Source organism: Anolis carolinensis, chromosome 2 (genome assembly GCF_035594765.1).
Source record: "Anolis carolinensis isolate JA03-04 chromosome 2, rAnoCar3.1.pri, whole genome shotgun sequence".
NCBI classification, from domain to species: domain Eukaryota; kingdom Metazoa; phylum Chordata; class Lepidosauria; order Squamata; family Dactyloidae; genus Anolis; species Anolis carolinensis.
Window position 1 is genome coordinate 4,383,006 of NC_085842.1, and position 259,055 is coordinate 4,642,060.

The 259,055-nt window shown below is 41.7% G+C and overlaps 12 protein-coding genes and 1 pseudogene across 18 annotated transcripts; 7 read left to right on the plus strand and 6 right to left on the minus strand.

Annotated features, from left to right (window-relative positions):
* Nucleotides 1-1,224: 1,224 nt before the first annotated feature.
* Nucleotides 1,225-12,209, minus strand: LOC100561085 (zinc finger protein 420). Its single transcript, XM_062972895.1, has 2 exons — nucleotides 12,072-12,209; nucleotides 1,225-3,328 (listed from the first exon to the last, which is right to left on the minus strand). The coding sequence occupies exon 2, from the start codon at nucleotides 3,108-3,110 to the stop codon at nucleotides 1,443-1,445; it is 1,668 nt and encodes a 555-aa protein (XP_062828965.1). The 5' UTR covers nucleotides 3,111-3,328; nucleotides 12,072-12,209; the 3' UTR covers nucleotides 1,225-1,442.
* Nucleotides 12,204-28,470, plus strand: LOC103282295 (zinc finger protein 239). Its single transcript, XM_062972907.1, has 4 exons — nucleotides 12,204-12,336; nucleotides 16,192-16,298; nucleotides 20,503-20,623; nucleotides 27,296-28,470. Exons 2-4 carry the CDS (start codon nucleotides 16,239-16,241, stop codon nucleotides 28,222-28,224), a joined length of 1,110 nt encoding a protein of 369 aa, XP_062828977.1. The 5' UTR covers nucleotides 12,204-12,336; nucleotides 16,192-16,238; the 3' UTR covers nucleotides 28,225-28,470.
* Nucleotides 28,471-36,697: 8,227 nt separating this feature from the next.
* Nucleotides 36,698-58,697, minus strand: LOC100565466 (zinc finger protein 501). Its single transcript, XM_008122905.3, has 4 exons — nucleotides 58,609-58,697; nucleotides 52,057-52,135; nucleotides 46,347-46,467; nucleotides 36,698-42,758 (listed from the first exon to the last, which is right to left on the minus strand). Exons 2-4 carry the CDS (start codon nucleotides 52,081-52,083, stop codon nucleotides 41,383-41,385), a joined length of 1,524 nt encoding a protein of 507 aa, XP_008121112.1. The 5' UTR covers nucleotides 52,084-52,135; nucleotides 58,609-58,697; the 3' UTR covers nucleotides 36,698-41,382.
* A 55-nt stretch (nucleotides 58,698-58,752) lies between these two features.
* On the plus strand, nucleotides 58,753-83,145 carry LOC103281404 (zinc finger protein 420). Of its 2 annotated transcripts, none has more exons than XM_008122911.3 (2): nucleotides 58,753-58,831; nucleotides 77,261-83,145. In XM_008122911.3, exon 2 carries the CDS (start codon nucleotides 77,479-77,481, stop codon nucleotides 79,159-79,161), a length of 1,683 nt encoding a protein of 560 aa, XP_008121118.2. In that variant the 5' UTR covers nucleotides 58,753-58,831; nucleotides 77,261-77,478; the 3' UTR covers nucleotides 79,162-83,145. The 2 variants fall into 2 exon arrangements, with proteins under 2 accessions (XP_008121118.2, XP_016853796.1); XM_016998307.2 differs by having other exon boundaries at nucleotides 58,760-58,826.
* A 5,450-nt stretch (nucleotides 83,146-88,595) lies between these two features.
* Nucleotides 88,596-92,198, minus strand: LOC103281403 (zinc finger protein 239-like; annotated as a pseudogene).
* Nucleotides 92,199-97,519: 5,321 nt separating this feature from the next.
* Nucleotides 97,520-110,760, plus strand: LOC103281405 (zinc finger protein 850). Its single transcript, XM_016998306.2, has 2 exons — nucleotides 97,520-97,902; nucleotides 103,114-110,760. The coding sequence occupies exon 2, from the start codon at nucleotides 103,346-103,348 to the stop codon at nucleotides 105,377-105,379; it is 2,034 nt and encodes a 677-aa protein (XP_016853795.2). The 5' UTR covers nucleotides 97,520-97,902; nucleotides 103,114-103,345; the 3' UTR covers nucleotides 105,380-110,760.
* Nucleotides 110,761-112,100: 1,340 nt separating this feature from the next.
* LOC100565077 (zinc finger protein 883) lies at nucleotides 112,101-117,057 on the minus strand. The gene is made up of 2 exons (XM_003228993.4): nucleotides 116,688-117,057; nucleotides 112,101-113,862 (listed from the first exon to the last, which is right to left on the minus strand). Exons 1-2 carry the CDS (start codon nucleotides 116,917-116,919, stop codon nucleotides 112,268-112,270), a joined length of 1,827 nt encoding a protein of 608 aa, XP_003229041.2. The 5' UTR covers nucleotides 116,920-117,057; the 3' UTR covers nucleotides 112,101-112,267.
* Nucleotides 117,058-121,153: 4,096 nt separating this feature from the next.
* On the plus strand, nucleotides 121,154-152,347 carry LOC100566263 (uncharacterized). Of its 3 annotated transcripts, none has more exons than XM_062972904.1 (5): nucleotides 121,154-121,969; nucleotides 146,919-147,594; nucleotides 147,901-147,942; nucleotides 148,953-149,105; nucleotides 151,376-152,347. In XM_062972904.1, exons 2-5 carry the CDS (start codon nucleotides 147,105-147,107, stop codon nucleotides 152,032-152,034), a joined length of 1,344 nt encoding a protein of 447 aa, XP_062828974.1. In that variant the 5' UTR covers nucleotides 121,154-121,969; nucleotides 146,919-147,104; the 3' UTR covers nucleotides 152,035-152,347. The 3 variants fall into 3 exon arrangements, with proteins under 3 accessions (XP_062828974.1, XP_062828973.1, XP_062828975.1); XM_062972903.1 differs by lacking the exon at nucleotides 121,154-121,969 and adding an exon at nucleotides 142,657-142,838; XM_062972905.1 differs by lacking the exon at nucleotides 121,154-121,969 and adding an exon at nucleotides 142,866-143,027.
* Nucleotides 123,730-140,773, minus strand: LOC100566064 (uncharacterized). Of its 3 annotated transcripts, none has more exons than XM_016998309.2 (4): nucleotides 140,750-140,773; nucleotides 129,181-129,301; nucleotides 128,022-128,075; nucleotides 123,730-125,590 (listed from the first exon to the last, which is right to left on the minus strand). In XM_016998309.2, exons 2-4 carry the CDS (start codon nucleotides 129,212-129,214, stop codon nucleotides 124,743-124,745), a joined length of 936 nt encoding a protein of 311 aa, XP_016853798.1. In that variant the 5' UTR covers nucleotides 129,215-129,301; nucleotides 140,750-140,773; the 3' UTR covers nucleotides 123,730-124,742. The 3 variants fall into 3 exon arrangements, with proteins under 3 accessions (XP_016853798.1, XP_003229046.1, XP_008121115.1); XM_003228998.4 differs by lacking the exon at nucleotides 140,750-140,773 and adding an exon at nucleotides 134,644-134,779; XM_008122908.3 differs by lacking the exon at nucleotides 140,750-140,773 and adding an exon at nucleotides 134,639-134,773.
* A 2,343-nt stretch (nucleotides 152,348-154,690) lies between the features above and the next one.
* On the plus strand, nucleotides 154,691-198,880 carry LOC100566453 (uncharacterized). The gene is made up of 20 exons (XM_003229000.4): nucleotides 154,691-154,768; nucleotides 157,227-157,340; nucleotides 158,178-158,298; nucleotides 158,382-159,077; nucleotides 160,279-160,416; nucleotides 162,999-163,673; nucleotides 165,022-165,177; nucleotides 165,632-166,309; nucleotides 167,559-167,714; nucleotides 169,708-170,397; nucleotides 173,165-173,299; nucleotides 176,285-176,917; nucleotides 178,173-178,328; nucleotides 181,574-182,263; nucleotides 184,261-184,416; nucleotides 185,315-185,470; nucleotides 188,315-189,010; nucleotides 190,172-190,327; nucleotides 192,485-193,174; nucleotides 196,610-198,880. Exons 2-20 carry the CDS (start codon nucleotides 157,254-157,256, stop codon nucleotides 196,711-196,713), a joined length of 6,969 nt encoding a protein of 2,322 aa, XP_003229048.3. The 5' UTR covers nucleotides 154,691-154,768; nucleotides 157,227-157,253; the 3' UTR covers nucleotides 196,714-198,880.
* A 5,377-nt stretch (nucleotides 198,881-204,257) lies between these two features.
* On the minus strand, nucleotides 204,258-215,021 carry LOC134296883 (epididymal secretory protein 4-like). The gene is made up of 6 exons (XM_062972908.1): nucleotides 214,855-215,021; nucleotides 214,496-214,623; nucleotides 211,713-211,783; nucleotides 208,185-208,277; nucleotides 206,651-206,752; nucleotides 204,258-204,383 (listed from the first exon to the last, which is right to left on the minus strand). Exons 1-6 carry the CDS (start codon nucleotides 214,957-214,959, stop codon nucleotides 204,367-204,369), a joined length of 516 nt encoding a protein of 171 aa, XP_062828978.1. The 5' UTR covers nucleotides 214,960-215,021; the 3' UTR covers nucleotides 204,258-204,366.
* A 7,884-nt stretch (nucleotides 215,022-222,905) lies between these two features.
* LOC134296884 (lipocalin-like) lies at nucleotides 222,906-237,499 on the plus strand. The gene is made up of 6 exons (XM_062972909.1): nucleotides 222,906-223,207; nucleotides 226,335-226,459; nucleotides 229,265-229,335; nucleotides 230,987-231,079; nucleotides 234,291-234,392; nucleotides 236,959-237,499. Exons 1-6 carry the CDS (start codon nucleotides 223,103-223,105, stop codon nucleotides 236,970-236,972), a joined length of 510 nt encoding a protein of 169 aa, XP_062828979.1. The 5' UTR covers nucleotides 222,906-223,102; the 3' UTR covers nucleotides 236,973-237,499.
* A 622-nt stretch (nucleotides 237,500-238,121) lies between these two features.
* LOC100560211 (zinc finger protein 883) lies at nucleotides 238,122-252,416 on the plus strand. Of its 2 annotated transcripts, none has more exons than XM_062972894.1 (3): nucleotides 238,122-239,599; nucleotides 243,800-243,927; nucleotides 248,114-252,416. In XM_062972894.1, exons 2-3 carry the CDS (start codon nucleotides 243,861-243,863, stop codon nucleotides 249,943-249,945), a joined length of 1,899 nt encoding a protein of 632 aa, XP_062828964.1. In that variant the 5' UTR covers nucleotides 238,122-239,599; nucleotides 243,800-243,860; the 3' UTR covers nucleotides 249,946-252,416. The 2 variants fall into 2 exon arrangements, with proteins under 2 accessions (XP_062828964.1, XP_008121695.2); XM_008123488.3 differs by having other exon boundaries at nucleotides 238,123-239,599; nucleotides 248,117-252,416.
* Nucleotides 252,417-259,055: the final 6,639 nt, after the last annotated feature.

The window sequence follows — 259,055 nt, forward strand, 5'->3', positions numbered from 1 at the left end:
CATTTGCATGTTTTTGAACTGTTAGGTGGGCAGAAGCTGGGGCTAGTACCAGGAGCTCACTGTGTTCCCCAGATTAGAACCGCTGACCTTTCGGTCAGCAAGTTCAACAGCTCAGTGGTTTAATCCGCTGCATCACTGGGGGCTCCCAGTCCCTACAACTCCTATAAATCATGGTGAACTCTCCACAAAGCTTTCTCTCTAGTATGTTCAATTGCTGTGTGCTGTAAAAAAAAGAATAGGAAAAAGTTAAGGGAGAGGCAGTGGGCGGGGTCATGCAAATGGAGAGAGAAAGGAACACTGGGATGTGCTCGCTGTAACCTGCAATGTCCTTGGATGGAGTGCTTTGGTGGCTCCCCAGCATTCTGGGTTAAAGCTGTTTGTGGAGGCTGGAGGCCGTCTGTGTAAGTGGACACTTGTGCCATATACACACATGTTGGAGTTTTGGATTGTGTAGTTTGAAATTTAACTTATGGTTTAAAGCAATGTGCAATGTAATGCAGCATTCCAGTAGTGTAAGAGTTAAATGCATAGAGAGAGAGTTATGGCTAGAGGAAACAGTGTGGTTTCCGTTCACGTAACAGGACATTTGTCACTGCTTTCGAATGTGGGCATTGACAGTTCAGAGATAAGTGCTTCGCTCGTTGTCATCAATCTAGCCGGACGCTTAGATGTACCAGCTGTGCTGTGTAAATACAGTAGAGTCTCACTTATCCAACATAAACGGGCCGGCAGAACATTGGATAAGCGAATATGTTTGATAACAAGGAGAGATTAAGGAGAAGCCTATTAAACATCAACTTAGGTTATAATTTTACAAATTAAGCACCAAAACATCATGTTATACAACAAATTTGGCAGAAAAAATAGTTCAGTATGCAGTAATGCTACGTAGTAATTTCTGTATTTACGAATTTAGCACCAAAATATCGCGATGTATTGAAAACATTGACTACAAAAATGCATTGGATAATCCAGTGTTAATTTGGATAGTTAATTTTAATTTTAATGTTAATTTTAACGTTGGATAAGCGAATGTTGGTTAGTGAGACTCTACTGTAGTTGTAAATAAATTGAATTGAGACAAAAAGGTGGATGTGTCTCAATTTAACTCTTCCACTAACAACACATACAGATTTTCATAGACATATAATGTATTTTATGTTTGGCATCTTTATGTACTGTTTTGTAAGCCACCCCGAGTCCCTATGGAAGACAGTGGCGGGGTAGAAATAAAGTTTAGTTTATTTATATTTATTTATAATCTTGGAAGATATACAACTCTAGAGCAGATAGGTCTCCTACCCAAGGAATGGGCTCAGCAGAGAAGGATAAGGGGGATTCCAGGTGAGCCTAGAAATCCATATCCATCATATTTGAATGGACATGTTGCGATAGATAGTGATGAAACAGTTTAAAAGACTTATTGGGGGAAACATACAGCTTCATGGTGAGGCAATTTGGAAATGCTTCTCCCCTGTGTGTATTCTTTTATGTCTAGCACACGTTGAAGCATTCCTGAAGCTCTCCCCACATTCCATACATTTGTAAGGCTTCTCCCCTGTGTGGATTCTTAGGTGATTAGTTAATGATCTACCATTACTGAAACTCATGCCACATTCTATGCATTTATATGGCATCTCCCCTCCATGGATTCTTTGATGCTTAGTTAGTGATCTCCCACCACTGAAACTCATTCCACATTCCATGCATTTATGTGGCAACTCCTCTGTGTGGACCTTTAGATGGGAACGCAGGTGTGCGCTCCGACTGAAGCTTCTTCCACATTCGATGCATTGATGTGGCTTCTCCCCTGTGTGGGTTCTTTGATGTTTCCTGCATGTTCCACTGTCACTGAAGCTCATTCCACAGTCTGTGCATTTATATGGCATCTCCCCTGTGTGAACTCTTTGATGTTTAGTCAATGATCTTTCGCCATTGAAACCCATTCCACATTCCACGCATTTATATGGCATCTCCCCTGTGTGGACCCTTTGGTGGTAACGCAGATGTGTGCTCCGACTGAAACTTTTTCCACACTCGATGCATTTAAATGGTTTCTCCCCGGTATGGATTCTTTGATGTCTTCTGCATGTCCCACCTTCACTGAAGCTCATTCCACATTCTGTGCATTCATACGGCATCTCCTTTGTGTGGGTCCTTTGATGGTAACGCAGATGGCTACTTTGGCTGAAGCTCTTCCCACATTCTGTGCATTTATAAGGCTTCTCTCCTGTGTGGGTCCTTCGATGGGAATGCAGATGTCCGATCTGAGAGAAGGTCTTTTCACATTCTGTGCATTTATATGGCTTCTCTCCTGTGTGGGTCCTTTGATGGGAATAAAGCGATCCAGCCTGAGAGAAGGTCTTTCCACATTCTGTGCATTTATAGGGTTTCTCCCCTGTGTGGGTCCTTTGATGGCAAAGCAGCTGTCCAGCCTGAGAGAAGGTCTTTCCACATTCCATACATTCATATGGTTTTTCTCCTGTGTGAATTCTCTGGTGTTTAGTAAATGTACTATCATCACTGAAACTCATTCCACATTGCATACATTTATATGGGATCTCCCCGGTGTCAATTTGTTGATGTTCATTTAACGTTCCACCATCACTGAAGCTCATTCCTAATTCCAGGCACTGATATGGGTTCTCCCTTGTGTGAATTCTTCGATGTTTAGCAAATTCTGAACTCCATCTGAAGTTCTTTCCACATTCTGTGCATTCAAATGGCTTCTCCCCTGTGTGGATCCTTTGATGGCAATGCAGCTGTCCACTACGAATGAAGCTCTTTCCACATTCTATGCATTCGTACGGCTTTTCCCCTGTGTGGATCCTTTGATGGGAACGCAGAGCTCCACTTTGAGAGAAGTTCTTTCCACATTCCATGCATTCGTATGGCTTCTCCCCTGTGTGGGTCCTTTGATGGGAACGCAGCTCTCCTCTTCGAATGAAGCTCTTTCCACATTCTGTGCATCTGTGTGGCTTATCTCCTGTGTGGGTCCTTTGATGTATAGTCAGAGAACTTTTCCAACTGAAGCTTTTTCCACATTCCACACATTTATATAACTTCTCCCTTGTGTGTGCTCCGGGATAAGGATATAAATGGTATGTCATTCCTTTTGTCTTAAGATTTAAATATTTTGTCAAAGGTTTACAAATATGAACTTCTTGAATAAAATTTCTTTGATTATTCTGTAGCTTCTCTGGTATAGTTTCCAAATGATTCTTTTTAGAGCACAGTCTTGTTTTTCTTCTTCAAATTCATACGTGTATGGTTTTCAATATTATGTTTTCCTCTACTTATTTCCTTCTTGTTATTGCTGTGTTACTGTCTGTAAAAAAGCAGGAAAAACTTATTAGGAGTTGAGCAAAAGATCTCATCTGACCTCAAGACCAATAGTCCAGTGCTGCAGCAGGGCCAGGAGAAGAGAGGACGAAAACTGGCCTACCTGAAAAGAGCTCATTGCATTTCAAAACATCTTTTAACTCAATTAAAAACAATCTCACCCAGAGAAAAAGTGTTCTTCCCATACATCAAGGGAACCACGGACCGCATAGGAAAGCTGAGAAAGAGACACCATCTACAAACTATCTACAGACCCACTAAGAAAATCCAACAAATACTACGTTTAGCGAAGGACAAGAGGGATCCTCTCACCTCTGCAGGAGTCTACCGTATCCCATGCAGCTGTGAACAAGAAGTCTACAAAGGGACCACCAAATGCAGCATTTCCCAGACCTGAATCAAGGAACATGAAAGGCACTGCAGAGTAACTCAACCAGAGAAGTCTGCCATAGCAGAGCACTTGAGGAACCAACCTGGACACAGGACATTATTTGAGAACACAGAAATGCTAGACCACTCCAACAACCACCATGCCAGACTACACAGAGAAGCTATAGAAATCCATAAGCATTTGGACAATTTCAACAGAAAGAAGGAAACCATGAAAATGAACACAATCTGGCTTCCAGTATTAAAAAAACTCTAAAATCAGGAGAGTAAATAAAGAACAACACTCTGAAAACAGGGGAATTCCACACATGAAACAATCAGGACCAGGTAACACCTCCCAACAAAGGATTCCCCCAGGCAAGAATCAGCCAGGTCTTGAAGCTGCAAGGCCATTAAATGCTAATCAAGGTGATTAATTACAACATTCACACTGGCCTCCAAAAGACAAGAGTTCTTTCTCCTACCCTGTACATTCCATCTATATATATAAAAGAGTGATGGCATCAGGGCAGCGGACAAAACAACAAAACTACAGGCCCCCCAACCTCGAAATTTGACAACACAACCCATCATCCACGGCTCTAGGTTGATACAACAAAAAGAAAAGAAAAATAAAGTCCTAATTACAGGGAGAGGAATAATAGTTTTTATCCAATTGCAGCCAGTTAGAAGACAACACCACAGCAACGCGTGGCTAGGCACAGCTAGTAGATATATAAAACCTCACTTGCTTAGTTTTTCCAATATACCTCACAACTTCTGAGGATGCCTGCCATAGATGTAGGTGAAACATTAGGAGAGAATGCTTCTGGAACATGGCCAGACAGCCCGAAAAAATCACAGCAATCCAATCCCTAGTGAGATACAGTGGGAATAGTGGCCAAAGAATCTGATTTGAGTTTTTCATATTGCAATGTGTTAACCAAGTAATTCAAACTTTGTAAAGGAGAAGATCTTGAAATATGGCCAATGCAGGATGGAGTAAATATTGATGGCACCTATTAGGACACGGGGGCGGGGCCAGAGGAGGGGCGGGGCCTCTTCCCAAGTGCCGGAGACAGGGCTGAGGACCTGAGGCACCTGTTAGGACACAGGGGGCGGAGTTAGAGGAGTGGGCGTGGCTTCTTCCCAAGAGCTCGAGACAGGGCTGAGAATCTATACCTCTCCTGAGGCGCTTGTTGGGACACAGAGGGCGGAGCTAGGGGTGAGGGCGGGGCCTCCTTCCAAGAGCCTGAGACAGGCCTGAGCCTCTTCCCAAGAGCGTGAGACAGGGCTGAGCCTCTGTACACTTCCCTTGAGGTGCTTGTTAGAACACGGGGGCGCGGTATAGAGGTTCAGCCCCGTCAGGCACTTGGGAAGAGGCCCCGCCCCCTCCTCTAGCCCCGCCCCCTGTGTCCTGACAAGCACCGCAGGACAGGGATAGAAGCTCAGCCCTGTCTCAGAGCTCGTAACTCCGCCTATCCCAGTCCACTTGAGGCCCCGCCCACCTCCCCTCGCAAGCCTGCATCTTGGACTAGGGGAGAGGCTCAGCCCCGCCCTCTTGAGCAGGAGCCACGCCCACCCCTCTAAGCCACGCCCCCTTCCCAGGGGGCACTGAGTCATATTTTTTTCTGGAAAGGGGGCGGCAGGCCAAACAAGTTTGGGAACCATTGCTCTAAAGCAGGGGTCCCCAAACTAAGGCCCGGGGGCCGGATGCGGCCCTCCGAGGTCATTTACCTGGCCCCCGCCCTCAGTTTTATAATATAATATATTGTATATACATATAATATTGATAATAATATTATAACGTAATACAATATAACACTAATAATAATACCATATAATAATATTAATTATATATTCTATATTGCATATAATATTACTAATAATATTACAGTATAGTGGTATAGTTCAATATAGTAACATATAATGCTAATATTGTGCTATGCTAATAATATAATATATTGTATGTACATATAATTTGTAAGCCACTCTGAGTCCCCTTTGGGGTGAGAAGGGTGTGATACAAATGTAGTAAATAAATGTAGTAAATAATAAATAAATAAATAAATTTTAGACTTAGGCTCACCCAAAATCTGAAATGACTTGAAGGCACACAACAACAACAACAACAACAACAACAACCCTAATTAATTTGACTATCTCATTGGCCAGAAGCAGGACCACACTTCCCATTGAAATCCTGATAAATGTATGTTGGTTAAAATTGTTTTTATTTTTAAATATTGTATTGTTCTTTCGTTGTTGTTGTTGTTGTTGTTGTTTTAAGACATAAGACATGTACAGTGTGCATCGGAATTTGTTTGTATTTTTTTCAAATGATAATCCGGCCCCTCAACAGTCTGAAGGATTGTGGACCGGCCCTCGGCTCAAAAAGTTTGAGGACCCCTGCTCTAAAGCATACATGCATCCACCTCCAATGAGGTCTGACTCAAAACACATCTGCTTTCATTGAAGACCAAATGTCATGAAATATCTAATGTTATGAAATATATTATATATGATTTAAGTGAGAAAGGTGTATGAATGTGGCCTAATTGGGCTGAAGATACCATCCTAAGGAATAAGGCCTGGAAAACTATAATTCATGGACTTGCTGATGAGACCTGTGACAGATGATTAACTTGTTGACATTGCTGGCTTGATTAACTCTTGGTGGAAAAACAACTTGTTTACATTGCGAAAGACAATGGTTCTTATAAGTAAGGAAGTCAACATGGTGGCTCCTTACGTTTGTCAACATTAAGGAAGCAAACAAGGCTCCTCGATAAGGAAAGCTAATTACGCAATATATACATCTGTCCAGGAACTGATGGAATCAACGGGTTTTAGCTGTCTGTCAACAATGTACAACTTTCAGAATCAAATCAGCAGAAAATACTACATAAAGGACCCTTTTCTCTCAGGAAAAGTGTGTCAGACCAGCTGAACACCAATTTCTGAACACCACTATGAACAGCCGTCTCCTCTCAAGAAGCTGATCAACCTCAACAAGAAGGATGGTAAGGATGCTTGATGAATGAATGAATGACGAATGAATGTTAGATTATATGTGTAAATGTTGATGCAATATCCCCTTTTGTCTATGTAACCAATTTAATTATTATAAAACCCAATATAGGAGTCTGTGTCAACCTGTCTCACTTCTCCATTGAAATCCAAACAGCAACCTGCTTTCATTGAAGAACAAATACATACATGCATCCACCTCCACTGAGGTCTGATGCAAGACTGAATACAAAATGAAGTCCTGAGTCTGAACATGCTCAGTACAATCACATATCTATAGCTCCTCCCACATCAAAGAGGTACAAACTGGCAAATCAACATACACATAGAATACAGGTTAGCAAATATATACATTAACAAAGAAATAGCGAGAGGCTTGGGAGGTTGCTATTTCCAACATGAGGAAAGACCATTTTAAAAAATGATGTTGGCACAGAGATGGTCCATGGTTTGGTGGGAGAGGAATGAGGAGATAACACAAAAAAGGAGGAATGGAAAGAAAAAGAAAAGGAATTTAGGAGAAGCAAAGGAAAGAAAAAATGGAGGGGGTGGGAGGAACTTGTGGTCATGTGATGAGTTTTAGCCAATCAAATGTAAAACATACATCTGCTTTTATTGAAATCCAAATACATCCTTCTCCATTGAAGTCCAAACAGTAATCTGCTTTCATTGAAGAACAAATACATACATACATCCACCTCCACTGAGGTCTGATGCAAAGCATACATCTGCTTTTATTGAAGTCCAAACACATTCTTCTCCATTGAAGTCCAAAGAATAAACTGCTTTCATTGAAGACCAAACACATGCTTCTCCACTGAAGTCCAAACAGTAACCTGCTTTCATCATTGAAGACCAAATACATATATGCATCCACCTCCACTGAGGTCTGATGCAAAACATACATCTGCTTTCATTGAAGTCTAAACACAAACTTCTTCAAACTTCTGGAACATGGCTATACTGCCTGGAAAATACGCAACAACCCAAAGATATACGCTTTTAGCTATCCTTTCTGGATATCTGAAAGATAATCCTCTCTTCTTTTACAAAGATGGCCTTCTTTCCAATTCAATTTTTTCATGTGTCCACCTTGAAAACATTACTCATTCAATCCTTTTATTTCTGCTTTCTTTTATCCACATAGAGACCCAAGGCAATGAATAATAACATGACACAACCCAATAAAATAGAAAAACAAGGCCAAGATAAACATTAAAATGCAATTAAATATTTATATCATGGACACATGGGTTCATAGACCTGTCAGCAGTATATTTACTGTCAGCAGTAAATAATTTCCTTCTCCCGATAAAAACTTAGAGTGTCAGGGGGAACGATGGTGGGATGAGACCCTGGTTGCCGTGCAGAGTGGGTTCCAAAAATCATCATCCCGGTCTCACCTCCTTCTCCAGGCTGTCTTCCCATGCTGGGAATCAGCACTGGTCAACAAAACTCCAGCAGTCGAAGGGTCAGTTGAAATCCAACTGTTGTTTAACTTTATTTACATAACTATATACAGTTGCAGTTATTTACAATAAGTCCCAGACACATGGCTGTGTCTCCTCGGCTACAGAGCATAGCATTCATAGTCCATCTCCAGTGAATGCTCACGCCGAACACACTAACCAAACGACACTCCCCTGCATTCCACAGATCATGAAGAAAGTCCCGGTCAAACAAACTTGACCCCCATTGGTCCTGTGATACATCAATCAAAGCAGGTTCTTATTAACTCCATAGCTGCTGAAATGCCTTGCCGAAACTAACACAGAAGGCATTTCTAATAGCCTAGATTGATTTTAACATTTCAAACAATTCACAATACCCTGACACAGAGAGCTTTGAAATGGTTGAACAGGAGCTCTCTGAAGCTTTAGGTGCTCTTACTGCCTATGACAGTGAAAACCAGCTGATCCCTAATCCAGGAAGACGGGTGCTTTTCACCTTAAGAACAGACAAGCATCTCAAAAATTTTGGGAGAATGTCCATAAAATATGTCAACAAATACTTAAAACAAAATTCCCCAGAAAGGCAGAGTATTATTTATTGGGCATAACTGATCGGGATATCCATTTAGATACCAATGATGATATCTTATTTACATACTTAACTATAGCTGCCAGAATTAGTTTTGCTAAAAGTTGGAAGCAAACAGAAATAGCGGATATGGAAGAATGGTTACAGAAAGTGAGAGAGACAAAGGACATGGATAAACTAACTTTTTTTCTAAAGAAAAATACAGGTAACCCGATAAAATACACAGACTGGTCTAAAGTGATGTAAAGTAAAGTGATATTTTATATTTTATCATTGTTTGTATTTTGATTTTGCTGTAAGCTGCCCCGAGTCCCCTTCAGGGGAGATGGAGGCGGGATACAAATAAACTTATTATTATTATTATTATTATTATTATTATTATTATTATTAAAGTACAAGAATTTGAAAGGAAAAGAAGTTGAAGGATATTGAAGTTGAACAGAAGGATGATTTCTTTTTGTGTCTCTTTTCTTATTAACTTATGAAAAAATAAAGAATCATTGACTCAGCCAAGATAAAGGACAACATTCTTTTTGGGGTTTGTCCTTACTATTTCCAAAAAAGAGGTTGATTTATTTATTTTTCTTTTTAATCCTCTTTTCTCACTATAGAATTGAAAACGCAAAGGTGAAGATGGAAGTCAATTTTTATATATATTTATGTTTGTTTGTTTTTTAAAAAAATTCTTTTTCCCCTTTCTTTTCCTTTTTTTACCCTCTTCTTTATGTTTCTTTCCCATTCCTACACTTCTTCTTTTTCTTTTTTCTCAAAGTAGATTTTTTTTAACTTTCTTTTTTTCCCTTCACTTTCTATAAACAAACATTGTTCTCACTCTTTCGTTGTATTTAATTCTCATATATACAGTAGAGTCTCACTTATCCAACGTTCTGGATTATCCAACGCATTTTTGTAGTCAATGTTTTCAATACATCATGATATTTTCGTGCTAAATTCGTAAATACAGTGATTACTACTTAGCATTACTACATATTGAAATACTTTTCTGTCAAATTTGTTGTATAACATGATGTTTTGGTGCTTAATTTGTAAAATCATAACCTAATTTGATGTTTAATAGGCTTTTCCTTAATCCCTCCTTATTATCCAACATATTCACTTATCCAATGTTCTGCTGGCCCGTTTATGTTGGATAAGTGAGACTCTACTGTACCAATAATAATAATAATAAGAAGAAGAAGAAGAAGAAGAAGAACATACAAGCACCTCGAGCTCTGAGGATGACTTGGGAAGGAATCCCCCTGGAGCATTGCAGCACACACAAATACCTGGGAATTACCCTGGACCGTGTTCTGACTTATAAGAAGCACGGCTTGACTATCAAGCAAAAAGTGGGTGCTAGAAATAATATCAGACAAAAGCTGACTGGCACAACATTGGGATCACAACCAGCCACAGTGAAGACATCTGCCCTTGCGTTTGGATACTCTGTTGCTGAATATGCATGCCCAGTGTAGAACACATCTCACCACGTTAAAACAGTGGATGTGGCTCTTCATGAGACATGCCGCATTATCACAAGAAATCTACGCCCAACACTGCTATAGAAATTATACTGTTTAGACAGTATTGCACCACCTGACATCCGTTGGGAAGTAGCAGCAAGATCTCATGGGCCATTTATGATTTTATGAATCCTGCATTCCTCCTGAAGGTCTTCTTTGACAGTAACGAGGCCACCCAGAGCTACTGGCCAGGATAACAAGCAGGAGGGTTAGAATTCAAAATGATCGTAGATTAGAGAGATGATTAGCCAGAACTAACAAAATGAAGTTCAACAGGGACAAATGCCAGATACTCCCCTTAGGCAGAAAAAGGGAAATGCAAAGAGACAGAAAGTGGGACGATGCCTGGCTCGACAGCAGTATGTGTGAAAAGGATCTTGGAGTCCTCATGGGGAGGAAGGGGAACATGAGCCAGGAATGTCATGCGGCAGCTTAAAAAGCCAATGGGATTTTGGCCTGCATCAATAGGAGTCTAGTGCCTAGATCCAGGGAAGTCATGCTATCCATTTATTCTGCCTTGGTCAGACCACTTTACCTGGAATCACACTGAGTCCAATTCTGGGCACTGCAATTAAAAGGAGACGTTGACTCTAAGCTGGGATGTGTCCAGAGGAGGGAGACTCAAAGGATCAAGCGTCTGGAGAACAAGCCCTACGAGGAGCGGCTTAAAGAGTTGGGCATGTTTAGCCTGCAGAAGAGAAGGCAGAGAGGAGACATGATGAGGGCCAGGGATCAAGAAATGTCCAGAGGAGGGATTCTTGTTTTCCAGGACCTTGATCCTTTGAGTTGCCATCCTCTGGACACATCTTGATCCCTAGCCCTCATCATGTCTCCTCTCCACCTTCTCTTCCTCAGGCTAAACATGCCCAGCTCTTTCAACCGCTCCTCGTAGGGCTTGTTCTCCAGACCCTTGATCCTTTGAGTCTCCCTCTTCCTCTGGACACAGCCCAGCTTAGAGTCAACGTCTCCCTTAAATTGCGGTGCCCAGAATTGGACACGGGGCGGTTCCAGGTAAAGTGGACTCAAGGGTCTGGAGAACAAGCCCTACGAGGAACGGCTGAAAGAGTTGGGCATGTTTAACCTGAAGAAGAAGAGGCTGAGAAGAAACATGATGAGGGCCATGCGTCAAGGTGTATGGGGAAGTTATGAGGAGGAGGGAGCAAGCTTGTATTCTGCTGCCCTGGAGACTAGGATGCAATGGAACAACAGCTTCAATCGACAGGAGAGGAGATTCCACCTGAACATCAGGAAGAACTTCCTCACTGTGAGAGAGAGCTGTTCAGCAGTGGAACTCTGCCCCATGTGGAGTGTGATGGAGGCTCCTTGTTTGGAGGCTTTTAAGCAGAGGCTGGGTGGCCATCTGTCGGGGGTGCTTTGAATGGGATTTCAATGCTTCTTGGCAGAATGGGGTTGGACTGGGTGGCCCACGAGGTCTCTTCCAACTCTAGGATTCTAGGGTCAATGGTCCCATTGCACATCTTCCTTCCTTCCTTCCTTCCTTCCTTCCTTCCTTCCTTCCTTCCTTCCTTCCTTCCTTCCTTCCTTCCTTCCTTCCTTCCTTCCTTCCTTCCTTCCTTCCTTCCTTCCTTCCTTCCTTCCTTCCTTCTTTCTCTTCCTTCCTTCCTTCCTTCCTTCCTTCCTTCCTTCCTTCCTTCCTTCCTTCCTTCCTTCCTTCCTTCCTTCCTTCCTTCCTCTCTCTCTCTCTCTCTCGTTTCCCCTCCTTCCCTCCAAAGGGCAAGGAACCCCCCTCCCCAAATCCCCCCTCACCTTCTCCCTGGGCTCCCTCCTCCTGCTCTTCTTTCTCCCAAAGGCTTCAGCCGGGAAAGAGCCCGGCTCCTCCCTCTGGAAATGAGCTCAGAAGGGGAGGCGTCTCCCTGGCCTTCCTCCTCCTCCTCCTCCTCCTCCTCCTCCTCCTCCTCCTGCTTCCTCAACTCATCAGCATTTCCTTTCTCTCCAGCCAGCCTGGTCTTTTGCTGCTTCTTCTGGGAGGACTCATTGGACAGACGGGGACTTTCCCTGTCAAAGGGAAAAGGTAAAAGAGGAGGGAGGAAACGCAGGCAACGGGCCAGGAGGAGATTATTGCATCCGAGGTTTCTTCTTCAAGGAGCCCCCTCGTTTACTTATTACTAGCTTGGTGCCCGGATTTATTAGAAGAAGGCATTGTTTGTTTTGGGATGTCAGGTCATATCACTGAAGTTTGGTCCAGATCAGTCCTTGGCTGTCTGGATAAGGGTGAACTACAACTCCCAGATTCCCAGGGCAGTCACCCCCAAACCCTGACAGTATTCGTAGTTGGTCAAGTTGGGTCTGTGTGCCAAGTTTGGTCCAGATCTGACATCAACTGGGTTCAGTGCTATCTGGGTGCAGGTGAACTACAACTCCCATAATCAAAGTCCATTCCCCTAAACACCTGCAGTATGTTCAGTTGGTCAAGGGACTTCTCTGTGCCAAGTTTGCTCCCAGTCCATTGTCGGTGGGGGTCACAGTTTCTCTGGATGTAGGTGAACTACAACTCCCAAAACCAAGGTCCATTCACACTAACCCCTGCATTATGTTCAGTTGGTCAGGGACTTCTCTGTGCCAACTTTCATCCCGGTCCATTGTCGGTGGGGGTCACAGTATCTCTGGATGTAGGTGAACTACAACTCCCATAATCAAGGTCCATTCACACTAACCCCTGCAGTACATTCAGTTGGTCATGGGGCTTCTCAGTGCCAAGTTTGGTCCTAGTCCATTGTCAATGGGGGTCACAGTATCTCTGGATGCAGGTGAACTACAACTCCCAGTATCAAGGTCCATTCCCATTAACCCCTACAGTTTGTTCAATTGGTAATGGGGCTTCTCTGTGCCAAGTTTGGTCCCAGTCCATTGTTGGTGGGAGTCACAATATCTCTGGATGCAGGTGAACTACAACTCCCAAAATCAAGGTCCATTCCTCAAAACCCATGCAGTATATTCAGTTTGTCAAGGGACTTCTCTGTGCCAAGTTTGGTCCTGGTCCATTGTCAGTGAGAATCATAGAATCATAGAATAGTAGAGTTGGAAGAGACCACATGGGCCATCCAGTCCAACCCCCTGCTAAGAAGCAGGAAATCGCATTCAAAGCACCCCGGACAGATGGCCATCCAGCCTCTGCTTAAAAGCCTCCAAGGAAGGAGCCTCCACCACGGCCCCGGGGAGAGAGTTCCACTGCCGAACAGCCCTCACAGTGAGGAAGTTCTTCCTGATGTTCAGGTGGAATCTCCTTTCCTGTAGTTTGAAGCCATTGTTCCATTGTGTCCTAGTCTGCAGGGCAGCAGAAAACAAGCTTACTCCCTTCTCCTTATGACTTCCCTTCACGTATTTGTACATGGCTATCATGTCTCCTCTCAGCCTTCTCTTCTGCAGGCTAAACATGCCCAGCTCTTTAAGCCGCTCCTCATAGGGCTTGTTCTCCAGACCCTTGATCATTTTAGTCGCCCTCTCCGGACACATTCCAGCTTAGAGTCAACATCTCCCTTCAACTGTGGTGCCCAGAATTGGACACAGTATTCCAGGTGTGGTCTGACCAAGGCAGAATAGAGGGGAGCATGACTTCCCTGGATCTAGACGCTATTCCCCTATTGATGTAGGCCAGAATCCCGTTGGCTTTTTTAGCAGCTGCATCACATTGTTGGCTCATGTTTAACTTGTTGTCCACGAGGACTCCAAGATCTTTTTCACATGTACTGCTGTCAAGCCAGGCGTCCCCCATTCTGTATCTTGGATTTCCATTTTTTCTGCCGAAGTGAAGTATCTTGCATTTGTCCCTGTTGAACTTCATTTTGTTAGTTTTGGCCCATCTCTCTAGTCTGTCAAGATCGTTTTGAATTCTGCTCCTGTCTTCTGGAGTGTTAGCTATCCCTCCCAGTTTTGTGTCGTCTGCAAACTTGATGATCGTGCCTTCTAACCCTTCGTCTAAGTCGTTAATAAAGATGTTGAACAGAACCGGGCCCAGGACGGAGCCCTGCGGCACTCCACTTGTCACTTCTTTCCATGATGAAGACGACGCATTGGTGAGCACCCTTTGGGTTCGTTCGCTTAGCGAATTGCAGATCCACCTAACCGTAGTTTTGTCTAGCCCACATTTTACTAGTTTATTTGCCAGAAGGTCGTGGGGGACTTTGTCGAAGGCCTTACTGAAATCCAGGTACACTACATCCACAGCATTCCCTGTATCGACCCAACTCGTAACTCTATCGAAAAAAGAGATCAGATTAGTCTGGCATGACTTGTTTTTGGTAAATCCGTGTTGACTATTAGCAATGACCGCATTTGTTTCTAAGTGTTCGCAGACCACTTCCTTAATGATCTTTTCCAGGATCTTGCCTGGTATTGATGTGAGGCTGACCGGACGGTAATTGTTTGGGTTGTTCTTTTTTCCCTTCTTGAAGATAGGGACCACATTCGCCCTCCTCCAATCTGCTGGGACTTCTCCCGTTCTCCAAGAACTCTCGAAGATAATTGCTAGTGGTTCTGAAATAACTTCCGCTAATTCCTTCAATACTCTTGGATGTAGCTGATCTGGCCCTGGGTGACAGTATCACTGAAGGTACTGCAAGTCCCATCCTTCGTGTCAAGTTTGGTCCAGATCCATCCTTGGTTAGGTTCACAGTGCTCTCTGGATGTAGGTCAAGTGTGTGAATTCTCCCCAAACCTCTTGTTCAGTTGTTGATCAATTCCTCTGTGAACTGTGTGCCATAGGAAAGGGTAGGAAAGGGTTAAGGGAGAGGCAGTGGGTGGGGTCATGCAAATTAAGGAACCCTGGGATGTCCATTCTGGAGGAGAAACAGAACTTCCAGGATGAAATTGTCCCTGCATGAAAGCCTTATTATTATTATTTTATGACACAGCAAACAAGATAGACATGCTGGATTTCATATCACAAAATCACAAGTCGAACACTTCCCAAGTGTCTAGGACTGTGTGATGTATTATTGGATGATGTGCACAGATCCCAGTAGGGTGGCCTTTTGCAGTTGACAGATCGTAATTTTGACAATGTCAATAGACATTGCCAGCTGAGATCTTTTGGCACGGCACCCAGTGTGCCGATCACCACCGGGACCACCTGTACTGGTTTCTGCCAGAATCTTTAAAGTTCAATCTTGAGGTCCTGAGAGCGACTGAGTTTTTCCTGTTGTTTTTCGTCAATGCGACTGTCACCTGGGATGGCAACATCAATGATCCAAACCTTTTTCTTTTCCACAACTGTGATGTCTGGTGTGTTGTGTTCCAGAACTTTGTCAGTCTGGATTCGGAAGTCCCACAGTATCTTTGCGTGCTCATTTTCCAATACTTTTGCAGGTTTGTGATCCCACCAGTTCTTTGCTGCTGGGAGGTGGTACTTGAGGCATAAGTTCCAATGAATCATTTGGGCCACATAGTTGTGCCTCTGTTTGTAGTCTGTCTGTGCGATTTTCTTACAGCAGCTGAGGATATGATCAATGGTTTTGTCAGCTTCCTTACACAGTCTGCATTTTGGGTCATCAGCTGATTTTTCAATCTTGGCCTGAATTGCCTTTGTTCTGGACTTTGCTCCTGGGCTGCAAGGATCAGGCCTTCTGTCTCCTTCTTCAGGGTCCCATTCGTGAGCCAGAGCCAGGTCTTCTCCTCATCAGCTTTTCCTTCAATTTTGTCAAGGAACTTTCCATGCAATGTTTTGTTGTGCCAGCTGTCAGCTCTAGTTTGTAGTGCGGTTTTCTTGTACTGGTTTTTTGTCTGATGTGCTTTAAGGAGTTTCTGATTTTTGATTTTGATATTATTATTATTATTATTATTATTATTATTATTATTGGAACAGAGGTGGGCTATGAAATAAAGACATGTATTTTTATAACTTACCTCCCTCCAATTGTGCTTTCTGCAGGTGTGCATAACTCCAAGGTTGGCCTGCCTGGTCTCCAACCACAGGGAATGACTCCACTGAATTTTCCCTTCATTGAAGAAACAGCAGGAAAGTTCGTCTTGGAACAGGTTAACATTCACCTTCTTCTTTTTTTACATGAGGGGTCTGCAGCAGAAGGTCACCAACAGTTGAAACTAAGGGTGGAAAGATCTCCCTTTCTAGTGTTGAATTCCACTTCTCAATAAATCCAGGGTACAAGAGGTGGCTCGAGTTACACTTAAAAAATCTACTCGTTTTGACTTACATACAAATTCAGCTTCAGAACAAACCTCCAGAACCTATCTTGTATGCAGAGCCGGCCCTAGGTAGTTTTCAAGTGTAGGCGAACAGAATTTTGGCGGCCCCCCCTCCAAACCAATCACTGAAAAATAAAAGCGTTGGATAAGTGAAAATGTTGGATAATAAGGAAAGATAAAGGAAAAGCCTATTAAACATCAAATTACATTATGATTTTACAAATTAAGCACCAAAACATCATGTTTTACAACAAATCAATAGAAAAAGCAGTTCAATACATGGTTTATGTTATGTAGGAATTACTATATTTGCAAATTTAGCACTAAACATTGAACAGGGATATAGGGCAGTGTGGACTTAGATAACCCAGATAGCCCTCAGTATTGAAAAAAACCCCTCTAAAATCAGGACAATAAATAAAGAACAACACTCTGAAAACAGAAGAAACCCAGACAGTAAACAATCAGGGACAGCTAACTCCTCCCAAAAAAAGATTCTCCCAGGCAAGAAGAAGCCAGGCCTTGAAGCCACAGGGCCATTAAATTCTAATCAAGGTGATTAATTACAACATTCACACCTGCTTCAAAGAAAAGTTCTTTCTCCCACCCTGGACCTTCTACAGATATATAAACCCCACATACCTAGCTTCCAAGTTCCCACAGACCTCACAATCTCTGAAGGCCCCAAAAGTGGGCTCGCGTGGTGCGAAGGTGGGTCCGCGCTGGCCGAAAGGCCCAGCACGGGCAGAGGGAGGCCCAGCACGGCCGCCGGGAGGCCCAGCGTGGCCGCTGGAAGGCCCGAAAGAGAAGGAGGTGGAGAGTGGTGCCCTCCTCCCAGGACAATGGCGCCCCCGGGATGATGGCGCCACAGGCAAGTGCCTAGTTTGCCTTATGGTTGGACCGCCTCTGCTTGTATGTAACACGGGAACTCCCTGTATTTAGTTTCAGGTTCTTATATTATTACTGTGCAAAAGGAATTGACCATAGATAATAGGATAATAAGGAGGGATCATGGAAAAGCCTATTAAACGTCAAATGACATTATGATTTTACAAATTAAGCTCCAAAAACATCATGTTTTACAACAAATCGACAGAAAAAGCAGTCCAAAACACAGTAACGTTATGTAGTAATTACTATATTTATGAATTTAGCACCGAAACATCGCAATATATTGAAAACATTGACTACAAAAACATTGGCTACTAACAAATTGACTACAAATAAAGATAGAATTGGATAAAATAAACTTACAGCAGCAACATTGTTGCAAATTAAATCCATAAAAAGTTCAATCTTTGCTGCCTAGAGAAACAGCTGTGGACCAGGGCGAGAGGCAAATTGCGTTGGATAATCCAGAACATTGGATAAACAAATGTTGGATAAGTGAGACTCTAACTGTACCTCATTTCCTTTTTAAATAATCAAACTTAGGAGAGTACGACAGCCATTTCATTCCTGACTAAATTTCCAGTCAGCCTCTTTCTCCCTCTCCAGAGTAAAAGTGGCAGTTAAAGTCCATTGGCCTCAGTGCCAGGCAGGAAGCGACAGCCAATCGAAATCCTGGCCTGGCTAACCCTAACTGGCTGAGCCAGCCAATCAGCTGTTGCCACAACTTCTTTCCAGTTCACTCGCTTTAACATGGAGTCTCTTTTATAATCCCTCACATGGAGGAGGTCCTAAGGTTGAAAGTAGTATTGAACTACCACCTATTTACCATCACCCTGTTTGAAGTTGCACTGTCTGAGTTGCACTTCTCTAGATTATACTCCGGCCAGATCTCCGCCGGCACTTTAGGAGTCTCTGATGTCCAGTAACATTCCAAGATGTCCTGACAACCATAGGCCCAACAATTGTTGTTATAGTGAAAAATGTAAAAAATGTTTGTTAATGTGGGATTTGTGTATTGATAGTGTTTAAATGCAATTTGTGCCATGCTTGTATTGCAACTGATTGCACCATCCAGAATGTACCATAGTGTGGAAAGAGTTTATTGCCAAGAAGCTATGATGACCTTGATGTGTGGCTGGAACTAGGGAGTATCCAGACACAAGTGTTTGTGCATAACGATTGCATCTGTTCAGTTCTGTTCAGTTGAGTTCTGTCTGCCTAGAGTTCGAGTCAAGTTCTGTTGGAGAACAGAGCAGTCCTGTGTTCGTCTGTCGTCTGCAAGTCTGTTTGTGTTGATTATTGCTGCATACAGTAAAACTTTGTAAATAGTTTTACCAACGTCTCTGAGTGTCTCTTCGTTCTGCGTTCTACTGCTTCCATCCAACTACTGCTGCGCTGCAAATACTCTGACAATGTTGGTGTCAATAAAAGGCCATGGTGTAAAGTGCTGATATAGTATTGGCCTTGGAGATTATACTGAAGGGACCATAAGCCAGAAAATAGTAAACTTTTGCCTATATGGCTTTGCCTGTGCATATGCCCCTCCCTTCCTGTGAGCTGGTGCCTTTCTCCAGGAAGTTCCAAAGGGAGAAGAAAGCTCAGAGTAAACAAGTGAGGTCATTGGTATCACTTGTGCCAAGTGGGTGTGGAAGGTGAGGAAGACCCTCAGCCATTGGTCAATTTTAGATAAGCCAAAGGTACTGTATATACTCGAGTATAAGCCTAGTTTTTCAGCCCTTTTTTAGGGCTGAAAAAGCTCCCCTCGGCTTATACTCAAGTGAGGGTCCTGGCTGGCTTATGTTTGGGTCGGCTTATACTCAAGTATATGGGTAATCAGACCTAGTCTTATCTTATTAAAGTCTTATTATTATTATTATTATTATTATTATTATTATTATTATCATTATAAATTACAATTTTATGTAAACATTCAAAAACATTTAACCTACTGATGACTCAAATAATGTACTGTATATACTCGAGTATAAGCCTAGTTTTTCAGCCCTTTTTTTAAGACTGAAAAAGCCCCTCTCGGCTTATAGTCGGGTGAGGGTCCTGGTTGGCTTATATTTGGGTCAGCTTATACTCGAGAATATATGGTACATTTATTATTTTTCTCTATTATTATTATTGGTATTACAGTAGAGTCTCACTTATCTAAGCCTCGCTTATCCAAGCCTCTGGATTATCCAAACCATTTTTGTAGTCAATGTTTTCAATATATCATATTTTGGTGCTAAATTTGTAAATACAGTAATTACAACATAATATTACTGCCCATTGAACTACTTTTTCTGTCAAATTTGTTGTATAACATGATGTTTTGGTGCTTAATTTATAAAATCATAACCTAATTTGATGTTTAATCAAATTAATCCCTCCTTATTATTCAAGATATTCGCTTATCCAAGCTTCTGCCGGCCCGTTTAGCTTGGATAAGTGAGACTCTACTGTACTACATTTATTATTTTTATATCTATTCTTGCTGCTACAATTACATTTATTTTACGCTATTTTTAATATTATTAATACATTTATTATTTCACTCTGATCTTATTATTATTATTATTGCATTTATTATTTTACTCTATTATTACATGTATTATTTTCCTGTATTTATTATTATTACATGTATTATTTTACTCTATTAATATTATTATTATTAAAAGGATAGTAAAAGGATACGTAAGCACATTTACACTGAAGAAGATGAGAAGAATGATTTAATCAGTTGGACAATCCTATCTTAAATTAGAGCTTTATGTAAATATTCAAAAACATTGAACCTATTGATGCCTCAATTAATGTAATTTTATTGGCATCTATTTTTATTTCTGAAATTTACCACCCTCGGCTTATACTGGAGTCAATGTTTTCCCAGTTTTTTTGTGGTAAAATTAGGTGCCTCGGCTTGTATTCGGGTCAGCTTATACTCGAGTATATACGGTATATTTTCTTTGTTTGCTGTGACATGCTTTTGCGATGGCCATTTGTATAGTATGGACCCATTGAAATGGGTGTCTACGGCTGTTCTGAATTATCATAGCTGTGATAACAATAAACTTCAGGATGTTCAGGATTTATTACATGGTTTCTTCTACTATTGTTATGTCATTCTCTACATTAAGCTTATTTTCTATTGCAGGTGACCTTTGGGGATGTGGCTCTCTATTTCACAGAAGAGGAATGGAAACTCTTGGATCAAAACCAAAAGTCTTTGTATTACGCGGTCATGATGAAAAACTACGAGAATGTGTCCTTCTTGAGTAAGGAATTTAGATTCATTACACTTCCTACGGAGACCAAAAATCTTTCAACAATATTTATTTATTTTATTTACAGTACAGTAGAGTCTCACTTATCCAACATAAACGGGCCGGCAGAACGTTGGATAAGTGAATATCTTGGATAATAAGGAGGGATTGAGGAAAAGCCTATTAAACATCAAATTAGGTTATGATTTTTACAAATGAAGCACCAAAACATCATGTTATGCAACAAATTTGACAGAAAAAGCAGTTCAATACGCAGGAATGCTATGTAGTAATTACTGTATTTACGAATTTAGCACCAAAATATCGTGATGTATTGTAAACATTGATTACAAAAATGCGTTGGATAATCCAGAACGTTGGATAAGTGAGTGTTCGATAAGTGAGACTCACCCCGAAGGGGACTCAGGGCAGATCACAATGTACATATACATGCCAAACCTTCAATGCCGTTAGACATATAGACAGACACAGAGGCAATTTAACATTTTCCAGCTTCCGGCTTCATGAGGGTATGCCCGATTCCGTCCACAGGGGGAGCTGCCGCTTCATCATCCACTTGTGACCCCGAGTCCTTGATGGAGTATTTCCTCATTCTTCTGCATGCTGCTGGATGGTTTTATGGTGTTGTAAAATAGTTAAATTAGCCTCCCCGCATAAAGCGGTACCTAAATTTTCTACTCAACAAATGCAACTGTCTTTCAAGCTGAATAAGTCAACAGCGAGCTAGGCTATTAATGGTCAGGAGCTCACTCCGATCTGGCTGGCTTCAAATTCATGACCTCTCGATCAGTAATGAATTATTGCAGCTGCACCACAGCCCGGTCCTAGTACTACTCTGTCATAGTATTATGGTATCACTTACAGTATCCTGTAACTTTGTGGTATGAATCATGTTTTAATCACTGTAAAGCATAGTTTCTTTCCATTCCAATTTGAGTGTGAGTGGGTACATCAGAACTTTTATAGAACTTTTACACAAAGAATGACATTTTTATTATTACTATTTATTTATTTGCGACATTTATATCCCACCCTTCCCATCCCGAAGGGGACCCAGGGTGGTTTACAAGTTATATGTACATACAATCTATCTATATATATAAATGAGTGATGGCATCACAGCGACCCACAAAACAACAAAACTAAACACCCCACAACCTCGAAAATTGACAACACAACCCATCATCCACGCCTCTAGGTTGATACAACAAAAAGAAAAGAAAAATAAAGTCCTAATTAGAGGGAGAGGAATAATTTTTTTTCAATCCAATTGCTGCCAGTTAGAAGGCTAAGCTCCGCCCACTTGGTCTCCTAGCAACCCACTCAGCCCAGGGCTCAGGCAGAGTTAGGCCTCACTTAGGCCTCTTCCACACTGCCTATAAAATACACATTATCAGATTTTAACTGGATTAGATGGCAGTGTAGACTCAAGGCCCTTCCCCACAGCTATATAACCCATTTATAATCTTATATTATCTGCTTTAACTGGATTATCTGGACTCCACACCTTTACCCTTTACCTTAACTACCACCAATTCCTCAATACTTCATTTCCCATACCACCATACTTCGCCACAGCAATGCATGGCTAGGCACAGCTTGTATATATATAAAAATGTAATGTGCGTAATTAGAACTGAGTTAACAACAAAACCACTGGGCCAAATCATACCAAATTTGGCCACAATACTCATCATTTCCCAAGGAGTGACCATCAATAAAATAAAAACCAGAAAGAAAACAGAAACAAGGCCAGAAAAATCCCTAAAAATAAAAAACACTCTGTGCATGCGCAAGAGATCTCCCCTTCGTACCTAAGGGACTCCATTGTTATCCAACTAGAATACCATTGAATACCTTTGGAGCTTCAAAGTTTGGTTGCTTCATACCTAGGGGACTCCATTGTTGGCCAACTTGAATACTATTGAGTAGTCTTGCACCTTCAAAGCCTGGCTGCTTCATACCTAGGGGAATTCTTTCTAAGCTACCTTGAATGCCACAAAGAAAAGCCCACTTAGGACTACACCACAGCAACGCGTGGACGAGCACAGCTAGTATATTACATTATTAGCATAGCACAATATAAGCATTATATATTACTACAATAGAGTCTCACTTATCCAACACTCGCTTATCCAACGTTCTGGATTATCCAATGCATTTTTGTAGTCAATGTTTTCAATATATTGTGATATTTTGGTGCTAAATTTGTAAATACAGTAATTACTACATAGTATTACTGTGTATTGAACTACTTTTTTGTCAAATATGTTGTATAACATGATGTTTTGGTGCTTAATTTGTAAAATCATAACCTAATTTAATGTTTAATAGGTTTTTCCTTAATCTCTCCTTATTCAACATATTCGCTTATCCAACGTTCTGCGGGCCCGTTTACGTTGGATAAGCGAGACTCTACTGTACATTGTACTATACGACTATATTGCAATATTATTAGTAATATTACATGTAATATAAATATACACTTATAATAGTGTATTACTATTATATTGTATTACATTGCAATTTTATTATCAATATTATATGTACACACACTATATTATATTATTAGTATAGCATAATATTAGTATTAGACATGCAGATTCTATGTAACTACATTGGATTCCACAACGACATATTACATTGAGTAAACAAACAAACAACGGAGGGTTTGCATTTTTACTCAGCATTCACACACATGTACATGCATTCATCTTCGTGCACACATCCAAATATTACCATATCCTTTTCTCCCTCCTTGGAGAAGCACCTGCTTATTTATTTATTTTATGTATTTTCATTATTTATATTCCGCCCTTCTCACCCCAAAGGGGACTCGGGGAGGATCACAATGTAAATATACATGGCAAACATTCAATGACATTAGACATACAGACAGAGACACAGAGCCTATTTAGCATTTTCCAGCTTCCGGCTTCATGAGGCTATGCTCGATTCCAGCCACAGGCAGAGCTGCTTCTTCGTCATCCACTGTGACACCGAGTCATTGATGGAGTACTTCCTCATTCTTCCGCACGCACGCTGCTGAACATTTTTATGGTGACGTAAATTAGTTAAATTAGCCTCCCCACATAAGTGGTACCTAAATTTTCCTACTTAACAGATGCAACTGTTTTAGGCCAGGCCCTGCTTTCTCTGCAGCCTGCCAACGCACCGATATTTCCAGAACTCCAAAACGCCTAAATGCATCCTCTTTTCCTAAGAACAATGCCAAGGATCAGGCCCCTGTTTTCCATATTGCAGAACTGACACCCTTGAACAGCGTCTCTGTCTGTTACAATTTCTGAATTGTCATAAGGTCACTTATATAGCAATACTAGCTTTGCCCGGCCACGCGTTGCTGTGGCTTATGGGAATCCTTTGTTGGCCAGGTGGAATAGCAGTGAATAGCCTTGCAGCCCCAAAGCCTGGCCGTTTTCTGGAGTAGCTCGAGTAGCACCCTCAATCAAAGAAGCCTGGCTACTTCCTTTGTAGGGAAATCATTGTTCGGCCAGCTTGAACTGCACTGAATAGTCTTGCGGCTTAAAAGCCTGTTTTGGATTATCCAACGCAGTCGGCCTTTTAGTAGTCAATGTTTTTGTAGCCAGTGTTTTCAATATATTGTGATGTTTTGGTGCTAAATTCGTAAACACAGTAATTACTACATAGCATTACCACGCATTGAACTACCTTTTCTGTCAAATTTGTTGTATAACATGATGTTTTGATGCTTAATTTGTAAAATCATAACCTAATTTGGCATTTAATAGACTTTTGCTTAATCCCTTCTTATTATCCAACATATTATAGTGCATTGTATAATTTTTATATGTGTGTTTATTGTAAGCCGCCCTGAGTCCCCTCTCGGGTGAGAAGGGCGGGATATAAATGTTGTGATAAATTGTAATAAATAAATATTCACTTATCCAATGTTCTGCCAGGGTGTTTATGTTGGATAAGTGAGACTCTACTGTATATTTATAATCTTATATTATCTGCTCAGAACTGGATTATATGAGGCTCCTGGATTATATGGCAGTGTGGACTCAAGATAATCCAGTTCAAAGCAGATAATATAAGATTATAAATGGGTTATATAGCTGTGTGGAAGGGCCTTGAGTCTACACTGCCATATAATCCAGTTCAAATCAGATAATCTGTATTTTATAGGCAGTGTGGAAGAGGCCTGATTGAAACGGCCCTGGGAGCCATTAAATGGCTGAGTGGGTTGCTAAGAGAGAAAGTGGGCGGAGCTTAGCCTTCAAACTGGCAGCAATGGGAAAAAACAATTATTCATCTCTCTCTAATTAGGACTTTATTTTTCTTGGGGGTTTTTTATGTCTAAACACAGCAGGGATGACCATTTTGTGGTCATTTTGACAACTTTTGTGGCCAAGTTTTGTGGGTTTTGGGTGTTTAGTTTCGGTGTTTACTTTAAGGCAGAAATAGTCAGAACATTTATCTATATATATATAATAAAAGTGAAATCGGAGTATGTATCAGCGTTTTGATTGGCCTGGCGGAATATGTGCTCGCGTTTTGATTGGCCGCCACTATCCCAGGCCACTGAGACCAACAGGAATGATGGATCTGCACCAAACTTGGCCCACTTCATCCCCACGATGCACTTGATGACCTGCTGCCATTTGGGGGAGGATGGACCACAGATGATGGGATTTGCAGTACTTTCAAACACTTTAACTCCCACAGACTACTGCAATGCCCACCAAGGATAGAAATGGACCAAAATTGGCACACAGAACTCCTGTGGCCCCCTTTACGTCCTGATGTATATTGGGGCAGGATGGACCAAGGATGATGGAATTTGCAGTACCTTCCCTCACTTCTTGAGACCACAGCAACTGCCACAAATCACAGAACTGAACCAAACCAGGCACACATATCCCAAATGACACACTTCACATGCTGCAGCAGTTTGACGGAGGGCGGACCAAGGATTATGGGATTTGCAGTACCTTCATCCAATTCACCTCCCACAAACCACTGTGATGCCCATGAATGACAAAACTGTATCAAACTTGACACGCAGGTGCAGGGGAGCCCACTTTACATCCTGGTGCAGTTTGGGGGAAGAGGGACCGTGGATGAGGGGACTTACAATATTATCTTCAGTCACTTCCTGGGAGTACTCTCACCCCCACCAATGACTGATCAAGACCAAACTTGGCACATAGAGCCACCATGGCCCACTCTACATCTTGGTGAGATTTGAAAGAGCTTGGACCTTGGATGATGGGACTTGCAGTATATTCATTCACTTCCTGAGACCACTGTCACCCCCATCAATGTCTCATCAAGACCAAACTTCAAACAGAGAACACCCAGGACTCACTCTACACCCAGGTGCAGTTTGGAGGATGATGGACCATGCACGATGGGACTTCCAATACCTTCACTCACTTCCTGAGAGCACCGCGACCCACACAAATGACTGATCAAGACCAAACATGGTACATGGAGCCCTCATGACCTATTCTACATACTGGCTCTGTTTGGAGGGGGATGGACACTGGACGATGGGACTTGCATATGGGAGTTGGAGCTCACCCGCACCCACTGAACCCACCTGACATTGGATATAGGCTACACTTGGAACACAGGCAAACAAGGCCTTTCTCAAATGACCCGGGCATCGCCGGGTCTCCAAGCTAGTATTATAAAAAATTAGCAAAATCAATCTATCTATCTATCTATCTATCTATCTATCTATCTATCTATCTATCTATAGCTAATTTTGTCCCAAAGGTTTAAATGAATGATAGACGTTTTCCATCCTGGAATATCCTGGCCAAATGTTGTTGACTCCTCTTGATTAGTGTTGGCCTTGTATTGACTTCCTTCCTAACATTCTTAACTTCAAAGAGCAATTTTTTTAGATCTTTTTAGCTACTGCGATGAATATACAGTAGAGTCTCACTTATCCAAGACTCGCTTATCCAACGTTCTGGATTATCCAACGCATTTTTGTAGTCAATGTTTTCAATATATTGTGATATTTTGGTGCTAAATTTGTAAATACAGGAATTACTACATAGTATTACTGCGTATTGAACTACTTTTTCTGTCAAATTTGTTGTATAACGTGATGTTTTGGTGCTTAATTTGTAGAATCATAACCTAATTTGATGTTTAATAGGCTTTTCCTTAACCCCTCCTTATTATCCAAGATATTCGCTTATCCAACATTCTGCCAGCCTGTTTAGCTTGGATAAGTGAGACTCTACTGTATGGATATATATATATATATATATATATATATATATATATATATATATATATAGAGAGAGAGAGAGAGAGAGAGAGAGAGAGAGAGAGAGAGAGAGAGAGATTTTGCTGATTTTGTCCCAAAGTTTTAAATGAATGATAGATGTCTTCCATTCTGGAATATCCTGGCCAAATGTTGTTGACTCCTCTTGATTAGTGTTGGCCTTGTGTTGACTTTCTTCCTAACATTCTTAACTTAAAAGAGCAATTTTTAAAGATCTTTTTAGCTACTGTGATGAATATATATGAAAGGGGGAAAGGGACACACAGAGTCACTCCTCTTTCTAAGATATTTCCTTCTTGAGTTTTCTTAACTCCATCCTTGCTCCAAAGATCCTGCTGGGATTTAATTTTGTCTGCTCTTCTCCTCCTTTATAGGAGATAGCTGGTGGAAGACAAAGGTAAACATGAAGTACAGGAAGTCTCTGAGTCTCGAACTGGGTCTTGCCACTCACCTCCACACCCACGAATGCCTGCAATGTGGGAAACACTTTGCTCACAAGTCAGACGTGCTGAGGCATCAGAGAGTCCACACAGGAGAGAAACCCTACACATGTCATCAGTGTGGGAAATGTTTTGCTTACAGTTCAGACCTCGTGAAGCATCACAGAGTCCACACAGGAGAGAAGCCACACAAATGTCATCAGTGTGGGAAGTGTTTTGCTTGGAAGCCACACCTCGAGTGCCACCTCAGAATCCACGTAGGAGAGAAACCGTTCAAATGCCAGCAGTGTGGGAAAGGTTTTGCTCAGAAGCCACAACTTGAGAGCCACCTGAGTGTCCACACAGGAGAGAAACCACACAAATGCCAGCAGTGTGGGAAAGAGTTTGTGCGCCATTCAAGCCTTGTGACTCACCAGAGAGTCCACATGGGAGAGCAACCATACCAATGCCATCAGTGTGGGAAAGGTTTTCCTTACAAGTCGGATCATGAGCGTCACTTGAGAGTCCACACAGGAGAACAACCCTATCAGTGCCAGCAGTGTGGGAGATGTTTTGCTCACAAGCCACATCTGGAGCGTCACCTGAAAATCCACACGGGAGAGAAACCACACCAATGCCAGCAGTGTGGGAAAGATTTTGTTCGCCATTCAAGCCTTATGATTCATCTCCGAATCCACACAGGAGAGAAACCATACCAGTGCCAGCAGTGTGGGAGATGTTTTGCTTACAAGTCAGACCTTGTGACTCATCAGAGAGTCCACACAGGAGAGAAACCATACACGTGCCATCAATGTGGGGAATGTTTTGCTCGGAAACAAAACCTTGAGATCCACCAAAGAGTCCATACGGGAGAGAAATCCTAAAAGTGGGTGGCTGTGAGTTTTTCAGGGTGTGTATGGCTATGTTCCGGCAGCATTTTTGTCATGAATACGTTTTAAACTCAGGTTTTTATCTATGTTATATTGTAAATGTGATTTTGATATGTTTTATTGATTTGTTTTTACATTGTTGTGTAACTACTGGGGCTTGGCCCCATGTAAGCCGCCCGAGTCCCTTCGGGGAGATGGAGGCGAGGTATAAAAATAAAGTTATTATTTTATACAATACTAGCTGTGCCTGGCCACGCGTTGCTGTGGCAAAGTGGTGGTGGTATTGGTTAAAAATTGTTGTGTAATTTTTATTTGATGTTATTTGCATTTTTTTATTAATTTTATTGTAAGTTATATTTTTATTTATTATATTTTATTATTTTCTTGTATTACTTTTAGTTATTTTCTGTTATTATAGTATTTTATTGTATTAATTTTTGGTGTTTTTTATTATTTTTTATTGGGTTGCTAGGAGACCAAGTTGGAGGAGCTTAGCCTTCTAACTGGCAGCAATTGGATAAAAGCAATTATTCCTCTCTCTCTAATTAGGACTTTATTTTTCTTTTCTTTTTGTTGTATCAACCTAGAGGCGTGGATGATGGGTTGTGTTGTCAAATTTCGAGGTTGGGGGGCCTGTAGTTTTGTTGTTTTGTGGGTCGCCGTGATGCCATCACTCTTTTATATATATAGACTAGCTGTGCCCGGCCACGCGTTGCTGTGGCGAAGTATGGTGGTATGGGAAATAAAGTATTGAGGAATTGGTGGTAGTTAAGGTCAAGGGTAAAGGTTTTCTCCTGACATTAAGTCCAGTTGTGTCCGACTGCACACTGAAGTGGATTATATGGCAGTGTGGAGTCAAGATAATCCAGTGCCAAGCAGATAATATAAGATTATAAATGGGTTATATAGCTGTGTGGAAGGGCCTTGAGTCTACACTGCCATATAATCCAGTTCAAATCTGATAATCTGTGGAAGAAGCCTAAATGAGGCCTAAATCTGCCTGTCCCCTCGGCTGAGTTGGTTGCTAAGAGACCAAGTGGGCAGAGATTAGTCCTCTAACTGGCAGCAATTGGATAAAAACAATTATTCCTTTCCCTCTAATTAGGACTTTATTTTTCTTTTCTTTTTGTTGTATCAACCTAGAGGCATGGATGATGGGTTGTGTTGTCAAATTTTGAGGTTGGGGGGCCTGTAGTTTTGTTGGTTTGTGGGTCACCGTGATGACATCACTCTTTTATATATATAGATTATTTATTTATTATTTATTTATTTACAGCATTTATATTCCGCCCTTCTTTCTCACCCCGAAGGGGACTCAGGGTGGATCACATTACACATATAGGCAAACATTCAATGCCTTTTAACATAGAACAAAGACAAACAAACATAGGCTCCGAGCGGGCCTCGAACACATGACCTCCTGGTCAGAGTGATTCATTGCAGTTAATTGCAGCTGGCTTGCTCTCCTGCCTGCGCCACAGCCCGGGCCCAATACTACTAATTATACAATATACAGTAGAGTCTCACTTATCCAACACTCGCTTATCCAACGTTCTGGATTATCCAACGCATTTTTGTAATGTTACAAATACATCGTGATATTTTGGTGCTTAATTCGTAAATACAGTAATTACTACATAGCATTACTGCGTATTGAACTACTTTTTCTGTCAGATTTGTTGTATAATATGATGTTTTGGTGCTTAATTTGTAAAATCATAACCTAATTTGATGTTTAATAAACTTTTCCTTAATCCCTCCTTATTATCCAACATATTCGCTTATCCAACATTCTGCCGGCCCGTTTATGTTGGATAAGTGAGACTCTACTGTAATAATATTAATTATATATTATATATTAAATGTAATATTACTAATAATATTACCATATAATGATATAGTACAATATAGTAATTAAATGCTTATATTATGCTATGCTAGTTATATATTGTATGTTCATTTGATTTGTAAGCCACTCTGATTCCCCTTCGGGAATGAGAAGAGCAGGATATAAATGTAGTAAATAAATAAATAATAATAATAATAATAATAATAATAATAATAATAATTAGTATTATTATTATTATTAAACAAAGGTTCTTTTTATTGCCATTTTCAGTTTGGGTGGGTATATCAGAACTTTTACACATTTATTTATTTATTTATTTATTTACAGTATTTATATTCCGCCCTTCCTTCTCACCCTGAAGGGGACTCAGGGTGGATTACAATGAACACATATATGGCAAACATTCAATGCCAACAGACAAACAACATACAGTATAGACACACACAGAGGCATTTAACATTTCCAGCTTCACGATTCTGGCCACAGGGGGAGCTGTTGTTTCACCGATCACTAGTGGTTGTACTTCCTCATTCTTTTCAGGCATGTTGCTGGCAGTTTGATGGTGTTGTAAATTAGTTAAATTAGCCTTCCGCATAAAGCCAGACGGCTTCCTTGCAAATATGCCAACTCTTCTATATTTTCTGAACTCCAAAACGCCAAAATCCATCCTTTTTTCCTAAGAACAGCGGACAAAACAACAAAACTACAGGCTACCCAACCTCGAAATTTGACAACACAACCCATCATCCACGGCTCTAGGTTGATACAACAAAAAGAAAAGAAAAATAAAGTCCTAATTAGAGGGAAAGGAATAATTGTTTTTATCCAATTGCTGCCAGTTAGACGGCTAAGCTCCGCCCACTTGGTCTCCTAGCAACCTACTTAGTCCAGGGGTCAGGCACAGTTAGGCCTCAGGCCTCTTCTACACTGCCTATAAGATACAGATTATCTGATTTTAACTGGATTAGATGGCAGTGTAGACTCAAGGCCCTTCCACACAGCTATATTACCCATTTAGAATCTTATATTATCTGCTTTGAACTGGATTATCTTGAGTCCACACTGCCAGTTATTCACTTCAGTGTGCATTTTATACAGCTGTGTAGAAGGGGCAGTTCTAGGCAGATAATATAAGATTACAAATATACAGTAGAGTCTCACTAATCCAACATAAACAGTGTCCTCTATCCTCACCACTTTCACAGTACACAAACAACCAAATGCAGGCTGTGGCGCAGCTGGCTAGTAACCAGTTGCAATAAATCACTACTGACCGAGAGGTCATGAGTTCGAAGCCTGGGTCGGGTTAAGCCCCCGACCATTAAATAGCCCGTCTTGCTGTTGACTTATGCAGCCCCGAAAGACAGTTACATCTGTCAAGTAGGGAAATTTAGGTTCGCTTTATGCGGGAGGCTAATTTAACTAATTTACAACATCATAAAACTGCCAGCAAAACATGAGGAAAGAAATGAGGAAGTACAGCCATTATTGGACAGTGAAGCAACAGCTCCCCTTGTGGCTGGAATCGTGAAGCTGGAAAAAAAATGTTAAATGCCTCTGTGTCTGTCTATATACGTTGTTTGTCTGTTGGCATTGAATGTTTGCCATGTATGTGTTCATTGTAATCCGCCCTGAGTCCCCTTCGGGGTGAGAAGGGCGGAATATAAATGCTGTAAATACATAAATAAATAAATAATAAATAAATGCATACTAAACATAAAGACAACCATACAACAGACATTCAATACCACCACTACCTCAACAATTTCTCACCAACACCACCAGACAACGCCACAGCAACGCGTGGCCGGGCACAGCTAGTAACTACATAAAACAACAAAAACACATCAAGAGAATTAAAACTAGGACAATAATAATAACTAGACATTCAGAGGGTAAAATGGTGTAGAATTCTAAAAAGGGCTCTTATCTCCGTGATCGCATCTCTCCCTAAGGAGATTAGGTTGGTCCCTACTCTACATTCCTTCCATAAGGAGCTCAAAACCTGGTGGTTTCAGCAGGTGTTCAAATGAATCCATTCTGGTTAGCCCAGGGCTGCATACGTTCACCCTCCCTATTACACTTGTACGCAGAACACATCATGCGACGTGCGGGGCTTGAGGAATCCAAGGCCGGAGTTAAAATTGCTGGAAGAAATATTAACAACCTTAGGTATGCAGATGATACCACTCTGATGGCTGAAAGCGAGGAGGAGCCGAGGAGCCTTATCACCAAGGTGAAAGAAGAAATTGCAAAAGCTGGGCTGCAGTTAAACATCAAGAAAACCAAGATCATGGCAACTACACCAATTGATAACTGGCAAATAGAAGGAGAAAACATGGAGGCAGTGACAGACTTTATATTTCTAGGCGCAAAGATCACCACAGATGCAGACTGCAGCCAGGAAATCAGAAGACGTTTCCTTCTTGGGAGGAGAGCAATGGCCAACCTTGACAAAATAGTGAAGAGCAGAGACATCACACTGGCAACGAAGGTCCCCATAGTGAAAGCAATGGTATTCCCCATAGTCACCTATGGATGTGAGAGCTGGACCATAAGAAAGGCTGAGCGAAGGAAGAGAGATGCTTTTGAACTCTGGTGCTGGAGGAAAATCCTGAGAGTGCCTTGGACCTTGGCAAGAAGATCCAACCAGTCCATCCTCCAGGAAATAATGCCCAATGGCTGCTCACTGGAGAGAAGGATATTAGAGGCAAAGCTGAAGTATTTTGGCCACATCATGAGGAGACAGGAAAGCTTGGAAAAGATCACGATGCTGGGGAAAATGGAAGGAAAAAGGAAGAGAGGACGACCAAGGGCGAGATGGATGGACGGTATCCTTGAAGTGACTGGCTCGACCTTGAAGGAACTGGGGGCGGTGACGGCCGACTGGGAGCTCTGGCGTGGAATGGTCCAGGAGGTCACCAAGAGTCGGAGACGACTAAACGAGTGAGCAGCAGCAGCAATACTGCAGAGTCTCATCTTTCTGGATTATGGACCATGTTTAACCTATGGGATTATGGACCCTCACCCCCGATTTGAACCTTTTGTGATTATCATTGATTGCTATTTTTAGTGTAACATTTTATTTTGTGTAATGATCTGTTTTTATATTGCTATGTATTATATGTATTATGTATTGTATTATGTATTATGTATTATGTATTGTATTACTGTTGTAAACCACCCTGGGAGATAGGGCGGTATATAAATAAAGTTTTATTATTACGAGGGCTATCCGGAGAGTATATTACGCTTTGGAATTAAAAATGAACAAAGTATAGGAGAAAACATTTACCATATGCAGTTGAAAGCCACACCCAAATACCACTTCTCAACATAGTCACCATTCAAATCTAGGCACTTAGCATAGTGATGAATGAGCTTTGCAACTCCTTCCCCACTAAATTCTGCTGCCTCAACCAGCCGGTGACCCCTTCCCGCAGCTGCGCAGCGTCGCCAAAACACTGCGTTGCCAGCCACGCCCCCATTGTTGGAAACAAGTGGTTGAGGAAGCAAGTGGCAGAGTTTTGTGGGGGAGGAGTTTCCAAGCTCATTTATCAGAAACCAGTTGGGATAGTCCCATGTTGGTCATGGACAGTATGGACTCCTAAACTGTCAAAGTAAATCGCAGCGTAGCAGCAGTTGTATGTTGTTAATGGAGCGCAGAACGAAGAGACGTCAGAAACGATGTTAAAAAGTATATACAAAGCTTTACTTTGCAAGACAAAACAGAATTGCAGACGAACACAGTCTTGGCTTTCACTCTAGGCAGACACAAACTAGAACAGAGCAAGATCTCAACTGATGCAATCAGTAATGTACAAACACACTTGAGTCTGGATACTCCCCAGGTTTCAGCCATACATCAAGGTCAACACAGCTTCTCAGTCATTAACTCTTTACAGACTATGGCATACTCTGGATGATGCAACCTGTATGCAATACATGCCAGACACAAATTTCATTTAAACACTACCAATACACAAATCCCACATTAACATAAACTGCACCTAACAAACTAGTCTCCAGTGATATGTTCAGGTCACCCAGAAGCAGAAGTCTGGTTGACTCCTCCAAAACCAGTTCCATGAGCTCAATCAAGTAGTCTGTTAAGCAGCGTGGTGGATGCTACACTAAGAGTGAAGGGAGCATAAGCCAGAAAATAGTAAACTTTTGCCTCTGTGGCTTTGCCTTTGCATATGCCCCTCTCTTCCTGTGAGCTGGTGCCTTTCTCCAGAAAGTCCCAAGACCAAAAGTTAGCTTGAAATCAACAAGTGAGGTCACAGGTATCACTTATGCCAACTTTGTGTGGAAGGTGAGGAAGACCCTCAGCCATTGGTCAATTTTAGATAAGCCAAGGTATATATTCTTTGTTTGCTGTGACATGCGGGGTGGCGGCCATTTCCATGATACAGCCCTTTGGGATATGTATGCCTGTTTGCTTTATCATAGCTGTGATAACAATAAAAGACTCGTTTTATTGCTCTCTTGGAATTCTCTCCTTTACTTCCTCTCCGAATGTGCGGGACGAACAAGGTCAGTTTCTTACAAGAGAATCCCCAGTCTAGCACTGGTTTTCAGGCTCAAGTACACACACTCAACGTGATTCAGGTAATCTGGTCAAATTAAATTTATTTTTATACACAACTACCCCACTCACCCACCTCCTTCACCTGCTCACTAACACAGAATCTGGTTGAGAAGGCCCATGTTGGCCCACTATCATCCCCCAGCCAAGTATCAGTGAAACATGATGCCGGGTCAGCCCCATCATCTAAACTAAAATATACAGTGAAGTGTAATAAAATGTCACTGAGATTTGTGTAATAAGTAACAGTAACTTTACTTCAGTTCAAAAGATCAAACAGAGCAACAATGTATACAGCGGTCTCTCTGAATTTAAGTAACAGCAACTTTACTTCCGTTCAAAAGATCAAACAGAGCAACAATGTATACAGCAGTCTCTCTGAATTTCTTAAGTAACAGTAACTTTACTTCTGTTCAAAAGATCAAACAGAGCAACAATGTATACAGCAGTCTCTCTGAATTTCTTAAGTAACAGTAACTTTACTTCCGTTCAAAAGATCAAACAGAGCAACAATGTATACAGCAGTCTCTCTGAATTTCTTAAGTAACAGTAACTTTACTTCTGTTCGAAAGATCAAACAGAGCAACAATGTATACAGCAGTCTCTCTGAATTTCTTAAGTAACAATAACTACTTCAGTTCAAAAGATCAAACAGAGCAACAATGTATACAGCAGTCTCTCTGAATTTCTTAAGTAACAGTAACTTTAGTTCAGTTCAAAAGATCAAACAGAGCAACAATGTATACAGCAGTCTCTCTGAATTTCTTAAGTAACAGTAACTTTACTTCCGTTCAAAAGATCAAACAGAGCAACAATGTATACAGCAGTCTCTCTGAATTTCTTAAGTAACAGTAACTTTACTTCAGTTCAAAAGATCAGAGAACAATGTATACAGCAGTCTCTCTGAATTTCTTAAGTAATAGTAACTTTACTTCAGTTCAGAAGATCAAACAGAGCAACAATGTATACAGCAGTCTCTCTGAATTTCTTAAGTAACAGTAACTTCCGTTCAAAAGATCAAACAGAGCAACAATGTATACAGCAGTCTCTCTGAATTTCTTAAGTAACAGTAACTTTATTTCCGTTCAAAAGATCAAACGGAGCAACAATGTACACAGCAGTCTCTCTGAATTTCTTAAGTAACAGTAACTTTACTTTCATTCAAAAGATCAACCAGAGCAACAATGTATACAGCAGTCTCTCTGAATTTTTTTAAATCAGTTTTTAAATACGCTTCATTTGCCTGAGAAATAATCAGGCTTTAGAGAGTTGGCAACCATCTCATGCCTGGCTGTTCCCAACCAGCACTCTCTTCAGTCTCTCAGGTGAAAATCGTTAATGCGGGATTTGTGTATACGTAGTGTTTAAATGAAATTTGTGTCTAGCATGTATTGCATCATCCAGGAAATGCTATAGTGTGTAAAGAGTTAATTTGGTAAGAAGCTGTATTGACCTTGGATATGTGGCTGGAGCCAGAGAGGAGTGTCCAGACTACAAGTGTGTCTGTATATTGCTGATTGCTTCAGATGAGATCTTTTTCTGCCTGCTGAGAAGATCTGTGCTGTTTGTCTAGAGAGAAAGTCTTATGTCCATTGTCTGCAAGTCTGTTTGTCTTGTCAAGTAAACTTTGTAAATACTTTTAACATCGTCTCTGACGTTCCTTCGTTCTGCGTTCAACTGACGTCATTCATCTGCTGCTACGCTGTGCGCATTACTCTGACAAAAATGGCAGCTAAAACCGTTTCTGTCAGCAGGAAGCTAGAGACAGTAGCCAATCGGAATTCTGGCTCCTGGCACGCTCAGCCAATCAGCTGCTGACACATTCCTTTCCAGTCAACCCATTACATCATGGTGCCTTTTTGAAATCCCCACAAGCAGCTGCTGCAGAGTACCATGTCTTTTTCTTAAGTCAGCTGCATTTATAATCAGGATTCCTGATGAATTTCTTGCATGAAAAGCACTCTGCACAATGTCAGGAGTTCCCTTTAGCTCGAGAGGGCGATGTGAAGGAAGGAACGGCACAAGTTGAATCTCAGTTGCAGAAGCTGTTTATTGTGGGCCAAGCAATGGAGACAAAAATGCATACAGCAATGCATGGAAGGGATTTGTTGCAACACCAAGTTGGGTTGCAAGGGTTTTTATCACTTTTACAGAAAATTAAAAGCATATTCTCATTGATGTACAAAGATCAATTATTTCATTGGTCTAATGACTTAATCAGATTATGTTGGGAAGGGTTCAGAAGTGTTCAGAAGAAGAGAGTTCAGTCTAACTCCATTCCATCATAAACAGTTTTTCACTACCTTCTAATCACATTGTTTAACAGTACACTCAGTTGTCTTGCGTATTTTTAATGAAGAGGTTTCCACGCTGCAGATTTTGGATGGGCAACAAAGAAAACGGAAGGCTCCAAATAATATCATTTATTGAATGATGCTCGAGTGCAAGCTATATTCAAAACATATGCTTAAAAACAATTATTTTATTTAACATGTCATAAGCAAATTGAGGGTACTATTATAATGTATTTTATAAAACACAAACAAAGTTTAAAAACTTGGCATTATACTAGATTTCCTTTGACCAGAAGCTGGACACTCGGAGTGCCGCTTTAAAAGAAAAACAGCATGAAAAAGGATTATAACATTTTTACAAGACAGACTCAAGATACTGGGTTGCGGTGAGTTTTCCGGGCCGTATGGCCATGTTTCAGAAACATTATTTCCTGGCGTTTCGCCCACATCTATGACAGGCATCCTCAGAGGTTGTGAGGTATATTGGAGAAACTAAGAGAGGAAGGTTTATATATCTGTGGAATGATGTCCAGGGTGGGAGAAAGAACTCTTTGCTTCAAAACCTAGCTACTAGGCATGTCCGATCGATGAAAAAAAAGTTTCAATTCTCGTTTCTAAATAGGAGGCGCTGGCGCATTGATATAGAAAGCATTTCCGAATTTTTCACCCCAAAATTTCAGATATTTCTGAAAATTCGTAATGATTCTAAATGTTTCTAAAATGGCGGACGCGCATGCGCAAGCGCCAAAAAAAAAAAGGAACGGGGGGGGGGGACGTTTACAGGGACCTCCCGCCCTCATTTCTTGAGCTATTCTCATCAAATTTGGTACAGTGGGAGAACACATTCAACACTCTTAGCTCAACAAATTGCAGGACGTTTCCTGTCTCCTACGATTTTTTGGTGAATTTTCATAACTTTTTATAATACACTGGACCAGTGACCACGCCAAGCAATGCCCTGGCAAAGAGTGCAAAGATACTTTGAAAACTATACATTCCCTTGCTATATTTGTAAGCAAGAACTCTGGAAATCAATGGTGTCTCTGCCTATGTGATCCCACAAGCCTGAAAGGCAATGCCTTCTTAATGAAATAAAACTACTGATTCTGCAAAGGTATGCTATGATCCAGCAAGAATTATTCTTAACGAAATTGAAAGCTAGATAATTTTTTTTAATAATATGGAAAAAAATAACCCTGGAATTCACAGCTCTAAATAGCTGAGCACTACCCAAAATTAACACACTCACAAGAGAAGGAACCAGCAACAAAACCCTAACCCTTTCTCCAAACCCCTCTGTGGGAACAGCCAGACCGGGCCACTTCACCCTCTCTCTCCCTCAAGACACGAGGCTTGTTTGCTCTCCATTTGCACCTTTTCCACGCAAAACCCAGCCCAGAATGGCTCGCCCGGGCTACACAACGGGCTTTTATGACAATCTTCCACATGGACACAGAGGACCCTAGCCCCCACCTTTGCATCCATCGTGGAAGCTTCTGATTGGCTGGGGCACGGCAGCCATGTTAGGCTGAGCTAAACTCCCATTCAAGGTAGGTTGCAGAAACAAAAATTTTTTTATAATGTTTTAAAAAAATTAAAACATTGCCGGTTGCGCATGAGACGTCTCGGAATGCGTCTCAAAAAGCGAGAACAATCCGATATAAATTCGATATAAGATTCAAAATGATTTTTTGGACATACCTACTAGCTACTTCCTGCCTGGGGGAATCCTTTGTTGAGAGGTGTTAGCTGGCTCTCATTGTTTTCTGTCTGGAATTCCCCTGTTTTCAGAGTGTTGTTCTTTATTTGCTGGGCTGATTTTAGAGTTTTTTTTAAATACTGGGAGCCAGATTTTGTTCATTTTCATGGTTTCTTCCTTTCTGTTGAACTGGTCCACCTGCTTCTTGAAGATTTCAATGGCTTCTCTGTGTACTCTGACATGATGTGGTTCAGCATTTCTGTGTTCCCAAATAATATTCTATATCCAGGTTGGTTCATCAGGTGCTCTGCTCTGGCTGACTTCTCTGGCTAAATCAGTCTGCAGTGCCTTTCATGTTCCTTGATTCGTGTCTGTGTTTGGTGTTCCCTTTGTAGACTTGTCCTCAGCTGCATGGTATATGGTAGACTCCTGCAGAGGTGAGAGGATCCCTCTTGTCCTTTGCTGAGCTTCTGAACTTGCTGACCACAAGGTCGGTCAGTGGTTCGAATTCAGGGAGTGCTGTTAGCCTCAGCTTCTGCCAACCTAGCAGTTTGAAACCATGCAAATGTGAGTAGATCAATAGGTACCGCTCTGGCGAGAAGGTAACAGCGCTCCATGCAGTCATGCTGGCCACATGACCTTGGAGGTGTCTACAGACAACTCCGGCTCTTCGGCTTAGAAATGGAGATGAGCACCAACACGCAGAGTCGGACATGATTAGACTTAATGTCAGGGGGAAACCTTTACCTTTTTACCTTTATATAAACCCCACTTGCCTAGTTTCCAACAGATCTCGCAACCTCTGAGGATGCCTGCCATAGATGGGAGATGTTGACAAGCTGGAATGTGTTCAGAGGAGGGCGACTAAAATGATCAAGGATCTGAAGAACAAGCCCTATGAGGAGCGGCTGAAAAATCTGGGCATGTTTAGCCTGCAGAAGAGAAGGCTGAGAGGAGACATGAATGCCATGTATAAATATGTGAGGGTAAGTCATAAGGAGGAGGGAGCACAATTGTTTTCTGCTGCCCTGGAGACTAGGACGCGGAACAACATAAATATGCGAGGGAAAATCATAGAGAGGAGGGAACAAGCTTGTTTTCTGCTGCCCTGGAGACTAGGACACGGAACAACGTAAATATGTGAGGGAAAATCATAGGGAGGAGGGAGCAAGCTTATTTTCTGCTGCCCTGGAGACTAGGACACGGAACAACATAAATATGTGAGGGAAAGTCATAGGGAGGAGGGAGCAAGCATGTTTTCTGCTGTCCTGGAGACTAGGACGCGGAACAACGTAAATATGTGAGGGAAAATCATAGGGAGGAGGGAGGGAGCTTGTTTTCTGCTGCCCTGGAGACTAGGACACGGAACAACGTAAATATGTGAGGAAAAATCATAGGGAGGAAGGAGCAAGCTTGTTTTCTGCTGCCCTGGAGACAAGGACACGGAACAACGGTTTCAAACTACAGGAAAGGAGATACCACCTGAACATTAGGAAGAACTTCCTCACTGTGAGAGAGCTGTTCAGCAGTGGAACTCTGTCCCGGACTGTGGTGGACGCTCCTTCTTTAGAGGCTTTTAAGGAGAGGCTGGATGGCCATCTGCTTTGGATGTCATTTTCCTGCTTCTTGGTAGGAGGTTGGACTGGATGGCCCGTGAGGTCTCTTCCAACTCTGTCATTCTATGGTTCTATGACTGGATGGCCCGTGAGGTCTCTTCCAACTCTACTATTCTATGATTCTATGACTGGATGGCCCATGAGGTCTCTTCCAACTCTACTATTCTATGATTTTATGACTGGATGGCCCGTGAGGTCTCTTCCAACTCTACTATTCTATGATTCCATGACTGGATGGCCCATGAGGTCTCTTCCAACTCTACTATTCTATGATTCTATGACTGGATGGCCCATGAGGTCTCTTCCAACTCTACTATTCTATGATTCCATGACTGGATGGCCCATGAGGTCTCTTCCAACTCTACTATTCTATGATTCTATGACTGGATGGCCCATGAGGTCTCTTCCAACTCTACTATTCTATGATTCTATGACTGGATGGCCCGTGAGGTCTCTTCCAACTCTACTATTCTATGATTCTATGACTGGATGGCCCATGAGGTCTCTTCCAACTCTACTATTCTATGATTCTATGACTGGATGGCCCGTGAGGTCTCTTCCAACTCTACTATTCTATGATTCTATGACTGGATGGCCCATGAGGTCTCTTCCAACTCTACTATTCTATGATTCTATGACTGGATGGCCCGTGAGGTCTCTTCCAACTCTACTATTCTATGATTCTATGACTGGATGGCCCATGAGGTCTCTTCCAACTCTACTATTCTATGATTCTATGACTGGATGGCCCGTGAGGTCTGTTCCAACTCTACTATTCTATGATTCTATGACTGGGTGGCCCATGAGGTCTCTTCCAACTCTACTATTCTATGATTCTATGACTGGATGGCCCGTGAGGTCTCTTCCAACTCTATCATTCTATGGTTCTATGTGGGTGAAATGTCAGGAGAGAATGTTTCTGGAACATGTCCATACAGCCTGGAAAACTCACATCAACCCAGTGATTCCGGCCATGAGAGCCTTCAACAACACATTCTGACTTGATATATATATATATATTCCAAACAAAACCTATTTCTCATTTCTATTTTCTCTTCAGCGTGGACATTCTGACGGCTCTAAAGGGTTGGACTCTGAGCCAAATACTACCAGCGTTTGTGCCGTTTCTCTCCCACGTGGGTTTTTTGATGAGTCACAAAGACTGATTTGCGGGCAAAACATTCCCCACAAAGCTGACATATGTACGGTTTCTCTCCTCTGTGGATTCTCTGGTGTGACTTGCGAGCAAGACGTTTCTCACGAAGCTGGCGTCTGTCCGGTTTGTCTCCCGAATGGACTCTCTGATGTTTCAGAAGGGCTGAACCCTGAGAAAACTTATTCTCACACTGTGGACACTTGTGTGCTTCATTTCCCGTGTGAACTTTCAGGTGACGCTTGAGGTGTGTTTTCTGGCCAAAAGATTTCCCACACTGCTGGCATTTGTGTGGTTTCTCTCCTGTGTGGATTCTCTGGTGAGTCACAAGGTTTGACTGGCTTGCAAAACATTTCCCACACTGCTGACAGCCATAGGGCCTCTCTCCTGTGTGGACTCTCAGGTGAGTCACGAGGACTGAGTTGCGGACAAAACATTTCTGACACTGCTGGCATTTGTAGGGTTTTTCGCCTGTATGGGTTTTCCTATGAGCCACAAGGTGGGAATGGTTAGTAAAATATTTGTCACATTGCTGACATCTGTATGGCTTCTCCCCTGTGTGCAACCTGAGATGCATCACAAGATGTGGCTTGTAAGCAAAGCATTTTTGGCACTGCTGGCACCCGTACGGCTTCTCTCCTGTATGGATTCTGTTATGAGTTACAAGGCTCGAGTGGCAAGCCATTTTCTTCCCACACACCTGGCATTTGTATGGCTTCTCTCCAGTGTGGACTCTCAGGTGGCTCTTGAAGTTGGTCTGCTGAGAAAAACATTTCCCGCAGAGCTGGCATTTGTATGGCTTCTCTCCTGTGTGGACTCTGAAATGGCTCTCGAGGTGCGACTTCCGAGCAAAGCATTTCCCGCACTCTTGGCATTTGAAGGGTTTCTCTCCGGTGTGGACTCGTTGATGCTTCACGAAGTCTGACTTGTGACCAAAATATTTCCCACACTGGCATTCGTAGCGTGTCTTTTTTGACTGGGTTCTCGTGTAGCTCACATGATGTGAATTAGAAGCAAAATCTTTTCCACGCTCTTGCCGTCTGCATGCTTTCTCTGCTGTGGGCACTTCCTGGCCGTTCCCAAGCGGCAGATCTTCTGCACTATGTGTTCTGGACACTTCCCATTTAACACGATTCTTCCTAATATGGGCTTTCTTGTGAAGAGCAAATACCATCCTATGGAGAAAACATTTTCCACACACACCGCACTTGTACCGATGCTTGGCAGGACGATATCTCCTTCCCAAGTAGGTTCGGAGGTGTTTGTGCTTAAGCCTCCGTTTGTGCTTAAGGTACTTCATGCTTGGTTTGGTTTCACGCCAGTTATCTCCTACAAACAAGGACAAAGACAGACAAGATTTAATTCCAGCATCCAGAGAGGAAAGATTTTTGGAAGCAACAATGGAGCTTAGCAAGATGTTAGGGATTCCCCTTCTTCAGAAGAGGAAGGGGAGCAGAAAAGTGTTCATGAACCTGAGGGTGAGTTGGAATCTGAGGAGGAGATTTTGCAAGTACCCACTTTTCAGGAGAGGTGAAAGGAAACAGAGTAGAGACGTTGTTCAGCTAGAATAGCTGCCAGAAATGCAGCTGCGTAATTAGGAACTGCCCTAGCAGCTGTGAGGAGAATCAGGGCTATAAAGCAGAAGCAGGTGCAGCCAGCTCTTGCTTGTAACAAACTGACTCTAATGCCTTCACTCCCCTTGTGCCTGCTTCGAGTCTGCATCTGGATTTATTGCTGTTTCTTTGTCTGAAGTATTAGTGTTTGACTTCCTTGCTTCCTTTTGCATTATTCTACTGAGCGAGCTGTACTTTATGTTTTGCTGAAGTAAAGCAGTTTTCATTTACTTACCGCAGTGTTTTAAGGCTGTTCTTTGAAAGACAAAACAGGACACAAGCTCAAGAATGAAAAGAACAAGGGAGAGGAGCCATGCTGCAAGAGTAGCTGGACGTGCCACCTTATCCTCCAACTTAATGTATTTAAAAACCATTCCTTAAAAACATTTCAGGGATTTAAAAGCAAAGAGATTATCTGCTAGGGGCTGGGCAAACAAAAGAGCTCATTAAAAATAATTAGAAGATAAATCTTAAAGCTACAAGCAGCAAGCTGAGAGCCATAAAAAACAAAGAGGAGTCGCTCAGGAGGCTGCCTGAGTTCAACATTCACTGATAACCATGGGGACATCTGCAGCAGATAAGGCACTGCAAAATCCTAAAGTGGACAACCTTGAACAGAAGTTAGATTTATTAATGGACATTATGCGTGGAATGGAATCTTCCATCCGCAAATTATCTACTGTAGTCAGGGAATCGCCTGCCCAGATGTCTCTAATTAAATTAACATCTGAAAAAAATGAAAAAAAGAATTGCTGAATTGGAACGGAAGGTTAGATCCCTTAAAGCCAAAACAGTTGACCTGGAGAACAGATCTAGATGTCGAAACTTAAGACTATATGGGTGGCCTGAACATGCCAAAAATGGTGGATTAAGCAAAATCTTATCAACTTGGTTTAGCAACCTTGGAATTCCTCTGACAGAACGGGACATTGCAAGAGCGTATATAGTTTCCCCCCAAAGTGGCTCTAAGAGAGAACAATCAAAATCAAAACAGATAATTATGGCTTTTACAACTGAGAAAACCAAAGACTTTATTTTCCAGAATCTAAGGAAAATAAGGATTCTACAGTATAAAGGCAACAAAAAATGTGTTTACGCAGACCTCACCAGACGGCCAATAATAGCAAGAGAGTCCCTCTGTCACATAACAAGAAGATTGGCTGCAGCTGGACTGAGATTTACATGGGGCTTTCCTGCCAAAGCTATTGTGTTCAAGGACGGTGGAAAATTTACAGCAACAACCCAAGAATGAAAAGAACAATGATAGGTAAAGGGGTGTCTGTGTCCTCTTCCCCTTCCTCCATATATTTTAGTCATAGTAGCTAAAAGGAACTCCTTGATATGTCTGAAAACAAGGGCCTAAGCCGGGGTCCCCAAACTAAGGCCCATGGGGCGGATGTGGCTCTCCAAGGCCATTTACCTGGCCCCTGTCCTAAACTTTAGACTTAGGGTTGACCTCCGTCTACATGGCCTTTGGAAGTCTCTTTGCTTACCTATGGTCTTATGAGATCATCTAGATGGTCTTTGAAGGTCTCTTTGCTTAGCAACGGCCTTATGAGACCATCTAGATGGCTTTTGGAGGTCACTTTCCTTACCTATGTTCCTATGAGACCATCTAGATGGTCTTTGAGGGTCCCTTTCCTTGCCTATGGTTTTATGAGATTGTCTAGATGGCCTTTGGGGGCCCCTCTCATTAACTATGGTCTTATGAAACCATCTAGATTGTCTTTGAGGGTCCCTTTCTTTATCTATGGCCCTCTGATGGCCTTATGAGATCATCTAGATGGCCTTTGAGGGTCCCTTTTCTTACCTATGGTCTTATGAGACCATCTAGATGGTCTTTGGAGGTCTCTTTGCTTACCTATGGTCTTATGAGATTATTTAGATCAGGGGTCCCCAAACGAAGGCCCTCCAGGGTCATTTACCTGGCCTCTGTCCTAAACTTTAGACTTAGTTTTGACCTAAGTCTGAAACGACTTGAAGACGCACAACAAGAACAATCCTAATTTTGGACTATTTCATCATAGTCTGGCCCCCCAACAGTCTGAGGGACCATGAATAAATTAAAGTTTGAGGACCAGTTAAAAAGTTTGAGGACCCCTGGCCTAAGCTATGTGTGTGTATGGATGTATGGAAGTGTAAGACAGCAGGGTGAGACAGAATAAGATGCCAAAGGTAAAACGCTGAAGCAGTGCACATAGGTACTCAGGCTGCTTTTGGCCTCATTTGGGGAGAAAGACAGGATAATACATATATAAATAAAAGGGCTGGATTGAGGAAGTTGCCCGAGAGCTTCATGGCAGGGCTGGGATTGAGACCCTGATTTTGATGAGTGCAAATTTTGATAGGAGCCTCTATGTAGGGTTGGGCAACTTTTGGAGATGAGGGATCTCTGTTGCCTGTTGTGAGGCCGCTCTGAATCCCCTTTGGGGTGAGAAGGGTGGGGTAGAAGGGTGGGAAATAAATAAGTAAATACCCTATATACTTGAGTATAAGCCTAGTTTTTCAGCCCTTTTTCAGGGCTGAAAAAGCTCTCCTTGGCTTATATTAGAGTGAGGGTCCGGGCTGGCTTATGTTCAGTTCAGCTTATACTCAAGTAGATAGGTAATCAGAGTTGGACAGTCTCATCTTATTAAAGTCTTACTATTACCTTAAATTACAGTTTTATATAAATATTCAAAAACATTCAACCTACCGATGCCTCAAATAATGTAATTTTATTAATTTATTATTTATTTTATTTTTGAAATTTACCAATAGCTGCTGCATTTCCCGCCCTCGTCTTATACTCAATAAGTTTTCCTAATTTTTGTAGTAAAAATTAGGCGCCTCGGCTTATATTCGGGTCGGCTTATGCTTGAGTATGTACAGTAAATAAATCTCACAGGGAATCCCCCAGTGTATCACCTGAAAAAAAAATTAAAATGTTTTGCCTCTCAACATTTCTTAGGAGAAGGAGAAGTCTTGTTACTGTTGGGCCCTTGGTGAGCCATATTTTCTCCCCAAAGGGAAGTTAGAGGTTGGTTCAGGGTCTAAAAGAATCCAAAACTTGGAAAAAAATATCTGGTAGTGTTAGAAGACATTATTTTTTGGGAGGTGAGAGAATTAAGTACCATGATTCCCACATACAAAATCCTAAGACTGACATTTTTAAGAATACTCAACTCGAGAGTTTGAGTGCCTCATTAAACTAGAAATTCCCAGATTTTAAATGACAATTAAAATGGAATCATAGTACTATGCCAGTGTAGTAGGAAATGATCTTCAATCTCAATAGGAAATACAATGAATTCAAATTCCTTACTCAAGAAGGATACATTCTCGTAGTTTTTCATCATGACCGCGTAATACAAAGACTTTTGGTTTTGATCCAAGAGTTTCCATTCCTCTTCTGTGAAATAGAGTGCCACATCCCCAAAGGTCACCTGCAATAGAAAATAGGTCTCATGCAGAAAATGACATATCAACAGTAGACGAAAACACAAGATCCCGAATATTATTTATTTATTTATTTATTTATTTACAGTATTTATATTCCACCCTTCTCACCCCGAAGGGGACTCAGGGCGGATTACAATGAACACATATATGGCAAACATTCAATGCCAACAGACAAACAACATTCAGTTTTAGACAGACACAGAGGCATTTTAACATCTTTCCAGCTTCACGATTCTGGCCACAAATTACTGTATTTCATCCAATCTAAGTGCAATTCCTCTTTTTGAAACGTCAATATTTTTCAAAAATAATTTTCTTTGAACACTATTTAGAATTTTCTCTGCATGCACAACAAATGTTTTTCTTTTAACATCTTGTCTGCATATTTTTACTACCTCTAGACTAGAATAGAATAGGTTTATTTGTCATTGTGCTATTGTACAATGAAATTACTGTATATACTCGAATATAAGCCTAGTTTTTCAGCCCTTTTTTTAAGACTGAGAAAGCCCCCCTCGGCTTATACTCGGGTGAGGGTCCTGGTTGGCTTATATTTGGGTCAGCTTATACTCGAGAATATGTGGTACATTTAGTATTTTTCTCTATTATTATTGGTATTATTACATTTATTATTTTTCTATATTATTGTTGCTACTATTACATTTATTTTACTTTATTTTTAATTATTATTAATACATTTATTATTTCACTCTGATCTTATTATTATTATTGCATTTATTATTTTACTCTATTTATTATTACATGTATTATTTTCCTGTATTTATTATTATTATTACATGTACAGTAGAGTCTCACTTATCCAACACTCACTTATCCAAGCCCCTGGATAATCCAAGCCATTTTTGTAGTCAATGTTTTCAATACATCATGATATTTTGGTGCTAAATTCGTAAATACAGTAATTACTACATAGCATTACTGTGTATTGAACTACATTTTCTGTCAAATGTGTTGTATAACATGATGTTTTGGTGCTTAATTTGTAAAATCATAACCTAATTTAATGTTTAATAGGCTTTTCCTTAATCTCTCCTTATTATCCAACATATTTGCTTATCCAATGTTCTGCCGGCCTGTTTATGTTGGATAAGTGAGACTCTACTGTATTGTTTTACTCTATTATTATTAAAAGGATACATAAGCACATTTACATTGAAGAAGATGAGAATAATGATTTGATCAGAGTTGGACTGTCTTATCTTAAATTTGAGCTTTATTTAAAGATTCAAAAAGATTTAACCTACTGATGCCTCAATTAATGTAATTTTATTGGCATCTATTTTTATTTCTGAAATTTACAACCCTCGGCTTATACTGGAGTCAATGTTTTCTCAGTTTTTTTGTGGTAAAATTAGTTGCCTTGGCTTATATTCGGGTCGGTTTATACTCGAGTATATACGGTAAATGCCTTCTCCCACACACACCATAAAACAATACACCCATCCTCCACACGCCAACCACCACCACACAACCCACAATGCCACATCAGTGCCAAAACACAGAGTTTAACATAGCCACAGCTCTAGGATAAAAGCTATCCTTTAGTCTGTTTGTCCTTGTCTTTGTCACCCTGTACTGTCTGCCAGAGGGCAATAATAATAATAATAAAAAGAATATGGTGGGTAAGATGGATCCCTAAGAATGTCCTGAGCTTTCTTAAGGCAGCGGGAATTATAAAGTTCTTCCAAAGAGAGGCCTGTTGGGGAGATGGGGAAGAAGAAAGCCGAGCTTAGCTCAACTAGACTGGTAAACAGCCATCTGGCTAAGGACAAAATGGTGAGGGCTGGCAGAGACATTGGGTTGGGCCCTTCCTCTTCATGCACAGAGGTAAGTCAATAAAAAAACACACACACAAATCTAAAGTGCCACTGATTGCAAGGCAGACCCCATTTTCAGAGCTCCTAAAACAGGACAAAAGTGCACCTGCTTAGAGTCAGTGAAATATGGTATTTGATTGCTTCAGAATACGGACGGTGGGACATGTTTGAATATTCCCCCATATTTTTCTCTTAACTGTCTGCATCTTGAAGAAAAGTGCAGGTCTGAAAAGCCACTTCCACCCTGCCCCTATATCCCAGGATCTGATCCCAAATTATCTGGCAATGGAGACCCATATAATCCAGTTTAAAGATGATAATCTGGGATCAGATCCTGGGATATAGGACAGTGTAGAAGGGCCCTAGATTCCTGGTGAACTAGATTACTCACACAAAGAGAGACATTATACTATATATACTACATTATATAAGTCACCTCATATAAAAATTAAGAGGACAGTTTTTGGGGGGGGGGGCAAAACTATGGATTTTATATGAGCCATGAATATGTTGAGGGTCATTAAGAAGAAAGTGCTAGTGGCAGTTGTCCTTGGTTAGCACTGCCACTATTTTATGTATCCTTGAATGACTGTCTTCACCTGCTTCCTAAAATAGCAAAAATGTATATTATGTTGAATCTCTCAGGGAAACTAGCTAAATAAAAGCTGTGCAACTCAACGTTAGCTGGTGTTGCTGTAAGTTGGCTATTGCTGGGAACCAGTTCGTTTTTATGACCTCTATTCAGGTGTTTGATTCATGTTTTATTTTATTATGTCAATGTGAAAAAAAATATTTTGTGTCTGTATTTCTTTTGATGTGTTTTATCTTGTTTGTTGTTTTTATCTGGGCTTGGCCCATATAAGCCACCCCAAATCCCTTAGGGGAGATGGAGGCGGGGTAAAAAAATAAAGTTGTTGTTATTATTATTATTAATATTATTTCTCATCCAAGCATTCAAAGAGGTTAGAAATGGTGTTGCAGGGGGAAGAGTAGAGCCAGTCAATACTTCTTTCAGGTTCTCCCAGAATGGACTCAACTGTTGCTGCTTGCCACGCTATTGGGAGAAGGGGATGGTTCCTTTTTGGATAAGATTTCAATTACAGTATTTAAACTGGCCACTTCTAGACTTATACATAGTTATTCACCTAAGTTTAGGTTAGCCTTATCCAATCAGCTGTTAGGAATTGTGAGACTTGAAGTCCAAAACACTTGGAGGGCCGAAGTTTGCCCATGCCTGCTCTAAAGACTAAGGGCCCTTCTACACTGCTATATAATCGAGATTATATGAAAAGCCAGACTTGGCCGCAGTGGTTCACGCTCTTGTTACATCTCAAATAGATTACTGCAATGTGCTCTATGTGGGGCAGATTTGGAAGACTGTCCAGAAGCTCGTCCAATGGGAGGCAGCCAGATTCCTCACTGGAGCGATGTACAGGGAGTGCACAACTGCCCTGTTGTATCAGCTCCATTGGCTGCCAGTTTGCTACTGGGCTCAATTCAAACTGCTGGCTTTGGCCTACAAAGCCCTAAATGGATCAGGTCCAATTTACCTGTCCAAACGTATCTTATCACTATTAATTACTGTAACATGCTCTACGTGGGGCTGCCCCAGAAGAGTGTTCGGAAACTTCAACTGGTCCAAAGGTCAGTTGGTAGACTGTTTACAGGAGCGGGATATAGAGAAAGAACTACTCTGCTCCTGGAGTAGCTACACTGGCTTCCAGTTTGTTTCCGGGTGCAATTCAAGACGCAAACTTCAGCCTACAAAGCCCTATACAGTTTGGGCCCAATCTACTTGAGGGATTGTATCTCCTCCTACCAACCCACTTCAGATCTTCAGGAGAGGCCCTTCTGAAGACCACCATCACAGGCACATTTGGTGGGAACGAGAGAGAGGGCCTTCCTAGAGAGGTACGTTCAGCATCCTTCATTACTGGCCTTTCGGTCCCAAATTTAAACTTTTCTGTGGGGCCAAGCCTTCCCAGACGAATGATAACAACCTTTGATAAAACTTCATCATTGAATGCTTTGTTGGCCCGGGCAACTGCAATCTGACCTGGAAAGGGATGTCTTAGGAGTGTGTAATTTTTTAGTTTTACAAATAACCTCAGTAGCTGGAGGTTATGGATACTTTTAAATGGTACCCGTTGTTTTAACTGTTCTATATGATACGTTAAATTGGGTTATTTCTGTATTAGTACATGATGCTTAGTTGATAATATATTGTGTGCCGATGTATTTGTATTGGCACTCATGGGAGAAAAGCTGGATAGAAATGAATAATAATAATAATAATAATAATAATAATAATATCATCTCCCTCTATGAGATAGTTAGAGCCTTAAGATCAGCCGGGGAGGCCCTGCTCTCAGTCCCTTTGCAAGTGCCACTGGTGGGGATGAAACAGGGCCTTCTCAGTGGTGGCCCCTCGTCTATGGAACTCATTTCCCAGTGAGATAAGATTGACTTCTACCCTCCTGGTCTTCAGAAAAAAGCTAAAGCCGTGGTTTTGCACACAGCTTCGGGAGTAGCTATTCTGACTTGAATGTAGCATCTTAATTAACCGTGATGGGACTTGATACTATGTTTTAATCTGTTATATGCATGTATATGTCTTAATTGTTTTAAAATTTGATATGTTTATTTATTGTTGGTTGTATGATGCGGCATTGCATTTTGCCCTTTTTTTGTAAGCCACTCTGACTCCCCTCCTGGGTTGAGAAGAGTGAGGTATAAATAAAGTAAATAAACAAATAAATAAATCATTGAAGTAGATAATCCACAGGATTTACTTTGAAATGGATTATGCGAGTCTACACTGTCATATAATCCAGTTCAAAGCAGATAATCTGGCTTTTATATGGCGGTGAAGAAGGGGCCTCAGTTATGCTCATGTTGGGAGGGCTCTGGCAGATAGTCGGCAAACACATCCCAGTAAGATGGCAAATACATTTGACTGCATATTCTGGACAGGCAGGTCTAGAGGCAAATCATATGTGTCTAAGGCCCTTCCCACACTGCCCCTATATCCCAGAATCTGATCCCAGATTATCTTCTTATCCCAGATTATCTGGCAATGGAGACTCATATAATCCACTTTAAATCAGATAATCTGGGATTAGATCCTGGGATACAGGGCAGTGTAGAAGGGGACTAAATCTTCATGTCTTTCTCCATTATCACTCCTTTCCCTGACTTCCTAACCCAGTGGTTCTCAACCTGTGGGTCCCCAGGTGTTTTGGCCTACAACTCCCAGAAATCCCAGCCATTTTACCAGCTGTTAGGATTTCTGGGTGTTGAAGGCCAAAACATCTGGGCACCCACAGGTTGAGAACCCCTGTCCTAGCCTATTCTTTCTCTGCAACCCCACCCTCTCAACCCACATCTCTTCCAACTACACAGCGGATGGTTATAATACTCTCCCCAGGGTCAGCATTTCACAAAGTCAGACAGTCTTCCTTTAATGCAGTGGTTCCCAACCTGTGGTCCATGGACCACCAGTGGTCCCCAAGAACTAAAATATGGTCCACAGCCTCACTGTTACATCACTGTTGCAACGAAAGCAACTGGTCTTGCAAATCCCTCTCATAATGCCAAGGCAACGGGGATGTTGGGAGGAGAGAGGCTGATTCCACACAAAAGGTGTGACAACAAGCCTCCTGACTGCTGCTTCTCCTCCTCCTCCTCCCTCCCACTGGGTCCCTCACAAAAAGGAGAAGGTGGATGGATGTTAACCTGTTCGAAGGTTGTTGCTTCTTCCATGGAGGACAAATTCAGTGGAGACCAGGCAGGCCAGCCCTGGACCTATGCACACCTGCAGAAAACACAATTAGAGATGAGTTCTTTAAAAATCTATTAATTTTTAAAATATCCCACCTCCTTCCCAATACATAATGCAATATATTTATGCTGGGCTTTAGCACAGCAGGTTAAATACCAGCTGCAATTAATCTTGCCAATCCAAAGGTTGGCAGTTTGAAGCCCTGTTGGGGGTGAGTGCCCGATCTTCAGCCCAGCTCACTGCCCACCTAGCACATCGAAAACAGCTGTGAGTAGATAAATAGGCACCGCTTATACGGGGAGTATTTCAATGGCATAAGGAAATACCAGAAAAATGCTGGCAATCAAAAAAAGGAGGAAGTCTGTAAACATGGGTCTTTGACATGGAGCAACAGCACTCCCTTGTGGCCAGAATCGAGCGCCATTTCCAGGACACCGGAGATGGGAAATGCCTACATACCTCTACCTGCATTGTTCTCTGTCCTGTCTCTGTTTAATGGCATTGAACGTTTGCCGTGTAGGTGTTCTGTGATCGGCCCTGAGTCCCCTTTGGGGTGAGAAGGGCGGAATATAAATACTGTAAATAAATGAATACAGTGTTCTGCTAACCACCGAAAGCCATGTATATGCCCAATATAATGGACACATTGTGAGATGACAGGATGTATTAGAAAAAAACGACGGTCAGTAAAAAGGAAGGCAGTCAGGAAACAGGATTTAAGATGAACTGACTCAAGGAAGCCCAAAGTTTGGGGTTGCAAGAAGACCTGGTTAATAGGATCTCAGAGGACTGTCCTGGGTGAAGTCAAAACAACAGCAAATTGCTGGCTGGGTTGCTGTGAGTTTTCTGGGCTGTCTGGCCATGTTCCAGAAGCATTCTCTCCTGGCATTTCACCCACATCTATGGCAGGCATCCTTAGAGGTTGTTGAGTTCTGTTTGTAGGTAGTTGTTGTAGATAGTTTGTAGGTTGTGTTTCCTTCCCTATGGGGTCAGTGTTTCCCTTGATGTCTGGTAAGAACACCTTTCCTCTGGGTGGATCTTTGTCTTGACTCTCCTGGCTTGTTCTTGGCCTTGCAGCTCTTCTGATGTCCATGGTGGAGTCTCCATTGGTCTGTAGAACCCAGTTGAGGTGGTTCAGTTCCCCTTGGAGGAGGTGGGGGTGGCAGATATTTTTTGCGCAGTCTGTCAGGGCTTTGATTGTGCTTCCTTTTTTACTTAGGTGATGATTGGAGTTTTTGTGTAGGTATCTATCTGGGTGTGTGTGCGTGGGGGGGGGGGGGTCCTGTAAATTGCCAGCTGTTAGGACTTGTTGGAGATGAAAGTCCAAAACACCTGGAGGGAGGTCCCAAGCTGGCCAAGGCCTGCTTAGTAGTCCTCTCCTCTACCTGCCCACCTCCCTTTATGGCAGTTGTTCTTAACCTGTGGATCCGCAACCTGTGCCTTTTGGCCTTCAACTCCCAGAAATCCTAACAGCTGGTTTATTTATTTATCATGTCAGAAGCGAACCATATTAATATGGAATAAATATAAAAGCCACCTCATTAAAGAGAATTCCAAAATAATGCCAGTGATAATGGAGAAGAAAATTCCTAAAAACTTAAAAAATGTGATGGATAAGGAATTGAAAAGGAAGAAATTAGACAAAATTGGAAGTTGGAGGGAACAAATAAAGGAGAAAAACAACATAAAGGGAATCCTAGGTGATTTAAATATATCATGGCTTCATTGGGTCCAACTAAATCAATGGTTCCAAAATTGGCAAAGAAAGGGCTGGGAGGAAAGAGAACCAACAAAATTTGAAAATATAGTATTAAAAGAACAGACTAAAGAGGGAAATGAACATCCAAAAGGGATAACCAGTATGATATATAAAATATTAATAGAGATTAAAGGGGTGAGGAAAGGGATATTAAGAAGGGAAATATGGGAGGAAGAACTGGGAATAAAAGTAGGAGAAAGAAATTGGGAAAATTATGGAAATCAGGGCATCTCAAAAATGTATCAATTAGAATAAAAGAGAACTATTACAAGATAGTATGGAAGTGGTATTTGACCCCAATAAAGATACCTAATATGGATAAGAGCTGTTCAGAAAAATGTTGTAGGGGTTGTCAAGAAAGGGGGACATATACTGTATTCATTTGTGGTGGGAATGTAAGTGTACAGAGTTTTTGGGGAAAGGTCATATTAGAAATAGAAAGCATTATGAAGAAAAAAATCAATACAAACCCAGCAACTATACTATTATCTATTTATAATACAGAGGAATGGAAAGAAAATGAAAAGAATTTGATAACAATGTTGCTAACGGCTGTAAGGTTATTAATAGCAAGAAATTGGAAAGGGACGGTGGAAATTAAAATAGAAGATTGGTACAAGGAAATTTGGAAATTAGCAATAGATGATAAATTAACATGCAATTTAAATGTTAAAAAAGGCCTATGGAAGAAAAATGATTTTGAAAGTACTGTATATACTCGAGTATAAGCCTAATTTTTCAGCCCTTTTTTTAAGAGTGAAAAAGCCCCCATTGGCTTATACTCGGGTGAGGGTCCTGGTTGGCTTATATTTGGGTCAGCTTATACTCGAGAATATATGGTACATTTATTCTTCTTCTCTGTTATTGTTGCTACTATTACATTTCTTTTACTCTGTATTTATTATTATTATTAATACATTTATTATTTCACTCTGATCTTATTATTGTTGCATTATTATTTTACTCTATTTATTACTTGCATTATTTTCCTGTATTTATTATTATTATTATTATTATTACATGTATTATTTTATCCTATTATTATTAAAAGGATACATAAGCACATTTACATTGAAGAAGATGAGAATAATGATTTGATCAGAGTTGGACAGTCTTATCTTAAATCTGAGCTTTATGTAAATATTCAGAAACATTTAACCTACTGATGCCTCAATTAATGTAATTTTATTGATATCTATTTTTATTTCTGAAATTTACCACCCTCGGCTTATACTGGAGTCAATGTTTTCCCAGGTTTTTTTTGTGGGAAAATTAGGTGCCTTGGCTTATATTCGGGTCGGCTTATACTCAAGTATATACGGTATATGGAAGAAATGTATTGAAGAAACATTAAGGAGAGAAGATGGAAATCAACCCCCACCAGAAGAAATGAGGTTCTGGTTGGACTATAAAGAAATGATGGAGAGCACAACGGATAGAACCCTGGGGGAAGGAAAAGATTTAATTATATGAATTGTAAAGATTTTTCTTTTCTTTGTAACAAAATGAATAGGAATGTAATAAAAAATATTTAAAAAATTAAAAAAAATAAACAGAGGAAAAAAAAAGAAGCGAACCGAGGATACAAGTTGTAATGTATTTGAAAACACAAACAAAATTTTAAAAACTTGACATTATGCTAAATATCCTTTGACCTGTAGCTGGCCATTTGGAGTGCCTCTGGTGTCACTGTGAGAAGGTCCTCCACTGTGCATGTGGCAGGGCTCAGGCTGCATTGCAATAGGTGATCTGGGATTTCCTCTTCTCCACACTCGCACTTTGTGGCCCCATTTCTTAAGGTTGGCTCTGCATCTCGTGGTGCCAAAACGCAGTCTTGTTCAGCGCCTTCCAAGTCGCCCAGTCTTCCGTGTGCCCAGGGGGGAGTCTCTCATTCAGTATCAGCCATGGGTTGAGATTCTGGGTTTTAACCTGCCCACACCACTGGAGAAATTATACTGTTTAGCTGGCACTGCACCACCTGACATCTGTCGGGAAGTAGTAGCCAATAATGAAAAGACCAAGGCATTGACGTCTCTGGCCCATCCTCTGTTTGGATATCAGCCAGCACGTCAATGCCTTAATACCAAAAGTGGCAGGCTAAAACCCGAAGCCTCAAGCCTTCCAAGTCGCCCAGCCTTCTGTGTGCCCAGAAGGGAGTCTCTCATCTGGCATCAGCCACTGATTGAGGTTCCAGGTTTTAGCCTGCCACTTTTGGATTCTTGCTTGCTGAGGTGTTCTTGCGAGTATCTCTGTAGATCTTAGAAAACTACTTCTTGATTTAAGGCGTTGGCATGCTGGCTGATATCCGAACAGGAGATGGGTCGGAGATGTCACTGCCTTGGTCCTTTAATTGCTAGTTGCTACTTCCCGGCGGATGTCAAGTGGTGCAGTACCGGCTAAACAGTATAATTTATCCAGTGGTGTTGGGCGTAGACATTCTGTGATAATGTGGCATGTCTCATTGAGAGCCACATCCACTGTTTTAACGTGGTGAGATGTATTCCACTCTGGGCATGCGTCTTCAGCAACAGAATAGCAAAGTGGAAGGGCAGATATCTTCACCGTGTCTAGTTGTGATCCCCAGGTTGTGCCAATCAGCTTTTGTATATTATTTCTAGCACCCATTTTTGCTTGATATTCAAGCAGTGCTTCTTATAAGTCAGAGCAGTCCAGAGTAACTCTCAAGTATTGGATGTGCCCCAGATAGTATTAATAATTCTATCCTGTATTTTATTATGGCCTTACCATCTATGCATTTTAAGTCATCATTTTAATTCTTGCATTGCTGCGTCAGTTGACTGATATTATTAATTGTTATAATATTCTTGTTTTATATCGTATTTAGTTTTTATCTTTTTATACTGTGGATAGTGTTTATGTTGTTGTTTTTTGTTTAATTATGTTGTTCAGGCCTCTGCTCTATGTGAGCCACCCCGAGTCCCTGCGTGGAGATGGTGGCGGGCTATAAATAAAGTTTTATTTATTTATTATTATTACAGTAGACTCTCACTTATCCAACACTCGCTTATCCAACATTCTGGATTATCCAACGCATTTTTGTAGTCAATGTTTTCAATACATCGTGATATTTTTGTGCTAAATTCGTAAATACAGTAATTACTACATATCATTACTGTGTATTGAACTACTTTTTCTGTTAAATTTGTTGTATAACATGAGGTTTTGGTGTTTAATTTGCAAAATCATAGCCTAACTTGATGTTTAATAGGCTTCTCCTTAATCCCTCCTTATTATCCAACTTATTCGCTTATCCAACATTCTGCCGGCCCGTTTAGCTTGGATAAGTGAGACTCTACTGTGTATATATATATATATATATATATAATTTATAATAATTTATAAATATATAATATATTGTATATACATATAATATTGATACTATTATAATGAAATACAATGTCAGACTACATATACATATATATATACTACTGTGTGTGTGTATATATATATATATATATATATAATTTATTATAATTTATAAATATATAATATATTGTATATACATATAATATTGATAATATTATAATGAAATACAATATCAGACTACTAATATATATATATATATATACTACTGTGTGTGTGTGTGTGTGTATATATATATATATGGTGGAGGCTCCTTCTTTGGAGGCTTTTAAGCAGAGGCTGGATGGCCATCTGTCGGGGGTGCTTTGAATGCGATTTCCTGCTTCTTAGCAGGGGGTTGGACTGGATGGCCCATGTGGTCTCTTCCAACTCTACTATTCTATGATTCTATGATTCTATATATATATATAATTTATAATTTATAAATATATAATATATTGTATATACATATAATATTGATAATATTATAATGGAATACAATATCAGACTCCCCGAGTCCCCATGGGGAGATGGTGGCGGGGTATAAATAAAGTTTTATTATTATTATTACTAATAATACAATATAATGATATTAATTATATACTATATATTAAATGTAATATTACTAATAATATTACCATATAAAGATATAATAATTTAAAGCTTATATTGTGCTCTGCTAATAATATATTGTATGTTCATTTGATTTGTAAGCCGATCTGAGAAGAGCGGGATATAAATGTAGTAAATAAATAAATAAATAAATTATTATTATATGCTTCAAGGCTCCAGTGGGATTCCTTCACAGGTAATCCTCTAGGAAGGCATCCCACAGGTAAGTTAGGTTTCCTTAAAGAGCTGGCAAATTGACTGGGAATTCTGGGAATTGTAGGCCCAAACCCCTGGGGGCCCAGAAGTCGTGGCTTTATGGACAGCTGTCAATCTCCTTCCCATCCCGCCCATTATTATTATTAATAATAATTACCTGTGAAGGAATCCCACAGGTAAATTAGGTTTCCTTAAACAGCTGCTAAACTGACTGGGATTTCTGGGAGTTGTAGGCCCAAACCCCTGGGGTGGGACCCAGAAGTCGTGGCTTTATGGACAGCTGTCAATCTCCTTCCCATCCCGCCCATTATTATTATTATTATTAATAATAATAATAATTACCTGTGAAGGAATCCCACAGGTAAATTAAGTTTCTTTAAACAGCTGCTAAACTGACTGGGATTTCTGGGAGTTGTAGGCCCAAACCCCTGGGGTGGGACCCAGAAGTCGTGGCTTTATGGACAGCTGTCAATCTCATTCCCATCCCGCCCGGAGGCCCCACCCATCCCAGCCTCCCTCCCTTCCTCCCAGTCCCCTTCGCTCCTTTTTTTTTTACCTGAGATCGATCTTTTCCTTTTCCAGAAGAAAGAAACAGGCCTCTTCGGTCCCCTGAGTCCTCCCAGGAGCAGCGAGAATGAGTCTTCCTAGAAGGAAAGGAAATGCCAACAGGGGGAAGGAGGAGGAGGAGGAGGATAAGCGGACGTCACTTCCGGAAACAGGAAGCGGGCTCATTCTCGGCCGGAGAGGAGCAGGAAGAGGAAGCAGAGGAAGAAGGTGAGGTAATAAACGATAAACGATAAATAAACAGATTCGGACAGACATGGGCCAGCTTGGGCCTTCCTTCCAGGTGTTTTGGACTTCAACTCCCAGCATTCCTCACGGCCTCAGGCCCCTTCCTTAAGCGGCTGAGGGGGAAAAGGAAGGGGCCTGAGGCCGTGAGGAATGCTGGGAGTTGAAGTCCAAAACACCTGGAGAGAAGGCCCAAGCCTCGATTAGAGTGGTGATTGGCCCAACAGGGATAAATCAAGATGCTCCACTTGGAGAACAACCCCTATGAGGAGCGGTTTAAAGATCTGGGCATGTTTAGCCTGCAGAAGAGAAGGCTGAGAGGAGACAGGATGAGGGCCATGTGTCAAGATGTGAGGTGAAATCCTAGAGAGGAAGGAGCAAGCTTCTTTTCTTCTGCCCTGGAGACTAAGACACAATGGAGCTCAATTAGCAAATATCAGCAAATATGATCAGGGATAAAAATTCAGCTCAATTAGCAAATATGATCAGGGATAAAAATTCAAAATGTTGGCATTGTGGAATAGGCAAGGGATGGTACGCCCACATGTGGTGGGAATGTCCAAGGGTAAAAACATTTTGGGGAAAAACAATAATAATAATAACTTTATTTTTATACCCCGCCCCATCTCCCCGAAGGGACTCGGGGCAGCTCACATGGGGCCATGCCCGATACAACAATCAAAAAACCAATCACAAAGCCATAACACAATTAACCCAATAAAAACATCAACATCAATAAAAACAATCATTAAAATGAGCAAGAATCAAGCAATATTAAAATCAGGGGACTAAATTCATAGATCCCGGGCAAAGTGCAGAAAATACCAAAATGGAGACAGGTAATTTCACAGTTAAAATGGACAATAAAGTGCAGTGTAATAATGGTAAAACATCAGGAATGGGGCGATTATAGAATGAACAGACAGGTCAATCCAACAACAATTAGATGTCAAAGGCCTTTTGGAAGAGCCAAGTATTTAAGCTTTTCTGGAAGGAGAGGAGGGTGGGGGCCTGCCCGATCTCCCTGGGGAGCGAATTCCAAAGCCGGGGGGCCACGACGGAGAAGGCCCTCTCTCTCGTCTCCACCAACCGGGACTGTGAGGGTGGTGGGAGCGAGAGAAGGGCCTCCCCCGACGAGCGAAGAGCGTGCGGGTTCATAGGGGGAGATGCGGTCTCTAAGGTAAAACAACGAGGAATATAGAGGAATTATTTAGAATATCACTCCAAGTAAACATGGAATTAATGTTGATGGGGATATTAGGGAACAATAAGATTAACGTAAAATATCAAGATCTATTCAAAGCTATGATTCTTGCAGGGAAGGCAGTAATAGCTTGGGGCTGGAGAGACGAAAAAAAGTGGAATATGGTGAACTCGAATAACTATTTGTTTGACCAGGTCCAATCAGAAATAATTGCAAATATAACCTCTGAGGATAAGAAGGAAGATAAAATGAGGAAAATTAAAGAGAAATGAATAATAATAATAATAATAACTTTATTTTTATACCCCGCCCCATCTCCCCGAAGGGACTCGGGGCGGCTTACATGGGGCCTTGCCCGATAAAACAATCAAATATCAAAACACAGCAATAAAACAGTTATCCAATAAAAAAACATCAATTACAGTAAAAACAATCGTTAAAATCAACATAAAACATACAATATTAACACTGGAGACTAATTCATAGAACCCAGGCAAAGTGCAACATGTGCCGGAATGGGCCGAAATGGGGAAGGTAATTTCACAGTTGAAATGGACAATATATTCAGATTGGATAAAAAGAGGCGAAGCCAATGTAACTATTGTACAGAAATGGGAAAAGGTGTGCTCATGGTTGGAGTTAAATTTCTAATGGAATTGTGGTATAAGGTGGGGGTGGGAGAGGGGAGGGGGAGGGAAGGGAAAAAAATGAATAGAATGATGATGTATTAGATATGTGAGTAGAGACAATATAGAAGGGAAGAGGATGGAGAAATGTGATAAGAGATAAATGTGATAAGAGGTGTAGGTATGAATGTTTGTATTAAATGTGCAATATACTCACAACATGAAATATAAGATAATATCAATAAAAATATATTTTTTTTTAAAAGGACACAATGGAGCAATGGCTTCAAACTACAGGAAAGAAAGGAAATTCCACCTGAACATAAGGAAGAACTTCCTCACTGTGTGAGAGAGAACTGTTCAGCAGCGGAATTCTCTGCTGCAGGGTGGAGGGAGTGTGGCAGAGGCTCTTCCTTTGGAGGCTTTTAAGCAGAGGCTGGATGGCCATCTGTCAGGGGTGCTTTGAATGCAATTTATTTATTTATCTTCCTGGAAAGAAAGGAAATGCTGGGCCGGGCTGTGGCGCAGGCTGCAATAAATCACTCTGACCAAGAGGTCATGAGTTCAAGGCCAGCCTGCGTCAGGGTGAGCACTCGACAATTAAAAATAAAAAATAGCCCCTGCTTGTTGCTGACGTAGCAACCCGAAAGATAGTTGCATGTATCAAGTAGGAAATTAAGGTACTACTTATAAAGTGGGGAGGCTAATTTAACTAATTTACGACTCCATAAAAATCGTCCAGCTGATGAAGCAGCTGCTCCCCCTGTGGCCGGAAGGCTAAACTGCCTCTGCGTCTGCCTCTGTTCTTTGCGTATATGGCATTGAATGTTTGCCTTATACGTATACAATGTGATCCGCCCTGAGTCCCCTTTGGGGTGAGAAGGGCAGAATATAAATACTGCAAATAAATAAATAAGTAAATAAGTTTACAACATTTTTTACCCTGCCTTTCCCACCCGAAGGGACTCAAGGCGGCTTACAGAAATTGGCAAAATTTAATGCCCAGACAACATTCAGTAAAACCAAACAATACAGTTAAATCAATTAATAATAATAATAATAATTAATAATAATAAAACGTTATTTATACCCTGCCACCATCTCCCCATGGGGACTTGGGGCGGCACACATCTCTGGCAGGCATCCTCAGAGTTTGTGAGGTATGGAGAAACTAAGCAAGGAAGGTTTATATATCTGTGGAAGTTCCAGGGTGAGAGAAGAACTCTTGTCAGTTGAAGGCCAGTGTGAATGTTGTAATTAATCACCTAAATTAGCATTAAATAGCTTCATCTCCTGGCTTCTTCCTGCCTGGGGGAATCCTTTGTTCAGAGTCGTTAGCTGCCCCTGATTGATTCATGTCTGGAACTCCTCTGTTTTCAGAGTGCTGCTTCTTATTTACTCTTCTGATTTTTTAGTTTTTTAGAACTGGTAGCCAGATTTTGTTCATTTTCATGGCTTCCTCCTTTCTGTTGAAATTGTCCACATGCTTGTGGATTTCTCTCTACAGGGAGAAATTGTTCCAAGACACATGGATATGGGAAAAACTAAGGACCAGGAAAGCACATTATTATTGTTGTTATTATTACACTATGTAATAACTATGTTGAAGGCTTTCATGGCCGGAATCACAGGGTTGTTGTGTGTTTTCCAGGCTGTATGGCCATGTTCCAGAAGTATTTTCTCCTGATGTATATTCCTCACAATCTCTGAGGATGCCTGCCATAGATGTGGCCGAAACATCAGGAAATAATATTTCTGGAACATGGCCATACAGCCCGGAAAACACACAACAACCCAACAACAACTTTATTCTTATACCATCTTCCCGAAGGGACTTTCTTTTAGATTAGATGTTTAGATTCACCCCCAATCTGTTCGCCCTCCATAAAGACTTAAAAACTTGGATGTTTCAGTGTGCCTTTGAATGATCAGGTTTGCCCAGCCCTAATTTATTGTTCTGGTCTTTTTCAGCACTTTACTCCCAGCCACAGCCCTATGGTTTGCATTTTGCAGAAGTCCTTGCCCTGTCCTCTTGAATCTGAAAATGCCCACTTTACTGGCTATTGGTTGTTGATGTTGGTTGATGTATTTTTATGATGTTTTTACTTTTCTGGGTTTTTTTGTTTTAATAATATTGTTGATCTGTTATATGCTTTTAATCGTGTTTTACCTTGTAATCTTTGTTTATGCTGGGCTTGGTCCCCATGTAAGCCGCTCTAAGTCCCTTCGGGGAGATGGTGGCGGGATATAAGAATATTATTATTATTATTATTGGGAAAACATTGTTGATTTTCATCATCATCATCATCATCATCATTTAATTACTTATTAATCGCCCTCCATCCAAGATGCTCTAGGCGATTTACAAGATAAAATTGTAAAGGATAAAAATACATACATACAAATATTGATAAAATTAACATAGATTAAAAGTTCTAGTAAAGAGCCAGGTCTTGAGTGCTAGGGTAAAAGGTCCTAACTCACGCATGGCGGCAAGGCATTTTCTATGCGCATGGCAGTCTTTTCTCAGTGAAATAGCTGCCTCCATAATGATCTGCTCAAGAATCCTTCTTGGTATTGATGCCTGGTTGTCTGAGCAAAAATTGAGTCCCCCCCCCCCCTTTTTTTTTTTTTTGGGAAGGTGGGGACGATATTTGCCATGTTGCGACAGCTCCACTGCCTGCCGGTCTGCTTCCAGACTGAATACAAAGTCCTATTTATTACCTTTAAAGCCCTAAATGGTTCGGGCCCAGACTATTTGGCAAACTGCATCTCCACTACGGTTAGTAGAGCAGACCCTGCTCTCAGTCCCATCCCCGTTATTATTATTATTATTATTATTATTATTATTATTATTATTAGTGTTCCCTAGCATATAGAGAGGAGGAAGGTTAGAATGTCAGGTGTAAATACCTCAGACTGAAAAGGTCATCTTAGCTTGGCTGGCTGCATAAAAATCTTTAATACGTATTTTTAGGCTTGGCTAGACTTAGATTACTGTTTAATGTTAGATATGTTGTGGTTGGTTATTTTATTATTTAATTTTATTTATCGGTTACTTTGTTACAGTTATGAATTTACTTTTGGGATTGGGTGGGGTTGCTTATTTTGTGTTTGTTTAATGCATTATGACATCTGTCGGGGGTGCTTTAAAATGAGATTTTCCTGCTTCTTGGCAGAATGGGGATGGCCCATGGGGTCTCTTCCAATTCTAGGATTCTATGAATGTTTGCCATTTTTTGTTGGAAGCCGCCCTGAGTCCCTTTGGGAAGATAGGGCGGGATAAAGCATTTAATGAGTAAGTACTATACTGACATGGTCTGAACCAAGGTATATGTGCAAGGTCTTTTTTGGAAGAATTGATCTAATTATTTATATGCTTTTAAGCTTGAAATAATGTATTTTATGGATTATTGTTAATGGTTTTATACATGTTGTTTTTTATTGATTCTGTGTGGCATTGAATTTTGCCGGTTGTTGTAAGCCTCCCTGAGTCCCCTCGGATGAGAAGGGTGGAGTAGAAATGTTGTAAATAAATAATAATAATAATAATAATTATTATTATTATTATTCTCCAGTCTGATGGGACTCCTCCTGTTTTCCAGGAATTTTCAAAGATTATTGCCAGTGGTTCTGAAATTGCCAGTTCTTTTAATGCCCTTGGATGTAATTCATCTGGCCCTGGAAGACTTGAAATTATTTAGATCAGCCAGATATTCCTGTACTGCCCCTTTATCTATTTTGTGCTGCATTTCCCCCACTTTATGGTTGTTAACGGCCCCTTTTAATAAAAAGGCAGGAGAACAACTGGGAAGGAGACCTAGCTCAATGTCAAAGGAGAGTGTATTACAGATGACATTAAAGTGTTTTTTTTATTGTGTCAGAAATGAATTGAGAATATACTGCAAGTCACTTCTGGTGTGAGAGAATTGGCTATCTACAGAGATGTTGCACGGGGGATGCTTGGATGTGTTACCGTCCTGTGGGAGGCTTCCCTGCATTGGAAGCTGGAGCTAACAGTGGGGAGCTCACCTCATCTCGCTGATTTGAACCACCGATCTTCAAGTCAGCAGTTCAGCCGGAATAAGGGTTTAACTCATTGAGCCACTGTGGCTCCGGGATCAAGAGAAACAATGCCTTCTGGCCTCTTAATGGGGGTCACAGAAGCTGTTGCTCACAGAAATTCAGGGGACACGGGTGGTGATGCGTCCAAGACCACAATTTATATCACTAAACGAGATCAGTGGGAATTGTTAAAGGACATTGGTGGGATATTAAGGACATTCATGTGCAAAGGGAAGTGTATACATCAGCCCCAGAAGGTTTTTTAATAATCTATCCCGTATTTATTATGGTCTTACCATTTATGTGTTTTAAATGCAATTTTTATCCTTGTATTGTTGTTTTAATTGATATATTGCATTACTGTTTTATCTTTTTATATTGTGATTTGTATTATGTTGCTTTTATTTTGTCCTTATGTTGTTTGGGCCTCTGCCCCATGTAAACCGCCCCGAGAGTTCCCGCGGGGAGATGGTGGCAGGGTATAAATAAAGTTTTATTATTATTATTATTATTATTATTATTATTATAAATTGAGCTCAGAGATGAAGAGAGGAAAACTCGTTACTTCACTTCACTTGTTCATATTGTTGGTTTTGCTGGTACATCTTTACTAATTAAAGATCCTTTGGGGTTGTTGTGTGTTTTCCAGGCTGTCTGACCATGTTCCAGAAGCATTCTCTCCTGACTTTTCACCTGCATCTATGGCAGGCATCCTTAGAGGTTGTGAGATATATACACCACCTCGGAGGCTGCCTGCCATAGATGTGGGCGAAACGTCAGGAGATAATACTTCTGGAACATGGCCATACAGCCCGGAAAACATACAACAACCCTGTGATCCCGGCCATGAAAGCCTTCAACAACACATAGAGATCCTTTGTTTTCAAAATTATTTGCTTGAGTATTTTTCTTTGGCTCCTTTTTTCTTCCTCTCTCCCTCTTCCTGCCTCTCATACTTTAATCTGCATCCCTTGTAGGCATCTTAGTTCCTCCCTCACTGGACTGAAGGGGGAAAGGGGGCAGAAGCAGAGCCCCTTGAGCCCTTTCATTCCCAAGAAGGAAAAGCCTAGTGAATTTATGGCCATAAAAGGAGCTTTAGGTTCCCAGTCATTTACCTTGGCTTTGGCTCTCTGGGTTCTCTGCAGTTTCCGTTGGCCCCTTGCTCCCCCTTTACATTTATGTAACACTAACCCCATTCTTCCTTCTCCCTTTTTCTTGTCCTGCCTGCCTTAGGCCCACCCAGTTCCCCCCACAATTTCCCCAAGACTAGGAGACTGTCTCCTTCTTTCTCCCTTCTGGTTTAATGGGCGACAGTACACACACACACACACACTGTGCTTTCCTCCCTTGCAATTTTTTTTTTCGTGTCAGGAGCAACCGGAGTTGCTTCTGGAGAGAGAGAATTGGCCATCTGCAAGGACATTGCCCAGGGGACGCCCAGATGTTTTGATGTTTTATCATCCTTGTGGGAGGCTTCTCTCATATCCCCGCATGGAGCTGATAGAGGGAGCTCATCTGCGCTCTCCCCAGGTGGGATTTGAACCTGGCAGCCTTCAGGTCAGCAACCCAACCTTCAAGTCACAAGGCTTTTATCCCCTAGGCCACCAGAGGCTGGGTGGACTCTCCTGCTTTGTTATCCTGGTCAGTAGCCCTGGGTGGCATGCCCACGGACACCCTCCCCAGTCCTCCAGGCCACAGAAGACATGCAGGAGGAATGCAGGATTTGCCTAGTGGCAGATTGAGTAAAGAGCAATGTATCCTGAGATTGGCCATCTTTTTAAATTTTTTTAATTGTAAATAGTGCTAGGTAAAATTATACAAACGTTCAGAACATTTTCCATTGGTAACACATGTTTACATTCTTCCTCCTTTTTCTCCCTTCCTCCCCTCCCCCCCCTTCCCTTCCCAGGAACAGTTTACAAATGTTCTATATTTATTACAATTGTTCAATCATGAGGATAATCTTGTTTAATTCCTTATATTTGTCTTTCCCTTTTATTCTGTAAATTAAGTCTTTCCATTTTGCCTCCCATGTCTTTTCTGATTTGGCCTTTTCTATAGTGACTTTTCCTTTTGTTAATGTAGTCTTGGAGGAGGTAGTAAATATTTATGCCATGTTTTAGTGTCCCATTTCTTTTGGTCCTTCCAGCCTAAGGCGACTGAGGCTTTAATTGCATCTAACATATAATTTATTTCCTGCCAACCTAGCAGTCTGAAAACATGCCAATGTGAGTAGATCAATAGGTACCGCTCCGGCGGGAAGGTAACGGCGCTCCATGCAGTCATGCCAGTGGCCACATGACCTTGGAGGTGTCTACGGACAAAGCCGGCTCTTGGGCTTAGAAATGGAGATGAGCACCAGCCCCCAGAGTTGGTCACAACTGGACTTAACGTCAGGGGAAAACCTTTACCTTTTTTTATATAATTTATTAATCGTTCCCATTTTTTAGTTCCCCCTTCACCTTCAATTTTCTGGAGGAAAAATTGTCTCTTGTTCCAATCTATTTTTATTCCTAATATTCCTAATAGCTCCTCCATTTCTTTCTTAATTGTTTTGTGGAACTGAGGCGGGGGGGGGGTTAAGGAACCCCAGGAAATACCATATATGGGCAGAGATGGCGACAGCTAGCGACCCGGGTGCATAAACTCACAGAAACATGTGACTTCTGGGAAATCATGTGTTTCTGAAGAAATGAAAGCTAAGGATAAACAAACAGAGCATGCGTACGCAGGCGCTCTGAAAGATTTGTGAGCACGGCACAAAAAGGGTGCAGCCGGCCTGCTGGTCAGCACAGATTGGGCAGCGTCACAACTCTAAGCCAATGAATTTGCTTGTGGGCGGGCATAACCCGAACCCTGTAGTGTGTATAAATGTTCACTCAGCATGCCACTGGCCGGTTCCCCTGGAGAAGCACTTACTTTGTGCTAGGGGGACCCCTAGTGGCCATTAGCGAAATAAAACTGCTTTCTGGGAAATTCCTTCAGTTGTCCGTCTTCAAAATTCCTCCACTGCGCCAACAAGAACCGTAGCACGAAGGTTCCGCTACATTTTCTGGTGACCCCGACGTGATTTTTTCCTATAAGACGGGCCAGGAGATTTGGAGACGGATCCCGTTGGCGGGACGGCCTCAACTCAGCGGTGGGGGCCTGAGGCAACTACCGTGAGACGAGAAGGGGCCCCTGAATACTACACGACCGGCTGCGGTGCTTGCCTCTGATTGCCAACGCCGACTGACGGTGAGAGCTGCAACATCAGCGAGGTTCCACAGAAACCGGCTAGGAGGAAAAGGATCCAGGGGAAAAAGCCCAGGGGCGAAGGTTGGTCCGACGTCTACAGAAATCTGGCAAGTATAGGGGTTTGCATGAGATATTAAGGGAACGCCAGCGCTGGGAGGGACAAAAAAAAAAAAAAAAGTTCCCAGGGAGGTAGAAAGGGGTTCTGTCTTGTGTTTCCTGACGCATGCCGTGAGTGGCCGGGTGCCCAGGCCAGGACAGTCCCCTCTATTAGGCAGGATGGGAGGGAAAAATTCAAAGAGCTCCACTCCCTTACAATGCATCTTAGATAATTTTGGCTCTTTTGCTAGCAGAGCCGTAGCAGGGAATCCAAGGGACCTAAGAGATTATAGGCTGAGAAATTTGTGTCAGGGAGAATGGCCAGATTTTGGTTTAGGTTGGCAAGTAGAAGGAACGTGGGATCTGAAACTGATCCGAACAGTGGAAGAATATTGTGCTGTGAATCATCCGAACCAGTGGGTCTATATTGCTACGTGGGAACGGGTAGTTAGAGAAGATCCAGGTTGGGTTCGACTGTGCAGGAATGGCAAATGTATGGTGGTGAAGAAGGAGGGGAAAAAGAAGGAAGTTTTCCAATCCAATGAGGAGGACTACCCAGATTTACAGTTGAGTGTACAGGCTAGACAACAGGAATTATTGCCGCCACCCTTGCCACCGCCCCCCCCACCCCAGGGAACAGCCCCCACACTAGGAACGAGACCCCCACCCTACTCTTCGGAGTCAACCGAAGCGGCCAAGAAACACTATCCTAGCCTAGAAAAATATCAGGAGGAAACAAAGGAAAAGAAGAAGTCACAACGGATGCCCAGTGATGCTTCTCCGGCACAAACTCGGAGACATGGAGCTCCGGTGTGGTCTGGTGATTCACCGACCGGACCGGCCCTCCAGATGCCCTTGAGAACGGTGCCTGTGATAAACAACAGGAATGAGATAGTTCAAGCATACCAGGTAGTGCCTTTCAGTAGTAGTGACATTTTGAATTGGAAAAATAATACTCCACCTTATAGTGAAGAACCCCAAGCTATGGCTAGGCTATTGGAAGGGATTATGGCAACCCATAATCCCACCTGGCAAGATTGCAGACAATTGTTGAATATGTTGTTCACATCAGAGGAGAGAAGAGCAGTGTTGAATAATGGGGTAGCCATAGCCCAGGTTGGTGCCCCACAAGATGGTGATGCAGCCGAGTGGGGAGCACAGAGGTTTCCTGTGGAAATAGATCCCCAATGGGACACCGCAGAAGAAGGACATTTGCAGAGACTGAGAGGATTCCAGCGTATATTGGTAGAAGCGGTAAAGAGGGGCCCGCCGCGACCCGTCAACATTGTAAAAATTCAGGGAGTGGTACAGGAAAAATCTGAGTCACCAACAGCCTTTTTGGAAAGGCTGGAGGCAGCATATAGAAAGTATAGCCCGTATAATTTGGAGGATGAAAACGGTAGGAGGGCGATTCAACAGTCTTTTATCAGTCAAGCGGCTCCTGACATCCGGAGAAAGATTCAAAAGCAACCAGGATTTCTAGGAAAGACTATGAATGAATTGTTGGCACTCGCAGATCAAGTTTATATGGCGAGGGACCAGGTAGAAGAAGAGAAGAAGGACAGGAAGAAGAAGCAGGAATACCAAGCATTAGTTACCATGATGGAACAAAGTGCAAGTGGACAGAGAGGAAGAGGAGGATATGCCAGAGGGGGACAAGGAGGAAGAAGGGGGCCCCCTCGGAGGTTAGGTCGAGACCAATGTGCTAAATGTAAGAAGTTTGGACACTGGAAAGGTGAATGCCCAGAAGGAAGAGAAGGAAGAGAAGGAAGTCAGGAAGGACCGAGAGAAAGAGGAAGGCCTGAGAGAGGAAGAAACCCAGGAAGGGGAAGAGGGCGTGGGAACTACGTACCTTTTCCTGCAAGAGAGGTGATAGCTGCAGCAGCTGTGATGGAAGAAGAATGGGAAGATATGGATGGAGGAGAGGAATGAGGAAGCCAGGCTCTTGTTTTGTTGGACCCCGGGGAGCCGATGGTCACACTTGAAATCGGGGACCAACAATTGGACTTTTTAGTGGACACAGGTGCCGAAAAATCAGTAGTAAATACAAAAATTAGTCCACCAACTCGGGAAACTACGAAAGTAATAGGGGTGTCTGGGAAGACCCAGAAGTGCCCCTTCCTTAAGGAACGCACCTGCAATCTGGCCGGACATCAGGTCAAGCATAAGATGTTATATCTCCCAGACTGCCCAGTCCCTTTATTGGGAAGGGACATTTTATCAAAATTACAAGCACAACTCCAGTTCATGAAGAATGGACAAGTGGAGCTATCATTTCCCATGGAAGAGGAATGGAGACTGTTTCAAGTTAGGATTTTTACTGAAGAAATACAATGGCCATGGCATGAGACTCCTTTAGTGTGGGCAGAAGATAATCCTCCAGGATTAGCTAAATATGTTCCACCGGTGGTGGTGGAAGTGAAAAGAGGAATGGGGCCCATATGCAAGCCACAGTATCCCGTCAGTCGAGAGGCAGTGCAGGGGATCAGAAAGCATCTAGAGCGACTCCTGCAGCATGGGATATTGGTACCATGCAGTTCCCCATGGAACACGCCCCTGCTCCCAGTCAAGAAACCAGGAGGACAAGGAGAATATCGCCCAGTCCAAGATTTGCGGGCTGTAAATCAAGTCACCGTTCCCCTAACCCCGGTAGTGCCAAATCCATACATCATGATGAGTCTAGTACCAGCATTTGCCAAATGGTTTACTGTATTGGATTTAAAGGATGCATTCTTTTGCATTCGATTGGCCCCTGTATCCCAACCGATCTTTGCTTTCCAGTGGGAATCTCAGCAGTCAGGGCAAAGGACCCAGTATGTTTGGACACGCCTTCCTCAGGGGTTCCGGGACAGCCCGACCATTTTTGGTCAAGCCCTGGCCAAAGACTTACAGGATTTTGTAATACCTAAGGAAGAGGGAATTTGGCTTCAATATGCAGATGACCTGCTTATCGCTTGCCGGACACTAGGGGGCTGTAAAGAGCATACTTTGAGATTTCTCAAGACATTGGAAGAAAAGGGTTACAAAGTGTCAAAGAAAAAGGCCCAGTTGTGCTGTCCCACGGTGAAATATTTGGGGTTCCATCTGACCGAAGGAAAGAAGATGTTAGGAGCTGAAAGAAAGGAAGTTGTTTGTGCCATCCCCACTCCCAGTACCCGGCGACAGGTGCGGGAATTTTTGGGATCAGCAGGATATTGTAGACAGTGGATCCCCAACTACGCCGTGTTGGCTAAGCCACTGTACCAGGCTACGAGAGGTGGAAGAGAAGATCCATTTGAGTGGACAGAAGAATGTCAACAGGCATTTAAGGCATTAAAAGAAGCATTGATGTCATCTCCAGCATTAGGACTGCCCGATTTGGAAAAACCATTCACTCTGTTCGCTGCAGAGCGGGAAGGAACAGCGGTTGGAGTATTGACCCAACCACTAGGTTCATGGCAAAGGCCGATTGCCTACTTGTCAAAGCAATTGGACACAGTGGCTCGTGGATTGCCACCTTGCCTGAGGGCTGTGGCAGCATCAGTAGATTTAATCAAAGAAGCGAATAAATTGACCCTAGGACAGCCACTGACAGTTAAGGTGCCCCATAGCGTTAAGGCACTGTTAGACATTAAGGGACCGCGCTGGCTCACAAGTGAGAGGTTAATGAAATATGAGGGATTGTTGTGTGACAACCCACTGGTGACCCTGGAGACTTGCTCCACTCTGAATCCGGCCACCTTGCTCCCGACTCCAGGAGACACCACGATCCATCAGTGTGCCCAGGTGATGGATGAGGTATTCTCCAGTCGACCGGATTTGAAGGATGTGCCACTAACTAAGGTGGACGACACTCTGTTCACAGATGGAAGCTCCTTTATGGAAAATAATCAAAGACACTCAGGTTATGCGGTTGTTCGGTGGGGGGGAGAGACGCTGGAAGCAGAGTCACTGCCCCCGGGGACGTCTGCCCAGAAGGCCGAATTGATTGCCCTGACCCGAGCGTTGGAATTGTCAAGCGGAAAGCGGGTTAACGTCTACACAGACTCAAAATATGCCTTCACCACCCTCCACGCACATGGAGCACTGTACAAGGAGCGCGGGCTCCTCACGTCTGGAGGAAAGTGCGTGAAACATGCTGGAGAGATTGTGGATCTCCTGGAGGCGGTTTGGAAGCCAAGGCAGGTGGCTGTGATGCATTGTAAAGGGCACCAACGTGGAGACGATCCCGTAGTGCAAGGAAATAGGCAGGCTGATCTGGCAGCCAAAGAGGCAGCTAGGCTGCCCTATATTGAACATCAGGTAATGGCCCTACAGGTAGAATTAACTGAACATAACATTACATATACACCAGAGGAAGAAGAATGGGCCTTAAAGGAGAAGGGTCAGTGGTCAGGAGAACTCATAGTGATGCCAGACGCCCGTGTCTACGTCCCTAAGGACTTGGCATGGCACTTAGTCCAACACATGCACCAAAACACACATTTAGGAAAAATGGCATTGGCAAATCTGCTAGGACGACAGTTGTATATCGATGGATTACATAGCCTAACGGCAGCAGCAGCCCGAAGATGCTGGACATGTATCAAAAATAACCCCAGAGAAGGACCCCTCAAGCCACCAGGAGTCCAACATGTGGGTGGGGTACCCTTTGAAGCTTTAGTCACTGACTTTACAGAAATGCCCCCATACAAAGGATACAAATATTTACTGGTGTTCGTGGACACATACACAGGATGGGTGGAAGCTTACCCTACAAGAACTGAGAAGGCTGTAGAGGTGTCAAGAGCTCTAATGAAAGATGTTATTCCCAGATTTGGCATACCCTTAGAAATTGGATCAGATAATGGCCCCGCATATATTCAACAGGCTGTGCAAGGATTATGTAGAATTTTGGGCATAAAATGGAAGTTACATTGTGCATATAGACCCCAATCTTCTGGAAAAGTGGAAAGAATGAATAGGACATTAAAGGCTCAGCTTGGGAAACTTTGCCAAGAGACAGGATTGCCGTGGACGGTGGTTTTGCCCATGGCATTATTAGGAATCAGATGTACACCACACAAACGGACAGGACTCTCCCCTTTTGAAAGACTCTATGGACGACCCCCTTTGAACTTGAAGGGAGCCTTAGAGACAGGAGCTGAGCAGCACCTCATAGGAGAGAAACAGACATTGGCCCAGGTTCAGGCTTTGGGCAGACAAATGCAGCAGTTAGAAAAATACATTTCTGAATTGAACCCACCATTCCCTACCACACCTCTACATTGTTTTTCACCAGGTGACGAGGTTCTGGTCAAGGATTGGAAGATTGAGCCATTGGGACCCAAGTGGCGAGGACCCTATGTTGTGCTCCTGTCTACCCCCACTGCAGTGAAGGTGAAGGAGATTAAGCCGTGGATACATTACACCCGTGTAAAACTAGCACCTGAGGAGTGGCGGACGGAGCGAGTTCCTGGTGAGGACCTGAGACTCAGGATCATCCGGCAACTCCCTAAGGGGTCAACAAGGCCATGAAGCTGATCCCTTCGGGTGCAACGGAGCGTCGGTGGTCAAGTATGTCGCAGCATGGCCCAACAAAGGCGCTCTCCGGGAGATGGTGGCTAGACATTTTGAGAGGAAAAAGTGGGAGACAAGCTATGAGGAGGGGAGGAAAGCGCACTGTGTTTGGTATATTATTTGTGCTGAGTTTTATTCTCTCTTTTGGAAAAAGAGCACATGGGAATTGGATAAAAGAACATGCCAATTATATGTTTGAGCAGCACGGGAAAGAGGTAGCATTAATATATGAACACCCCCTCACCGTAGGAGATTTTTCATTTCTTCCCGATTTAATTGATGAACCACAGATTGTGTTGGAGGGATTGTCCAAGGCTCAGGAGGGTCCACCTACCGTGTTTTCTAGCATACCGCAAAGGATAAATAAAACTCGGTTTCGACGGTTTAGATACCATACCTCCACCAGGGGTTTGTGCTTCTGTTGTGGAGGATCGGGAATATGGAATTCTGAGTGGAAACACTGGGGAACTAGGCAGGCGTTCTTTTCCCGATTAGGCAATTATTCCCATTGTCGAGACCGGTTCTATCTACATGGACGATTTAATACATCTTATGTCTCACGATTAAATCTAACCGCAACCGAGTGGGCTAGCATGTATCCAGATTATCCCACATTTAGTGTGAATGATTCTATTGAGGGCCTAAAATCTTATATGAACATACTGCAACAATTAACCCAACTGAGCCTAGGTAAAAGCCTCTGTCCGTTATGGCAAATTAGGGATCCAAATCTATGGTTTTTCTTTGATAAATGGGCCACAAATTATCACCCCGGCAACTACCAGTGTGTCGGTGTGGGTTATTTGACATTCCCAGTTCAGGTCTTACACAAAGGGCATCAGCGCCTGAAACGGGACATTGTGCAAACAGGCCCTCTAGGACCAGAATGCTCGGATGAGGTCATTATCAACAAGGCCCTGTCAGGTTCAGAAGCCTCCCGTGTAGGAGGAGGCCTGATCACAGGCTTGTTGACCCTGGGTGCTTACCCAGGGATTGTAGCTCAAGCAAACCGTAGAAGTGTTCTAGGCCTGACTTGCCGCCTTGAAAAGTCCATAAATGCCACTGGTAAAATTTTCCGGGAAATCCAGTCTGAAGTAGAAGAAATCAGCCAGATGGCCCTACAGCATAAGTTGGCCCTTGACTACCTACTGGCGGCCAGGGGGGGGTTATGCGCCATGGTTAGAGGACGTTGTGTAGTGAAATTTCATAACTTGAATAATACTATTGAAGATGACATCGAGTCATTACAAAAGTTAATTTACAATAATGTCCAGGAGATAGAAGGTTGGTCTCCCTTCTCCTGGGTGACTAGCTGGTTACCCTCAATAGAATGGTTGAAGAACATATTGTTGGTAGGGATTTTAGGATTGTTCATTGTTCTCATAGTTATGTGTTGCACTCCAATAATGATGCAAATGTGTACTAGGTGTGTCACACAATCTTTACCTGAAAAAAAGATAGCCATACTCCAAGCCAAGCGGGATTGGATGGAACCATAATGCTTTGCTTCAGCTTTTGTACATGCGCTTCGCAAAAAGAAAATGGGGGAGTGAGGCGGGGGGGGGTTAAGGAACCCCAGGAAATACCATATATGGGCAGAGATGGCGACAGCTAGCGACCCGGGTGCATAAACTCACAGAAACATGTGACTTCTGGGAAATCATGTGTTTCTGAAGAAATGAAAGCTAAGGATAAACAAACAGAGCATGCGTACGCAGGCGCTCTGAAAGATTTGTGAGCACGGCACAAAAAGGGTGCAGCCGGCCTGCTGGTCAGCACAGATTGGGCAGCGTCACAACTCTAAGCCAATGAATTTGCTTGTGGGCGGGCATAACCCGAACCCTGTAGTGTGTATAAATGTTCACTCAGCATGCCACTGGCCGGTTCCCCTGGAGAAGCACTTACTTTGTGCTAGGGGGACCCCTAGTGGCCATTAGCGAAATAAAACTGCTTTCTGGGAAATTCCTTCAGTTGTCCGTCTTCAAAATTCCTCCACTGCGCCAACAAGAACCGTAGCACGAAGGTTCCGCTACAGAACTTTTGTATTTTTTTGCAATCCCACCACGAGAGTGGCCATCTTTATGAAAAGTTTTCTTTGCCATTCAGATACCTCTCAGATCTTGTGCAACGTGGAGCAAAAGATGAATTCTTTTAGACTGAAGGAAGATAGAATAGGGAGACATAGCGGTATTTTTTATGGCAAGGATGGGCAGTTTCAGTGGGCGGTGGTGGTGGGGGCATGCGCTCTGCTGGTATGCAGAAGTGAATCAAAACCCAGCTTGTGTCAAACAGTTACGTAAATTAAAGCAGCACTTACTGTCTGACTGTTTTCATAGTCCAAATACTAAACATAAAGATAGCACTCAGCCACAGAATATAAAACAAAGACTGATAGCAAATGCCAATGCAGGTTCAGACGAACACATAGTCAAATGTCCAGTCCAGTAGTCAAACACAGAATGAGTAAAGTTCGGGGATCAATGACAGACCAGTTATCAGACTCGAAATGCACCAATTGTGTATCTTTCTACTATGCAGCAGGACAGAATCCAAACATTCACAACACATGGACAACGTATGAATACTACACAGGGAAATAGACCCCCTCTACCCTCACCACTTTCACAGTACACAAACAACCAAATGCATACTAAACATAAAGACAACCATACAACATACATTCAATACCACCACTTCCTCAACAATTTTTAACCAACACCATCAGATGATGCCACAGCAATGCGTGGCCAGGCACAGCTAGTTTATATGTATATTTTTTATCAATGTTCTTTGAGGTAGAATTTTTGCATTTGCCTGTATCTTCATTTTTTTTTCATTGGTTCTCCCTCCACTTATATTTTGTAATATCCTTTTGGAAGCTTGGCTGCCTGGTGTGCTGTGTATATCTCCAGTGAGGCTTGTCGTCAAAACATGGGTTAGATACTAGACTGCAGAAAAGTGGCGCAGGAACAATATTGTTCTGATTTGAGAGAAAGCCACACAAGACAATGGAGTCTTGATGTGTTGTCAAAAGCTTTCATGGCCAGAATCATAGGGTTGTTGTGTGTTTTCCAGGCTGTATGGCCATGTTCCAGAAGAATTCTCTCCTGATGTTTCGCCCACATCTATGGCAGACATCCTCAGAGGTTATCTATACCTCACAACCTCTGAGGATGTCTGCCATAGATGTGGGCGAAACATCAGGAGAGAATACTTCTGGAACATGACCATACATCCCGGAAAACACACAACCATCATGGAGTCTTTTTTACACCAAGACATGTCATATGGGGTAGTGTGTCCATATACTGGTAAGAAGGAAATATAGAAAGAAAATATTTATTACAACATTTGCTCCAATACTGCATTGGCCTTATTTCAAGATCTTCTTTACAAAGTTTGAATTCCATTGTTCACACATTGCAGTATGAAAAGCTCACAATCAGAAACTTGGGCCACTATTCCCATTGTTTCCCACTAGGGATTGTTTTTAATTGAGTTAAAAGATGTTTCACAATGCAATGAGCTGTTCTCAGGTAGGCCAGTTTTTGTCCTCTATTCTCCTGGCCCTGCTACAGCACTGTCTTTAGGTCTGCTGAGATCTTTTGCTCAAGTCCTAATGTGCTTTTCCTGTTTTTTTTTCTTCCAAACAGGTACACAGCAATGACAGGAAAGAAATGAATAGGAGAAAAATTAATACTGAAAACGGTCCACCTGTAAATTTGAGGAAGAAAAGCAAGATTGTGCTCTAAAAAGAATCATTTGGAAGCTAAATCAGAGAAACTATAGAAAAAAACAAAGAAATTTTGTCCTCCAAGGCGTTCATATTCGTAAACTTCTGACATAATATTTGAATCATAAACCAAAAAGAATGAAATACCATTTATATCCCTATCCCAGGGCACACACAAGGGAGAAATTGTATAAATGTGTGGAATGTGGAAAAAGCTTCAGTTGGAGAAGTTCTCTTACTATACATCTAAGGACCCACACAGGGTATAAGCCACATAGATGCATGGAATGTGGACAGAGCTTCATTCGAAGTGGACAACTGCATTCCCATCGGAGGATCCACACAGGGGAGAAGCCATACGAATGCATGGAATGCGGAAAGGACTTTTCTCACAGTGGAGCTCTGCGTTCCCATCAGAGGGTCCACACAGGGGAAAAGCCTTACGAATGCATAGAATGTGGAAAGTTCTTTAGATGGAGTTCAGCATTTACTAAACATCAAAGGATCCACACAGGGGAGAAGCCATATAAATGCCCAGAATGTGGAATGAACTTCAGTGATGGTGGATCATTAACTAAACATCAAAGAATTCACACAGGGGAGATGCCATATAAATGCATGGAATGTGGAATGAGATTCAGTGATAATAGTACATGTAATAAACACCGGAGAATTCACACAGGGGAGAAGCCCTATAAATGCATTGTATGTGGAAAGGCCTGCTGTCAGATTGGACAGCTGCATTCCCATCAAAGGACCCACACAGGGGAGAAGCCATATAACTGCATGGAATGTGGAAAGAACTTCTCTCAGAGTGGACAGCTGCGTTCCCATCAAAGGACCCATACAGGAGAGAAGCCCTATAAATGTGTGGAATGTGGAAAAAGCTTCCGTCAAAGTAGCAATCTGCGTTACCATCAAAGGACCCACACTGAGGAGATGCCATATAAATGCACAGAATGTGAAATGAGCTTCCGTGATGATAAATCATTAGCTAAACATCAAATGATCCACATGCGGGGGAAGCCACGTATATGCATGGAATGTGGAAAGAGCTTCAAATATAGTTCAGCATTTGTTAAACATCAAAGAATTCACACAGGGGAGAAGCCATACAAATGTGTGGAATGTGGGAAGAGCTTTAGTGATAGTAGCTCATTAACTAAACATCAAAGAGTTCACACAGGGGAGAAACCTTACAAATGCATGGAATGTGGGAAGAGCTTCAGCGATAGTGGAACATGTAGGAGGCATCAAAGAACCCACACAGGGGAGAAGCCATTTAAATGCATCGAATGTGGAAAAAGCTTCAGTCGGAGTGCAGATCGGCGTTCCCATCAAAGGGCCCACACAGGGGAGATGCCATATAAATGCATGGAATGTGGAATGTGCTTCAATGTTGTTAGATCATTAACTAAACACCAGAGAACTCACACAGGAGAGATGCCATATAAATGCATAGAATGTGGAATGAGTTTCAGTGATATTAGATCATTAACGAAACACCTAAGAATTCACACAGGGGAGAAGGCTTATAAATGTATGGAATGTGGGAAGAGCTTTGGTAACGCCTCAACGTGTGCTAGGCACATAAGAATACACACAGGGGAAAAGCCATATAAATGTACGGATTGTGGGAAAAGCTTCAATCAGAGTGGACATCTGCGTTACCATGAAAGGACCCACACAGGAGAGATGCCACATAAATGCAGGGAATGTGGAAAGAGCTTCAGGCAAAGTGAAGGTCTGCATGCCCATCAAATAACACATATGGGAGGAGAAGCCATAGAAATGTATGGACTGTGGAAAGAGTTTCAGTGATAGTTGAGCATGCACTACATGTTGAACAATCCATAAAGAGAAATGTTTTGATTGTGGACAGAGCTACACTCAGAATGGAGTTCTGCATTCCTTTCACAGAAATTGCATTGCTTGTGTGTTTTTGCAAGGCAGGGGCCTGGACTTTGCTGGTCCATGTGCTCTCTTCCAACTCTATGATTCTGTGACCCACACAGGAGAAGCCACGGAAATGTATGGAATGTGGAAAGAGCTTCAAGGATGGCCAAGTAGGCACCAGACATCAATGAACTCGCACTGTTATTGGAGAAGTGCTCCCTTTTGGATTTCCAAATTGTCTCAAAATGAAGTTGTATTTTTCCCAGCCAAGTGCTCTATCCTTTTAAACAGAGGGTGGATGGTGATCCATTGGGGTGTTTTGATTGTGCTTTTTCCCATTAGGGTTGGAAGGGATGGTCCATGTGGTCTCCTCCAACTCTATGATTCCATGTTGGTTCTCTTCCCTCCCCTTACCCTATCTAGCTGTAGCAACATGTTCATTAGGATATGATTCATTAGGATATGATTAGGATATGATTGCTATTGATGTTTTACTGGTATAATTGTTTTATAGTCATGCTATTGATATTGATTGTCTTATCGGGCTAGGCCCCATGTAAGCCGCCCCGAGTCCCTTTAGGGAGATGGGGCGGGGTATAAAAATAAAATTATTATTATTATTATCACTCCCTAGCCTTATCTAGAAAGTACAAATGTGTTGACGAAGGTTTTCATGGAAGGAATCACTGGATTGCTGTGAATTTTCCGGGCTGTATGGCCATGTTCTAGAAGCATTCCTTCCTCATGTTTCGCCCACATCTATGGTAGGCATCCTCAGAGGTTGTGAGGTCTGTTGGAAACTAGGCAAGTGGGGTTTATATAGCTGTGGAATCATGTCCAGGTTGGGAGAAAGAACTTGTTTACTTGAGTCAAGGGTGAATTGAGTAGTTCTTTCTCCCACCCTGGACATTATTCCACAGATATGTAAACCCCACTTGCCTAGTTTCCAACAGACCTCACAACCTCTGAGGATGCCTGCCATAGATGTGGGTGAAACATTAGGAGATAATGCTTCTGGAACATGGCCAGACAGCCTGGAAAACTCACAGCAAACCAGTAATACAAATATTTGTGGATAATAAATTGTGTGAGAGGGCATGCTTGGACTTAGGAGGAACTTCTTGACTGTGAGAGCTGTTCAGCAATGGAACTCTCTGCCGTGGAGTGTGGCAGAGGCTCCTTTAGAGGCTTTTAAGCAGAGGCTGGATGGCCATCTGTCGGGGGTGCTTTGAATGCAATTTCCTGCTTCTTGTCAGGGGGTTGGACTGGATGTCCCATGAGGTCTCTTCCAACTCTATTATTCTATGATTCTGATTCCTGGGAAAGGACGAGATGGGGTGTGCCTTGAACAGCTCTGGAATTAGAGGCAAGGAGGTCGCATTTCGAGCAGGAGAGCATAGAGCAGGGGTCCCCAAACTACGGCTCGGGGGCCACATGCGGCCCATTGAAGCCGTTTATTCGGCCCCCACAGCACAAAGGCTGAAGGGGGTTGGGCTAAATGGCCCAACAGGTCTCTTCCAACTCTCTTTATTATTATTATTATTATTATTATTATTATTATTATTATTATTATTATTATTATTATGACACAGCAAACAATATAGATATGCTGGATTTCGTATCACAAAATCACAAGTCGAACACTTCCCAAGTGTCTAGGACTGTGTGATGTATTATTAATATTTTTATTAATAATAATAATATGTAGTATTATCAGGCCTGTAGCGAGGGGGCGGTTTTAGGAGTTCAACTCCCCCCCCCCCCTGAAATTTTTCAGGTTATAAAAAAAACCTGGTTTACTCATGAATTTTAACTGGTTAACCAAATCCCCATGCTAAGTCTATGAGACACAAAACATTAAGAGCCCCTCCAGGCACTATCTCAAGCAGATATTGACAGGTTTGTAGCGGGGAGGGGTGTGTGCTAGGGGTTAACCCCCCCCCCCCCCGAAATTTTTTTCTGGCTACAGCCCTGATTATTATTATTAATGATGATTATTATTGTTAACATTGAGGCTGGGAGGCCATCTGTCAGGGTTGCTTTGCTTGCGCTTTTGGTCCACAAAGGCAGAAAGGGGTTGGGCTAAATATTATTATTATTATTATTATTGCTCGGTGGCCACCTGGCCAACTATAGTTCTGCCCTCCAACGGTCTGATGGATCATAAACTGGCCCCCGGTTTTAAAAGTTTGGGGACCCCTGGCATAGAGGAAACTTCTGTATCTACTTCTATTTTCTCTGTATTTTTCCTCGCAACCACATTGGAAAGAGAATATCTTTGAACATGGGTAAAACACTATACATCATCACACTGCCTGGGAGTGTGATGGAAGCTCCTACTTTGGAAGCATTTAAACAGAGGGTGGATGGTAATCTGTTGAGGATTGTACTTTTCTTGCATGCCAGAAAGGGGTTGGATGGTCCATGTGGTCTCTTCCAACTCTATGATTCCATGTTGCCTCCCCTTCTTCCATATCCTTCCCTGCTGACTTGGGTAGGAGACATATCAGCTGTAGATTTGTGTGATGTATATTTTCCAAGATTATGACTCTAAGACCTTCTATATAACTGTTGTATCTAGATACATTTGAGGGGAGATTTCTTCCTGCTTCAAACTTATGTGAAGCCCCTCAGACCGTAATTGTGAGCCTTTTTCTTGTTTTGTAAGACTGAGGGCGCTTCGAGACAGCACCAAATCATGGGTTTTACGTCAAGGGCAAAAAAAAAAAAAAAAACGGGACCTGAAAAGAGATCCATATACAGACCTGTTGGTCCCGGGATTTCTGGCTCCGATGTCCAGACTTGCTACTTTGTCCTGGGACTTTGAAGGCCGCTACAGGACATCTGCTGGAAATTTCAGATTTTTTTTTAAAAAGTGCAGGTGTTAATATGCAAATTATTGTACAAGTTCTGTTCCCGGGTTATACATATCTGTTCCTCATTGCTTTTATCATTAAAAAAGCCGCTCCGAGCCCTAGGGGAGTGGCGGCATATAAGTTTGAAAAATAAATAAATAAATAAAAATAAATAAATAAAAGATGTAGAAAGTTGACTTAGAGGGCGGAAACTTTGTCTACATGTTTAATGAAGTTTCTGGCATACAAACAAAGTTTACAGAGTTGGACCACTACTTTCCAAGTCAGGGCTATACAATCAAACAGGAACACAGACTTTCAAGCCAGGAACAAAACTTCGTCATTATTATCACTCTTTAGAGGCTGCATGGCCATCTGTGCAGACATTTTTGGTTGTGTACTTATGCCTGGGAACTATGGGGTGATGTTCCTGGGTGTTTGTTACTCATTGCTTTTATCCTAGATACTTGGGGAAAGTTGATTACAGGGCAAAAACTTTGTCCTGGCAAGAGAAGCATTGCCATTCACCAATTTATCAAAGTTTTCACCATGTAATGAACTTTTCCCATGTTTTTAGAATAGAAGCAATGAGGAACCGACATTTATAATCCAGAAACAAACCAACATAAAAATTCCATAATTTCTGAGTGTTGGGACATACAGAAATTAGAAGATCCAAATCTTCTGGCCAGAACCGGGATATCCCCACACTTTTTTATCTTGCGTTTTTTTTGACTTAGTAGCGATTCTTCATATATTTTTAGCTGATGTTGTCTTGCCACAATCCAGTTTGAACTGGGACCACTGGGGTAAGGTTACCTCGGTTCTTCCTGAGGTGCTTTGACTTCTTGCTCTAAGCATCACTGCAGGTTTGTCCATTTCTGCCAATTTGAAAACCATTGTGATCCATTCTTTTGTTGATATTCTGCCTTTTTACAGATTTGAGCATATTTATAGCATTCTCACTTCAATTAGCATGTATTGTAATGGTGTTATGTGTATTGACTTTACTAATTCGTTTTGTAATCCTAATTAAAAATGGTGTTGGACCTCATTGGATGCTTGCTTTGAATATTTTATGCGTTGACTTTCATATTTAATTCCCAAACACTTTCCCCATTTTTCTAATCCAGTAATGCCCCCCGTTGTTTGCCCATTTTATCTTACAATCTTTTGCTAAGTCTGTTTCCAATTGTATTGTAAACCGTATTTTATATATGATAATATCTATTAGGTGTTCCTCATTGGTGCTAATTTTTTTTAACTCTGATTTTTCTTTTTCAAAATTGTTGTTTTTGTTTTCTATTGGAAATAATTTTTTTAGCTGTCTGTATTTAGATAAACTATATCCAGAAAACCTGACCTCATTTTGTGCTTTGGCTTTTCTAACCTTCTCCCTACATAGACAGATGACGCTATCGATTATTGGGCGCTGTTCTGAGTTCAAATTGCTGTTTTATATACTAGTGGTTTATATTTTATATTGTACTATGTGTTTTATTTTATGCGTCGTTTTAGACACCTTGTGCCATATGTAAGCCGCCCCAAGTCCCTTCGGGGAGATGGAGGCGGGGTACAAAAATAAAGTTATTATTATTAAGTTATTACATACGCTAACTATTTGTTTAAATTACTTTTTGGTGATTTTTCTTTTCCCACTTCTTATACATGTCCCAGTTATGAGAATATTCTGTCACCACTGACCGAGAAAATCCCTGAACAAGCTGTGGGTCGAGTATCCACTTACACCCGCCTCCAGGCCTTCGCCCATCTGAGAGTTGTAGTTTCCTGATGGTGGCGACCTTTGTTTTGACCTAGGCCATAGAGAAGACTGCTGGCCAGTTAACACTGACTGAATATGCTCAGAACTAGCAGAACTGGGCAGACAGGTGACACAGAATGGAGGCTGGATGACAAAATGCACATTGGTTTGCCCTATCAACCGCCTGAACCCCATAGCTGCTGTTCTGAGTCTTTTCTCCATTTCTCCTCAGCCAGATGTTAATTAACTATGATAAATGTTATAGGTTGTAGCTATAAATAAATACAAGCTTTACCACAGTTTCTGAACCTAGATATACCCTGCAGTATAATAAAGTGTCACTCAGGCTTGTGTAACAATTAACAGTATCTTTACTTCAGTTCAAAGGATCAAAGAGGGCAACAATATATACAGCAGTCTCTCTGAATTCACACAGAGAACAGAGGGAATAAATAGTCCCTTCAAACAGTCTTTAAATATGTCTCATTTTCCTTATAAATAACTAGCTGTGCCCGGCCACGCGTTGCTGTGGCAAAGTGGTGGTGGTATTGGTTAAAAATTGTTGTGTAATTTTTATTTGACGTCATTTGTATTTTTAAATTGTTTTTATTGTAAGTTATCTTTTTATTTATTATATTTTATTATTTTCTTGTATTATTTTTAGTTATTTTCTGTTATTATAGTATTTTATTGTATTAATTTTTTAGTGTTTTTAATTATTTTTAGTGTTTTTAATTATTTTTATTGGGTTGCTAGGAGACCAAGTTGGAGGAGCTTAGCCTTCTAACTGGCAGCAATTGGATAAAAACAATTATTCCTCTCCCTCTAATTAGGACTTTATTTTTCTTTTCTTTTTGTTGTATCAACCTAGAGGCGTGGATGATGGGTTGTGTTGTCAAATTTCGAGGTTGGGGGACCTGTAGTTTGGTTGTTTTGTTGTTCGCCGTGATACCATCACTCTTTTATATATATAGATCAGGCAGCCATTTCCTTTCTGACCATTTCCAGTCAGCACTCTCTTCACTCTGAGATGAAAGTGGCAGTTAAAACCGTTTATCCAACGGTTTAGTCAATCGGAATTCTGGCTCCTGGCTGGTTCAGCCAATCAGCTGTTGACACATGCCTTTCAAGTCAACCCATGATATCATGGTGCCTTTTTACAAATCCTCACAATAAATGCTAGTTTTATGTAACTCGGAGTAAATCAAAACTCAAAAACTACATGCTCAGCCTCAAGAGGAGAAAGGCAGAGGTAGGAATTGGACCAAATACTGTCAAAGATGTCCCAATTTACTACTAATAAAAATGTGGGATTAAAACTATATCACTTGGGTGCCTATTTAAGGACATCTGAGGTTCTCAGGAGACCCAATTCCCAAATTTGGAAACAACCTAAAATTTACCTGGACTCCCTCCAGGTCTATTTCATTATTTCTGTGGCGAAGGATTGTAGGAGTTGTAGTCCAAGTAAGTAACTTTTTCACATACTGCCTCATGGTATAGTAATACAACAAACTTTACTATAGTTTAGACACTGGGTTAATATATTCTTGGTTGACAGCTACCATCAGAAGTGACCAGAAAGCTTTTCAGCGAAGACAGATAATCAATGCAAACTATAAATGTTTATTTGTAAGTAACGGTATATGGATGAACACATAGAAACATTAGGATGAAGAAAACCCTGGGAAACTTAGTTTCATTGGACTATAACTGCTGAAACCCTCCAGCATGCCATGCCTAATGCAGGATTCTGGGAGTTGTAATCCGAGAATGGAAAGCCTGCCTAAAAGCTTCTAGGGAAAGGGATTCCATCACACTATGCTGAGGCAGCAGCATATTCCGCTGCGGAACAGCTCCGACTGTCGGGAGAAACGTTCTTCCTAATGTTTAGCTGAGATTTTTCCCCCTGCCATTTGATGTCATGGCTCCATTGTACCCCTTCTCCAGAACAGCAGGAAACCAGCTCCCCTCCTCCTCAAATGTGACTTCCTTTCCTCTATATAAACCTGGTTTTAGTACCTCCTTCTCTTGGCCTTATTTTCCCCAAGATGAGAGGAGGGGCTAGGGAAGGAGGGGGCTTTGTGGAGGGCGGTCCACCGTAATCTGGAACTTCCTTGCTTGCTGGCTTCCTTGTTTGCTTCCTTGCTGGCTTCCGTGCTCGCTTCCTTGTTCGCTTCCTTGCTGGCTTCCGTGCTCGCTTCCTTGCTTGCTTCCTTGCTCGTGTCCTTGCTCGCTTCCGTGCTTGCTTCCTTGCTCTCTTCCTTGCTCGTGTCCTTGCTTGCTTCCTTGCTCGCTTCTGTGCTCGCTTCCGTGCTCGATTCCTTGCTGGCTTCCTTGCTCACTTCTGTGCTCGCTTCCTTGCTCGCTTCCGTGCTTGCTTCCTTGCTCGCTTCTGTGCTTGCTTTCTTGCTGGCTTCCGTGCTCGCTTCCTTGTTCGCTTCCTTGCTCGCTTCCGTGCTCGCTACCTTGATCGCTTTCTTGTTCGCTTCCGTGCTCGCTTCCTTGCTGGCTTCCGTGCTTGCTTCCATGCTCGCTTCCTTGCTTGCTTCCTTGCTCACTTCCGTGCTCGCTCCCTTGTTGGCTTCCTTGCTCGCTTCCATGCTTGTGTCCTTGCTCGCTTCCGTGCTTGTGTCCTTGCTCACTTCCTTACTCACTTCCTTGCTCATTTCCGTGCTCGCTTCCTTGCTCGCTTGCAGGAATGGAGGAAGGAAGTGCATGGCAGGAAAGGACCGGGAACAAGATCCTCCTGACTTACTTACTTAGGCGATCCCTCCTAGCTCGAGGATGATGGCCCTCGAAGTGTAGTGTCTTGGCAGTGGATGTGTAGGTGACCGTGGAGCCCTATTCTTGACCCAGATGTTCTTCCACAGTGAGGGCTTCTGTTTCCAGGTGGAAGGCAGTCCTGGTCAGGGTTGGCTTGACATGCCTTCCTCTTGGCATGTTTCTCCCTTTCACCCTCCATTCGTGCCTCTTCGAATTCCACATCACTGCTGGTCACAGCTGACCTTCAGTTAGAGCACTCAAGGGCCAGGGCTTCTCAGTTCTCGCTCGGTGTCTACGCCACAGTATTTAAGGTCGGTTTTAAGCCCATCTTTCAATTTCTTTTCCTGCCCACCAACATTACGTTTCCCATTTTTGAGTTGGGAGTATAGCAACTGCATCAGATCCTCCTGAATCCCATTGGCAGAGAAAGAGAGTGAGTGGTGCCTTTGGGCTTACTAGGCTTACTTGCTGTGGGCAGGGCTTTCCTGGGTCACCTGGAGGGTCCTATTATGGGATGCCGGGAGGCCAAGGCATCCATGAAGGGTTTGCATTTGGGGGGGGGGGGGGAGAGAAGGGAACCAGAGGCAGGAGGAGTGGAGTCAGAGGAGAGCACAAGAAGGCTGTCCATTGGTGGGATTTCAACACTTTTACACACATCGTATTAAGCAACTAATAAGCCCCATGAGGAGTGGCTGAAAAAGCTGGGCATGTTTAGCCTGCAGAAAAGAAGGCTGAGAGAGAGGAGACATGATGAGGGCCATGGATCAAGATGTGAGAGGAAGCTATGTCAGAGTATGTGCAGCGCAGCTATAGTTGGATGGAAGCAGTGGAGCAAAGAACGAAGAGACACTCAGAGACGTTGGTAAAACTATTTACAAAGTTTTACTGTATCAACACAAACAGACTTACAGACGACAGATGAACACAGGACTCAAACTCTAGGTAGACAGAACTCAACTCAACAGTCGCAATCAATCGGCACAAACACTTGTGTCTGGATACTCCCCAGTTCCAGCCACACATCAAGGTCATCATAGCTTCTTGGAAATTAACTCTTTCCACACTATGGTACATTCTGGATGATGCAATCAGTTGCAATACAAGCATGGCACAAATTGCATTTAAACACTATCAATACACAAATCCCACATTAACAAGCCATACGGAGGAGACTAGGATGCGAAACAATGGCTTCAAACTACAGGAAAGGAGATTCCACCTGAACATGAGGAAGAACTTCCTGACTATGAGAGAGAGCTGTTCATCAGTGGAACTCTTTGCCTCGAAGAGTGGCGGAGGCTCCTTCTTTGGAGGCTTTGAAGCAGAGGCTGGATGGCCATCTGTCGGGGGTGCTTTGAACGCGGATTTTCCTGCTTCTTGGCAGAATGGGGTTGGACTGGATGACCTACAAGGACTCTTCCAACTCTAGGATTCTATGGGGACCTGGCGATGCTCAGGTTATTTGAAAAAGGCATTGCTTTATTTTTGGATGTTAGGTAATATCACTTTGGTAATATGTAACGCTATTTCTTAGAAAAAAATGCCAGGGTTTGCTTTTGTTTTTTAATGAATGCTCCCATTAGAAAATGCATAAGGATGTGGGTGAACTACAATTCCCAAAATAGTGGGTCAATCACCCCCAAACCCAGCCAGTATTCAAAGTAGGCCATGGAGGGTCTTATGTGTCAAGACTGGTCCAGATCTGTCATCGGCTGGGTTCAGTGTTCTCTGGATGCGGGTGAACTACAATTTCCAGATTCCAAGGAAATTATAGTTTCTCAAACCCCGTCTGTATTCACAGTTGGTTATGTTGGGTTTGTGTGCCAAGTTTGGTCCAGATCCGTCATCGGTGAAGTTCGGAGTGCTCTCTGGATGGAGGGTGTCGTAACCCAAGGTTTATCTGGTTGTCCTTTAGAAGCAGAATGAATAGGAGAATGCCCGTGGAGGGTCAGGCAAAGAGACACGCTGAGACCAAATTTGGGTTTCAAGCACTATTCATGTAACATTTATTGAGACAAATCACATGACAAATATCAAGGGCTCTTTCATCCACACAGTCACTCCATCATACAACAGGTCCTCTCTCAAAAGGTGATTAGTCTTTGAAGAGGCTCGGATGCTCCATTGCTGCAGTTCAGGAGACGTGGAGCGATGTTGTAAATCCCCAGTTTCTTATTGCCCGTTATCTCTTTGTTTGATGGACATGTTGTCCCCTCCATCTTTCTTTGAGGCGTATTTCTCATAAGCATTCACACAGACACTCTAGTTCATCCCAAGGGTGAACTACAACTCCCGCCCTTGACCAATCAGCGGCCAGATGTGCGGAGGGACGGGGCGGGAGATTCAAGCAGACTTCAAACTTAGAAATGTATAAAATGGCTTTATTTTCACTGTATCGTTACATCTTGCATGTCGATCTATCGCGGCTTGATGTCCTTTTCAGCTGAATCGCTTTAATAAACAGGGTTGTTGTATGTCTTTCGGGCTGTGTGGCCATGTTCCAGAAGCATTCTCTCCTGACGTTTCGCCCACATCTATGGCAGGCATCCTCAGAGGTTGTGAGGTATGGAGAAAACTAAGCAAAGAGGTTAATATATATCTGTGGAAAGTCTAGGGTGAGAGAGGTCAGTGTGAATGTGTGTAGTTAATCACTTAAATTAGTTTCACCATTGCCTCACCACTAGCTACTTTCAGTGGGACACTGGATTCTATGAACAGAAGGATGGAGTGGCCATGGGGAGCCCTCTCAGCCCAGTAGTAGCAAATTTCTATATGGAATACTTTGAAAAACAGGCCCTTGAAACAGCACCAAAAAAGCCAACTGTTTGGTTCAGATACGTAGATGACACCTTCACAATTTGGAGCCATGGAGAGGAAGAACTCAGCAAGTTCCTGGACCATCTTAACAGCATCCACCCAAACATCCAATTCACCATGGAAAAAGAAAAGGAAGGAAAACTGCCATTTCTAGATGTTCTGGTCATCCGCAAACCCAATCAACAATTGGGCCACACAGTTTACAGAAAACCTACACACACAGATAGATACCTTCATAAAAACTCCAACCATCACCCAAGTCAAAAAAGGAGCACAATCAAAGCCCTGACAGACCGTGCACAAAGAATCTGCGAACCTCACCTCCTCCAAGGTGAACTCAACCACCTAAACTGGGCTCTACAGGCCAATGGATATTCCACCACAGACATCAGAAGAGCTGCAAGGCCAAGAACAAGCCATGAGAGTCAAGACAAAGATCCACCCAGAGGAAAGGTGTTCTTACCATACATCAAGGGAACTACTGACCGCATAGGGAAGCTGATGAAGAAGCACAACCTACAAACTATCTACAGACCCACGAAGAAAATCCAACAAATGCTACGGTCAGCGAAGGACAAGAGGGATCCTCTCTCTTCTGCAGGAGTCTACCGGATACCATGCAGCTGTGGACAAGTCTACATAGGGACCACCAAACGCAGCGCCCAAACAAGAGTCAAAGAACATGAAAGGCACTGCAGACTAATTCAACCAGAGAAATCAGCCATAGCAGAGCATTTGATGAACCAGCCTGGACACAGAATACTATTTGAGAACACAAGAATGCTGGACCATTCTAACAACTATCATGTCAGACTACACAGAGAAGCCATTGAAATCCACAAGCATGTGGACAACTTCAACAGAAAGGAAGAAACCATGAAAATGAACAAAATCTGGCTACCAGTATTACAAAACTCAAAAATCAGAACAGTAAATAAAAAGCAATACTCTGAAAACAGAGGGTTTCCAGACATGAATCAACCAAGGGCAGTTAACGACTCTAAACAAAGGATGCCCCAGAGGCAGGAAGAAGACAGCAGATAAGCTTTTCAATGCTAATTTAAGTGATTAACTACACACATTCACACTGACCTCTCTCACCCTAGACTTTCCACAGATATATATTAACCTCTTTGCTTAGTTTTCTCCATACCTCACAACCTCTGAGGATGCCTGCCATAGATGTGGGCGAAACGTCAGGAGAGAATGCTTCTGGAACATGGCCACACAGCCCGAAAGACATACAACAACCCTGTGATCCCGGCCATGAAAGCCTTCGACAACGCTTTAATAAACACTTTGACGGTTTTTCCTTCAACTTGGCAGAGCCTTTTTCCTTTCGGTCTCAGGTAAATTATATTCCGGGTTATTTTCTACTGTTCGATCAGCTCGCCAAGGTTCGTTCCCTCATCTGGGAGACGGATCAGATCTCCCTCACGGGGCTGATCCACACCGAATCGCGGGCGACAACAAGAGGCCCTGCACATTACTGGAGATAACCCTGCAAATACAACCAATCTCTTGGCTGCCCCACCAAAGCAGACCCTAAGCTAGTGCTCTTCCTTGCACCACTGCCCATCTCCTTTCTCAGGTATCTAAACCATCAATTGTGGTTATAGAGAAATACTGCGTGTGTGGGTCTTTAGATGGACATGCAGACTATCATTCCGACTGAAACTCCTTCCACATTCTAGGCATTTATATGGTTTCTCCCCCGTGTGGGTCCTTTGATGGGCATGCAGTTTTCCACTTCCTGTGAAACTCTTTCCACATTCCATACATTTATATGGCTTCTCCCCTGTGTGGGTCCTTTGATGGGCACGCAGTTGACTACTTCCTGTGAAGCTCTTTCCACACTCTATACATTTATATGGCTTCTCCCCTGTGTGGGTTCTTTGATGGACATGCAGATTTCCAATTCCTGTGAAGCTCTTTCCACATTCCATGCATTTGTGTGGCTTGTCCCCTGTGTGGATCTTTAGATGGACATGCAGACTATCACTCCAACTGAAACTCTTTCCACATTCTATGCATTTATGTGGCTTCTCCCCTGTGTGAGTTCTTTGATGGAGACGTAGATTTCCACTTCCTGTGAAGCTGTTTCCACATTCCATGCATTTATATGGCTTTTCCCCTGTGTGGGTCCTTAGATGGACACGCAGTTTACTACTTCCTGTGAAGCTCTTTTCACATTCCATGCATTTATATGGCTTCTCCCCTGTGTGGGTTCTTTGATGGACATGCAGACTAGCACTCAGACTGAAACTCTTTCCACATTCTATGCATTTATGTGGCTTCTCACCTGTGTGAGTTCTTTGATGGAGACGTAGAGTTCCACTTCATGTGAAACTCTTTCCACATTCTATGCATTTATGTGGCTTCTCCCCTGTGTGAGTTCGTTGATGGAGACGTAGAGTTTCACTTCGTGTGAAGCTGTTTCCACATTCCATGCATTTATATAGCTTTTCCCCTGTGTGGATCCTTAGATGGGCACGCAGATTTTTACTTCTTGTGAAGCTCTTTCCACATTCCATGCATTTGTGTGGCTTCTCCCCTGTGTGGATCCTTAGGTGGACATGCAGACTATCATTCCGACTGAAACTCCTTCCACATTCTATGCATTTATATGGCTTCTCCCCTGTGTGGGTCCTTTGATGGTGCCATAGATGTTTACTCTGGCTGAAGTCCTTTTCACATCCTATACCCTGATTTAGATTCTCCCATGTCTGTTCTCTAGGATAGGGATGTAGAGAAGGTTCCATTCTTATACATTTATAGATTCAAATATAATGTTAGAGATTCACACATCTGACCTTCTTGAATATGACAAGAATTCTTCCACTCAGTCTTTGATTTTTCTGTAGCCTCTGTAGTCCCTTTTCGAAATCAAGTTTCCCCCTTTGACTTCACAGACGTAGGATTTCTATTTTTTTTCTCCTACTTATTTCCTTCTTGCCGTTGTTGTATACCATTCAATTATTCTGGACTGAAGACAACTCTAGAGTAAAGCAATTGCAAGATTTTCTTCACAAAATTTGTCCAGAGGGTACCTGCTGGATGAAAAGGAGGAAAATCTCCTCAGGACTTGAGCACAGAAAGATTTAATTGGACATCAGGAGTGATAGCTGAAGGCTAGAACAAGAGTGGAAGAAGACTAGTCCAATTGAGAAGAGCTCCTTGCCTGGTGAGAAGTCACCTCCCCAATTAAAAAGAATCCCTGCTCAGGTACAAAGGGAACAGTGGTGCAAGGTTGTTTTTGATATTTTTGTGATGCAGTGTGCTAAAAGTCTAATCCAATCATGTAAAGACAGATGTTTTGAAATATGACCAGCCCAGTATGGAACAAAGCTTACAGAAGCCATTTCCTTACTATATTCTTTACTAACTTAACATCAAACCTGAGATTCTGAGTGGACAACTATATGAAAATAACACTGCATGTGAACAGTCTTGAGAGAAAACTAATTCCTTGCTTTATGTGAATGTCTCCTGAGTCAGAATTCTTTTTTCTTGTCCTCTTTACTCTTGCAGGGAGGTCCCTATTCCATGTTTCTGAAACAAACCACACTGACAACATGGAGGCAGAAAAGTTGTTTAACCCCAAGTCTGTTAATGGAAAAACGCCTATCATTCAGTATTTAATCTTTGAAAAATATGCAGACCTGCCATGCATAATGGAGACCTGGCTGGATGAGGCTGGAGGTTAATCTCTCCCAGCTTTGCCCACCAGGATACTCTGTGCAGCACCAGCCGAGATGTGGGGGGCGGGGAGGCGGGGTCGCAGTGGTCTATAAGAATTCCATCCCCCTGACCAGGTGCCCCATCCCATAGTCAACCACCTTTGAATATGTCCACCTGAGGATAGGTGACTGGGACAAAACAGGGATTCTACTAGCGTACTGACCACCCCACTGCACCACAGTCTCCCTGCCTGAGCTAGCCAGGGTGGTCTCGGGCCTGGCTTTGGAGTCCCAATGGGGGACTTTGTCCATGCTGAGACCTTCCTGTCAGGAGAGGCTCAGGACTTCATGGCCACCATGGCAACAATGGGACTATCCCAACTAGTATCTGGTCACACCCATAGCGCTGGGAACACATTAGACTTGGTTGTTGTATGTTTTCCGGGCTGTATGGCCATGTTCTAGAAGTATTCTCTCCTGACGTTTCGCCCACATCTATGGCAGGCATCCTCAGAGGTTGTGAGGTATGGAGAAACTAAGCAAGGAATGTTTATATATATCTGTGGGAAGTCCAGGGTGAGGGAAGAACTCTTGTCATGGCCAGCATAAATGTTCCAGTTAATCACCCTAATTTGCATTGAATGGCTTCATCTACTGGCTACTTTCTGCCTGGGGGCATTCTTTGTTAACTGCCCCTAGTTCCCATGTCTCAGAGTGTTGCTTCTTATTTATTGTTCTGATTTTTGAGTTTTTTAATACTGGTAGCCAGATTTTGGAACATGGCCAGACAGCCCGGAAAACACACAACAATCCATTTCATGCTTTGCTTTTTCCCAGTTACCACACACACCAACTGATTTCTGCATGCTCCCAACAAAGTTGAAGCTGTGTAGAGAAAATGTCTTCCCTGGATGCTTTTTGGAAGTTGTCTTCAAGGGGTCCCTAAAAGGTCCAAAAGGTTGGTACAGTAGTCTCGCTTATCCAACGTTCTGGATTATCCAACACAGTCTGCCTCCCGCCCATATCCACAACTGTTTACCTAGGCAGTAAGGCCTGAACTTTTTATGGATTTAACTTCTGACAATGTGTTACTGTAAGTTCATTTTATGCAATTCTATATTTATCTGCAGTCAATCTTTTAGCAGTAAATGTTTTTGTAGTAAATGTTTTTGCGATGTTTTGGTGCTGAATTTGTAAATACAGCAATTACCGTGTATTGAACTGCTTTTTCTGTCAATGTGTTGTAAAACATGATGCTTTGGTGCTTAATTTGTAAAATCATAACATAATTTGACGTTTATTAGGCTTTTCCTTAATCCCTCCATATTATCCAACATTTTCACTTATCTGTTTATGTTGGAGAAGTGAGACTCTACTGTATGTGCTTCTGCAAGGCTTCCTTGACCTGTAGCGCATCTACACTGTAGAATGAATGCAGACTGACCCCACTTGAAGTTCAACTTTGTCCATCCGGATGTGGGCTGAAATAAGGGGCTCCCTGCTTTGTTAGTTCTTAAAAGAAGGGGAACTCAGAAGTGGGGGGTTTGGAGGCTCAGTGCTTACCTTGCAGAGCTGCAATTCACGATGGAAACCAGACTGGACCAGGTTTGGAAGGGAAGACCACTGGGAACTGTGTGTGTCAATGGAGCCTGTGGAAGCAAAGACCAAAAAGAGGGTCAGGAAAAGGGGGAGGAGGCAGCCTGGGGGCAGAGAAGGGGGCTGGGCTGCATTTGGAGGGAGGGCTGGCCTTTCCCTGCCTGCAAGGACCCTAAAGCAGGAACAGCCCCAGGGCAAAGAGGAGCACAATAGGAAATGCAGAAAACACAGCACACATCCCAGAAGTTTGCAAAGATCATGAGATGGGAAGATCAAGAAGGGCTTGGAGAGGGGAGAAGGCATTGCAACCATGGATATTTTTGTGCGAGGTCTTTCCTTCTTTGGATCACATGGATGGGGATCATCTCCCTCCTATAAGACCAGGTTGTCCTCTTTCTCTTTCCTCCTTCCTCCAGCCAAGAGGTCACTATGCGCCCTCTTTACTCCCCCCCCCCCCCCCGCCAGCTGTTTTGGCCTCCAAAGCCCAGAAGCCCAACTTGTGCAATGAATCCTAGAATCATAGACTTGGAAGAGACCTCATGGGCGATCCAGTCCAACCCCATTCTGCCAAGCAGCAGGAAAATCACACTCATAACACCCCAACAGATGGCCATCTAGCCCCTGCTTCAAAGCTTCCAAAGAAGCTGCTGCCTTGTGAGGCGAAAACAAAGCTGCTTCAGCCTCCTTTTCTCTCCCTTCAGCTTCTCCTTCCTTCCTTCCTTAGGCTTCTCCTTAGGAAGGAAGTAGAAAGAGGGATTTATAATATTATTTTAGTTCTTATTAAAAAATTGCAAAACCGCGAGTCCGCGAAAAGTGAACCGCGAAGTAGTGAGGGAATGCTGTATATAATGCTAATATTGTGCTATGCTAAAAGGTAAAGGTTTCCCCTGACGTTAAGTCCAGTCGTGTCCGACTCTGGGGGTTGGTGCTCATCTCCATTTCTAAGCCCAAGAGCCGGCATTGTCTATAGACACCTCCAAGGTCACGTGGCCATAGACATGACTGTATGGAGTGCTGTTACCATCCCACCGGAGTGGTACCTATTGATCTACTCATATTGGCATGTTTCCGAACTGCTAGGTTGGCAGAAGCTGGAGCTAACATTGGGTGCTCAACCCACTCCCCGGATTCGAACCTGTGACCTTTCAGTCTGCAAGTTCAGCAGCTCAGCGCTTTAACACACTGCTCCACCGGGGGTCCTATGCTATGCTAACAATATAATATACTAGCTGTGCCCGGCCACGCGTTGCTGTGGCGAAGTATGGTGGTATGGGAAATAGTCCAGATAATCCAGTTAAAGCAGATAATATAAGATTATAAATGGGTTATATAGCTGTGTGGAAGGGCCTTGAGTCTACACTGCCATCTAATCCAGTTAAAATCTGATAATCTGTATTTTATAGGCAGTGTGGAAGAGGCCTAAGTGAGGCCTAAGTCTGCCTGTCCCCTGTCTGAGTAGGTTGCTAGGAGACCAAGTGGGCGGAACTTAGCCTTGTAACTGGCAGCAATTGGATAAAAACAATTATCCCTCTCTCTCTAATTAGGACTTTATTTTTCTTTTCTTTTTGTTGTATCAACCTAGAGCCGTGGATGATGGGTTGTGTTGTCAAATTTGGAGGTTGGGGGGCCCTGTAGTTTTGTTGTTTTGTCCGCTGCCCTGATGCCATCACTCTTTTATATATATAGATTGTATGTACATATAATTTGTAAGCCACTCTGAGTCCCCTTTGGGGTGAGAAGGGCAGGATATCAATGTAGTAAATAAATAATAAATAGTAAATAAATATATAAATTCTACTGCCTTACTTCCAATCTTGCATATGCTCACTGTGCCTTGGCTATTGGTCGGTTGAGTATGTTTTTATTGTGTTTTATATGCCTAGTTTTTATATGATTATATGTTTTACATGCATTTTGCTGTTGTATTTTGGGCTTAGTCCTCATGTGAGTCCCACCGGGGAGATGGGGCGGGATATAAGAATAAAGAATAAAGATCTGCACATTTTATAATAGCCCCATTCTTGAGGTGTTGCCAATGCTATATTGCACTTTGTCCATTTTAACTGTGAAATTACCTTCCCCATTTCGGCCCATTTTGGCACATGTTGCACGTTGCCTGGGTTCTATGAATTAGTCTCCAGTGTTAATATTGTATGTTTTATGTTGATTTTAACGATTGTTTTTACTGTAATTGATGTTTTTATTGGATAACTGTTTTATTGCTGTGTTTTGATATTTGATTGTTTTATCGGGCAAGGCCCCATGTAAGCCGCCCCGAGTCCCTTCGGGGAGATGGGGCGGGGTATAAAAATAAATTATTATTATTATTATTATTATTATATTATTATTATATTATAGAACGTAGCATTTATTGGATTTCCTTCAGGGGTCTGTAGATGGTTTATAAGTTGTGTTTCTTCCTCAGCTTTCTTCTGCGGTCAGTGGTTCCCTTGATTTATGGCAATAACACTATTCCTCTGATGAACCACCTCCCACCAAGGCATTCCCCCAGGCAGGAAGCAGCCAGGCTTTGAAGCTGCAAGGCTATCCAGTGCTAACCAAGTTGGCCAATTGCAACATTCCCACTTGCCTTAGAGTTCTTTCTTTCTTCCACCCTGGACATTATTCTACAAGGTTATAAAACCCACTTGCCTAGTTTCCAACAGATCTCTCAACCTCTGAGGATGCCTGCCATAGATGCAGGCGAAACGTCAGGAGAGAATGCTTCTGGAACTCACAGCAACTTAGTGATTCCGGCCATGAAAGCCTTTGACAGCTCAAGGAACACTCCTCTCAAATTCTGCTACACCCTGACTGGATTTGTGATCCATTCCACCCCAATAGTCATTAATTAATTCCTCCATTCATTCATTAACACCTCCCTCTTGGTTGCCTTGGCCTCACACACCCACGTGACCATGAAGGTCCCGCCCCCGAAAGCAAAGGCCCCTCCCACGCACTTTTTTCCTGCCAATGGGATTGGGCGGAAACCTTCAGTGCGCATGCGTCTCCCTCCTCCTCCCCCCCCCCCCTTCTGAAAGCTTCCTGCCTTTCTAGAAAAGGAGCTGAACTCGCTGCTTCTTGGAGGAGGGCAGCCGGAAAACCCTTTTTCCTCCCTGTCTCTCTCTGATTCCTTCCTCCTTGGCTTCCGCAAAGCTCTGACTTCCTTCAGAAAGAAAAAAGATCCCAGGTAAAGGCAGGCTCCGCCCCGTTCTCCTTAACGGTCACTGCGAGGGAAGGGGCGGGGCGCCAGCGCGTGGGACGCTGAGCAAGAGAGGTGATTGGTGGGAAGCCTGGGGTGATTTGCATAACGGCTGCTGGTTGGCTGGGAGGGAGGGGACGGGGAGAAACCTTGAGAAAGAAGATGCCAGGTAAGGCAGGCTCCGCCCCCTTCTCCTTAACGGTCACTGCGAGGGAAGGGGCGGGGCTCAGCGCGTGGGGCGCTGAGCGAGAGAGGTGATTGGTGGGACGCCTGGGGCGATTTGCATAACGGCTGCTGGTTGGCTGGGAGGGAGGGGGCGGGGAGAAGCCTTGAGAAAGAAGATGCCAGGTAAAGGCAGGCTCCGCCCCTTCTCCTTAATGGTCACTGCGAGGAAGGGGGCGGGGCTGAGCGCGTGGGCGCTGAGCGAGAGGTGATTGGTGGGACGCCTGGAGCGATTTGCATATCGGCTGCTGGTTGGCTGGGAGGGAGGAGGCGGGGAGAAGTCTTGAGAAAGAAGATGCCAGGTAAGGCAGGCTCCGCCCTCTTCTCCTTAACGGTCACTGCGAGGGAAGGGGCGGGGCTCAGCGCGTGGGACGCTGAGCGAGAGAGGTGATTGGTGAGACGCCTGGAGCGATTTGCATAACGGCTGCCGTTTGGCTGGAAAGAGGCGGGGAGAAAGCTTGAGAAAAAAGATGCCAGGTAAAGGCAGGCTCCTCCCCTTTTCCTTAACGGTCATTGCGAGGGAAGGGGCGGGGCTGAGCGCGTGGGACGCTGAGCGAGAGAAGTGATTGGTGGGACGCCTGGACCGATTTGCATAACGGCTGCTGGTTGCCTGTTGCCTTGGAGATGGAAGGCGGTTGTACGGCATCCTCACTCCCCTTGGCCTCTTCTAGGGCGAAGACAGCATTGGGAAGTATTGAAGATTGGAATGATAGTATACATGTGGAAAAGCACACAGACAAATTGTTATCTTAGCTTTATGTACTTAAAGCAGTGGGAGGGGCTGCAGGCCAGGTGACGGGTTCAGTGACCGTTTAGAACAGGGGTCCCCAAACTAAGGCCCGGGGCCGGATGCGGCCCTCCAAGGCCATTGACCTGGCCCCCGCCCTCAGTTAGGCTCACCCAAAGTCTGAAATGACTTGAAGGCACAACAACAACAATCCTACTTGATTATCTCATTGGCCAGAAGCAGGCCCACGTTTCCCACTGAAATCCTGATAAGTTTACAGTATGTGGGTTAAAATTATTTTTATTTTTAAATATTGTATTGTTTTTTCATTTACCAATATTGTAAATGAAATATTGTAAATGAATGATATGGTAATAATATAATATATTGTAATAAAAATATTGTGTATACATATAATATTGATAATAAATATTATAATGTAATACAATATAATATTTATTTATTTATTACAGTATTTCTGCCCCCGCCCTTCTCACCCAATAGGGGACTCAGGGCGGCTAATAATAATAATAATAATAATAATAATAATAATAATAGTAATACAATATAATAATATTGTATAATATAATATTAATTATATATTATATATTAAATGTAATATTACTAACAATATTACGGTATAGTGGTATAGTGCAATATAGTAATATATAATGCTAATATTGTGCTATGCTAATAATATAATATATTGTATGTACCTACAACTTGTACGCCGCTCTGAGTCCCCTTCGGGGTGAGAGAGGGTGGGGTAGAAATGTAATAAATAAATAAATAAATAATTGTTGCTGTGGGGGTTTTTTGGGGGGGGGGTTGCACTACAAATAAGACATGTGCAGTGAGCATAGGAATTTGCTCGTTTTTTTTTTCAAATGATAATTCAGCCCCTCAACAATCTGAGGGACCATGAACCGGCCCTCCACTTAAAAAGTTTGAGGACCCCTGGTTTAGAATGTTCACTTTTGAAAGGATGACAGTTTGATTAACATCTACATCAGTGGTTCCCAAACTTATTTGGCCTACCGCCCCCTTTCCAGAAAAAATACTACCCAGCGCTGCCTGGAAAGATGGGCGTGGCTTAGAGGGGTGGATGTGGCTCCTTCTCAAGGGGCGGGGCTGAGCCTCTCCCCTAGTCCAAGATGAAGGGCTGCGAGGGAAGGTGGGCGGGGCCACAAATGGCCGGCCAGAATTGAGATGGGCGGAGTTATGAGCTCTGAGGCAGGGTTGAGCTTCTATCGATGTCCTGCAGCTCCTGCCAGGACACAGGGGGCGGGGCTAGAGGAGGGGGAGGGGCCTCTTCCCAAATGCCTGACGGGGTTGAACCTCTATACCTGTTGCACCTCAGAATATTTCACCTTGCTAAAGACACCCAGTCACACACGGGAGAAAGTCTTTTGTAGTTTTATTGAGCAAAAGCAGATATAAATCAAAGCAGGCAGTAAAAAGTCAATAGAAATCCAATAGTTCATAAGCCATAATAATCCACAAGTCCATTAGCCAAAACAGCAAACGATAGATCCCAAAGAACAAAGACCCAAAGGTTTCAAAGATCCAAGAACAGAAATCTTCTCCTAAGCATAAAGCAGAAACATCCACACAGATGAAGCGAGAATTTGCTTCGACAAAAATCTATTCCCAAACACACACTTTTAAAAGCACCCCAGAAATGCATTCCTCTTTCCTGTGGAGGCCTCTCTCTTCCCCGCCAATCTCACACTCCTATGAGGGTGAACTCCCTTCCATAACAACCGGTCCGCCCTAGATAATTCAAGGTCCTCGTTATCTTGCACCTGAACCGGAGCTGAAGACACCGGGGCTTGAGACATCTCTTGCTCATTAATTCCCATGGGAATGTCATTCTGGCTGTTATCTATGGCCTGTGGGGTCAACAGTTCATTTTGCTCAAGCTGCATTTCTCGAGCCTCTGAATCAGCCTGTATTATTCCCATGCCATCCTCCTGAAATTCATCTTGCATCCCATCATCTATCTGAAACCCAGAATCCCCTTCTTCATTCTCACTCTGGCTATGCTGTGGCTGAGTCACAACATCATCTAGCTCTTGTATCTGAAACCCAGAATCCATTTCTTCATCCTCACTCTGGCTATGCTGTGGCTGAGTCACAACAATACCCCGCCCCCGTGTTCTAACAAGCACCTCAGGGGAGGTATACAGAGGCTTAGCCCTGTCTCACGCTCTTGGGAAGAGGCCCTGCCCCCACCCCTGGCCCCGCCCTTTAGTCCTAAAAGGCCTCTCAGGAGAGGTATAGAGGCTCAGCCTTGTCTCAGGCTCTTGGAAGGAGGCCCCACCCCCTTCCCTAGCTCCGCTCTCTGTCCCAACAAGTACTTCAGGGGAGGTATAGATTCTCAGCCCTGTCTCGGGCTCTTGGGAAGAAGCCACGCCCACTCCTCTAGCTCCGCCTCCTGTGTCCTAACAGGTGCCTCAGGTGCTCAGCCCTGTCTCCGGCACTTGGGAAGAGGTCCCGCCCCTCCTCTGGCCCCACCCCATGTCCTAATAGGTGCCATCACCACCCCCCTGGATCGCTCCAGCGCCCACCGGGGGGTGGTAACCCCCACTTTGGGAATCACTGATCTACATGAAGCCATTGGGAGACATCATCTGGAGTTTTGGAGTTCAGTGTCATATGTACATTCAGCTCTATTGCTCCTTCCCACCTGCTGCTAAGGAAACTGTGCAGGTCCTGAACCAGTGCTTGGCTGCTGTGATGGTCTGGATGAGAGCAAACAAATTCAAATTGAATCCAGACAAGACAGAGGTCCTCCTGGTCAGACGAAAGGCCGAACGGGGCATAGGGTTACAGCCTGTGCTGGATGGATTACACTCTCCTTGAAGACCCCTTTGGATTTGGTCCTCAAGGGCTCCCAGCCACTGCATGCCTTCGTCGAATCATAAGGATGCTGGGAGGAGAAGAAGGTCAAAACACATGGTGGCTGAGAGCGCTCCAGAGGGCTCTCAGCTGCTGCGTGCCTCCCTCCCTCCCTTTTCTTTTTGGCATAAGACTGTGGTGAATTACCGTGTCCTTCTGCAAAGAGGTCCTCTGGGTGATGTTGGCCAGTTGAGATCTGGTTAGCTGAAGTAGATGGCCTCCAGAGGACCAAAGTGTGTGGGGCGGATTGTGCGGGAGGTGATCCAGTAGGTCACCTGGACCCAAACCATGTAGGGCCTTAAATGCCAAAACCAATACTTTGTACTTTGCCCAGAAACTAATTGGCAAGCAGAGTGGTGACTTTAGGATAGGTGTAATGTGCTCACTCCTGGATGTTTCTGTAACTAGTCTGGCTACTGTGTTTGAACTAAATGAAGTTTCTGAACTTGGTGTATAGGTAGCCCAATGTAAAACAGATTACAGAAGTTAAACTTTGAGGTTAGCAGCATATGCATTACCACCTTTAGATCCTCCAAATCTAGGAAGGGGCACATCTGGCCTATCAGCTGGTGATCAGCACTTCTGATCGTCACATCTACCTGGACCAACATTGGAAGAGACTGCAAATACAGTTTTTCAGGGGGAGTGTAACCCCATTCAGAACTGGTTGACACACCTCCATCCATAGATTAGGAGCCCTGATGGAAACTAGATTCAGTTTCAAAACATTTATCCTCATTCAACCCAATACCTCCTCCAGGCATTCATTCAGAAGAAACACGCTATCCTTCACTAAAGCTGTTTTTGAAGGCATGGTGAAATATATCCGACTGTCTTCAGTATACTGATAGCACCCTTCCCCATGTCTTCAGATTATCTCTCTCAGCGATTTTATGTAAATGTTAAAAAAGCATTGTGGATAGATAGAAATCCATGACATAAGTAATAATGAAATCTTCTCTCTCAGCATTTAGCATATGCTGGTTATTCACTGCACCCATTATATAGAGTGAATGAATGGCTGCCTTCTGTTCCTTTAGACACATTTGTGTTTACCCAATGAAATCAGTGTGATCCTTCCTTCTCTCTTTCCTTGTTTTCTGTTCCTTGAATCCTTTTGAGCTTTGGTCCCAATTGTGTTAACACAGTGGAACTGAATAAAGTACGTGTCTTGCCTATGAATCTGCAATTGCCTTTTCTGGGCTTCTGTATAAGCACTTGAGACTCTTCACAGCTGCATTTTTTGGTATTTCTGGTTTTAACATTACCCACCAAGGGAAAAGGGGATAATCTTGGAGGAAAATGTTTTTTGGGCTTCATGCCTGATTTTTTTCATTTTTTTTTCTTAGCCAGGAGAATGAAGATTGTACGGAGTAGTTCTGGTATGATAAGAAACAAGCCATCATTTAGTGGATTTTGAGAAGTTTAGAAGAAAAGGTGGGGTGAAGAAACCAATCATTTAGAAAGAAGAAATTCTCTCATGGTGTGATATTGTTGAACTTGTAACCTCACCTATCAGAAAGGGGGGAAAAGAAGAGTCACGTGCCCATATTGCAATTGATTGTATACATCACTGTCAACATGGGGAAGAAGCCTTATAAATGCAATGAATGTGGAAAGACATTTAGTAAGCATAATCATCTCGAGTTACATGAAAGAACTCACACTGGAATGAAGCCATATGAATGCCTGGAGTGTGGAAAGAGGTTCACTCAGAGAGCACATTTAAATACACATCAAAGGATTCACACTGGGGAGAAACCTTATACATGTCTGGAGTGTGGGAAGAGCTTCACTGATAGTGGAAATCTGCATAAACATCAAAGAACTCACACTGGGGAGAAGCCCTATGAATGCCTGGAGTGTGGAAAGAGTTTCCATGAGAGTCGAAGTCTACATTCCCATCAAAGAACTCACACTGGAGAGAAACCGTATAAATGCCTGGCATGTGGAAAGTGCTTTAGCCAGCAAGGCAGCCTGCAGTTTCATGAAAGAACTCACACTGGGATGAAACCCTATGAATGTCTGGATTGTGGAAAGAGCTTTACTCGGTATGATCAGCTACATTTACATCAAAGAACTCATACTGGGGAGAAACCCTATGAATGCCTGCAGTGTGGAAAGAGCTTCCCTCAGAGAGCACATCTACATTCACATCAAAGAACTCACACTGGGGAAAAACCTTATAAATGCCTGGCATGTGGAAAGAGCTTTAGTCAGCAAGGACATCTGCAGTTACATGAAAGAACTCATACTGGGGAAAAACCCTATAAATGTCTAGAGTGTGGAAAGTCCTTTGCTCGTAGTGAAAGCCTACATTCACATCAAAGAACTCATACTGGGGAGAAACCCTATAAATGCATGGAGTGTGGAAAGTCCTTTGCTCGTAGTGGAAATTTACAATTACATCAAAGAATTCATACTGGGGAAAAACCCTATGAGTGCCTGGAGTGTGGCAAGAGCTTCACCCATAGTGGAAATCTACATGCACATCAAAGAACTCACACTGGGGAGAAACGTTATATGTGTCTGGAGTGTGGGAAGAGCTTCACTGAGAATGGAAGTCTACATAAACATCAAAAAATTCACACTGGGGAGAAACCCTATGAATGTCTGGAGTGTGGAAAGAGTTTCACTCGGAATGATCACCTACATTCTCATCGAAGCATTCACACTGGAGAGAAACCATATAAATGCCTATCATGTGAAAAGAGCTTTAGTCAGCAAGGTCATCTCCAGTTACATGAAAGAACTCATACTGGGATGAAACCCTATGAATGTCTAGAGTGTGGAAAGAGCTTCACTCGGAATGATCAGCTACATTCACACCAAAGAACTCACACCAAGGAGAAACCTTATACATGTCTGGAGTGTGGCAAGAGCTTCACTCATAGCGGAAGTCTACATTTGCATCAAAGAACTCACACTGGGGAAAAACCCTATACATGCATGGAGTGTGGAAAAAGCTTCACTCATAGTGGAACTCTACATTCCCATCAAAGAACACACACTGGGAAGAAGCCGTATAAATGCTTGGCATGTGGAAAGAGCTTTAGTCAGCAAGGGCATCTGCAGTTTCATGAAAGAACTCATACTGGGGAGAAACCCTATAAATGCCAGGAGTGTGGAAAATCCTTTGCTCGTAATGGAAGTTTACATTCACATCAAAGAACTCACATTGGGGAGAAACCCTATAAATGTTCGGATTGTGGAAAGTCCTTTGCTCGAAGTGGAAATCTACATTCACATCAAAAAACTCACACTGGGGAAAAACCCTATAAATGCATAGAGTGTGGAAAGAGCTTCAGTGACAGTGGAGGACTACATTCACATCAAAGAACTCATACTGGGCAGAAACCCTATACATGCCTCGAGTGTGGAAAGAGCTTCAGTCGGCATAGCAGTTTACAAATACATCAAAGAACTCACACTCAGGAAAAACCCCATCAATGCCTGGAGTGTGGAATGAGCTTTATTCAGAGTGGAAATCTACGCTCACATCAAAGAATTCACACTGGAGAGAAACCCTTTAAATGCATGGAGTGTGGAATGAGCTTTGTTCAAAGTGGAAATCTATGTTTACATCAAAGAATTCACACTGGGGAGAAACTATAAATGCCCATAGTGTGGAAAGAGCATCACAGAACACATCTACATTCACATCAAAACTTCACACTGGGGGAAAGCCCTATAAATGCATGGAATGTGAAGCTACTTAATTTTACATTTACTGTACACTGAAGGAGAAATTCTGGATAGAAACTCTATAAATGCACAATATTTGGTGCGCTATTCCACCTAGCCAACAAAGCATTTCCATAAGCCACAGCAATGCATGGCTGGGCACAGCTAGTAATTTTATAAGATGATATATAGACTATACTGGACACTATAAAGATTCTTGACACTATAAAGATCCCCTTCTACACAGACCTTAGAACCAGGATCTGATTCCAGATTATCTGCATATCCCAGATTATATGGCAGTGAGAAAATCCAATTCAAAGCAGATAACGTGAGGTTGCCTTTGAAGACTGCTTGGAAGCTCCAGATGGGCTAACGGGTGGCAGCCAGGCTGCTCACTGGAAGGGCTGCCAGTCTTCTACCGATTACAATTCAGAGTGCTGGCTTTAGCCTATAAAGCCCTAAATGGTTCCAGCCCAGATTACCTGTCCGACGTATCTCCCCCATGAGTCATTTTGGAGGTTAAGATCATCTGGGGAGGCCCTACTCTTGGTTTCTACAGCTTTGCAAATGCGGCTGGCGGGGACGAGAGACAGGGCCTTCTCAGTGGTGGCCCCTCGGCTGTGGAACTTCCTCCCCGGTGATGTTAGATCAGCCCCTTCCCTTCTAGCCTTCAAAAGGAAAGTACAAACTTGGCTCTGGGGTCAGGCTTTCAGTGATTAGTACAGTGAAATAATAGACTTGGAACTATGGATAATTGATGACGGAACAGCCTTGGACTATGATTTTCGGATGATGTGATTTTAATATCGAATGTAATGTCTTAAATGTTTAATATGTATTAATTTTAAATTCAATTGATTTTAAGTCTCTGTATGTAAATAAATAACCTGGGATCAGATCCTGGGATATAAGGAAAGTGTAGAAAGGGCCTTAGACGTGTGAAGACAGTTTTAGTAAATGTTGGAAATCTGAGTCAAATGTTGTGACTTTTCACCAAATGTGGTGGCCTTGCAAAATGGCCCAGAAATACTAGACTCAAATAATATGATGCTGGAAGAAATTGCTTTTGTTTATTATTATTATTATTATTATTATTATTATTATTATTATTATTATTATTATTTACAGTATTTATATTCTGCCCTCCTCACCCCGAAGGGGACTCAGGGCGGATCACAGAACACATATACAGCAAACTTTCAGTGCTGATTATAACAATGACAAAACAGACAACAGATTGAGGTATATATAGGCTTTAACATCTTTTGGCATCTTTGGAGGCTGTGCTTGGTCCTGGCCATATTAGGGTGCTATTGCTCCATCTCCCTGCCGAAGAGCTTTCTTTGTTCGTAAACTTCCTCCTTTTTTAATCAAATGCCGAGTCTTAATACCTCCCTGCTTTAATGCAGTTCCTATTTATCCACTCATATTTTTTTTTGAATTGCTACCCTGCTTCCCCGAAAATAAGACAGTGTCTTATATTAATTTTTGCTCCCAAAGATGTTCTAGGTCTTATTTTCAGGGAATGTCTTATTTTTTAATGAAGAAGAATTCACATTTATTGTTGAACAAAAAAAATTAACATCACAAGTTAACATAACCAGACAAACTGAAACCTATCAAGAATTTCTTGTTACTGCCACTATTTCCATGTACAACAATCTATGGTACATTTACCGATCCCGATAGTTATGAACACAAAACAAGATTTATTCACTGACAGTCATGTCATCATCTTCTAGAACAGGGGTCCTCAAACTTTTTAAGTGGAGGGCCAGTTCACAGTCCCTCAGACAGTTGGGTGGCTGGACTATGATAAAATAGTCCAAAATTAGGATTGCTGTTGTGTGCCGTCAAGTCTTTTCACACTTACGTCAACCCTAAGTCTAAAGTTTAGGACAGAGGCCAGGTGAATGACCTTGTAAGGCCTTAGATTGGGCCCCTCTGATCTAGACAATCTCATAAGACCGTAGGTAAGCAAAGAGACCTCCAAAGACCATCTAGATGATCTCATAAGGCCATCAGAAAACCATAGATAAGGAAAGGGACCCCCAAAGGCCATCTAGACAATCTAATAAGATCATAGGTAAGGAAAGGGTACCCAAAAGCCATCTAGACAATTTCATAAAACCATAGGTGAGGAAAGGGACCCGCAAAGGCCATCTAGATGGTCTCATAGGCCCATAGGTAACAAAAGTGAGTTCCAAAAGCCATCTAGATGGTCTCATAAGGCCGTAACTAAGCAATGAGACCTTCAAAGACCCATCTAGACCAGGGGTCCCCAAACTAAGGCCTGGGGGCCAGATGCGGCCCATCGAAGTCATTTATCCGGCCCCTATGGCACAAGGGCAGAAGGGGGTTGGGCTAAATGACCCAAGGGGTCTCTTCTTCTCTTACAACCATTATTATTATTATTATTATTATTATTATTATTATTATTATTATTATTATTAACATTGAGGCTGGTTGGCCATCTGTCAGGGATGCTTTGCTTGTGCTTTTGGTGCACAGAGGCAGAAGGGGATTGGACTCAATGGCCCAAAGGGTCTCTCCAACCCTCTTTATTATTATTATTATTATTATTATTATTATTATTATTATTATTATTATTATTGCTCAGTGGCTAACTATACTTTGGCCCTCCAATAGTCCAAATGATCGTGAACTGGCCCCCTGTTTAAAAAGTTTGGGGATCCCTGATCTAGATGATCTCATAAGGCCATAAGTAAACAAAGAGACCTCCAAAGACCAGGTAGACTTAGGTCAACCCTAAGTCTAAAGTTTAGGACAGGGGCCGGGTAAATGAACTTGGAGGGCCGCATCTGGCCCCCGGGCCTTAGTTTGGGGACCCCTGTTCTAGAACATCATCATGACTATCCAAACCCTGAATTTCCTGTTGAATTTCTTGTGACTCGATTTCTTTCAGAATCATTGGCCCAAATCTCTCATGTCTAGCAATAGCACTGTCCTTAAATGAATACTTCTTGTCAAGGTAGCCTGCTCATAGTGCATTTGTAATGCAACTGTCAGTGATTTTTGTCCCATAAATTCTTCACCCAAGTCACAACCTCTTGCAGCTTAGGCTTCACAAAGTTTCCGTGCTGATTTCTCTCCATTCTATTTGCAATGTAGTCATTAATTTCCATGCACAAATTGTCCTTGAATGGCTTGTTTATTGCAATATCAAGAGCCTGGAGATAGGCTGTCATTCCTGTGGGGACCATGATTTGATCTATTTTTCTTTTGTGAAGAAATTTCTTCATGTCTTTAGCATGGTGTGTGCTGGCTGCATCCCAGACTATCAGACCTCTTTGGCTCCGTCGCATAACAAGCGGCAGCATTAAATTGACCCACTTCCTTATAACTGCTTATGTGGCCCAGGCTCTTTCAGTTTCAAGAATAAAAATGCCTGAAACACGTTCAATCTTATCCTTCTTGCCCTTAGAAATTATTAAAGGTTGTACTTTAGTTCCATCCAGACGAATTGCCAAAATACAGGTAACACGTGCACTTTCGTATGTAGTGGAAGGAATATACACTGAGGAGGCACCCCAATGTTCAATTGTTGTTTGAGATGCTTGGCCCATAAACACTGCAGTTTCATCCATAGCAATTATGTTGGAAAGATTGTATTTAGACAAATCAGCACCATCAATAAAGGACTTGAATGCAAATGCACGTTTAATAATTTCAGCATCTTCCAGCCTAAACAGTGTTGTGGATCTTCTTAAAGACAGTTCACTTCGCTGAAGGAAACCGTCTAGCCAGTGTTGTGATGCTTTAAATTCTTTGGGGGGCTATTTCAAAATGTGGTGCCATTGCAAGTGCAAATTCTTGAATCTGAGCCCTATTCACAACCAAAGCCTTTGCTCTCCTGTCAGGGCCGGCCCAACACGGAGGCCACTGAAGCGCCCACCTCGGGCGCACGGTCCCCGGGGGCGCCGTGGAGGCCAGCCAGTACAGGGCGCGCGGGGCGGGAGGCGGGGCCCCGTCTGGGCGGTGCCCCGCATCCCGCGCCATGCGCCCTGGCTCCGCCTCCCACGCTGCGCCGCCTCTCGCCCCATGGTCCCCGGGGGCGCCATGGAGGCCAGCCAGTACAGGGCGCGCGGGGCGGGAGGCGGGGCCCCGTCTGGGCGGAGCCCCGCCTCTCGCCCCATGCACCCTGGCCCCGCCTCTCACGCTGCGTGAGAGGCGGGGTCAGGGCGAGCAGCGTGGGAGGCGGGGCCAGGGCATGGGAGGCGGGGCCAGGTCTGGGCCATTTCCCTCCTTGCTTAATATTTAAAATTTTCTCAGGCCAGCCCTGTCTCCTGTCAACAACCCATTCATAGATCAGGTCTTCCAGCTCGGAAAATAATGGTTGCCGACCAGATCCACACTTGCACTTTTTAGCATTTCCGTTGTCCACTTGTTGACTGAGGTTAGTGCAATCTGCTCGCCATTTTCGGATCAATCTGATATCCAACATATTCTCTTTGCAGAAAGCAGTAAGATTTTTGTCCCGAGAGTCTTCCACGATTCCTATCTTGTACTCCACATAATAGCTCTTTCTTTTTGCGTTCATGTCTAGGGGGAAAATGTACCAGCACTGTTTATTCCTTGTACTTTAGATCCTTCAACAGAAAACCTGACACCCCTAAAGAATCAATAATAGTAATAATAGTAATAGTAATAATAATAATAATAATCTTTATATCCCACTTTTTCCCCTCACGGGACCCAAAGAGATGAACAAGCTGATAATGCTGATTGAAGATAAATTTTTGGTCATGGTCAAGAAATATTGGGACTTGTGTATTAGTTTTTTTCACAGTGACATCAAGGTCAATTGTCATATGTAGGATTTGTGAATTACAGAAATGTTACCAAATGTGGAAGTGTGGTTATATATAGTAGAATAATAAGGGATAAAAACTTACAGGTAGCAAGTATGAGCTTCGTAGAATTGTCTATTTATTAATTTGTTAGTTTGTGTCTATGTCAGTGTGTGTTTTGCTGGTGTGTTTGTTTCTGATTTCGTTTTGCATTTTTTTTGTAGTAGCCAGTTACATTTGGTTCTAGCATTATACACTGTAAAATTTCTGATTCTGTTTGTATTATTGCTTATTCTTGCTAAGTTTCTCTTTGTCTGAATAATTGTTTGGTAGTTTAATTTTTAATTGACTCTCTTTGGGGTATGTCTTTGGTTTTCATGGATGCTCACCTTAATCCATCATTTAAATATAGCTGGCCCTCCTTATTTGCAGGTTTAGTTGATATGGATTTGACATATTATCTTATGTATATACCTATATAATAAAAGTGAAAATATGTTTGTGTGTTTCTGACCGATTTCCGAGACCGTTCCCACTTCCAGAGAGCACTGGAATGAATGACGGATCTGGACAAAACCTGGCAGGCAGACCCACCCACCCCCTCCCATGATCAACAAAATATACTGGTGGAGTTTAGGTGGGGATAGAGCTGAGATGATGGAAGTGGCAGTTCACCCACATTCAGAGCACTATGATTCCCACCGATTACGGATTTGGACCAAACTTGGCACACAGACCCCTCCCTCCAATGACCAACAGAAAATACTGGGGGGAATTAACCTTAGATTTTGGGAATTATAGTTCACCCACATCCAGAGAGCACTGTGAACCCAACCAATGAATCTGTTTTAATTGTTTTTAACTAGGATTTTAAGAATCCTGTTTTAATGTTTGTATATCTGTATATTTCAAATTGCATATTGATGCTTTTATGCTAAGCTTTGAGAGATAAAACGGGATATAAATAAATATAAATATAATAATCATCATCATCATTTGAATCAAAATGTATCAAGGCAAAACCCAGTGGTTCTCACCTTTTGTAACCCTGCTGAGACATTTTCCGGACAGGACGAGTTAGGCTAATCCCCCTGGCTGTTCCCAGCTGAGTAATCATCATAATCCATTGTTGTATATATGTAAAGAGATAGACAATTTTCATGACAGACCAGATAAGCCAGCCAATATTGTTTAGCTAAATAGATCGCTTGGGCTGAGAGATTGCCGACTACGGAAACAGAGGCTCAGAAAATGCACATTTGTTTAACCTTTTTAATACAAGCCCTACCCCTGATTGATGGGATCATCACCTTTTGTCTCCTGGAACTCACACTGGACTGATTGACTGTTGAGTCAATCAAAGATTTATTATCATGTTCTTGACTACTGTTTCCACAAAGGATGCCCCCTCCCAGGGGATGTCCCAACAGCTGACTGGTTTCCGGGATGGTGAATCCCAGACTGCCATTCCCTAGCAAAAGGGAATCCCTGCTTGGAGACGGCAACGTCAGCAGTGCACTTAGCCAATCAGAGCATAGATCCAGACCGGCTCCTCTCTTGGCCAATCAGACAGGGAAGCGGGATTTTTGAACAGCTGTTGTGTGGTTTGGATTGCTGTTTCCAACACTTTCTTTCCCTGCAGTACTTGGCCATTAGTCAAAATTTTGCCCAACTCTTGTATGTCGACTGACCTCTATAGAATTATACAAATATAAAATCTACTTTCAAGCTTAAAATGGGTTGAATTTGGAGAATACTTCATTAATAAAAAGATGGATCCTTGAGAACTGATAGCACATTACAAAAATTTTGGACAGACAGCAAAGAAAACAGAATGCTCCAAACAATTCAAAGTTTTATTGAATGAAAATATAGTGCAAAATACTCTAAAAACAGCATAGATGTGTTTTTGTTTGGAAAACCAGTATAATTCCACTTTCTCTTGAATGTGGAGATTCTGTTGCCTCCAAAGGATTGAATCCTGAGCAACACACTACTGACACTTTTAGGATTTCTCTCCCGTGTGAACTCTCTGGTGGCTCCTAAGGTTTGGCTTCTGGGCGAAACATTTCCCACACTGCTGGCATTTGTATGGTTTCTCCCCTGTGTGGATTCTGAGGTGACTCTCAAGGTGTGGTTTGCGAGCAAAACATTTCCCACACTGCTGGCATTCATACGGTCTCTCCCCAGTGTGGACTATCTGATGTCTCAAAATGACAGACTTGCGGGCAAAGCATTTCCCACACTGCTGGCATTTGTATGGTTTCTCTCCTGTGTGAACTCTCTGATGAATTACAAGGAGTGACTTGTGAGCAAAACATTTCTCACACTGTTCACATTTGTACGGTTTCTCTCCTGTGTGGACTTTCTGATGAGAAAGAAGTGTTGAATGGCAAGCAAAATCTTTCCCACACTGCTGGCATTTGTATGGCTTCTCCCCTGTGTGGAGTCTCTGATGCCTCACAAGGTGTGTCTTGTGAATGAAACATTTCTCACACTGTTCACATTTGTAGGGTTTCTCTCCTGTGTGGACACTCTGATGTCTCAAAACGACTGACTTGTAAGCAAAACATTTCCCACACTGCTGGCATTCGTATGGTTTCTCTCCTGTGTGGATTCTCAGGTGACCCTCAAGGTGTGTTTTGCGAGCAAAACATTTCCCACAGTGCTGGCATTTGTATGGCTTTTTTTGTATCTGAACTCTCAGGTGACAATGTAGGTATGGTTTGCGAGCAAAACATTTCCCACACTGCGGACATTTGTATGGTTTCTCTCCTGTGTGAACTCTCTGATGGGTTACAAGGTACGACTTGTCAGCAAAACATTTCCCACACTGCTGGCATTTGTATGGTTTCCTTCCTGTGTGGACTCTCAGGTGGCTCTTGAGGTTTGGCTTCTGAGAGAAACATTTCCCACACTGCTGGCATCTGTATGGTTTCTCTCCTGTGTGAACTCTCAAGTGACCCTTGAGGTGTGGTTTGTGAGCAAAACATTTCCCACACTGCTGGCATTTGTATGGCTTCTCTCCCGTGTGGACTATCTGATGTCTCAAAACGACTGACTTGTGAATAAAACATTTCCCACACTGCTGGCATTTGTATGGTTTCTCTCCTGTGTGGACTCTCTGATGAGCTACAAGGTATGACTTGTCAGCAAAAAATTTCCCACACTGCTGGCATTCGTAGGGTTTCTCTCCCGTGTGGACTCTCTGATGGGTCACAAGGTTTGAATGGCAAGCAAAATCTTTTCCACACTGATGGCATTTGTAGGGTTTCTCTCCTGTGTGGACTCTCTGATGCCTCACAAGGTGTGGCTTGCAAGCGAACCCTTTCCCACACTGATGGCATTTGTAAGTTTTCTCTCCTGTGTGGACTCTCAGGTGATGCTCAAGGTGTGGCTTGCGAGAAAAACCTTTCCCGCACTGATGGCATTTGTAAGGTTTCTCTCCTGTGTGGAGTCTCTGATGCCTCGTAAGATGTGTCTTCCAAGCAAAACATTTCCCACATAAATGGCACATGTGAGCCTGGAGGCATTTGCCCACTTCGTCTCTAAGATACTTGCTGTGCTTCATTCTTGGTTTTGGGGCCCACCAGTTATCTCCTATAAAGGACAATGACAGCAAGAGTTAATCCTAGCATTCAGATATGAAGGGCCCTTGAGATCTACAATGGAACTAAGCAAGCTCAAGAAGGAAAAGAAACATCCTAGAAAGAGGAGTGACTGTGTCCCTTCACCCTTCTATATACTGTATGTTATCTCATAACAGTCAGCACAGCATAATAGTTGCACCCCTACTTGAGACTGGTTCGTTTTTCTTTCTTTCTTTTTTTCTCCAAAGGTTGTTTGTGTGTGTGTGTGTGTGTGTGTGTGTGTGTGTGTCAGGAGCAACTGGAGTTGCTTCTGGAGTGAGAGAATTGGCCGTCTGCAAGGAAGTTGTCCAGGGGACGCCCAGATGTTTTGATGTTTTTACCATCCTTGTGGGAGGCTTCTCTCATGTCCCCGCATGGAGCTGGAGCTGATAGAGGGAGCTCATCCACACTCTCCCCAGGTGGGATTCGAACCTGGCAGCTTTCAGGTCAGCAACCCAACCTTCAAGTCTCTTAGTCCACTACGCTATCTGGGGGCTCTTTCTCCAAAGTCAAGGCAGTTTAAAAACTATATTTTTCTCTTTTTTGTATGAATGTTTATTGTGTTATGTGAAAATAGCATACAATCTACGAAATTCAATAATCAAATTACAAATTTATTTCCTCAATCCCTCCACCACCTATGACTTCTGACACAGCTCAGTATGGAATTAGTATCAAACAAAAATCTTATCATTACACTAATAGATTCCCCATATAGCTATTTCAAAATCTATTTTTGTCTACTTTATTTAAATGCCCAGAGGCAACTCCCCATTTTCTAATGAACATTATTTCCTCCCCGTATGACATTAGAGAGCTTGGCCATTTGAATATACTCAACTAATTTTCTTCTCCAATCCTTAATAAGTTATTCTTTTTTTCCTTTTCCAAGTTTTTGCTATTGTAATTCTTGCTGCACAAAACTATATTGGCAAATTTCTACATCTTCTCATGAAACAAACCCATTAGGCTAATTTTTGTTTTTTTTAAAAAAAATTATAACCCTCATTTATAATTGCAATTTAATAATGAGATCGGCCTATAATTCTTCACTTGTTCCATATCTCTATCCCATTTTGGGATGAGGACTATATTAGCCTAACTGCCTTCCAAAAGTCCGGAATCTCACCTTTCTATCACATTAATATGATGTGCAGATTTGATAACTTTGGATTTAATATGTGTGTGTATGAATGAATTTTATGAAAGATGTATGGATTGGGTCTAATTTGGCTGAAGACACAATTCTAAGATTAAGGCCTGCAATGACTAACTGCCTGCTTGCTGAACTGAAATTAAAAGTTGCTGATAAGAATTATGACAGTGATAAGAAAAATGTTTACATCTGCTGACATTGCTGACCTGATGGACTTTTGGGGGGAAACAAATTGTTTACACTAATCAAAGACAATGGCTCTTTTAAGATAAGGAAATGTTTACAATGTTAAGAAGGAAATCAACATAAGCCTCGTGTTTGCTAAAACCAGTCAAGAAGAGTTAAGGAAACTGAAATGGAATTAACATGTTCCGGGATGGAAGACGTCTGTTAGTAATTTACTACTTTGGAACAACATCAGCGAAATATTGCTTTAAAACAGAACTTATGATAATCTAAAAAGTGTGGCAGACTAGAGGAGTCTGGCCCACCCACCATGTTCTGCTCCTTTGGGAAGGAGAGAGCTGGTGTACTTTGCAGAGTGTCAGATCTGCAAGGGAAAGCAGGATTCTGGACACTTTGCCTCCTTTCCTGAAATGAAGAGGAAGGAATGTATTTTGGAGTCATGTTCTTTTTGGCATTTTGAAGTTTTGGCGTTTTAGGAGTTTTGGAACTGTCTATTGGCAGATTTGCAAGGAAGCAGTGTGGCTTAAGAGATGTTCTTCACGGAGGAAGAATGGAGAAATTGTGATGTATGAATGAGGATGAATGCATGTACATGTGTGTGAATGCTGAATAAATATGTAACCCCCTTTGTTTGTTTGTTAGCCAATGTAACTGTAGGTTGTTGTGAATCCAATGTAGTTACATAGAATCTGTATGTCTGATGTTGGTTTTTGTGTAAAAGTGTAAACCTTCTGTTATGCCCCCTCACACAGGAAATTGCAGTAAAAACTCTTTGTTTAAAAAGTATTCATGACATTTCTGCAGCACCTTGTTCATTAGTGATAGCAGAATTGGAGCCAATTCTTCTTTATATTCCTTAGAATATGGCTGAGAACCCATCTGGACCAGAAACTTTATTTATTTTAGCTTTATCGACAACCCCACCCTAATATCTCTAGCATAATTGCTCTAATTCTAAATTCATTTCCTCTGAAAGCTCATTTCATCCAGATATTGATCTATCTTCTTAGAATCATTCTGGGGTTTTGGTATAAATTCTTGTAATAATCTTCACATATCTTATGAATATTCCTAATAGTTGTAATTATTTCTCCCTTATTTCTTATTTTAACAATTAATTGTTATTTCATTCTCTTCTTCAATTGCCGCCATGCCAACAATGTGAAAAACACATTGAAAGATGGGTTGCTCCCCCAACATACCTATGAGGAATTGCCACTGTTGGGACTTATCTTAGCCGTTTTAAGTCTGTGAGAGGCTTTTGCCTCCAAAGCAACTAATATCATGGTTCCTTGCTATGGAATCCTTGAATTGGCAGTTTGGGGAGGGCTGTTAAGAATCCTCAACAGTAGAAATCCCAGGATTCCATAGGATGTTGCCATGTCAATGACAATAGAATCAAAACAGTCTGCACAGAGTCTCCATAGGAAGGGTAATGGATTTAAGTTGCTTACTCAGGAAGGCCACATTCTTGTAGGTCTCCATCATGATCTCCTTATACAAGGCTATTTGCTCCTCGTCCAGCAATCTCCATTCTTCCTCTGAGAAATACACAACCACATCTTCAAAGGACACCTGCAACAGAAAATACACCCCATGCAGAGAATGACTTATCAAAACTAGATAAAACCAAACAGTATTGGATTGCTTCATAAGGCAGGTACAGTGGAACATGCTAAAGAGCATTCTCCCATCTCTTTTCCTTTCTATTTTGAAGAGTAGTGCATGAGGAAAAAATATGGCTACAGTCTGGATTCCTAATGAAATAGGGCTCTGCAAAGCACAGCCATTGGCTACTCCCTGCCTAGGAGGCACACGGCCTGTGGAGCAACCATGGTCCGTAATAAATAATAGTTATTATTATTATTATTATTATTATTAATACCCTGCTTCATCTCCCCAAAAGGAAATTAAAGTGGCTTGACATAAATTATTGGTATCCAGTTTAAAATATTCAAACATTAAAACAGAATTACACACAAACAGCATTAGAACCATTAGAAAATTCAGTTAAAATCCATCAAAACATATTCAACGTTAAAAACCATAGCATCCCCTGACTAGATCTTAAACACCATCATCTTTAAATGGCTGTTTGAATAAAAATGTTTTCACCTACCACCAAAAGGACAGCGGGGAGGGGGCCGTTCTGACTTCCCTGGGAAAAAGGGAGTTCCAGAGTTGGGGGGCAGCCACTGAGAAGGCCTGCTCTCTCGTTCCCACCAACTGAGCTTGAGATGGAGGTGGGACCAAGAGAAGGGCCTCTCCTGAAGGGGATCTCGGGGACTGGGCAGGTTCGTACAAGGGGATGCGGTCAGCCAAATAGCCTGGATCTGAACCGTCTAGAGCAGGGGTCCTCAAACTTCTTAAATGGATGGTCAGTTCACAGTCCCTCAGACTGTTGGGGGGCCAGACTATGAAATAGTCCAAAAGTAGGATTGGTGTTGTGTGCTTTCATGTCGTTTCAGACTTAGGTCAACCCTACGTCTAAAGTTTAGGACGGGGGGCCAGGTAAATGACCTTGGGGGGCCGCATCCGGCCCACGGGCCTTAGTTTTGGGACTCCTGGTCTAGGGCTTTAAAGGTCGTAACTAGGACTTTCAATTGTGCCTGGAAACAGACTGGCAGCCAGTGGAGATGCTGAAACAGGGAGGTTTCTCACTCTCTGCAGCCAGCCCCAGTGAGCAACCTGGCTGCTGCTCTTTGGACCAGCTGAGGTTTTCGAACACTCTTCAAAGGCAGCCCCACACAGAGCACATTACAGTAATTCAGATGGGATGTAACTAAGGCATGGACTACTGTGGCCAGATTTGGCTTCTCAAGGAATGGGTACAGTTGGTACATAAGTTTTAATTGTGCAAAGGCTCTCCTGGCCACTGCAGATACCTGGACCTCTAGGTTCAATGCTGAATCCAGGAGGACCCGCAAACTGCGGACCTGTGTCGTCAGGGGAGTGTGACTCCTTCCAGCACAGGTTGGATACCTATTTCCTTATCTACCTTACAACTGACCAAGAGTACCTCTGTCTTGGCTGGATTAAGTTTCAATTTATTTGCCCTCATCCAGTCCATTACTGGTGACAGGCGCTGCGTCCTGGCACCACGAGATGCAGAGCCAACCTTAGAAATGGGGCCACAAAGTGGAGTCCACCACATGTGAGTGCGGAGGAGAGCAAACCACAGACCACTTACTTGTTTCGGCTGGCTTTTGGTGAGACAGTCATTAGCTAATCAGCCCAAGATGGTATTAATAACCTATCCTGTATTTATTATGCCCTTAACTTCTTTGCACTTTAATTCAACATTTTATTTTTGAATTGCTGCTTTAGTTGACTGATTTTTTAACTATTATAATATTCTTGTTTTCTATTGCATTACTGTTTTTATCTTATCATACTGTGAATTGTGTTTATGTTGTTGTTTATTTGTTCAATTATGTTGTTTCGGCCTTTGCCCCATGTAAGCCGCCCTGAGTCCCTGTGGGGAGATGGTGGCAGGTATAAATAAAGTTTTATTATTATTGACACAATGACGTTGTATGACACAGAAAACAAGATAGATATGCTGGATTTCGTATCACAAAATCACAAGTCGAACACTTCCCAAGCGTTTAGGACTGTGTGATGTATTTTCGGATGATGTGCACAGATCCCAGTCGGGTTGCCTTTTGCAGTTGGCAAAAGATCGTGATTTTGTCAATGTCTATTGTTTCCAAATGCCGGCTGAGATCTTTTGGCACGGCACCCAATGTGCCGATCACCACCAGGACCACCTGCACTGGTTTCTGCCAGAGTCTTTGAGGTTCAATCTTGAGGTCCTGATAGCGGCTGAGTTTTTCCTATTGTTTTTTGTCAATGCGACTGTCACCTGGGATGGCGACATCAATGATCCAAACCTTTTTCTTTTCCACAACTGTGATGTCTGGTGTGTTGTGTTCCAGAACTTTGTCAGTCTGGATTCGGAAGTCCCACAGTATCTTTGCGTGCTCATTTTCCAATACTTTTGCAGGTTTGTAATCCCACCAGTTCTTTGCTGCTGGGAGGTGGTACTTGAGGCATAAGTTCCAATGAATCATTTGCGCCACATAGTTGTGCCTCTGTTTGTAGTCTGTCTGTGCGATTTTCTTACAGCAACTGAGGATATGATCAATGGTTTCGTCAGCTTCCTTGCACAGTCTGCATTTTGGATCATCAGTTATTATTATTATTATTATTATTATTATTATTATTATTATTACTTCAGTGCGGTCTGAGCCCTGCCAAATGCAAAACGGAGGACCTTCTCACAGCAACACCAGAGGCACTTCACGTGGCCAGCTACTGGTCAAAGGACATTTAGTACACATAATGCTAAATTTTTAATGTTTGTGGTTTTTGTATGCTGCTGCTGCTCAGTTGTTTAGTCGTCTCCAACTCTTCGTGACCTCATGGACCAGTCCACGCCATAGCTCCCTGTCGGCCGTCGCCGCCCCCAGTTCCTTCAAGGTCAAGCCAGTCCCTTCAAGGATACCATCCATCCATCTCGCCCTTGGTCGGCCTCTCTTCCTTTTTCCTTCCATTTTCCCCAGCATCGTGATCTTTTCCAAGCTTTTCTGTCTCCTCATGATGTGGCCAAAATACTTCAGCTTTGCCTCCAGTGAGCAGCCATTGGGCATTATTTCCTGGAGGATGGACTGGGTGGATCTTCTTGCCAAGGTCCAAGGCACTCTCAGGATGTTCCTCCAGCACCAGAGTTCAAAAGCGACTCTCTTCCTTCGCTCAGCCTTCCTTATGGTCCAGCTCTCGCATCCATAGGTCACTATGGGGAATACCATTGCTTTGACTATGCGGACCTTCGTTGCCAGTGTGATGTCTCTGCTCTTCTGGAAATATAAAGTCTGTCACTGCCTCCAAGTTTTCTCTCTCTATTTGCCAGTTATCAATAGCTGTAGTTGCCATGATCTTGGTTTTCTTGCCGTTTAACTGCAACCCAGCTTTTGCACTTCCTTCTTTCACCTTGATGATAAGGCTCCTCAGTTCCTCCTCACTTTCAGCCATCAGAGTGGTATCATCTGCATACCTAAGGTTGTTAATGTTTCTTCCAGCAATTTTAATTCCAGCCTTGGATTCCTCAAGCCCCGCATGTTGCATGATGTGTTCTGTGTACAAGTTGAATTGGGAGGGTGAAAGTATGCAGCCCTGCTGCACTCCTTTCCCAATCTTGAACCAGTCTGTTGTTCCATGATCTGTTCTGACTGTGGCTACTTGGTCTTTATGCAGATTTCTCAGGAGACAGACAAGGTATGCATTATACAAAATTCTCTTGATTAGTTTCTGACACGATAAATATAAATAAATAAACAGGGGTGCTTTATTGTGCTTTTCCTGCATGGAAGAAGGGGATTGGACTAGATGGCCTGTGTGGTCTCTCCCAACTCTGTTATTCTATGGTTCAATGAAATAAAATCAATGTGAAGTCTTCCTGGGGGACTCAAGAGGGAAGGACAACAATGTCAAGCTGAGAAAGTAACCCATGTCAATCAAGCCTGGGCCAGCTTGGGCCCCCCCTCCAGGGGTTTTGGACTCCAACTCCCACAATTCCTAACAGCCTACCGGCTGTTAGGAATTGTGGGAGTTGGAGTCCAAAACCCCTGGAGGGAGGGCCCAAGCTGGCCCAGGCCTGGAAGAAGCCGCGTAGGCCTCCCTTACCTCCATTCCTCTACGAAGCCAGCGACAGGAAAGTCTGAGAGGAAGGACTGACAGGTTTTGACAACACAAACAAGCCTCTTCCGGCCTCCGAGGAGCAGCGAGTCCGTGCCGCCTGAGAGAGGCAGGGAGGAGAGCGACGCACTTCCCTTAGGCCTCGTTTCCAAGGGAACAGGGTTCTCTTACATTTCATTGGCGGAAAGGCGTGATTGAGGCATGGATGGGGCCTGTCATGGGATGCGGAAAGCAGAGAGGGAGGGGCCTTAGAGATGGCAGCCAATCAGAGGCCGGGAAGGGGAAACCGTCAAATTATTTGAATTCAGTCTCGCCTGAAGGAGTGACAGGGAAGTTTTGTTTGAGGGATTGCTTTTGTCTTCATAGCGGTGGAATAACTAACAGAATCCCAAAATAATAGAGTGGGCCATCCAGTCCAACCTGCTGCTATTCAGGTAAAGCTCAATCAAAGCACCCCTGAAAGATGGCCATCTAACCTTTGTTTAAGGAAGGAGCTTCCACCACACTCTGAGGCAGAGAGTTCCACTGCTGAACAGCTCTTCTTAATGCTCAGGTGGGATCTCCTCTCCTGTCATTTGAACCCATGGCTCCATTGAGTCCTAGTTTCCAGGGCAGCAGAGAACAAGTCTGCTTCCTCCTCCTTGTGACATCCCTTCACATCTTTATACATGGTGATCATGTCTCCTCTCAAGCAGGAAAAGAGATTGAAATAATGGGCTTAAAGCCAACCTTAAAAACTGTGGCATAGACACCGAGAGAGAACTGGGAAGTCATGGCCCTTGAGTGCTCTAATTGGAGGTCAGCTGTGACCAGCAGTGCTGTGGAATTCGAAGAGGCACAAATGAAGGACAAAAGGGAGAAACATGCCAAGAGGAAGATGGCGCATCAAGCCAACCCTGACCGGGACCGCCTTCCATCTGGAAACAGATATCCTCACTGTGAAAGAACATGCGGGTCAAGAATAGGTCCCCACATCCACCTATGTACTACGCTTGGAGGGCCATCATCCTCGGATAATGAGGGATCGCCTAAGTAAAAAGTAAGTCTCAACGTTCCCTTTTGCTGGCTAAACATACCCAGGTCTTTAAACCGCTCCTCATAGGGACTCCCTGGCCTGTGGGGTCCCTTAGGGCTCAATTCTGTCCCCCACGCTGTTTAACATTTACATGAAACCACTGGAAGAGACAATCTGGAGTTTTGGATTTCTATTGGAGAAAACAATTTGGGTGGAGGATTTATTTATTTGTTTATTTATTTACTTCATTTATACCCCGCCCTCTCTCACCCCGAAGGGGACTCAGAGCGGCTTACAAGTTATATTTGCATACAATATTATTTTATCATTAGCATAGCACAATACAGTAGAGTCTCACTTATCCAACATAAACGGGCCGGCAGAACATTGGATAAGCGAATATGTTGGATAATAAGGAGGGATTAAGGAGAAGCCTATTAAACATCAAATTAGGTTATGATTTTACAAATTAAGCACCAAAACATCATGTTATACAACAAATTTGACAGAAAAAATAGTTCAATGTGCAGGAATGCTATGTAGTAATTACTGTATTTACGAATTTAGCACCAAAATATCAGGATGTATTGAAAACATTGACTACAAAAATGCGTTGAATAATCCAGAACGTTGGATAAGTGAGACTCTACTGTAATTGCATTATACATTACTATATTGTACTATACCACTAGACCGTACTATTATAAGGAATAGTACATTTAATATATAATTAATATTATTATATTGTATTATTATTAGTATTATATTGCATTACATTATAATATTTGTATCAATATTACATGTATACACAATATATTACGTTATTGCCATAGCACATATTATATAGTACAATAGAGTCTCACTTATCCAAGCTTCACTTATCCAAGGTTCTGTATTATCCAAGACAGTCTGCCTTTTAGTAGTCATTGTTTTTGTAGTAAATGTTGCAATGTTTTGGTGCTAAATTCGTAAATACAGTAATTACCATATAACATTACTGTGTATTGAACTGCTTTTTCTGCCATGTAAAACATGATGTTTTGGTGCTTAATTTGTAAAATCATAATGTGAAGCAGACTTCGAAGGGGCAGGCACTCTGCCTATTCTCAGGAGTCCCCTTCTGTTCCAGGAGGACAGAGTGAAGGAGACTCATGAGTTGAATCTCTCTGAATAAAAACTTTATTTGCTGGCCAAAGCAAGTGACAGCAGGTTGCTTGAGCATAAAAAGAAAGACTGCCGTGCCCCAAAATGGGGGCTGCGGGCTTTTATTGCAGTACAGAAGTCCAAAAGGCACACTTTGGTCTTGTACATTGTTCATCTTAATGGGCTTATGCTTAAAAGGTAAATTAAATTCATTCAAATATACATACATTTGCGAGTGTTTGTTGCATACAGTGCAATGCTTACCTAATATATTTTCATTGACTCTCTATTACTAAGCAGGAAGAGCTCAGGGAACAGGTGCAAAACAGGCAAAACTGGAATAAACTGGACTTTTTTGGTGTCCATGAGAACCGAAAGGGAGGATAGTATGAGAATCACGCCTTTAAAATTTCAACGGAAGCTGTTTCCCAAAGTCAGATTTTTGCCTGCATGTGCTTTATGATGGGACCTACAGTCACATATTGTTGTTTATTCATTCAGTCGTTTCCGACTCTACCTTTTTCTGATCAGACCAACCAAATTTTGCATGCAGTTTTCAGGCCGTTGTCAGCATCTCTGAATCCAAATAAACCTCCAGCAAAACATAGGTTAGAGCTAGAATAATGTAAATCTATCAAATATTGTCTCTTTTTAATTTTTTTTATTATCAGAATATACAACTGACAATTTTTCTAAAAATGCAACAATAAAGAACCTGTATCTGTGATGGGAAAGTACATGGTATTTAAAAAGACATATTCATATATTGCACACCTTAATACAACTTATACATATCATCATTGAGCATATTAACATTTTGCATATTCTAATTGAAAATAACAATGATCATAATAAGAAACTGCTATCCATCTAGTTTTCAATTTTCCCCTTTAAACATATCAGAGTCTTATTTATCCAACCTCCACTTATCCAACGTTCTGTATTATCCAACGCAGTCAGCCTTTTAGTAGTCAATGTTTTAAATTCATTGTGATGTTTTGATGCTAAATTTGTAAATACAGTAATTTCTACATAATATTAACGTGTATTGAACTGCTTTTTCTGTCGATTCATTGTAAAACATGATGTTTTGGTGCTTAATTTGTAAAATCATAATGTAATTCAATGTTTAATAGGCTTTTCCTTAATTCCTCCTTATTATCCAACATTTTCACTTATGCAACGTTCTGCTGGCAAGTTTATATTGGATAAGTGAGACTCTACTGTATATAGTTCTATTACAATTTACTGTCTCTTCCTGCGAATTATTTCACTGGCAGGGAGGGACCCCAGTTTTCGATGTGCACCACTTTTCTGGCCGTTTTATTATGGTGATTACGAGCTCAAAATCCGCATGCGCACATACTTTCATGTTGCTTTGCAAGCAAAGGCTCACATAGGCCAGAAACCTCTTAGCATTAAAGAGATCCCATCTTCTTTTAAAAAATATGAGGGGATTTTGTAGCCCTGAGGCTTCTAATCTCACCTGAACACAATCGTGTGGATCAATTCTCTGGTCCAGGTCATCTAAGACACCTTGGGTAGCAGCGTATAATGTGTTTATAACCTCAGCGTATGATCTCACGGTTTCTAAATTTTTTAAACTGCATGCTGCCCCAATACGCAACGCATTAAATTTTGGATAGGTAGAATGTCATGAGCGCACGTGTTCTGGAAACACACGAGGCGACCCATCATCCTCAATACCTGGGGAGTCTACCTGTTGGGGTTGGTACTCCCCGTCACTAGATGGGGAGTCTACGTGTTGGAGTTGGTGCTCATTCTCACTAGATGGGGAGTCTACGTGTTGGAGTTGGTGCTCATCCTCACTAGATGGGGAGTCTACGTGTTGGAGTTGGTGCTCATCCTCACTAGATGGGGAGTCTATGTGTTGGAGTTGGTCCTCTTCCTCACTAGATGGGGAATCTACGTGTTGGAGTTGGTGCTCTTCCTCATTAGATGGGGAGTCTACGTGTTGGAGTTGGTGTTCCCCCTCGGCAGGTTCAGAATGCCCTTCCCTCTGTGTGTCTGTACTAGTAGAAGAGGTAGTTGGGCCTGCCCTCCTTGAGTACAGAGCCTGTTTACGTTTTTGGTTAATTTTGGATTTGGCAAGAGTTTTTTTCGCCTTGCTTACCAATTTACGTCCCCTCCAGTACAGGCCTCTTGGAGGGGGCTTCTTCTGCTCTCCTTTACCTCTCCTGGACAACCTTCTACTTATCTGACAGTGACCAAGGAGTGTTGCTTTCATTTCATTATAAAGAGCTGGAATATCATGTAAAACGATTTGTTCCACCTTCTTTTTACATTCCTTAAAATGCATATAACAGGCGTTCCCTTCTTCCGCCATTCTGCGAAGCTCAGTAAAGCAATCGTTAACAGCTATATATGCTTGGACTTGATTGAATAGCAACGTGTCTCTACTGCGTTGCTTCTTAGAAACAAGTTTAGCTGAATCCAGAGGTTCTAACCTGAAACGTTTGACAGGTGCTTTCACGCCGACCCCTAAAAAAGAGATAACAAATAAATATGCAAATACACAGATTAGCTATTTCTTATCTGTACAGAGAAACTGTTGGAGGTAACAATCTTCTCAAGCCTCCTCAATTTGATGTTTGTCTGTTTTGTATTTTGTCGTTTCGTATCCTGAAGTATTTGTCTTACTTGGTTTTAGAGTTAACTCGTCTCTGTGTACTAAAGCAGTGAGAGGGGCTGCGAACCATGTGACTGACTCAGTGAGTTTAGAACAAGCATGGGCAAACCCAGGCGCGGGGGCCAGATGCGCCCCTTGGGCTCTTTTCTCAGGCCCTCCTCTCTCTCCCCACCCTATCCATCCTTCCTCTTTCTCCCTTCCTCCTTCCATTATATCTTTTTGTCCTTTCCTTCCTCCTTCTCTCTCTCTCTTTTTCCTTCATTCCCTTGTCTTTCCTCCCTCCCTTCCCTTCCATCCTTCCTTCCTTCTCTTCCTCCCTCTTCTCTATTTCCTTCCTCCTTCCTTCCCTTCTATCCTTCCCTTTCCTCCCTCCTTCCCTTTTGTCTTTTGTCCCTCACTTCTATCCTTCTCTCCTTCCCTCCCTCCCATTAAGCCCTTTTGTCCTTCCTTCTTTCCCTCTTTCCTTCCTCCTTCCCTCTTTCCTTCATTCCCTTCTTTCCTCCCTCCCTTCTCTCCATTCCCTTCCTTTCCCCCCTCCCTTCTCTATTTCCTTCCTTCTGTATCCTTATTTCCCTTTTTCCTTTCCTCCTTCCTTCCCTTCTACCCTACTGTCCTTCCCTCTCTTTCTTCCCTCCTTCCCTCTCTCTTTCTCCTTCCTTCCTTCCTTTTTGTCTTTCCTCCCTCTCCCTCCGTCCCTCCCTCCCCTTCCACCCTTCCTTCCTTCCTTCCTTCTCTTCCTCCCTCCCTTCTCTTTTACTTTCCTGGGTGAGCACCCGACTGTCAAGCCCAGTTCACTGTTTACCTAAGCAGTTCAAAAACAGCTTAGAGCTGTAAGTAGAGAAATTAGGTACCACTAATAAGCAGGGGAGATGTTTTACAACAACCTAAAAAAAGAAAAAGACCAGAAATGCTGGTGACCAAAAGGAAGGAGGAAGTCCTGACGGCTCTTCGCCATAGAGAAGGGAGCAACAGCACCCCCCTGTGGCTGAATCAGAGCACAACCTCAAAGGCACCAGAGCTGGACTTCAACACAACATACCTTCTTTCTGTCTGTTTTTCCAAAATGGCATTGAATGTTTGCCGTGTATGTGTACTGTGATCCACCCTGAATCCCCTTGGGGAGATAGGGTGGAATATAAATAAAGTATTATTATTATTATTATTATTATTATTATTATTATTATTATTATTCCTCCTGGGGATGCTAGCTGGGAGAAGAGAAGGTTGAGAGGAAACACGTCAACAACACATGAGAACCATGTTTCAAGATTCAAAAGGGTGTCCCATTGAGCAGGGGGGAAACTGACTTTCTGCTGCTCTAGAGACTAAGGCACAAGGGAGCAAGGGTTTCAAATGGCAGGTAAAGAGATTCCACTAAAAAGATTAGGAAGAACTTCCTGAGAGTAAGAGCTGTTGGAGAGCAGCATAGGCTGCCTCGGAGTGTGGTGGAGTCTCCTTGTCTGGAGGCATTTCCACAGAGGTTGTCTATTGGGAGTGCTTTGATTGTGCCTTCCTGCATGACAGGGGGTTGGACTGGATGGCCCTTGGGGGTCTCTTCCAGCTCTAGGTTTCTATATCAGGAGTAGGCAATACGGGGTCTCAAGGATACACTTTTTCTCTCCCATCCACCATCTCATCCTGACCAAGGCTAACCCAAACGTTTCCCATTTTTCCTTCCCTTTTCTGCTTCCGAAAGAGAAGAGGAAGGGGAGGAAAGGGCAGGGAGGGGACTTGAGGAGAACCCCTTCCCTCCCAGCCCATTCTGGCCCACCATGCGGCCCCCAGGTAGAAAGTTTACCCATTCCTAGTTTAGAATATTCAGTTTTAAAAGGATGACGCTTAGAAGTCAGTTGAGCCTTGAGTCAGCTTGAGTGTAGAAATCTGTTAGAGTGCTGAAGCTAATGTTCCAGGAACTGATGAGGCTTGTGTTTTCTTTTAAAGTACACTCATAATAAAGATAGCTGCACAAAGCAATATAGCTTGTGAAGAGACTGTTAAGGAATATAAGTATGATATACAAACTCTCTAAAAGTTTGGAAGTTTATCCTGCTGAAAGTAATGTGCCTGTATCACCAAACACATGAAATTATAAGTAAACAAACATTGTTATTTCTAAAAAAAAAAAAGTCTGCTTGTTTCTTTGTCTGCCTAAAGCATCAAATAAACTCAAGGAACTCTCAGACTCTGCTACCCCCAATTGGATTTGTGATCCTAACAGGTCATGATCCATTCCACCCCAAAAGAAACAGGTTGCTGTACACACACACACACACACACACTTACCTAGACTCTTGGAAGGTGTTGAAGTCTGGGGCTTGGGCTTGTTGGCAGTGTCATCTAAAAAATGCAAATACACACACAGATGATTAGCTGTTTCTCATCTCTTCTTTATATTCCTTATAATACTTGGCTGAGAATCCATCTGGACCAGGAGCTTTATTTATTTTAGTTTTATCACAACCTCATCTAATTCCTCTAGCGCTGTAGTTCTCAACCGGTGGGTCCCCAGATGTTTTGGCCTTCAACTCGCAGAAATCCCAACAGCTAGTGAACTGACTGGGAATTTTGGGGGTTGTGGGCCAAAACACCTGGGGACCCACAGGTTGAAAACCACTGCTCTAGTGTGATTGCTCTATCTAATTTAAAATTCATTTCCTCTGAAAGCTCATTTAATCCAGATATTAATCTATCTTCTTAGAATCAGTCTGGGAGTTTTGGTATACATTCTTGTAATAATTTTCAAATATGAATACTCCTTATATCTGTTATTATTTGTCCCTTATATCTTATTTTAACAATTAATTGTTGTGTCGTACTCTTCTTCAATTGCCATGCTAACAATCTAAAAAAAAAAACACTGAAAAATGGGTAGCTCCCCCAACATTCCTAAGAGGAAGTGAGGCTACAGATTTTAATCATGTATTCTTTGGATCACTGTCCAGCCTTATATTTTAATCTTGCTGTATTGTTCTTATTTGGATGTTTTATTTACCATTTTATTGTTAAAATGTTAGTTTATATATGTAATGTTAAATGTTGATGATGTCTGTTTTATTGTGAATGTATTTTTGTTCAATGTGGAATTTGGGCTTGGCCCCATGTTAGCCGCCCCGAGTCCTAGCGGGGAGATGAAGGCGGGGTATAAAAATAAAGTCACTTTTATTACTATTACTATTACTATTATTATTACTTGCCATTGTTGAGACTTCTCTGAGCCATTTTAAGCCTATGAGAGGTCTTTGCCCCCAAAGCAACTAATATTATGGTTCCTTGCTATGGAATCCTTGAATTGGCAGTTTGTGGAGGGCTGTTAAGAATCCTCAACAGTAGAAATCCCAAGATTCCACAGGATGTTGCCATGCCAATGACAATGGAATCAAAGGACTCTGTGTAATTTGAAAGGGCCCCAAGTCTCCATAGAAGGGCAATTTAAGTTCCTTACTCATGAAGGCCACATTCTCATAGGTCTCCGTCATGATCTCCCTATACAAGGCTATTTGCTCCTCGTCCAGCAATGTCTATTCTTCCTCCGAGAAATACACAGCCACGTCTTCAAAGGACACCTGCAACAGAAAATAGACCCCATGCAGAGAATGACTTATCAGAACTTGAGACAAACCAAACAGTATTGGATTGCTTCAAAAGGCAGGTATAGTGGAACATCCTAATGAGCATTCTCCCATCTCTTTTCCTTAACTCATTCTATTTTGCAGTGCATGAGGAAAAAAACACATGGTTACAATCTGGATTCCTAATGAACTAGGCTCCACGAAACACAGTCAAAGACTAGGAAGCATGCAGTTTGTGGAGCCCTGCTGCCGCTGGCATGGCCTGTAAGACCTCCCAGCCACCGTGCCGGGGGAAAAAACTGGCAGCCAGTGGAGCTGCTTCAACGGAGGGGTTGTTCGCTGCCTGCAGACAGCCCCAGTGAGCAACCTGGCTGCAACTATTTGGACCAACTGAAGTTTCCAAGTACTCTTCAGTGGCAGCCCCCATGTAGAGATTGTTACAGTAAACCAAAAGGGATGTAACTAAGGCATGGATCACTGTGGCCAGATCTGGCTTCTCAAGGAAGGGGCACAGCTAGCGCACAAGTTTTGTGCAAAGATCCTCCTGGCCATAGCAGTTACCTGGACCTACAGGTTCAATGGGGAAGGAGGGATCCTTTCTCATCCTGGAAAGAGGAGGTGTCCTTAAAGGCATGCTATTCTCCCAATAGGGGAAAATGCGGGGTTTCATTGCAAAAATGTTCCCAGAAGATTTCCTAATTTGCCCTTTGCTTCCTTTTTTTGTTTGGAGATGTGTGTCCCATCAAGTCTTGGGCTACTCGTGTCTGGCAGTGAGGGTTCACATGAGAGACTATAGGGTTTCGGCAATAAACCAAGCATTGGCCAACCGTATTATTATTATTATTATTATTATTATTATTATTATTATTATCAATATCATTATTATGTTATATTACTATTACTATCCGTATTCTCCATAAATTGACTCATTGTTCATCTACCTATCATGTATTTCTTCTTATTATTATACTACTATTATTATTATTATTATTATTATTATTATTATTATTATTATTATCATCATCATCCCTATAAACAACACTATTCTTATAATATTTATTCTGATAAGTCACATTATTAGTAGTATATGTATACCCATAAATAGCATTTAAATTATATTATATAACATTATTATATTATTATATTATAATGATACAATTATCCATATTTTTCATCCGTCTACTTATCATGTATCTCTATTATTGTTGTTATTATTATTATTATACTATTAGTATAATTAGTGACCGCTCTGGGTCCCCCTGGGGGAGAAGAAAATTATATAAAATAAATAAATAAATAAAATTATTATTCCACAAGATGCAGAGTTAATCTTAGTAAATGGTGCCACGAAGTGAAGTCCACGGCATGCTAGTGTGGAGAAGAGCAAACCACAGACCACTTACTGCAATGCAACCTGAGCTTTGCCACATGCACAATGGAGGACCTTCTTACAGGGACACCAGTGGCCAGCTTTTAAATACATTATAGCTGTATCCTCAATTTGCTTCTGACATGATAAATTATTATTCTAATAAATGACACTATTGTTATTATATTTATATCAATAAATTACATTATTTTTACTATATATTATATAATATTATATTATAATAATGTATCTCTATTATGATTATTGTTATTATTATCACCCCCATATACCACACTATTATATACCACACTGTATGGCTATCAGCTTCCTCCGAGTGGACTTAAATCAAGGAAAAGTTTCATGAGAACCACCTTTCCTCTAAATGTTCCTCCAGTAACAGCAAGAAAGGCAGCTAACTCAGGCAATTTTAACTAGATGGCCCCCCATGAGGGTCTTTCTCCAGGGGCAAACCAAGAATGGGCAACTTGGAAGTCCCTGAACAGACACAGAAGCGGAGTGTGCAGATCAAAAGATAACCTGGCAAAATGGCAGGACCTAGAAGACTCCTCCACTTTGTGTGAGTGTGGAGCAGAACAAACAACTCAGAATCTGTATGCTTGAACACAATACCTTGCCTCATGCACAGAGGAAGAACTGTTTAAAGCTACAGACAATGTGCTCGCTGTGGCCCGTTATCGGTCTAAAATTATTTAGCTGCCTGTGCTCCCTTTATTTTATCAGTTTTATACTTATTTATTTATGCGATGCTTTTGACACAAAATAAATAAATCACAGTATTGTGACTATATTTATTCTGATAAATCACATTAGTAGTAGTATATTTACACCCATAAATCACATCATTATTATAATATTATATTACTATAATTATATTATAATGATACTATTACTATCATTATTTTTCATAATGATAGTACTGGGCTCTACAGGCCAATGGAGACTCCACCTCAGACATCAAAAGAGCTGCCAGACCAAAAAGAAGTCAGAGGAGCAAAGATAAAGATCCACTTGGAGGAAAAGTGTTCTTACCATACATCTGGGGAACCACAAGCTGATGAAGAAACACAGCCTCCAAACTATCTACAGACCCACTGAGAAAATCCAACAAATTCTCCGTTCAGCCAAGGACAAAAGGGATCCTCTCACTTCTGCAGGAGTCTATCACATACCATGCAGCTGTGGACAAGTCTACAGAGGGACCACCAAATGCAGCAGTATTGTCCAGACACGAATCAAGGAACATGAAAGGTACTGCAGACTGACTCAACCAGAGAAGTCAGTCATAGCAGAGCCCTTGATGAACTAACCTGGAGCCAACATATGATTTGAGAGCACAGAAATGCTGAACCACTCTAACAACTCCCATGTCAGATGACACAGGGAAGACACTGAAATCCACAAGTATGTGGACAATTTCAACAGAAAGGAGGAAACAATGAAAATGAACAAAATCTGGCTACCTGTATTAAGAAACTCTAAAATTATGACAATAAATAAAGAGCAACATTCTGAAAACAGGCAAATTCCAGATAGGAAACAATCGGCCAGCTAACACCTCCGAACAATGTCATTTATATTACTTTGGCATTGAATGTTTCCCATTGTATATTTTGTTGTGAGCCGCCCTGAATCCCTTCAGGGAGATAGGGCGGGCTATAATTAAAGAATCATTCATTCATTCAACAAAGGATCCCCCAAGCAGGAACTAGCCAGGCTTTGATGCTGCAAGGCCATTCAATGCTAATCAAGCTGGTCAACTGCAACATTCACACTTGCCTCAAACAGACAAGAGTTCTTTCTCCCACCCTGGACATTATTCCACAGATAGATAAACCCCACTTGCCTAGTTTCCAACAGACCTCACAACCTCTGAGGATGCCTGCCATAGATGTGGGTGAAACACCAGGAGAGAATGCTTTTGGAACATGGCCAGACAGCCGGGAAAACTCACAGCAATCTACATTATTACTACATATAATATAATACTATATTACACATTATATAATAATAATAATGCATCTCTGTAATAGTTATTGTTATCATTCCCATAAACCACACTATTGTTACAATGTTTATTCTGACAGATCACATTACTAGTAGTAGCATTACTACTAACAGTAGCACTACTACTTACAGTTTATTGCTATTGTTTTTATTCGGGCTTGGCCCCATGTAAGCCGCCCTGAGTCCCCTTTGGGGAGATAGAGGCGGGGTATAAAAGTAAAGTTGTTGTTGTTGTTGTAGCATGTTTATACCCGTAAATAAATTACAATTATTTCACATTATTACTATATATATTATATTACACATTATATAATAATAACGTATCTCTATAATAGTTATTGCTATCACTCCCATAAACCACACTATTGTTACTATGTTTATTCTGATAGATCACATTATTACTATATATAATATTATATTACACATTATATAATAATAATGTATATAATAGTTATTGTTATCATTCCCATAAACCACGCTATTGTTACTATGTTTATTCTGATTTAGGTAAAGGTAAGGTAAAGGTTTTCCCCTGACATTAAGTCCAGTCGTGACCGACTCTAGGGGTTGGTGCTCATCTCTATTTCTAAGCCGAAGAGCCAGCGTTGTCCATAGACACCTCCAAGATCATGTGGCCTGCATGACTGCATGGAGCGCCGTTACCTTCCCACTGGAGCGGTACCTATTGATCTACTCACATTGACATGTTTTCGAACTGCTAGGTTGGCAGGAGCTGAGGCTAACAGTGGACGCTCATTCCGCTCCCAGGATTTGAACCTGGGACCTTTCAGTCTGCAAGTTCAGCAGCTCAGTGCTTTAACACACTTCACCACCACCAGGGGCCCTTATTCTGATAGATCACATTATTATTAGTATGTTTATACCCATATATATAATGTCAGAAGTTAGTTGAGAGTATATAATAATAATAATAATAATAATAATAATAATAATAATAATAATAATAATAATAATAAACCTTCCAGTAGTAAAGAACTGGTGGGATCACAAACCTGCAAAAGTATTGGAAAATGAACATGCAAAGATACTGTGGGACTTCCGAATCCAGACTGACAAAGTTCTGGAACACAACACACCAGACATCACAGTTGTGGAAAAGAAAAAGGTTTGGATCATTGATGTTGCCATCCCAGGTGACAGTCGCATTGATGAAAAACAACAGGAAAAACTCAGCCGCTATCAGGACCTCAAGATTGAACTTCAAAGACTCTGGCAGAAACCAGTGCTGGTGGTCCCGGTGGTGATGGGCACACTGGGTGCCGTGCCAAAAGATCTCAGCCGGCATTTGGAAACAATAGACATGGACAAAATCACCATCTGCCAACTGCAAAAGGCCACCCTACTGGGATCTGCACACATCATCCGAAAATACATCCCACAGTCCTAGACACTTGGAAAGTGTTCGACTTGTGATTTTGTGAAATGAAATCCAGCATATCTATCTTGTTTGCTGTGTCATAATAAAATAATACATAGAGATACATGATTAGGTAGATGGATGATGGGTCCATTTATGGAGACTAATGATATATATAGGACCCCGGTGGCACAGAGTGTTAAAGGGTTGAGCTGCTGAACTTGCGGACCAAAAGGTCGCAGGTTCGAATCCGGGGAGCGGAATGAGCGCCCGCTGTCAGCTCCAGCTTCTGCCAACCTAGCAATTTGAAACATACTAATGTGAGTAGATCAATAGGTACCGCTCCGGTGGGAAGGCAAGGGCACTCCATGCAGTCATGCCAGTGGCCACGTGACCTTGGAGGAGTCTACGGACAACGCCGGCTCTTGGGTTTAGAAATGGAGATGAGCACCAACCCCCAGAGTCGGACACGACTGGACTTAACGTCAGGAGAAACCTTTACCTTTATATATATATATATATAGAGAGAGAGAGAGAGAGAGAGCTATCCCAAGCTTACCTTACCTCCATTCCTTTACGAAGCCACTGCCTGGAAAGACAGGAATGACTGAGAGGCTCATATAAACGAGAGGCAAGAAAAGTGTTATGGAGGCCCCGTTTCCAAGGAAACAGGGTTCCCTTGCATCTCATTGGCGGAAAGGTGTGATTGAGGCAGGCCTGGGTCACGTGGAAGAAGCCGGTCATGGTATGTCCAAGACGGAGGGGGCGGGGCCTTAGAGATGGTAGCCAATCAGAAGCCGGGAAGGGTTAAACCGTCAAATTATTTGAATTCAGTATCGCCTGAAGGAGTGACTGGGAAGCAGGCTGCCTTGCTTTGTAAGAGATTGCTTTTGTCTTCATAGCGTTTGAAGTTTTGTGCAGTGCCAATAATTAACATAACATCTGGGTCGTTGTGCATTTTCCGGGCTGCCTGGCCATATTCCAGAAGCACTCTCTCCTGACGTTTCGCCCACATCTATGGCAGGCATCCTCAGAGGTTGTGAGGTAAATTGGAAAACTAGGCAAGGGAGGTGACATAGAATCATAGAATAACAGAATTGGAAGAGACCCCATGGGCCATTCAGTCCAATCCTCTTCCATTCACAATCAAAGCCCCCCTGACAGATGGCCATCCAGCCTCTGTTTCAAAGCTTCCAAGGACAGTGGCAGCTCGAATAGTATATGCTAGATATTGGAAAACCTCAGAGGCACCTCCCTTAGAAGAATGGGAAAAATACATCACAAATTTGCTGATAATGGATAAAATAATTGTACTCTTAAGAGGAGAATCGATAGAGAAATTTGTTTATTTATTTATTTACAGTAGAGTCTCACTTACCCAACATAAACGGGCCAGCAGAACGTTGGATAAGCGAATATATTGGATGATAAGGAGAGATTAAGGAGAAGCCTATTAAACATCAAATTAGGTTATGATTTTACAAATTAAGTACCAAAACATCATGTTATACAACAAATTTGACAGAAAAAGTAGTTCAATAGGCAGTAATGCTACGTAGTAATTACTGTATTTACGAATTTAGCACCAAAATATCACGATATATTGAAAACATTGACTACAAAAATGCGTTGGATAATCCAGAACATTGGATAAGTGAGTGTTGGATAAGTGAGACTCTACTGTAGTTGGAAAGTATTGCACTGTATGCAATAAACACTCGCAAATGTATGTATATTTGAATAAATTAAAATAAATAAATATTAAATGGGGAAAAAAAACCTTCCAAGCAAGGAGCCTCCATCACACTCTGAGGCAGAGAGTTCCACTGCTGAACAGCTCTTCTTACAGTCAGGAAGTTCTTCCTCATGTTCAGGTGGAATCTTCTTTCCTGTAGTTTGAAGCCATTGCTATCAAAGCATCCCTGACAGATGGCCATCCAGCCTCTGTTTCAAAGCTTCCAAGGAAGGAGCTTCCACCAGACTCTGGGGCAAGGAGTTCCGCTGCGGAACAGCTCTCACAGTTAGGAAGTTTTTCCTAATGCTCAGGTGGAATCTCCTTCCCTGTAGTTCGAAGCCATTCTTCCATGTCCTAGTTTTCAGGGCAGCAGAAAACAAGCCTGCTCCCTCATCCTTGTGACACCCCCTCACATATTTATCATGTCTCCTCTCCACCTTCTCTTCTGCAGGCTAAACATGCCCAGCTCTTTAAGCCGCTCCTCATAGGTCTTGTTCTCCAGACCCTTGATCTTTTGAGTCTCCCTCCTATGGACACATTCCAGCTTAGAGTCAACATCTCCCTTCAATTGCCATGCCCAGAATTGGACACAGAGTGATTCCAGGGAGGTCTAACCAAAACAGAATAGAGAGGCACCATGACTTCCCTCGATCTAGATCAGTCCAACACACTTGCAGGGCCAAAGTTTGCCCATGCCTGGTCTAGACACTAGGCTCTTACTGGCTTTTTGAGCTGCTGCATCACACTCTTGGCTCGTGTTCAGCTTGTTCTCCACGAAGACTCCAAGATCTTTTTCACATGGACTGTTGTCTAGCCAGGCGTCTCCCATCCTGTATCTTTGCATTTCATTTTTTTCTGCCTAAGTGTAATATCTTATATTTGCCCTTGTTGTAATTCATTTTGCTAGTTTTGGCCAAGCAGCTCTCTAATCTGTTCAGGTCGTTTTGAATTCTGATCCTGTCCTCCTAATTTGGTGTCATCTGCAAACTCGATAACCATGCTTCCTAGACCTTCATCTTACAATTTCTAAGTTGGAAACGAAACAGTGCAACTTGTGTTGTCAAAGGCTTTCATGGCCGGAATCACTGGGTTGCTGTGAGGTTTGTGGGCTGTATGGCCATGTTCCAGAAGCATTCTCTCCTGATGTTTCACTTGCATCGATGACAAGCATCCTCAGAGGTTGTGAGGTCTGTTGGAAACTAGGCAAGCAAGGTTTATATATCTGTGGAAAGTCTAAGGTGGGAGAAAGAACTCTTGTCTGTTTGAGGCAAGTGTGACTATTGTAATTGGCCAGCTTGATTAGGATTGAATAGCCTTGCAGCTTCAAAGCCTGGCTGCTTCCTGCCTGGGGGAATCCTTTGTTGGGAGGTGATTAGCTGGCCCTGATTGTTTCTTGTAGTCTTCATAGTCATAACTTTAAATTAATCCAGTATAGTCCCATGTGAGTTCAAACTGTAGTAAAAAGTCTTTAGAAGTACACAATGATCAGGAACTATACTGGATTAATTTAAAATTATGACTTCGAAGCCTTGGAGGAATCTATGTTATTTTGAAAAACATTCAAACGTGAACATAATGTTTGTTATATCTTTGTAAAACATTCCTAAATGTGATTGTTTGTTTCCCATGTTCTTTAATGATCAATAATAGTCAGATTATGTATATTATTCTATCTTGAATTACAAGTGAGACTATAGCAACAGGGAAACCTTGTGTTTATACTAGATTTATAGATATCTGTTTTGTTAGCCACCTGATTGTTTCTTGTCTGGAATTCCCCTGTTTTCTGAGTGTTACTCTTTATTTACTGTCCTGATTTTAGAGGTTTTTTTTAATACTGGTAGCCAGATTTTGTTCATTTTCATGGTTACCTCCTCTCTGTTTGAAATTGTCCATATGCTTCTTGTGGATTTTAATGGCTTCTCTGTGAAGGGGACCGATATGAAGGAGACAAGGCTCCCTGTTTAATTTGATTTAATCTGATTCATAAATAGCAATAGTATTAACAATATCTGATTAAATAAAACAGCCTTAGTTTTTAGCGTTAGAAGGAAATCTGCCTTAGTCTTAGTGTTAAGCCATGAGAAAACACACAGGAAAAGGCTCACATAAACAGAACAAGGCAGACATGCACCAAATGGGACAGTTAACAGGCTATTGCCTTCCTTCCAGATGCAGAGGTCTGCGTGACTCACAGAAGCAGGCAAGATATTTTGGATACAGTCGCCTTAGATGTAGGAGTCAGTATGTAGTTTGATTTTGATCAAAGGACATTTGCTGCTTGCTGTTTTGATAAGCATCTGACCAAATGGTGCCATGTGTAGGATGAAAAGAAAGAAGATATGGGGATGGAAGAATTTAGAAGGTGTGAAATATCATTGGAAAGCCGATAAAAGCCAACCAAGCTGTGTCTCCATGTGCTATCTTCCTTTCAGGAAGGTCACCCGCCGCTCTATTTGCAAATAAATTTGTGTTTTTCTGTCTCCTCTGCCTCCTAGTTCCTTTATTGAAAAACCTAGGGGGTTTCACAAGGCTTGCCTTCTTAAAAAGGGATATTGCTCCTGAGCCACTTCATCTGTGTAGTCTGATATGGTCGTTGTCAAAAAAACAGGAGAATTCCATACAGAAAACAGTCAGGGCCAGCTAACACCTCCTAACAAAGGATTCCCCCAGGCAGTAAGGAGCCAGTCCTTGAAACTGCAAGGCCTTTCAATACTAATCAGAAGTGATCCCGATCACTTTGCACTTTATATCTATATTTTGTGCTTTCAGCTGGGCAGTAATATTGATTCCATGGATCTTTCAGCTGATTCTATTTTAATAGAGGTTGTTTAATCCAATGTATATATCAACAACAACATTTATTACAATCCATAGACCGGATTGGATATAAAAGTTGGCTATGTTGCACTGTATAATAGCGGCACTGCAATAAAATGTGTTCTATTGTTTCTATTTCATTTCCTCCACAGGGGCATAGTCTTTGGGAGAGGGGATTCCAGACAGTCTGCCTCTTAGCAGCTCTAGGGTAAAGAATTCGCAATATTTAATTACTGTAAGGTTTTTTAGGTATTCACATGTCTTAAATGTCTCTCTGTATGGTAAGTTTAAGACTCTAGGGGACCATGGTGAGTTTGAACGGGCTCTAAGATCTCTCAGGGCAATATCCCGTAATCAGGTATTCTTGTGCCATTTTGAATCTCAAGTGGAGCAGAAGGGATGTGAATAGTCCAATTGAGGCTGCTTTTCGTTCAGTCTTCCTTGCCCAAAGGGGTTTGGAGGCTTCATAAGGGAGGTGATGTAGTAAACCTGTTCTCAGCTTGAAAACCATTGTTTTTAACCATGGGTTCATTTTCAGAATCCAGGCCCTAGTAGTCAATGGGCATTCACCCATTTCTAGAAGCAGGACCGCATTTTGTACACAAGAAGGCACATTTAGAAGATCTCTTATCAACCTTGCTTGCAGTCTATCTAGGTTAACAGTTGAATTTTCACACCATATGGCCACATCAAAGAGGAGTTTAGAGGCTGTTTGGCATTAAAGATTTTTAGTGGGGAAGAGACATATTGTCCTCCTTTGGTGTAATAAAACCTTATAAAACTGGTCTAATAAAACCTTTATAGATCTGGTTTATGTAATGTTAGTATTGTTTTCATGTTGATGTATTTTATTTTATGTATTATGTATTTTATGTATGGCATCCTTGTGCGCTATTTTATAAGCTGCCCCAAGTCCTTATGGGAGATAGTGGCAGGGTATAAATAAGGTATTATTGTTGTTGTTGTTGTTATATAAGACATAGTATGACACAGCAAAAGAGATATATATGCTGGATTATTATTATTATTATTAAGGCGGCCAACTGAAACATTCACCCTTGCCTCCAACATACAAGAGTTATTTCTCCCACCCTGGACTTTCCACAGATATATAAACCTCACTTGCCTAGTTTCCAACAGACCTCATGACCTCTGAGGATGCCTGCCATTGATGAGGGCAAAACGACAGGAGAGAATGCTTCTAGAACATGGCCAGATAGCCTGGAAAACTCACAGCAACCCAGTGATTCCAGCCATGAAAGCCTTCCAACAATACATTGAAATTCATTTTGTTAGTTTTGGCCAATCTGCTGTCTATTCTGTCAAAATTCGTTTTGCATCCTGATCCTGTCCTCTGGAGCATTAGCTCACCCTCCTAATTTGATGCCATGTGCTAACATGATAAGCCCGCTCTCTAAACCATCATCTAAGGCATTGACAGAGACACTGAACAGCATCAGGCCTAGACAGAACCCTGTGGCGCCCCACTAGTCACTTCCTTCCAGGATGAAGGGGGAAGATCAGGGCAATCAACCCTGGCGATCAATGGGGTGACAGATGTTGCAGCCAGATAGCCCTCACTTGTCTCTCACTTCCTAATCTTCTGAGCAGCACAGTTTGGGAGGAATATAGACAACAGACTGATAAGTTACTGCTAAGTCACTCTTATCTTGGGGGGAGAGTTTTGAACTTGTCCAGCAACAATCTATTAACTGACACTGAAGAAAAAAGAAGAAGGGCAAAAAAACCCCAACTTGACCTGTTTAGCTTTCTAAGGATTCCGGAAGCTAAAGCAACATTTATCCTAAGGATGAAGGGGAACTATTGGGGAGATGCACCCTTTGGGTTTGGTCACTTAACCAATGACAGATCCACCTAACAGTAGTATTATCTAGCCCACATTTGACTAGTTTGCTTGCAAGAAGGTCATGAGGGACTTTGTCAAAAGCCTTTCTGGTTAGGATATGCTACATCCACAGCATGATCCAGTATTGGATAATGGTGAATTTGAATGCAGCAAGTGGACTCAAAAACAGCCGTTGCTGGTCAATCATTTCTTCTTTATTTCTACAATATTCAGGAGAAGAAACATCTCACACAGCCACACATACTCACCACATGCTGCTCACTCAATGTGGAATGGGAATGATCAGTTCCAAAAAGAGTCATTGGACAGAGGAATTATCTGCAGCTCATTCCTGCAGTAAGGGAAAGACCCTAACTTATATGGACATGTTTAGCCTGCAGAAGAGAAGGCTGAGAGGAGACATGTATAAATATGTGAGGGGAAGTCATAGAGAAGAGGGAGCAGGCTTGTTTTCTGCTGCCTTGGAGTCTAGGACACCGAGATCTTTTTCATATGTACTACTTTCGGATGCCTGTCTCGATAGCAGTATGTGTGAAAACCATCTTGGGAGTCCTCGTGGGCAGGAAGGTGAACATGAGCCAACAATGCAATGTGGCGGCAAAAAAAGCCAATGGTCCGGTTTTGGTCTAAAATTGTTTAGGCACTCCCTCTATTTGGTCAGTTTTACGCTTATTTATGCAATGCTTTCGACACAAAACAAATAATCTGGATTATATGGCAATGTAGAAGGGGCCCCAGAGGGAAGACTAATACAGTAGAGTTTCACTTATCCAAGGTTCTGTATTATCCAATGCAGTCTGTTTTTTAGTAGTCAATGTTTTTGTAGTAAATGTTGCAATGTTTTGGTGCTAAATTCGTAAATACAGTAATTACTACATAACATTACTATGTATTGAACTGTTTTTTCTATCAATTTCTTGTAAAACATGTTTTGGTGCTTAATTTGTAAAATCATAATGGAATTTTATGTTTAATAGGCTTTTTCTTAATCCCTTCTTATATCCAAGATTTCGCTTATCCAATGTTCTGCCGGCCTGTTTATGTTGGATAAGTGAGACTCTACTGTAACTGCTTCAGTACCTTTCCATCCATGGGAGGCTGCTTGCAATTACCAAACTGATAAAGCAATAACTGGTTATTAGGTAATAATAATAATAATATCGTTTTCCGGGCTGTATGGACATGTTTAAATGCAATTTTTTTATCCTTGTATTGTTGTTTTAATTGATATATTGTATTACGGTTTTATCTTTTTTATATTGTGATTTGTATTATGTTGCTTATATTTTGACCTTATGTTGTTTGGGCCTCTCTGCCCCATGTAAGCCGCCTCGAGTCCCCACAGGGAGATGGTGGTGGGGTATAAATAGTCTTATTTTATTATTATGTTCCAGAAGCATTATCTCCTGATGTTTCTCCCACATCTATGGCAGGCATCCTCAGAGGTTGTGAGGGCTGTTAGAAATTAGGCAAGTGGGGTTTATATATCTGTGGAATAATGTTCAGGGCGGGAGAAAGAATTCTTGTCTGCTTGAATGTTGCAGTTGATCACCTTGATTAGCATTTAATTGCCTTATAGATTCGAAACCTGGCTGCTTCCTGCCTGGGGGAATCCTTTGTTGGGAGGTGTTAGCTGGCCCTGATTGTTTCCTGCCTGGAATTCTCCTGTTTTCTGAGTGTTGTTCTTTATTTACTGTCCTGATATATTGGGATCATTTTCATGGTTACCTCCTTTCTGTTGACATTGTCCAGGGAGGTGTTATCTGGCCCTGATTGTTTCCTGCCTGGAATTCCTCTTTTTTCTGTGTGTTGCTCTTTATTTACTGTCCTGATTTCAGGGTCTTGTAATACTGGGATCATTTTCATGGTTACCTCCTTTCTGTTGACATTGTCCAAGGAGGTGTTATCTGGCCCTGATTGTTTCCTGCCTGGAATTATCCTGTTTTCTGAGTGTTGCTCTTTATTTACTTTCCTATTTTCAGGGTCTTGTAATATTGGGATCATTTTCACGGTTATCTCCTTTCTGTTGACATTGTCCACATACTTGTCTGACTCCTTTTTCTCCCCTTCCGTTTCCCGCCTCTGCTTTGCTTGAATCCAAACAGCTCCAAGCCGGAAGTGAGCCCGAGGGGAAGCGCGTCACTCTCCTCCTGGACGCTTCCTGCTTCTCTAGGACATCGAGGGAACCTCTGTGGTTCTTAAAGGCGCTTCTCCACTTTTCCGTGTACCACAGAGCTTTTCCTTCTCCCTACGAGGAAGGGCCGGGAAGGAAGGAAGGCCTTCCCCGGGGCCTGAGGCGGCTCACTCTGTGGGGAAGGGGCTCTTTCATCGAAAGAGGTGAGGGAGGCCTCTGTAGGCCACCATTGCAGCCCCCTATAATCCCCTTCCCTAGGCCTGGGCCAACTTGGGGCCCTCCAGGCGTTTTGGACTTCAACTCCCAGAATTTCAATGGCTCCTCTGTGTATTCGAACATGGTTTTCAGATTGGTCCAGCGTTTGTGTTCTCAAAATAATATTCTGTGTCCAGGTTGGTTTATCAAACTCTCTGCTATAGCTGACTTCTCTGGTTGAATTAGTCTGCAGTGCTACATTCAGCAAATGCTAAGGCTAAGCAAGATTTTGGAAAAGCAAAGGGGTGGGAGGAAGGAGGGTGCTTAGGGTTGTTGGGAATCAGAAACAGGAGAACTCAAGATGGTCAGCTATCAATCAAGTGCTAGTTTATTTTATTTCGTATCAAAAGCATTGCATAATAAATAAGTTTAATCCTGATAAAATAAAGGGATCACAAGTAGCTCAATACAGTAGAGTCTCACTTATCCAAGCTAAACGGGCTGGCAGAAGCTTGGATAAGCGAATATGTTGGATAATAAGGAGGGATTAAGGAGAAGCCTATTAAACATCAAATTAGGTTATGATTTTATAAATTAAGCACTAAAACATGATGTTATACAACACATTTGACAGAAAAAGTAGTTCAATATGCAGTAATGTTATGTTGTAATTACTATATTTTTATTTATTTATTTATTTTTCAAACTTATATGCCGCCACTCCCCATGGGCTCTGGGCGGTTTACAAGAACCAGCTAAAATCAACAATTTAAAAACATCTTTAAAACATCTTTAAAAAACATCTTAAAAACATCCTAAAAGCACCTTTTAAAACATCAATAACAGAACTCAAAAGCCTGTCGAAACAGGTGTGTCTTACATGCCCTGCGGAAGGCCGACAAGTCCCGCAAGGCACGGACTTCAGGTGGCAAGGTGTTCCACAGAGATGGCGCCACTGCTGAAAAAGGCTCTGCGTCTAGTTGCTGTTAGACGCAAGGTCTTAAAACTGGGGACTTCCAATAGGTCTTGGTCCTCAGAACGGAGGGATCTCTGGGGTTTGTAGGGAGTGAGGCGGTCCCTCAGGTACATCAGCCCTAGACCATGTAAGGCCTTGAAGGTAAGCACCATCACTTTGAAAGTGATCCGGTGCTCAATTGGTAACTCAATTTACGCATTTAGCACCAAAGTATTACGATATATTGAAAACATTGTCTACAAAAATGGCTTGGATAATCCAGAGGCTTGGATAAGTGAGGCTTGATAAGTGAGACTACTGTAGTTTTAGACCAAAAGTGGGGAACAGCAAATTTATTTTTATTTATTTACAGTATTTATATTCCGCCCTTCTCACCCAGAAGGGGACTCGGGGTGGATCACATTACACATATAAGGCAAACATTCAGTGCCTTGACATAGAACAAAGACAAAGACAAACGCCGGCTCTGAGCTGGCCTCGAACTCATGACCTCTTGGTCAGAGTGATTGGTCTCAGCTGGCTGCAGCTGGCTGCTCACCAGCTTGCGCCACAGCCCGGGCAAACACATTGTCTGTAGTTTTAAAGAATTATTCCTCGGTACATGAGGCAGGGCATTGTGGGCAAGTGTACAGATGCCAAGTTGTTTGTTGTATTCCACAGTCACACAAGGTGGAGGACACTTCCAGGTAGTACCATCTTGCCAGGTTGTCTTTTGATCTGCCCACTCTGCTTCTGAGTCTGTTCAGAGACTTTCAAGTTCAAGTTAATGTATACAGTTTATATTTCTGCTGTAAACCGCCCTGAGTCCCTTTGGGGAGATAGAGCAGTATATAAATAAAGTTTTACTTACTTTTACTTACTTGAAATTCCCTAATGTGCAGCGGAAGGGACTCTTCATTCCTGTCAAGAAGCCAAATACCTGCTTGCTGTGAAGTGGCCTCCGCAGGAACAAAAACAACGCAGACACAAAGTTGTTCTTTCCACAGGAAGTAAACAGTCTAACCAACATGCAAGACTTATTTTCCTTAGGAATAGCTGTTCAGAGTACCTTACTGCTGTTATCGCACATCAAAAGACACACAATGCCTCATGCAATAACCAGGCAATTGCCAGGACCCCTAGCTTTGGTGCAGTCAAAGTGGATAGCTGCGGGTATAACTGCCCAAGAGTCTCACTTGATTGCTTGTGCACAAGTGTGTAGTTCTAAGGCTTGCTTATGAAGAGTGTGGACTCCTTGACTCATTTTTGAATGTGTGCAATGATCGTATTGCTTTAGCACACTTTCAAAAATGATAATAGTGTGCTGTGTATTTTACTGTGCCAAAATTTTTTAGATTTTCTATCTAGAATGATCTGGGTTCCACTTTTCAGTGGATTTCATTTTTTGACAGCACTGTGGTCTCTAACCCATTGGTGGAGCTTCCTATATAGCACGAGACATGTCCAAAAGCTGTATTACTTCTTGGGCAGACTGATCAAAAGTTAAGGATCTACTGGAAGTTCACTAAGGAATTCTTTATGTATTATCAACTATTGAAAAGCACACAGTAGCAGGGCAAGAACGAAAAATAATTGCAAAAAAAATAAAAAGTACCAGAATAACTAAGAATGTCGTAAACTGCACCAAGCATGGCACATATTAATACCTGAAAAGTATGGAGGAGTTTGGGGGGTATTCCCCATGACTATGGGGAGTTGTAGTCCATTTACCTCCCAGTAGCACAGCGATCTCCAATGATGATGGTTCTGAGCCAATCTTGCAACGCATACCTGATATTCCCGATTTAGGGTGATTTAGGAGGGGGGGGGGGGAAGAGACCTTGACATAAGTATGTTGTAGGTTATGAGATGTAGTGTTCAACAACAGTCCAAGAGGTCTCTGTGCCTCACCAGCAGTGGATTAGGGCAATTCTTGGCACACTGTACCCCTATAACCAACGGAACAAAGTTGTGGGGTTAAGAAAGAATTTACTATGCCTTCTAGGGACTTATAAAACCCCTGGGTGATGCGACACCATGACCCCCACCAATAATGTGCTGGGACCAAACAGGGCACTCAGGCCTCCCTTACATATTGCATTTATTGGGAGATTTGAGGGTGACATATATTTCCTTTATGGAGGTAGGTAACCCTCTTCCAGCAGCAATTTGCCCCCTCCAAGATTGGACAGAAGTTTGCACTGTGAACCCCCCTGACCAGCTGATCAGGGTTCGAAAGAGGAAGACAGATATTCACCTTACAATTTGCATACTGTTTTAGCTGTTACTGCATGGTAACGGAAAGCCCACCTACTACTACTTGTCTTTTCCATATTTCTAAACAGTAATACACACTATACAAATGGTGAATAGGAAGTTCTTTTTCAAACACCCTGTATAACACTATTTTTCATTTATGTTTATTTATTTTAATTCATTCAAATAACATACATTGCAAGTGTTAGTTGCATGCAGTGCAATACTTTCATCTATTAGTCTTTCATAATCATTTCTTAGACAATATATTTTCAATAAGGGGTCACAGTCTTCTATTTGAATAGTGCATATAAAAATATTATAAGTTCCAAATTAATATCGATGTCCTCCTTGTCTTCAGTCTATTAGCTTCCTCTATGTACATTTTAAAATTAATTTTATATTAAGATATTGGATCATTGGTTGCCATTCATTAATAAAGTTCTCTAACGGTTCTCCTCAAGAGTACAGTTATTTTATCCATTATTAGCAACTCTGAAATATATTGTTCCAGTTCTGCTAAGGGAGGTACCTCTGAGGTTTTCCAATATCTAGCGTATACTATCCGAGCTGCCACTGTCACGTAAAACAAAATTCTTCTGCATTTCCTTTCCAATTCTTCTTTGGGCATGTTCAAAAGGTACATTTGTGGTGTCATTTTAAAATTCGTATTTAATATCTTTTCTAGATGTACATGAATCTGTTTCCAGTAGTTGTTTACTTTCATGCATTACCACCACAGGTGGTAAAATGTGCCTTTTTCTTTCCCACATTTCCAGCATTTATCAGTGCAATTGTACATCTTCGCTAATTTCATATTTTTTACTTAACACATTTTAAACAAAAAAGACTGTAATATATTTTATTTGTTTTACAGGTAGATTAGGTTCTTCAATACACCATTGAACGGACAAGTACAACCGCTGCCCATGCCGTGTGGCATTTTGGACAGTCCATCGGACCGAGGGGCAGTACTTGAACTGTAATATTACGGAAGGCAAAAAAAGAAGTGCCAGACACACTAGCAGTCATTCTGTTGGGAATTTCATATTACACAGCAGTGATGGAACTGAAAGCCAGAGCATCAAAAGCGAAAGGAAAAGGAAAGGGGACCCACTGGCGGTTCCATGAAATCCAAGATTTGCTTGACATTTGGGGGGAGAAAAAAGTGCAGGATGCACTGAGAGCGGTCCATAAAAACATAGATGTGTTTGAAGGAATAGCAGAACAGATGCAGGAAAGGGGCCACAGACGGACTGCTGAAGAGTGCCGCTACAAAACGAAGACAATGAGGCTCGAGTACAAGAGAGTACAGGAACATAATAAATGCTCGGGAAATGCTCCAAGAACATGTGCCTTTTATGCCGAGCTGGAAAACATTCTCAAAGTAGATGCAAGCATCTACACTCCCAGGATCTCCAGAAGTTGTCCAGTCCGAAGAGAGGAACTTCCTCTGACCCAAGATTTGGATGCAAACACTTCGGAAGAGACATGTTCCCAGGAGTCAGTACTGGATTCACAGGCTACTGGTCCTTCACTGATTACAGCGGAAGGTATTTCTGGCACTAATATCCCACCATTGTTATAGATAATGCTCACAAGGAAAAGTGACAGCTCCTTTTGCAGTATCCCAAGTACCTCCCCTCTAAGGAGCTGTGCTTCTGTAATATTTTCAAAGTGTTTCAACTTACCATGTCTTTACCTATTCATAGAAACCCTATAGCAGGAAAAACGTTATATAACTTTATTAGATCAGAAGTTATTTAACCTTTTCCCCCCCGCTGTAAAAAATGTACGTCTCATGTCTTTATCCATCAGTCGTAATAAGTGATTTCGCTTTTTGTCTCCTTAATGCACAGGAATGGAAGACAATGAGGAAGATTCCTTATTACTTCTCCTCAGTAAGTAATATTAAAGGTGCAGTCTGGGTCTATTTTCCCCAAACCTCTCCAGTATTTTCTATTGGTCATGGGAGTTCTATATGCTATGTTTGGTTGAATTCCATTGTTGGTGCAGTTATAATAATAATAACTGCACCAACAACAATAATAATAAGGCAATAATAATAATAATAATAATTTATTTATATCCTGCCACAATCTCCCAGAGGGACTCGGGGCGGCTCACAAAACACTCAAGGTGTGACACAAAATACAAGTGCAAAACCAAACATCAGCAATAAATAGTCAACACAACATCATAAATTCACAGTACCCCCGGTTAAAAAAAGTAAAATACAGCAATTGCTGTAGATAAAACAGCAGACCTCAGAATTGGAAAGTGCTAAAGAAGAGTATAATCATTATCATCATCATCATCATCATCCTTTATTTATATACCACTCCATCTCCTTGAGAGGACTTAGGGCGGTTTCCAGCATGTACAAAACAGTCAGTTGTCAAAACAACATACAACGGCATGAAGGAACAAACATATCATAAAACAGCAGTAAAAACAGATCAATCTAAAATGAACACAGGTGCAACTGCAACTCCCAAATGTCTGGGTCTATTTTCCCCAAACTTCTCCAGTATTTTCTGTTGGACATGGGGGTTCTGTGTGCCGCCAAGTTTGGTCCAGGTGTCTCAGTGTTCTGTGGAAATCTGAGCTGAAACGGTTGAAAGTACTGCAAATCTCATCATCCATTGTCCATACTCCCCCAAACATATTGTTTTTGTCACTATGCTTTAATTATGTTCAATTTGTAACAATGAAAATACATCCTGCGTATCAGATATGTACATTACGATTCATAACAGTAGCAAAATTACAGTTATGAAGTAGCAACGAAATTAATTTTATGGTTGGGGGTAACCACAACAGGAGGAACTATATTTAGGGGTTACGGTATTAGAACGGTTGAAAACCACTGATGTAACGCTTCACTCATAAATGTTGCATATAATTGCAGAAGAAGCCAATGGAGAGGTTTTGGAACCAGTGAACATCCATGTTCCCCCTGCCCTTGTGGGATCGCCTTCAGTGACACCCGTAACAAGCGACGCTGAAGATGAGGGAGAACCAGAGACCCCAAACCACAGCGAGCAGTCACCAAAACAAGAAAGTAAGTTGGTTCCCCTTTCAATTCGTCTTAACAGTATTGAACTAAGGAACTGGGACAAAACTAGTTTTCCTATGAAATGCTGCCCTTAAAGTTATGACAGCAGTATCAGATAACATAAAGAGCAGGTATTTAAATGGATTTGATATTATTATTATTTACAGTATTTATATTCTGCTCTTCTCACCCCAAAGGGGACTCAGGGCAGATCACAATGTACAGATACAAGGCAAACATTCAATGCCATATGAACAGAGACAGATACAGAGGCAATTTAACCTTCTCCAGCTTCCTGAGGGTGTGCTTGATTCCGGACACAGGAGGAGCAGCTGCTTCATCATCCACTGTGATGCTGAGTTCTTGGATACTTCCTCATTCCAAACGTTGCTGGATGATTTTTATGGTGTCGTAAATTAGTTAAATTAGGCTCCCCACATAGTGGTACCTAAATTTCCTACTTGATAGATGCAACTATCTTTCAGGTTGCTTAGATCAGCAACGAGCAGGGGCTATTTTTTATTTTAATGGTCGGGTGCTCACTCTGACACAGGCTGGCCTCGAACTCATGACCTCTTGGTCATAGTGATTTATTGCAGCTCGCTACTCACCAGCTTACTCATATCTTTATTAAGGAGGCCCCGGTGGCACAGCAGTTTAAACTGTTAAGCTTGTAATAATAATAATAATAATAATAATAACAATAAAAGCAACAACAACAACCATCATCTTTGTTTCTATTCCGCCCTATCACCCCGAAGGGACTCGGGCATATTCCAAAAAACAATGGCATACATTCAATGCCTTCATACAACAGATATTGGCATAAAATCTCAACAAGACCCCACATATGGAAACAGCATTAAAACCTAACATCAAATTAAACCTAATATCAGTGAATTGAACATAACATTGATACATTAAACCAATATAAAATTAAACCAGTAAGTTTCTCAGTTTAATGCCTGTTTTCACAGGCCTTCCATCTTTCTAGTTAGCCTTCCATGTTTCCAAGTTTACTTTTTGCAGATTTGATGAATATGTTTTCTTTAGGGAGCTCTAGGTCCTCCAGCTCTATCCTGTGGTTTACTACTGCTGGAATTTGAATATAGTGTTACTCTGGACGACCTACAGATTCCTAGAGAGATACTTATCTAGGCATTTGTATGACCACTTCCAGCGGAGGACCTAGGAAGGTGTTCTCTCAGGTAACAGTGTGTTTTTTTTTAATTTGCAATTTTCCCACGTACATGAGAATCCAGTCTCCACACCCATGCCCAGAAATTGACTGGTATCTCAGGTTCATTGGTTGTTGGTTCAATGACTGCCTTATACTCTGTTATAACGTCGTCGTTTTTATTCTGTTCTATGATACTGTTTAATGTGTGACAGTGTGTTATTTTAATTATGTTGATTGGGTTTGTCCCCATGTAAACCACCCGAGTCCCTTCAGGGAGATGGAGGCAGGGTACAAAAATAAAATAAAGTAATAATTATAATTATATAGTCAGACACAATCTACAGTAGAGTCTCACTTATCCAACATTCGCTTATCCAACATTCTGGATTATCCAACGCATTTTTGTAGTCAATGTTTTCAATATATCATGATATTTTGGTGCTAAATTCATAAATACAGTAATTACAACATAACATTACTAAGTATTGAACTACTTTTTCTGTCAAATTTGTTGTACAACATGATGTTTTAGTGCTTAATTTGTAAAATCATAACCTAATTTGATGTTTAATAGGCTTCTCCTTAATCTCTCCTTATTATCCAACATATTCGCTTATCCAACGTTCTGCCGGCCCGTTTATGTTGGATAAGTGAGACTCTACTGTATATAGTGACATAAAATATAAATGTTCACAGTAATTTATAAAAAGCCAACTGAAGTTCAACACAGTTGTGTGGGTTGGATTATGGTAGCCTATGGTAGTAAATTGGGCTGACATAGACTAACAGAGCTGACCGAATGGTAGGCGGATTGAATCCAGGGAGCGGGGTGAACTCCTGCTGTTAGCCCCAGCTTCTGCCAACCTAGCAGTTTGAAAACATGCAAATGTGAGAAGATCAATAGGTACTGCTCCAGTGGGAAGGTAATGGCGCTCCATGAAGTTATGCCGGCCACATGACTCAGGAGGTGTCTATGGACAACGCCAGCTCTTCGGCTTAGAAATGGAGATGAGCACCAACACCCAGAGTCGGACATGACTAGACTTAATGTCAGGGGAAAATCTTTACCTTAACCTTTACGTATGTTTATTTATAGGAGAGGATCCCCTGGCAAAGGCAGCACGCTCTCCTGGCAAACGTTTACAGAATCTAAGGACCAGAAAACGAGGTCGACGGGGTGAAAATATCGCTATGGCAATCATGCAGAATGCTAACGAGCAGGCCAAACTGCAGCGCGAAGCCATGCGCGAGGACACCGCCAAGGACAGGCAGATACTTCTTAGCTTTTTTCATTACTTTGAGGAGGAGAGTAGAGCGTCCCAACAGAGGTTCGACGCAATCGAGAAACTGATACGTGACGTTTTGGAACAGTCGCGAGTGGAGAGGCAGTGTTGCACGCATACTACAACTTGCTGTAACAGAGCAGCAGCGCAAGAGCCACAGGATTCCGTGTCTAGATCTCCGTCCGGAAGTAGACATCGAATTCCACCACCCAGCCAGACTGATCTTGACATGGCCAGTACTAGTGCGGTTAGCCAGGTACAACCACTCCTTGATCTTTTCAGGGGAGTGAGCCAAGGAGAGACTCCCTCCATCAGCAACCCTGTCACAGCATACATTTCGGAACCAGCACCTGCATCCAGCCAGCTGGCTGTGGCACAGAGAGAGCTGTCTGATGCCTTGCATGCCGAGGACACAGAGGGGACAAGAAAGAGTGAAAGGGAAAAGAAGAAAAAGAAACCGTACAGCCCCTAGTTATTTGTGTTTACTATACTGGCATGCATTTTGTATTTTCTGATTGGTTACAGCTGCAGGCAGACATATGAAGTTCTAAGCATTATATTGTGTTCCTTTTGTTGCTGATACAGTTTTTAGTTCAGAGGAAAAACTATTCTGGTTGCAATTCCTGGAGTGGTTAAGGATTGATCACTGTGAAAGCAATGTGAGCGACATCCTTTCTACGTTCTACTAGGAAGCAGTCCTATGTTATTTTTTATGTTTGTTTCTGTGTTCCAAAAAGTTTTGTAGCAATATTTTTCAAATTGAATTAAAAATCACTGTTTTATGACTTTTTTCATTCTTATTTCAGTAGGAGTCCCTGCTCTGAATAAACAGTGTACCAGGAAGTATTACTCGCTTATACAGTAGAGTCTCACTTATCCAAGCTAAACTGGCCAGCAGAACCTTGGATAAGCAAATATGTTGGATAATAAGGAGGGGTTAAGGAAAAGCCTATTAAACATCAAATTAGGTTATGATTTTACAAATTAAGCACCAAAACATCATGTTATACAACACATTTGACAGAAAAAGTAGTTCAATACACAGTAGTGTTATGTTGTAATTACTGTATTTATGAATTTAGCACCAAAATAACACGGTACAGTAGAGTCTCACTTATCCAACACTCACTTATCCAACGTTCTGGATTATCCAAGCCATTTTTGTAGTCAATGTTTTCAATATATCGTGATATTTTGGTGCGAAATTCGTAATTACTACATAGCATTACTGCGTATTGAACTACTTTTTCTGTCAAATTTGTTGTATAACATGTTTTGGTGCTTAATTTGTAAAATCATAACCTTATTTGATGTTTAATAGGCTTTTCCTTAATCCCTCCTTATTATTCAACATATTCACTTATCCAACATTCTGCCGGCCGTTTATGTTGGATAAGTGAGACTCTACTGTATATTGAAAACATTGACTACAAAAATGCCTCAGATAATCCAGAACCTTGGATAAGCAAGTCTTGGATAAATGAGACTCTACTGTAAATAAAATTTTATTGTATTATTATTGTGTCTTCTGCTGTTTTGAAATATAGGGAGACTTCTTGTTTCCCTATCTGGTCTGTTAAATAACCTACCTATGTGTCAGTTGTCTTTTTTCACAGTTGAGATCTGCTTCACTTTTAATAGTAACATGGGGAGCCCCTGGTGGCGTAGTGGATTAAAGCCTTGTGACTTGAAGGTTGTGCTGCCAGGTTCGAATCCCACCCGGGGAGAGCACAGATGAGCTCCCTCTATCAGCTCCAGCTCCATGCGGGGACATGAGAGAAGCCTCCCACAAGGATGATAAAAACATCAAAACATCTGGGCATCCCCTGGGCAACGTCCTTGCAGACAGCCAATTATCTCACACCAGAAGCAACTTGCAGTTTCTCAAGTCGCTCCTGACACGAAAAAAAAAAGTAACATAACAATACTGATACTTTTAAATATTCAACCCTATCTCCTTGGAGGGACTCGGGGCGTATTCCAAACATAAAAGGAAAACATTCAAGGGCTGGGCTGTGGCGCAGCTGGTTAGTAGCCAGCTGCAATAAATCACTACTGACCGAGAGGTCATGAGTTTGAAGCCCAGGATGGATTGAGTGCCGGACCATTAAATAGCCTAGCTCATTGTTTACCTAAGTAACCTGAAAGACCGTTGCATCTGTCAAGTAGGAAAATTTAGACACCGCTTATGCGGGGAGGCTAATTTAACTAATTTATGTCACCATAAAAACGTCCAGCAGCATGTGTGCAGAAGAGGAAGTACTCCATCAAGGACTCGGTGTCACAGTGGATGATGAAGCAGCAGGGAATTGAGCATAATACCCTCATGAAGCCAGAAGCTGGAAAATGTTAAATAGCCTCCGTGTCTTTGTCTCTGAGTCCTTGGGGGCAAATAGATCGATCGATCATTGTTCAAAGTGTCTATTGAGCTGGTGGGGCGACCAGGGCCAATGTAGTAGAAAAATACAGATTTTAATAGTTAATGTAGAGTCTCACTTATCCAGCACTCACTTATCCAATGTTCTGGATTATCCAACGCCTTTTTGTAGTCAATATTTTCGATGCATTGTGATATTTTGGTGCTAAATTCGTAAATACAGTAATTACTACATAGCATTAATGTGTAGTGAACTACTTTTTCTGTCAAATTTGTTGTATAACATGATGTTTTGGTGCTTAATTTGTAAAATCATAACCTATTTTGATGTTTAATAGACTTTTTTCTTAATCTCTCCTTATTATCCAACATATTCGCTTATCCAACTTTCTGCCGGCCCGTTTATGTTGGATAAGGGAGACTCTACTGTAATTGTCGGGAAAAAGTACTGTAATTTGTTCTGGCCGAATGCTGAGTCTTAATCACAAACCCAGGCCTCTCCCTTTCCCGCCTCTGCTTTGCTTCAATCCCATCAGCACAACTTCCTTCCTTCTCCCTCCACCTATCAGAAGGCGTGTTTAGACTCCGCGCGCCCGCCCACAATTCTCCTCCGCCAATGAAAAGGCAGGAGAGTGCCGTATCCCCGCCCCTTTTCTGGAAGCGCGTCACTCTCCTCCTGGACGCTTCCTGCTTCTCTAGGACATCGAGGGGGAGGCTCTGTGGTTCTTAAAGGAGCCGCTCCACCTCACTGTTTACCTCAGAGCTTTTTCTTCTCCCAACGAGGAAGGACCGAGAAGGAAGGAGGGAAGAAGGCCTTCCACTGAAAGAGGTGAGGGAGGCCTCTGCAGGCCACAATTGTTGCCCCTCATAATCCCCTTCCCTTCTTTAGACAATGCTTGGGCCAATTTAGGCCCTCCGGGTGTTTTGGACTTCAACTCCCAGAATTCCTCACAGCCTCAGGCCTCTTCCTTTTCCCCCTCAGCCGCGTAAGCGGCTGAGGGGGAAAAGGAAGAGGCCTGAGGCTGTGAGGAATTCTGGGAGTTGAAGTCCAAAACACCTGGAGGGCCCCAAGTTGGCCCAGGCCTGTTTTAGATCTTCCTGCAGCACTCTGTCCTGACGTTTCGCCTGCACCAGTGGCTAATGGCATCCTCTGCAATGTGTCCTGGTTTGAGTGTTTGATTGGGACTCATTTGTCCAAACAAACCTATTGAGTAGTCTAATGATAAAAATAATGAACATTGACAAAATTATGATCTGTCAACTGCAGAAGGCCACCTTACTGGGATCGGCATGCATAATCCGAAAATACAAGGGTTGAATGAAAAGTAATACCTCCACCTTGGTAACTCCTCAACATGTGGCAGTCCTGGTATGTGGTAGGTCCTGGCTTGTTCAGTAGACTCTCCTCTACAGATCCATTTGACGGGAAACCTTAGCATTGAACGGTTGTGTTGTTAAAGTGCAAAGTATGGAACCCTGTGCAGACAGGGAAGCTTTAGCTTTGAACGGTTGTGTTGTTAAAGTGCAAAGTAGGGAACCCTGTGCAGACAGGGAAGCTTTAGCTTTGAACGGTTGTGTTGTTAAAGTGCGAAGTAGGGAACCCTGTGCAGACAGGGAAGCTTTAGCTTTGAACGGTTGTGTTGTTAAAGTGCGAAGTATGGAACCCTGTGCAGACAGGGAAGCTTTAGCTTTGAACGGTTGTGTTGTTAAAGTGCGAAGTATGGAACCCTGTGCAGACAGGGAAGCTTTAGCTTTGAACGGTTGTGTTGTTAAAGTGCAAAGTATGGAACCCTGTGCAGACAGGGAAGCTTTAGCTTTGAACGGTTGTGTTGTTAAAGTGCGAAGTAGGGAACCCTGTGCAGACAGGGAAGTCTTAGCATTGAACGGTTGTGTTGTTGAAGTGCGAAGTAGGGAACCCTGCGCAGACGGGGAAGCCTTAGCATTGGATGGTTGTGTTGTTAAAGTGCGAAGTATGGAACCCTGCGCAGACGGTCAGTCAATGCGACTTAAGCCATGTGCAGTCACTGAATTCTTGACAGCAGAAGGTGTCACCCCAAAGGAGATTCCTCAGAGAATGCAAGCTGTTTATGGTGATTGTGTTGAGGTGAGTCCTGTGCGTTGTTGGGCGAGTAAGTTTAAGGATCTTGAGGTGGGAACATCTGATTTGCGTGACAAACAAAGAGTTGGACGTCCCGTGACAGCAACTACCAAGCTTCACAAGCAAAAGGTTGACAGATTGATTTAGGACGATCGTCTTATCACTCAGAGAGAAATTTCAAGCATCATCGGCATTTCACTAGAACGTGTGGGTTGCTTTGCTTTGCTTGGCTATCAGAATATCTGTGCACGATGGGTACCAGGATGCTGACGCCTGAAATGAAAGCACAGAGACTTGATATTTGCTAGGAACTCCTCTCGCATTACAAGAATGAAGGTGACGGCTTTCTCCTTTGGGGTGACACCTTCTGCTGTCAAGAAATCAATGACTGCACGTTGCTTAAGTCACATTGACCGACCTTCTGCACAGGGTTCCATACTTCGCTCTTTAACAACACAACTGTTCAATGCTAAGTCTTCCCGCCAAATGGAACTGTAGAGGAAAGTCTCCTGAACAAGCCAGGACCTGCTGCAGACCAGGACTGCCATCTGTTTTTTAAAAAATCCCAACTCTGATCCATCCTCTGGTGGGAATCACATTTCTGCAAAGAAAACTATGAGCCTCCAAATTCTCCCCTTGCTCTTTTTCTTTTACTGGCAGTTCTTCAAAGATTTCCTATTGAAATTAGCAGAAGCAAGTCTCCTTTTTTCAGCCCAAGCCCTCTTGGCCATAGTCGAAGGTTTCCCACCTATTCCTCTTAAAATATCTGGGACAAGAGGGGGCACGGAAAGTGTTAGGACGATGTGGCCCATCAGCTTTCTCCCAACAGCCTTGCAATGAAAGCCAGTTAAGGAGGGAATAAAAGCAGAAGAAGAATCCCTTGCTGCATGGGCTGAGGAATGGGCAAGGAGGCCTAGAGGGTTGTTGGGGAGCCCCTGCCCCATACTGCAGAACCTGGTCTATTTTCTCTCTGTTTGCCTTTTTTGTATGTAAACCGCCCCGAGTCCCCTTGGAGAGATATAGCGGTCTATAAATAAAGCGATTGTTGTTGTTGTTATTATTATTATATTGAGAAGAATGTGTAAATGCATAGGAGAAACTGGGCAGGCTCTCAGAGTCATTTAAGTGTCTTTTGGTGGTCCATGGAAAATTGTATAAATGTATGTGGAAATATTTATACTTGTTGCAGGTGCTCATAGGTCCAAAATTGGCCTGGATGATCTCCAGACACACAGAGGGAGGAGAATCTGCACCGAATTCCTCCTTTGTTGAAGAAGCTGCAAGAACGATGTCCTTGGAACAGGTGAACATCCACTCTTTCTTTATTGGGAGAGATCCCAAACAGTTCCCACCAAGGGCAGAAAGATTGTCTTCCTTTGGTCCAGCCACCTAGGAAGTGTTTCCTTGCTTTGTCCATCTGTGCTTTGATGTCAGCAAAGTTAGAGGCCCGAGGCAGGTCAGATGTCTGTCCTGCGGTGTCTCATTTCCTTCCTGCAACCTTGACCTTGCTGTGACCAATCAGGGCCAGGGGTGGTGGGGCTGGACTTTCTTCCAAGGGTCTCTTAGGCCTCTCCAGGACTTGATACATAGCTGAGTAAACATTGAACTCATGGGTTTGGGTCAGGGCTGGACCCACCACTTTGGAGGAAGCAAGCCCTTGACTTACGCAGCTGTTGTTTTGAGGCATCATTAGAGGCAACAATTGCTAAGAAATAAGTTTGTTGTTATCCTGTTTTTACTCTCAAGGATAGAAATAATATATTGTGGTTTCCTTTGCCTGATGTGCTCAAATGTCTTGTCCATATAGGCTGGAAATCCAAACCTCTGCCAATACGGCAGACTTGTCCTAGATTTGTGCCAGTGAGTAATGCAGATCGATAAGACCTATGCGGAAGAGCTTCTACAGTTCAATTGAAATGTCCTTTGATGTGAGAAATGTAATGCATCAGGAATGCACATTGAAACTTTGTCTTATTTCTCATGCATCTTCAAAATGCAATTAGGAAAGGAAAAGAAATAGGAGAATATTCAAATATGTTCCCTCCTGTCTTTTGAAGAGATCAGTTGTTTGTGAAGAATCATATGTTTTTCTTCAGTTTTGATCAGTCATTCTCCTTCTGAGAGCTAATTTCTGTTGCAGGTGACCTTTAAGGATGTGGCCATATATTTCACAGAGGATGAGTGGAGATTGCTGGACAAGAACCAAAGGACCTTGTATGAGGAGGTCATGATTGAAACCTATGAGAACGTCACCTGCCTGAGTAAGGAATTTATTAATTTCCCTTCCTCTGGAGCAGTGGTTCCCAACCTGTGCTTCCTTGCTTTCCTTTTCTTTGTTTTCCAGGTTTCAATCAGAAAACAGCCCGTCAGCAGGATAGCTACGAAACATTACCTCGCTGTGGTGCTTCACATGACTGTTCACAAGACATTTCAACCTCATTTTGCGAAAGAGAATTAGTTAAAATATTTTCCCAGCATTCCATTAGCAATTTCCTAAAAAGTCCCCTTTCAGTGAGAACAGCTGGAAAAAAGGAAGTAAAGGAAGAGGATAGACAACGAGAAGTCAAAAAGAAGGGAAAGAGAAAGAGAAAAGGTAAAATATGGAGACTAGCCGAAATCCGTGACCTTTTAGTTATATGGGGACAGCAGAAATATCAAGACACCCTGCAGGTGATGCACAGGAATATTGAGGTATTTCAAGAAATTGCTGCTGAAATGAAGGCAAGAGGGCACAACAGGAACGCGGAGGAATGCAGGGCCAAGTCCAAAATGATGCGGCTAAAATTTAAGGAGGTCTTCGACCATAACCAGAAATCTGGAAATGCTCCAAAAACCTGCCTGTTCTACAAAGAACTAGAAGTTATTTTGCGGAGAGATGCCAGCACAGAACCAGCAATATTGTCTCAGAGTTTGCCAATACGTTGGGTGCAAGGAAACAAAGAAGGAGACGCACCGGCAATTCTGGAAGTCGAAGAAACATGCTCTCAGGAATCCATCGGATTGTCCCCATCACTACTGGATGCCCAGGTGGACACAGAAGGTATATATGTGATATAATTTAATCCAGAAAGTAATGGTCTCTATGTGTATTTTGGTACCATTTAAAAAAAAAATATGGCATTTTCTGTTATGAATACTATGTTTCAAGAACATATTTATTTATTTATTTACAGTATTTATATTCCGCCCTTCTTTCTCACCCCGAAGGGGACTCAGGGCGGATCACAATGTACGTATACCAGGCAAACATTCAATGCCATTGACAAACACACACAGAGAGACAGAGACACAGAGGCTATTTAACATTTTCCAGCTTCTGGCTTCATGAGGGCTATGCTCAATTCTGGCCACAAGGAGAGCTGTTGCTTCATTATCAACTGTGACGCTGAGTCCTTGATGGAGTACTTCCTCATCTTCTGGCACGCAGGCTGCTGGACATTTTTATGGTGACGTAAATGACGTAAAGGAGCCCCGGTGGCGAAGTGTGTTGAAGCACTGAGCTGCTGAACTTGTAGATCGAAAGGTCCCAGGTTCAAATCCCGGGAGCGGAGTGAGTGCCTGCTGTTAGCTCCATCTTCTGCCAACCTAGCAGTTTGAAAACATGCCAATGTGAGTAGATCAATAGGTACCGCTCCGGCGGGAAGGTAATGGCGCTCTGTGCAGTCATGCCGGCCACATGACCTTGGAGGTGACTATGGAGAACGCCGGCTCTTCAGCTTAGAATGGAGATGAGCACCAACCCCCAGAGTCAGACACTACTGGACTTAAGGTCAGAGGAAACCTTTACCTTTTAAATGAGTTAAATTAGCCTCCCCACATAAGCGGTCCCTAAGTTTCCTACTTGACAGATGCAACTGTCTTTCAGGTTGCTTAGGTAAACAACGAGCAGGGCTATTTAATGGTCGGGCACTCAATCCGACCTGGGCTTTGAACTCATGACTTCTTGGTCAGTAGTGATTTATTGCAGCTGGCTACTAACCAGCTGCGCCACAACAAAACCAGTCTTTTAGGCTGATAGGCTACCAACTCATGAGATCTCATACCTGTGGTTACAGTCATTCTTAATTTAAAGAGGGAAAATGAAGTCTTTTAAAATTTGATTTCAGTTTCTATTGTTACCCATCAAAGCAAAACAAGTTATTTTATCCCTTTATTCCCATATTTCATGGGGAAAGTACTTAATCTAACTTTCATTCTACAAATCAAACAGATGTACATCTAAGAGTTCTAATTTTCTGCAGAGGCAGCGGCCGAAGGGGAATTTGACGTGAATATCGTTCTGGTTTCTCCACAATCCACACCCCAGCGACCTTCTTTTGGAGGAGATGAGAAGACTGTTGTCAGCCTTCTGGCATATCCAGTTGGAGAAGCAGAAGCAGGTAACTGTAAGGCATTTTATTTAAACTGCAGTCAAAATAGTTCTGACCGATTAATGTAAAGCAGTCCTTTCTTCTAGTTAGAATTTTAAATGGTTCTGTTACTGAAATCCTTTAAAAACACATAGGTAAATACTCGTTGAAATCTAGAGGGCTCTGAGAATATAGAAACCATTGGAAATAAAACCTCTTAGAAACCAATATCATGTTTTAGAAATGGAGAAACATGTTTAGATTATAACAAAGACTGCATCACAGTACTCGTATGTTGATAATTGTAATATAATCAACATGCTAGTTAGGAGCACCAGATGGCACAATGGCGCAGTGGGTTTAACCAGTATTTCTCAACCTATGGGTCCCCGGCTGTTTCTCAACCTGTGGGTCTCCGGGTGTTCCTACAACTCACAGAAATCCCAGCCAGTTTACCAGCTGTTAGGATTTCTGAATCTAACTGTATAAATTCCTCTTTTTATATCTATATATGTCTTCTCTCAGTAGGAGAATATTTATATGTTTCTTCTCTCAACAACAAAGCATTGTCTGAATAAGTAAGGGTGTTTATAAGAAGATGTGTTCCACATACTCTTCTGTCACCTCTTCTGTATCAGACCATGCTTTGTGTTGTATCCCAACAGCAGTCCCAGCAGTCAGGGACTGATGGGTTCAATGATGACTCTAGAGTCAGATGTGAATGTGGGCTTTCCTGGGATTCATTCTGATGCAGGCCCTGGGATTCATTCTCATTTGAGCTAGAAAGTGAAACTGCTTTAGACATAAAGAGAGGCATCGATGCAGAGCCTGAGAATAATTATTTGCTTCTGAACCTCAAGGCCTTCAAGGCCAGTCACGGGAGTTGGAATCATCCTCTCTAGCAAAGATGAACTGATGAGGCAGGAGCGGGTGGAGGGCAGGAGCAGGTGGAGAGATGAGAAACGACCGTCGCCCTGACTTGTTAATGACCATCTCCTCATCAGTCAGATCACTTTAGCAGCCGGCAGAAGTAGCACTGACAAACAACACTTCAGTTGTAGATTTACTGCTGATCCCAGCGGTACTAGGCTTTATTTACAAGACTATATACAACTCCAAACACCACCATTCTCTGGGCACATGTTCCCCGGCAAGGGAAAAGCATGGCACGTCCGTTCATCAAGCCGAGTCTCTAATCAGTGCTTACAGGCACATCCCACATCCCACAGTTCATGACAAATGTTCCTCCCATGCAGTTGAAACGGAAGTCTTGACCCATTGGCCCTGCAAGCTATCAATCAGGGCTGGCATGTAATTAACTCCTGTGCTGCTGGAAAGCTTGCCGGAACACAGATGTACAATCCAACAAAATACAATTGATCTAACATTTCACTCTATAACAACAAAACACACTAACAATTCTCATGGGAACGCACCTGGTGACATTGACCTAAGCCAAGAGGCTCACCTGCAAATCTGAGTGGATAGCCAGCTTCGTAGGTCAACACGGCTTCATGGAAAGCAAAAAATTCCAGGGGAGACGTAATGCTTTCATGTCTGTTTATTTGGAGCTAATGGTCACTTTGCTCTTCAGTTCAGGCAATGTGGCTTTCAAGTTGCAGCCAGGCCTGTGTTCTCTAGTTCTTGTCTTGGGTTTTGGGATTTAAGTATACTGGGAGTTTTTCCATGTTCATGTTGTGTATCTTTGTTCAAGTTTTGCTTATGGACTTAAATAGCTTTTGGATTTTGAGACTATTCTTGAATTGGCTTGCCTTTGGATTTACATTTGATTAGTGCCTTTTTGGATTCTATACCTTATTTCCTTATCCCTGCTTTTTACTATAATAAATAATAAATAATAAAACCTGCTTTTTACTATATATCTTTTCTGGGTTTGCCTTTACTTTGAACTCTTGTGTGATGCTCAGGTCTGGGGTGCAACACTTTGTAATAAGTTCTGATGTGTCATAGATGTTGGAACAGACTTTTGAGTAGACAAGTCTGTTATAACCTGGCCCATATCCACATTGAAACTTGCCCTGTCACTTTATAATTTGATTTCCATTCAGATTTATCTTCCCTGCTTGTTGTGTCTATTTGATGTATGTTCTATTCAGTAATAGACACTCCCTTCATCAGTTTTGACTGTCGCCCAGACTGTTGTCCTATATTGGACTTTTTAATGCCTTGGATGATTGTTTAATATTTTAATTATGTCTATTTTAAATCATGATTTGTTTAATTTGTTTTTAAATGCATTCTTTGATGTCTCAACTGTTGATTTTATGATATTATATGATTGTATTGGACTTGCCCCCGTGTGAGCTGCTCCGAGTCCCCATTGGGGAGATGGAGGCGGCATACAAAAATAAAATAAAATAATAATAATAATAATAATAATAATAATAATAATAATAATAATAATTCTATAGAGAAAATACATGTTGCATTTTTCCCTTTCCGGAAGAACTATAAAATGTATTTCAAAAAGATAATAAGAAATGTTCTTTTGACAAATCTTAGGAAACTTCCTTAAAAAAACAATTTGCTATGTTGATTGGCGTTCCTTCCTGGCTGAAGTCTACATTGCTTCCCTTTTCTTTGTTTTCCAGGCATCAATCAGAAAGCAGCACTTCAGCAGGATAGCTACGAAAGATTACCTCACTCTGGTACTTCAAATTACTGTTCAACATCAGTTCATGAAAGCGGAGTAGTTAAAATATTTTCCCAGCATTCTGCTAGCAATTTCCTAGAAAGCCCTCCTTCAGTGAGAATAGCTGGACCAAAGAAAGGAAAGGATGAGGATGGACAACGAGGAGAAGCCCAAAAAAAGGAAAAGAGAAAAGGTATTCTGTGGAAACTTGCCGAAATCCGTGCCCTTTTAGATATATGGGGACAGCAGAAATTTCAAGATGCCCTGCAAGGGGTGCACAGGAATATTGAGGTATTTGAGGAAATTGCTTCTGAAATGATGGCAAGAGGGCACGACAGGAATGCGGAGGAATGCAGGACAAAGGCCAAAATGATGCGACTAAAATTTAAGGAGGTCTTCGACCATAACCAGACACCTGGAAATACTCCAAAAACGTGCTCGTTCTACAAAGAATTAGAAGCTATTTTACGGAGAGATGCCAACACAGAACCAGCAAGATTATCTCAAAGTTTGCCAATATGTTGGGTGCAAGGAAACGAAGAAGGAGAAACATCAGTAGTTCCAGAAGTTGAGAAGACACGCTTTCCGGAATCCATTGGCTTGTCCCAGATTGATACCCAGATTGCCACAGAAGGTATATGTGATATAATTTAATCCAGAAAGTAATGGTCTCTCAGTATATTATCGTATCAATGTGTTGTCAAAGGCTTTCGCTGCCGGAATCACAGGGTTGCTGTGAGTTTTCTGGGCTGTATGTCCATGTTCCAGAAGCATTCTCTCCTGCCGTTTCGCCCACATCTATGGCAAACTTCCTCAGAGATTGTGAGGTATATTTCACAACAACCTCTGAGGATGCCTGCCATAGATGTGGGCGAAACGTCAGGAGAGAATACTTCTGGAACATGGCCATACAATACAGCCCAGAAAACACACAACAACCCCATATTATTGTATCAGTTTTTATTATAACATTTTATGTTACACGTAGTATGTTTCAGGAACTTATCCTCAGAACCACAGGCATCAATTAGTCATAGTCTACCAGCTAATTAAAAGATATACCTGTGGTTATACTCCTTCCAAGGGAGCCATGGTGGCTCAATAAGTCAAACCTTTGTGCCGGCTGAACTGGTGACCCGAAGACCTGAAGGTCGGTGGTTCAAATCCATGACATGGGGTGAGCTCCCTTCTGTCAGCCCCAGCTTCCCATGCAGAGACATGAGAGAAGCCTCCTATAAGATGGTAACACATCCAGGCGTTCCCTGGGCAATGTCTTTGTAGGCGGCTGATTCCCTCATACCAGAAGCGATTTGCAGTATATTCTCAATTTGCTTCTGATACGATTAATATAATAATAACAACAACAACAACAACAACTTGGGAAGTGTTCGACTTGCAATTTTGTGATACGAAATCCAGTATATCTATCTTGTTTGCTGTGTTATACAATAATAATAATTATTATAATTATTGTTATTATTTTTATTCTGCCTTATCTCCCTGAGGGGACTCAGGGCAGATTCCAACATAAAATAGCAAACATTCAATGACTCCACAACCAAACAAATACTGAACATATAAATCCCAGAGAAACCCCACATATAAAAATAACATTAAAACCTCACATTAATTTAAAGTCTAACATCAATAAATTAAACCTAACATCAATAAATTAAACTATGTGTAGTCAAACAAAATTATATAAAAATTATATAAAAATCCAAACAAGCATCCACATTAGTTTACAACAGCCAACTAGAGTTCACAGTGTGGGTCAAACACACTGGGTCCTAATTTAAAGGGGGAAAATTAAGTTTTTTAGAATTAATTTCTGTTTCCATGTTATTTTATCTCTTTGCTTCCATATTTCAGTAGTTAAGTAATTACTCTTAATTTGCACCTGGGCAGCTACTTACTATAATTTCTATATATTTTGAATCAAAATACACAGAGATGTATAACTTAGTCCTATTATTTTGTAGTGTCAGAGGTAGAAGTGGAATTTGGCGTGAATATAGTCATGGTTTCTCCAGCCCTTACTGAATCTCCACAGTTCATACCTGTGCAAACGCCTTTTGGAGATCATGAAAAGATTGGTGTCAGCCTTCCAGCACATTCATTGGGAGAACCAGAAGCAGGTAACGACAAGAAGTTTTATTTAAACTGTTCTTATTTATTTATTTACTTAATTACAGTATTTATATTCCGCCCTTCTCACCCCGAAGGGGACTCTGGGCGGATCACAGAACACATATATGGCGAACATTCATTCATTATACAGAGATAGGTTGGACAGTACAAATAGAGGTATATAGGCATTTCCCATCTTCGGCATCTTCTCATATCTATGTAAAAATAAACTTTGCTTTTGTACTCTCATGAGATTGGATTTTCTGTCTCATTGTCTTCTGCGCTAGAACTCCTTTTTGAGATAAATTGTCTTACAATGTCAATTGAAAATGAAAAATTTTCCATTAAGAGACAATGTGAGAGGAGGCTCTGTGAGAGCGAAGCTGTTTATCTGCATGGGAAAGAAGCCTAGCGTGTAAGCAACTACACATCACTTTAAACTAAATTTTCTTTATTTTTCAGGCATCAGTCAGAAAACAGCACTTCAACAGGATTGCTACGAAAGACTACCTCCCTCTGGTACATCACATTACTGTTCACAAGACGTTTCAACATCATTTTGTAAAAAAGGATTAGTTAATATGATTCCCCAGCATTCCACTAGCAATTTCCTAGAATGCCCCCCTTCAGTGAGAACAGTCGGTGAAAAGGAAGGAAAGAATGAGGATAGACAACAAGAAGTCCACAAAAGGGGAAAAGGAAAAGATATTATGTGGAAACTGGACGAAATCCGCGATCTTTTAGATATCTGGGGACAGCAGAGATTCCAAGATGTCCTGCAGGTGATGCACATGAATATTGAGGTATTTGAGGAAATTGCCTCTGAAATGATGGCAAGAGGGCACGACAGGAACGCGGAGGAATGCAGGACAAGGGCCAAAATGATGCAACAAACGTTTAAGGAGGTCCTCGCCCATAATAACATTTCTGGAAATGCTCCAAGAATCTGCCCATTCTACAAAGAATTAGAAGTGATTTTGCTGAGAGATGCCGGCACAGAATCTCAAAGTTTGCCAATACGATGGGTGCAAGGAAACAAAGAAGGAGAAGCATCAGCCGTTCTGGAAGCTGAAGGAACATGCTGTCAGGAATCCATCGGACTGTCCCCATCATTACTTGATGCCCAGATTGCTACAGAAGGTATATGTGATGCAATTTAATCCAGAAAGCAATGGTATCTATATGAATTCTTGTATTTTTTTTAAATGTTATAGCATTTTCCATTACAAGTACAACAGAGTCTCACTTACCCAAGCTTTGCTTATCCAACATTCTGCCTTTTAGTAGTCCATGTTTTTGTAGTCAATTTTTAAAATATTTTGTGATGTTTTGGTGCTAAATTCATAAATGCAGTAATTACTACATAACATTACCATGTATTGAACTGCTTTTTCTGTCGATTTGTTGTAAAACATGATTTTTTTTGGTGCTTAATATGTAAAATCATAATGTAATTTGACGTTTAATAGGCTTTTCCTTAATCTTTCTTTATTTTCGCTTATCCAACATTCTACCGTCCTGTTTATGTTGAATAAGCGAGACTCTACTGTAGTATGTTTTAAAAACATATCCTCAGAATAACAAAACACCAGTTGGTGATAGGCTATCAACTCCTAATAATAATAATAATAATAATAATAATAACAACAACAACAACAACAACAACAATAGGTTTGGATCATTGATGTTGCCATCCCAGGTGACAGTCGCATTGATGAAAAACAACAGGAAAAACTCAGCCCCTATCAGGACCTCTAGATTGAACTTCAAAGACTGGCAGAAACCAGTGAAGGTGGTCCCGGTGGTGATGGGCACATTGGGTGCCGTGCCAAAAGATCTCAGCCGGCATTTGGAAACAATAGACATTGACAAAATCACGATCTGCCAACTGCAAAAGGCCACCATACTGGGATCTGCATGCATCATCCGAAAATACATCACACAGTCCTAGACACTTGGGAAGTGTTTGACTTGTGATTTTGTGATATGAAATCCAGCATATCTATCTTGTTTGCTGTGTCATACAATAAAATAATAATAACAATAACAATAATAATAACTTTATTTATATCTCGCCACCATCTCTCAGAGGGTCCCAGGGCGGCTCACAAAACACTCAAGGTGTGACACAAAATACAACAAGTACAAAACATAATTAGGCAATAAACAGTCAACACATAAGGTTTCATACGTGTGGTTATTCCTAATTGAAAGGAGGGAAATGATGTCTTTTAAATTTGATTTCTGTTTCCATTGTTACCTGTCAAACTAAAACAAGTTATTTTGTCACGTTATTCCCACATTTCAAGGGGCAAGTACTTAATCTAAGTTTGTTTTTTCATATCAAAATGCTCATAGGTGTATAACGAAGAGTTCTAATTTTCTGCAGAGGCAGCGGCTGAGGAGGAATTTGACATGAATATAGTCCTAGTGTCTCCAGCCCTTTCAGAATCTCCGCAATCCACACCCGTGCAAACACCTTTTGGAGAAGGCGAAAAGGCTGATGTAAGCCTTCCAGCAGATCCAGTTGGAAAACCAGAAGCAGGTAACTGTAAGGCATTTTACTTAAATTGTAGTCAAAAGTGTTCTTACGGAGAAATGTAAAGTAGTTTTATCTTCCGGTTAGAGTTTTACATGGTTTTGTTACAGAAATCATTTCAGAACATGTAGGAATAAACTCCCTTTGAAATCATGGAAGGCCCTGAGACTCTGGAAAACACTGGAAATAAAACCAAATTTAAGTCAACATATTAAGAAATGGAACAACTTGTTTATACTTTAACAAAGATTAACATCAGAGTACTATTACAGTAGAGTCTTACTTATCCAACCTTCACTTATCCAGCGTTACGTATTATCCAATGCAATTTCCATCTTGTCTCTTTGCATCAGCTGGAGGCTCCTCCCCGCAATAACATGCTATGCTAATTTTATATATATGTGTGTGTATATATATATATATATATATATATATATATATATACACACACACACACACACACACACACATATATATGTGTATATATATATATATATATATACACACACATATACACACAATATAATTTACAATAATATATAATTATAATATATTGTATATACATATAATATTCATAATATTATATTGTGATACGATATAATGTTAATAATACAATATAATATTAATTATATATTATATTTTACATGTAATATTTCTAATAATATTACAGTATATTGATACAGTACAATATAGTAATTTATTACCAGTATTGTATTATGCTAATATAATATTCCAAGTGTGTTTTAGCTTCCTCATTCCAGTGCCAAGTTTATGCTTTGACTTTTGGGATTTATTCTGCCTTGTGTTTTGGATTTGCAAATTTATTCCTGTATCTTGGATATCGTGGACTGTTGGTGATATTCTGAGGAATTATATTTTTATATTGTATTGTATTTTTATAAAGTATTGAATTATACTTTTATATTCTTTTTATTGCTTGGCTTTTATATATCCTTCAATATACTGCTTGTTGATATTACTCAACTTGTGTGGTGTTTAAAAGTCAGAGGGGTTCCAGCTCTGGGCTACAAGAGAGTTCATGGAAAAAACAGCAACTTCAATAGAAACTTTCTAGTAAACAGTTCCTCTGGAATATTAAACTCAAATATGGTCCATACATTTAATTCAGAATCCATCAGAAAATATGTCTGCTCCCAATCTTCATATCTTGTTCATGGAGACAAACATGGAAGACAAACTTGCCAGCATCAAATAATAATAATAATAATAATAATAATAATAATAATAATAATAATAATAATAATAATTATATGTCTTTTTAAGGCATTGAATAATTGCCATATGTAAGCCGCCTTGAGTTCCCTTCGGGATAGAGAAATAATAATAATAATAATAATAATAATAATAATAAAGCTTTATTTATATACCACCCTATCTCCTCAGGGGACTCAGGGCGGTTTCCAACATGATAAAAACAATACAATACACATAGTTAAAACAGAACCATAGAACAATTTTAAAATGATACAAGTAATAAACATAAATACACAACATACAATCCAACAATGAAAAATAAAACTAGTAACAATACTCCATTTACGGGTCAGTTATAGTGATATAACGGCGCTCCATGCAGTCATGCCGGCCACATGACCTTGGAGGTGTCTACGGACAACGCTGGCTCTTCGGCTTAGAAATGGAGATGAGAACCAACCCCCACAGTCAGAAATGACTGGACCTAAAGTCAGGGGAAACCTTTACCTTATAGTGATCCAGAGTTATTATGGAATAGCAGGGTATAAATAGGGTAAATAAATAAAATAATTTTAATAAGTTCTGATTTAACACAGATGTTGGGGTCACCTTTCAGAAACAAAATACACATTGAATTGTTCCTCTTTCCCACCAAAATTGTAAAATGTATTTCAAAAAGAAATTACGAAATGTTCTGTTGGCGGTTATTATGAAATTTCCTTAAAACCAGATCTAATGTGTTGGTTGGCATTATTTCCTTGCTTCCCTTTTCTTTGTTTTCCAGGCATCCATCAGAAAACAGCACTTGAACAGGATTGCTACGAAAGATCATCTCCCTCTGGTTCATCACATTACTGTTCACAAGACAATTCAACATCATTTTGTCCAAGAGGATTAGTTAATATGATTTCCCAGCGTTCCACTAACAACTTCCTAGAATGCCCCTCTTCAGTGAGAACAGTTGGAGAAAATGAAGGAAGCGATGAGGATAGACAACCAGAAGACAAAAGAAAGGGAAAGCTAAGAGGTAAAATATGGAGACTCGCTGAAACCCGTGCCCTTTTAGATATCTGGGGACAGCAGAACGTTCAAGACGCCCTGCAAGTGATGCATAGAAATCTTGAGGTATTTGAGGAAATTGCTGATGAAATGATGGCAAGAGGGCACGACAGGAACGCGGAGGAATGCAGGGCTAAGGTCAAAATGATGCGACTTAAGTTCAAAGAAGTCCTCGCCCATAACAAGAAATCTGGAAATGCTCCAAAAACATGCCTGTTCTACAAAGAATTAGAAGCTATTTTACTGAGAGATGCCAGCTCAGAGCCAGCGAGATTGTCTCAAAGTTTGCCAATACGTTGGGTGCAAGGAAGCAAAGGAGGAGAAGCACCAGCACTTCCAAAAGTGAAAGAAACATGGTCTCAGGAAATCATCGGACAGACCCCATCACGACTTGATGCCCAGATGGCCACAGAAGGTATATATGTGATAGAATTTAATCCAGAAAGTACTGTCTCTATGTGAATTCTTGTATTTTTTAAAACTCTGGCATTTTCCATTTATAGTCGTTTGTTTCAAGAACACATCTTGAAATATGTATTATATATAAATATTTATAATAATATTATACTGTAATAAAATACTAATAATAATACAATATAATAATATAAATTATATATTTATACATATAATTTATATATCAGGGCGGCTTATTTATGTAAGCTGCCCTGAGTCTCCTCGGGTGAGAAGGGCGGGGTAGAAATGTCATAGACAGAACGCCAGCAAGTAAAACAAAACTCAGTTTATTGAAGTTACAGAACTAAAAACGCCCGTAAGGAACAAAGAACAGGGCAAACACTTGACTTCAGTGTGCTAAATAACCAAAAAGCAGCTCAGTTTGAGCTTAAACAGTTCAAAGGGAAAAACCGGGTTAAACAGGAGTATAATCCGGATTAAATCAAAGAGTTTACTTCAGCTTGGCAAACAATGCAAACAAAAGAGAATCAACAGGAGTTGGAATGTAAACAAAAGACTGGCGGCAGATTCCTCTCTGCTACTCAGGAACAGCAGGGGAGTAAACCGGGCTTGTTTACTCCTTCCTGCAGCGAACGAGAGCGTGGTTGTAGTCAAGATTCAGGTTTAGGGTAACGGCAGTCAGCAGGGTCCCAATCCGGTCCAGAAGATCAAAAGCCAAGCGTAGTCGTCAAGGAATCCAAAGGTCACACCGATAGCCAGCAGAAGGGTTAATCCGGAATCGTAGTCAGTCAGTCCAGCGTCAATCCAGTGAAAGTAGATATTGCCCGTCAAAAAGACGACGGAGGTCCAAGCTATCAAGATTAAACACAAGTTGCACAGAGAAAAACCCCACACAGTTCCTCCCGCCGTCAATGCCCCGTCCTTGGTAAACTTATGTATCCAGTAATGAAACACACCCGTCTTCAGGAAATTCCCCAGCAAGAGCCCAAGCGTCCGTCCAGATTACCTTGCCCAACGCAATTAGACATTGGTCCCAAACCCCATTTTATCACAGTTCAAGCTCATCATCGCTGTCAGCTGCCATCCCAATTCCAGACGCCCCAACATCATCATCCTCATCAGAGCTTAAGCACCTTTGACTACGCCCCACAGCATCCCCAGCTGTGGATCCCGCTCCATCCCTCCAACCAGTCCATGGGTCTGATCCTGCAACCCGCCAATCACCTCCCATGCTTTCACTGCCTGCCTCCCCAACACCCAAATCCTCCCTCACACGAGTCCACTCCATATCATCCTCCTCCGAGCTGGCCATCTCCTCCTCCAAACCCTGAGAAAAACCCTCAAATGAGTCCTCATCTGTCGGCTCTGCAAACAAATCCCGGAGCCGTTTCCTTTCACGCTCCTCGAGAGTGTCTGACTCTCGAGGAGTCTTACGACCCCTTCTTTCATTACCGGAGCCCGAAGGCTCAACCATAACAAGAAATGTTGTAAATAAATAAATAAAATAAATATTTATATTACATGTAATATTACTAATAATATTACCGTATAGTGATAAGTACAATATACAGTAGAGTCTCACTTATCCATCATTCGCTTATCCAACGTTCTGGATTATCCAATGCTTTTTTGTAGTCAGTGTTTTCAATACATCGTGATATTTTGGTGCCAAGTTCGTAAATACAGTAATTTTCTACATAGCATTACTGTGTATTGAACTACTTTTTCTGTCAAATTTGTGGTATAACATGATGTTTTGGTGCTTAATTTGTAAAAGCATAACCTAATTTGATGTTTAATAGGCTTTTCCTTAATCCCTCCTTATTATCCAACATATTCGCTTATCCAACGTTCTGCCGGCCCCTTTATGTTGGATAAGTGAGACTCTACTGTACTAATAATACTATATAATAACATTAATTATATATTTATATTACATGTAATATTACTAATAATATTACCGTATATTGATATAGTACAATATAATAATATATAATGCTAATATTGTGCTATGCTAATAATATAATATATTGTATGTACATATAATTTGTAAGCCACTCTGAGTCCCCTTCAGGTTGAGAAGGCGGGATATAAGTGTATGAAATGATAAATAAATAAATAAATAAATAAACACCAGTAAGTCATCACCAGCCAGCTAATTAAAAGTCCCCATATCTGTGGTTATACACATTCCTAATTTAAGGTGTGTGTGTTGGGGGGAAGTAAGTCTTTTAAATTTGATTTCTGTTTCTGTGTTTTCCTGTGAAAACAAAAAAAGGTATTTTATCCCTTGACCGCGAGACCAAAATAAAAAAAGTTATTTTATCTCTTGACCGTGAGACATGTCAGGAAAATCAGCTCTAGATGATTAAATAATGTTTTTCTGTGGGCGAGGAGATAGCGACTACTGGATGGCATATGTTCTGTATCAAAAAAACTAGAGCTGATGTGGTCTATCCAATGCCATTTTCTGATTAAGCACCTCAAATAACCAAACCGAATCTAAAGTTGACCAAAAACTGATTCATAACCCTTTTGGTACTAACATTGGAGAGTGGTCCCTGGTCAAAGTGGTCCCTGGTCAAGTGATTCCTGGTCAAAAAATGTTTTAATCTGCTTTAATCCCACATATAAAGGGGCAAGTACTTAACACTTAATTTGCACCTGGGCAGATAACGTATCGCACCTAGGCAAGTATTTCTTTTATTGTTTACTTTTTGAACTAAAATACACAGAGATGTATAACTAAGAGTTCTATTATTTTGTAGATGCAAGGACAAGAGAGGAATTTGACGTGAATAGAGTCCTGGTTTCTCCAGGCCTTACTGAACTTCCACAATCCACACTACTGCGACCTTCTTTTGGAGGACGTGAAAAGAGTGGTTCTGGAGAACCAGAAGCAGGTAACCGTAAAACATTTTATGTAAACTGTAGTCAAAACTGTTCTTACCAAGAAATGTCAAGTAGTTTTTCTCCTGTTAGAATTTCAGATCGTTTTGTTACTGAAGTCATTGAAAAACAGGGAGAAATAGCAGCTTGGGGCTCTGATTGGTTCTGCGAATAGAGCCATCAAAAGACTGGATAGACTGGAAGATATCTTGAATAGAATCTAAAGCAAATTGGAAAATCTAGTTTATAAATTGGAACATTTGAAGATAACAAAGAGGGAGGTGATGAAGGAATCAAGTGAAGTGTAGATACAGTAGAGTCTTACTTATCCAAGCTAAACGGGGCGGCAGAACCTTGGATAAGCAAATATCTTGGATAATAAGGAAAAGCCTATTAAACATCAAATTAGGTTATGATTTTACAAATTAAGCACCAAAACATCATGTTATACAACAAATTTGACAGAAAAAGTAGTTCAATACGCAGTAATGTTATGTTGTAATTACTGTATTTACGAATTTAGCACCAAAATATCACGATATATTGAAAACATGGAGTACAAAAATGCATTGGATAATCCAGAAGTCTTGGATAAGTGAGACTACTGTAACAGTAACTCACATATAAGAAGCTTTGGACAATAGATGGATTAGCACCCTTTAATTAGAGATGCAAAACTGCAATCCGGGAAACCAGCTTGAAAGCACCTGGATAAGAATCAAGGGAATTGAGACTCAAAAAGATCTTTCGTGGCTATCTACTACAGACCTCCGATATAGCCTTCTGTGAACAGTTGACCGTACAGGCACAAAGAAGAGATATAATAGTCATGGGCAATTTCAACTATCCCAATATCTGTGTTGTCGAAGGCTTTCATGGCTGGGATCACAGGGTTGTTGTATGTTTTCCGGGCTGTATGGCCATGTTCCAGACACATTCTCTCCTGATGTTTCGCCCACATCTATGGCAGGCATCCTCAGAGGTTGTGAGGTATGGAGAAACTAAGCAAGGAAGGTTTATATATATCTGTGGAAAGTCCAGGATGAGAGAAGAACTCTTTTCAGTTGGAGGCCAGTGTGAATGTTGTAGTTAATCACCCCAATTAGCATTGAATAGCTTCATCTCCTGGCTTCTTCCTGCCTGGGGGCATCCTTTGTTCAGAGTCATTAGCTGCCCCTGGTTGATTCATGTCTGGAACTCCTCTGTTTTCAGAGTGTTGCTTCTTATTTAGTGTTCTGATTTTTGAGTTTTTTTAATACTGGTAGCCAGATTTTGTTCATTTTCATGGTTTCCTCCTTTCTGTTGAAGTTGTCCACATGCTTGTGGATTTCAATGGCTTCTCTGTGTAGTCAGACATGATAGTTGTGAGAGTGGTCCAGCATTTCTGTGTTCTCAAATAATATCCTGTGTCCAGGTTGGTTCATCAAATGCTCTGCTATGGCTGATTTCTCTGGTTGAGTTAGTCTGCAGTGCCTTTTATGTTCTTTGACTCGTGTTTGGGCGCTGCATTTAGTGGTCCCTCTGTAGACTTGTCCACGGCTGCATGGTATACGGTAGACTCCTGCAGAGGAGAGAGGATCCCTCTTGTCCTTCGCTGACATTCCTTGCTTAGTTTCTCCATACCTCGCAACCTCTGAGGATGCCTGCCATAGATGTGTTTGTTTTTAATTCTCTGATTTTATTTCTTGGATTTTAATGTATTTATTATTTATTTTGTGAATCGTTGGAATGTTTTTGGTCAAATGTCTTGTGTTGTTGTTTTCGGGCTTGTCCCTGTTGTAAGCCGCCCCGAGTCCCTTCGGGGAGATGGGGCGGGATATAAAAATAAAGTTTATTATTATTATTATTATGTGGGCGAATACAGCTATATGCACAGATGTCTATTATATACAGCAAAAAGGAAAAAAGGAAAAGTATGGTATATATTGTACTTTAAAGTAAGTTATAGTTCTATATTTCCTCAAGTGATATAATCACATATATTATGACTGTAATATCAATTTATATATTCCAACTGTACAGATAAGTACATATTTCAATGTCCAATTTTAACAAATATAATCTTGATAGTGTTCTCAAGGTTTGTAGTACTCTTCTTTAAATTCAATCATTCAAAGTAAATCAAAGTTCCATGTCAATAGTAACTCATTTAAAGTAAATTAAAGTTCCATGTCAATAGCAACAAAGTTCCATGTCAGTAGTAACGACTGGTCTCCCGGGTATGCATCCAGTTTCGGTGACCTTCTTCAGGTAGACCTTCTTCAGGTAATCCTGGAGTTCCTTCTGTTTGCTGCTCTGCTGTCTTATTTCTTTTCATAGAATTAAATGTAAATTGAGTCAAAATAATACAAACCATACTAGAAATAATACAAACCATACTAAAAATAGACATGTATAATACACCCTGAAACATCAGGAGAGAATACTTCTGGAACATGGCCATACAGCCCGGAAAACATAAAACAACCCTATCCCGATATCTGCTGGAGAACAAGCCCTATGAGGAGCAGCTTAAAGAGCTGGGCATGTTTAGCTTGCAGAAGAGAAGGCTGAGAGGAGACATGGTGGCCATGTATAAATATGTGTGGAGAAGTCATAGGGAGGAGGGAGCAAGCTTGTTTTCTGCTGCCCTGCAGACTAGGACACGGAACAATGGCTTCAAACTACAGGAAAGGAGATTCCACCTGAACACTAGGAAGAACTTCCTCACTGTGAGAGAGAGCTGTTCAGCATTGGAACTCTCTGCATCGGAGTTAGTGGAGGCTCCTTCTTTGGAGGCTTTTAAGCAGAGGCTGGATGGCCATCTGTCGGGGGTGCTTTGAATGCAGTTTTCCTGCTTCTTGGCTGAATAGGGTTGGACTGGATGACCCATGAGGTCTCTTCCCACTCTAGGATTCTATGTCTCTAATGAGAGTAGAGGTGGCCGAAGAGTATAATACGTTGATTAGCAGTTCTTTCTTGCAGAAGTCTACATTGCTTCCCTTTCCTTTGTTTTCCAGGTATCAATCAGAAAACTTCACAAGACGTTGCAACATCATTTTGTAAAAGAGGAGTAGTTAAAATATTTTCCCAGCATTCTGCTAGCCGTTTCCTAGAACGCCCTCCTTCGGTGAGAGCAGCCGGAGAAAAGGAAGGAAAGGATGAAGATAGACAACGAGGAGTCCAAAAAAAGGGAAGGAGAAGAGGTAGAATGTGGAGACTACCCGAAACCTGTGACCTTCTAGATATCTGGGGACAGCAGAACTTTCAAGACGCCCTGCACGTGATGCACAGGAATATTGAGGTATTTGAGGAAATTGCCATTGAAATGCGGGCAAGAGGGCACAACAGGAACGCGGAGGAATGCAGGGCCAAGGCCAAAATGATGCGGCTTAAATTTAAGGAGGTTTTCGACCACAACCAGACACCTGGAAATACTCCAAAAACTTGCTCGTTCTACAAAGAATTGGAAGTTATTTTGCGTAGAGATGCCAGCACAGAGCCAGCAATATTGTCTCAGAGTTTGCCAGTACGTTGGGTGCAAGGAAACAAAGAAGGAGATGCATCAGCAGTTCTGGAAGTTGAAGAAACAAGCTCACAGGAATCCATTGGATTGACCCCATCACTACTTGATGCTCAGGTGGACACAGAAGGTATATGTGATAGAATTTAAACAAGAAAGTAATTTTCTTAATGTGAATTCTCATATCATTTTTAAAAAAACTTATGCCATTTTCCATTACAAGTAGTAAGTTTGTTGTCGGAGGCTTTCATGGTCGAGATCACAGGGTTGTTATGTGTTTTCCGGGCTGTATGGCCATATTCCAGAAGTATTCTCTCCTGACGTTTCACCCACATCTATGGCAGGCATCCTCAGAGGTTGTGAGGTATGGAGAAACTAAGCAAGGAAGCCATTGAAATCCACAAGCATGTGGACAATTTCAACAGAAAGGAGGAAACCATGAAAATGAACAACATCTGGCTACCAGTATTAAAAGACTACAAAATCAGAACAGTAAATAAGGAGCAGCACTCCAAAAACAGAAGAATTCCAGACAGGAATCAATCAGAGGCAGCTAAAGACTCTGAACAAAGGATTCCCCTAGGCCAGGATGTAAGGCTGGGAAGGCCATTTATTGCTGATGAAGGTGATTAACTACAACATTTACACTGGCCTCCAACAGACAAGAGTTCTTCTCCCACCCTGGACTTTCCACAGATATATAAACCACAGATATATAAACCTCACAACCTCTGAGGATGCCTGCCATAGATGTGGGCGAAACGTCAGGAGAGAATACTTCTAGAACATGGCCATACAGCCCGGAAAACATACAACAACCCTGTGATCCCGGCCATGAAAGCCTTCGACAACACAAACCTTCTTTAATTAGTTTCTCCATTCCTCACAACCTCTGAGGATGCCTGCCATAGATGTGGGTGCAACGTCAGGAGATAATGCTTCTGGAACATGGCCATACAGCCCGGAAAACATACAACAACCCACAAGTAGTAAGTTTCAAAAACAAATCCCCAGAATACCAAAACACCAGTTGGTGATATGTTATCAACTCCATTACACATAGATCTTTCTTCAAGAACATATCCTTAGAACTGCAGACACCAGTAAGTTATAAGTTGCCAGCTGATTATAAGGTCCCATACCTATGGTTACACTCATTCCTAATGTAAAGGGGAGGGGGGGGGGGAATTCAATCCTTTAAATTTGATTTCAATTTCCATGTTTTCCTGTGAGAATACAGAAAAGGTATTTTATCTCTTTAATCACATATTTAAAGGGGCAAGTACTTACACTAATTTGAACCTGGGCAAATATTTATTGTAATTTTTTACTTTTTGAACCACAATACACAGAGATGTAGAACTAAGAGTTCCATTGTTTTGTAGAGGCGATGACAAAAGAGGAATTTGATGTGAATAGAGTCCTGGTGTCTCCAGGACTTACTGAATCTCCACAATCTACTCCACTGCGACCTTCTTTTGGAGGACATGAAAAGAGTGGTGTCAGCCTTCCAGCACATTCACTTGGAGAACCAGAAGCAGGTACCACAATTCATTTAAACTGCAGTCAAAACTCTTCTTACTGAGAAATGTCAAGCAGTGTTTTCTTCCAATTATAATTTCAAATTTTGAAGTCATTAAAAACAGGTAGGAATGACAGCTTGGGGCTCTGACTGGATCTGTGAATAAAGCCAACAAAAGACTGGATAGACTGGAAGATATCTTGAACAGGGTCTAAACAGTGGATACCAAACTGGAAAATTGAGTTTATAAATTGGAACAGTTGAAGATAACACAATGGGAGGTGCTGGGCCCATAACCATTGTCAGGTTTATTTTCCAGCCAAAGCTCTGATGCTTATGTTATTAATAAACTGTCTGCAAAAGATTTCTGTTTCAACTGAACGGCCTTATCAGCTTATTAATTCAGGGCCAGCCTACGGCGGTGACATAGTCTCTTAGTCCCCTCAGCGAAATAGGGTGGAATGCAAATAAAGTATTCATCCTGTAAAAATGGATGACAAGAAAACTCTAATTCGGAGAGACTTTGGATAGACCACAAGTGTTTTTGACAAAAAACTTCAGGAATTCATAAAGAATTAGAAAAAGATGGCTACAATAGGATTTGTTGACCAAAAATATGATTACTGCCCCATATATGCATTTTGCAGTAACTGTGTAACCCACATTTAAGAAACTTTTGGACAATAGATGGGTTAGCACCCTTTATTTAGATTTAGAATGTTTATATAGAAATACACATTTGTATTACTTATTTACCCCACACTTAAGAGATTTTGGAAAATCATGAGTTAACACCCCTTAAATAGATTAGGAATGCTTACATAAAAATACCTAAGCTTTATGTAGTGACAATATATTCTTCAAAGTGGTTTTGAAGTGCTTTAAAGCCTTGAACTAGAGCAGTATGGGTGTCCATTCAGAGGAGAACTGTTTCTCTTAATCATAATGACACCGTTCATAATTAAACTCCTAGGCAGAAAAGGGGCTTGAGGCTTGACCACAACCTACGGGATTGGGTTTGATGCAATACTGGAGTCCAGAAATGCACAACAATGTTGGATAATGATAACAAGGTAGATTTAAGATATAGATTGGTTTTGAAAGCATAAATATCCTTCCTTGCATCTTAATAGCGATAGAAACTACACTACCCTCAGTTGAATGAATCTTAACTTTATTTGTTCTTTGTTTTACATGTATATGTCTCTAATTTCAACATGAGAGTAGAGGTGAAAGAAGAGTATGATATGTTCATTAGCATTACTTTCTTGCTGAAGTCTACAAAGATCCACAGCCAGGCTCTTAACTGGGGCCAACTAAAGGGAACGTACTACACCCCTATTAAAACAGCTCCACTGGCTGCCGATAGGTTGCCGGGCCCAATTCAAGGTGCAGGTAATGACCTACAAAGCTCTAAACGGTTCGGGCCGCTCCTATCTCTGCGACTGTCTCTCCCCTACGTACCAGCGTGGAATCTTATATCTTCTGGGAAGGTCCTCCTCTCGCTCCCACTACCACCCCGAGCATGTCTGGTGGGGACAAGGGAGAGGACTTCTCGGGGTGGCCCCCCGCCTCTGGAACGCTCTCCCCAAGAAGATAAGGCAAGCCCCTTCAGTATCCTCCTTCTGCAAGGACTTGAAAACCTGGTGGTTCCAACAAGCTTTTGGCTAGCTCCAGATCCTACCCTAGCCACTGGTTAGGATCCTGCTTGCACTTTACCCACTTTCCTGGCCCTGTGATACATCGCTGCACTAGTTTAAACCTTGGAGCTGCTTAACAGGCCTTAAGATTGAGAGGCACTGTCGCAACTCAGGTTAGCTTCACCTTGCTATATACACCAAACTGCACACAGGTTGAAGTCTTTTTAGTTTATTAGAAAATATAAGATAAAAGGTTCTTTAAAAGCAAAAGTAAAGTTCCAAACAATGGTTACAAAATAAAGCCATAGAGAATAAATCCAGAAATCAGAGGAATAAACAAGGTCCCAAAAGAGCATGACAAAGTCCCAAGAACATGAATGCAAAAGCTGCAAGGTAATCCAGGAAAACGAGAGCTTGCTTCTTGGTTGAAGGAAAGTTGCTTTGACAAGGGTTTGTCTTTAAACATATTGCTTTAATACCCTTTGCAAAGCATGAAAGCATTTCTTTGGCCTCTAGCCTTCCTCTTGTTTGCAATTCTCACACTCCTCCGAACCCTGAATTCCAAATGGTCAGCTCGATCTAAGGAACCTGTCTCGTCAAGGTCAGCCTGCTCGTTAGTTTGCTGAGCCTCATTTTCAGACTGAGAACTGTCCTCCTTTTCCAAGTCCATTTGCACCTGGCTAGTTTCAGTATCAAAAACATCATTCCTTGCTGTGGGAAAATGAACTAGCACTTCCTGTTTCTCATCTTCTACAACAGGGACATTTTGAACCTGATTGTGAACCTGAATCCCATCATCCTCATCAGAGTCAATTTGAGGTTCCAGCTGAGTCACAACAGGCGCAGATTTCATCCTGGCCACTAGTTTGCACTTTATCCAACCCCATCTCTATGCTACTTCATTGCATTTGCTCTGGCCCAGCCAATGGAAACTTGTCCATTGGTGGTTGAATTTGTTGGATTTTTGGATGTGTGTATATGAAATGTAAATCATGTGTTTCTGCTGTTTTGCAAGTGTGTGTTTCAGCAATGAAACAGTTAACAGCAGGCCAGTTTGATTGACAGCCTGCTGTGACCTATGAGACATGATTGGAGGTCGGAACTTCCTTCGGACTAAGGAATGTGCTTTCTTATCAGTTGAGCTGCGTTTTGCTGTGCCGAGAGGCAAAAGAAAAAATGCCAGCTTCGAGCGATGGCTTTTGCTGCATTTGTAAATATGATTTGTAAATACTGAATAAATGTTTGAACTTCAGACTGCAGATGTCTTTGAGTCTGACATTGGAGAGGAATTGGTGAGGGCAGAAGGTTCACCAATTCATCAGGGTGCTGATCTGGAGAAGATGATCGATGGTGTTTGAAGAAACCCACCCAACACGCACCCTGACCCCTGGCTATGTATTCTGACAGAATTTTACCCAGTGGATCAGCAATTGAATGTGGCTGAATTTTTGCATGGGTGTGTTATGCTAATAGTAATTATATTAATGTTTTAACATGGTTGCGCTGTATGTTCTGTGTTTGGTAATTGAATGCTTTACCAATGTTGGAAACTATCCTGAGTCGCCTTGTGAAGATAGAGCAGTATATAAATAAAGTTTTATTTTTTTAATTATTTGTTTTCCAGATATCAATCGGAAAACAGCACTTCAACAGGATTGCTATGAAAATATACCCCACTCTGGTACATCACATTATGGTTCACAAGACATTTCAACATCTTCTTGTAAAAGAGAAGCAGTTAAAATAGTTTCCCAGCATTCCTCTAGCAATTTCCTAGAAATCCTCCCTTCAGTAAGAACAGCTGGAGAAAAGGAAGTAAAGGAAGAGGATAGAGAAGAAGAAGTCCAAAAAAAGGGGAGAGGAAACGGGATTAGGTGGAACCTAGACGAAACCCTTGACCTTTTAGATATATGGGGAAAACAGAATTTTCAAGATGACCTGAAGATGCTACACATGAATATTGAGATATATGAGGAAATTGCTACTGAAATGAGGTCAAGAGGGCACGACAGGAACGCGGAGGAATGCAGGGCAAAGGCCAAAATGATGCGACTAAAATTTAAGGAGGCCTTCGACCATAATAAGATATCTGGAAATGCTCCAAGATCTTGCTCATTCTACGAAGAATTGGAAGTTATTTTACGGAGAGATGCCAGCACAGAACCAGCGGAATTAACTCACGGTTTGCCAATACGTTGGGTGCAAGGAAAGGAAGAAGGAGAAGCATCTGCAGTTCCAAAAGTTGAAGAAACATGGTCTCAGGAATCCATCGGACTGTCCCCATCACTGCTTGATTCCCAGATTGCCACAGAAGGTATATGTGATAGAATTTAATCCAGAAAGTAATAGTCTCTGAATTCTCATATCGTTGTTTTAAAATACAGTAGAGTCTCATTTATCCAGGCTAAATGGGCTGGCAGAAACTTGGATGAGCAAATATCTTGGATAATAAGGAGGGATTAAGAAAAAGCCTATTAAACATCAAAATAGGTTATGATTTTACAAATTAAGCACCAAAACATCATGTTATACAACAAATTTGACAAAACGTTGTTCAATACGCAGTAATGTTATGTTGTAATTACTGTATTTACAAATTTAGCACCAAAATATCACGATATATTGAAAACATTGACTACAAAAATGCATTGGATAATCCAGAACCTTGGATAAGTGAGACTCTACTGTAATGGCATTTTCCATTACACATAGTTTTTCTTTTCAAGAACATATCCTCAGAACTGCAGACACCAGTAAGTCATAAGCTGGCAGCTAATTGTAAGGTCCCATACCTGTAGTTACACTCATTCCTAATTCAAGGGAAAAATTAAATCCTTTATATTTCATATCAGTTTCCATGTTTTCCTGTGAGAACACAGAAAAGCTATTTTATCTCTGTAATATTTAAAGGGGATTTGTTCAGTTGCTTCCGACTCTTTGTGACCTCCTAGACCAGTCCACGCCAGAGCTCCCTGTCTATCCTTGGCCACCCGTAGCTCCTTCAAGGTCAAGCCAGTCACTTCAAGGATACTGTCCATCCATCTCGCCCTTGGTCGGCCTCTCTTCCTTTTTCCTTCCATTTTCCCCAGCATCGTGATCTTCTCCAAGCTTTCCTGTCTCCTCATGATGTGGCCAAAATACTTCAACTTTGCCTCTAATATCCTTCCCTCCAGTGAGCAGCCATTGGGCATTATTTCCTGGAGGATGGACTGGTTGGATCTTCTTGCCAAGGTCCAAGGCACTCTCAGGATGTTCCTCCAGCACCAGAGTTCAAAAGCATCTCTCTTCCTTTGCTCAGCCTTCCTTATGGTCCAGCTCTCGCATCCATAGGTCACTATGGGCAATACCATTGCTTTCACTATGCGGACCTTTGTTGACAGTGTGATGTCTCTGCTCTTCACTATTTTGTCAAGGTTGGCCATTGCTCTCCTCCCAAGAAGGAAATGTCTTCTGATTTCCTGGCTGCAGTCTGTGTCTGCTATCATCTTTGTGCCTAGAAATATAAAGTTTGTCACTGCCTCCACCTTTTCTCCCTCTATTTGCCAGTTATCAATCCGTCTGGTTGCCATAATCTTGGTTTTCTTGATGTTTAACTGCAGCACAGCTTTTGCACTTTCCCCTTGGTGATAAGGCTCCTCAGCTCCTCCTCACTTTCAGGCATCAGAGTGGTATCATCTGCATATCTGAGGTTGTTAATGTTTCTTCCAGCAATTTTAACTCTGGCCTTGGATTCCTCAAGCCCCGCACATCGCATGATGTGTTCTGCGTACAAGTTGAATAGGGAGGGTGAGAGTATACAGCCCTGCCGCACTCCTTTCCCAATCTTGAACCAGTCTCCTGTTCCGTGGCCTGTTCTGACTGTGGCTACTTGGTCTTTATACAGATTCCTCAGGAGACAGACAAGGTGACTTGGTCTCCCCAGACCACCAAGAACTTGCCACCATTTATGATGATCCACACAGTCAAAGGCTTTAGAATAGTCAATAAAACAGAAATAGATGTTTTTCTGAAACTCCCTGCCTTCTTCCTTTATCCAGCATCTGGATATTGGCAATTTGGTCTCTGGTTCCTCTGCCTTTTCTGAACCCAGCTTGTCCATCTGGCAATTCTCGCTCCATGTATTGCTGGAGTCTGCCTTGCAGGATCTTGAGCATTACCTTACTGCCATGTGAAATAATTGCAAGTCCTTACACTAATTTGCACCAGGGCAGGTGTATATTACACCTGGGCAAGTATTTATTATATATATTTTTAACGTTTTGAACGAAAATACATGGAGACGTATAACTAAGCGGTCTGTTTATTTTGCAGAGGCAACTACAAAAGAGGAATTTGACATGACTAGAGTCCTGGTGTCTCCATCCCTTACTGAATCTCCACAGTCCACACCCCTGCGACCTTATTTTGGAAGACATGAAAAGACTGAGGTCAGCCTTCCAGAAGATCCAGTTGTAGAACCAGAAGCAGGTAACTGTAAGACATTTTATTTAAACCGTGGTCAAAACTGTTCTTACTGAGAAATGTAATGTACTCTTTTCTTCCAGTTAGAATTTTAAATGGTTTTATTATAGAAATAATTTAAAAACACATAAGAATAAACTCCCTTTGAAACCATGCAAAGCCTTGATACTCTGGAAACCATTGGAAAAAATGGTTTTGAAGCCAATATCTGCTATTAAGAAGTGGAACACCTTGTTTGATTTCTGTTTCCATGTTTTACAGTAAGAAACAAAAAAAAAGTTATTTTATTTTATTTATTTATTTGTTTACAGTATTTATATTCCACCCCGAAGGGGACTCAGGGCGGATCACAATGTACATATATATGGCAAACATTCAATGCCATTAGACAAACACACAGACAGACAGACACAGAGGCAATTTAACTTCCCAGCTTCTGGCTTCATGAGGGTATGCTCGATTCTGGCCACATGAGGAGCTCCTGCGTCATCATCCACTGTGACGACGAGTCCTTTTTTGATGGAGTACTTCCTCATCTGGTGTTGTAAATCAGTTAAATTAGCCTCCTCGCATAAGTAGTCCCTAAATTTTCCTACTTGACAGATGCAACTGTCTTTCGGGTTGCTTAGGTCAACAACGAGCAGGGCTATTTTTTATTTTAATTATCGGGTGCTCACTTCGACAGGGGCTGGCCTCGAACTCATGACCTCTTGGTCATAGTGATTTATTGCAGCTGGCTACTAACCAGCCTGCGCCACAGCTCGGTCCCATATTTAAAGGGACAAGTATTTACACTAATTTGCACTTGAGCAGGTACATGTTGCACGTGGGCAAGTATTCTAATTTTTATATTTGGAATCAAAATACACTGAGATATATAACTAAGAGTTCTATTCTTTTGTAGAGGCAACAGCAAAAGAGGATTTTGATGTGAAAAGAGTCCTTGTGTCTCCATCCCAAACTGAATCTCCACAATCTACAGCCATGCAAATGCTTTTTGGAGGACATGAAAAGACTCATGTCAACCTTCCAGCACATTCAGTTGGAGAACCAGAAGCAGGTAACTATAAAGCAATTTATTTAAACTGTACTCAAACATGTTTTTACCGAGAAATGTAAAGTAGTCTTTCCTTCTAGTTAGAATTTTACATTTTTTGTAACAGAAATCATTAAAAAACAGGTAAGAATAACAGCTTGAGGCTCTGATTGGATCTGTGAATAGAGCCAACAAAAGACTGGATAGACTGGATGATATCTTGAACAGGGTCTAAACAGTGGATACCAAACTGGGAAAGTTATAATGGGAACAATTGAAGATAACGCAAAGGGAGGTGATGAAGGAATCAAGTGTAATGGAGATAACAATACAAGGGATTGAAGACACACTGGACCACCATCAAACAAAAAGGAATCACTTACAACAACAGCTTCCAACAAGAGTTTTGAAAGAAAGCATGCTACTATAACGATCAGACTAGCTACAAATACTGTTCCCACTTAGAACAGGTGGCATTTCTGAGGATACCCAAAATAAAATTTATTTATTTATTTATTTACAGTATTTATATTCCGCCCTTCTCACCCCGAAGGGGACTCAGGGCGGATTACAATGAACACAAATGTGGCAAACATTCAATGCCAAGAGACAAACAACATTCAGTTTTAGACAGACACAGAGGCATTTTAACATCTTTCCAGCTTCACGATTCCGGCCACAGGGGGAGCTGTTGCTTCACTGTCCATTGGTGGCTGTTCTTCCTCTTTCTTTTCCTCGTGAGCAGTTTTTTATGGTGTTGTAGATTAGTTAAATTAGCCTCCCGCATAAAGCGTACCTAAATTTTCCCTACTTGACAGATGCAACTGTCTTTCGGGGCTGCTAGGTCAACAGCAAGCCGGGGCTATTTTTTTTTAATGGTTGGAGGCTTAACCCGACCCGGGCTTCGAACTCATGACCTCTCAGTCAGTAGTGATTTATAGCAGCTGGTTACTAGCCAGCTGCGCCCCTAAAATTCTAAAATCCGAATGTGTTATAGGGAAGTCCCTAGAAATGTGGTTAAAACCTTTGTCAAGAGGAACCTAGGAGTGTCCATTTTTAGATTCTGTAAAAATGGGTAAGAAAACTGTAATTCAGAGAGACTTGATGCTCTAGTCATCTGCAAACCCAATCAACAATTGGGCCACACAGTTGACTGAAAACCTACACACACGGATAGATACCATCATAAAAACTCCAACAATCACCGAAGTCAATAAAGAAGCACAATCAATGCCCTTGCAGACTGTGCACAAAGAATCTGCGAAGCCCACCTCCTCCAAGGGGAACGGAACCCCCTCAACTGGGCTCTCCAGGCCAATGGAGACTCCACCACAGACATCAGAAGAGCCCCAAGACCAAGAACAAGACATGAGAATCAAGACAAAGATCCTCCCAGAGGAAAAGTGTTATCACCAGACATCAAGGGAAGCACTGACCGCAGAGGGAAGCTAAGGAAGAAACATAACCTACAAACTATCTACAGACCCATTAAGAAAATCCAGCAAGTGCTACAGTCAGCAAAGGACAAGAGGGATCCTCTCTCCTCTGCAGGAGTCTACCGTATACCATGCAGCTGTGGGCAAGAGGTCTACATAGGAGCCACCAAGCTCAGCAGCATTGCCCAGGCACGGATCAAGGAACATGAAAGGCATTGCAGACTGATTCAACCAGAGAAGGCAGTCACAGCAGAGCACTTGATGAACCAACCTGGACACAGCATATTATTTGAGAACACAGAAATGCTGGACCACTCTCACATAGATGTGGGCGAAATGTCAGGAGAGAATACTTCTAGAACATGGCCATACAGCCCGGAAAACATACAACAACCCTGTGATCCCGGCCATGAAAGCCTTCGACAACACAATCACCAAGCTGCAATAATTTTGCCAACCAGAAAGTTGATAGTTCGAAGCCCGGGCCAGGGTGAGTTCCTGACCTTAAGCCTAACTTCTGGCAACCTAGTAGTTTGATAACAAATTTGAGTAGATAAATAGGAAGCACATTAAAAGTGAAGAGGTATTTACTTAGGCTCAGTGTTTCGATCAGAAAAAGAAGGAAGTTTACGAACAAAGAAAGCTCTTTGGCAGGGTTATGGATATACAGTACCCACCGGTGGCCAGAACCAAGCACAGCCTCTAAAGATGCCGAAAGATGGGAAAGCCTATATACATCTATCTGTTGTCTGTCTAGCTTGTCATTGTTATTATCAGCATTTGTTAGGGATCCCTCTTCTTCAGAAGAGGATGTGGAGCAGGAAAGTGTTCATGAATCAGAGGGGCAGTTGGAATCTGAGGAGGAGATTTTGCAAGTACCCACTTTTCAGGAGAGACGAAAGGAAACAGAGCAGAGATGTTGTTCAGCTAGAATAGCTGCCAGAAATGCAGCTGAGTAATTGGGAACTGCCCTAGCTGCTGGGAGGGGACTCAGGGCTATAAAGCAGAAGCAGGTGCAGTCAGCTCTTGCTGGTAACAAATTGAGTCTTTGCTCCCCTTGTGCCTGTTTCAAGTCTGCATCTGGGAAACTGCTCCTAAGGATTTATTGCTGTCTCTTTGTCTGAAGTAAGACTGCCATTTGATTTGGGAATTTATTGGCGACTAAGAACTGTGCTTGCCCTAAGACTTCCTTGCTTCCTTGCTTCACACTCCACTGAGTGTTCTGTACTTTATGTTTTGCTGAAGTAAAGCAGTTTTCATTTACTTACCACAGTGTTTTAAGGCTGTTCTTGAAAGACAAAAGAGGACAGCATTGAATGTTTGCTGTATATGTGTTCTGTGATCTGCCCTGAGTCCCCTTCGGGGCGAGAAGGGCGGAATATAAATGCTGTAAACAAATAATACATTTCCTCTCTGTTTCTTTGTTTTCCAGGTATCAGTCAGAAAACAGCACTTCAGCAGGATTGCTGTGAAAAATTACCATGCTGTGGTACTTCACATTACTGTTCACAAGACATGTCAACATCATTTCTTATAAAAGAACTAATTAAACTACTTTCCCAGCATTCTGGTAGCAATTTCCTAGACTACCTCCCTTCACTGAGAGCAGATGGGCAAAAGGAAGGAATGGATGAAGACAGACCACAAGAAGTCCAAAGAAGGGGAAAGGGAAGAGGAAAAGGTATTAGGTGGAAACTAGGTGAAACCCGTGACCTTTTAGATATCTGGGGACAGCAGAAATATCAGGATGCCCTGCATGGGGTGCACAGGAATATTGAAGTGTTTCAGGAAATTGCTGTTGAAATGAGGACAAGAGGGCACAACAGGGATGCGGAGGAATGCAGAGCAAAGGCCAAAAAGATGCGACTGACCTTTACGGAGGTCCTCGCCCATAACAATGTACCTGGAAATGCTCCAATAACTTGCCCCTTCTACAAAGAATTAGAAGCTATTTTGCTAAGAGATGCCAGCGCAGAATCAACAAGATTATCTCAAAGTTTGCCAGTACATTCAGTGCAAGGAAATGAAGAAGGAGAAGCGTCAGCAGTTCTGGAAGTGGAAGAGACAAGCTCTCAGGAATCCATCGGACTGTCCCCATCGTTACTTGATGGCCAGGTGGCCACAGAAGGTAAATGTGATAGAATTTACTCCAGGTAGTCATGGCCTCTATGTGAATTCTTGCATTTTTAAAAATTACGGCATTTTCAATTGCAAGCAGTTTGTTTGAAGAACAAATCCTCAGAACAGCCAACCCCAGTAAGTTGTAAGCTAATTATAAGATCCCATACCTGTGGTTACTCTCATTCCTAATTTAAGGGAAATTACGAGGGTTGAATGAAAAGTAATGCCTCCACCTTTGTAACTCCTCAAGAGATGGCAGTCCTGGTCTGCGGCAGGTCCTGGCTTGTTCAGTAGACTCTCCTCTACAGTTCCATTTGGCGGGAAGCCTTCACATTGAACAGTTGTGTTGTTAAAGTGCAAAGTATGGAGCCCTGTGCAGACGGTTGGTCAATACGACTTAAGCAATATGCAGTCATTGAATTCTTGACAGCAGAAGGTGTCAACCCAAAGGAGATTCATCAGAGAATGCAGGCTGTTTTGGTGATTGTGTTGATGTGAGTACTGTGTGTCATTGGGCGAGTAAGTTTAAAGATGTTGAGGTGGGAACATTGGACTTGTGTGACAAACAAAGAGTTGGACGTCTCAAGACAGCAACCACAGAGTTTCACAAGCAAAAGGTTGACAGATTGATTCAGGATGATCGTCGTATCACTCAGAGAGAAATTTCAAGCATAATAGGCATTTCGCAAGAATATGTGGGTCACATGATTGCTTTGCTTGGCTATCGGAAGATCTGTGCACGATGGGTCCTGTGAGACGCTGGCTGCGGAAACAGAGTGTTGACGTCTTTCATGAATGCTTCAGAAAACTTGTTCATCGTTGGCAGAAATGTATCCAATTGTCTGGTGATTCTGAGTAAAGGTGAATAGTGGTAGTTAAAGAGCACATTCTAAGGATTATTTCTGCGTTTGATTTATTAAAATATTCCCACCCAAACCCAAGTAACGAAGGTGGAGGCATTACTTTTCATTCAACCCTCGTAAGTCTTTTAAATTTGATTTCTGTTTCCATTGTTACCCGAAAAAGCAAAAAGAGTTATTTAATATATTTACTCCCATATTTATGCGGTCAAGTACTTACTCTTAAGTTGCACCTGGCAAGTACTTATTAATTTTGTAAAAATCACAATACACACAGATGTACAACCAAGAATTCTATTATTTTGTAGAAGCATCAGCAAAAGAGGAATTTGATGTGAACAGAGTCCTGGTGTCTCCAGGCCTTACTGAATCTCCACAATCCACACCCATGCAAACACCTTTTGGAGGACACGAAAAGACTGGTGTCAGCCTTCCGGCACATCCACTGGGAGAACCAGAAGCAGGTAGCAAACTGTAAGACGTTTTATTTAAACTGTAGTAAAAAGTGTTACCGAGAAATATAAAATAGGGTTGTTGTGCGTTTTCCGGGCTGTATGGCCATGTTCCAGAAGTATTCTCTCCTGAGGTTTTGCCCACATCTATGGCAGGCATCCTCAGAGATTGGGAGGTATGGAGAGGTTGTGAGGTATGGTTGTGAGATTTTTGCATTTAACTCTTTCAGTGCTTGACTCACATTTTTGGAATTAAAAATACTTACTGTTATAAACTCGAGTATAAACCTAGTTTTTCAGTCCTTTTTTTAAGACTGAAAAAGCCCCCCTCGGCTTATACTTGGGTGAGGGTCCTGGTTGGCTTATATTTGGGTCAGCATATACTCGAGAATATATGGTACGTTTATTATTTTTCTCTATTATTATTGGTATTATTACTTTTATTATTTTTCTCTATAATAATAATAATAACAATAATAATAAAGTTTTATTTATACCCCGCCACCATCTCCCCAATGGGGACTCAGGGCGGCTTACATGGGGCCATGCCCAGAACAATACAATATAACAAAATATAAAAACAACATATCATAACACAGTTAAACAATACAATAGATAATAAAATACATTACAGCACAAAGTCAGAAAAGCAATAAAAACAAGGGCGGGCCGCATTATTGTTGCTACTATTACTATTATTATTATTATTATTATTATTATTAATAATACATTTATTATTTCACTCTGATTTTCTTCTTCTTATTGCATTTATTATTTTATTCTATTTATTATTCCAGTAGAGTCCCACTTATCCAACATTCTGGATTATCCAACACATTTTTGTAGTCAATGTTTTCAATACATTGTGATATTTTGGTGCTAAATTCGGAAATACAGTAATTACTACATAGCATTAATGTGCAATGAACTATTTTTTTCTGTAAAATTTGTTGTATAACATGATGTTTTGGTGCTTAATTTGTAAAATCATAACCTAATTTGGTGTTTAATAGGCTTCTCCTTAATCTCTCCTTATTATCCAACATATTCGCTTATCCAATGTTCTGCTGGCCTGTTTATGTTGGATAAGTGAGACTCTACTGTACATTATATTATTATTATTAGTATTATTACATTTATTATTTTACTCTATTATTATTACATTTATTATTGTACTCTATTATTGTTGCTACTATTACATTTAATTTACTCTATTTTTATTATTATTAATAATACATTCATTATTTCATTCTGATCTTATTATTATTGCATTTATTATTTTACTCTATTTATTATTAAATGTATTATTTTCCTGTATTTAGTATTATTATTATTACATGTATTATTTTACTCTATTATTATTAAAAGCATACATAAGCACGTTTACATTGAAGAAGATGAGAATAATGATTTGATCAGAGTTGGAGAGTCTTATCTTAAATTTGAGCTTTATGTCAATATTCCAAAACATTTAACCTACTGATGCCTCAATTAATATAATTTTATTAGTACAGTAGAGTCTCACTTATCCAACATAAACGGGCTGGCAGAACGTTGGATAAGCGAATATGTTGGATAATAAGGAGAGATTAAGGAGAAGCCTATTAAACATCAAATTAGGTTATGATTTTACAAATTAAGTACCAAAACATCATGTTATACAACAAATTTGACAGAAAAGTAGTTCAATATGCAGTAATGCTACGTAGTAATTACTGTATTTATGAATTTAGCACCCAAAAATCACGATATATTGAAAACATTGACTACAAAAATATGTTGGATAATCCAGAACGTTGGATAAGCGAATGTTGGATAAGTGAGACTCTACTGTATCTATTTTTATTTCTGAAATTTTCCACCCTCGGCTTATACTGGAGTCAATGTTTTCCCAGTTTTTTTGTGGTAAAATTAGGTGCCTCGGCTTATATTCAGGTCGGCTTATACTCGAGTATATACGGCATTTCAAAAAGAAAATAAGAAATGTTTTGTTTGCGGTTATTATGAAATTTTTTCCCCTTTCCGGAAGAACTGTAAAATGTATTTCAAAAAGATAATAAGAAATGTTCTTTTGGCAAATCTTAGGAAATTTTCTTAAAAAACAATTTGATATGGTGATTGGCATTACTTCCTGGCTGAAGTCTACATTGCTTCTGTTTTGTTTTCCAGGCATCAATCAGAAAACAGCACTTCAGCAGGATTGCTATGAAAAATTACCTTGCTGTGGTTCTTCACATTACTGTTCCCAAGACATGTCAACATCATTTCTTAAAACAGAACTGATTAAACTACTTTCCCAGCATTCTGCCAGCAATTTCCTAGAATTACTGTCTTCACTGAGAACAATTGGGCGAAAGGAAGGAGCGGATGAAGATAGACAACAAGAGGTCAAAAGAAAGGGAAAGGGAAAAGGTATTACGTGGAAAGTACACGAAACCCGTGACCTTTTAGATATCTGGGGACAGCAGAAATTTCAAGATGCCTTGCAGGTGATGCACAGAAATATTGAGGTATTTGAGGAAATTGCCTCTGAAATGATGGCAAGAGGGCACGACAGGAATGCCGAAGAATGCAGGACAAAGGCCAAAAAGATGCGACTGACATTTAAGGAGGTCCTCGCCCATAACAACACACCTGGAAATGCTCCAAGAACATGCCCTTTCTACAAAGAATTAGAAGTTATTTTACACGGAGATGCCGGCACAGAATCAACAAGATTATCTCAAAGTTTGCCAATACTTTCGGTGCAAGGAAACGAAGAAGAAGAAGTATCAGGAGTTCCAGAAGTTGAAGAAACAAGCTCTCAGGGATCCATCGGATTGTCCCCATCATTACTTGATGCCCAGATGGCCACAGAAGGTATATGTGAGAGAATTTAATCTAGAAAGTAATGGTCTCTATATGAATTATAATTATAATTTAAAAAAATTACAGCATTTTCTGTTATGAATACAGTAGAGTCTCACTTATCCACCATTCGCTTATCCAACGCTCTGGATTATCCAACGCATTTTTGTAGTCAATGTTTTCAATATATCATGATATTTTGGTGCTAAATTCGTAAATACAGTAATTACAACATAACATTACTGCGTATTGAACTACTTTTTCTGTCAAATTTGTTGTACAACATGATGTTTTGGTGCTTAATTGGTAAAATCATAACCCAGTTTGATGTTTAATAGGCTTCTTAATCTCTCCTTATTATCCAACATATTCGCTTATCCAACGTTCTGCTGGTCCGTTTATGTTGGATAAGTGAGACTCTACTGTACCATGTTTCAGGAACATATCCTCGGAACAACAAACACTATTTGATGATAGGCTACCAGCTAATTATAAGGTCCCATACCTGTGGTTACACTCATTCCTAATTTAAGGGTGGAAATGTGTCTTTAAAATTTGATTTCTGTTTCCATTATTACACATTCACAGCAAATAAAGTTACTGTATATGCTCGAGTATAAGCCTAGTTTTTCAGCCCTTTTTTAGGACTGAAAAAAACCTCTTCGGCTTATACTCGGGTGAGGTTCCTGGTGGGCTTATATTCAGGTCGGCTTATTCAAGTATATATGGTATATTTATTACCGTATTTTCTCTGTTATTATTGGTATTGTTACATTTATTATTTTACTCTATTAATTATTATTATTACATTTATTATTTTACTCTATTATTGTTGTTACTTTTACATTTATTTTATTTATTCATAATATTATATTGTAATACGATATAATACTAATAATACAATATAATAATATTATATATTAAATTTTACATGTAATATTACTGATAATATGACCATATATTAATATAGTACAATATAGTAATTTATTGCCAGTATTGTACTATGCTAATAATATAATATTGTATGTAAATTTCTTTCTTTTTTCTCTTTTTTTTCTTCTCTTTTTATTATCCTTATTTTTTCTTTTCTTTTTTTTCTTTTTTTTCTTTTTTTTTCTTTTCACACCTATTTTTAAAGTTTATTATTTATTTATCTTTTCTCTCCTGGTTTTATCTTCTTTTGCTTCTTGGTCTCTGGTCTCTACTTTCACCCCACTTTCTACACACAATTGTTTTCCTCGCTTTCACTATAATTATAGATAAAAGCACAATAAAAACTATTTTTTTAAAAAAAAATATTGTATGTAAATTTAATTTGTAAGCCGCTCTGAGTCCCCTTTGGGGTGAGAAGGGTGGCATATAAATGTAGCAGATAAATAAATAAATACATATTTGACTCTATTTTTATTATTATTAATACATTTATTATTTTACTGCATTTATTATTATTATCACATGTATTATTTCACTCTGTTATTATCAAAAGGATACATAAGCACATTTACATTGAAGAAGATGAAAATAATGATTTAATCAGAGTTGAACAGTCATATTTTAAATTATGTAAAGATTCAAAAACATTTAAACTACTGAGGCCTCAATTAATGTAATTTTATTGGTATCTCGGCTTATACAGGAGTCAATGTTTTCCCAGTTTTTTTGTGGCAAAATTAGGTGTCTCGGCTTATTATTATTATTTATTGACAGAATAAATAATTGACAAAATTACGATCTGCTAACTGCAAAAGGCCACCCGACTGGGATCTGCGCACATCATCCGAAAATACATCACACAGTCCTAAACACTTGGGAAGTGCAGGGTTGTTGTATGTCTTTCGGGCTGTGTGGCCATGTTCTAGAAGTATTCTCTCCTGAAGTTTCGCCCATGTTCTGGAACATGGCCACACAGCCCGAAAGACATACAACAACCCTGTGATCCCGGCCATGAAAGCCTTCGATAACACACTTGGGAAGTGTTTGACTTGTGATTTTGTGATACGAAATCCAGCAAATAGATCTTGTTTGCTGTGTCATACTCTGTCTTTGTGTCAATAATAATAATAATTATAATAATAACCTCAAAAGCAAGCTCAATGGAGGCAACAGCATAAAGGCCATAAACACCTGGGCCATACCTGTCATAAGATATACTGCTGGCATCATAAACTGGACACAGATGGAACTGGACAATTTGGACAGAAAAACAAGAAAACTCATGACCATTCATCATTCCCTGCACCCTCGCAGTGATGTTGACCAGCTATATCTGCCTAGAAGATCAGGGGGCAGAGGACTCTTACAAGTAAAGCAAGCAGTCAAAGAAGAAGAACATGCCCTGGCAGAAGATGTAAAGCAAAGTGAAGAACCTGCTTTGATTGAAGTCAAAAATCAGAAACTCCTCAAAGCACAGCAGACAAAAAACCAGTACAAGAAAACCACACTACAAACTAGAGCTGACAGCTGGCACAACAAAACATTGCATGGAAAGTTCCTTGACAAAATTGAAGGAAAAGCTGATAAAGAGAAGACCTGGCTCTGGCTCACGAATGGGACCCTGAAGAAGGAGACAGAAGGCCTGATCCTTGCAGCCCAGGAGCAAGCCATCAGAACAAAGGCAATCAAGGCCAAGATCGAAAAATCAGCTGATGACCCAAAGTGCAGACTGTGCAAGGAAACCGATGAAACCATTGATCATATCCTCAGCTGCTGTTAGAAAATTGCACAGACAGACTACAAACAGAGGCACAACTATGTGGCCCAAATGATTCATTGGAACTTATGCCTCAAGTACCACCTGCCAGCAGTAAAGAACTGGTGGGATCACAAACCTGCAAAAGTATTGGAAAATGAGCACGCAAAGATACTGTGGGACTTCCGAATCCAGACTGACAAAGTTCTGGAACACAATACACCAGACATCACAGTTGTGGAAAAGAACAAGGTTTGGATAATTGATGTTGCCATCCCAGGTGACAGTCGCATTGACGAAAAACAACAGGAAAAACTCAGCCGCTATCAGGACCTCAAGATTGAACTGCAAAGACTCTGGCAGAAACCAGTACAGGTGGTCCCGGTGGTGATGGGCACACTGGGTGCCGTGCCAAAAGATCTCAGCCGGCATTTGGAAACAATAGACATTGACAAAATCACCATCTGCCAACTGCAAAAGGCCACCCTACTGGGATCTGCACACATCATCAGAAAATACATCACACAGTCCTAGACACTTGGGAAGTGTTCGACTTGTGATTTTGTGAAACGAAACCCAGCATATCTATCTTGTTTGCTGTGTCATACAACGTCGTTGTGTCAATAATAATAATAATAATAATAATAATAATAATAATAATAATAATAATGGATTTAGTAGGTATAAATACTGTCCTATTTGTCATGTTAAAGATCTCGTAATTTTAAGAAATAAATCAAATGATTTTTCTGTTTCAGAAGAAGAAGGAGCCCCTACTGTGGCACCACTATCGCCAGGAACACACTTGCATAACATGAGAACAAGGAGCCAAGGAGGAAAGCGCAGGAAAGCGCTCGTATGATGCCAAATGAACAGATACCCCCCTCCAAAAAACCACCAAAACCATGAAGCCATCCTGCATGACATGGTGGAATCATAGAATCATGGAATCCTAGAGTTGGAAGAAACCTTGTGGGTCATCTAGTCCAACCCCATTCTGCCAAGAAGCAGGAAAATCGCATTCAAAGCACCCCTGACAGATGGCCATCCAGTCTCTTCTTAAAAGCCTCCAGAGAAGGAGCCTCCACCACACTTCGAGGCAGAGAGTTCCACTGCTGAACAGCCCTTCTCACAGTGAGGAAGTTCTTCCTCATGTTCAGGTGGAATCTCCTTCCTTTCCTGTAGTTTGAAGCCCTTGTTCCATTGCGTCCTAGTCTCCAGGGCAGCAGAAACTAAGCTAGCTCCCGCCTCCCTATGACTTCCCCCTCTCATATCTTGATCCGTGGCCCTCACCATGTCTCCTCTTTCTCAGCCTTCTCTTCTGCAGGCTAAACAGGCCCAGCTCTTTCAGCCACTCCTCATGGGGATTGTTCTCCAGACCCCTGACCCTTCGAGTCGCCCTCCTCTGGACACATCTTGATCCCTGGCCCTCATCATGTCTCCTCTCTCTCAGCCTTCTCTTTTGCAGGCTAAACATGCCCAGCTCTTTAAGTGGAGGACAGGACCACGTTACAGAGTCTCTCTAAATTACTGGAGGAGAGCAGAGCAAAGTTTCAAGAAACAGAAACAAAACTGGACCAGTTGTTAGGACTTGTGAAAACAATAATAGAGAACCACAAATCCATCTTCAGCTGTCAGTCCAACTCCACCAGTTTGGGAAACAACCAAGAAACCTGTTGAACAATTAAAAAAACAACAAATGTCTAAGAAAGATAAACTCCAAAGGAGAAAAGTTAAGTACCAATATAGGAAGAATACAACCACCAAGTGCGGAAAGTTTAGTAAGTGCTGCATTTCCAGTGCCATAGGTTCCAGTGTTTTCATGGAGTCGCAGCAGGGTCAGTATGCCAACATGTACCAATCGGTCCTAGCAGTGTGTTTTCTGGGCTGTCTGGCCATGTTCCAGAAGCATTCTCTCCTGACGTTTCGCCCACATCTATGGCAGGCATCCTCAGAGGTTGTGAAGTTTCTTGGAAACTAGACAAGTGGGGTTTATATATCTGTGGAATAATGTCCAGGGTGGGAGAAAGAACTCTTGTCTGTTGTAGGCAGGTGTAGATGTTGCCATTGGACTCCTTCATTAGCATTGAATGGCCTTGCAGCTTCCAAGACTGGCTGCTTCCTAGCAGTACTACACCTATGGAAGTTCCTGGGCACCAGGTGGTATTTAGTAAAATACACCGACCACTGCCGATGTTGAAGCAGATGATACTTCCAATATTTGCAAGGGGCACAGGGAAAGAAAGAAGAAACCGGTTTTCTTTCCCTAAAAAAAAGAATTTCTATTTCTTCTCATTGGAGGCTTTTTTGATATAAAATTTTTATACTGCCTAAGAACTATAACTCGTAGGTTTATTTTCAAGAACGGTTTATAAAGTTTTGTTATTCCACAGTGACACGTCAAACCATTAAAACAACTTTTGATAGGAAAGAATTTCAGCTTCTGAAATGATTATACAGTAGAGTCTCACTTATCCAAGCTAAATGGGCTGGCAGAACCTTGGATAAGCAGATATCTTGGATAATAGGGAGGGATTAAGGAAAAGCCTATTAAACATCAAATTAGGTTATGATTTTACAAATGAACCACGAAAACATCATGTTATACAACAAATTTGACAGAAAAAGTAGTTCAATACACAGTAATGTTATGTTGTAATTACTGTATTTACGAATTTAGCACCAAAATATCACGATATATTGAAAACATTGACTACAAAAATGCATTGGATAATCCAGAACCTTGGATAAGTGAAGCTTGGATAAGTGAGACTCTACTGTATATAGTTCTTTCTGATTTGAATGTCAGTATGTATCGTTACTGTTATATTTATATTTCCAGACAAGTAGTATTTATTTATATATTCTCTCAAGAAAAGTTATATAATTACTTTAACACCAGGACAGCATTGCAATGGATCACTACTCATAATCAAGCAATAAAGGTTTTTAGTGACTTTATGATAACAGTAGTGTTAAAAGGGGAAAAAATAATTGTTTTATATATATTAAAAGCACATAACAAGTTCCCAGCGATGTTCTGTTCACATTTTATCGATCAACAACAAAAAGACAGAATTCTCCTGCAATATGAAAGCCACAATTGTAAGTTGAAGTATTGATACCAAAAAAAATGTACAGTAGAGTCTCACTTATCCAAGATAAATGGGCTGGCAAAACATTGGATAAGTGAAAGTGTTGGATAATAAGGAGGGATTAAGAAAAAAGCCTATTAAACATAAAATTACATTATGATTTTACAAATTAAGCACCAAAACATCATGTTTTACAAGAAATTGACAGAAAAAGCAGCTCAATACACAGTCATGTTATGTAGTAATTACTGTATTTACGAATTTAGCACCAAAACATTGCAACATTGACTACAAAAACATTGACTATTAAAAGGCAGACTGCCTTGGATAATACAGAACCTTGGATAAGAGAAGCTTGGATAAGTGAGACTCTACTGTAAATGCAGTTCCAGAGCAGCAATCAAATAAGTAAAAATGTGTGTATACCATGATTTCAACATAAAGCGAGAAATGTTTATACAGTAGAGTCTCACTTATCCAAGCCTCGCTTATCCAAGCTTCTGGATTATCCAAGCCATTTTTGTAGTCAATGTTTTCAATACATCATGATATTTTGGTGCTAAATTCATAAATACAGTCATTACAACATAACATTACTGCGTATTGAACAAATTTTTCTGTCAAATTTGTTGTCTAACATGATGTTTTGGTGCTTAATTTGTAAAATCATAACCTAATTTGATGTTTAATAGGCTTTTCCTTAATCCCTCCTTATTATCCAAGATAGTCGCTTATCCAAGCTTCTGCCGGCCCGTTTAGCTTGGATAAGTGAGACTCTACTGTATTTATATTCCGCCCTTCTCCCCAAGGGACCCAGAGTGGATTACGGCATATAAACAGACACAGGCAAACATTCAATGCCTTGTTACAATGAAATACAAGTAAAGGTAAAGGTTTTCCCCGACATAAAGTCTAGTTGTGTCCGACTCTGGGGATTGGTGCTCATCTCCATTTCTAAGCCAAAGAGCCGGTGTTGTCCATAGACACCTCCAAGGTTATGTGGCTGGCATGACGGCATGGAGCGCCATTACCTTCCTGCCGGAGCCGTACCTATTGATCTAAGGGCTAGGCTGTAACACAGCTAGTAAATCACCAGCAGTAATAAGATCTGCCAACTGAAAGGTGGTTAGTTCGAAGCCCGGTCGGGGTGAGCTCCTGACTGTCAAGCCCTGCTCACTGTTCACCTAAGCAGTTCGAAAGCAGCTGAGCTGTGAGTAGAGAAATTAGGTGCCACTAATTTAGCGAGGGATGTATTTTAGAACACCATAAAATGCCGGTGACCGGTGATCGAAAGGAAGGAGGAAATCCTGATGGCTCTTTGTTATAGAGAATGGAGCAGCAGCACCCTGTTGTAGCTGCATCTGAGCATAACCAAGACACCGAAGCTGGACTTCAAAACACAATATATTTATTATTTATTTTATTTACAGTATTTATATTCCGCCCTTCTCACCCCGAAGGGGACTCAGGGCGGATCACATTATATACATATAAGGCAAACATTCAATGCCTTAACATAGAACAAAAACAGAGACAAACGCAGGCTCCGAGCTGGCCTCGAACTCATGACCTCTTGGTCAGAGTGATTTCTTGCAGCTGGCTGCTCACCAGCCTGCGCCACAGCCCGGCCTACCTCTGTTCTATCTTGTGCTGTCCTGTCTGTCCAAAACGGCATGTAATGTTTGCCGTGTATGTGTACTGTGATCCGCCCTGAGTCCCTTCGGGGAGATAGAGCGGAATATAAATAAATATAAATAAGATGTTATTATTATTACTTACATTTGTATGTTTTTGAATTGCTAGGTTGGCAGAAGCTGGGGCTAACAGCAGGAGCTCACCCCACTCTCCAGATTCAAAGCAGTGACCTTTTGGTCAGCACGTTCAGCAGCTCAGCGGTTTAACCCGCCGGGCCACCAGGGGCTCCTATACAATGAAATACAATGAGACGCAAAAAACAAAGGCAAAGTCTTCTCCTTTCATTTCCGGCTCTGGAGGTGGTGCTCATCTCTGGCTCGGGGAGAGGCACTCTTCTCCATTTCCAGGTCGAGGAGCCTGCATTAACCATAGACACCTCCTGGTCGTGTGGCTGGCATGATTGTTTCGAGTGTCTTTTTACCTTTTCCATCCTTTACCTATTGATCTACTCACATTTGCATTTTTTCGCACTGCTAGGCTGGCAGGACCTAGGGCTAACAGCGGGAGCTCACCCCGTCCCATGGATTCGAACTGCCAACCTTTAGGTCAGCAATTCGGCAGCACAACAAAACAATATTGCAATAGCAGAATGGACATCCTGTCCCTCTCATATCCTACTAGAACAAATAGCACACAGTGTGGTTCCCTTGACACATGAAGAAGCAGTTCTCTTCGCACTTCAACCTCAGGAGCAAGAGCATGTCCACTTGTCATGCAGATGTTGTGCAGAACAACACACGCAGACACAGTGGGTATGTAGTTCTCCTTGGCTACTGTCAAGTGAGAAGAAAGACATCCCTGTGATGTGGATGCTGGGAAAGGGAGTTGAATCGATCATCCGTCACCCTGACTGACTTGGTGAGTCAGTTCTCTCTGTGCTCACCCGAAGGACCACTTTATGCAGCAGCAAAGTGGCACCAACAAAACGACAGCTCAGTCCTTGATTATACTGCTAATCCCATTAGGTCTAATTACTTTATTATACAAATATTTACAGTAGCTAAAAGCCATAGCTCTCTGCACACATGGCGGGTCTTCTCCATGGCTGTTATCTGTACAAAGCTGGCACCTCCCGCATTCCTCAGTTTATGACGAAAGATCCGACCAGACAGTTCAAACGGAAGCCCTGACCTATTGGTCCTGTGGGCAGCCAATCAAGCTGGCTTGTGCTTAACCCTTGTGCTGCTGGAATGCTTTGCCGGAAACACACAGTTGCAAACACACAACAGCTTAACTTGATATAACATTTCACTTTAACAACAGAATACACATAACAATCCCCATCTGGACTTTAGCCTTCCAATTACCCTTTCAAAGACCGTCTGCACAGGGTTCCATACTTTACACTTTAACAACACAACCGTTCGATGCTAAGGTTTCTCGCCAAATTGAACCATCTGCACAGGGTTCCATACTTTGGATTTCAACAACACAACCATTCAATACTAAGGCTTCCCTGCCAAATTGAACTGTCTGCACAGGGTTCTATACTTTGCATTTTAACAACACAACTGTTCAATGCTAAGGCTTCCCGCCAAATTGAACTGTCTGCACAGGGTTCCATATTTTGCACTTTAACAACACAACCGTTCAATGCTAAGGCTTCCCTGCCAAATTGAACCGTCTGCACAGGGTTCCATACTTCACATTTTAACAACACAACTGTTCAATGCTAAGGCTTCCCGCCAAATTGAACTGTCTGCACAGGGTTCCATACTTTGCATTTTAACAACACAACTGTTCAATGCTAAGGCTTCCCGCCAAATTGAACTGTCTGCACAGGGTTCCATACTTTGCATTTTAACAACACAACTGTTCAATGCTAAGGCTTCCCGCCAAATTGAACTGTCTGCACAGGGTTCCATACTTTGCACTTTAACAACACAACTGTTCAATGCTAAGGCTTCTCGCCAAATGGAACTGTAGAGTCTCTACTGAACAAGCCAGTACCTGCCGCAGATCAGGACTGCCATCTGCTGAGGAGTTACGAAGGTGGAGGCATTACTTTTCATTCAACCCTCGTATATATATATATATATATCTCCACATTTAACCAGAATAAGAGAAAGAAATGAGACTGCCATCCACAGCCCATATGCAGTGAGGGCAGAGTTCCTCAAAACCAACCACGATCTAAATAGAAACCATAAAGGGTTAACTTAAACTGGTATTACTACACCAATATGGGGAAAGCCATAGAAGATCTGAGATATCATTTACTTGAGGCAGCGTTTCTCAACCTGGGGGTTGGGACCCCCGGGAGGGTTGCGAGGGGGGTCTCAGAGGGGTCGCCAAAGACTCTCCGGTGCTCTCCAGTGGTTGGTGAACTACATCTCCCCTAAATCACTGTCAATTCCTCCCAAATCCCTCCAATATTTTCTGTTGGTCATGGGGGTTCTGTGTGGGAAGTTTGGCCCAATTCTATCGTCGGTGGGGTTCAGAATGCTCTTTGATTGTAGGTGAACTATAAGCCCTGACAACTACAACTCCCAAATGTCAAGGTCTATTTTCCCTAAACTCCACCAGTGTTCACATTTCGGCATATTGAGTATTTATGTCAAGTTTGGTCCAGATCCATCATTGTTTGAGTACACAGTGCTTTCTGGATATAGGTGAACTACAACTCCAAAACTCAGGATCAATGCCCACCAAACCCTTCCAGCATTTTCTGTGAGTCATGGGAGTTCTGTGTGCCAAGTTTGGTTCAATTCCATTGTTGGTGAAGTTCAGAATGCTGTTTGATTGTAGGTGAACTATAAATCCCAGCAACTACAACTCCCAAGTGACAAAATCAATTCCACCTCCAACTCCACCAGTATTCAAATGTTGTGACTCAGCTGGAACCTCAAATGGACTCTGATGGGGATTGTGGGATTCAGGTTCAAAATCAGGTTCAACATGTCCCTGTTGTAGAAGATGAGGAACAGAGAGTGCAAGTTCATTTTCCCACAGCAAGGAATGATGTTGATGATACTGGAACTAGCCAGGTGCAAATTGACTTAGAAAAGGAGGACAGTTCTCAGTCTGATAGCAAGCGGGCTGACGCTAACGAGCAGCCTGACCTTGATGAAATTGAATCTTTAGATTGAGCTGACCATTTTGAATTCAGGGTTCGAAGGAGTGTGAAAATAGCAAACAAAAGGGAGGTCAGAGGCCAGAGAAATGCTTTCATGCTTTGCAAAGGGTATTAAAGCAATGTGTTTGTCAAAGCAACTTTCGTCAAACCAAGAAGCAAGCTCTTGTTTTCCTGGATTATCTGGCAGCTTTAGTGTTCATATTCTTGGGATTTTGTCATGCTCTAATGGGACTTTGTTTATTTCTTGTGATTCTCTAAAGCTTTATTTTGTAACGATCTTTTGGAACGTTATTTTTGCTTTTAAAGAACTTTTTTATCTTCTATTTTCTAATAAACTAAAAAGACTTCAACCTGTGTGCAGTTTGGTGTATACATCAAGGTGAAACTAACCTGAGGTGCGACAATGGACGCCAGAACAATTGAATCCTAATCAGAAAGCACTCAAGCAAGCCTCCACTCAGCTCACACAAAGAAACAACCTTAACCCCTAAAGCAGCACAGCCTACAAAATCCCCAAAGAACACTCTGAAACTGGAGTGGTTTGATCCAAGAGACACAAGCTCACTTTATGTTGTCTTTCCACCACACCCAACAAAACACCCCTGTTTGCCTCCCTCCAGGAACTGGGGCACCTGCGGTGGTTCTTCTCTCACAACGAGCATGGATCTGTGGAAGGAAAGAGACAATTATCCTTCTGTCTTTCAAGAAGACCTGGTTTTAAGGCAACTGGCTTAAGGAACCACTCTTTCTGGAATCCTTTCCCTTCTGTCTTTCAAGGAGACTTGGGTTTAAGGCAACAGGCTTAAGGAACCACTCTTTCTGGAATCCTTTCCCTTCTGTCTTTCAAGGAGACCTGGGTTTAAGGCAACAGGCTTAAGAAACCACCCTTTCTGGAATCCTTTCCCTTCTGTCTTTCAAGGAGACCTGAGTTTAAGGCAACAGGCTTAAGGAACCACTCTTTCTGGAATCCTTTCCCTTCTGTCTTTCAAGGAGACCTGGGTTTAAGGCAACAGGCTTAAGGAACCACTCTTTCTGGAATCCTTTCCCTTCTGTCTTTCAAGGAGACCTGGGTTTAAGGCAACAGGCTTAAGGAACCACTCTTTCTGGAATCCTTTCCCTTCTGTCTTTCAAGGAGACCTGGGTTTAAGGCAACAGGCTTCAGAAACCACCCTTTCTGGAATCCTTTCCCTTATGTCTTTCAAGGAGACCTGGGTTTAAGGCAACTGGCTTAAGGAACCACTCTTTCTGGAATCCTTTCCCTTATGTCTTTCAAGGAGACCTGGGTTTAAGGCAAGAGGCTTCAGAAACCACTCTTTCTGGAATCCTTTCCCTTCTGTCTTTCAAGGAGACCTGGGTTTAAGGCAACAGGCTTCAGAAACCACCCTTTCTGGAATCCTTTCCCTTATGTCTTTCAAGGAGACCTGGGTTTAAGGCAACTGGCTTAAGGAACCACTCTTTCTGGAATCCTTTCCCTTATGTCTTTCAAGGAGACCTGGGTTTAAGGCAAGAGGCTTCAGAAACCACTCTTTCTGGAATCCTTTCCCTTCTGTCTTTCAAGGAGACCTGAGTTTAAGGCAACAGGCTTAAGGAACCACTCTTTCTGGAATCCTTTCCCTTCTGTCTTTCAAGGAGACCTGGGTTTAAGGCAACAGGCTTAAGGAACCACTCTTTCTGGAATCCTTTCCCTTCTGTCTTTCAAGGAGACCTGGGTTTAAGGCAACAGGCTTCAGAAACCACCCTTTCTGGAATCCTTTCCCTTATGTCTTTCAAGGAGACCTGGGTTTAAGGCAACAGGCTTAAGGAACCACTCTTTCTGGAATCCTTTCCCTTATGTCTTTCAAGGAGACCTGGGTTTAAGGCAACAGGCTTAAGGAACCACTCTTTCTGGAATCCTTTCCCTTATGTCTTTCAAGGAGACCTGGGTTTAAGGCAACAGGCTTCAGAAACCACTCTTTCTGGAATCCTTTCCCTTCTGTCTTTCAAGGAGACCTGGGTTTAAGGCAACAGGCTTAAGGAACCACTCTTTCTGGAATCCTTTCCCTTATGTCTTTCAAGGAGACCTGGGTTTAAGGCAAGAGGCTTCAGAAACCACCCTTTCTGGAATCCTTTCCCTTCTGTCTTTCAAGGAGACCTGGGTTTAAGGCAACAGGCTTCAGAAACCACCCTTTCTGGAACCCTTTCCCTTCTGTCTTTCAAGGAGACCTGGGTTTAAGGCAACAGGCTTAAGAAACCACCCTTTCTGGAATCCTTTCCCTTCTGTCTTTCAAGGAGACCTGGGTTTAAGGCAACAGGCTTAAGGAACCACTCTTTCTGGAATCCTTTCCCTTCTGTCTTTCAAGGAGACCTGGGTTTAAGGCAACAGGCTTAAGGAACCACTCTTTCTGGAATCCTTTCCCTTCTGTCTTTCAAGGAGACCTGGGTTTAAGGCAACAGGCTTCAGAAACCACTCTTTCTGGAATCCTTTCCCTTCTGTCTTTCAAGGAGACCTGGTTTTAAGGCAACAGGCTTAAGGAACCACTCTTTCTGGAATCCTTTCCCTTCTGTCTTTCAAGGAGACCTGGGTTTAAGGCAACAGGCTTAAGGAACCACTCTTTCTGGAATCCTTTCCCTTCTGTCTTTCAAGGAGACCTGGGTTTAAGGCAACAGGCTTCAGAAACCACCCTTTCTGGAATCCTTTCCCTTCTGTCTTTCAAGGAGACCTAGGTTTAAGGCAACAGGCTTCAGAAACCACCCTTTCTGGAATCCTTTCCCTTCTGTCTTCCAAGGAGACCTGGTTTTAAGGCAACAGGCTTAAGAAACCACTCTTTCTGGAATCCTTTCCCTTCTGTCTTCCAAGGAGACCTGGTTTTAAGGCAACAGGCTTAAGAAACCACTCTTTCTGGAATCCTTTCCCTTCTGTCTTTCAAGGAGACCTGGCATTGCACTCCTCTTACCTGTTGAAGGCATGTCTTTTATTTTGTCTGTAGGGAATCCCAACGAGCCCGCAAGTTTCTTGAACTTTTCCTTTAGGCTGTCTGATCCTTGGGGGTCCCTGGCTTCAGATGCAAAGAGAGAGGAAAGCGGAAATTTAAAAAAGGTTGCAGAACAGCCAGATGTGTTCAAAGTGACAGTTTTCATGTTGTTGTGTGCCGCAGGTCATTTCTGACTGATGGCAACCTTAAGGAGAGTGACCCTTTCATGATGTATTCTGGGTAAGATTTGTTCAGCAGGTGGGGTGTGTCACTGGCTTCCTCTGCAAATGAGAAAGTGTGATTTACCTATGAGGGTTGAATGAAAAGTAATGCCTCCACCTTCGTAACTCCTCAACAGATGACATTCCTGGTCTGCGGCAGGTACTGACTTGTTTAGTAGACTCTCCTCTACAGTTCCATTTGGCAGGAAGCCTTAGCATTGAACGGTTGTGTTGTTAAAGTGCGAAGTATGGAACCCTGAGCAGATGGTCAGTTGGCAGGAAGCCTTAGCATTGAACGGTTGTGTTGTTAAAGTGTGAAGTATGGAACCCTGAGCAGATGGTCAGTTGGCAGGAAGCCTCAGCATTGAACGGTTGTGTTGTTAAAGTGCGAAGTATGGAACCCTGAGCAGACGGTCGGTCAATGTGACTTCAGCAATGTGCAGTCATTGAATTCTTGACAGCAAAAGGTGTCACTCCAACGGAGAAAGGCATTGCCTTGTAATGCAAGAAGAGTTCCTGGCAAATTTCAAGTCTGTGCTTTCATTTCAGTCGTCAGCATCCTGGTTATCCATCGTACACAGATCTTCCGACAGCCAAGCAAAGCAATAATGTGACCCACACGTTCTTGTGAAATAGCGATTATGCTTGAAATTTCTCTCTGAGGGATACGACAATCATCCTGAATCAATCTGTCATCCTTTTGCTTGTGAAACTCAGTGGTTGCTGTCACAGGATGTTTAACACTTCGTTGGTCACGCAAGTCAGATGTTCCCACCTCAACAACTTTAAACTTACTCGCCCAACGACGCACAGGACTCATATCAACACAATCCCCATAAACAGCTTGCATTCCCTGATGAATCTCCTTTGGGGCGACACCTTCTGCTGTCAAGAATTCAGTGACTGCACGTTGCTTAAGTCGCATTGACCGACCGTCTGCGCAGGGTTCCATACTTCGCACTTTAACAACACAACCTTTCAATGCTAAGGCTTTGCTCCAAATCGAAGTATAGAGGAGAGTCTACTGAACAAGCAGGACCTGCTGCAGACCAGGACTGCCATCTCTTGAGGAGTTATGAAGGTGGAGGCATTACTTTTCATTCAACCCTCGTAGTTGGCTTCCATAACTGAGCAGAGATTTGAAACCTAGTCTGCGGGCTTAAATCTCATTGCTTATCCTGAAGAGAGTAGATCTGTTGCATAACTAGGGGTTCCCTTTATGTTGCCATGCCATGCCCACCCTCACCCCACCATGTGCCCCATGGAATTGTCTTCCAGGATCTCGTGAGATATACCTTCGAAATGGAGGATCTTTTGGGGCCCGGCGTCAACGTGAACAAAGAGGTAAGAATCATAATCTGTGTCTACTACGTGGATAGTGGTCCCGGCTTCATTTCGAGGAGGAGGAGGAGGAGGAGGAGGAGGAGGAGGAGGAGGAGGAGGAGGAGGAGGAGGAGGAGGAGGAGGAGGAGGAGAAGAAGAAGAAGAAGAAGAAGAAGAAGAAGAAGAAGAAGAACAACAACAACAACAACAACAACAACAACAACAAGTCAGATAGTGAGTGCAACAAAGAAATACATACTTGATTATTCTGTGGAATATGCAGACATTCATAATTACGTAACTCTATTGATGATTTCCAACCAGAATAGACTCAACTCCTGAATGGTGATGGGACACATAAGTAAACATCATGGATTCAATAGGTATCCTTTAGTTGGGACTACCAATAGGGAATTTGAGCCCAAATGTCTTCTGCTGAAAATGTTCTGCAGTGACACAAACAACTACATACTTGTGTCAGATGTTGCTTTTGAGAGGAATCTTCTCCAGTGTATGATCCTAGAGTTGGAAGAGACCCATTCTTCCAAGAAGCAGGAAAATCGCATTCAAAGCATCCCTAACAGATGCCCATCCAGCCTCTGCTTAAAAGCCTCCAAAGAAGGAGCCTCCACCACACTCCGGGGCAGAGAGTTCCACTGCTGAACAACTCTCTGCCACAGTTAGGAAGTTCTTCCTCAAGTTGAGGTGGAATCTCCTCATAGGGCTTGTTCTCCAGACCCTTGACCATTTGAGTTGCCCTTCTCTGGATACATTCCAGCTTAGAGTCAACATCTCCCTTCAATTGCGGTGCCCACAACTGGACACAGTGGGATTCCAGGTGTGGACCTCAAAGACCACCTAGATGGTTTCATAAGACCATAGGTAAGGAAAGGGTCCTTCAAAGGCCATCTAGATGGTCTCATAAGGCCGTAGCTAAGCAAAGAGACCTTCAAATACCATCTAGATGATCTCATAAGACCATAGGTAACCAAAGAGACCTCCAAAGACCATCTAGATGGTCTCATAAGACCATCGGTAAGGAAAGGGACCCTCAAAGGCCATCTAGATGGTCTCATAAGGCCGTAGCTAAGCAAAGAGACCTTCAAATACCATCTAGACAATCTCATAAAACCATAGGTAAGCAAAGAGACCTCCAAAGACAATCTGGATGGTTTCATAAGACCAGTGGTAAGGAAAGGGACCCTCAAAGCCCATCTAGATGATCTCATTAGGCCATCAGAAGACCATAGATAAAGAAAGGGAGCCTGAAAGACCATCTAGATGGTTTCATAAGACCATAGGTAAGGAAAGGGGCCCCCAAAGGCCATCTAGATGGTCTCATAAGGCCGTAGCTAAGCAAAGAGACCTTCAAAGACCATCTAGATGATCTCATAAGACCATAGGTAAGCAAAGAGACTTCCAAAAATCAGCTAGACTTAGGTCAACCCTAAAGTTTAAGATAGAGGCCACGTAAATGACCTCGGATCGCCGCATCCAGCCCCCGGGCCTTATTTTGGAGACCCCTGATCTAGGCACTAGACTCCTATTGATGTAGCCAAAATCTCATTGGCATTTAAAACTGCCACAGGACATTGTTGGCTCATATTTAACTTGTTGTCCATGAGGACTCCAAGACCTTTTTCCTCACGTACGGCTTTCGAGCCAGGTGCCCCGCATTCTGTACCTGATGACCAACGGGGACTGCCATGTCAGTGGAATAAGGGATCTAGTCAGGATTTTAGTCTGAACATTATTGATTTTATTCCTTGGCATCTTCCCAACAAAAGCAGAAAGTAGCAAACAGTCGGTGTACATTGAACCATTAGAAAGCAACGGTAAAAGCTATCTCATCCACACATATGGACAATTCTGGATCTTGGGAGTATTTTGAGTTTCAGGATTTCGGATAAGGACTGATCAACCTGTACAAATTGAAAGGAGTGCTCTAGTTCTGGGATTATTTTAGTTGGGTAGAGTTCAACACCTGAGCTAAAACCCAGTTTTCTAGGGCTCTTGTAGGGACCATAAGCCAGAAAATAGTAAGCTATTGCCTATGTAGCTTTGCTTCTACATACGCCCCTCCCTTCCTGTGAGCTTGTGCCTTTCTCCAGAAAGTTCCAAGACTAAAAGTTAGCTTGAAATCAACAAGTGAGGTCACAGGTATCACTTATGCCAAGTAGGTGTGGAAGGTGAGGAAGACCCTCAGCCATTGGTCAATTTTAGATAAGCCAAGATATAAATTCTTTGTTTGCTACGCACATGTTGCGACAGCCATTTGCATGGTATGGACCAACTAGAGTGGGTACCTATGGCTGTTCTGCCTTATCATCAGCTGTGATAACAATAAAAGGCTTGTTTTATTGCTCTCTTGGAATTCTCTCCTTTACTTCCCCTCCGGGCTAGTCTCCAACACTCTGAATATGATTTCGTAGAAGTTTTGCTCCCAAAGTAGCCTTGTGTAGATTTTGTTGGGGTTTGTAAAAGGCATCATGATGTAATGGGTTGACTGGTAAAGCATGTGTCAGCAGCTGATTGGCTGAGCCTGTGAAGAGCTAGTGATCTGATTGGCTACTTTCTCTGCCATGCTGCTGATTGATAGAGAGTGCTGACTGAAAACAGTCAGGGAAGATGGCTGCTGACTCTCTAGAGCCTTGTCGTTTCTAAGGCACTGGGGCATATTTAAAGAGTATTTAAAAGGACTGGTTATTCCCTCTATTCTCTGTAAAAAATCAGAGAGACTATTGTATATATCAATGATGGGCAACCTTTTGCACTTGGTGTGTCAAAATTCACCAAAAAACCTAGCATGACTTGGGTGGTATGTCACTTCGAGAAAAAAACCACAATTTCACAATATATAAAGTTTAAATAACAAAAATATATAACTGTATTTAATAAATCAAAAACTATTTACTACCATTATTTCCATGTACGACGATCTATGGTACCTCTTGCAGTTTCCACGCTGATTTTTCTCGGTTGTAGTTTCAATGTAATCATGAATAATGAATAATATAATAATAATATAATAGAAATAATATAATAATATACTGCAATAATAATAGAATAATAATAGAATGATATATATATATATATATATATATATATATATATATATATATATTGCATAATTCCCATGGAGTAAACAACAAAACCTCTGGACCAAATCACACTAAATTTGGCCACAAAAGACATTGGTCATCCAATCAGTCTGCATGTGGCAGAGTGTCAGCAAAAATGGCTAGGTGTGTCAGTGCTGACACGCGTGTCATAGGTTGGCCATCACTGGTATATATTATTGCTCTGTTTGCTCTCTTGAAGTTAAGTGAAGTTCCTGTTACCTGTTTCACAAAGCTGAGTGGCACATTATTTCCCTGCAGGGCGACTTTAGGTTCAGAAGCAGTGGTAAAGCTTCCATTTAATACCATCTACAATACACAACAGATTTGTTGTCCCATTGCCTTGTCCGGTCACAGACAACACACACACACTCCCCTTACCTTCTGTTGTAAATTTCCCCGGCTGGTCAGTGTGCAAAAACCTAATTAATTTTTTAGTGCATTCGCCATTCCTGCAAAAAAATAAAAATAAAAATAAAAAAATAAATCCAAAATGTACAATGGTATGATCATACAGACATCTTATTTGTTAAATTAATTAATTTATAGTATTTATATTCCACTCTTTTCACCCCAAAAAGGGACTCAGGGCAGATTACAATGTACATATACATGGCAAACATTCAATGCCATTAGACATACAACATATGGACAGAAACAGAGGAAATTTAACATTGTCCAGCTTCCGGTTTCATTAGGGTGTGCTCGATTCTGGCCACAGCGGGAGCTGCGGCTTCATCGTCCACTTGTGACACTTGAGTCCTTGATGGAGTACTTCCTCATTCCTTTCTGCACGCTGCTGGCAGTTTTAATGGTATCGTAAATTAGTTAAATTAGCCTTCCCCACATAAAGCGGTACCTAGAATTTTCTACTCAACAGATGCAACTGTTTTTCGAGCTGATTAGGTGGGCAGCGGGCTAGGCTATTAATGGTTGCGAGCTCAATCCGACCCGGGCTTCGATCCCATGACCTCTTGGTCAGTAGTGATTGTAATGAAGTATGAATTTTTGGTTTACAGAAGTTATGTTTAATTGTGTGTTTGTGTTTTAAAAGGATAAGTATTACAATTATTGCATCTCAGCACTCAGAGGCTGGTTGCCATGGAGAAGTAGGCGGAGCCGACTGCCATTTTGTTGAAAAAGTGCAGAGTTTAAAAAAGGGATTTAGTCTGTGCTTTGATGAGGCACAGGGAAGATTGATCCTAGGTTGAGGGGATCAAGGAGACTCAATTGTTCATTTTTGAGTCAATTTAAAATAAGTTTGGTGACTTATTTAATGTAGTCTGTGTCCTGGTAAGGAACAGAGAATCTGTGATCGTATATCACAGAGTGACTGCGGTTTAAAAGTAGCAGAGGAAGAAGTTCTAACTACTTTAAGTAAAAGAAATGACACTTTAGGGAGTTTGTCTTACCTCATTCTAGTATTGTAACTGTTAATAAAAGTGCCTCTAAGTGAGAAACAACATTGTAACCACTAAGCTCTGTGCCTGAATAAACTTGTTATCGTTCCTCCAACATCTAAGCCTCTGTCGCATATATTATAAACCAAGTTGCATTACCATTTAAAGTGAATAAGAAGAAGAAAGATTTTTTTTAAAAAAAGGTCTCCTCTCTGAGTCTTTGGTGGTTGCATCTTCGAAGTGATTTATTGCAGCTGGCTGCTAACCAGCTGTGCCACAGCCCGGCCCATCTCCACCTGCATGAGACAGTAGGGGGCTCCAGGTAATCAGGAAATGATTAGTATGTTCTTTTTTTGCTTGCTTAAGAGAAAAGTTAATTTGCGTATGTCATTTCGTATGAGCTTTCTGTACCAATAATGAAGGGACCATAAGCCAGAAAATAGTAAACTTTTAACAAAGGACCTGTGCCCCTTCTGTGCCCCTCCCTTCTTGTGAGCTGGTGCTTTAGTCTAGAAGGTTCTGAGGAGAGAAGCTAGCTTGGAGTAAACAAGTAAGGTCACAAGATACCACTTGTGCCAAAATAGGTATGGAAGGTGAGGAAGACCATCAGCAATTGGTCAATTTTAGATAAGCCAAGGTATATATTCTTTGTTAACCGCAACACACTTTGCAGCAGGCATTTGCATGGTACAGACCTTTAGTGTGTGTACGTGTTGTGACTCAGCCTCAGAGTGACTCTGATGAGGATTTTGGGATACAGGTTCAAGATGAGTTTCAAGATGATTCTGATGGGAATGATGGGATTCAGCTGCAGGGTGTTCCTGCTGTGGAAGATGGGGAACAAGGAGGTTTTTCCCACTGGAGGAAATGGTGTTGTTGATGCTGATGTTTCCCAGGTGCAAGAAGCAGGAAGGGAGAGCAGCTCCCAGCCTGATAACACTAACGAGCAGTTTGGCCTTGACGATACTCTGGACCAGGCCAGCCACTTGGAACTTAGGGGAGTTCGCAGAAGTCTTAGAATAGCAAATAAGAGAGAAGTCAAAGGGCAAAGGAATGCCTTCATGTTATGCTATTAAAACAGTCTGCTGAGAGAGGAATCTTTGTCAAAGCAACGTCTCGTTTGAGTTAGAAGCAGCTCTTGCATTCTTGGGTTATCCTGTAATCAAGTTCATGGGACTATGTCATGTATTAATGGAACCTTGTTTTATGCCTAAGATTTTCGTGGGTTAATCTGTATAGCCTTGGTTTTGCAACTATCTTTTGGATCTTTACTTTTGCTCTTTAAGAACTATTTATTTCCTATTTCCTAATAAACTACAAAAGACTTCAACCTGTGTACAGCCTGGTGTATTCAGCAAGGTGAAGCTACTCTGAGGTGTGACAGTACGGCTGTTTGCCTTATCATAGCTGTGATAACAATAAATACTTTGATTTTTGTATTCTCATGAAACTGGGTTTTCTGCCTACCTCCTGGGCTGGAACCTTTCAAGGTAATTGTCTTACAATAAGATATGTAGTAGCTTTAACATTCTTTGAATGTAAGCCAAGAGTATAAATGTTTCGTGTGAACGAGGGATGGGTTCTTTGGGAATTTGTGTTGGAGTGACTCACCCGAGGTCCCAGCTGAACAAACCTTTATTTTTTCCCCTAAAAACCCACCATAACAATAAGATTTTGGAAGGAGCAAACACCAACCCAAAGACCTGGCTCTACGGGGGAAAAAAGAGTATATTTTCCAAAATATAACAATGTAAGTAGACCTACTCCAGTATTTCGACATCGACATCCATGTCTCCGTTGTCCAAAGGCGTTACTTTTCTTCCAGTAATTTTAACATCCTTCAACCCCTCTATATCCAATACTAACTGGAGAGGGTACCACGTACCACCAAACTAGGAGAAAAATAGCAGAAACATAGAATCATGAAATTAATCATAGACTTATAGGGTAGTCACATCTCCTTCCATGGAAGAAACCATAGCGAAAGTTTCCCAAAGAGATGGCCAAGGAATCTATTAGAAGGAGAAAGCCCACCACCACCACATCATTTTGGCAATTTCTACTCTCTGATGCTATTTTGATTGAATTTTTGTCCGGTCTTAGAGACTATTTCTTGACATTACCTTTGCGGCATCAAAGTTTGGCTGTATGGGTATATCGGCTGCAACGCAACAGAAGCCGGCCAAAGCCCAGACAATGCCCAACACCACTGCCTTCATCCCAGCCATGATCCTCTAGGAAAGTATCTGGAAAGTTCAGTTAGGATGGTTGTTATCTGGGGAGAATGGCAGAAATGAGAAGGAGAGGGAGTCTTTATATGCAGACACCACCAATCCCCTCCCCTGGACTGTTCCGAACACGCCAGAACATGCCGTGACCATGAAGGTCTGTTTGGCCAGACTTGAAAGGGATAAGACAGGATCAGAGAACCTATCCAACCCCACGGGTCGCCACCCACCCTTCAGATAGAGGAGTGGGAGGCATCTCACAGTGACAGATTTGGACAGCCTGTCCATCAAGGCTGTGGAGAACTCTACTGACGTGGCACTCAAAGCCCACGTGAACAAACATCTCCATCCACCCACCGCACAGGTGCAGGAAGGGCCGGTCCAAGGTAATTTTCAAGTGTAGGCGAACAGAATTTTGATGCACACCCCCCAAACCAATCACTGAAAAATAAAAGCAAAAATGTTGGATAATAAGCAGGGATTAAGTAAAAGCCTTAAAAAAGAACAACTGTTTCTTCTGAAAACAGGGGAAATCCAGAGAGGAAACAATCAGGGTCAGCTAACACCTCCCAACCAAGGATGCCCCCAGGGAAGAAGCAGCCAGGCCATAAAATGCTAATCAAGCTGGCCAATTGCAACATTATGTTGGATAATAAGCAGGGATTAAGTAAAAGCCTTAATAAAGAACAACACTCTGAAAACAGGGGAAATCCAGAGAGGAAACAATCAGGGTCAGCTAACACCTCCCAACCAAGGATGCCCCCAGGGAAGAGGCAGCCAGGCCATAAAATGCTAATCAAGCTGGCCAATTGCAACATTATGTTGGATAATAAGCAGGGATTAAGTAAAAGCCTTAATAAAGAACAACACTCTGAAAACAGGGGAAATCCAGAGAGGAAACAATCAGGGTCAGCTAACACCTCCCAACCAAGGATGCCCCCAGGGAAGAGGCAGCCAGGCCATAAAATGCTAATCAAGCTGGCCAATTGCAACATTATGTTGGATAATAAGCAGGGATTAAGTAAAAGCCTTAATAAAGAACAACACTCTGAAAACAGGGGAAATCCAGAGAGGAAACAATCAGGGTCAGCTAACACCTCCCAACCAAGGATGCCCCCAGAAGAAGCAGCCAGGCCATAAAATGCTAATCAAGCTGGCCAATTGCAACATTCACACTAGCCTCAAACAGACAAGAGCTCTTTCTCCCAACCTGGACATTATTGCACAGATATACAAACCCCACTTGCCAAGTTTCCAACAGACCTCACAACCTCTGAGGATGCCTGCCATAGATGCGGGCAAAACATCAGGTGTGAATGCTTCTGGAATGGCCAGACGGCCTGGAAAACTCACAGCAACCCAATTCCAATTAAATCCATAAAAACATATACAGTAGAGTCTCACTTATCCAAGCTGAACGGGCCGGGAGAACCTTGGATAAGCGAATATTTTGGATAATAAGGAGGGATTAAGGAAAAGCCTATTAAACATCAAATTAGGTTATGATTTTACAAAGTAAGCACCAAAACATCATGTTATACAACAAATTTGACAGAAAAAGTAGTTCAATACGCAGTAATGTTATGTTGTAATTACTGTATTTACGAATTTAGCACCAAAATATCACGATGTATTGAAAACATTGACTACAAAAATGGATTGGATAACCCAGAGGCTTGGATAAGCGAGTCTTGGATAAGTGAGACTCTACTGTAAAACCATTTGTATACCACCAGCATCCAGGACAGAGAGCATCATAGGAGGAAGTTGGCCTTAGAGGACCTACAAATTGCTAGAGGAAACATTTTAATTCAATCTGTAAATGATCAAATCTGCAACAAACAAATAAACAAACAAACCCGCAATGGCAATTTGGCATCCACACAACTCCCCTGCTAAGTAGGCCATTGTGATTTGCTCTGTATTGCAAATTGGGGCAGTAAGGGTATGATGTACTTAAGGTCAAGGGGAAGGAATGTGATAGACGGTCACCTTTTGGATTTTGAATATCTATATATATAAAAGGGTAATGAAATTTCGGCCTAGGACAAAACAACAAAACTACACATCCCAGAAACACTAAACTTGGCAGCACAACCCCTCATCCACGCCTCTGCGTTCATACAACAAAAAGAAAAGAAAAATAAAGTCCTAATTAGAGGGAGAGGAAGAATTGTTTTTATCCAATTTCTGCCAGTTAGAAGGCTGAGCTCCGCCCACTTGGTCTCCTAGCAACCCACTCAGCTCAGGGCACAGGCAGAGTTAGGCCTCACTTAGGCCTCTTCCACACTCCCTATAAACTACAGATTATCTGATTTTAACTGGATTATAGGGCAGTGTAGACTCAAGGCCCTTCCACACAGCTATATGACCCATTTATAATGGACTTAATGTCAGGGGAAACGTCTACACTTTACCTTAACTACCACCAATTCCTCAATACTTTATTTCCCATACCACCAGACTTCGCCACAGCAACGCATGGCCGGGCACAGCTAGTATTATCTATATGTGTGTGTGTATAACATTAAAAATCTATCTAAATGTATAGCCCACTGTTTTCCCAGTCCTGGGACTCTGGTATTGTTATCATCACCCTGCTCGATTGAGATGCAAAGTGGCTCACAACACTTAAAGAAACAGTGCAGTTTTAAACCCACAGCACACAACTATTAAAATATAATTATGCTATGTGGCCCTTTCCCCCCATCAGATGGAGGAAAGAACTACCTAAAACACCTGAAAAGTAATGCCTTCACCTTCGTTACTTGGGTTTGGATGGGAATTTTTTAATAAATCAAATGCAGAAATAATCCTTAGAATGTGCCCTTTAACTACCACTATTCACTTTTCCACATCATCACCAGACAATTGGATACATTTCTGCCAATGATGAACAAGTTTTCTGAAGCCCTCACGGAAGAAGTTGACACTCTGTTTCTGCAACCAGCGTCTCACAGGACCCATCGTGCACAAATCTTCTGATCGCCATCAAATCAATAATGTGACCCACACGTTCTTGTGAAATGCCGATTATGCTTGAAATTTCCCTCTGAGTGTTACAACGATCATCCTGAATCAATCTGTCAACCTTTTGCTTGTGAAACTCGGTGTTTGCTGTCACAGGACGTCCAACTCTGTGTTTGTCACGCAAGTCAGATGTTCCCACCTCAACATCTTTGAACTTACTTGCCCAACGGTGCACAGGACTCTCATCAACACAATCCCCATAAACAGCTTGCATTCTCTGATGAATCTCCTTTGGGGCGACACCTTCTGCTGTCAAGAATTCAGTGACTGCACGTGGCTTAAGTCGCATTGACCGACCGTCTGCGCAGGGTTCCATACTTCACACTTTAACAACACAACTGTTCAATGCTCAGGATTCCTGCCAAATGGAAATGAGGAGAGTCGACTGAACTAGCCAGTACCTGTCTCATACCAATACTGCCATCTGTTGAGGAGTTACGAAGGTGGAGGCATTACTTTTCATTCAACCCTCGTGCCTTCCTCTCCATCCTGGCAGATGAAGCATCTAAAGTTTGATTGGCCCTTGGGTAACTAAAGGTTGGACCACACTGACCTAGAGGATGTCATCGTTTGCAAAGGCACTGTGCTGTGTGTGTTAACTGGAAAGCAAAGTGCATGAAGCTGATTGGCTCAGCCTGCAAGACCTGGGGATTGATTCGGTACTGTTTCTGTTCTGCTGCTGCAGAACCAGTTTGGACACGTTTTTTAGTGCTGACTGAGAAGTGTACTCAGAGAGTGTTTTCTGCTGAGAAAAGAGGGTGTTGTTGCACCTCAGGCTAGCTTCACCTTGCTGTATACATCAAACTGCACACAGGTTGAAGTCTTTAAAAAGCAAAAGTAAAGTTCCAAAAGTTCGTTACAAAATAAAGCCTTAGAGAATAATTCCAGAAATCACAAGGAATAAACAAAGTCCCATTAGAGCATGACAAAGTCCCAGGAACATGAACACATAGGCTGCAAGATAATCCAGGAAAACGAGAGTTTGCTTCTTGGTTGAACGAAAAGTTGCTTTGACAAAGGTATGTCTTCAAACACATTGCTTTAATACCCTTTGCAAAACATGAAAGCATTTCTCTGGCCTCTAACCTCCCTCTTGTTTACGATTCTCACACTCCTTCGAACCCTGAACTCCAAATGGTCAGCTCGATCTAAGGAGCCCGTTTCATCAAGGTCAGCCTGCTCGTTAGTTTGCTGAGCCTCGTTATCAGACTGAGAACTGTCCTCCTTTTCTAAGTCAATTTGCTCCTGGCTAGTTTCAGTATCATCAACATCATTCCTTGCTGTGGGAAAATGAACTTGCACTCTTTGTTCTTCATCTTCTACAACAGGGACATTTTGAACCTGAATCCCATTATCCTCATCAGAGTCAATGTGCTGGTACAGCTGTATCAGAAGCTCCGACTTTATTTTCTTGCTGCAAATGTTTGCAATCATAGGACAGGCCGCCTTTCAATCATCATTAAATTTGGTTCCGCCCCTTGTTCAGGACTCTGGGAGGGAAGGAACCATTTTAAAGTCAGTCTCTCTTAAGGAAGCTAAGCTATAGGACGAAGACCAGCTCGTCCCGTAGAAAAGCTTCATATCTTAAGAACATTCGGGGATATAGAACATCCGAGGAATCAGAAACAGAAATTCTAGGGGAAAGGTCCCAAAGGTTCTGGCTGAGAGCTCACAGCCTCTCAGCCTCACAACTCCTGGGGGAAACAGCCCTAAAGTTTCCAGAGAAACCTCAGAGAGGGAACAGCACCACAAATTCACAAAACCCCAGCTGAAACATCTGCAAGCCTTGGTTGGTAGGTCCACTCGATACCCAGACGCATTTGGAGTCGGCAGTGGGTCCCACATCAGCTAGGCCCAGATAATAGACAGCCTGGGAGAGGTTATAAGGGAGTTTTCTTATAGAGAAAGCACATTTATCCAAAGCCAATTGTTTGTCCCCTGGGGACAAGATTGAAAAGTCATCAGTTTATTAAGGAAACCTTGAAGTGTTATTTGAATCCTTGAAGGTTTATTAATTGTTCATCAATAAAGACTTTGTTATTTCATTAAAGACTCAAAGGCCATCTTTTCAGGGAAATCCTCAACAACCTCTCTTTAGGCGCCCTGGCTTCCCGCTGGGCATAAAGAATACGTCCTATACAAAAAGACAATAGTTACAGGCCCAGCGCGTGACAGAACAGTCAATCTGAGATTCCAGGTGAGTCACAACAGGTGAAGAACCAGGACTGTATTCTTCTCTGAAGCAGATTTGTGGACTGAAAAAGGACTGTTTATGACTGTGGACTTCTGTAAGTGATCAGCGGGACCATTGTAAACACAGTTCCTGTGTTTTTGGTCTGCAAACCTGAGTGGCATGTTATTGTTCTGCGGGTGACTCTGGATCATGGGCACACATAAGAGCTTCCATTTATCATCATCAATCTGTAACAGAGGATAGGCTTTGTCATTCTCTTCTCATTTAAAGGAAAGAAGAGGCAGCTCATCCCCTGAGTTTGCCACCCACAAGGTTCCAGCACTTCAATAGTATATATTCAGAGAGATTCTCCATACACATTGCTTCACAGGGTTGTATCACAATCTGAGTGCTGTACTCAAACTCTGGAAGACCAAGGTTTGGAAATCCAGTGGGTGGCACTCTAAGGCCTCTTCTACACTGTCATTCAATCCAGTTGATAATCTGGATTTTATATGGGGCCTAAGTCTAGAAGGGGCCTAAGAAGTAGGTAGTGTTGCTAAATTAATTCCAAATCCACCCTGTCAAGAAAACAATAGGAGAAACTGTAATATGATTGAAATGACAAGTAATGTGGAAATCCCTGCTCAGTCATGGGAACCCACCGGGGAACCCTCACTCTCAGAGAAAGGCAATGGTGGCAAACATCCTCTGGATAATAACATTTTCCACAAAAACCCACAAAGAAGTTCACTATAGGCTGGAGTTGACCCCATGACACATAATAACAACCACAGCTCCCTGCTGGATTGCCAGTCATGACAGGTTGGCCTATTGCGAAGCAAAATTGGGAACATCGATGTCAAAATACATCATTTGTGAGCACAGCATTGTTTGAATGAAGCAAAGACTGCTCAAGGATCGGGCATTTGTAGGGATACTAATATGCTTGTTTATAAAGCTATTGTCTTTCCAACCCTACTGTACACCTGTGAAACACGAATTATCCAGAACGGCACTCTCGACTTTTGGAAAGATCCCATCAGCATTGCCTTTGAAAAATCATCCAAATCAATTGGGAAACATCAGTGTTCTCGAAGACGCAAGCACCACCAGTATTGAAGTGATGATCCTCCGCCATCAACTTTGCTGGGCCAGTGTTCTACCCCAGCCACCTTTGGGTTCTGAACCTGATTCAGAAATGAACTTTGTCCAGGATGAAGCTTATTTTGACCCTTCACCCAGTTCTCCCAGCTCCTTTAGGTTACAGCTGCCAGCTGTTGATAATTCAGGTGCTTCCTTAATTGGGAGAGATACGGGAGATGTTACTCCCGTGGCCGAACCAGATGTCCATACTTCTCCAGAGAATGTGCCCTTCAACCGAAAGGAGTTTTTGTTTCGCCAGAGATCAGAGAAACAGGAACTTAGAAGGAGTAACCGCTTGGCATCTTGAGGGGATTGTGAATAAGAAGATTCCCTTGGGAACCTATTGGGAGTTTGGTCTCCCTTCGTTGGGATCTGATCTTCGTTCCATAAAAGTGTCTTGCACTGCAAACATCTTGCGGTGTCAACGTAGCGTTTTCTGAAGAACACTTCACCGACTCCAGTTCCCTGATTTCACCAAGCCAAGCCTCCTATTCCTGGCGGCCAAGCCGAGCCGCGACTCCCGATTGAAACCGGAGTAAATTCACTTCCTTGCCTTGTTCCTGAATCAAGATTGGTTTTAACTCCGTATCGTTCCCACCTTGATATCCAAGATTACCTAGTGACTTTGGACCTTGTTCTTTGGACCTTGTTTTTTGGACCTTGTCATTTACTCTTGCTTCCTTGTTGTTTTCCCCGCTCAGTTTTGAGTGTGTTTCGGATTCTGGACTTTGGACAATAATATTGGACATTTCTCTTCAATCCTTTGGACTAATTCATACCTTATTATAAAGGACTATTCCTCTCTCATCCTTTCCACTTATTCATTCATGAATTTATTATTGTTTTAATAAAGGTATTATACGATTATTGGTCTCTGTGTGGTTTCCAGTGCTCGCGCTGCCTTGTCCAATCACATTGTCCAATCACTGTCTCTCAAAGCAGATACTACTATATTCTCAACTCAAGGACATAAAACAGAATGTCGGTGGACAGCAAAAGAGATTTAAAAATGGGCTAAAGACAATAAAATCTTTTCTTTGAATCAGAATCTCTCAGTACATTACGAAAGGAGATTTTGCTGGTTGCAGCCATCTCTCTGGAATCCTTGAAAGTCTTTTGCCTCTGATGTAAACTGGTGCTTGTAGGTTGTCTTGATCTTCTACTATGTGCAACTTGGACTGACCACTAGTTTCAATTGTCACTGGGACTGATAGTATATGAATACTGCTAAATGAGGAGTTTATAGTGCTAAGGATGCCTGTTTTGGATTGCTAGGCCTAGGATTTCCAGACAATACCCAAGCCTCCAAACACTGTAGCTCTATTGCAGAAAGAAAAGAGTCTAGCAAGAGAACTTTGTGCAGGCAAATGGTCTAAACCAACTAAGGCTGGCCTCTAGGGCTTTTTTTTGCTCACACACTGTAAATAAATAATAAATAATAAATGTATCTGCACTTTCTCCTAAAATGCTTTGACCTGTGACACTGAGTCCCTTTTCAGCTGCCTCCCACTCCTCTTTTTTGGGCAGGTAATGTCACTTAATCCCAGATTGTCATCTGCATTAAACACGCTAAAATGAGCATAGAGTGTTCTGGAATGATCAGAACTTAAAATTCTCTAAAGAAAGACTTTGTTCTCTTTCCGCCTCCCAATTTCTGCTGCTACCCCTCCATATGGCTGATTTGCTCAGAGAAGTTTTGGCGGAAGTCAGCCAAAGCAAAGAAGAAAGCAAAGGGAGAGGGACTCAGGCGCCCATTCCTCTCCCTGGCCATTTCAGAGACTTTCCTGGAGATCCATGACCACGATGAGACCACTGGTGCTGAGCGTTGCCTGGGCCTTTGCCTGCTCCTCTTGGACTGCGGCCGTGGTTCCCGTACATCCAGACTTTGATCCCTGGCAGGTAATGGCAGAAAGAGTTTTTTGACAGAGTAATGGATTGCCTTGGAAAGTGGTGGGCTGTCCTTCTCTGGAGGTCATTAAACAGGTTGGGTGGGCATTTCTCAGGAGTGATTTAGTTGTGGATTCTTGCACGGCAGAAGGTTGGACTGGTTGGCCTTTGAGGTCCTGTTGCACTCCAGGCAGCGTGAGCACTGAAAACCAGACAGAGACCAGTAATCATATAATATCTTTATTAAAACAATTATAAATCCAGGAATGAATAGGTGGAAAGGTCGAGCAGATGATAGTCCTTTATGAAAAGGTATGAATTAATCCAGAGAATTGAAGGGAAATGTCCAATATTATTGTCCGAAGTCCAGAAACCGAAACATATTCAAAACTGTTGGAAAGTTCTTGAGCGGGGAAAAAACAAGGAAGCAAGACTGAATAACAAGTCCAAAGTCACTAGGAAGTCTTTGATATCAAGGCAGGAACATGATGAAGCTGGCTCAGCCAATCAGCTGTTGACACATGCCTTTCCAGTCAACCCATTATATCATGGTGCCTCTTTACAAATCCCCAAATGGGGCACATGTGCATAATGTGGTCTCTGGATGGTTCCAACATATAAGGCTTTCCATTCTGTGTGTTGTCGAAGGCTTTCATGGCCAGGATCACAGGGTTGTTGTATGTCTTTCGGGCTGTGTGGCCATGTTCCAGAAGCATTCTCTCCTGACGTTTCGCCCACATCTATGGCAGGCATCCTCAGAGGTTGTGAGGTATGGAGAAAACTAAGCAAAGAGGTTAATATATATCTGTGGAAAGTCTAGGGTGAGAGAGGTCAGTGTGAATGTTGTGTAGTTAATCACTTTAATTAGCATTGAAAAGCTTATCTGCTGTCTTCTTCCTGCCTCTGGGGCATCCTTTGTTTAGAGTCGTTAACTGCCCTAGGTTGATTCATGTCTGGAAATCCTCTGTTTTCAGAGTATTGCTTTTTATTTACTGTTCTGATTTTTGAGTTTTTTAATACTGGTAGCCAGATTTTGTTCATTTTCATGGTTTCTTCCTTTCTGTTGAAGTTGTCCACATGCTTGTGGATTTCAATGGCTTCTCTGTGTAGTCTGACATGATAGTTGTTAGAATGGTCCAGCATTTTTGTGTTCTCAAATAGTATTCTGTGTCCAGGCTGGTTCATCAAATGCTCTGCTATGGCTGATTTCTCTGGTTGAATTAGTCTGCAGTGCCTTTCATGTTCTTTGACTCTTGTTTGGGCGCTGCGTTTGGTGTTCCCTATGTAGACTTGTCCACAGCTGCATGGTATCCGGTAGACTCCTGCAGAAGAGAGAGGATCCCTCTTGTCCTTCGCTGACCGTAGCATTTGTTGGATTTTCTTCGTGGGTCTGTAGATAGTTTGTAGGTTGTGCTTCTTCATCAGCTTCCCTATGCGGTCAGTAGTTCCCTTGATGTATGGTAAGAACACCTTTCCTCTGGGTGGATCTTTGTCTTGACTCTCCTGGCTTGTTCTTGGCCTTGCAGCTCTTCTGATGTCTGTGGTGGAGTCTCCATTGGCCTGTAGAGCCCAGTTTAGGTGGTTGAGTTCACCTTGGAGGAGGTGAGGTTCGCAGATTCTTTGTGCACGGTCTGTCAGGGCTTTGATTGTGCTCCTTTTTTGACTTGGGTGATGGTTGGAGTTTTTATGAAGGTATCTATCTGTGTGTGTAGGTTTTCTATAAACTGTGTGGCCCAATTGTTGATTGGGTTTGCCGATGACCAGAACATCTAGAAATGGCAGTTTTCCTTCCTTTTCTTTTTCCATGGTGAATTGGATGTTTGGGTGAATGCTGTTAAGATGGTCCAGGAACTTGCTGAGTTCTTCCTCTCCATGGCTCCAAATTGTGAAGGTGTCATCTACGTATCTGAACCAAACAGTTGGCTTTTTTGGTGCTGTTTCTAGGGCCTGTTTTTCAAAGTATTCCATATAGAAATTTGCTACTACTGGGCTGAGAGGGCTCCCCATGGCCACTCCATCCTTCTGTTCATAGAATCCAGTGTCCCACTGAAAGTAGCTAGTGGTGAGGCAATGGTGAAACAGGGCTGTGATGTCTTCTGGGAAGTTTTGTTTGATTAGTGTGAGGGTGTCAGCTACTGGGACTTTGGTAAAAAGGGACACCACATCAAAGCTGATCAGGATGTCCTTCCATTCTTTTTGTTCTTTGCCTTCAAGGTGGATTTGGATCTGATGTCCTTCCCAAGAGACTCCCTCTGTGGAGATGTATTTATTTAATTGTATATTATATATATATATAGCTGTTGTCACCAAACATAAGATGTTTTTCATTTAAACGCTGCCACCAATTAGTAAAGTCTTTATAATGCTGCCAGCAGATGTAAAGGGGATTATTAACGTTTGACACCATTTTGGGAAGATGCAGTCACCAACTGTCTCAGAGAGGAGACCTTTTAAATTTTGTTTTTCTTTCTCTTCTTATTTACTCTTGATGGTAATATATGTATATATGACAGAGGCGTAGATGTTTGAAAGAACATTAACAAGTTTATTCAGGCACAGAGCTTAGTGGTTACAATAATTCTTCTTCTTAGAGGCACTTTAGTTATCAGTTGCAAAGCTAGAATGAGGTGTTTCAAACTTCCTAAAATGTCACTTCTTTCTCTACTGCTTTTAAACTGCAGTCACCCTGTGATATGCAATCACAGAATCTCTGTTCCTTATCAGGACACAGACTACGTTAAAATAAGTCACCAAACTTATTTTAAACTGACTCAAAATAAGCAATTGAGTCTCCCTGATCCCTTCAACTTAGGGCCAGTCTTCCCTGTACCTCATCAGGGCACAGACTAACTGCTTTTTTTCAAACCTGCATTTCTCCACCAAAACGGCAGTTGGCTCCGCCCACTTCCCCATGGCAACCAACTCCTGAGTGCAGAGATGCAATAACTGAAATATCGACCCTTTTAAAACACAATTAAACATGACATCTGTAAACCAAAAAATTCACACTTCATTACACCCTCCTTTAACATGGCTTCATAAGTTACGATACACAATTCCCTGATCAAGGCCACTAAAAGAGGGGTTGTATTGGCATCAGATAATTTTCCACCTAACGAAGAGATACTCCTCTTTCTAGCTTTTTGGATGGTGGAATCCAATTTGTCTGGTCACGGATATCAACACGGTTGACCTTTCGATTGTGGGAAAGATGATCACGCCGTTGGAAAATGGAGATCTGGATATTGACTTTGAGTATGTTAAGTAAGTGCATTCAAACTGTTTCTAAAAATTCACAAAGGAGCGGGAGGAGAGTATCCATGGAGATCTTTAGCCATATGTAGAGGAGGGACGGACAGGGGATGACTTTTTAAAAACACAAAAATACGGGACTTGGAGAGAGAGTGAGAGAGACTTTGAATAATAACTATTTGTGTATTTGTCACTTGAAGGCATGTAAGCATAATGGTTTCAGTAACATATATACAGTACAGATGCTTGGTGGTTACAACAATGGCTTTTGATTATTCTCTTCTGAAGATGTTACTTTAAACTAGTTTTTATGTGACTTCATTGCCTATAGTTTCTTAGCCTTTTCCTTCCTAAAAAGCTTTTACTATATTTTTCCTAAAAACTTCCAAAACCTACACTTCTTAACTGGACTCCAGAACGTACATTTCTTAACTGGATTTCCAAAGCCTGACTAACTGCACTTTTTAAAACGTCCCTGAATCACTGCCTGAGCCCCCAGCTAACTGAAAAAGAATGTTCAGTCAGCTCTCTAACTGCCACTTTGGCTCCGCCCATCTCCGGTGGCTCAGCAACTCCTCGTTTGCATACAGCCAATCCGGCAGCACCTATGCAAATTAAGTTAATTCTTGCCTTTATATTTTCTCCCCTTAACTTTTTCTGACAGTATTGTCTGGGTTTATAAATAGTTGGTTAAGGACTTCATCACATTGAAGCAGGGAAGTATTTGGCAGAGCAGAGCTCAGTCAGACTTTGTGTTGAAATGAAACGGATGATTTCCCTCCCTTCATCACATTCTTAAATCTATCCGTTGTACTCAGTGATCTTTCAGTTGATTTGCCACCACACTGGAGAGATTTGGCCCTGCCCAAACTATAATTCCCAGCACGGCATAGTATGGAACTAGAGTACTTAAAGTAAGGTCCAGCTGCATTCAATCCACCCAGAGAAGGTTCATGGACCTTGGGAAACTGTAACTCCCAAGACCATCTGGTGGAGACATGACATTTAAAGTAAGGTCCAGCTGCATTCATTCCATAGTATAAATGCTGGTAATGGTGGAATTTTCCCTAACAAGGGTACTTTTGGCTCCTCCCACAATTTCCCGTCCCACAAATTGGGGAAAAGTTTCATTTTAAACCTGAGAGCAACCTTATTTCCCATCTATTGGACAGATGGTAACGTATTTAACCTGAATGTATTTAACTGAAAGTCACAACAACATCTGTTATAGAACTCCAATATGCCGATGACAACGTAGTCTGTGCACATTCAGAAGAAGACCTACAAGCCACTCTAAACACCTTCGCAGAAGCATACGAGAAGCTCGTCCTCTCATTGAACATCAAGAAAAGTTTAGAGATTCGGCAGCCATCTTCTTTCCTGGCTGTTTCCAGTCAGCACTCTCTTTCACTCACAATCACTCAGTGAGGTAAAAGCTGCACAAACCGGTTCTGCCAGCAGCTTGGCAGAGAAAATAGCCAATCAGGTTTGCCAGTTCTTCACAGGCTCAGCCAATCAGCTGCTGACACATATTTTTCCAGATTGCTAGCTCTTCACAGGTGTTAGTGTTTTTGTTGTTATAGTGTGAAATGTTCAATCAACTGTTGCTGTTGGATTGTGTATATGTGTTCCGGCAAGCATTCCAGCAGTCCAGGAGTTAATTACATGCCAGCCCTGATTGATAGCCCAGAGGGCCAATAGGTCAAGACTTCCATTTCAACTATGTGGACGGATTATTCGTCACGAACTGAGGAATGCAAGGAGGTGCTTGCTTGCACTGATAACAGTTTTGTCCTTGCCGAGGAAACATGTGTCCAGAGAGTGATGGTATTTAGTGTTGTATATAGCTTGTAAATAAAGCCTATAGAACCGATGGGTTAAGCAGATAATTTACGACTGAGCTGTCATTTGTCGGTGCCACTTTCGCCGATGCCTGAGTGGTCTGATTGATGAGAAGGTGAGACCTGACTCATCAATCGGTCAGGGTGACGATTTCCCTGACAACAGGCTCAGCCAAACACATATACAGTAGAGTCTCACTTATCCAACATAAACGGGCTGGCAGAACGTTGGATAAGCGAATATGTTGGATAATAAGGAGGAATTAAGGAAAAGCCTATTACACATCAAATTAGGTTATGATTTTACAAATTAAGCACCAAAACATCATGTTATACAACAAATTTGACAGAAAAAGTAGTTCAATACGTAGTAATGCTATGTAGTAATTCCCGTATTTACGAATTTAGCACCAAAATATCACAATACGTTGAAAACATTGACTACAAAAACATTGACTACTGCGTTGGATAATCCAGAACGTTGGATAACCGAATGTTGGATAAGTGAGACTCGACTGTACTTCCAGTTAACCCATTATATCATGGTGTCTTTTACAAACCCCAACAGTAGCTGAGTCTCCTGGGTGCTGGTGGCTGCTGCTGGGCTTTTCCAGACCTATAGAAATTCACATAATTCATAATAATAAAAAACGTAAAACTTGTGTTAACCTGCGGAATGCTCCGCTGCAGGTTTAAGTTAATCCATTTGATAATATGGACCGGGGAGGGGTCTTTTATGCTCAGCGCCCCCCCCCCTCCCCAAATCAAACCAATCTGGCCAAGGAAACCCTAATTTAGGTTGCCTTATGATTGTTGTAGTCAGAAACAACGTAGAGATACACACAAAAAAAAGAAGCATGATTTGTCTCCTTTTTGTAGATTCTGGGTAACTTTCCCCAATTCTGGGCTACGAAGGTGGGCAACGAAAGTGTCGCACTTTATGATTTTTAAAATCCGATCCTTCATTTCTTTGCAGGGGCGGAAAGTGCTTTGTAAACGTTAATAGATTTCTGAGTTCTAAGTTGCCGGGGATATTCGTATCAGATAGTAAGTACGAGAAATTCCCCTGTGTAGTTTTGTTGTTTATTGCATAAGCTATTGGGAAATAACTGCACTTAGTCTCTGGGCACATATCCTCTTGGCAAATGTGAATCTCCATGAATATGTGGAGACCACCTTTTGAAAACCACTAGTCAGGAAGAGCATGACCTTGTTAGAAATCAACTCTTTGAACAAAGTGATATTCACAAGCATTCGTGTAATGGCACACAGGTAACTCAGCTGTTAGACTGCAGAACCATGTTTTTAAATCACCAAGGATAAAGACATGCCACAACAAAAAATATTTTTGGTTAGCATAGGATGGTTACAGGGTTGTTGTATGTTTTCCGGGCTGTATGGCCATGTTCCAGAAGCATTCTCTCCTGATGTTTTGCCCACATCTATGAAGTTGCCCAAAAGATATACACTCCCTTGAAACTTCTTAGTTTAAAATATGCACTCAGAGAAAAAAAAAACCCAAAGTCTTCTTTAGAAAAATAACATACCACATATAGTCGAGTATAAGCCGACCCGAATATAAGCCGAGGCACCTAATTTTACCACAAAAAAACCGGTAAAACATTGACTCCAGTATAAGCCGAGATACCAATAAAATTACATTAATTGAGGCATCAGTAGTTTAAATGTTTTTGAATCTTTACATCAAACTGTAATTTAAGGTATGACTGTTCAACTCTGATTAAATCATTATTTTCATCTTCTTCAATGTAAATGTGCTTATGTCTCCTTTTAATAATAATAGAGTGAAATAATAAATGTAATAATAATAATAAATGCAGTACAATAATAAATGTAGTAATAGAGTAAAATAATAAATGTATTAATAATAATAAAAATAAGAGTAAAATATATGTAAAAGTAACAACAATAATACAGTAAAATAATAAATGTAATAATAATAATTAATAGAGTAAAATAATAAATGTAACAATACCAATAATAATAGAGAAAAATAATAAATATACCATATATACTTGAGTATAAGCCGACCTATATAAGCCAAGGAGTATAAGCCGAGGTGGGTTTTTTTTTCAGTCCTAAAAAAGGGCTGAAAAACTAGGCTTATACTCGAGTATATACAGTATCTTGTTTACTCATAAACGACTTGTATAAATTCACCACACAGGCACATTTCTTCTTGAAATTCAGTTATAGATAGGATAGAGCTTCTCTCTGTGTTAAGTACAAAGGTTATCATTCTTAATCAATAGTCCATAGTCTTTGAGTATAGTCGTACTCACTGAAGTCCATAAATCATACTGTATCCATTAAAAGTCCAAAACAAAAACCTACTTTCATTGAAGATTAGATACATACATGCATCCACTTCAATTGAGGTCTGATGCAAAACTGAAGACAAAATTGAGTCCTGCGCCTGCACTTGCTCAGTACAATCACAGGTCTATAACTTCTCCCACACCAAAGAGGTAAAAACTGGCAAATCAACATACACATAGAATACAGATTAGCAAATATATACATTAACAAATAAATAGTGAGATGCTTGTGAGGTTACTATTTCCAACATTGTTGTTCACGAGGACAGATACTGTATATTGTGTCCAGAATACTGTCTTGCTTGCTTGCTTGTTTTCTGGATACTGAATTGTCTCTTGTGGTTCTCTTTGCATTGAAGAAGGCTACGTTATTCACATCGTGGAAACCGACTACGAGGAATACAACATTTTCCACATGGACATCAAGGGCCAGAAGATCCTGTATCTGGATTGTACGTTTTCACACACACACTGTTGGGGTGTGCAGAGTGAATGTGCCGGTTCTGGGGAATAAATGGTTTTGGTTGGGTTTCCAAAAACCAGCAACAACAGCCTCCCAAATCCTCTTAGTTAGAACTGAGCCATGGAATCAGTATGAATGTGGTTCGTTAACACATAATGTATGTGTGATTGATTTCAGCAATTTCAATCCCATCTGTTGTTAACAGCAGGCCCACTGAATCAGCAATACTGAATCAACCAGTATTTATTTATTTATTCACAGTATTTATATTCCGCCCTTCTTTCTCACCCCGAATGGGACTCAGGGCGGGTTACAATGCACACATATACATGGCAAACATTCAATGCCATTATTAGACATGCAACATATATAGACAGACACAGAGGCAATTTAACATTTTCCAGCTTCCGGCTTCATGGGGAGTATGCTCAATCCTGGCCGCTTCCTCGTCTACTTGTGACACCGAGTCCTTGATAGGTAGTACTTCCTCATTCCTTTCTGCACACTGCTGGCAGTTTTTAATGGTGTCGTAAATTAAGTTAAATTAGCCTCCCCGCATAAAGCGGTACCTAGAATTTCTACTCGACAGATGCAACTGTTTTTCGAGCCTCTTAGATGAGCAGCGAGCTAAGGCTATTAAAGGTCAGGAGCTTAATCCGACCCGGGCTTCGATCCCATGACCTCTCCGTCAGTAGTGATTTATTGCAGCTGGCTACTAACCCCACTAAGTAGCCCCAATCCAATGGCTACTCCCACTTTCACTCACAGAATCATAGAGCATTTTGACATTTGTCAACACAGTATAGAAATTGGTTGATTTGAATGGCCTAATACAATAGCAGATCTCAATTAGTGTTAGATCCATGACATCCATGGGAAATTGATCAGTCAACACATAATATAGATTTGGTTGATTTCAATGGTCTCAATCCAACTAGAACTCCCACTGTATCAATGGGCGCTTGGTTTGTCAACTCTTATCAAACTTCGGTGGGTGTCAATGTGAAATTTCTGCTCCCAACTTGACTGGACCCATTTGCAAGTCAACACTTATATAAATTATCTCGATTCAATGGGTCTGCTCCAGATGGTACTCCTAATTTATAGACTGCTTGTCATTCCATCTTTAAAACTGATAAAAAGCCAATGACATGTTGCATGGAATAGACAAGTAGAGGCTGTTGTTGTTGCTAGGAGAGACTATGTGGTGCAGGGCCGGCCCAAGTTAATTTTCAAGTATAGGCGAACAGAATTTTGGCGCCCCACCCCCCCAAACCAATCACTGAAAAATAAAAGTGTTGGATGAGCAAAAATAAGATAATAAGGAGGGATTAAGGACAAGCATAAATAAAAAACAACACTCTGAAAACAGGGGAAATCCAGACAGGAAACAATCAGGGCCAGCTAACACCTCCCAACTAAGGATGCCCCCAGGGAGGAAGCAGCCAGGCTTTGAATCTGCAAGGCCATTAAATGCCAAATAGTTGATTATTTTGGTCACCGTTCTCTGTATATGTTCCACCTTGTCAATATCGTCTTGAATTGTGGTACCCAAAACTTTTTTATTGTGTCAGAAGTGACTTGCAAGTGAGAGAATTGGCTGTCTACAGAGACGTTGTCCAGGAGACTCCAGGTGTGTTACTGGGAGGCTTCTCCGCCCTGAGTCCCCTAACCCTAACCCTAACCCTAACCCTAACCCTAACCCTAACACTAACCCTAACCCCAACCCCAACCCCAACCCCAACCCCAACCCCAACCCAACCCTAACCCTAACCCTAACCCCAACCCCAACCCCAACCCCAACCCCAACCCCAACCCCAACCCCAACCCCAACCCAACCCCAACCCTAACCCTAACCCTAACCCTAACCCCAACCCCAACCCCAACCCCAACCCCAACCCCAACCCCAACCCCAACCCCAACCCCAACCCAACCCTAACCCTAACCCTAACCCCAACCCCAACCCCAACCCCAACCCCAACCCCAACCCCAACCCCAACCCAACCCCAACCCTAACCCTAACCCTAACCCTAACCCTAACCCCAACCCCAACCCCAACCCCAACCCCAACCCCAACCCCAACCCCAACCCAACCCCAACCCCAACCCTAACCCTAACCCCAACCCCAACCCCAACCCCAACCCCAACCCCAACCCCAACCCCAACCCCAACCCCAACCCCAACCCCAACCCCAACCCCAACCCTAACCCTAACCCTAACCCCAACCCCAACCCCAACCCCAACCCTAACCCTAACCCTAACCTCAACCCCAACCCCAACCCTAACCCTAACCCTGAAATAAGTAAATAAATAAATGCTCTTATGTTCCCACAAACTAGAGCTGACAGATGGAAGCAACCTTCAGATCAGCAACCCAACCTTCAGGTCAGCAGTTCACAAGGGTTTAACCCATTGCACCCAAAACTGAACCCAGGGCTATTCCAGATGAGATCTGACCAAAGCAGAATAGAGTTCCCCAACCACCACAGAACTCCTATTTTAAAAAGCCATTGAGATGTAGTAGTTTGAGTAGGACTTTGAGAGATGAGGATTGAAATTCTTACTTCGCCATAAAAACTAGATGTCATTGGGCAAATCCAACTCTCTCAACTTCTAAGGAAGGATATGATATCAGGCTACCTTTGAAGAAAAGTTGTCAAGAAGACCCTGTGGAATTGCCTTAGAGTTGCCCAAAGTTAGAAACCACTTGAAGTCACCAGTGAAACAACAACAACAGCAACAGCAACAACAACAACAACAACAACAACAACAACAACAACAACAACAACAACAACAACGATGTGTTTTAGAAGGCTTTCATGGCCAGAATCACTGGGTTGCGGTGAGTTTTCTGGACCGTATGGCCATGTTCCACACAGACCTCACAACCTCTGTGAGGTTGACCTCACAACCTCTGAGGATCCCTGCCATAGATGTGGGTGAAACGTCAGGCAATAATACTTCTGGAACATGTCCATACAGCCCGGAAAACTAACAACAACCCAGCAACGATGATGATTTTGAAGAGAATACTATGTCACGGGAACTTCATGACTTGCCCAAGTCCTCATGGGATGGATCCCTGGCAATTTCCCTGGCCTGACATCCCTATGTGAGTGTTTCAACCCTGTCCTGCTCTTCCTTCCTTCCTTCTGATGTTGTCAATCATTCTGAATGCAATGCCTTCTTTGCTTCTGAAGCTAGGGAGACCACGGTCTCAGTTGCAGTGAGAAATCGCTTCAAGAACATGGCTACTGCTTTGGGATTCGCCGTGGGCAAGATCCTCTACATGCCCCAAAATGGTAAGAGGAGCTGCTACTGTGGGATTGTATTTTACTTCTTCTGATGTAAACTAGAGCTAGCCATTTGAAGGTTTGTGCTGAAGTCAAGGCCCTGCTCCACCCTCAAGATCTGTCACGGATGCTGGGATAGGGAGTTAAATTGAACATCCGTCACCCTGACTGATTTGATGAGTCAGTTCTCTCCTTCTGCTCATCCGAAGGACCACTTGATGCATTAGCAAAACTACAGCTTAGTCGTTGTTTACTGCTGATCCCAGCAAGTCTAATTATTTTATTATACAAGTTATATACAATTACTGAAAGCCATAGCTCTCTGGACACATGCTGCGTCTTCTCCGCTCGCCAAGGCTATTATCTGTACAAGTTGGCACCTCTCACATTCCTCAGCTCATGATGAAAGTCACGGTTCAAACGGAAGCCCTGACCTATTGGTCCTGTGGGCAATCAATCAAGCTGGCTTGTGATTAACCTATGTGCTGCTGGAATGCTTTGCCGGAAACACACAGTTGCAAACACCCAACAGCAAAACTTGATATAACATTTCAATCTAACAACAGAACCCACTAACAAGGTCAAGGTTGGGAGAGGACCCAGCTCATGTCAGAACATCTCCAAGACATGTAGTTCTGTTTTGGACTGACAAGGGTATCACGACGTCTTATGCAAATGTATTACTAAATTTCAATGTTCCTTTCCCTGTTTTTAAAAAATGGGAGAAAATATCAAAATAATAGAACAAAATCCCAAATCCACAAAAGGACCCTTTGCGTGCACAAACCTGTTTGGCTAACGCAGAACCAATCATTGGCCAACGCAAAGGACACAAAGCACAACATGCAAGCTTTCAAATCTCCACTGGCTTCTGCATCAGGCAAAAGATAAAATATCAGACAGGAGAAGAATTGTTGGAGACATAGACCTAATTGGTTTTTTTTTAATCACATGCTATTTCTATGATTGCTTAATAGGTTTGAAGGAAGAAATAGCAATACTTAAAACAATTTTCACACAATCAGCATTAAAGACTTCATGACGGATAAAGGAGATGGGCTGGTTTTCTAACAAATTGTTGGAACTCAACTACAATCGTGTACAAGGTTATAGTCCTCACCAAAGACTTAGATAAGCAGAAGAATTTATTTACAGGATTTATATTCCACCCTTCTCACGCCGAAGGGGATTCAGGGCAGATCATAGAACAGATACACGGCAGACATTCAATGCTGTTAGACCAGTGGTTCTCAACCGGGGGTCCCCAGATGTTTTTGGCCTACAACTCCAAGAAATCCCAGCCAATTTACCAGCTGTTAGGAATTCTGGGAGTTGAAGGCCAAAAACATCTGGGGACCCCCGGTTGAGAACCACTGCATTAGACACACAGGACAAACAACAGATAGTGATACATGGTGTTTTTTCCCCAACTTTGGCATCCTGGAGGTTGTGCTCGATTCCGGCCACAGGTGGGTGCTGTTGTTCCATCCTCTATGACAACGAGCCCTCGATCACAAATTTTTCCTCCTGTTCTTTGATCACCAGCTTCCTGTTTATGGTGCTGTAAAATACCTCTTAAGTGGTGCCTCATTTCTCTACTCACAGCTCACAGAGGTTTTCGAAATGCTTAGGTGGGCAGTGAACTTGGCTGAAGGTCAGGTGCTCACCCCGACCCGGGCTCGAACTGCGAACCTTTCGGTTGGTAAAGATCTTATTGATGCTGGTGATTAGCCTGCTGTGCTAAAGCCCGGCAGGGAAAAATCCTTTCCACATTGGTCTCTTTGTCTGCTTGTTACTCTGTTCTCTCCTCCTATCCCATTTCTTGTTAGACTGATATATCCCAGGCAGTGTAGACTCATATAATCCAGTTCAAAGCAGATAATTTGGGATCAGACAACAGGATAGAAGGCAGTGTAGGTCCAGCCTAATACTTCTTGGAGGCTGGATCTATACTGCCCTATATCCCAGGATCTGATCCCTGATTATCTGCTTATCCTAGATTATCTGGCAGTATAGACTCATATAATCCAGTTCAAAGCAGATAATTCGGGATCAGATCCTGGGATATATGGCATGTAGATCCAGCCAGAGATACACCTCTTTTTCTGAGCACATGGCAAGTCCTTGAGTCCCCCATTTTTGTTCTTCTTTTGTTTTTCCTCTGTGAACATTGAGAGACAAGGTGTCTGCTGTGAGAAAGATGGATAGATGGATAGATAGATAGATAGATAGATAGATAGATAGATAGAAAGGCCCTGGTTTACTTCTCCCTATGGTTATGTAGTTGTTTGAATAAAGTGTTTTATAACTTTTACGCTAGACTCTGCTCCTGAATTGCTTAAGATCAATTGGTCTACTGTTGGCACTAGAAGCTTCTGAGCTGCTAAACTGCTGCTCATGCTTTGCTTTTTGAATGCTTTTCCTCCTTTTTAGAAATTGCGTCCAACATAAATTACTTTTGAAAACAGAGCAAACGGTCCTTGAAGGGCAGATCCCAGTTGAAAATGTTGGCAACCTCTCAGTGCATCCCGAAAGAAGTTCTTCCTGCAATAATAGTCGCTCTTTTCTTTCACAGTGCCATGCTTGTAGTCTATCTCAAAGAGGCCCGGGCAGGTAAATTTGAAGAACGGTGGAAGAGAACATCTGGCGAAGGGGAGATCTTCACAGAACCCATATTTGCTCTGCAGCTAATAAAGCCAACCTGTCATGATCGGTAGTCCTGATGCGTACTCTAGTTGGTTTTACCACGTGCAGTCGGGTCAAATCCAGCCTATCACAACCTCCTTTTTGGGTTTTGCTTGGAAGATTTATTATTCAGAAGAGGTTTGCCACCATTATTGATATGTTTATTTGCATAATTTATATTCTGGGCAGATCACAGAACATATATATGGCAAACATTCAATGCCGATTATAACAATGACAAGACAGACAACAAATAGATGTATATATAGGCTTTCTCATCTTTCGGCATCTTTGGAGGCATCTTTGGTTCCGGCCACCTGGGGGTGCTGTTGCTCCATCTCCCTCCCGAAGAGCTTTCTTTGTTTGTAAACTTCCTCCTTTTTCTGATCAAAACACTGAGCCTAAATAAATACCTCCCCGCTTTTAATGAGCTTCTTATTTATCTGCTCACATTTGTTTTCGAACTGCTAAGTTGGAAGAAGCTGGGCTAAAGGTCCGGAGCTCACCTTGACCCGGGCTTCGAACTCTCAACCTTCTGGTTGGCAAGATTATTGCAGATTGGTAATTAACCTGCTGTGCTAAAATCTTTCTCTGAGGCTGAGAGAGTGTGAATTCCCCAAGATCCTTGGGTAGCTTTCCATGGTGGAGTCAGGATTCAAACCTTGGTCTCCCAGAGCCTTAGTGCAACACTTAGAACATGACTCCACTCTGGCTCAATCCTGCTGCATCATTCTGCATAATCTCAAGGCTGTGGCATCGAGAATGGAAAGTTCTCAGCTTTGAAAATATCATTACAGTAGAGTCTCACTTATCCAACATAAACCGGACAGCAGAACGTTGGATAAGCAAATATGTTGGATAATAAGGAGAGATTAGATGTTTAATAGGCTTTTTCTTAATCTCTCCTTATTATCCAACGTATTCGCTCACACAACGTTCTGCCGGCCTGTTTATGTTGGAAAAGTGAGACTCTACTGTAAATACTATACTTCAACTGACTATAGTATACTGTACTTTCCATGTGCTGCAAACAGACATCTCAATGCAGCATAAGGTTGAGTTCTAACTTCCAACTGACTCAAGCCTCAACTGACTTCTAACTGACCTAACTGGCAACAACTGACCCAAGCCTCAACTGACTGCTAACTGACTTAACTGACTTCAACAGACTTCAGTGACTTCTTCCAACTGACCCAAGCCTCAACTAATTGCTAACTGACTTCAGCAGACTTCAGTGACTTCTTCCAACTGACCCAAGCCTCAACTGACTGCTAACTGACTTCAGCAGACTTCACTGACTTCTAACTTCCAGCTGACCCAAGCCTCAACTGACTGCTAACTGAATTAACTGACTTCAACAGACTTCCCTGACTTCTAACTTCCAGCTGACCCAAGCCTCAACTGACTGCTAACTGACTTAACTGACTTCAACAGACTTCAGTGACTTCTAACTTCCAACTGACCCAAGCCTCAACTGACTGCTAACTGACTTCAGCAGACTTCACTGACTTCTAACTTCCAGCTGACCCAAGCCTCAACTGACTGCTAACTGACTTAACTGACTTCAACAGACTTCCCTGACTTCTAACTTCCAACTGACCCAAGCCTCAACTAACTGCTAACTGACTTCAGCAGACTTCCCTGACTTCTAACTTCCAGCTGACCCAAGCCTCAACTGACTGCTAATTGACTTGACTTCAACAGACTTCAATGACTTCTAACTTCCAGCTGACCTAAGCCTCAACTGACTGATAACTGACTTGACTTCAACAGACTTCCCTGACTTCTAACTTCCAGCTGACCCAAGCCTCAACTGACTGCTAACTGACTTCAACAGACTTCCCTGACTTCTAACTTCCAGCTGACCCAAGCCTCAACTAACTGCTAACTGACTTAACTGACTTCAACAGACTTCAGTGACTTCTAACTTCCAACTGACCCAAGCCTCAACTGACTGCTAACTGACTTCAGCAGACTTCACTGACTTCTAACTTCCAGCTGACCCAAGCCTCAACTGACTGCTAATTGACTTGACTTCAACAGACTTCAATGACTTCTAACTTCCAGCTGACCTAAGCCTCAACTGACTGCTAACTGACTTGACTTCAACAGACTTCCCTGACTTCTAACTTCCAGCTGACCCAAGCCTCAACTGACTGCTAAATGACTTAACTGACTTCAACTGATTCCTGATTCAAAGGCATTCTAGGATGGAGTCTCACTCTGAATATGCTAAGATCTGGGTCACATGGCCTACTCGTATAGCAGGCTTGCAGAAGGCTGCTGTTTCCAAGAGGAGCCCCCTTGGCTTCCCCCCAGGGTGAGGTCAGGAGATGCGTCACTCACTCTTATCCCTTCCCCTTGCTTAGCATTTCCCTGGCCTTCTCTAGGAAGCTTGGAGCAGCAAGCTGAACCCCCCCCCCCCATATTTTCCTCCGCCTTTCTTCTTTCTTTCCAGCAAAGCTGTCATTTGGAAGAAGACCCCCTCCCACCTTGCTTCTTCCAGGGGATCCTCCTGCCATCCCAAGGAGGTGAGCTAGAATGATTGACACCCCACTCTTTGCAAACCCCCTACTTGCCTGGGGAGGGGGGGGGAACTGGAAGGGGAGGGGTCTCCTGGAGGGAAGGAGGTGTGTGGGGAGTGTTATTGTGATAGGACAAAGGAAGCCCCCCCCCATATCTCTCTCTTTACCCCCCTCCCAAGGCCTCCTCTGCTTGCTTAGGGGTCTCCATGGGGCTCTGATATTTGGGGAAGGGGCTTCCAAGGGGGAGAATGTCCTTACTTGCATTTGGATCTCTAATGGGAAAAAATTGGAAGAATTTAAAAGTGTGTGTGGGGTGAATGGAAGAAAGGAGGGAGAGGTGGGGAATAGTTGGAGGAGACCCCCAGGGTGCCTATTGTTGGGGAGGGGCTGCAGAGGGACCCCTTGAGATTGGGGTCACAAGAGAGGTGGGACTCTGGGAAGGCATGACAGGTCTGTGTTGTCAAAGGCTTTCATGGCCGGAATCTCTGGGTTGCTGTGAGTTTTCCAGCCTGTCTGGCCAAATATTCCAGAAGCATTCTCTCCTGACATTTCGTCCACATCTATGGCAAGCATCCTCTGAGGTTGTGAAGTCTGTTGGAAACTAGGCAATTGGGGTTTATATATCTGTGGAAAGAAAGAACTCTCATCTGTTGGAGGCAGGTGTGAATGTTGCTATTAATTACCTCGATTAGCACCGAAAAGCCTTGCATCTTGCTTTCTGTCTGGAGGAATCCTTTCTTGGGAGGTGTCAGCTGGCCCTGATTGTTTCATGTCTGGAATCCCCCTGGTTTTCAGTGTTGATTCTAGAGTTTTTTTTTTCAAAAATACAGTAGAATCTCACTTATCTATCCTCCTTCTTTGGAGGCTTTTAATCAGAGGCTGGATGGCCATCTGTCGGGGGTGCTTTGAATGAGATTTTCCTGCTTCTTGCAGGGGGTTGCACTGGATGGCCCATGAGGTCTCTTCCAACTCTACTATTCTATGATTCTAAATGGGCCGGCAGAACGTTGGATAAGCGAATATGTTGGATAATAAGGAGAGATTAAGGAAAAGCCTATTAAACATTACATATGTGCACACATACACATATATGCATATATAGACATTCAAATGTGCACATTCACATTCATACATATGCATACATACATATATGCACATACACACATAAATATATATACAGATATACACATAAACTTATATACATATAGAGTCTCACTTATCCAAGCTAAATGGGCCGACAGAACCTTGGTTAAGTGAATATCTTGGATAATAAGGAGAGATTAAAGAAAAGCCTATTAAACATCAAATTAGGTTATGATTTTACAAATTAAGCACCAAAACATCACGTCATACAACAAATTGGACAGAAAAAGTAGTTCAATAGGCGGTAATGCTATGTAGTAATTACTGTATTTACGAATTTAGCACCAAAATATCACGATGTATTGAAAACATTGACTACAAAAATGCGTTGGATAATCCAGAACATTGGATAAGCGAGTGTTGGATAAGTGAGACTCTACTGTACCGGTAGCCAGATTTTGTTCATTTTCACGATTTCCTCCTTTCTGTTGAAACTGTCCACATGCTTGTGGATTCCAGTGGCTTCTCTGTGTTGTCTGACACTCAGAAAACAGGGGAATTCCAGACAGGAAACAATCAGGGCCAGCTAACAGCTTGTAGAATCATAGTATCCTAGAGTTGGAAGAGACCTCGTGGGCCATCCAGTCCAGCCCTCTGTCAAGAAGCAGGAAAATCACATTCAAATTGTTTTATGTGTTCTTGTTTTAAATGTATTTGACACTGTATTTTATTATTACAGTAGAGTCTCACTTATCCAACATTCGCTTATCCAACATTCTGGATTATCCAACGCATTTTTGTAGTCAATGTTTTCAATACATCGTGATATTTTGATGCTAAATTTGTAAATACAGTAATTACTACATAGCATTACTGTGTATTGAACTACTTTTTCTGTCAAATTTGTTGTATAACATGATGTTTTGGTGCTTAATTTGTAAAATCATAACCTAATTTGGTGTTTAATAGGCTTCTCCTTAATCTCTCCTTATTATCCAACATATTCACTTATCCAACGTTCTGCTGGCCCGTTTATATTGGATAAGTGAGACTCTACGGTATTATTATTAAGCACCCCCGGACCAGTCTCTGTTTAACAGCCTCCAAAGAACCTCCCAACATAGGATTCCCCCGGGCAGGAAGCAGCAGGCTTTGAAGCTGCAAGGCCATTCAGTGCTAATCAGGCTGGCCAATGGCAACATTCACACTTGCCTCCAACAGACAAGAGTTCTGGACATCATTCCACAGATATATAAACCCCACTTGCCTGGTTTCTAACAGACCTCACAACCTCTGAGGATGCCTGCCATAGATGCTGGAGAAACGTCAGGAGAGAATGCTTCAGGTATTTTTTTTTCCATGTCAGGAGCGACTTGAGAAACTGCAAGTCGCTTCTGGTGTGAGAAAATTGGCTGTCTGCAAGGATATTGCCCAACGGACACCAGGATGTTTTGATGTTTAACCATCCTTCTCTCATGTCTCCGCATGGAGCTGGAGCTGACAGAGGGAGCTCATCCGTGCTGTCCCCAGGTTGGATTCAAACTGGCAATCTTCAGCAACCCAACCTTCAAGTCAGCAGTCTTGCCGGCACAAGGGTTTAACCCATTGCACCACCAGGGGAAGCCAATAATTATAATAATAAATCTAATAATCTAATACTAATTTTTTGTGTGTGTCAGGAGCGACTTGAGAAACTGCAAGTCGCTTCTGGTGTGAGAGAATTGGCCATCTGCAAGGACGTTGCCCAGGAGATGCCCAGATGTTTTTTTTATGTATAATAATAAACATAATAATAAATCTTTATTTGTCCCCTGCCACCATCTCCCCCGTGGGTAGTGCCAAACCACAGTGCCAAATCCGAACCAAAATAACAGTATACAAATACACAAATATAAAATATATAACATAAGTATAAAAACAACGATGGACATAAAATCCCCTTAAAATATAAGAATGATAGAATCCCTAAAATGCAATAAAACCTACAAATAAGTTAACTATCAGCAATAAAGTGCAGAGTGGCACTATTACCGCTGTATGTTGATTTTGTACCATATGTTTGGTATATGTTTTTATAATGATGTATTTTTATCTATGTTCATATGTTGCACCCTGCCTCGTGCCATCAGGGGAGGTGGATAACTGTTGTTGTTGTTGTTGTTGTTGTTGTTAGTGACAGAAAGACATAGTATGACACAGCAAATGAGATCATTATTATTATTGACACAACGACGTTGTATGACACAGCAAACAAGATAGACATGCTGGGTTTCGTTTCACAAAATCACAAGTCGAACACTTCCCAAGTGTCTAGGACTGTGTGATGTATTTTCGGATGATGCGTGCATATCCCAGTAGGGTGGCCTTTTGCAGTTGGCAGATCATGATTTTGTCAATGTCTATTGTTTCCAAATGCCGGCTGAGATCTTTTGGCACGGCACCCAGTGTGCCCATCACCACCGGGACCACCTGCACTGGTTTCTGCCAGAGTCTTTGAAGTTCAATCTTGAGGTCCTGAGTTTTTCCTGTTGTTTTTCGTCAATGCGACTGTCACCTGGGATGGCAACATCAATGATCCAAACCTTTTTCTTTTCCACAACTGTGATGTCTGGTGTGTTGTGTTCCAGAACTTTGTCAGTCTGGATTCGGAAGTCCCACAGTATCTTTGCCTGCTCATTTTCCAATACTTTTGCAGGTTTGTGATCCCACCAGTTCTTTGCTGCTGGCAGGTGGGACTTGAGGCATAAGTTCCAATGAATCATTTGGGCCACATGGTTGTGCCTCTGTTTGTAGTCTGTCTGTGCGATTTTCTTACAGCAGCTGAGGATATGGTCAACGGTTTCGTCAGCTTCTTTGCAGAGTCTGCATTTTGGGTCATCAGCTGATTTTTCAATCTTGGCCTTAATTGCATTTGTTCTGATGACTTGCTCCTGGGCTGCAAGGATCAGGCCTTCTGTCTCCTTCTTATCATCATTATTATCATCAATATCCTCATTTGGTAATATGGATGCAGTCTGAGAACATAGACAAAAGTACTTGAAGGTCTTAGAACACTGGACGGGATATACACCGAAGAAGGATTATTTGGAATTACAGAAGCGTTGCTATTATTTTCCCTTTCAGGTGCTGCTCTACCTTGAGGAGATGTCTTTGTAATTTGTGAAGTCTCTTGGATCCAGGACAGATGGCTCTCTACACACAAGTCAAGGTGGAGGAGGAGGAGGAGGAGGATGAGAAGGTGGCCATTCTGGGTGAGTTTTGTTGGACAGGTACTGAAGGAATGAAGGGAAATGGGATGCCAGCCCAGGACCACACTGTACCAAACTTGGTCCAGAACTGTAATTTTGAATATACCATGTATACTCGAGTATAAGCTGACCCGAATGTAAGCCGAGGCACCTAATTTTATCACAAAAAACTGGGATAACTTATTGACTCGAGTATAAGCCGAGGGTGGGAAATGCAGCAGCTACAGGTAAATTTCAGAAATAAAAATAGATGCCAATAAAATTTCATTCATCGAGGCATCAGTAGGTTAAATGTTTTTAAATATTTACCGTATTTCAAAGAAAAGCAATAAACTAGCTCTATAAGTGGAAAAGTAGGGGCAACAAAAACAATATGGTATCAACAATAACCTAATAATAATAATAATAATAACAACAACAACAACAACAACAACAACGGGTGCCGTGCCAAAAGATCTCAGCCGGCATTTGGAAACAATAGACATTGACAAAATCATGATCTGCCAACTGCAAAAGGCCACCCTACTGGGATCTGCACGCATCATCCGAAAATACATCGCACAGTCCTAGACACTTGGGAAATCACAAGTTCGACTTGTGATTTTGTGATATGAAATCCAGCATATCTATCTTGTTTGCTGTGTCATATAAAATAATAATAATAATAATAATAATAATAATAATAATAATAATAATAATAAAAACTTCATTTGGATCCCACCCTATCTCCCCATGGGGACTCAGGCCAGCTTCCAACATAGTAACAGGCAAACATTCAATGCTTATATAAACAATGCAGAGTTAGATATAGATCTATAATTATAGATACTAATTTCACATATGCATTTCCCTCTGAAATGTTTGCAAATCCCTCTGTGTCTCTATGTGCATTTCCCCTACAATACTTGCAAGCCCCATATATATATATATATATATATATATATATAGACATGTCTATATATATTTGTGTGTTCATTTTCCCCCTGTAATATTTGCAAGTCCTATATAAAGGTAGGTAAGAATATATTCATATCTTTCCAGATATCTCTCTTTATATAGATATTTGCAGAGACTTGTAAACATATGAGGGTAAATTCATATATAAAAATAATGTATATGTATGGCTACAGAGACACAGGTACATGGATCTATATGTATAAAGGATTTGCAAAGACCTGCAAACATATGAGGGGAAATTCATATATAAAAATAATGTATATAGATAGATACACAAATAAATGTTGGAAATGTAAAAATCAGGAAGGATCATCCTACCATACATGGTGGACATGTGATAAAACCAAAAAATACTGGAAAACAATTCATGAAGAAACGCAAATACAGTAGAGTGTCACTTATCCAACATAAACGGGCTGGCAGAATGTTGGATAAGCAAATATGTTGGATAATAAGGAGGGATTAAGGAAAAGCCTATTAAACGTCAAATTAGGTTATGTTTTTACAAATTAAGCACCAAAACATCATGTTATACAACAAATTTGACAGAAAAAGCAGTTCAATACGCAGCAATGCTATGTAGTAATTACTGTATTTACGAATTTAGCACCAAAACATCACAATGTATTGAAAACATTGACTACAAAAATACGTTGGATAATCTAGAACGTTGGATAAGCGAATGTTGGATAAGTGAGATTCTACTGTATTTACGAATTTAGCACCAAAACATCACAATGTATTGAAAACATTGACTACAAAAACATTGACAACTAAAGGACAGACAGCGTTGGATAATCCAGAATGTTGGATAAGTGAATGCTGGATATGTGAGACTGTACTGTAATTATAAATAAAAAATTTCCGATGAAACCAGAATATTACTTGTTAGGAATCACTGACGTAGAGACTGATTTTGACATACCGTATATACTCGAGTATAAGCCAACCCAAATATAAGCCGAAGCACATAATTTTACCACAAAAAACTGGGAAAACATTGACTCCAGTCTAACCCGAGAGTGGTAAATTTCAGAAATAAAAATAGATACCAATAAAATGACATTAATTGAGGCAGTAGGTTAAATGTTTTTGAATATTTACATAAGGCTCAACTTTAAGATAAGACTGTCCAACTCTGATTAAATCATTATTCTCATCTTCTTCAATGTAAATGTGCTTATGTATCATTTTAATAATAATAAAGTAAAATAATGCATGTAATAATAATAATAATAATAATAATAATAATAATAATGGAAAATAATATATGTAATAATAAATAGAGTAAAATAATAAATGCAATAATAATAATAATATCAGAGTGAAATAATAAATGTATTATTATTAATAATAAAAATAGAGTAAAATAAGTGTAATAGTAGCAACAATAATAGAGAAAAATAATAAATGTAATAATACCAATAATAATAGAGAAAAATAATAAATGTACCATATATTCTCGAGTATAAGCTGACCCAAATATAAGCCAACCAGGACCCTCACCCAAGCCGAGGGGGGCTTTTTCAGTCTTAAAAAAAGGGCTGAAAAAACTAGGCTTATACTCGAGTATATACAGTAAATGGAGACTTTTTTTACATATAAAGCCGCGAGGAGGTTTCTTGCAAAACAATGGAAGTCAGAAGAAATCCCTACCCCTATTCCGTACTTTTAATTCTGTAACACAATTGTAAACCCTTCAATAATTTTTTAATATATATCTATATCTATATCTATATCTATATCTTAATTTAAGCGTCATACCTGATGCAATTGTAGCATTTCAGTCTTCTTATTTTGAGGCTCAATAAAAAAATTGACGGTGAAAGAAGAAACTTTAGCTGAGAATGCAACTCTTGGGACTTAATGAGTCTTCTATAATATTCCTCTCCGTGTATGGAGAAAAATGATAAATCGAAAGGGAGACAAGCTCTAAAAAAGGATGCAAGTGGCAGAGTTTTGTGGGGAAGGAGTTGCCAAGCTCATTCATCGCTATGAGAAGTGCCTAGATTTGAATGACGGCTATGTTGAGAAGTGGTACTTGGGTGTGGCTGTCAACTGCATATGGTAAATGTTTTCTTCTATACTTTGTTCATTTTTAATTCCAAAACGTAATCTACTTTCTGGATAGCCCTCGTATAATATGCTCAGAAACATAATATAGTAATAATCACAGCAAGTTCTATTTCCTATCTCCTATCTCCAAGGAAATAGAGCACTGTTAGTAGACCACATGTCTCAAGTGTTGAGCTTTTTGATAAGTAAGTAAGTAAGGTGTATATATTTACAAGCTTGTTGTTTTTATATGACAAATTGTATGGTTGTATTAATAATACGCAATATTTACAGACCCAACAACCTGATGACGGTTCTTGTAGGCCAAAACTGGATGTGTTGTAACTGTTATTTATTGTTTATTTTAATTCTATAGTTTCAATGAATCATTTGGGCCACATAGTTCCAATGAATCATTTGGGCCATATAGTTGTGCCTCTGTTTGTAGTCTGTCTGTGCGATTTTCTTACAGCAACTGAGGAGATGATCAATGGTTTCGTCAGTTTCCTTGCACAGTCTGCATTTTGGGTCATCAGCTGATTTTTCGATCTTGGCCTGAATTGCCTTTGTCCTGATGTCTTGCTCCTGGGCTGCAAGGATCAGGCCTTCTGTCTCCTTCTTCAGGGTCCCATTCGTGAGCCAGAGCCAGGTCATCTCCTTATCAGCTTTTCCTTCAATTTTGTCAAGGAACTTTCCATGCAATGTTTTGTTGTGCCAGCTGTCAGCTCTAGTTTGTAGTGCGGTTTTCTTGTACTGGTTTTTTGTCTGCTGTGCTTTGAGGAGTTTCTGAATTTTGACTTCAATCAAGGTTCTTCACTTTGCTTTACATATAATAATAATAATTTATTATTATTATTTTAATTCTCAACAGATAAATATAAGAATTTCAGAAAAGACAGAGATAATAAAAACATATTAAAAAATCTGTAGTTTCTCTTTCCCACACTATTGCCTACCCAGACACCATTTCAAAATTAAATGTATTACATTTTAATAGCTTTTTGAAATTTCTTGTTAAGCAGCTTGAGGGAGGAATTTTTCCCTTTTATCAAAAGCAGCTGCGTTCTTGTTTAATTACATTTTAGAGTCTGAATAGAAAAGTTAGATGGGTCACAATCTCGACATACAGAATTCTCATGTTTTTTTCCTTAATGTGACTCTTCTTTTTCTCCTCAAGCAGATGTTAAGGAAGATAACGAGGCCTATCAAGAGTCGGCTTCAACCTCAACGAATATAACCAAGCCAGTTATGAAAAAGGAAGAAAATGGAAATCAAAGGGGACAAAAAAGACAGGAAAGAAAGCAACAAAGGAAAAATAACTCCTTTGCTTCTCTGGCTCCCGATTTTTCCGAACCCCTGGACTCACATTTGAAGCAGTGTCCAGTCTGTGGAAAGAAATGGAAATATAAATCGCACTTGAACATACACTTCCGTGTTCATACCGGGGAGAAGCCATACGAGTGCATGGAATGTGGGAAGACCTTCAGTCAGAGCGGACAGTGTTATTCCCATCAGAAAAACCACAAAGTGGAGCATCCATACAGCTCCGAGGAATGGACAAAGAGTTTCAGTGAGGGTGACCCGGATGCCTACCCACAAAAGTCTCAAACAGAGGAGAGACCGTATCAATGCACAGAATGCGGAAAGAGCTTTAGTAGCAGTGGACACCTACATTCACATCAAATAACTCACACAGGAGAGAAACCATACACATGCATGGAGTGTGGGAAGAGCTTTGCTCGTGGTAATAGCTTACATTCGCATCAAAGAATTCATACAGGGGAGAAACCCTATCAATGCATTGAATGTGGGAACAGTTTTAGCCAGGCTTCACACCTACATTTACACGAGAGGACTCACACGGGGGAGAAGCCGTACAAATGCGTGGAATGTGGGAAGAGCTTCAGTGGCAGTGGGCAGCTCCGTTCGCACGAAAGAATCCACACGGGAGAGAAACCATATAAATGCGTGGAATGCGGAAAGAGCTTCAGCCAGAGTGGAAATTTACGTGCCCATCAAAGGACGCATATCGAGGAGAAACCGTATCAGTGCACGGAGTGTGGAATGAGTTTCAGCGCTAGTGCGCATCTGTGTTCGCACCAGAGAACGCACACCGGGGAGAAACCGTATAAGTGCACGGAGTGTGGAAAGAGCTTCAGCCAGAGTGGAAACCTGCGCTCACATCAAAGGATTCACATAGAAGAAAAACCCTACAAATGCATGGAGTGTGGAAAGAGCTACAGCCAGAGCGGACACTTACGGTCACACCAACGAAAGCACACCGGGGAGAAGCCGTACAAATGCATGGAGTGTGAAAAGAGCTTCAGCGATTACGGGACGTGTGCTAAGCATCAAAGAGCTCACACCGGGGAGAAACCCTATCAATGCATGGAGTGTGGGAAGAGGTTCTCTCGCGGCGACAGTTTACGTTCACATCAGCGCATTCACACAGGGGAAAAACCCTACGAATGCTTGGAGTGTGGAAAGAGCTTTGGTGACAACGCCTGTCTACAGTCGCATCAACGAACCCACACGGGAGAGAAGCCTTACAAATGTCTGGAATGCGGAAATAGTTTCAGCCAGAGTGGAAGCCTACGCTTGCACCAAAGAACTCATATAGAGGAGAGGCCCTACAAATGCACCGAGTGCGGAAAGGCTTTCTCTCGCAGTCAGTATTTGCGGCTACATCAAAGGACCCACACGGGAGAGAAACCCTATCAATGTCTCGAATGCGGGAAAAGCTTCAGCCAGAGCGCGACTCTCCATTCCCACGAAAAAATCCACACAGGGGAGAAACCCTATAAATGCCTGGAATGTGGAAAGAGCTTCTCTCGTGGGGACAGCTTACTTTCACATCAAAGAATCCATACAGGGGAGAAGCCCTATAAATGCCTGGAGTGTGGAAAGGGTTTTGTCCGAATCGATCATGTGCGTTCGCATCAAAGAACCCACAGGCAGGACAAAGGCTCGCCGAAATCAAAGCAGACTACTTCTGTAGCACTCCTCTGATTGGGTGTGTGTTGTGTTCATGTGAGGAAGGCAAAGGCAGAATTACTGACCACTATAGAGAATGAAAATCTGATGGCTTCTTTTTTCCCCCCCTAGGACTGTGTTTTTTAAAAAATGTTTTTTAAAAAACACAAAAAATACATACCATAGATATACAAAACATTTACAATTCCCACCACCAACACGAGGATTGTTTTCTTTTTACATATTCGTTTCTTTATGAGACAATTTTTATATCTTTATCTTTATCCATTTCCATCCTATATACTATATAACATTTGTATCTTATTTCTTATGGCTTGATCTCCAGATTGATTCATGATATAGTTCTTTACCCTTGTCCATCTTTCTTCCATTTCTTTTGTTCTAATTTCATTAGTTTTTACAACATTTAGTTTCACATTCATTATTTCAAATTCCATTTGCTCCACCATATATTGGTACCATTTACTTACTGACCACCCTAATACTATTACTGCTTGTGCACACTCAATTGTTGCTTCTTTTATTTCCCTTTTATTTCCCATTTCTTCTCTTTTCCCTAATACCGCTATTTCCTTTGTTATGACCCACTCATTTCCTAGTATTTGATTTGACTCGTTTAAATCTAGTGGCTTTGTTGTGGAATTTCGTTTGGACGCGGGTGAAGAAAGCAGACTGATAGCAGAAGTTGTCTTCAAGATAGTTTACTTTTGGCCAAGAGCAGGTGACAATGTTAGCTAATGCCCAAAAAACGCAATGCCACACCTTGCCTTTAGTGGCTTTCCAATTTATACAATTTTACAGAGCATGCGCAGAAAGCTAGCTGACAATGGAATTTGCTGACTATTACAATCCTTTTGGACATGCGTAGTTGCCTTGTAACTTATATAACTCATTACTCATCACATCAGGTGAAGTGTCCATAGTTTGCTCCACGTATGCACTATCCTCAGGTGACATGTTCATAGTTCATCCCACGTATCATCCAGCAGCCAAATAATTACTGCAGTTTGAATGACCTTATATTGTGAGCAAAGAGCAAATGTCAGGCAGAACATGTCCTTCGACACTTTCATGGTAAAACAATATTTTTGAGTAAGGGTTATCTAGGTAACGGATTTTTAGGGTCTTTAAATAAAATATTCAAGAGCTGCTCCATTAGCTTCACTCCCAAACCAAGTTGATATATAAACTGGACGTGGGAGTGGCAATGGGTTAGAAAGGGAGGTAATGGGGCTGATTGTGAACGGAGGATACCTGTGTGTGAAGGTAGGAATAATGGTGTTGTCGTAGTAGTAATTTTATTTGTTACTGACTTGAGGCCAGTTAAACCTTGGGTCTTACGGTATTCGAGATGTGGGGGAAATACATTGTAAAAATAAAATGGATTCCCAAAATCACAAAGGCATAAATCCACTACAGGCAGTAGTACAACAATCACAGAGGTAAATATTTTTTGCAGCTTATATACATCAAATTCTTTCACCTGAGGAAGACTTAATATTTTGGAGAACTTGATGTCCACTTCATTTTGTAATTATTTTTCCACCTGAGGAACGTTAATGTGGGATATGTGTATTGATAGTGTTTAAATGCAATTTGTGCCATGCTTGTATTGCAACTGATTGCATCATCCAGATTGTACCATAATGTGGAAAGAGTTAATTGCCAAGAAGCTATGATGACCTTGATGTGTGGCTGGAACTAGGGAGTATCCAGACACAAGTGTTTGTGCATAACGATGGCATCAGTTCAGTTCAGTTCAGTTGAGTTCTGTCTGCCTAGAGTTCGAGTCAAGTTCTGTTGGAGAACAGAGCAGTCCTGTGTTCGTCTGTTGTCTGCAAGTCTGTTTGTGTTGATTATTGCTGCATACAGTAAAACTTTGTAAATAGTTTTAACAACATCTCTGAGTGGCTCTTCGTTCTGCGTTCTACTGCTTCCATCCAACTACCGCTGTTCTGCAAATACTCTAACAAGGAAGACTTAATGAAACCGGTCTGGAAAGCTTCTACGTGGAAATCTTCCACAAGGAAGCGGAAGCTCCACACAATTAGTATTATTACAGGATTATCCTTTCATAAACATTTAAGTTTATAAACTTTTACTTACAAGAGAGTAAGGAATCTAATGCTCTTAAGGAGAAGTCTCAGAGCTGCTGTTACAGAGAAGTCTGCTCCAAAGTCTTTGTGCTTGATACCTTCATCCCAAGCAAGGACGAACATTCAATACAGTTTGTTATAAACTTCTGGCATCCTTTGAAGATCGTTACACAGCTCTCCAGAAGGAAATTATTGCTATAAGATTCTTAATGGTTGAACTCTCTTGGCTATAACCAATCACTGTGTATATAACAGTCTTATGTTCTTTGTATACATGTTCATTTGTTGTATATAAGTTGCAAAAAATATTTACCTCTGTGATTGTTTTACTACTGCTTGTAGTGGATTTGGGTTTGTGGAAATATATTGTATCCAGTGCTTTTCAACCTCCCATTATCTATTTAGTCTCCTTTGTGGTTTCTCTCCTGTGACGTCCCAACACGTTGTGAAGTATGTTGTCGAAGGCTTTCATGGCCGGGATCACAGGATTGTTGTATGTATTCCGGGCTGTATGGCCATGTTCCAGAAGTATTCTCTCCTGATGTTTCACCCACATCTATGGCAGGCATCCTCAGAGGTTGTGAGGTAATCATGCCTCACAACCTCTGAGGATGCCTGCCATAGATGTGGGCGAAACGTCAGGAGAGAATACTTCTGGAACATGGCCATACAGCCCGGAATACATACAGCAACCCCGTTGTGAAGTAACTCTCACTACCATTATTTATTTACATACAAAGGAGAAACGCTTCTCAGCATAAACATACTGAAGCCGTGACATGTAACCAGCGAGTTTGTATTCACTCAGTTATTTGATACCTATATATATCCGCCTACTTAGGTATGACTTGTATTGAGAATAGTTGTCGCAACCCCCGTTGCGACAACTCCACTTGCTGCCAGTTCGTCTCTGGGCACAATTCAGAGTTCTGGTTATGGCCTATAAAGTTTCAAAACATAAAAAGAGATGTGTATATTAGAGCAACTTGCAAAGGCCACAGAAATAGTCAGGCCTCTCCGAGTATAGAGCTATCTTCCTTCTATGTAAAAAGGATAAGCGAATACTATAAAGTTTCAAAACATAAGTTGCACTATGTAATTCAGAGCACCATATACATACAATATTACCTGAGAGTAAACAACGGTAATGAAAATAATAAGTACAGTCAACTGTTATAATCCACAGTAGTATCTTCCAGACTGTAATAGTCTCCACTATTTAAACATCAATTGAATTTGGCAACCAAAATAATATAAACACATTCAACCTTTGCAAAATAATATTGGTTAATATATCTTTTAAGACTTCAAAGGTATTGAAAAGCTTGTTCAGTTACTTCCAAGAGACTGTAATTTCAAGAGATATGCTATACATTTGATGTCATCAACACAGGACCTCAAAGAATCAAAAGAACTTTTGGTCAAGGTTTTTGGAACAAGCTTTTCAATACATAGAAGGAAGATAGCTCTATACTCAGAGAGGCCTGACTATTTCTGTGGCCTTTGCAAGTTGCTCTAATATACACATCTCTTTTTATGTTTTGAACCTTTATAGCGTTTGTTTATCTCTTCGACATTGTCTAGTATAGACATTTGTGTGTATTTATCATTATGGCCTATAAAGCCCTGTATGGCTCAGGTCCAGGCTATTTGGCAGATCATATCTCCTTGTATGAACCTGCCTAGGCCCCGAGGTCTTCAGGAGAGGCTGTCCTCTCAGTCCCACCACCACTGCAAGCACGGTTGATAGGAATGTGAGATGATACCCTTCTCAGTGTCTGCTTCCAAATCTGGATTTTCCTTCTTCCCAGGGAAGCCAGAACGGTCCTCTCCTGATGTTCCAGTGTCAGACTGAGGGCACTTCCACACTGCAGTTAAATGCGTGCCGAATCGGGTCAAAAACCCCCGCTTTGGCACGTGTTTAAGTCCCTGTACTCCCCTCGCAAAAACCCCAGGCTTTCCCAGTGGGGTGTCCAGATGCCACCCCTTTTAAACGTTTTTAGGGCTTCTTTTGGGGACTTGGGGGGAGGTGGTGGGCGCAATCTCACAACTTTGGCTCCAGGATCCCAAAAGGTGCGAGATGGCTGTGGGGACTCACGCTCGAGTAGTCCCAGGACCCCCTGGCAGAGAGTCCCCACGGGTTTAATACCCCGTTAGACCCAAGGCCCAGATCTGATGGGCATCCAATTAATTTTGAAAACATTTTATAAATTATAAGATATTGCACACAGACAACATTTGCTTTGTCCCCCATGGAATATGTTCACTGCGCCTGACTAGTAGTTATTGCTTGAGTATGTTTTAACGCATACTATGTTTTATGATTTTATGTTTCTATGTTTTAAATGTATTTTTGTGATTGTATTTTATTTTGTATTGCTGGGCTTGGTCCCCATGTGAGCTGCCCCGAGTCCCTTCGGGGAGATGGGGTGGGATATAAGAATAAAGTTGTTTTATTATTATTATTTTATTATGACACAGCAAACAAGATAGATATGCTGGATTTCGTATCACAAAATCACAAGTCGAACACTTCCCAAGTGTATTATTATTATTATTATTATTATTATTATTATTATTATTATTATTATTATTATTATTATTTTATGACACAGCAAACAAGATAGATATGCTGGATTTTGTATCACAAAATCACAAGTCAAACACTTCCCAAGTGTATTATTATTATTATTATTATTATTATTATTATTATTATTATTATTATTATTTTATGACACAGCAAACAAGATAGATATGCTGGATTTTGTATCACAAAATCACAAGTCAAACACTTCCCAAGTGTATTATTATTATTATTATTATTATTATTATTATTATTATTATTATTTTATGACACAGCAAACAAGATAGATATGCTGGATTTTGTATCACAAAATCACAAGTCAAACACTTCCCAAGTGTATTATTATTATTATTATTATTATTATTATTATTATTAATTATTATTTTATGACACAGCAAACAAGATAGATATGCTGGATTTCATATCACAAAATCACAAGTCAAACACTTCCCAAGTGTATTATTATTATTATTATTATTATTATTATTATTATTATTATTATTATTATTTTATGACACAGCAAACAAGATAGATATGCTGGATTTCGTATCACAAAATCACAAGTCAAACACTTCACAAGTGTATTATTATTATTATTATTATTATTATTATTATTAGTATTATTTTATGACACAGCAAACAAGATAGATATGCTGGATTTCGTATCACAAAATCACAAGTCAAACACTTCCCAAGTGTATTATTATTATTATTATTATTATTATTATTATTATTATTATTATTATTATTTTATGACACAGCAAACAAGATAGATATGCTGGATTTCGTATCACAAAATCACAAGTTGAACACTTCCCAAGTGTATTATTGTTGTTGTTGTTGTTGTTATTATTATTAATCCAATTTTAGAAAGTTTACCAGGGAGATCTGTAAGGTTCTGTGTTGATTATCTTTTGGCTGACCAATACTCCAAAATTACTGCCGTAGTTGCTAGCTTTTGTCCAGCGGAAATAGCTTGTAGGCGCAAGATGCTGTCACAGTCTTAGAAGGTTTTAATAGTTATTTCAGTATTTACCATAATAATAATAAATAATAAAACTTTATTTATATACTACCCTGTCTCCCCAAGAGGACTCAAGGCAGTTCCCAACATAAGGCAAAACATTCAGTTGCCAGAAGGAGACCATACAACAAGGTTAAACATCATAAAACAAAAACATATAATCCTGCTAAAACAACCCCAAAAATTAAAATCGGTTTCAATCTGTTCCATTAGGCGGTTCAAAATACCAATGGTCAGAGTTTCAAAATAGACATGGCCAACTATGAAGGGCTAGGCAAAGGTTTGTCATCTTAGCATATAAATGTTTAATACTGTTTTAACTATCATATTCAATACTGGGTTTAACTTTGCTTTTGACAGTGTTTTTTAATACCTAAATGTATGCGTTCCTATTCCGGCATTTGTTCATTTATTTTGTGCTGGTCATTGACCATAATAAATACATAGAATATAATGGGGCATCTAATTTGGAACCAAGTTGGTAAACCCTGCTTTGTTCCGAATGAATTTGCTTTTACCTGAAGTGTCAGGCAAACTCTTGGACAACTCTGGTAAAAAAACCCGACAGGTCTTGCATTTTGGGCCTGTCTGGAAGGGACCTGAGACCGTTATATTCAGGCAGGTTTTTAAAGAAGGAAGTTAGCATCAACAATAATCTATATATAAAGCTGAATAAATCTCCCAGTATATACATTGTGTTCTGAGTTACATGGAGATGTGAAAAGACTCTTCCATCTCTCAGCCTCTCCTGGAAGGAATTGCCATTTGAAGATGGAAACAACATCAAAGTGAAATACGCGACCTGCCTGGATTGGATCAGAATTTCATCTTGAACTGAGAAATGTGTTTGACATCATTTAAACATGACCGATAACGTTAATTGTATTATTGTAATACTTTAATAACTTTCTGTATGTTTCTATGTGTATACTGTATGACCTATTTCTATGGCTAAGGTTCCATTGCTTTGAGTTAGTTCTTAAAATGATTGTAACTCACTAACATCTGCTTCGATTATCATTTTCTTCACTTGTATCATATTTATTTATTCACAGTATTTACGCTCGTCTCACTCCGAAGGGGACTCAGGGCGGATTACAGTGCACATATACATGGCAAACATTCAATGCCATTAGACATACATCATATATAGACAGACACAGAGGCAATTTAACATTTTCCAGTTTCCAGCTTCATGAGGGTATGCTTGATTCTGGCCACAAGGGGGAGCTGCTGCTTCACCGTCCACTTGTGACACCGAGTCCTTGATGGTATTACTTCCTCATTCCTTTCCACACACTGCTGACAATTTTATGATGTTGTAAATTAGTTAAATGAGCCTCCCCATATAAAGAGGTACCTAAATTTTCTACTTGACAGATGCAACTGTCTTTCGAGCTGCTTAGGTCAACAGCGAGCTAGGTTATTAATGGTCAGGAGCTTAACCTGACCCGAGCTTTGATCGTATGACCTTTCGGTCAGTCGTGATTTATTGCAACTGATGTTAGGGATTCCTCTTCTTCAGAGCCCCCAGATGGCGTAGTGGACTAAATGACTTGAAGGTTGGGTTGCTGACCTGAAGGCTGCCAGGTTCAAATCCCATCTGGGGAGAGTGCGGATGAGCTCCCTCTATCAGCTCCAGCTCCATGCGGGGACATGAGAGAAGCCTCCCACAAGGATGGTAAAAACATCAAACACCCGGGCGTCCCCTGGGCAACGTCTTTGCAGACGGCCAATTCTCTCACTCCAGAAGAGACTCAAGTTGCTCCTGACACAAATTTTTTTTTGCATGTTTTTGAACTGCTAGGTTGGCAATAGCAAAGCTAATAGCAGGAGCTCACCCCGCTCCCCAGATTTGAACCTGTGACCTTTCAGTCACAGGGGGGTGCCACGGGGGGCACAGATATAATAATGATGATGATGATGATGATGATGATAATAGTAATAACAGCAACAACAATAATACACTTTATTTATATTCAACCCTTTTCTTCTAGGGGACTCAGAGCGGATTCCAACATTTACATAGGCATTCAATGCCTTTACAGTCAAATACAACCTTTCCCCGCTGAAGAGGTACCTATTTATCTACTCACATTTGCATGTTTTCTAACTGCCAGGTTGGCAAGGAGCTGGGGCTGACAGATGGGAGCTCACTCCTTCTTGTGGATTCGAAGTTCAGGTCAGTAGTACAGTGGGACAAGGATTTAACCCATTGCACCACCATGACACCTTTGGTTTTAGTTCTGTAATGAATACCTGGGGCCCAATATTCCATTTTCCTGTTTTTAACATAACCTGGAGCCCAAGATTCACTCCCCTTGCGGAAAGGTCCAATACACCTTAAAATTTCATTCCTGCTCCCCTAGTCCAACAGCCTCCCTGCATCATGTTTCCAATCTTGCGGGAAGCATTGCACGCCTTGTCCCTCATCTCATCACATGGACGGAAGTATCTGTCAGAGCGCGAGGTTTGGATAAACACACATGCAGCGGAAGATCAACGAAGAATCACTGGCACCAATAAATAGGCTGAAGCCTGTTTGGCTTTCTACAAAAGATTTACTAACAAACGGAAAAACTCTCAAGACAATATATACATACAGAGTGCAGAGAGGCAAAAGAGAGCAGAGGGCAGAGAGATAACACAGGGAGCTATTTATAACCACCTCTGCTGTCTGATGCAATACACAGTTAACTCTTTACACACTCGCATAGTGGATAGCAGACAGTGCATGATGCAATCTCCAGCTCACATTGCATCACTATAAATCAATTACATTTAAAAAACTCTATATACAGTCATTCCCACTTCAACAGTATCAACCACCTGGTTTCTCCCCTTCTTTTCTATGCAACACGGGAAACCTCTTGTCTTGCTGGTGCTGCCTCTTGTAACAGTTTGATTTCACTTTAGGCACTGAGTCCCGCTGGAAGTAATTTGAAGTTGTATGATGGGATCTGGTGGGCTCAGTGTCTGGAGTTCGAACTATTCCAGGATGGACAATTTTACCTGTGTGATGAAGTCACAGGGCTTAAGCCCAGAGCCTCTGAGAGCCACAACAAATCCTTGTGAGGGCCACATCTGGACTCCGAGGCCTCATATTGTGCAGGCCTGCTCCACAGGATACCTGGCCATGCTTTATGTGACTCCTTTTTGCCTGGTTTGCGGTTGGTTGTAGGGTTGAGAAAGAAATGAAGGTGGACAGTTTAACAGGAGGTGAAAGACATTTTGAATAAGGCCTTTCTCTACTTGCTGCTTATTATTAGGACCTGAGCCACTTCCAGGTTCCTCTCTGTTAGGGATTCCTCTTCTTCAGAAGAAGGGGAGCAGGAAAGTGTTCATGAATCAGAGGGGCAGTCGGAATCTGAGGAGATTTTGCAAGTACCCACATTTCAGGAGAGGCAAAAGGAAACAGAGC

Bases quoted from the DNA above. Each gene is read 5' to 3' on its own strand.
- LOC134296884 (XM_062972909.1), top strand. From the start codon at position 223,103: ATGACCACGATGAGACCACTGGTGCTGAGCGTTGCCTGGGCCTTTGCC. The intron at 226,460-229,264 runs GTAAGTGCATTC...ATTTCTTTGCAG, and splicing joins ATTGACTTTGAGTATGTTAA to GGGCGGAAAGTGCTTTGTAA. The intron at 229,336-230,986 runs GTAAGTACGAGA...TTTGCATTGAAG, and splicing joins GGGGATATTCGTATCAGATA to AAGGCTACGTTATTCACATC.
- LOC103281404 (XM_008122911.3), top strand. From the start codon at position 77,479: ATGAAATACCATTTATATCCCTATCCCAGGGCACACACAAGGGAGAAA.
- LOC100566453 (XM_003229000.4), top strand. From the start codon at position 157,254: ATGATCTCCAGACACACAGAGGGAGGAGAATCTGCACCGAATTCCTCC. The intron at 184,417-185,314 runs GTAACTGTAAGA...ATTCTTTTGTAG, and splicing joins AGTTGTAGAACCAGAAGCAG to AGGCAACAGCAAAAGAGGAT. The intron at 189,011-190,171 runs GTAAATGTGATA...ATTATTTTGTAG, and splicing joins TGGCCAGGTGGCCACAGAAG to AAGCATCAGCAAAAGAGGAA.
- LOC103281405 (XM_016998306.2), top strand. From the start codon at position 103,346: ATGGGGAAGAAGCCTTATAAATGCAATGAATGTGGAAAGACATTTAGT.
- LOC100565077 (XM_003228993.4), bottom strand. From the start codon at position 116,919: ATGCTCTTTAGCATGTTCCACTGTACCTGCCTTATGAAGCAATCCAAT. The intron at 113,863-116,687 runs GTAAGCAACTTA...TGTCCTTTATAG, and splicing joins CAAGAATGTGGCCTTCCTGA to GAGATAACTGGTGGGCCCCA.
- LOC100566064 (XM_016998309.2), bottom strand. From the start codon at position 129,214: ATGACGGAGACCTATGAGAATGTGGCCTTCATGA. The intron at 128,076-129,180 runs GTAAGGAACTTA...TGCATTTTTTAG, and splicing joins TGAGAATGTGGCCTTCATGA to ATGACACTGCCAACAAGCCC. The intron at 125,591-128,021 runs GTAAGTGTGTGT...TCTCTTTTTTAG, and splicing joins AACACCTTCCAAGAGTCTAG to GGGTCGGCGTGAAAGCACCT.
- LOC103282295 (XM_062972907.1), top strand. From the start codon at position 16,239: ATGACTCCACTGAATTTTCCCTTCATTGAAGAAACAGCAGGAAAGTTC. The intron at 16,299-20,502 runs GTTAACATTCAC...TTTCTATTGCAG, and splicing joins GAAAGTTCGTCTTGGAACAG to GTGACCTTTGGGGATGTGGC. The intron at 20,624-27,295 runs GTAAGGAATTTA...CCTCCTTTATAG, and splicing joins CGAGAATGTGTCCTTCTTGA to GAGATAGCTGGTGGAAGACA.
- LOC100565466 (XM_008122905.3), bottom strand. From the start codon at position 52,083: ATGGAAGAAGCAACAACCTTCGAACAG. The intron at 46,468-52,056 runs GTTAACATCCAT...TTTCTATTGCAG, and splicing joins AAGCAACAACCTTCGAACAG to GTGACCTTTGGGGATGTGGC. The intron at 42,759-46,346 runs GTAAGGAATTTG...CCTTGTTTGTAG, and splicing joins CGAGAATGTATCCTTCTTGA to GAGATAACTGGCGTGAAACC.
- LOC134296883 (XM_062972908.1), bottom strand. From the start codon at position 214,959: ATGGCTGGGATGAAGGCAGTGGTGTTGGGCATTGTCTGGGCTTTGGCC. The intron at 214,624-214,854 runs GTAATGTCAAGA...TTTTTCTCCTAG, and splicing joins CAAACTTTGATGCCGCAAAG to TTTGGTGGTACGTGGTACCC. The intron at 211,784-214,495 runs GTAGGTCTACTT...ATTTTTTTGCAG, and splicing joins GTCGATGTCGAAATACTGGA to GAATGGCGAATGCACTAAAA.
- LOC100566263 (XM_062972904.1), top strand. From the start codon at position 147,105: ATGGAACTGAAAGCCAGAGCATCAAAAGCGAAAGGAAAAGGAAAGGGG. The intron at 147,943-148,952 runs GTAAGTAATATT...ATATAATTGCAG, and splicing joins TTCCTTATTACTTCTCCTCA to AAGAAGCCAATGGAGAGGTT. The intron at 149,106-151,375 runs GTAAGTTGGTTC...GTTTATTTATAG, and splicing joins GCAGTCACCAAAACAAGAAA to GAGAGGATCCCCTGGCAAAG.
- LOC100560211 (XM_062972894.1), top strand. From the start codon at position 243,861: ATGGCTCTCTACACACAAGTCAAGGTGGAGGAGGAGGAGGAGGAGGAT. The intron at 243,928-248,113 runs GTGAGTTTTGTT...TTTCTCCTCAAG, and splicing joins TGAGAAGGTGGCCATTCTGG to CAGATGTTAAGGAAGATAAC.
- LOC100561085 (XM_062972895.1), bottom strand. From the start codon at position 3,110: ATGACATACCATTTATATCCTTATCCCGGAGCACACACAAGGGAGAAG.